At 37.5% G+C, this 225,099-nt stretch overlaps 2 protein-coding genes across 4 annotated transcripts in view; both read right to left on the bottom strand.

Moving 5' to 3' along the window:
- Window positions 1–38,731: 38,731 nt before the first annotated feature.
- Window positions 38,732–176,044, bottom strand: ZNF385B (zinc finger protein 385B). Of its 3 annotated transcripts, none has more exons than XM_084288779.1 (8): window positions 175,729–176,044; window positions 95,711–95,841; window positions 77,418–77,528; window positions 64,105–64,264; window positions 44,711–44,956; window positions 42,938–43,116; window positions 41,698–41,799; window positions 38,732–40,099 (listed from the first exon to the last, which is right to left on the bottom strand). In XM_084288779.1, the coding sequence occupies exons 1-8, from the start codon at window positions 176,027–176,029 to the stop codon at window positions 39,881–39,883; spliced, it is 1,449 nt and encodes a 482-aa protein (XP_084144905.1). In that variant the 5' UTR covers window positions 176,030–176,044; the 3' UTR covers window positions 38,732–39,880. The 3 variants fall into 3 exon arrangements, with proteins under 3 accessions (XP_084144905.1, XP_084144907.1, XP_084144906.1); XM_084288781.1 differs by lacking the exon at window positions 175,729–176,044 and adding an exon at window positions 123,272–123,294; XM_084288780.1 differs by lacking the exon at window positions 175,729–176,044 and adding an exon at window positions 116,688–116,857.
- Window positions 176,045–206,850: 30,806 nt separating this feature from the next.
- CWC22 (CWC22 spliceosome associated protein homolog) overlaps window positions 206,851–225,099 on the bottom strand; it is a gene marked incomplete at its 3' end in the record, with an annotated part of 41,863 nt that continues 23,614 nt past the window's right edge. The window contains exon 20 of the mRNA XM_084289422.1: window positions 206,851–207,248. Coding sequence (XP_084145548.1) covers window positions 206,851–207,248 — 398 coding nt within the window. The remainder of the gene's footprint in view (window positions 207,249–225,099) is intronic.

The following is a 225,099-nucleotide window of genomic DNA, read 5'->3' as shown; positions in this document are numbered from 1 at the left end:
GCTTGGTAAGTGAAACTGACAGAAACATAAGCATTCAGAGCACATTCAAAACATCACAGAAACAAACAAAAGATCTGCTACAGTATTCAATATGTGAACTACCACTCAATGAATTCTGAAGGTAGCACATTCACCTGCTATTAGCATAAAAATTTGCAATGTTCTTTTAAACACAAATGATAGTTTTTAATCGCGAACCAAGGAGAGATTGGATCTTCTGAAACAATTGCAACAAAGCCTTAAATCACGCTTGTAATGGAATCCACACTCGAGTTCCCAGGTAGCCCAAACCAGTGAGATTGCATTTAATGATCAACACAGGCTGGCACTCTGTGGGAGCAACAGGTTTTGAAGCACCTAAATTTCATTATGATCATACTTCCCAAAGAGTGTATAAAACAATATTGTAAATAGCTATCTCATGTTGGCAGTAACTTTGAAGTTCATCACTTAAATTATTTTTTTTAAAGATAAAACCTTTGTTTTACAAAGGTCTTTGCATGAGTGACATATCTGTAATGAGACAGTAGTATGAATCTTTCCAAGGTTCTGAAGAAACTGTATTTTGTGTCTTTTTTCATATGCTTTGTGCTCAGGTGGAAACAATAAAACATTGATCTCATTGTATCCTTCTAAGTACTATTATCAGTTGTTGGATTGCATGTCCCACAGCAAGCTCTGCAGTGACTTATTACTTTGTTTAATTACTTTTTATCTTCTATAAAATACTTCATAACTTGTCCTTTCCTTTCTACTGAGGAAGTAAGGGCTTTCTTGAGAAAAATAAAATAGAAGCCTAAAAGCTGCATTACTTGGGTTAGCTACCTGAGAAATGTCAGAAATGTTTCATGGGAAGCAAAGCTATCTGTGGTCAGTGTCCTGCTGCACACATTCCTTCAACACAGTTTCCTCGGGAATTTATTACATCTTGCAAAGAAGAAATAGTTTCTGCCTGTCAACAGACCCTGAGCCCCAATAGTACAAGGGGAACATCCTCCTTTCTATGCAGAAAAATGGTCTACCAGCTCTGGCTTGAGTCTCCATGTGACATAACAACGGTATGGATCTTGAGCTGGTCTCTGTAGGTTCAGTGGGAAGGCACCTGACAGCAGAACAGAGATGGGCATGCCTCGGGTCACCTTTGTGCCTGCTGGGGAAGGAGATGAGCACCAACCTACCTGTCCTGTTAGGTGCTTGTGCCATCCCACAGAGCAGGTTTGGTGGGTTGTCTACAGCTTATTCTGGTGATGGATGGCTCAGAATGATCAGGGATTACTGCTGTGGTGCTTGCTGAAGAAGAGAAACTACTGTGCTCACCATACCAGTTATCATGCAAGGCATAACAGTTCTGAATAAAAACAGGACTCTGAAGTGCTAACTCTGGAAGTAGCAGAGAGAGCACTGGTCATCAGTGATGCTTTTGAATGACTCTTAGACAAAGTTCCTAATGCTCTCTCAAGCAGTGCCAGAACCGCTCTGCTTGCTTCTTCTGCTTGCATACAAGAATAATAAATAAAGAAATAAAGACTTTTCTCAGGAAGCTTCATTACTTACTGACTCCCTGCAGCTTGCTCACTCTTTGGCCATGGGGTTTATTAGCATTTGCCTATTGAAAAAACTATATGCAGTACCACCAACATTTCTTTTGTTTACATTAGATTTACATATAATTTCAAAATGAACTGCTAGCAAGTATAGCAAAATGTTGACAGGATAGAGGTGGTTAGATGACGACAAAAGTCAAAAATCAAGGAACAGGATTTCTGCAGTGTAGTCTTAGATGGCTTTACACTTTTGGGCACGTTCCCCATATTGGGTGATTCTGGAGTCTGGCACAGTCCTCACCAGGAAGAGTTAACAAGTGTGTTCCTGAGAAAAAAAAAAAAAAAAACACAAATCTTTGCTTTTCCTATGTGGATCAGACTGGGATCATTTGGAAAGGAAATACATTGAAAGGAGAGTCTCAATAACAGTTGTTTTTTTTTCTGTAGTGTAAAAATAGCTGATCTACCTATGTTAACAAGAACCATTCAGTTACAGATTTTAGATACATATTTTTAAATAGTTTCATCTTCTTATAGGCTGGATTTCTAACTTTACAAACAGCAGTTGGTTTCCAGGGTGTATACTAATACTAATCACAATCATTGTGAGACACGGTGAATCGAAAGAGGATAAAAAATATGAATTATTTTTAGAGGCAATAACTCAGAACTCCTTGCTGTCTTCTTCTTGCTCTCTTTCTTTCTCTCTCTCTTAAAAGAAAAAAAAAAAAAAAGCCATTCTTAAGAGCAAATGCCTAGGCTGTTTAAAATTCATCACTGTGTCTGCTAGTCTATGGATATTCTTAAAGCTTCCTTGCTTCATAGTTTATTATATTTATTAAGCATTTATGAGTCTTAAATGCAACCAATGCAACCTTTGGTGTAGAAGAGTGGTCATTTTACAGCGATAGGGTGTTACTTGGTGTTCCGTTACACCGTGTATGGTGTTCACCCCATGTGTCAGAAATCCTCTTCAAGAAGGACAGAATTTCATGGCTAAAAAAGTAACAATTTCACCAAGGAAAGGAATTACGTCTGTAATTATAATTGAGAAGTAAATTATTTTGGAACATGTGGAAGTAATTTCTCATTGCTTTATCAACATTGTTGTGTGCAAACTTAATACTTTTTGAAAAAGTAGTCTCAAATATAATTCATTGTTTTGATCTTTAACCTTAAAATATTTCTGAAACCTTAGTCAGAATGGCCAGGATTTTCAAACATATCCAAAACCCTTGGAAGCTAATCACAGGACTTGTTTCTAATCCACATAAGTGTTTTAAAATCCCACTCATTGGTAGTTGTTTTGCACTGTTTCCAAGTATTTTGTAACCCTAGGGCTTCCTGTGTCACTTCTCTGCACACATGCATCAGAAGTCATGCGAATCAGGTGGCAATGCTGACGTCATTCAAGGAGGTCACAGGCATTACAAGTAGGTTGTTAAAGTCACTCAGGCCACTTTGGTAATAAGGTACTATTTAAGCAGAGTATCAGTAGTACTGTCTAAACCAAAGTGCTGATAATTTTCAAGTCTGAGGCAAGGATTTCTTGAGCTTTTTGTCTTTACAGTATTTGGTGTTAAACAACAACTGAAATTTGGATGGAACTGTTGAGTACTAAATTAGGTACTTGGCACTTTGTCTTCTAGTACATGAACATAATTTCAGAACAGCTCATACTGAGAGATGGGAAAAATAGGGCAGAGATGAACGAAGTCATGCAACAATTTTTACTTAATAAGGTAACACATAAAAATTTCCATAAAAAGAAAGGTTATCAAAGAATGTTATCCTGCACTGAATCACTGCACATATATGTATATGTAGTATAAAACAGTATATAACAAAATTTAACAAAACATATAAAATGTGCATTTCTGTGTGTAAAGGAAAAAAAAGAATAAAAAAAATCTTACAGACTCATAGCATATATTACTTCATCAAATGATCCTTTCTAAAGACAAGACCATTGAAAGTCCTCATATTCTTCCTGTGAGTCAGTGAGCAGGTTGAAAACCCTAATGTACCCTAATTACATCTTCCCAATAACTTTTGATTTTATAAATTCTAAGGAAATTTACCATGTGCATGCAGATAAAGGAAAAGGATTCTCAGGGAGCACAGCCAGAGACAGCTCATGTACACGTATACAACTCCACTTCTAAGGCATGGCACTGTGAGAAAACATTTCTGTTCTTTCATTAAGCAAGAAATTTTAAATTTGTCCTTTTGCATGTGTACGAACAGATTCCTCACACAGTAACAAATATCTATGGGTACCTTATTGCTTCAATAGCATCTTTCTTGTACTGTGAATAAAGGCATTTAAATCCGTTTCATGTTTCAGCAATAAGAGCTAAGGTCTTGTTATTTCTTACATGTAGCTGGTTTGGCTTCAGGGAGCTGGCTAGACACCTTCCTCCCCCTCCTGGTGCAGGGCGTGCAGCAGCTGACTCACAGCGCTCCTGTCAGCCTGCCTGTGCCCACCCAACAGATCTGGCCCGCTGATCTGCCTGGCTTCTATATCCTTTTAGGGTGAGCTATCCAGGCTGCTGTGTTTGTCCTCAGACTGCACAGAAAAGCTATTTGCAACATCGTACACTTAAGCTTTTCAACAAAACTGTGGTAGTTCCATTCCTTTTCAGGTATTGCAAGGTTGTGCTTTGAGATGGAGGGGGAAGCAGAATTTATACTGAATGAAATCTGGCTTCTCAGGCTCTGTGTTTCTTCAACAGATGCATTGCTTTCTCAGAGTTTGAAAGTGTTACTGACATTTATTAGTTATCTCTACATGGCCTTGTATTTGAGGTTTTCTAAAATGCTTGCTTTAACTGAATCAGAAGTACATTTCAAATACAGATGGATTTGAAGTAACACAATAAAGGCAGGGATGTGGGATTCTTTTGCTTAAAAATTCTACAAGGACTCTGCTGAATTCACCTTATTTTATGAAGTAATTGTTTTTCATTCTTCTAAACCCTTTCTCTTAACTGGCTGTGGATATCTTCCATGCTTTATCATTAAGAACACCTGTGTCCTCTAGCAATAATCAGTGACTGGATCCAGACTGCTATTTGCCTTTTATCCTAAATGCAAATATTTTGTTTATATTTTTTTACCATATTATGTAAATTAATAAATATTATGTAAATAATAACATAATAAATAATAAGTAAATATATAATAAATAATTTTATAATAAATAATAAGTAAATAATAAAAACTATGAAGTTTATAGGAAAAAAAATATAAAAATATATAGTTTTCAGGACTGGCAAGAAGCATTTGAGTTGCCTGTATTGCAGCAAATTGTCCTAATGAACCTTCCCACTTAAAATTCATGAGCATACCGAGGTTGTGTCATCGGAGGTAGCATGGATTTAAACCTTCCTTAGGCTAAACAGGGCCCATCTGTTTTCACTGGCTTCCTTGCTACCCAGGCCACCTATTACTCTTCCCAGAAACATGTCCTTATGCCTGCTGGTTGCTGTTACCAGCACTAACACTAGTGGCAACTCTTCCCCTTCACCTTCCTCACCATCCTTACCAGCTCACACAAAACCCTTCTCTGGGCTCACTGGCCTGTTCGGCGCCCAGCGATTACCCCATCAGCACCATGCCACAGCAGAAATAAATGGCCTTCTCAGCTTTGGCTTAGCTAACAGTAGAAACCTGGTTGTGTATTTCTCTGTTTTCCTCCCTGCTCTAAACACATTTTGCATTTAGGTTAAACTCTTCTCGCTGCGCCCAAGCTACCTGCCCACCTGTACCTCTGGAACTTGAAGGATGGCACGGCCTTCTCTAGCAGTCTCTCCTCTGCAGGTGTTCATCTCAGGCCAGATTTGATGTGCCCTTGCTTCATTTGCAGCTGCCCCTTTTGCCCCTTCCTTTTCATGGAGTATTTTGGTTTGTGCAGCTGCATGGTGAGCCAGGATGGAGAACAGACCAAAGTCAGAAATAGCTCCTTTTCTGCCCCCTGCAGCTGATTCAGCCAGTGCCTTCACCAAGGATACACTCAACCAACTCCATCTGAAGGTATAAAGCAATTGCCTCCTGTTCAGTGATGCATGTGAGTACTCTGAGTCCTTTGCCTAGTGTCAGTCCTTGACTTCGCCAGCCTCCTCTTCAAAGAGCCTCCTCTTGTCCAACTGATTTGAATTGTCAAGCTTTTCTAAGCTTAATTTTTGCAATGAAGGTTGAGTGGAACCAGCCCAAGTTTGGTGTCTTCCAAGCTTACTGGTTTTGAATGAACATTACACCCTGTGGCAGATCACACAGACGCTGAGATGTTTGGTAATACAGAGAAGCTTTGAAATCAGTCAGTATTTGTATACTGCACAACAATTCCCCAGGCTGTCATGTATGACTTCTTCCTTTATTCTTTTTTAAATTTCCATTCATTGTAAGAAATTAAACCAGTTTTGATAGAATAGGAAGAAAAAACTTTTAATAATTCCTGTTCCAGTCTTGCTAGGCCTCAGAAATGTAATTAGTTCAATATATTTATAATTCAAGGTGACTACTCACACATATAAAGTTGCTTATGTGAGTAAAATATCTGCAGAATTAAGTATTTAGCACCAGAGTGCACATCTCATGCTTAGATCCATATAGGCAGCCACTGCCAACAAAAAGCCCTGTTCAATTCAGACATTTCTGTAGCTCTGTTAGCAGGGCTGTGGATTAGACTTTAGATCACCTATAAACCATTTAAGTATATGGATGATATAAGAGATACAAAATCAGATTTCTAATTACCAGAAATCCTTTGGAATAAGCACACAAAGAGTGTTTAGCTGCAGAAAATAATAGTTAAACTGACAAACCTTTGGATTCCTCTGTTCTGCAAAGCAGCCATTAGAGGCCGGACCCAAGTTACTCCTCACAAACACTGCTTCCCTCCCAGAGCTGGAGTGTGCTGGATACTTCCCAGATCACAACTGCAAACACACAGCATCCCTTTGCTTCTCTCTCAGAGCAGGACACAGGTACACAGTTTTAAACATTTGCAGCAGCTAATCTGCAGCACAGCAAAATAAGAAGCAAACAAAAGCCTAGTGTCTTTCTGTTGTACTTGGTAAATAAAACATTGCATTTGGGTTTAATCCAGATTATGCCTCAAAACTTTCACCCTTCGATTTTTTTTTCTATTCTGTATATTCATTATTATCCTTATTTTTATCTGTGACCACTATGCTTTTTTTTTTTTTTTTTTTCTAATTACATTTTCAGGCTTCCCTGACAGAGCACGTCCCCAGAAGTCATCAATAAACTACTATATCCTGAGTGCTGAGCTGCTGCAAAATCTTGTAAAAATATAATCTGCATTTATAATTTCAGGTTTAAATGCAAAAAGAAAGACTTTCCTCAAACCTTTGCAAAAATCTCTTAAGACTCTCCATTTAAAGAATCTACAAAGAAGTTCTAAAATGTGCAAAAACAGTTTGTTGCAGCAAAAGGATTCAACTTTTTTTTTTTTTTTTTAATATAACATTTGTATTTTCATGGACTATTTTATTAGCAATAAATATTACCAATAATAAATTATATATATAGTAAAGTATAACGTTATATCCAACCACAAGGAAACTAAACAACCTAATAAAAGCATATGATGATTTTTATATTATTAAATGAAAAAAGTAGCTCTTCTTGTTGGTAATGGAAACAGGTAGCATACAATTATTTTGCAAACAACTCAAATGTAGGAATCATGCTTTCTTTTTTATTCTATTTACACATAACAAAGCAGAACATGCACTCGCTTGCCAAAGAGTTTCACATTTATTTTAATGGGAGGGAAATTATTTCACAGTGGTTTTGAAAGCTCAGGTGTCCGTAAGCCATTCTGTTGAACATTTACTTTCTTTTATTGATCTAGAGGCTTTTGGTTGTTCAGAGAAAGCAGGAGGCTGCAAAAATGTTAGCATAGGAGGAAAGGGAAACAGCAGGTGTGGTCACAGTACTTATGAACTGCGTAAAAAAAATAAGCTTAATGTTGGCTCAACCTTGATTTTCCTATTTCTTAAAAATAGCTATAAATGACAATACACAGAAGCATCATGTAGGGTTTTTTATTATTTTATTTTTTATAAAAAGAAAAAAGATAAGTAGCTTTACAGTAAGAGAGCTGCAATGGTGGAACCTTATGCACAGGAAAGAGGAGAATGTTCTAATCAGCTTGACGTATGCTCCCATCCCTGGTAGAGCAGCAGGGTGATAATCCTTTCCTGTGCAGCACAGGAAGATATCATTTTCAATCTGGACCTCAATATGAGAGGTATAATGGCAATTCATAGCCTGGCACTGATAATTAGGGAGCTGGAGGGACTGATTTTATAAGGAAATAGCATTGATTAAAATTTGCATTTGGAGCACTTTCCCACAAAGGATCACAACTGCTGTGCTAGTGTTAGACCTGCATTTTCAAAAGCAAGCATTAATGGGCTGCGTACTCCAACGGACTCTGGTACTCAACAAGCTTTTCTGAGCAGGTGTCAAACAAAAGCAAAGCCTGCTGAACACCCTTGTGCTAAATAGTCCATGAGGAAGTGGCGGGGATGTAGTTGAAGCAGGAGACACATTACTTTTATTTGTGAAAACACTCAGACAACCCCTTGCCTTTGTTTCCAGCCAGGTGCTCCGGATTTAAACAGCTCAAGGGCATAAATACAGGACAGGAGTTGAAGGATCACTAGGGCTGTATAGGCACTACTGGTACTTCAGCAACGTACCTTGGAACCACTAGCAGAAAAACAAAATATAACATGCTTTCTACCACTACTTCCCCCAAAACCTCAGTCATAAAATTAAATAAACTTGGACTCAATATGAATGGTGTGGCAATAGATGAAAGCAAGCAGAGAGAAAGAAGTGGCTATGAGAGGCTTGAGTGAACCCAGAAGGAACTGCAATTAAAAGGGTACTTGCATCAGCCACTGGCTGCAGGATCACATCCACCACTAAAAGTACATGACGCAACTGAAGGGAAGAATATTGCAGAAAGTGTGATTACATATACAATATATCCACACCCTTAAAAAGGGGAGTGAAAGCTGCAGAGAAATTTCCATGATTTTACCGAAAAACTATTGGAAAGACAAACTTGTCTACAAGAAGGATGAACTTAAGAAGGAACTGATGAAAATCCAGAGAGAGGTTTTATTTAGGATTTCTAATAGTGCCATCATAGCACTGTGCACTGATAAGTGCCCGAACTTTTGAAAAAAATGGGGGGGGAGGGGATGAGGGAAAAATTATTCCTTTTGGGAGCAGCCAAGCTTCTGACACATTTGTGCCCCCTTGGTTTCTCCTACCTGTGATCTCCTCCGGACACCAGTAAATACCACCAGTACCTTCACATCTTCCTACCCTTTCTATGCAGACAGTTGGAGTAGAAATATTAAGATTTGTGTAAGTGGATCATAGATAGGAGTGCCTGGAACAAAGAGCAGGAAAGGATGTGCTGGTAGTACCTAGATGAGCAGCTCTTCAGGATCCAAGCAGCTTCTAAACAAGTTAGTAGGCAAAGGGGAGTGAGTAAATCCTGATGACTCACAGAGATGGGACAGGACGGAGAGGCTGACAACTGTCAACTCCTAAAGGGTGTATAGAAAAAAAAAAATAAAGTCAACACATAGAGCTCGTTGAGAAAAATGAAGAAACTGCAGGAAAAACTCAGCAGACTAATCTGCTCTGCTAGCAGAAGCAAGGAAGCAGTATCTGATACAAAAATTAGAAAGGGATTATAGAGTCTTTATACAGGTTTCCACTGCTTATTCTGTGGAATAAGTAATTTGTGTTAGTGGAAATGAAGACATTGCAAAGCATGGTAAAATAACCTTGGAGGAGCAGTTTTCTTCAGTGAGATGTGTCTTTGTGCCTATACGGCTATAGGTTACTAAGGCATAAGCACATATAAAGAACATCTAGCACATATAAAGAGTCTGTGTTGCCTCTGCTGCCAAATATACATTGCTTTTATTTTGAAACATTCATGTAGGTCATTGCTCCAGTGAAATATATATTTCAATAATAATTTTCAATTCTCTCAGGTTCTCATCATTTAACTATTGTTAATTATTTGGCAATTATGCTGATGAAAGGTTAAAAATGATCGCAGAGCCATTTCTTCAGTCAGGGAAAGGAGAAATGGTTTAAAATTAAATCCTTGCAGTTAGTGCTTAATGGTAATGACATGCTATTTTTATATTATTTGAAGTAACAGATGATTACTTAGTAACTTTGACACTGGAAAATGGGCTAGAAAAGTATAGTGATCTAAATAACAGACAAGCATTCTCTGATGTGAAATTAGCACACGGAAGAGGCCATTACAGAAGTACAACTTTACTTGTTATGAAGGTCATCAGGAGCTTTGCAAAGTGAGGTTCATTATTCTCTAGCAGAGTCTAAATCTAAAGTATGCAGAGACTACAGATTGACTTCAAAATCATAACCAAACTATCAGTAACTTCCATTAAGCTACAGGTTTTTCTCCTTTTTTTTTTTTTTTTTTTTTTTTTTTTTTTTAAGTTTAGCGTGGTTCAGGAACTTAACTATGATGTACAAATGCCTCACCAGTCAGCCATTTCAAGTTACAAAAATGAAAACACAATCTATTTTATTTCTCCTACAAGCAGTTGCTGATATCCAGGGTAGATACAGGGACCTACATTTCATGCTTCTTTCCCTTCTTTAAAGGAAATTTGGAACAAATGAGCAAGGCCTTACATCCATAAATTGAGTAACTCCAGAGCATTTCAGAACAAGAGCAAGAAAGCATGTAAAAGATATTATAGGTCCCAGTGAAGAACATCCTGCCACGCCCCTGTGCTTGGCCCAAGGAAGGCACAGCATGAACATCTCTGCCATTTCCACCCCTCACCGCATGGAGGGAGAAAGGAGGGAGGGAGAGGATGCTGCCTCCTCACACAAACTGATCTTTGGCCACGAGTCACTTGTTATCCTCCTGGTGCCTCACAGTAGACAGTATGAAGTCATCACTAAAAAACAAGCCAATGTTTTAAGGACTGCAGAGACATTTAATGTAATGGTGGGTGCTATAAACAACTGCTAGGCAATTGATGACCTCCTTCTTATTATAAATAGCTAAAGCACTTGTTCAGGCTGTAATAAAAAGAGAGGTGTTGACATATATAATTTAAACAAGAACAAATTTGAAGATTCAGCGATGCCCTGCAGTCTATGGAAGTACATAGCGGCATAAGGAACTTCTCCCACTTTTCTGAGCATTTACTAGTGCTTAATATCCAAATATGAACCACAGAATATTTCAGGAAATACTATACTTACAAAGATGGGGGAATACAGCCCCATCAGATTTTTCCTGACAAAGAAAAGAAAGAAAAAAAAGAAAAAAAAGAATAGATTGATATTTTAGGAGTTTCAAATAAAGACCATATAAGATATACCCTGAAACCTATACAAAACATATATAAAACAAAGGGAGCTAAATATTCCCAGGTGTAATTGACAGATGAACTCAAGTATTAGAACAGTATTTCATGGAAGTCATGGAAGGGGGAAGGAGGAAATGGGAACTGGGTGATGGTGTAACACAACCTGTAGCCACTCCTTTCCAGAAGTGCAAGCAGACAATATAAAGTCCTTTTCTTTTGTTTCTGGCACTGGGTCCTGCAGCTCTTTCTGTCATTTTATAGTAACACCTCGGTCACATTATAGTTATCAGGAGAGGGGATGGCGTTGCCCACACTGTTGGGGAGCAAGACCACAGCTCCTGAAGCTCTGTGGGTTCAAACACGTTGTCCTGTACTGATTGTGGTGGTGCTTACCTCAGCTACCCATGGCCCCAAAAGGCCTTTGCAGTTCCAAATTCACATAAGTAGTCATTGTAGCTCTGCTAATGGCTCCTGCTCCTCAGCCCCTTCTGCTCTCCAGCTGGACTGTGCACAGGGCTTGGCTAACCAAAGGAGTCATTAAAGAGACTTCCTGTCCTGTCTTGTGAGTCCACACCTTTTGCTCACTAAGGCACATTTATGTGAGCTAAGTTGTCTGGACTTATGCTCAGTATTGCAGCTACACAATTTATCTTGCATTATTCTATGCCTGTTTATTACACAAAGTATCTCACCTGTACCATCAGCAGCAAGCTGCATGTCTTGGAGCCCACCCTTTGTTCTTGTCTTGCCACCAGATGTCGATGTCTTCCTCCTTCACCTCCACAGTGAGGGCAGCTCTGCCCTTAAGGCCACAGCCATCAGGATTTCATTTGTCTAAAATGAAGAAGATTACAGCTGATCTTCCTGGCTCTCTCTTGAAACAGCAAAATAAGAAATAAAATAAATGGCTTGACTGAAACCCTGTAAGAACATAAATTGCAGTGTAGATTAAAAAGTCAGTTTGGTCATAATAGTAGGCAGAGCTTATCATTACATTTCATTTCTTTTAATGGACACTTTCTGCTGTATTTACAGGAACAGGGCAATTCTTTCTAAGCTGAATTGTGCATGTATTCCAGTGTGATTTAAACCGGTCATAGCTTCAGGGTATATATATCTGAACTGCACCATACCCTTCCTCTTCTGTTGTTTTCATTCCTGCAGTGACCAAATTGTGATCTATAACTGTTTCCAGTGTGATTATAGCACGTCTCCTTGTTTCAAAAGGACAAATATGTTAACTAAAGCAAAATTTCTCAAATCTCTGACAGGTACTTTTTCAGTTCTCTCCTTCTTCTCAATTTTCAACTCTGAAGATATAAACAGCTCTTTCCCTCATTCTTGCTAGCACTCAAAGAAATTTCCATTTTTCACTTTAGAAATCATTCTCCCCTGTAGGATTTGGTTTGTTTGTTTGTTTTTACTTTTTGTGGGACTTCATTTGGTTGGTTAGTTGGTTTTGAGATACGGCATCATTAGAATGGGAGCACTTTACCATTTTTATTAGCATCTTATCTGGGAGACATTGTACATAGCGGCTAGTAAGCAGCACTGTTCTGGGATCATCTAAAGCACACAGAGCTGTATGCAGCAGTCCCCGCTGGGGTTTTTACATTATTGAATTTATCTGTGTAAGCCTATGCTAGAAGCCATCTTCCAATCTTCCAAACAAGTCCTCACCAACAGTACATGCCAGTAGTCCTTGAGAGTGAGATAATGTCCTAAAATGTACCTCATTTATAAGAGCATACAAAGGGGAAAAAAAAAAAAAAAAAAAAAAAAAAAAAAAAAAAAAAAACAACCAAACATAATTTGGAGAAAAATAACCCTCGAGTCCAATCTTGTTTTGGCTCTTTATCTTAAACTTCGCATATGCGTCCCTGAATATCCTCAGGCCTTAGCACCACTGGAAAGCAGGAGAGCCACAAAGGCAGTTGGTAGCAAAATCTCCTTTCTGTACACCCTCACACTGGCCAGAGACAGGTAGGAATAGCTCTGAAATTATCCTCTCAGACCCAAAATACTGTCTAAACATGAACTGCTGGTCAGAACTTTGAAAGAGGCACTATGTGCTTTTAATCTGTTTCTCCCTGCACACTTTGTTCAAACAGCAATTTTGACTTGTCTTCTAACATATAAAGCTTGACATACTTCACAGAATAGAGTGGTGCTGAACTATTTCAAATGCCCACAGGACTTCAGTTATCCCTCTTGCTCTTCTGCAATGATGAATGCTGTTGAAAACAGAGAGGCACTGGTACGGCTAGAGCAGGCAGGTGCCTACTGCATGCCTGCAGGCAGGAGCAGCATCACCAATGCTGTGCTGACCGCAGGGTCCAGTCAATAATCCATGGCAAAAAATGTCACAACCTATACAATATATCAGGGGATTTGACAGCTGGCAAGTGGCATTGCTAGCAGTGGGATGCCTCGATGCAGATCTGATTTGGAAACTTTGGAATGTTCGGAGGTTTATTTTTCAAAGCCTCTATTAGGTATCTGCACAACAGAAATTAGAGAATTTGTTAGATGCAGTCATTTGTATTGCTCCATCTCCATAAAAACATATTTTCCCCCAAAGTTGAAACAGTGGAAATGAAATGTGTTCTGATCTCTAGTTGAAAGTGAACATTAACATACATTGTATTACAATTGAAAGGATTAAAAATGTACATAATAATTTCTACAATTTACAAAGAGTATATTAACATGCGTCAGAAGACTTGTTAAATTATACTTGTTATAACTGTTAAATCAAGATACTCTCTCTTTCTCCTCTGCCTAATTTCTGTTCTTCTATGATCCAGTCTTTCCCACTGTTGCACAATTCTTCCTTCTTTCACTCCTATTCCTCTTTTTTTTTTTCCACATCTTTTCTCAAATATCTGCTGTCATCATTATCACATCTATTCTTCCCTGACACTACATTTTTTTTCTCCTTTATTTCTCTGCTTCCCAAACCTCAGAGTTGTCACCTCTTTCTCAAGTCCCTTTAAAAATATTTCCTTCTTTGCTAGCTACCTTTGGGCCTCACCTAAATCTCACTGCTTAGGCAGCAGTTCTTTCTTAGGTGGTAGAGAGGTATTGCATGCTGGTAAGTTGAACTCATGTATACAAAGAAAACTACAATTACAGTCTTTGGTTGTAACAGATAATTTAACACCACACTAATTAGGTTTTAAGGACTGGTTCCTGAACAGTGCAAAGAATCCTTCTGGACATCCCTTCAATCAATCAATTGGCTTACAGTCTCCTTACAGTGCTCAGAATTTTCTCTGGTAAATGCATCATCTCTCTGAATCTACTGGCATTTTTACAAATATATTTGGTCGTGGAATGACAGCTGCAAACAATGCAGATAACACTCAATTAGTAGGAGACTGCAAATAATGTGCTTGTCAGACACCTCCCAGTCCTGCTCCCTTTCTCTGAATGTTCAGGCCAGGGAATATATTTTTGCTTCTACTTTTCTGTGATTTGCATTTTCATTTGCTAAGAGTATTAAAATATCTTATTTATCTTGGACTGCAGCATCAAAATCTTTGTGCATCTTATTCCCTGCAGAAATTTCCCAGGCAAGTATTTCCCCACTGCACCTATTTGTTAAACAAAGGCAAAAGATTACTCCAATGAAAAAAAAAAAAAAAAAAAAAAAAGAGGGGGGGAGGGGATGCAGACTGTCCTCAGAGAAAGCCAAAATCCTTCTGAAGAATAATTAACTTTCTGGATACAATTCAACAGAATGCCATTGTGTGTGTGAGCATGTGTTAGCAAAGACCAGGAGCTTCACAGTATATAAGCCCTCTCTTAGCTGATTGAAATAACCACAAAAAGACCAGTTCAGCGCATTTCAGCATCTTTAGAATGTATCTTTAAGCTCTCAGCTAGAGTTTCTGGAACCACTTATATATCCTCTGAGAGCCCTTAAAAATTATTCCCCTCTTCCAAGCACTGGATTCTTGAACAGTTGGGAGGATGAGCAAGAGAGAGATTATTATTAGAGAAACACAGCTTCAGCCTGAACACTGTCGTTGGCAATGTGTTTCAGATGATACATAATATATTCCCTTAAGCTAGTATTAGAGGTAGGTCATTATTTTGATACCTCTCTTACAGCAGGAATACAAGCAGCCAGCCACCACTTTGGAGCAGAGGTGAGGTGCTCTTAGTGTGGGACACTCCACAAGGGCTCACAGAGAGGGAGGACTCTGAACTGAACCCTACATTTAAGTTCAGCTTAAATATCCAGACTAAGTTGTAATTTGCTTCCTCTTACGTTGGCTCAAAATCATCAGTGGGGGAGTGCTGATCTCAAAGCTGATGCAAATGAAGCTTTCTGATGGCTGACTTTTCCCTGTGTGCCAATATTTTCTGTGGTTTTACCCCATTAGGAGCTTGGGTAAATAGTTTATGCAGATGGGTTAGCTCCCTGCCCATTATTTTCCCATTCACCTAGAGATGAAATTCCTAAAGATTCAGGCCATGGGGCTTAAATGAGGTTTTATGAAATAATATTTTTCTATTCTAGAATAATACCTGTCATAAGGAAAAACAAAACAAAACAATTACAGGAGTTAAGATTACCACAGGCATATCCCAGTGGTGGTTTTTTTTTTTTGTTTGTTTGTTTTTTTTAAATCTCATTATCATTCCAGACTTACCACAGTGTTGGTGATACTTCACAGAGGTGCAAAATTCTTCAGCTGAGTCACTGTTATCAGATGTTATGCTCACTATGAAAACAAAGAAGTTTCTGTTGATTCAAGGTCAGGCAAGTCCCACTGTACCTACCTTTGGTCCAGAAAGTGCCTTTAAGATTTGCACTGGTCTACTGAAGTTACTTATGACTGAGCACACTTTCATCAGTTTCCTCTTGGAATATGTACCTAATTTCCTCTGGAATATGTACCTAATTTCCTTCCCCTGCTTCAGCATCTCCAAGAGACATGAACCTACTCCTCAAAATTCACCCCACATAGGTCCATATCACCAGCTTTCAGTGTCAAGAAGCAGAATCACCTGGGGCATCCTGGGCTGACAAAAGATATTCTTATTCCCCCGTTGCTTTGCTCCTTTTAGAGGCGTACCTGTGGACAGTTTTTTTTTTTGTTTGTTTTTGTTTTTTAAAAAAAAGCAAAACACAAGTAAACAAAAAACACCTAGATGATTCTAGTGATTCTATTTAGTGTCCTTCTATGCCACACAATTCTTTTTTTAGATCTTTTCCACTCTTATTTTTTCAATCCAATTTTGACTCTGTAGCTTCTTCCCTCAACATAATGCATAAGTTTTAAGTTGTAAGCCTGTCTTAAATTCACTAATTGTAGGGATTTTTCTACCAGGGCACACACTTTTTCAGATGTTACATTATGTATGTTCTCTTTCCTTCTCCACAAACACACTGAGATTACTAGCTGCTTTGTCTAATCTTACCTTTTCCTACCCACCCAGCTCTATAATCAAAGGTGTCTGAGAAACAACTGATCTGACTCCAGAAGCAGGGTATATTTGATTAGTTAGGGCTATGCAGATATAGCTGACTCATCCAGAGCAAGTCTGGGGGATTTACAGGCTCAGTTCAGCCTGCTGAAGTTTGTGCCACACCATCTTGCATGATATATAGGTAAGTCCTCCCTCGCCCATGCAATATTGCAATGATAGCTGTGCCTTGAAGTCCTTTACTTGGACAGCAGACCCTGCTCTCTGCTTTTCTGTAGTTGTCTCAATAGGGTAACCATCTTCATTTTTTTTTTTTTTTAATACTATTAACATTTGAACTAATATATCTGGAAGGCCACCTGGTTCTCACTCCAAGATCAGCATTATGGGGTGCTTTTCCTTGGAAATATTCTTCAATGAGTTTATTAAAAATGTTGGCTACCACTAGCTATTAATTGGGGCAGAAAGATGTACCAATACACTAATCTGAGCCATAGGAAGCCATAGGAATTAATGGGAATACAAGTCCTCTGCTTAGTAGAGTTATCGTAATAGGAGCAATTTTAATCCCTCTTGAGCAAAACTGGATTTAAGCCAGTTTAACCAATACACAAAAGACTCTGTAACTAATTAGCAGGTCTTTGTAGAATCCAGACCCCAATAAATATTAATGTGATGTCCTAAAGAACAAGCATTATGTTCCTGAATCATACATTTATTAAGTCAAGATTTGACCTTCTTGGAGATTACATGGACAAACTCCTTCACTCTCTGCAAACACAGGCAAAAATCAATCTCCTGAAAGCGTACGCTAAAAAAATCCAAATGCCACATCCTACATTTAATGGACGTATCTGATTAAAATGAATACAATAAATAAATACATACATACATAAATGGAAGCCTCCTAACCCAGCTACAATAAATGAAATATTAACACAATACACACGTCTTTAAAATACCATGCATTAGTGTTGAATAATGTCAACTATTACAACTATTTTGTTCCTCCCACACTAAGAGGAGAGTCTATCTATACATAATTACTGCTAAAAAGAATCTACAATGAAAGCTTGCTGTAGGTACAAAGTCAAACATTCCAGAAATAGTAAATGCTAAAATGAAATCTATCAGTAGTGCAATCATTCTCTATTATGTATGCATTTTGGTATTTTCCTCCCAAATAAACGATCAATGTGATTTTAGCTTTTATTCTTTGTGTGCATCAGCACAGTGCTCTGATGCAGAGGAGCAAAAGATGGCAGAGGTGGTTGCTGTCCTCCACATGAACCAGTTGGGAAATAAACCCTTGCCACCCCATGGGACACAGATTGAAGTGCTGGTGGTGAATGGGGGAATTTTGCTTGGTGTGGGGCCTCCTGGAGCTCAAACAGGTCTGCAGTGCACAGAGAAATGATTTACTCAAATAGCAGATGGGCTACCTACAAGGAGCTGTGCAAATGAGTTGGTGAGAGTTCATTTTGCCATGTTAGCCACCTACACTGCATTCCCATAAAACTTTGGAGAATAACACTGTAAGCTAATCCAGTTCCCTCCAAAAGCCTTTTTCTGCAGTCAGCTGATATAATGAATATGTGGCTAGAAACATCTGGGATAAGAAGCATCTTCTTTTATCAGGCCATCATTATTTTCAAAATTACATTGATGTTATTGAAAAATATTTTTTACTCAAAAACTAAACAGCATCATAGTAACAGATATGCCTATTGCACATCTGCAGCAATACTGCAACAGTTACTTAGCAACCAGTAAGATGTTTCTTTCCTGACAGGACAGGGAAAAAAAAAACAAGAAATCATGTAAAGGAAGAGAAAAATTGGAAGCAAATTGAGTTGAATAAAAAAAAAAAAAAAAAAAAAAAAAAGGAAATACTGTATTAACATTCAGCAGGCATAATGATCTGGGTATGTTTCTGCTGTATGAACCAGCAATTGCTGCACAGCATTAACTCAACGTACACGTTTAAAATCAAGGACCAATCTAGTTTGTTTTTCTATCATTAAGAAGCATTATCTACCATCTTCTGACTACATTCTCTTACCTGTATCATGCTACACGCAGAAAGAGGCAGAAAAAAGACAAGTGTCATGATGACTGAAATTTCCATAGGCAAGCATGGTTCCTTGCACTGCCCGGGGAAGGCATCCTCACCTGGAGCAGAGGTCTGCAGGCAGCAAGAAACAACAGGAACCTGCCTGTGCCTTTTGCTGATCTGGAAACTGGCTGTTGCATAAGGAAGAGGAGAAGCACGTCTGTGCACCCTGCCCTAGCTGGCTAGCAGGTGTTAAAAACCACTGGGACAGATAGACAGACAGAAATACACACACACACCCCTCCCTTGAGTGGGTCATCCTCCTTCCTCACTGCTCCCTACCACCTCAGGCAGAATTTAAAAGTTGCTTTGATTCACTTCAAACAGTGAAGATTTAATGTACATTCTGGCATGGAGCAAACTTAATGAAATTTCTATACATTAACTGATCAAATATAATTTTTTTTTTGGCCTGGCTTTTATGATTTAGGAAGGAACGAATCATAGTCTGAAGGAAATTACAGACTTAATTACTGAAAGTAATGGTGCTATGAATAAGCATTTAGATTCTCAGCAGGAGGTAATTACATTTATGATAGTTTTGAAAATTTAACACTGCAGCTTTCTCTATAACACAGCAGGGTTTCATCAGGATGCTATTATATATATATATTACCTTCCAAGGCAATAAGAGTCTTAAGTATAAAATACCAGAGACCAACATTCCATTCAGTACTTAATTATTACATTGTTTTTTTATGGTACATTTGAGCAAAGATATTAACAGTTAGCATTTATTGAACATTTTCTATGGAAAGCGTTGATCAAAATAGAATAGTATTTTACCTGGTGTTTCCCACTGAAATACTTTTTGCCAATAAAAACTAAAAACTTTTGTTTTCTTATTTACTTGCAGGTAAAATCATTTCAGGATGAAGTCCCTCCAAACTCTGTTTATACATATACACACAAACACACATATATTTATATATATTTTTTTTTCCCCCACTGAAAACACTAGAAAAAAATTCCAACCTGTTCTTCCACAGCATTAGATGTGGCACAGGTCTGCCACCATAACATTTTATATTTCTATAAAACAAGTCAAACTCAGGAGAAATTAAAGGATTTTTGCAAAGCATCAAAGAAAGAGAAGGGGTTGTGCACTTGGGCCTTGTTAATCTGAATTTTCAGTTAAGCATTCACTTTTGTAAGAGGCCTAAGGGAAAGGCCATGGTGAGTGGTGGCCACCAGGACCACAATTGCAGCATCTCTTTACTGAAGCCTATTTCTCCCTGATTTCTTGTATTTGGTATCCCTTCCTTGTACAACAAATGTTTTGTTTTATTTTTATTTTTTTTGTTTGTTTTGTTTTGCACAGTGTTTGACCTTCCTTAAGCAGGCCACTTTATTTTTACAGCACAAGTGGAGTTGTGGCTGTCAGAGGTAGGCACACCAGTTTCAGCAGACCTGAGATGACTGTAGGCTTTGTGAAGGGCATGAAGGTGCCATGAGGAGCAGATAAGACACTGGAGCTTCTTCTTTGCTCCAACCACTAAGTGAGACAACTGATCCAAAGGAAACCTACCCTACAGTAACTCAGCTTTCAGCATGCTGGGCAATTTCAGCAATTCAAGCATTTTGTGCACTTGCAGGATACTACCTCACCTTGCCTATGAGCTTCTTCCTGAACAACAAATTCATCAATGGGGTTTTCGGGATCTCAGTGCAGAACACCCATGACACACCACATCTCCAGTTTCTGCAGGGTAAGATTCCCCTCTTGCTGTTTCCAAACATTCCCAAGCAAGGAAGTATTTTATTGTCTAATGATGAGCAGTATAAGAGCTGGCTTCGTTTTGGCTCTGTGCAACCAGCCTGATGTACATTTTCATTTTCACCCGTGCTTGGTAGAAGGATCTTCTCAACAAGGAAGTACCAGTATCAGTGTCTGCTTGCTGCTTTTAGCCTAGTCTGTCACTGCCAAAAGAGGCTCTCCTTGCTTCTGAATGTGATAAATCAGATTTCTCTGCAGCTTGTCCGAGAAGGCAAGGGAAGCCATAAAAACCTGTGGTGAAGTGGGAAGTTCTGACTTACAGCAAGCAGAGTCAAAAAGGACTGTGAAAGCTTAACTGAAGACACAAGAATTTTAAGAGGCTCAAATAGGTATCAATGCATAGCCTTCTCTTTTTTCAGCCTTTCAAACACTGCAAGAATTGCCACTCTGTTAGCATAGATCTGAAAAGCTACTGCACATTCTCCATGGCCATGGCAAATGTGATATTGTTGCTACCAGCCTGAACGAGACAGCTCGACTCCTCCACTGCAGAAGCAGCAGCAGGCAGATTGAATTTCCATGGTGATCTTAGTCCTATAGACCTCTTGACACTTGAGAGAGATATCTTTCTTATGATTGTTTCTTTATTCATATTACACCTTCAATGTCCTTCCAGTAGGATAGTCACAGGACTGTTTTATTTTAAAGAATTTCTAGTTTCTCTTTTTGTTACTTGCAGCTAAATTAAGTTTTCTATATGAATCCTGGAAAGCCTGAAATTCAACTGTATGCAATTCAAAAGAAAATAGAAATAGACATCCATGTAAACAGATAAATGAATACCAGCATCCTGGTGTGGACCAGGTGCTCTACCTGGGCTCATGGAGCACACAGGAGGCTTGCAGTTCCAGGCTGGGATTCTGCCAGACATGTTTAAACCCAAGATTACACGTAGCTGATTTTCCTTCCCCCTTTAAAATGAGAAGTTCATTATCTCTTCTTTCCATCTACATGCCTCACTCCAAACCTTTAATTAAGAGAAGGATACAATAGTTTTTTAAACTCCCCTATTTTAGACTTGCTTCTTCACTTTCAGTGATTCATCACATTAAGGAGACTTGCTTATAGAGGAATTAACTCTGAGAACAAGTAAATTAGCTAAACAGGCTGGCGTCTGTCATCAGGAATGGATGAAAGTGACCTTTTAAAGCATGGGACCAGGTTCATAATTACCTGTGGTCATACTGAGGTGTCTGCACCATGCTGCAGGGAATGCAGGACAAAACGTGGCTGCTCTTTGAACTGTGTGGGTGGAGGGACTGTCTGTATTAACTCTTGCTTTTTGGGAAGCTTATTGTTTGTAAACCCCACTAAGTGTTCAAAACAGAATGATGGCAAGAAAACAGACCAAGAAAGGCTTACTTTGGCTCCTTAGGGAAAAAAAAATTCCCTGTGAGGCCTTAAGTAGGAAGACACAGAACTTTAAGCTTATCACCTAGACAAATATCTGTATTCAAGCAGCAGCCAAAGCTAGTTTCTAGGCACCAGAACAGTTTTGTCTCCTTCAGTCAAGCCAATCTATTTCTGTGCTATTTGCTTCTGAAGCAAAAAACAAAACAACAAAAAAAAAAAAAAAAAAAACACAAAGAAACACACAAGATAAGCATGATATTGCAGCCTGTTAGTGTAAGTTACCAACTAAATGTGTAAAAATTTGGTAGAGCTTTGCTACCCAGGAAGTATATACATGTACATTCAAAAACAATGATGCGATTTCAGCTTCATTAAGTCAAGAAACCTGAAATCACATGTGAATTATCACAGTGAGAGATGTGTCCAAACAGATTGATTTGGACCAAAACCCAAACAAGTAACTGAAAGTAGACTATTTACCAAAGGATCAGCAGAAGGACAACTCTCGAGCTTTGTTATCAGATGTGATGTTTAATTTCTAACCAGCACTGACTGCACTTCAAACCAGAACAGGCTTCAAGAACCAACTTTTCATATAGCACAAAGACTTGCAGGTGTTCAGGCAGAGGTCTATCCACAGGACTGGCTATCTTAAGTTTTAGTTTTCAAAGTCTTTAGAACAAGAATCACTCTTTAGATTGACTAGGCACCAAAACAGTAGAATCAATACTGACAACATAGCATTGCTATCTATGAAAGACATTGTACTGATCAAACTGCTTTCTGCAATAGGCACTGTGCCTGAGTGAAGTGTTAGAGATCTCATGTCAGTTGAACTCAACGAAACATGGCTTGCTTAACTACTCTTTAAATATGCATTATAAAAATGCAGAAGCTCTACCTTGCTTAGTAAACATCCATCTTTAGAGGTAATAAAGCTCTTGATAGAAGATTGTTCCTGTTACCTGTAAGTGACAGTCCATACCTGCAAATGAAGGCCTGTTTGGAAAGGTAGCAAGGGAGCAACAGAGGATCTGGTCTTCAAAAACTCAAGTATTGAAATAAATCTGATTTTGAAACCTAACACCAGCCTTGAAAGGTAAGAGATCCTCTTTAGAACTGAAAGAAAAAAAAAAAAAAGGTAAATGCTAAAAAATGGTTCACAGTTTCAGTGAGGAAGACACATCTTGAGACAAGTGAGTGAGGGTTCAAAGGAAGGCATCATGTGGGAGATACAATCCTTTGCTTTTTTTTTTTTTTTTTTCTTTAAAAGCACAGTGCTGGAAAGCTTAGTGAATGGGCTTTCTAAACAAGTGAGAGCAAGGTGCTGAGTCAGAGAAAACATCTACCCAGGCTAAGGACCAGGATCTCTTAAAGTAACCTGAACAATTGCAGAAATAGTCCTAGAGTGAATGACACCTAAAAGCAAGTGGCACCAATATGAACTAAGGGGTAAAGATGACTAGATCTGATCACTGTAGAAGCCATGAAAAGAACACTTATCCCCAAAAGCTGGATGTGCAAAAGCAGACTCTTCTTTCTCTGGAAAAGAGATGCAGTCATAGCATAATAGCTACATGCTAACAACAGAATGGAACGGGAATGCCATTTCTATTACTATGATTCTCTGTTCGTCCTATTCTCCCCCCCCACACACTTTTTTTTTTTTTTGTCTTGCCATATACCTAAGCTGTAGGTTTTCTGGAGCAAGACCATCATTTCTGATATGCATGAGCAGTAACAAGCACAGTGGATGCCTGATTGCAGGCTAATATTACTTACAATATAAATACCCAACAAGAAATGCTGGGGTAGATGAAGGGTTACCTATCAGCACATAAAAGATGATAATGGATGCTTGAGTCTTGCTCAGAAGTTTTACTTACCCAGCATTATACAATAAAAACAAGACTTACTATGTTAGCACTGAACCTATTTTCAACCATTTTTATATGTTTTGCTTAACTTAAACCACATTTCTCACCTGTTTAAGATTGGCTAGATCCAAAGTATTCACCCTTTCACTTGAGAGGCTGATGAAGGCCCTTGTCCCTGCTAGGCTCAGATGCTTTTTCACAGGCACAGAGAAACATCTCCTTGAAGGTGTTTTAGCTGCCATCAGTGCCTGTAAAGGTGAGAACTGTGGACTCATAAGGAAGTTCTGAGCTCCAGACATGAACATTTCTCTCAGCAATGTTAAACTGCATGAAAAATACATACCTAGGGTTTCAAAGAAGTAAAATGTCTGGAAGAGTATGCTTTTAATTGACTGTCCATTCCTCTTACTTAGCATAACAATATTTCACTGTATCTGGAACAGATACTGCATTTCTCAAAGCAAAAGTGACTTTTGGAAACTCTTTGGTATACAGCCAGATAGCATTGCTGATGAACTCTGTGGTCTTCTTGGAAAAACATCAGCTTCAGCAGCTACTCTTCTAGTGTTGTTCTCAGTTTTGCTGTTAGCATTCAAGGGATAGTTAAGTTCCCTGCATTCCAGATAGCCTTTTCAGTCAATGCAAAAAACTGTGTAACAAATTTCTTTTCTTTGCAAAGCTGACATTTATAAAGACTTCACAATTTAGTTCAGAGCAATTCCATTTAGTAGACTGGTGATTTAAGCCTTCCATGGCAAATGAATCATAAATGCTGAAATCTAGCTCAGCTTTAGTTTTACTGTTGTGATAGGCATCTGCACTGAACAATCTATAAATAAAGGAATGTGGGAGACTATACATCATAAATATTTATTTCCCAGTTTATGTTTCCCTATCCATCAGACAGACCTGTGGCTGAGGCTGAAAATGTATTTGTGACTAACACTTCTAGCAGCTGCAAAACGAGCAGTGGGGACATCTCATGGTCTTTATTAATTTAGAGGTAGTGGGAAAGTGGGACCAAGTTTCTTAAAACTGCGTCCCAGTGGCTTTCCTGACACATTTCACAACATGAGCTAGCCAGATGTTCTCATTGCCTCTGGAGACAAAATGAACATAGCTTTTGATATCAGTGTGACTTCTGTCTCTGTCAGAGAGCCACCCCCACAAGTGAAGAGCCGCTCTCAGCAGTTGCTGCCCACAAGCCCACATCCATTCTACACTGCCAGGTATGTGGCAAGAAAAGCAACAGAAAGACTGCAAGAGGTAATGTTAAGTTTAGTTCTCTGAAATCTTGAATAACTAAGATTTTCCAAGAAAAAGTGTATCCTTGATGGAAATGCATTCATCTACTAGTAAGGCCACAAGCCTTTGTCATTATGCAAGCAGTTGACATTGTAAAATCTTTAATTCTAAAGCCTTTGAGGGGAAAAGGGAACAAATATTTCACTCAGTGCTCTCAGTTTCTGCTTTTTGCTGCAGAGTATTTTTAACAGCATTAATTATTGTTTGCACTTGAAGTGTTCTCTATGAGTCAGGCTACAAGTTAACCCACACTAAATAATAATATAGAAGCAGCCAATTAGTAAAAGTGCATCAAAGCTCTCTGTAATACAACCGTACTAGTGGCTGATATAGGACTTTTGATTTAATTACTGGGTCTAAGATGCCAAATGATTGAACAAACCAGCAAATCAATGAACCTTGCATATACAGACTTAAAATCTGTGGTGGCAAGGGATCTTAAAGTACCAGTCAACACATTACTCTTCAGTGAGTCATTTTTGGCAAAAGTTTGCTGAGAGGTTATGAAATCTCTGATGTAGGTTTTCAGAACAAAGCCTAAGCAATCAACGCCAATGCTTACTCACCTGAACTATGAGATTTTTTTCCCCTAACGTCTAATTTAAATCTTCATTCCTCAAATTTAAGCTTGTTACCTGTCCTGCTAGCCTCAGTCAATATGAAGAGCACTTTCTTCCCTCCCTTTCTACTGCAGCCTGTTACAGACTCTACCTGTAAGCGCAGAGTGTGCAGGGGCTGGAGTGAAGGGACCCCCTTCCTGTGTGGTGCACACAGCTCCCACTGCAAGTGGCAGCAGGTCTGGGTGGGATCCGTACCACGTCCAGTGATGTAAAGAGCTAAATCAGCCCTGGAGACACAAATCATTGTAAATCCCATCCCTGCTACCCAAGCCTCCACAGGGACTCTTGTTTATTTCCATAGATGAGAGCACTGGAAACCAGAATTGCTGTTGTTGAGGCTGGATAATGTATTGGCCTTAAATATGACTCTAAGTTGGAAATACATGCTTAATTCTCTCCTTGTAAGCAAAAATAACTCTTGCTTTGGCTAGAGCTTGTCCAACTTGCCTAAGCTAGAGCTTGGCCACTTTTGTGTACAGTCTTCACTTGCATATTGTGAGTATATCAATATTTTATTTCTTCTTCACAAATTTTTGTTTGACCTATTTAAATTATACAATTTGGAAAAACAAACCCACAAACATTATCAAGACAAGTTTTAAATAACACAAAAGAGCATCTCATATCTGGCTTTTAAAGATTGGGGTTATTGCTCTAACAGGAGAAAAAATACTGAGAAGTTGCTGGGGGCAGATAGTGAAAGTTTACTGCTTGCTTTCTTTTCTAGAGAGTCCTGAAAGTGGAGCAAATGCTGACCTCTAACTGTGATACTGCAAAGTGAAAATGAGGACATTCTGACAGAAAAATGGAGCTGTGTGCGCCACTGTGTACAAGTTGTATTACCAGTGCCCTCAAATTATTAGATATTTAAATTTAGAGACCCATAATTTAGATGAAGAGTCTAACTTCTTAAAACAAACAAATTGAACAAGAACAAATAGACAAAAAAAAAAAAAAAAAAAGCCTAGCACAAAATTTAAGGTAATAGAAAGTATGGAATGGGGAAAGATGAAGTTTTCAGAGATATAAAGAACAACTTAAATTTCACCTCTCCACGAAGTATAAGCCATTACATTTTTTAAATGAATGTTCAGTCAACTGAGGAATCTCAAACTGATAGCTCAGTTGTGCCCTTAGCCCTAAGGATAGCAGGCTGAATGCAACCCCAGTGTTTCCATTACAAGACACGTGACAAGAGATGGAGAGGATGATACTCATGGCAGGGTTACAACAGCCTCCATTTCTGTGTAAATATCTCCCTATTTATACAATCTATTAGCAGACATCACATGGGAACTAGGAGCTGAAGTGAAACTTCTGAGGTGATTTCAGGGCTGTTTCTATCAAGCAAACAGAAAATAGCATACAAATGCAGTGTGCAAAACAGACAAGCTACTGAAAGGTGCCAAAAGCCTTTATAGTGAAAGAAATTGTTCTTTGTGAGGTAGGATAGAAAACTAGAGTATTTGGCAGGTCTGTAACAATGGTGGCAGACTTCCCTACAGAATTCGTTCACAAAACACAACAATTATTTTTGAAGAATAAAGAAACTAAAAAAAAAATTAACACGTCTTCAGTAAAAGGACTTTCTTGGGGATCATGCCTGAGAGTGGAACTGCTGGCATACTGCCCTAGTAGCCTCACAGATGCAGCCTGGCAATACAAGAAGCGAAGGAGAGCATCCTCCAAGAGCCTCCCCCAGCTCACTGGGGCTGCCCGTGGAGGCTGTGGTCTCCTCCCCAGTGCTGCACTGCGGGCTTGGGGCTGGCTCCCTCCCCTTCTGCAAGGCATGCACCGGCACTGGTAAGCCTTGCAACTTCTGCTCTGAACAGGGTTTTTTCCTCGCCAGATTCACTTCATGAAGCATTATCTAGAACAACCTATTTATTACCCTGAAGCTCGTATTCCCAGTTATATTGCATGAGCAATACTTGAAGTCACTTGAATGGTATCCAAGGATACAACTTTACACAGCTAAGCTAATTGGTCATATCTTATTGCTATCTGCACTTGCTTCTAAATAGACAGTAACTGATCCCAGAGAGCCCATTACAGTTTCTTTATACAGAATATTTTATAAAGATACGCAACACATTTATTAGAGCTGGTTTTGCTACTAAAAATAATGTCGTTAAGCTCCTCTACCCCATTCACAACGTATTATTTTCTACTTCTTGCTGTCAGGCTCCAGCTCATATTATGCTCCCCCTGGATCTCGTTTTCCTTTAGTGTCAGTGACCCCGATGTCACCCATGTGTCCTCCCTGCCGCATTATCCCCGTTTGCCACCAGGTGTCATCAAACCTCCCACCAGCAACGTGGCTCTGCTTACTGCGGGATTTGGGATTCCCCCCCCCCCCCCTTTTTTTTTTTTTTTTGAGGGGGGGGGGGGGGAATGGAGAAGTGAAATCCTCATTAGCTGCCAACAAATTCACACAACAGTAAGAGGGCCACTTTTCAGATTTCCCCACACCTTTTTCTGTTTTGCTAATGTTTGTATCAGAGCAACAAGATGCAAACAGAACCCTCCAAACATGTACCCTTGAGTAGTTAGCATCGGCTCACCTGGCATTTGTTAGGATTTTCTCCGAAGCGTGTCTGGACACACAGTGCTCACCATCAAGCCTAGAAAAAGTTTTCTTTGTGTCCGGCTGTCCTCACGTTTCAACAAGGTGTCAGAGTTCCCAATTACACTGCAACTACAGGGTGGAAAAAGGTGTGAATTGAAGAGGCACTAGAAGGAACATATTTATTCAGGTTTCACTTAAAAAGAAGACAAAAACAAACAAAAATGAAAACCCCACAACTCTTTGTGTATGTCTTCCACCTCTACCTCCCCAAATCTTTGCATTTTCAACAAAAATTTTAAGTGCTGTTTCTACCAGTCACAGTCTAAACGTCCCTTTCAGTCATTTGCCCAGTTCTTCATTTCTATACTCATTTGAGATGCAGGGGATTTTGTTTTATTTTTTAAGCCATCTGGACCAGAAGCTTGAATAAATTACAGGCAGTCACCAGGGCTGTTAATCAGATCCCTGGTACAAAATCATTACCTGTCAAATGTAGAAATAAACCTACCCTGAAATCCCACAGGGATGGTAGTACTTGCTGCGTACTTGGGGGAGAACAAACCCAGCCCAAAGTGCACACATCATTTATCAGCAAATACAGCAAATTACACATTGCAACAAAAAATTGTGTCACCAAAGCTTCCAGTATCTTTCCAAAAAGCAAATCAGATCCAGTAAGTAAATAAATTATGTATTTCCCAGTCTGTTATTTTGTTTCAGCTCACATAAGACAAAACCTTTTCATTGATCTGCCTTTCTGGAAAGGCCCTTTTTTTTTTTTTTTTTTTTTTCTTTTTTTTTTTGGTACATTTTGAGGGAGCTAGGCTGGACTGGATGTTACCCAGTACTGTTCAGCTCAGCTGCCTCCTGCCCAGGTCAGCAAAGATTCTGTTTTCTTCCTGGATCTGAGGGAAGCACCCATGTCTTCACTTGTGGTTATTTTTCTGTGAGGCAGTTTGCAGGGTCTCTTTCACTTATTAAATAAGTGAAATTACCTATTATTTAATAATAGGTAGAAAGAAAATAAATTAAAAAAGGATAAGGAAAATTGCAACCTAGAGACTCTCTCCTTTCTGTGCCTGTGATGCCCAGAATTGCTCATAGAGGAGGCAAGCACACCAGAGAAGAATGATTTGGGGGGAGTTTCCAAAATCTACAGAATTCCAGGCAATTCTGGCTTTGGCCTGTGCAAGACTTAGAAAAAAAAAATAATAATAATAAAAAAAAAATCAGTTCATTCTGTAGAATCCTGCAATGCCTTTCTGTTAAATATAAACCATAGATTTCACACAGAACTGGTTATTATTAATATCACATCTATTTGACCTAGATTCAGTAGCCTGCAAAGTGCTACATTTAACTTCTAAAGTAAAAAATAATTAAATTGAAGAATAAGTCACCAGGCAATTTCCTATTCAGTTCATTTAAAGTCAGATTCTTGCTGCCTTAGAGAACATGAGTTATACTACTTTAAGTTTTCTTAATGGACCAAGTTCAGAAGTGTTGTGAAATTAGGCATAATTGGGTACTGGCTGATGAATCTGAATTGACATATAGCAAACATATTGAGAGAGATGCACACATTTACATCCTCTTTGAGGCTCAAGAGCACAATGGGTAGGAAGTGCTAATAGATGTTATGGATAGCTCAAAAGATTGTGGCTCAGTGGATACATACCTGCTTCTTTCCTACTTGGGCAAACACTTAAAGCCTGGATTTGGCAGAGGGATCATTGGGCTGTTTCCAAAGGATATGTTTGTTGCTATGCAGGACCTGCTATGTTAGATGTGCTCTGCAATGGGTGATCAACTTTTGTAATCTCAGCGGTTCCATTTCTGCTGTGTTGCCTCTCTCTAGGGTGCTTTCTTTAAGAAAAAAACAAAACAAAACAAACAACTGGGATGTAACAAACGTTGTACAGGCTGCTTCAAATTTTATTCCCCTTTAATCATCAACTCTATGAGTTATGTTTTGAATATGTGTTGAAATAGCATCCCTAATTAGATTGTTATAGGTTTTAATCTTACATCTAACTAATTCTCCAGTTAGAGGTTCTCTAGGTTTGCACCCTCCCCCCTTTTTTTTTCCAAATTACAGTAATTACATTCAGCTCAGAACATTTTCAACAGAAATTCTTAGTATTGTGAAGTATAAATATTTCCTATTTTCATCATTATATATATGTATCTCCATTGTTCAGAGACTTTAGCCCAGTGTAGTTTGGATCCAGATTAAGATATATAATTAAAAAATTAAGGATTTCAGGATTTTTTTATTTTTATTTTTTTTTAAGTTTCCAGTCTATGACTAATGAAGTATAGAAGTTTTTTAAGGTCTTTACAAGATGCTGTTACAAGATGCAACTTTTTATTCTATACTGTATTTTCGAAGCGTCTTGTTATGTCCTGTGGCAAACAATTCTATTGACTTGCAACAGTAAACCAAAGTAAAAAAGTGTTTTGGTTACTTATTGTTTTAATGCTGCTAGAAGATTCTTTTTATTAATTCAGAATTAATAAATAGATAATATCACCATCAGTAACGTATGCAAGCCAAGTATCATGCCTTCTTAACACTACACAGAAACAAGCACATGAATCACTCTGGTCTTCTGTTTTGTCAAGATACAAATAACTTTGAAAAGTGGATTTTTCTCTTTACAATACCTGCACATAATTCCCAGAGATCAGCTTCTGCATGGCTCCAGGTTCTTCACCAGAAGGAAACAGCCCCATGCAGGCTAGCTGTAGAGTCACAAATTTTGGGATCATTTCCAAAGCTCAAAAAAAAAAAACCAACAATCAAAGTTTCTAGGAATCACAACTCAGCTGGTTAAAGGTTTCACCCTTTCCTCCTTGCCATTGTAAAGCCACCTCCAAACATCATAATAATTTTAAAAAGCGATGTGATCACCATTTTGCTCTTCTAGCTCTTCCATTTAATAACAAATAGAGGGTGAGGCTAATTTCCCATCAGCAGAGTGGCTTGGCAGATGGTTTCACAGGCTGTTTTGATTCAGTCCTAGTAGAAATGCCCATTGTTTCCCCTTTGCAAAGAATCACAAGCTGTTTTTAAGGCTGTGGTCTTTCTTTTCATCAGCAGACAATAATAAAAACTGCCTGTATCACAATTATATATGAATGAGATGCTCACAGAGCTGATTTTTTTTTTAATTTTAAATGAAATTAGAAAGAAAGTGGGTCATCTGTTGAAATGCATTGTTGTAAGAATTGCTTGTTGGAAGCCTACAGAGAGGTAGGCTAGTGTTGAGTAAAGTCCTCTCCTTGATGGCCCACTTAATAAGATCTATCAAAAAACTTTTTGGTTTATTTCTTTAGATATTCTTTAAGGCACAACACAGAAGTGCACTGCAAATCACAACTGAATTCTTGATTACTCAGAAAGTAAAACAAACATTGGCAATGTGAAAACACACCTTCACAAGCACATTTTCCTTCTTAAATATGTGAGTGCGTTGTACCTCCTAGCAGCTCACAAACCATACCAGTGTTATGAGAGCTCCCTTTCCTTTTGTGTCCCACCCTGCCCACTCTCATTTTTTAAAGGAACTCTGGTTGCCTCTTTGCTTGGGGAAGGAGGCAGGAGGCCCAGACACAAGAAGGGCACTTCTGCCCCAGGGAAGAAGCAAGGCCTAAACTCAGGTGCTCCAAAGAATCAACTTTTCAAGATATGAAAGGGGATTGCTGTAGTCTTGTCTTGGTGGCAGACAGGCAAGAGGAGACAGACCTCTTACATCATCCAAACCCCTACCATTTTCTCTGCCCTGTTTGGCAAGAGGTAGGCTCATGCTGTTCAATCATGTCAGCCCTCTGAGCAGTTCCCATGAAGTCAGGCAGTGAAGACCCATTTTTCACTCAGCCTCTGCAGAAGATGTTAGAGAAGATTTTAAAATTTGAATTGCTTGTGAAAACCTGATCTGGCACAGCTGAGACCAAGAATTAACTTTGAATGAAGCTGCCACCTGCCTTTCTGAGGAGATAATATATCCCAAAAAGGAAGGGTTTGCAGGCATCATTGGACCTCTAAAGCAAGCATCAGATCTGGCAGAAAATGTGCTTAATGCAGTCAAGGCTGACAGAGCTTAGATGAAAAGAGAAGGGTCATGGCTGTATTGTCCCCTATTCTTAGGTGTTCTTATGTACTAAAATTGACATCACAAAATCTCCCTGAAGTTGTGGTGGTTCTTTATTTATTATTGGCGTGTGTGTGTGTGCATACAGGGAGCTAAGGAAGAGATGGGAGGTGGGTTTTTGCTTCTGTAAGTGGGCTGTAGGGAGGATTTTGAAGATGGACTCTTTGGTGACTTTGTTATTTAGGGACCAACTTTCAAGTTCAAATGCAGAATGGAACAAAACCTCACGACTTGCTAGAAAATGAAGATGGATTTCAGTCACAAAATGGAGGATGGAGCTTTGTTGGGAGACAAGAGAGCTGATACTCAGGAGAAACAAGTGACGCGGTTTGATGTGGTCAAGAAAGGAGCTGGAGAGAGGATCAAAGTCAGCTGATGCAATCAGAAGGCTAAGCAGGATGCTGCTGCAATAGCTTGTGATGTAAGATGGTGAGATCTTGGCTAGCAGAAACTGGTCCTTGAACAGTGGGAAAAACCTCCCTCTTACAGCTGGAGTGGAGGAAGTGTCTGAACAGAAAAATAACTTGGATGGGTTGCTCAGTGGAGAAAGCTTAACCAAAAATGGCATCTTCTTATGAGCATGAGAGTTACTGAAGGAAACACAAAATCCCAAGGAAAAGAAATGTAAATATTTCTTGCTTAAGAAGAACCATTTTGGGGTCTGCAACACAGGAGGGGGGCTCATTGCCAGAAATATCCTGAAAAACAGGGATCAGATTTAGTGGTTTGACAGTACCAACAGGCTGCTGTCCATGTTGAGCATTTAAATCTGCCAAAATTACATTGTATAGCTAAAGCATAAACTGCAGTCTCTGAAGAAGAAGTCTGTGTGCCCTGGTAACACTGGCTGCACCTAGCCCAGGGAAGGAGATAACAGCAGTTAACACCTCCTTACCAATGCATCTTCCAACACCACTGCAGACAAACAATATTATGTAAGACTGACCTAAACTTGGCAGCACTCTTCCTGTTGCAAGAGACTTCACCAAGCTAGACGTGGCCATCCTGCCGCTTGTGCTGCCCGTGTTGTGCGGCTGCAAGCCTGTCTATGCCTGTTCCTCTCCTCAGTACAGCTGGTGGAGAAGGGCTTCTGTGCAAGTCAAAGTGGTATCTGGTTTCTCACTGCTTTCTCATTTAACAAAGACACAGCAGAACCCTGCACATACCCAGCCTCAAGTAAAGGGGATAGCCTGATTCTGCCTCTTCACACAACATATGAAAATGCTGATGGGATTTCTTTTACTACTGTTTATTTCAATTTCATAGGAATCGCTGTACCTCCAACCTAAGCTGTGATGTTAACACATCACCTTTGCCATTACATTGCATGTAACTTAGACAAGTATAAATAGGTGGCTAAGGTGTGAACACCAACTTCCATTTTCGTTCCATTTTCATCTGTTTTGCACAATAAAATCACAATATTTGCCTACATTTATTTCAGGGGGAAGAAAAGAATCATTTCTGTTTATATGGTTATACAGCTCTGGATTTGTTTTCAGAGAGAACATTTCTGAGAAGTGCATTTACATTAAAAAGAACATCTACGTCCTGCAGATATTGCTGACCAGAAACTCCAGACACAGAAAGCTGTCTCTAGCTTCTGTAGCCCTTCTGATGCAATTCAGAATCTTATCTGCATAATTCAAAATATTACCTGCATAAACCAGTGCATATTCATCAGGTTCAGCTAGCTGTGGCCTTACTGCCTGTTGCAGTGTCCTATTATAATCCATCCTCTTGCTAGTTGGCTACATTGCCAACACATCCTTTAATAGACCATGCCTAAAAGAAAAATGACTAATTTTTATATAAATCTTTTATTATTAGGTCTGATAGAGTGCGAAATAAATACACAATTCAAAAACAAAACAGTCAATTGCTCCAGAACACACTTACTGAGAAATAAATGCAGAACCAGTGTTAGTCCTGGTACTTGATGCAATAATGGAAGTTGCTTGGCTGCAAACACATTAAGTGACCAAGACTGGCAAGAAATTTTTCAGCAAAAAATATTTCAGGTTAAAGTGTTTCATATCACCTAAACAAATTAAGCTCTGTGAAAACATATTTGTTTTAGCAAAACTCACCAGGCCCCAAAAAACACCATGCTGCAATTACTGCAATATCCCTTCTTCTAGATTGAAAAATACAACCTCAGAACCTCCAGAACGTAGCCACAAACCTGTAGTAAAAATAATTTCCCAACCCTGTAACTTTCACTCTTACCTTTCCATATACACCCTCTTTTAATCTCTCCTTTTTCATCCCATTAGAGATAAGATGCTTGTCTTCATTTTGTCAACGTTTCATAGCCAGTCCCACTGTGCTGTGAATGCTCGGTATATTCAGCACCACAAAGTACAAGGGTTTGTGACCTGCTGCACTCTGAGCTTCCCCGGGGTTGGACACAGCAATAACCTGCCTGGACATCATGCTCCACTTCTACTGTGAAAACTTGTTGCCTATATACAGCCAGAACATCCCTTCCTGCTGCTTGTGACCATCACCTCTCACCCTTTATGGGCTGCTCTGAGAAATCTCTGTCGCTCTTCTCTACAACCACCAATTGGACATCTGGGGACAGCAGTGAGAACTGCCATCCCCAGCAAACCCATCTCACCTCACTCTCTTGTAAAACACACGTGCATATCCTAACCATCGTCCTAACCTCTTATACTTGCTCCTATTTGGCAACATCTCGCTTGTGTCAGGGGTCCCAAACTGGACAATGAAACCAGGCACAGCTTCAAAAGTAACCAACACGAGAGTTACCATGTCCCTTAACCAGCCGGCCATGGTTTTGCTAACGCAGCACAGTTTTCAGTTAAGCCCTGCTGCCACAAGGGTGCAGTGCAGACTTGTGTTCAAGTTGTCCACCACAAAATTTGGGTGTACCACCACCCCAGGGCCCTGTCCTGCAAAGCTGCTGTGGTGAGGGGTCCCCGGGCTGCTGTATTGCAGGGGTGAAGCTGATGTAGGACCTGGCGTTTGTCCAACTGTTCCTACAGCTTGCACAGATCCCTCTGGACGGCAGCCTTCCCTCTGGATGGCAGCCTTCCCTCCCAGACCTCTGCCTGGGAGAGCAGGCTCCCCTGTACGGTATGACCCACACATTTGTTGAGGGTGGTCTTCATCCCATTGCACAGGTCGCTGATGAGCATGTTGTGCCTTCCTGAATGTGAAGTAGTGGCATCCCCAGCTCTCCCCCTCAACGGTCATCTCATCACGGACAACATCAGACTGCCCTGGCATGATTTTGCCTTTGGTAAACCTATGTCAGCTAGTCCCAAACTATTTGTCTTCATAGGCCTAGATCCTTGGATCCTCCTTGTTGACTTTATTGAAGATGGGTATAACATTTTGTGGTCACTGGGGACCTCCCTCAATGGCAACCTGTCAAAGGCGACAGGCTGGATACAGCCTCCTCCATGCCTCATGCTCAGCACCAGTTCACTGTCAGCATTCTGCAGCACGTGCAGGTTCACTGGGTCTGCACAGTGCCTAGCACCACACTGCAGCAATACAGATAAACATGACTAGGCTGCTAAACCAAAGAGAAACATTTGTATCTCAATTTTACTTTAATCCCCAAACATTATATATAAGAATTTTAAATACTTAAAAATATACACTTTCACCTGAAATGCTGCTCTTTTCAATAAATACTTGGGAATATTTAGGATGCCACTTGAAACAACAATAAGAAGAAGAAAGAAAAAAAAGGAAAGAAAAACAGTTAAAAAATATACTAGGCATCATAAGAAAATCATCATGACCACTGTGACCAGAAGGTGACAGCTGTGGAGATTTACTCTCCAACCAAGCATGAATAAACGGGACAGTACCTCACTTATTCAAGGTGATGTACAAAAACATACAGTGGGGCCCACTGGGTTGCTGCCAGGTGCATAAAGATAGTGAAATACTTTCTGGAGAGCTTAAAACAGCCATGTCCTTTTTAGATACAAAGGTGACAAATCCTTTGCAAAACTTCTGAGCATAAAATTTATAGGTCAAGAGTAAAGGTGTAAAAATAAGGTAATTTTGTTTTTAATAAAAGAATTTCTTCTAACAGGAAATGTTTATTAGGTCATCAGAACATGGAAATTAATTCCCAGTGTAATGTTATCATAGGGGTTCAGGTGGTGATATGGTCAGAGTAGTGTGTACACTAGCTTCTGTCTTCTTTCTTCTGCCATCTGACCAAACTGAGAAGGAAAGATTTTTGTTAGTTTTCTGAACTGCAGCAATGAGAGGCACACAAGTATCCTGCAGCAGTCATAAACAATCTTATTTCTTTGTCCTAAAAGCATTTATCTGTATAGACTACCGGACCACATCCTCTGTTTGATAGCCCTTCTAGAAATCTTTTGCAATACAGGGACTGTGGTCCAGCCACATGCATCAGCAGCAAAGAAACCCATCTGATGTGCCTGTGCCCAGTCAGGATCCTCCTTCTGTTGCAGGAAGATGGCAGTGCCAGGTGACAATCCCTGGCTGACACAGTGCCCACTGTAAGCCTTCTTCTGGTGGCACAAACTTGGCTTCGTGCACAGGAACAACTTGCAAGCCAGAGGTAGAGCAAGCGCCCAGCATTAGTGCCCCTTCACACTGTGACGATTCCTGCAGTGAACAGACCTGAAGTAACAGACCTATGAGGGGATCAGACCCTGTTACCGAAACAATCAGCTCGTGGTTTGTGCGTTCAGTGTATTTATTCAAAATGGCAACTGCACTGTAAATACACATTTCAGAACTGTTCTTGGCTAAAATAAATAAATAAATAAACATAGCCAGCTACCTGTGAAATTTCACCTCAGGAGAAAACATCCTAATGGATCAAAAAAGCAGATGATGGCCTTTGTACAAGTATGACACAAAATCTTCATTTAGAGCTCATTTCCAAAATTAAAGACCTCAGCAGGCATAAGGGGAGACTTTGCCATTTATCGTCTAATTATTATCTCAAATGCTCAACCCTGTGTGTCATGGACAACACTTTAGTGGCAAAAGGAGCTACAGTGCACAAAATGTAAGTTAACACAGCAAAGAGTACAAAGGGCTTTGAATATGGCTCTGAACACCAGTCCTCCTTGGGTCACAGTTGCAGTCTTTTAGCTCCTTGTGTTGCACAGGTTAAATAATTCCACTCATTGCTGGATGATGTGACAGAGCGTTTCATTCCCAGTGACCTAAATATTCCTCCCATGAAACATATTCTTGGAAAAAATCAATTTTACAACAAATCTTCATATCACTGACCTGTCCCCTCCTTAGCACAGGTTTTCTGTATTTTATATGGTAACATTTCCAATGGCAGAAACTAGTAATTATTTTCGATTTCTTATGAACAATAGTAAGCTATAAAAAGCAGACAAAATAATGTTTTAATTCATGGACAACATCTGTTTCCTGAACATCCAACTAAAATGCATGCTGCTGTAAATGTACCTCATGTCAAACAGAAGTCAGCTCCTCATGAAAGGCAGTCCTCTGGAAGTGCCAAGTGGTTGAACCTGACTCCATCCGAGCATGAGTTACAAAATCAGACACAAACAGGTGCACATGGAGGAGTGTCTCTGTACCACCTTGTAATTCTCACTGACTACAAGATTAATACAGCCATGGCTGCTTCCCCAGAGGATGGTAAAAGCCTGGGCTCCCTTTCCTATCCATTTGTAGGTTGTTCTCCAGCCAGTTATCCTCTCACACCACAGTTGACTGCTCCACTGAATAATGGAAACTGGGCAGAATTACATTTGCAGAAAATGCTCTCTAATGCCTTGCAACTATGAGGTATATATTGGTTGTAAACTCTGTATTGCAAAGTACCTGACATTTTTACTCCTTGGCCTTTATGGACTTGCAGTGGTACTGTCGGACCAATAGTTAAGTCTTTTTACTCTTGAACTCCTTACTTTTCACTTTGTAGTTATGAAGAAAGGATTTTTACAGGGCAGATGAGGCTTTTCAGCAGGGAAAAGGATCATTTCAAAGCTTCCCCAAACACCTGTCTTCAACAGCCTGCTGTGGCAAGCAGCTGCCTGCTCTGCCCATGCTTCAGAGCAAGTCCTGGCTGCAAAGCAACCTGCTTGCAGCCTCAGGTATGCCCAGGCTGGCTTTAAAGTTAATCCTTAACCTCATCAAGAGATGGCATTACCATGTCACAGTACATTGGTGGTGCAATAATAAAAACCATTATCGCCCACCTGGCTCTCCTGTCTCTTTCTCCAACTCTCAGATATACTGAATGTTTACAGTCTTACTGCAAAAAAGCCCCAGAAAAGGCTGTAACAGGATGTAGCAAGGCAAAGAAATTAAGATATTAGGGAAGTAAATACAGGTTCTGTAATTATACTTTATTGCAACTTGAATGCTTTGCTTGCTCCTAAAGACTCCTTTAGCTAAATTTGTTTGTTCCAAGTGTTTTCTTCTGTACCAACAAATAAACACAAGAAGCATGTATATTTTCCTTATTATTTTATTGAAAAGATACATTTAAAAAAATACACAGACATTTTACTATTATGGATTGCAGATAAAGATGCTCTAAAAGTTAATTCTATATATATTTTTTTGTTCCTTTCTTCCATGTTTTCCCCCATTGTCACATAATGACTTCAGTCTGAGTACTGCATATTGATATCACCTTTATAAAAGGGTTGGGGAGGTAAGAAGAGAGGAGGGGCATTACTGCAATATAATAAGTAAACAGATAAGACAGTCAATTATAAATATTTCATGTTCTGTACATTATTGCATTAGGGAGCCACAACATTATGCAGCATCGTTACAAAGGAAACTAGTTAGAAATGAAGAAAAAGGATATTTACGTACAAATACATGGATCCATTGTCTTCTTGAACAATGCATGTGAGCTCTGGTAATGTGCAATTGAAAAGCTTTTTTTTTTTTTTCTCTTTAAACATTGCTTAGCAACACCAGTGAGGAAACAACAAAAATAAATTAAATAAAAGTAGCAAACAAGTAGTAATCTTAACTATGTGTTATATGGCTTTCTAGTTTTAATCTCTCTAAATAAAGTGTGACACGAAAGAATTAAAACAAAACAAAACAAAACTTTAGCGCTGCATTGTGTTCAAACATCTGCACAGAAACTAAAAACCTTAAAATCAGACGTGATACATCTTCAGTACTACACAAGATACACCAGTACTGGGGCCTAGGACAGTATACAATCCCTGTCAACAAGAGCACATTGAAAAGAAAAGGACACAGTTCATTTTTGAGATGTTACCCACGATCAAGCACTTGGCTCATCTATCTTTTTCCATGCTAGATTGTACCCCATTGGTTTCCAGAGAGCTATTTACATAAGTGTGAGCGAGGAAGACCCTAGTTTTCAAGTCTGCCAGGAAAATACTTCATGTTCCTTGTTTCCAAGGTGTGTCATACACATTGCAAAAAATAATAATTAATAGATACATGAATCTTTAATGATATAATTTTATGAGCATTTAAATTTTTAGTAAATCACTGTCTATTTGGATTAAAAGAGAGAGAGAGAGAGACTGAGAAAGAGAGCTGTCTAGACTCCAAATGCAGTACCATCAGTGATGACTTTTATGGTGCAGTGGGTTGAGGTGTCACACCAAATGGCATTTCAAAAGAGAAAGACCCCTTGCTTGCTTTTCTTTCACCCTTTCTACTGGCCATAGCTATCTCTTGTTTACATCGATCAAATCAGTACGGTGCAAAAAGTATCGAGGCGGGTGTTGCACGGATGGGCCCATGGCCTGGCCGGAGGAGAGCTGGGGGTATCGCTGGTGCCTGGAAGAGGGAAGCGGAGGGACGGGGAGGGAGGGACAGAGCAGATGACACTGCTGCAGCTGCCGCCAGTGGAGAGGAGAGAAATGCAGGTGCCAGAGGCTTGATCATATCCTTCTGGAATGCAAGTTTTGCCTGGAATAAAGCAAACAAAAAGGGCAGTGAAGTACATTTCTCCCCATGACCATTCATTCATAGGGGAAGAACGAACCCTGATGCACAGAGGATGGTGTTGGCTGCTCAGGGGTGACACCCACATTACCCTCTTGCTCTTGAGGCAATTAAAGCAACTGAACTATATTCCACAACACACAAATCTCAAGAGTAGGGCAGTCAGGCAGGTTTAGAAGGGAGCGCAATTTGCAAGTGAGCAAGAGTAAATTATATAAATCATTACTGTTTGAAAAAAAAAATAATTAAAAAAATATATATATATATAAACCACAACTAAGACTTCAATGTAAAAAGTCAAGTTTTTCACTTGCAAAAATAAATTGTAGAAATGTCCAGTGGTCAGATTGGAAAGCTGATACTAGAGTTCAGCCATCTTTTTACCTGCTGATGCAGAGCTGTTCTTATCAACACACACACACATTTTAATATCAACACCATAAATTTTTTTGAAAAAAATTATCACTCAGCTTAGCTTGTGGTGAAACTTATCACTCAGAACTACCTTGTGGTGAAAAAGCTAACCAGAAACACATACAATACAGTTTCACTGAAAATGGTAGGTATCACAACACATACATGTTTGTGGGGCAAAGATGCTCACATCTTTCCTTTGTTAGTGGAGGCCTCTGCATACCTGATACATTATAAAACGGTGCACACAAATGGGAAAGGTTATTGAATAGGGAGACTCACAAAAAGCCCTCAGCATTTTCATTTGCCTCTATACAATTAGAGAGACCCATTAGTAGCTTAGCTTTTAAAGGCTTTTCAGTGCTTACTCTTGCACACACATTTGCATGTCTCTCTTTCCAGCCTATGACTTGTTTTTGCACCATAGATGACACGCACTTTCCCTTAATGAATAGAATACAGGCTGAGTCACGAGCAAATAAACATACAATCTGTGTTGTGCTGCAGCCAGCCTGAACTTAGGCTGCATTGGACTGGCATAGCCAGCTTGGGGAATTCTTCGAAATGCAGATGGGTGTGAGAGGGGAACAGCAGGGGGCACAGAGGGAGGCAAGGTGTTTTGATAGTGACAGACACTACCCAAGCATGCTGATAGGCAATCGATTCTCCTAAAGAACTGATAACTCTTTTTCAGCAACATAATACATCTGCTCAGCCCTCTGCTTTGCTACATAGAGCATTAGTATTTTTATATCTTAACATCATATGTCCTTTTCCCTGATTGCATCTGTCATAACTGAGAGTTATCTCAGGTGCCTGGAAAGACAGAATATATGTTTCAGACTTCAAGAAGTGCACCAATGCAACAGAGCTGATACCTTTCCACAGGGCATGTGGTTCCCATTCCACATCCCACTGATTATTCCTTCCTTCCTAGAGGTAAATAACACTCCCAGAGTCGTCTGCATGCCTTTGATGGGGCAGACAGCATACATAACTATCTTCAAATCTGATCCCAGCACAGAGCAAGCCTGCAGGGGGAGAAGCTCTGTGCAAGTGTCAGGTCTGTCATGCTCCTGTTTCTGTGTGGTGGGAGTCCCCAAGGTCACAAATTCACACAGATAATGATGAGAAAAAAAAATACTTACTGCTAAAATACTTGGGCTGCGCTGCAGTTTGTTGTAAGGACTATATTTAGGTTTCATAGGCTTTCCTGCAACTCTGTCCTTATGCCTTCGGCTGGAAATGTGCTGAAATAAATATTCTCACATTTAATTAACTGGTTAAACATTTCTCAACTTTGAGTTTCAGACTGATTTATCAGCAGGGTATGCCTAAGCCCCTGTTTGTAAGATACAGTAGGTTCTTTAGAGAGAGCAAAGATGAGTTTTGCTAAATTAAACATAACCATTTGGAGCACATCAAACAGAGAATGAGAAACTAATCGAATACAGCGAATTCTGTGATCCAAGACAGGCTCTGCAAATTATTGGTATTTTGGTTAGTACTTCCGTTTTCTACTTGAGAAGCTTTGAACCAGGCCAAGCGGTAATCACTAGGTCATAAGGATATTCAGACATAGGAGGCGAACTTCAGTCTCTCTAATGCTGTTCAGTTGCATAAATAATTCATTATTAACTGAAGGAAGAACCAGTACCCAGGGATATGTGTACACCATGCAATTTAATACTGTCTTAGAGATAACTGAAATAACTGTGAAGGAGAGCACAGGTTCACACAGCACAGCACCATCCAGTTGGAGATTCCAGTTTGGGTATCAGAAACAACAAATTTGTATTGCATTGCTCTGAACCCAGGGCTCATTGGCTTGGTCAGGGCAGAGCTGCATCTTCATGCAGCTATGCTGATATTGCAGTGCTAATTATAGGGGTGCTCCACACAGTTGAGACATATCCCTGGTATTACCCTCCCACTGATTGTCCTAAACCAGTAGATTCAAGTCACATTCTCCCTCTTGTATTCAAAGATTATTAAAAAATATCCCAACAGATTAAACCAGAACCAAAACAGGAATTCAGAGAACCTCAGCCCAGGATTTCTGGTTGTTGGGGGACCAAAGTTAAAATTTCTTGAGCCACAGAAAACTTTTAAACTAGATCTACTGTGCTATTAATTGATAGTGACATTTTGTCCACCTCTGCTTTACAACTCTCAAGTCACCTTCCCCCCCACACACTTTTTTTTCTCAGTTGTAACAATTAGGTGAATTCAATGGATATTTAGAAATATTTGTGGGGTGATGGAAAAGAAATACTTCGTAGAAGTTCATTTTATGGAAAAATATCTTCACATAGATCTATATCCCACCTATAATATTGCAACATAACTAACAACAAGAGATTTAAGCCTCAGACACACACAAACTACCTGTTTAAGTTGAATTTCTGAATTAACATGGACATCGCAGATTTCACAATGAAATGTCTTGTTCTGCAGTCCTGAGCCTTTATTGCCATTCTGAACCTTCAGCCGGGAGCCAGGTCTAGGGTAAGACTTAATGGGGCCAGCACCATTTCGAGCCTCGACCATTGTCTTGTGCTTGGAGCCTAATGGGCACACAGGTTGAAGATGAATTAATGACCAGCATCATAAAACCTTGTCCATTAGCCATGGCACTTCTTGTAACACATTTATTTTCAAGACAGAATAATCAGAACTACCACAGGTCAGGATTAACAAAGACCTTGCTTTTGGTCAGCATTGTTCCCACTTCCTCAGTCCAAGGGGAAGCACAACAGAAGCATTTGTACAGAAAGGAGTTGCAGGGAGACTGGGCTGCTGGCTCCTGTGTGGGGGCAGCGTGTGGCTGCATGACCTGGTTTGCCAAAACCCTTCGAACAAAATCCAGAAGCTAGTGGATCACAGTATGAAAAGGACATTAGCCAAGAGAAAAACCAGAGGGATCATTCAAAATCTGTGAATTTGTGACTAAGCCAGCAGCCACAATACAGATGGATGATATGTGGAAGAAAAAGAGACTGCATGGTATATTGGCTCTGTTACTTGGATTCATTTTTTTTCCAAGGATTTACCCAGGGCCAGAATTCAACCTTTGGCTTTAAATGTGGGAACTGATAAACGGTCAGTGAGGAAATACTTATCTTAAAGATTTCCCCTGAATCTATATGATTTTGGAGGTCCTGGTCACCCTGAAACTTGAGGTGTAAAGAAAGACTATACTAACCAGAGACAGGAGTTTTCTGGATTAATCTCTTTGAGAAAACTTTTATGCACAGGCCATCATAGCAATTTCTCTAGTACAGGTGCCTCAGAAATAAATCTATACTGACTTCTGCTGAAGTGGAGGAAGGCAGATTTAAGAGCAGCACATATTTCTAAGAATTTTAATAATTAAAACAGAATGGTGACTGTGGGACCATCCAGGAAGGTGTAAAATGAGAGACTGTACAGGCACACAGTTATTACCACAGCTTGTCATCAGAGGTGGTGGCGGTGATGGAGACTGCAATAAGTATCCCCGATTTGGAAGAAGTGGCTGCTTTTGCCATTTCAAAAATGGATTACAGCTGTAAAACCAGCTTCAATGGTTTGTTAACAAGCTTTACATCACCAGCACATCACAGAGCAGCCAGAGTACATTAGAGATTGCTGCTTGTGGCCTTTTAAAAGATTTATGAGAGGAATGAGGAGAGCATAGCTGATTCTCAATAATCCAAAGATTCTAGGACATCTAGGAAATTTAAGGAGCCCACACTAAAAATAGCAAAAATATCAAATAACAAAAGTTACTAAAAATTGTGCCAGCGAAAAGCAGACACCAGAGACAGACAGCTCAAATATGAAAGAGATACAGAACTGATATTTTAGAAACCTTGGTGCTACAGAAACCACAATGGAGATATCATGGAGTATGACAAAGTAACATGAACTGTAGGGATATTGTCAGCTAAAAGCTTATAGAGCACTTGACAGACAGTTCCAAAATTTATAGAGAGCTTTAATAAAATATCAAACATCACACATCAAATTGCCATTAACACAAAAGTTTTAGCAACTTGCCATTGTAAGTTTTAACTAAAAGACTCTTCAGTGAATTCTGGCTACCATGGTATCAGAAAGCCAGTTTTTACCTTGAATTTTTGGAAATTAACACAAAACTCACGTTGTGTACCTACTCACCTGTATTGTGTGCTTCTAGTTGTGACAGAGAATTTACAGCCACTTTGCATAATGAACAGTAAAGTAGTTTTTTGGCTTTTTCCTCTTCTGACTCAGACACTGTGCTAGGAGCCCCATTTGTGCTCTTGGAGGATGATGCAGGTGTTACAAGTGCCGCTGCTGCTGCTCCAGGCTTTGGAAGAAAAGCACCCGCTTCTGTACTGGAATTCTGACTTGCACTATTGGTTTTTGCTTTCCCTTTGTCTTCTAAAAGAATCAAAATATCTGTCAAATATGCTGCGCACAAACAATCATACAGCAATAGTCCTGTGGTTTTAGTGAAGCTAACACAACAGGGGCCTAAGTCATCCAATTTTATACAGGACAGCAGCATCCTTGAAATCTTGTTAAAATCCAACCACAAAATATGTGTAATGACTTTCCTGCTTTTAAGTTTACCATTACCAATGACTTCAACAAAGTCATGCCAGCTGCTGTTGCTGTCATGCTGCAGCTCTGGCCAGCTGAAAGGAGCCCAAGAAAGCTCAAAGGCAGCCAGGGTTAAAGAGTGAAGAGTGCTTAGAAACACATGAGGCTTTGTACTGGGGATTACAAAAATACTCCCAAAAAGCAATATATTGTCTTTGGAATGGCTCGAATTTCTCAAAGTCACTGGGAGGACACTCAAAGGCTCCAGCACTGTCTTGACATATGATATCCCTCCATTCAGCTAGGGTTGAGTATGGTGCTACACTATACACATGAGCACAGCTGTTAATATTTTTAGATTTTTCCAAGAACTATTCCCCACATATCCGGAGATCTGATGGCTCTGATGTGCATTCAGCATATTCCTTTATCACTTCACAACCATGAATCAATAATCTGTGCTCTTATGAGACAGGTAGGCAGGTATTACTTCATTTTACAGATGGTAATCACAAGGCAGAGAGATTAAATGTCTTAAATGTGTCTAAAGAGGAACTTTGAACCAGAGCCAGTATTCAAATTGTCCTTGCGTACGTGTTGTCTACAAGAACTCATTGCATTTTAAGTTATTCAGTTGCAGTCCTCCTGACCACAAGCTATACTGGTACCAGCTCACCTATAAAGTACAAGGGATGAGAGGGGGAAAAAGTGCAGTGTTGTTGGTATGAGCAGCCCTGACAAAATGGACACATGAAATGAAAGCCTCAGACTGAGACCTGTTATCACTGAACAAACTGCCACCATCAGTGGAACAAAAGATGACAAAGTTTCAATTCTATTAAATAACAGTGGCATCTGCCAGTTTGCATTTTAAGATATTTTTTTTTATATTTTTTAAATATATAGAAAAGGACTATAGATCTAATTTTATTAAAGACCAACCAATATCAGCCTAGACATTTCTGTATCTCTGAGATTTATGCAGTATCAAAGGCCAGCTCTACATTTAGGATTAATCATAGTTCCATCACTTGCATCACAAGCCCAAATAGGACATGATACAAAACGTATGGGATAAAGTGCATAAAGTAATATGTATATGATGATGCAGATTAGCATCTTCTCAAAATTAATGTTTCTTTCTTGTTTTATCAGAACAAATTAGAAACTCATATAGCTACTTTTACATTGTATTTTTTTTCCATGCACATCATTTATACTTTATACTTCAAAACACTTAATCTCTAGTGAGGAATACCACAAATTTATTAGTACTGTCATTTCTCTAAGTCCACAAGATGACTGTTCCCTCTACTTCAGAGAAGAAAATCTGGAAAGGGATGAGGGGAGCATTTCTTATTCATTCACCCACTGCAATTAATATTTAAATGGCTTGTATAAATAATGTCCTTAGTCATTCTTTATGACCACTGCTAGATTCTGTCTTGACTTACATGACAGTTTCTTCTGGTTAAGATGTGACGTTTTGATGTCCTTCAATTCAAAAGAACCCTAAAGTATTAAGTAACTGCAACAGGAACCAATGTCTAAGTACAATCACTTAACAGCAACCTCTTCAAAATTACTTATATCCCATCTGAAACCTATGGCATATTTTAAAATGTGTTGAACCAATTTAAAAGCTAGGTTCTATTTTGAACACTCAGTTATTTTTAAATACTGCTCCTTGAAATATGTTTACAGCTACCAGACTCTGTTGTAACATCACTCTGTGCATCATCCCAATGCTGCATTACCAAGAATTCTGAAAACAGGATTGTACCCCCTACAAGAAATTGAGAGCACGTGTGAACTGTGAACAGGCATTTTGATACTCAAAATGCATGGGTTTTGGCATATTTCCCAGAAGTGCATTGCAGTACATCAATTTTAAATTGTTAAAAAACAGCAGAAAGGAAATTCTAATAAAAGAATTGATTATTTTTTAAAATAGCTATAAAAATACTTTGAAATTACACAATATGAAATATACAGGACATAAAATGATCAACTATGAAGCCTGCTATTAGGACTGAATATATGATAAAGCCAGATTCTGAAAGTATTTTGATTGATAATGTATGACAAAAGAAAGCAATGTTAAATCACAGTTCATAGACTATTCAATTTTAATGTCACTGTAGTAATCAGTTACATCTGCAAAAACCTCAAACAGCATATGACTTGTGAGCATACATAAAATTAAGGGTTTTGATAAATTACATCTGCTAACATGCTAAATTAAAGAGTTTTCAGTATGGAAAGTTCTCAGCAGTGCTAATATCTACAGGGAAAGCGTTCTGAATTGCTGCCATTTGTGAGTTCACATTACAGGATAATAGATTTCTTGTTGTTGTTGTTCTATGTGATAAACTGCCAGACTGCAAGAGGCATCATGTCCAAATGTGTAGGGGCCTGACTCAAGCAGAGGAAGGTTCTTTGGTATTTTGCCTTTCAGGCCATAAAAGAAAAATACACCTACAGAACTGCAAGTCTTATGTTAGTGTATATATAAACTATACTTCTACTTGGTCTGTCTTATATTGTTTCCCATTATTTATTTATTTATTTATTGATGTAAGTTTGGTGCTTGGTGGTTTTGAAACACTCACTGGAGACTGAGATGGGCTTGCCCAGCAGAGGAGCCCAGCAGAGAGGGGTGGCCCTCACTGCCCCATGTGCAGGCACTGCACAGGTCTGTTCTGCAACCCCTCTGTTACACAGAGGAACAGATTTCCAGTTGTGGATTTTGCCACTAAGCGCCTGTAAAGTAGGATCCTAAACAACGGAGAAAGATCCATTTTACACAGGTCACCAATCACCATCAGAGAGTGACAGCTTTCCATTGCTGAATTTAAAAGCTGATTGAAAAATGCTAGATTTCATTTTCCATTTCTCCTCACTTCGCCAGCCACCATTAAGGGATATTTAGTTCTGAGGCTCAAATGCCAGCAGATGTAGTATGTCAATATTTAAAATATTCCCAAGGTTTACAGTGTTTTCACTCTTCATAATACAAAGCAATTCTAGAGTATATAATGCATAACGGGATGACGAGAAAACTTCTGGAAAGCTAGAGAGAAGTTAGCAGCATCCAGCTGGGCAAAATTCTGCCACTGTCTGGGCTTTTGGAAAGAACTACAGTTCACATAGTAATTGTATCATTTGGAGAGCTTCCTCACACTGATCAGCTCCATGTGCCTGTGTGTTTATATGGAGAGATACATGCCTCTATATAAGTTGATGTTTCCTTCCACTGTTTTAAGTGTTTAATGCAGAACATCTTCAAAAGTCGTAATTGGAAGGTTATTAGACAGTTTAACTCCCACAGAAAGTTCAGTGAGCTAAGTACATATTTATCACTGCAGTGGGGCAAGGTTTTTTTTCCTGCCTTCTAAATCAGACAATTGCACTTCCCCAAATGGGCTTTGGATAATAACTTATTGTTTTCAGTCTACAGAATTCAAAACACCATTACCTACAGTTTTGTTTGAGACAAATGCCTACCAAGTATTCAACTGTGCAAAGCACAGGAAATGCAGATCATATATATATATATATATAGAAAGCAGGAAGATCACCATCCTACAGCTCCTCAGAAGGGAACTGGAATCAGAAGACCCAGACGGTGTCAGTCTCCTCCCAGCAAGCTGCAGCTGTGATTCAGTCTGACCCAGGGTTAACTTGAAATGCCCACATCACAACTCACATGCAAGGAGTCCATTGAAAATCTAATTCGTACTGCTGCACTGTACTGGACTATGTTCGTTTTCCACACAGAAGGCCATACTTCATTTGTGTTAAATTTCTGTCTTTTAATTAAGTCTGCCTTTTCCTCAGGACTCCAGAGAAATAAATCAGTGTTTCATTTTAGCTCTTACTGAAGCCTGAATTTATTTTGAAATAGAGCCCAAGGAAAAAATAAAGCAAGCTAATTAAGTATTGCTTTGGGCTTAGTAATACCAATGCTCTTGTTGCCTACTTACATTGTTTCAATTCTGCTTTGAAGTTGTTTTCATATATTTGTGGTTGTTTGCCTCATGTCTGCGTCAGCACCGTTAGAATTCAAAACTTATTTATTTAATTAGTAGTTAAAAATTTTGGCTTTATGTATCCAAGTTAGAAAACAGCATAGGATAACATCTGACAGCCTTAAATCTAACCGGTTCTAGCTCCCTACCAGTCCAAGTGACATACTGCCCTGTGTAGTTCATGTTTCTCTCACTACTGTTGCTGTTACAGAGCTCAAGAAGGGGCAAAGCCACTACCATACAACTTCTTCCCTGTGACACTCAACCTGCATTTCCTTTGTGCAGTTGTATCCTCTCCTGGTTCCTAATAATGGCACGTCAATGCTCCATCCCCACGCACAGACTGACCATCAGTGCAGGCCATACAGAAAACAACACAATTTTTTTTTCCCCTAACCATTTCATCATTTATTAAAGCAGTTTAGTTAACAAGGTACTTTTAAGAGAAATCACTTTGCTTACTTTGTAATTTGTGTCAAGTGTTTATAATTTTATAATATATGTATATCTGTACCTTAGAAATTTATATTTTAAAATGGTCTCTTACCATACGAAAATGTACTAAATAGGTCTTGCTTTTTACAGCTAGGAAATCACTATATATATATATATATAAAATTTTATTTTTTTCTCTAGAGTGTGAGTGATGATTTCCATACACAATAGATAGAAGTTTTCACTTGGAATTTATGATGAAAATATAGGTGCTGTTTTTAATGGAGAAATAAATTAAAATTCATGTTTCTTAATCCAGATTCCTAATAAAAATAAAAACAAGCAGAATTATAAAACTCGTGTATAAACCTAGAAATTGAAATGATACCAGTTTTCTGTATCAATAATAGCTATTTCTACTTACATCCTACAACATGCCTACCTACAGTTTTTATCACTGAAGATGCACATAACATATATTTGCAATAAACTTCTGCTTCACAAGCTTGTTCAAATAGCAACTGAAATAAAATTTACAGGTTATCCAAGATTTAGATTATGTATGGGATACACCTGCAGAAGCCCTTTCCATCACATATACCAAAAGCTTTTAGGTAGAGAGTACTGCTACAATCCTAATAACCCTTACAGAACTGTCATGTACATTTTCTACCTATACTTAAATAAATCTGCTCAGAAGTAACAATGTACTATTTACTGAGAATACATTTCTGTGTGTGTGTGTATGTATGCTTCACACTTATCTTTGTTACTTGGTCATACCTGGCATCACCCAGATGAGCTGTAGCCTTACACAAACTACTTACAACCAAAACACAGTACACCAGTTGTAAAGTGGCCACTGCTGCTCTACACAGCCCTGCACCAGAGCTCTTTTGAGGAATTTGCTAATTTCTCATCCCACAAATTGAGATTAGATTTTATGAAAGATTATATTATTATTATATAGTTTTCACCTTCTCAAAGAACAAAGCGTACTTCCAGCCTGGAAAAGAGCAAAATGGAAAAACTGTTTCTGGTAGTCTAGATATTTTTGATTCTCTTTTATAAAAGTAAGAAAATAGTAAATACCTGAAATACTTATGGTCCCTTTCATCTTGAAGAACCTAAAAGAAACAGTTGTGCAATTTCCAGTGCAACTTCCAGCCTCAAGTGGCTATGTTAGGAGACACACAAGGAACAAACTAAAGCACAGCTTGATCACTGAGTGGTTATCAGTGCCATGCTACCAGAGAACAGATGATGCACGGTTAAGTGCAAAGCCTCTGGCAGTATCAGCCTTATTTACAGCTCTATGCTACACCACATCACTGCTGATGGAACAGCTTTAAAGAACTTGGATAGCTTGATGATTCTGACCACCTTATATTAATTTCTGACTATGGAGTTTCCTATGGTAACAACAATAACGAAAGTGATTTCTGAAAGGAAGAGTTTCTGTTTTATTTATGGGTTTTACAACTTTGAATAGCTTTAGGTTGTCACTAGAAATGAGGTGCAAAGAGGTACGACAGCCCTGAGTTCACATGGACTGTGTGACTGGGCACCAGTATTAACCTGAAGTGCTTATTTTTTAGACTATTTGAGACTCTGAGGTAAAGCAGGCGTATCTCCCAAACAAGCAGAGCTGTACTTAGGGAAACCATCTTTCAGGTTCTCCCTGTAATTTCAACAGCTCCAAATATGACTATGAAAATTGGGCTGCATTAAACAACCTTTGAAGCATTCAGTGACTGCAGAATGAGACAAGGAGATCAATCACGTTGTTAGACTGTTGTATAAATATTTATACAACAAGTTATACAACCTTATCAAGTGCATAGCAAAGGTAAACTAAGTTATATTAATTACACCCATATAGAATCCAAGAAATTTTGCTGAAAAACTAATAGTTGTTGTTAAATTGGTCTTACTAAAGGCAGAGTAAAAATGTATTTATTGAAAGATAAAATTCTAACTCAGTTAAAACTCGATATTTTAGATTGTTGGCATATCTGACACAAAACTAAGTGAAACTTAGTTTCTTCCTACTCTCCTTTATAAAGCCGCTGACAATGCTAAAAAGAGGCCAGTTAGTTGGTATTACTGCAGCTTTTCATTTGACCTTGCCGTTCCAAGGTTTCTGCACATAACAGCAAGACGGTCGCCAGACCAAATGATCAACAGTTTAAAAGCAGAGATCACAGCTGCAGACAGACATATATGAAATCACAGGAGACAGAACAGGTCACCAACATACGCATTGGTGTGGCAGCCAAACTTTTCATAAGCTTTCTTCCGTTTTTCACTCCATCACTGAAAAAAAAATATCTCAGGTGATGGTAACAAAAGTAAGTGTGGCAGCTGTTTGTAGGAAGATCTTCACAAACAGAAGAACCAGACAAGGTGTGAAGCTGGTCACAATGGCTGAGGGGTGGTAAGTGCAAGTCAGCACCTTAAAAGCACACTATAACAGAGAAACAATGCACAGAGAGCTTTGAAAGTGATGGATTTGAAGAATTTGGAGAGAGAAAATCAGCTGCTTTAGTTCATTTCACAATAAAATGGTGAAATAACATAGAAAAGCTACTGCTTTCCTCCCACTGAGAGTCCAGAAGTATCCCTGCAGCATTGCTTCTGAACATACCTGGCTTTGACCTAGCTGCATTTGTCAAAGACAATAATGCCATTATGAAAATGGAAAACTATGAAAAATAGTAATAAGAAATAGTACAGGGAAGAAAGAACTGGATATTAAAAGCTGCACATAGAAATACCATAACAAAATTCACAGTATTTAAGTCAAAAATACAGAAGTAGAGAGATAACCAAAGAGGTTGCAAGGCTGTCTGAAATTTTTAGCTTAAATATTTAGCTTATATATATAATATATAAATATAAATAATTATGTATTTATACATATATAAATATTTTATATTTATATAAACATAAATAGATATTTTAGCTGAAATATTTAGCTTAGTTCTGTTTGCCCTGAAACAAGATACGGAGGAGGAAGAGGATCAATGACTGAATTAATAGGAGGACAAAAAGGGTCTTTCTCAATCTATCAGCAGAAAAACTCTACTGAATAGAAATGCAGACAATAGTTCCAGTAAAAAAAAAAAAAAAAAAAAAAAAAAGAAAAGCATCAAACCATTGTTCTTCACAGAAAGTCTTATCTTCTGCTGGCTCACACTGTTACAAAGGAATAAAGGATGCATTTAAACAATTAATTATCCTTTTCATGAAGAAAAAGATGAACACTGAGTAATATATGCCATGAAGCCAATAGAAGGAAAGCAATTAAGTCACTGATGGTCACAACCTTTACAGCATTTGTAAGCACTCCATCCTGCATCTCATCATCACCCAAAAAAAATAAAATAAAATAAAATAAAAAGAGCATTAGATTATTTCTTGACACTCATTAAGACAGAGTTAGCTAACTTTGATAAGGGATTTTGAAATCTTTTTTGTTTTATCTCCACATTTGCTGACTAATGAGACTCTAATGGCTGTCAGACAAAATATCTACTTTCTCACCACTTGTGCAGTCTACTGAGAAATGAGGCTGAAAAACCCGTAGGGCTCTGTTCTAGAAAAATTCCACTGCAAACCTACATGCAAATCAGGCAGCACAGAGTATCCATTAACCCTCTGGCTACCTTTAGCTTTTGTAAAACGCTCTTCCTTGTACCTCAGTCCTGTCTGAAAAAAAAAATGGCTAGGTGTTATATAATGAAAGGTACTTACATGAAATAAATGGTTGACACATTCTAAAGAAAACCAATTTTGTTTCCATACAAAAATGAGAAACAAATGGAAGCTATAAATATGAAGCTTTTCATCTCAAGCACATATGTGCACTGAAATAAGCTACAACACATTTTGTCAAGATACTGAAGCTACATCAGGAAACGTTTGGATGGCTCTGCAATATTGAGTGAGCTCTGTAGCTAGACTGATTATTTGATTTACTGCATCACTACTCTCCAATTGGCTTAACTGAAAGATCATTTTCATTTCAGAAGTATTGCTTGCTTGGCTATGGTACAACAGGGATGTTGATACTTAATTTCTTAGATATTTTATTTCTGAATTGGCATAGCAAAGACTCTAGGGAATTCTTTTACAAAGGAACCTGTCTCTTTTTCAGAGTACAAAATAAATTTGCAACTAATTGGAGTAAATGTTATAAAGGTTTGTTTTAGAAAATTTGGATGCTCCTAATTCTTATGAAAGTAGACTGCTGAGAATCAGAAAATACTCAGAAGTCCACATAGTTCTGCCACTGCAAAATCTTGACCTGAAATATTTATTTCTGCACCTACCTGTACAACTTCTTCAACAGAGAACGTCTGCTGTTCCAACTACTTGGTGCCTTTGAGATGACCCTACAGCATCACCTACAGTTTTTAGTCAATTATTTGCATACTTGCAGACATTTTTCCATACATAAAAACTTATATTTAAGTAACTGTGCAAAAGTTATGGATCAACAAGGAAGACTCACATTTCAAACATTCTTCAGTTACAGCAGTATTCTTAAGTGAGAATATCCCACACTTTGCATTCTTCAGTACTGTTGCTCTATGACTTGGTAAATTTATTTTAAAACTATCTTAACCTTTCATGTTTTCTAAGGTATGCCACTCTTTACTGGCTGGAATGGAAAAAATTAAAACAGACTTGGAGAACTATTATATAGTTTGGGCGAAGTTTGAAATATAGTATATGACATGATAATAATAATAATAATAAAAAAATGACACCCAGGATAAAGAAAAAAAGTTTTACTGGTAAAACTTATCTTTCTCTAACACCAGACACAATTGTGTTTTGTAAATATTTTATACTCCTATTACAGACTGCCACATTTATTTCACTAATACAGGAATGCAAGTTTTCCATAGTATTTTATTGTCTTTTAAACATTTTAATAATATAGGAATATTTAGAAAAATATTATTCAAAAATTATAACAGCGTATTCTATCCAGACATCCTTCAACTTCTTAAAAATGCTTTGGGTCCTCTCCTCAACCATAAAATTAATGTTATGTCCTCCATCTATGAATCTGAAATACATTACTAGAAACACATTGTACTTGCAGTTTGTGCTTAAATAATCTTAAAATTCTACCCACAGCTTCTAAAGTGATTTGGAACTCAATACAAAATTTATGGGTGTCTAAATAAATTAATCAAGAAGAATGGACATTCAAGTATGTACATGCAAGTACGTTCTCACGGGTCTGTGTCTGAACTACTGACTCAGTACTTGCCTGGGCAGATCTGCCATTGAAGCTGACTATGAAACACTCATCTTCATTTCAGTTAAATGACATCTGTAATTGTGCATTCTTACTGATTTCAGTGGCAGGTTTGCCTGAAGACTGCAAGTATGTAGTCACGTCCTCAAGATTTGACCAATAAATTGCATATAACTTGCCTAACAGACATGCAAGTTGACTTACTCTGAAAGAAAGGAAAAAAAATAAAAAATAAAAAATTATGCTATAGGAAATGTAGCATGTTTCTCACACCAATTCAGTAATGCAGCAGCTGTAGCATTAAGGTTGAAAGGATAATAAAATAAATTTTCAAAAGACCTATTTAAATGTCTGATGTACCAGCCAGGGATATTTTTGCTTTTGTTTTCAATTCTGGATTTCTGAACTATTTTGTATCAAAACCGACTCACCAACTTCATGGTCTCAGTTGTCTGTCATGCCCTAGCAACAAGCATTTTTTCTTGAGCATTGTATTCAAAATGTTGCCTACTTTTATGCATATAAAATAAATATGACAAATATAAAGATGAGTAAAAACAACATTTACCAAAAAAAATCTAGACACAGTATTGATGTATGGAAGTTGCTACTAGACTAGACTGGCTTGTACTCTTTGAAGTCTTTTCCTTTACTTAAATAGTTGGTGAAAAAATACAGGGGGGAATAAAAGGCCACCAGCAAAACTATTTTTCTCACATGTAAGTGCATGTTTTCCAGGAAAAAAAGGTTCAAAAATAGAACATTTACTTCATTTAGAGGCCAAACCAAAGCATCCTGAAGAAACAGTATTGGGTCTTACCCATTGTTTTACATGTGGACACTAAGATCACTCAAAGCCTGAGAAAAAGAAAGACCTTTAATTCTCAAATTTTAGAGACTTGACACAACCTCCAACTTTGGCACATCTAGACACAGACGAAACTCCATTCAACTACTAATTGCACTAGTTATCATAAGCATTCTGTTATTTATTCTCTGATTATGTGGGAAACCTAAATGTCTGGCATCAGATGAACAGTCTTACTTCTTTAGCAATACCTTCAATAAGCTTTGGGGAATTATTAGATACAGATAAAGCAACTCCATCCCAGGCTTGTTATAAAAACAAAACAACAAACAAACAAACAAACAAAAAAAACCCTGCAGATATCTTTATTGGAAATTATCCATTCTAATGAATTTAAAGGTCTAATTTAAGTCCTGCTGAGAATATGAGAACATCCACTGATTTGAATTTCTTAGTCATCTAAAAACAAACTTCATTCTTGGATCACAAATGAATTTTTTCTTATGCAAATAATACTGTCATTTGCCATCAGAATAACTATCTTGAGGTGACAAAAAAGGATATATCATTTCTCTCTTTTGGAATTTTTACAAAATCTCATTCAAAAACCTTCACTTTTTAAGATTCTTCTGGATCTTCTTTCTTCCTACTAGAAAATTGCAAAGCAGATGAGTGACATTGGTATCTCAATGTTACACTCATTTTTTGCTAGCTGCTTCTTTTATTCTCATTTTCCCTCCTTCTCCACTTCCATACCTGAAGACTTGAGAACTCTTGTAATATATTGCATAACCAATTATGAATAAAGAATGATGTCATACATACTAGTTCTGCTAGGTTAGGGACATTGTGCCACCTCTGGCATCCTCTATGGAAATATATATTTAATCATTTGCTAGTATATTGTGACATTCCATATTTATTTTTTCATTCAGTTATCATCCCCAAAAAATTGGATATTCAACAGGCACATCATTAGCAGAACAAGCAAGAAAAACAGATACCCAATATAACAAGAAAAGAGTTGCCAAGAGATTCAATGTATATAGGTGGATTCTTTAAATGACTGTATACATATAGATAAAAACAAATAAACAAAAAAGTAGCTGAGAACATCCCTGGGCTCTGCTCCAATGACCAGCTGTATCTGTAGTCACTCTTGCTTAGCCCAATGCCTATCTTTACCTCTACCCAAAGTAAGAAAAAAGTGCATAATTTTAAAGATGCTAATGAAAAAATATGCAAAAAATTTCCAGTTTTTATAACTGGAATAATTTATAGTAGTATACTGCTTTAGTGATCTAGAGCACATGAATATTCTGTCACACAGCAAAGCACAGAGTAGTATTTAATCTTACAGTATACTTCTAATGTGGAGCTTCTGCTTTTAAATAAATACAGGAGAAAAAGGTTACCATTTCTTCAAAACAATCTTGTGCTTACATGTACTTCTGATTTATATAATGACTGGAGAAAGAAAAGATTGACCTTTTCCAATTTGAACAGGAATTGGAAAAGCTTAACAATGTAATTGTGTCAGTCACAGAACTTATTTTTTTTCAGTTAATTTCCTATAATCAGTTTGCAGTAGAGGTGCAGAATTTGATCTGTGCTAGTTAATATTATAGGCAGGCTGAAGAAACACCTGAAGAATTCCTTGGAGCTCCTGGAAGTCATCAACACCAAACCATGCAGAACAACTGCTTTCCCATTTAGCTTGTTAGAAGACACACGTGGGAAAGATGAGGCTTGAAAATCCTATTTTGAAAAAGTATGACCAGTAAGAATGACAGGGAAGAAAGTGTTTCAAAAGTTCAAACCTAATAAAATGATTTCTTGTTAATAGACTTTGATTTGCTAATAATCCTTTTGATTAAACTTTCATCCTAAGGGCATAAACCAAAGAGCAACATCCTGATGTAGGTGCTGAAATAACCCACCAGAACATGCCCAGAGACTATTTGCTACTAAATCCAATATCAACATTGCATTACTGACAGCATATTTTACATATCAATACTGATAATAAAATGTTCATGTAAATGCATGCATGGTACTTGCACATGAAACAAAAGCATACATGTGATGAATTTATGAGAATTCCTGAATTCTGTTTTAGATTATCCACCAAAAAAGCACTGTGGTCAAGCAGTAGATTCTATACGGTGCCTTTATATCTATTTTAGGGATGGAGTTTCAACAGGTGGCAGTATAGAGCAATATAGAGCATTTTTCTGAGGGCTGTAAAATGCTTAATGAAAAGAGGACAAACCCTACCATCCTCTTAGAGCTGACCATCAACTAACTTCTTTAACATAAATACGTCTGTGCTTAGCAGGCACTATCTGAATACACATAAACACGGATGCATTATTATTTTGTAGCATATAATTTCAGTATAATTCTTTATGTAAGTATAAATGTGAAAAACTGATGAGGTTTTTCAGTAGCTTTTGATGGAGACTAGACATAATGACAATCATCTCAGACAGGCATAAGAAAAAAACCCTCTAAATATCACTTGTTAACGTTGATGTACAGCAGGCCAAAGAAATCATTGTCATGTTCCTCTGCTTCTACAGCCTCTTTTCCACAAAATTCAACTTCATCACAATATAAGCAGCATAGACTTTGAGGTCTGGATGACTTGGAAACTTTACAAAGGATTTAAGAATAAATACCTTAGAAACATCCTAAACTTTGAAGTTCTTATAATGACATCTCTATGACAATAGCCTAGAATCCCCCAGAACAGACATACTACAGATAGCTGTGGAAGCTGTATTATCTACTTGGTCTTTCGATAAGATTATTGTGATTTAAAACAAACAAAGAAAAAGTTCATTCCTTTAAAATAAAGTGATGAATTAAAAATAAATATTAAGAGGGTTTTTCAGAATTGGATATCATTTTTAGGATACTCTAAGCACAGAGATGCATATGGAAAAGTTTAGTTTGGCAACTCAAGCAACATGACCAAGGGAGTGTCCTGATGGTTGGCTTGTGAAATATGAACTAAGCCATCCCATGGGACATTATGTCTCATTCATAGTTGATGAATAAATAGCACTGGTAATTGGGACACTGAAGAAATCCAACCCATCGTAACGTGCCTGAGTAAATGTGATTCAATATGTAGCACTCTACTACGGAATAAAAGGAATAAAATATACAGGTTTATTTTCAAAGTGCCCACAGAAAGCCTGCAATGAACTAAAATCACTGACAAGACCTCAAGCTCAACATTTTTTTTTTTTTTTTTGGTCTAATGAAGCTTGTAGTTACTGGTGTTACTTAATGGACTAACTTATTACCATATGTCTACATGACAAAGTAGCACTTACGTCTATCAGTCTGTCTGGGCTGTTTTGAAAATCTGAGCTAGCCCACTTGGGCAGCAGACACTATACCATGTTTTAGCATGCTGTAATAACTGGACTAACTCCTAAAAGACCCAGCTGGATCAAGAAACTGGCAAACGAGGTTTCCAGTCACATCTTTTTCTTGCTGTCCTCGCCATACACAACAGACCAGCACAGGACTGCTCATATGCTGGAATATAATCAGCATGACACTGAACATTTAGCTGCTCTGAGATGCAGTTACAGAACAAAATGGTAGTAAGAGGGGCCAGAATTTGAAACTGGATCCAGAATTTGGCCTGGTTAGGTGCCTGGTATTGCAGATGTACCAGCTGAACAAAAAGGACTTTTCATAAAACATCCAAAGGGTGCATCTGTAACAAGTCCCTGGTAGCAGAGCCTGCTGATCTTATTTGAACAAGAACTGAACTTGAAATGCCCATATATATCTGTATATATATACAGATACACAGACACATATATGTATAATTCACAAACAACTCTCACTGAAAAGGAAAGAGTTCATATACAGAATGGCTCAAAGAAAAAAAAAAGGCTTTATTTTTTAATTCTGAAACCTGTTTTTGACTTTTTAATAGGTTATAACTGTTGCATTTAATTCTTGATTTCTATATCAAAGCAGAATTTTAAAAAAGTGATTCTGCATCATGTCTCCTTCATTTTGAACAATTTATTTTGATTTAGAAGTGTAATCAAAGAATTCCTCTTCATTTGATAAGTAAATAGTGGCATTTTAGTCCATTTATTATCATAAGCATTCCTGAAAGACTCATCACTATAAGCATCTAGAATATGCTAGACTGGAATCACAGACACCCATCTTCTGTTGCATTCTCAGAGCTATATTTAAAATGCACTCTGCATATTCTAAACATATTCTATGTACTTGTAGCTACCCCTGCCCTTTTCTAAAGGGATGCATTTCACTGGAAATACCTATGTGCACACATGTGTACATTACATTAACACAACATCTTTCAGCCTAAAGTACTTGACAAACTACTGAACAGTGCAGACTTTTTATAAAGTTTCTCCTTTATACACATATATTTCTGTTGGAAGCCATCCTGAAAATCATGGGGTCCCACAGGGAGGGAAGGTGATCTTTGCCCCACATGAAAGAGCAGTTCACAGGCTTGTTAATGCTACCATCCTGTAACTCTCTCTCAAAGCAGCCACAAAAAAGCTTGCAGTATCACAGCACTCATCTTCTAGCATATGAAGCTGTTCCATAGCTGTTACTATACTTGCTTGGGGTGTTTAGAGAAATTGGGAGACAAGTTCAGAAAGGATACCCTATGGACTGCTCCTGTTTGAAAGTACCCATCAGGACAAGTAGGTATAGCCTAATAAGATGTGTGGGAACAACCACATTGCACCCATCATCTATGACTTTTTATTTTTCTCTGCTGAAACAGTGAAAAGGATAAAACAGTGGTACTCCAAACTAGTAGTAAACAAGTATTTTCTAAATGGTGAAGAGTTTTGTGCTTAGAAAATTAGATCACATAACAGTCTGATCGCACCAGAATGCAAAACTTGTGCAATCCAACCCATCAATATATCCACTTACCTGAAGTTTCAGCAGATTCTGCATTCAAGTACTATGGCTTTATCACTACATTTGCTGATGATCAGTTTACAGAAGTTATTTCTGAATCGTATTGTATTAATAACAGCGGCAAACATCTCTTTCACACACATTAGGAATCATCACAATGAGACCAAGTTCCAGAGTTGCCCCTGTCCATGTCTCTGCAGGAGCCCACATTTTCCTGAAAACTCCTCAAAATACCTTAAACGTTAGTTTAATTGTTGTAGCTCTAACAGTAGCCACACTTCTCAAGTTGAAAGGAACAGTTGTAGAGAGACCACTGCATCATAAGATGTGAAAAATAAGAACTGGATGAATTGGGGTCTTGCCTGTAATAGATCCATCACACAAGATGAGCTAACACTGAAATTATTTTTCTGATTACTACTGCTTCTGAAAAATAGCATGACATCTAAAATAGTTACGTCTGTCCTACGGAAGAGGTGGCTCTGTAGCAAATTTGACATTTTATTTCAGTATATAGTATCTGTTCTGCCTGGAGAGCTTTGGGTCAGATGCCAACAAGTCACTCAAAATGATAGCAAATCAAAAAAGCTGTTAGTGTCCTTTTATAAACAGACCTTTGTAACGTAACAGTAAATTCAGTTTATCAGTGTACCATGACACTTTCTACCCATTCTGCATTAATACCAGTAGAAGTGCAAAAGGCAACAAAGGAACACTGGAACTTAAGTCTCTTCTCTTCTTAGCTTCTTATTCTCCTCTTCCATACTCAGTGAATGGACATCAGGAACAACATTTCTTGATGAACATTTCTGAGGAACATAGCAATGCTTCAAAATACAACAGTTAAAACAGTTTCACAAGTGGTGGGATTTAATTCCTTTCCTTGATTCCATTTAGCCCCCATCTTCTTCCTATACTTACAATACAATTTTTTCAGGCCTACGCCACACCCAAATAATCCAAACTGAAATCTCCCAGTTTAAGGCAAACAGTGCCAGGCCAGCCAGTAGGCCAAACAAAACAGAGCTCTCTGAAGCTTCTCTCAGGATGGAGTATATGTTAAATCTTCTATCCTACCAAGTTGCCAATTTTCACCATACTTCTACTTATCATACTTCTACTTCTTTAACACACATTCATCTCATTAACTTTTTTACATGAGGCAATAGTTGTAAAAACTCTGCAGAGCATGACAAAGATAAGAATAGATGATATAACTAAGTTTCATTTCCTTAGGAAATCAGGATGAAAATGCCACGGCCACAAACAGAAATTAAACTCTTAGTATTAGATATTATTTTTTTTTTAAAGGAAAAATGAAATATACCTATACAGTGAATATTTGTTAATCCATTTCTCAAAGAACGAAAGCTCTGTTAGAATATTCAGAAATAAATTAATGGAAAAACACACACACAAAACAAAACAAAAACACCACCGACAAGGACAAAAAAACATCCACCATAGCATTGATTCCCAGCAGCAACATAATGATTCTTCTTGCTGAAATAAGCATTATGTTAAAGAGCTAAACATGTTCAAGAACGCTTTCCCTTACAGAGGCTATTGTTCATGTGCAGCTAAACAGAATTATGGTTTGGTTTCTTGTCCATTTTTTTGTTTGTTTGTTTCTGGTCTAGTTCACTAAAAATTCCTGTCTCCAAGACATTTCCTGTCTCTGCTAGCAGCACTCCATTTGGATGTGGAGGGTTTGTTACTCCAGGTTTAGAATTTTGTCCTCCTAAACATCTCACCTTCAGTCTTACAAAGAGCAGCAACAGGCTTTGAGCAGCCTGTTCCCCAGACTGCTGTTCCCCAGACTGGAAGAAAGCATATAACTAAATCACCACAGAAATTTATTTTGAATGCAGAAACACTTTTAGTGGTGTAGTCCAACAGACACAGATGGCAATCTGCCTAATTTGTGTTGAGTAATTAATAACATGTAACAACATACTGTCAAAACAGGGGCATTATAACAATATCAGGAGCAGGTTTCTCTTGGTGCTTAGATTATTTTATCCTCTCTCAAAAACCGGAAGTAGAGGAGTAAATGATTTTAGATATATTGCACAGAGAAGAAGAAAATTAAGTCACAGACGGATCTTACATGCTGGCCTAAGAAACACATGAGACAGCTCTAGACTTAGAGAAAACATTGAAAAGGAAAATAGAGTTGGTAAAGATGCTGCAACTTGTGTTACTTGGCCATCAGCCTTTGGCACAAGCAGGGCAGGCAGTGCATAACACAACTCCTTAGCAGGCATTCCTACACAACAGTTTATTTCTCTGAAGTTTTAACTAAAATCTTATTAAACAATTGTCTGAGGTTTTAGTGTACATCTGGAGTGGTAAGTTGTTTTAACTAAAGCTATTTTCGGTGTTTCAGAGTGTAAAATATTTGCCAAATGTTTTAAATCTCTTCCTTTCGATAATGCACATTTTATTTAGAGCAAACGGTACCTTGCAACTGTTTTATAGTAAATTGGCATGTTTCCCTGAACACATATCATTGCATTCACACTATCTCACTCAAATCTAACATGTGATTTTCTAGGTGATTCAATGTAAAATTTAGCTCATTGTTAAGGAACCAAATGCAGTTTTGTTGCTGTGGGGAGAACAGGACAACAAATACCCATGGGTGTGGAAATAGTTTTGGTCCCTTCTTTCTCTCTCTCTCTTTTTTTTTTTTAATTTTTTTTTTGGTCAGAAAACTGTCTGTGCCAATCATCCTATGGCATTCAAATCAGGCTCAGCTCTGCTGAAGATAAATGGATATCAAGGCAGCAGCAAGTCCATCACAACCAGATATCAGACCAACATTTGGGTAACCCACAGTAGGTGCTTTCTCCTGGATGACAAGTACAGTATTTCAGACTGTCAGCAAGTTCAGGAAATTCTCCTGTTTCACTCAGTAACACAACACTGACAGTGCAGAAAGTGACTCAACTCTACTGTAATTAGTGTTACTGACCTTCCTCAAATTACTGGCATGGGGGGAAAAAAATCGTCTTGTTAAAGAGATAATGAGCTGTGGAAGTCAGGCAATATCTGTGCCATAAGGCTTCACTACATTTCCATGGGTGTGTTTCTCATTGGAGTAGTACTATTCTATTCAGAAAGGAAAAAAATTGGGGAGAGATTTCTTGTACTTCAGCAAGAAATGTACATCTCAGATGGATGCCCCACCCATGTCCACCTATTACTATTCTCACATGAACAACATAGCTTATATGAATAAATTTGATAAGAGGGTCTTAACAGTTAATAAGAAACACCAGACATTAGCACTCAAAGACACTACCTATCACAGATGTGGGGAAAAAAAAAAGCTTTGATGGCACCAAAAACAATCAATTCTGTACAAGAAAACATAGCAAATAGTTTAGAAAAGACAAGTCATGGATCAGTATCATGCAATCAGATTCTCTCATACAAACACCAAAAAGTAGAAAATAAACAATGTATAGGACAAAAAGTTTTCATTGACCTGATTTGTCAGAGATGTTGGCTGTGACTGGCGTAGAGCAGCTTGTGTTAGCCTTTGCGCTGTCCTTGGAAGACCCAACTTTTGGTTTATTTTTCGTTGCCTCTAGTGCTTTGACCTTCTTGGCATGTTTACTTCCTTTGTAGTGGGCCTCGGCCTGGCTCTACAAAGGAGAACAAATCAGGCTCACTTTTTTTTCTGTACTTCTGTATAACACAGTGGACAACAAAGCAGAAAAGTGACACTTTCAATAGTAGGCACCATATTATTCCACTTAGAAAGTTTTAGCATCTTTATACTAGTAGTTTTCCTAGATGTATTTTCTCATATATTCAGACAACAGGATTTTAATGAACAGTTTGTGTTTTCACTAACTAGGAAAAAGAGGCCGCAGGATTAGATAAAGCTCTGCCACTTCTAATGTAATTCTTTGTTTCCATGCTGCTTGAAGATTTAAATAACTATACAAATGTAAACAAGACCAATTGAGAAAGATGCTCCTCAATTTTCATGTACTGTTCCCTAGTCTTTATAGCTTGTAGTGTGTAGATGTACCATGCTGTAACACGATTAAATAATCCATTTTTTTCTTCTGTTTGATCTAGTACAAAAGTCAAAGTATTTTCATCATTACACCAACGCCAATTGAAACAGGCATTAATAAAAATGACTTCACTATTAGATCAAGCAGAAAGGGGTAAAAAGAAGAAACACCATACTTCTAAACTTCAATAGGCCCAAGTGAAACATAAGAAATATTTATCAGTCTTGATTGTTTTATAAATTGCCTTCCATAGTTTTTTCCAAACACTAAGAAAATTGGAACCAGAAGGACATGAAGTAGGTAAGCTGATATTTATTATTTTCTCTCTAGTGAAGTGTTGTATATATATATTTACGGGCTGACGAAACAGAACAGCAGAAATATGTACTAAGATGCAATGTTTACTTCTCCTTTGTCATCAAACTATCTGTAGAAACTAGGTCAGTGTTTTTGAAACTGCACAGCTAAAAGTAGACGCATAAATAAATGCCTGTTTTTTCAGTGATTTTAGTTCCCTATTATTCTTCCTGAGTGTATATTACCAGCTACTTTGACAAGTCAGGTCACTTCATTAGGTGCAAACTAATGAACTACATGCTTAAGCCAAACCCAAAAGTTTGGAAATATTTGCAAATGACTTTTCAACACTTTTCTCATTTGCTAAGAAATTAATTCACTAAAAATGGATAAAGAACACAGTTTCATACAAAGCCCAATATATTTTCATAACATTTTACGTATTGCTATAACGTTTTCATATTACTATTTAGCAATAGGTTTGTATTTTTACTATTACCAAACAAGGTTTATTTAATGGTTTGAGATATACTACTATGTGCCTCTATTGAAGGTTACATATTAACTATAAAAGTTAATATTGTAGTTCATTTCAATGTAAAATGGTCAGAGAAAGCATGCTTCATGTAAGAAGATGACCACACCTTGGCACCTGACATATAACAACATCAGTGCAAGGAAACTTTTACTATGTTCATGCAAAACCACATTCTCACTATGTTATTTAGTTCATTGCGTTAAATGAAACAAATTACATGCTTTATAAAAAGCAACTATGGAATCCAGACTTCTTAGAGGTTATAAAGAGTGCTGTCATAAAGAGGAAATTGTCGTAAGGTCAGCAGAAATAGGCATTACAGTACAGTCACCTTGGGACAGCATGTAATATATATATATATATATATATTTTATACAAAGGAGTGAGCGAACAGCAGAGACAGCTGGAATAGACCAGATAATAGGATAGACAATTTCGTGGAGTCTTCACAAAAATTATATGCACCATTAAAAGTGATGGAGAACTGCTGTTAAAACATAGGAGTTAAGTTCTTACATACTGAACCTTTGTGATTATATACCCTGTGGAACACAGTGCTTTCTAACTCAAAAGGACATGTTGTGGCTGCATTTTTTTTTTCCAGTAGGTTTCAGAAAGCAAGCATTGAGTAAGAAAAGTTCCTATGTAAGTTTTACTTTGATTTCCTTTGAAATTGAGATTTCTAATCTTCGTTAAAAACAGTAAAGGTTCTGCTCAACAGTTGCTATTGAACTATATCATGATTTAAAAATCTTTGAACTATTAATACATGTACAAACACAATGTAGTATAAAGAAAAACTACATGGCTATACCACTACTACTACGTGCACTACTTAAAGGGACACTTGTCAACTTCTGGGTTGGAGCTCCTTGGCTCCTGATGAGGTAGAGAAGTACAAATTGTTCGCATCCTGTTACATCAATGTGCCTTAAGCATGAACAGGAGCAAAGTACCATCACCCTGTCTCTCTCCACCCTTGCTGAGCTTTGTTCATCTCTCTTCATTTTGCTGTTGCCACATGATGCACTAGGAGTGTCAACCACCAAAAAAATTACATCAACTATTCATGTTTTGCACATATGCACATGCTTGTACATATGTACAGAAATTGAAGCTAAAAATTGAGGTGTATGTATACCCTTTTCATTCTGATACTTTCAACTTTAGAAAAAAAACAGTACGTACAAGATTTTCCACTCAAGTGCTCTCAAGTTGATGATGTCCCTTTAAATACCCAAACTCTATGCTTCGTGCATAAGTGTGCTGTTGTACTCCCTGAGACCAAATCTACAACATAGAAGACATAGGTGCACTCAAGAGAAAGGCTTAGTAAGTCAAATTCTTGATAATAAGCCTTTCTGCTGATATTTGCAATAACAGTGCCAGCAATATCAGTCAGAACCTACTACAGTCTTTGATTCCCTTCATTCAATCCTCATATAGTGTACATGAGACCTGTTGAAAACAAGCAAGCCCAAGCAGGATTAAAATTTAGATTTTCACAAACACAAATGAAGCCTCATGGAATGTGGTGAATGGCTTCACTTTTGATTTAAATTTCATAATTATGATATTTACATTATCAGTTTCATAGTTGTATATTATAAGGACCGAAGGTAGTGCAGTGACAGTCTAAATCTAGCTTCTGAAAACACCTGCCTTTCCCAGAACTTTTTAAACAAGCCAATCATCCTCCAGAGTGGGGCAGGGAGTCCATCTCTGTTTTAAAGTTGCTAGGGATGAAATAACTACCTCAGCTAAATTGTTTCAATAGTTCACCTCATCAGTTAAGTACATGCTATTTATTTTTACACTGAAGTTGTGTATTCTCAACTTTCAATGGCTAGATTTTGTTAAACCTTTGGGTTTTAGGCTTTTTAAATGCATGTGTATTTCCATGGCACTGTGCATGGTAACACACAGATACTCTTTTCAAACGTGAAGTTAGAAGAGCATCCCTTGAGGTACTGAAGCAACATTTTCTAACCCCTCCAGAGGCACCTGAAGTTCAGAGCTTGCTTATTATCCACTGTGAGATGAATCATTGGATTCCATTGCTTTCTGGTAACTAAAATGCAGAATCAACATTAATGGTGTTTCCTGTTACTGAATTACAGACTTTATTGCTCTTCAGAGTTTTCTGGAGTCATAGTAAACAAAAGAAAAGGACAGACATGGGAATCTGAAGTTGGAAAGCAAGTTCTAATTATTTCTGGTATCAATCATTCTGATTATTATTGTCCTGGGCATTACTAATCCTATTTTTGTAACATATTTACACAGCTACCACATTATAGGCAAACTTATTTGCTCAATGTCCCATTTAAAACTTGTTTCTGGCACAATACAGCAATATAATACAGGCAACAAGCTTCTGTAACATGTGACTGAAATATTAAACATATCTTTGAAACAAGCCATGACATTTATTTATTTATTTTCAGTTAAGACAAGAAGCTGAACTTTTATTTTATTTGACAATCCAGAAGTTTAGGACACATAAGTTTTAAAAGACACACGCTGTACAAAAGAAAGGTAACTTAAAAATTTTAATGATACAAAAAGAGCAAAATTGTAGGTTACTATCTTTGGAATATAATATTTTAAATAGATAGCGAATGTACATTTTTTATCAATATTAACACTATATTAATAACTAACTCATGCAAATTCTTTATAATCAAAACTATATCTGTGAAACAAAAAATGTTGAAAACAACAGAAGTGTTATTTAGTTTCTGAAAACAAGAGCTCTAAAATTAGGAAAAGTCAAAATACCATAACCTTAATGGATCTCACTGTACTCACGTACTATGATGCTTTTTAACTGCATAATAATTTATTACTGTATATAGGGCTGCATTTACTGTAGAGATGAATCAATGAAGGAAAATAATTTTGTTGATGTCATTGTGCCACAATTCAATATTATTGGAATATTTATTTTTTCATTTAAAAAGATCATTACTTCTGTTCCTTATATTATCAAAACTAAATGTCATCATTGAACTTGCATTACTATTATCATTTTAAATGAAATGCTTGCTGGGTCAAGAAGGGCAGGGGTTTTTGTTTGTTCAGTTTTGGGTTTTGTCTGCTTGGTTTTTGTTTTTTGAAAAACCGGAATAAAATATTTCTTATGAAAGAGCTCCCTATCTAAAATGAAAATCTATTTTTCTCTTGTTTCTAAAGCTGAATGTGGTCTACTAGCTTGATATATACACATTTCTCCATTTTAAAACGGAATCCTCCTCGTTATTAGAAATTATAGGAACCCACTGGGTACTGGTTAGGAAGTTTAATGAACAAGAGGAGTGTCAAGCTACAATAAATGTGGAATTAAATAACAGAATGCAAAATATGTCTTTGTACTGATATAGGCCAAATATAGGCCAAATTCCACAAAATTGTTCATACATTTGTCTGGCATTAGTATTTGATCAACAGAATGCCTATTATAAGACACTAAACAAATGTCTGTTTTTAGAATATCATTGCGTAGTGAAAAAGACATGTTTTGAGATCCTTTGCAAAGAGCTTAGAATATACTCAACAAAGACAAAAATATGCAGTTTTTGCCTTTTTTTTTTTCAAATTTCTGTACCTTAAAATATTTGCCTGTCCACTCTTTAGGCAATGTTGATTATCTCCATTCAAACCCATTAAATAGTATGCAAAAACAAACAGATTGTTAAGCCTTTTTTAAAAAACAAACAAACAAACAAATAAAAAAACAGGTTTACAAGGCTAAAACACTAGCTATAAAGGTTAATGACTTGGTTGTAAGGACAAGCTCTTCCTCTCAAAAATATATAAAAATATATTCCATTTGAGACATACAAATCGTCCAAATGTCACATTTTACTCAGAATCTGAAGTTACTTGTAAATTGCTGCTTTCAGCTGTCAATTATTAAGTTTAAAATCTAAGCATCAGGACATTCATCTTCGAGACTACATGAAATACATTTGCGATGATGTATTGCCTTATATACTAGATTCTAATAGAATCTAATAGAACATCAACAATGCAAATCTTCATCTTCTACACATAAATGTGCTTCCTAAGAAAGTGTGACTATCATTAGCAAGTAATATCACGAGTAGCTTTACTTTGCATAAACTTAAATGTATGCATATATAGAGAGATGTATATAGAGAGATAAAGATGTATATAGATAAAGATAACCAGGAAGAACACAGATCATATAGATTCATTGAGAGCCATATTACCTTCAAGAACCTATTAAAATTCTGCTAAGTACAAAAGTACAAAATGCAGTACAAAAGATGACAGAAAATTACCCGTCTGGAGCAGTGACTGACAGTATATTTGAAATCAGCGCTATTCATTTTGACAGTTCACAACTGAGTGAGTTTGAGAATCTATTTGCTATGTGAATGACTAATTAAGTGAATTTATTACTACATAGAGAAGGAATATTAACCTATCAGATCTCTTCAATGACAACCTGATGCACCTGAAATGGTGTTGAAAAATTTTATCTCATCTGATATTAAGAATAGATGTAATTGAAGAAACCTGTAACATCGAAGTATTCATGCTTTTGTTACACCAAAGCTGTGTGTTATTTTTAAAATTTTGTTCTCAATATATCTCCAAAATCTAATTGCTCCAAATAGTAAGGTAAGTTACTATTGAAACAGACATGGAGAAAATGCAAAAGCTGTGAAAATCAGTTATGTCATAAGAAAGCAACTAGTCAAACTTTAAAGCTCTGTTAAATAGCTGTTTTTGAACAGAACTTTCAGCACATTATAACCCTGCACTCTGTAATCATGCAATATTTCTGTCATGTTGAAGCTAACAACTTTCATCATTTTGTCATTTCTGCCTTCAAAACAGAAAATTACCTTCACAAGTTCCTAAGATTTATGCTTTTAATTACCTCCTTTTTGCTTCACTACTCTTCAAACCCAAAGAATCAATATAAATAGTTTATTTATAGGAAAAATGTAAAACATTTGACAAAAGATGATAACAGTTATGCAGATTTTTATTTGATGCTATTGATTATTTTGTGTGTTATCTTTATGATAGTACAAGTAATCCATTCAAATTTGCAAAGTTAACATTTGGTAACAGTAGCCTAAATTTCAAAAACTTTCCTTCTGTTTTTTTTTTTTTTTTTTTTTTTTTAAAGAAGATCACAGTCATCACATCATTTTTATTAGCTATAAAAGCATTCAATAAGTTGTCTGTCAGCGTGCCCAACTGTTACATCTGCTTTTTCTGATCTGCCCACAAGGTGTTTTTTCCTTGGTTTCTGAGCCTTTGCAGGCAATAACAAAAAGCAGCACTGATTTAGAGTCATCAATCAGAGAGCACAACATGTTATACAAACACATGTTTATGTCAATGAAATGATATCTTATCAACAAGGTGTTACCTAACTGGCTGCATCACAGCCAGGGACCTTTCTACAAGAAAGGGAAAGTGTGCATTGAGGGAAGCACATACTTCTTTTAGATGTGATCAACAGATGATAAAACTTTTTCAAAAGGAAAACAACAACCAAAACAGCAAACAAAAAAACCATGTGGACTGCTGGTGTAACATATTTGTGAATTTGGAGTACAGATGGTGAGGAAAGGGACTGGATTAGCACTGACAGTATCAGCTAGTGCCCAGGCTCCTGAGACTCTGGGGAATATCAATGCAAATAACAAGGGAGAATAGAGCAGAGGAAAGCTTCTTGATTTCTATGCACAAAGAAAAACAATTTTGCCAAAGCCTAACAAGTACCCTTGCAAGCATGACTTACTTTTCTCTTACTGTTGCAATTTGCAGTGCCAGACACTAGAAAAGAGCATAACAGAAAACTTGGGTACAGTCTGGCCAAAGCTCCACAGCTGCTGAAGGGACTTACTGCCACACAGCAGTTATGGGAGATGCTGCAGACTTGTCTGGTGGCCAAAGGGAATGAGCCAAGTGTAGGCAGAGAAGAAATCTATGGGGGATAGTAAACAGCCATCTTTCCCTTGCCCTGTTGCCTCTGGACCTTTTATAGATACCATAAAGATACAGCAAACCTTATTTGAACTGCTTTTTGTTTCTGCTAGAATGTCTGCAATATAAATAATTAATATCAACAAACCAGACCTATAAGGTTAATATGAAAACTTATTTAGCAAAGCTTATCTATAGCCTATATAGATACATCACAGGTTTGGAAAGAATCCCAGAATTCTTAAAAGGGGAAGAAAACTAAACAAAATAAACAAACAAAACAAAACAACAAAAAAAGTGAAAAAAAAAATCACCATTTTTCAAAGGTTAAGATACATCTTGCTTGCTCTTGGTAGACTAATTTCATCCCTTGCTCTGCTGGCCTTTACATAAGAGTAAGATCTGACTCACCACTACAATCTGTTCCATGAAGAGGACTCTTTCTCTTCTGGTGGATGTTGTCTGCTGGTAGTAAATGTAACTGAGATATTTCAAAATTTTTCTGAGCTAGATTATTAACACAAAACCAGAACTTGAACTTTACTCAAATACTAGATTTTGCTGTGTTGGAACACATACTGTTTCATCATTGTGTAGAAATTAAACAAAAAAAATGGTGGTAACAAAGGTTTTAATGCAAAGATGGAAACACCTATGTCTATTATAATATACTGAAGCGAATCCAACAGCAACAATTAATAAATATTATTTTATTTTAAACAGTTTTCTAAAAAAGGCATAACAGAATAAAGTTTATGCAGGAAGAAATCTATATCTCAATTCTGACTACTCTGATTAATCAGTCTCATCAACCACTAATCCTGACATAGATATCCCTTTTAAATTGATATTTAACTTAATCCAATGCTATTTGACTTCCAGTACTGACCATCATAAGAGTTTGTTTAGGAAAAAGCTTCTTGCTCTATTTTGTCCTCATTTTTTTTCTCATTTCACTTCCCTTCATGGTTGACAACCCTACTAACTTCCTTTACTTTTTTTTTTCTTCTTCTCCTCCCCTGGAATCATATTCTTTAGGTCAATAAAAATAAATAAAAAATATTCAAACAAAATATTTGATTTTGTAAAATACCATTCCATTCTATTTTAGTTTCCTTATTTTCACTTTTATGAAAATCATACCAAACCCAAATATATTAGCCACAGTCCCCAGTTAAAGTAGCTCAAAACATATCTACAAATGTTACTCTATACAAATTATTAAATAATTCATGAAGAAAAATTCATAATTCATTCAGAAAAATGTATGTGTTCTTGTATTTTACTTTTGCAAATTTTCTTTGAAATATGTTAGAATAAAGCTGAACTATCAGACACACTGTTAGGCCCACTGTGCCATGCGAGTGTCTTGTGCTGCAGTACAGTTTTAACTGTCTGGTTTTAACAAAAGAACTTTAAGTAGTACTTTTATACTGTGTGACAAATACCTGAGCATCTCTCTACAAAAACTGCATCTGCAAACAACTTATGTTCTCTGAAGGAATAATACTGAGTGCCTGAATGTATACCAACAGAAAAACAGGTATGTAAATTTGATTCTCTTTAATTGAGAAAAACATGGTGTTCCTTAACTCAATTGTCTGCCTACTGGCAAAGTTAACTGCATTCATTTCTAAAGGTTCATTTGGGAAATGTTTGTGATTAGTATTAGTGCATTTGCATAAGTGTTGTACAAGTAAAACGTATACCCTGTGCCTTCTAGTAATGGTACATAGCAGGGATGATGGAAAAAAGGACAAAGGGGACATAGAGTTGCACTGACAGTCATTGGTAACATATCGAATCTTCTTTAAATTAATTATATATTCACGCTATAGCATCTTTCTAGAAAAGATGAACTACATTTGTTTTTCATATTTTCTACACAAACCTTGCCTACCAAGTCTCTTCATACTATTTCACATTTCATTCACATTTTCTTCACGAGCTTACACAAGCAAAACAGCATAAGTAGTGAGCAACCAAGGATTTCTCCTTATTCTGCTTTTACTAAACCAGTCTTACAGTGTAATATACCCTTTTGTTCCCTCTGTAAGTCTAAAACCTATAAATTATTCTATTTATAAATCATTGGAACTAAACTCTTTGGTTTTCAACTCTGTAGGTAAACAGTTAACATTTTGGACTCACCTCAATCTTTTCATAAGTACCCTTTCAACCATTTACTATATGACAAATAAAAATTGCATATATTGTTCCTGCATACTTAATACATTATAATAGGCATAAGTAGTAGAAACTGGAGTCAGGTTCTTGGTATCTTGGTTCTTGTTATCAATGCCCTGTTATACAAATGATTTGTAACAGAGCTTAATTAAAAAAATAATGCTGACCACCTTGCAACCTTTTTCCTATTTTTCCTTGCAACCTGTTTTCCTATTTTTGCTATTTAGGCTTTGCTTCTTTGAAACACAAAGAAAAACAATGCATGATTGTTTTGCATGAAAAACAATGCATGTTTGAAAAAACGCATGATTAACAACAAAAAGAAATCCAATATGACTGTGAAGAAGAAACAAGATGAAGGACAGAAGTACTACTGACAGAGGTCACTTTTGACCTCTGAAATCTGCTATTCCAAAGTCAAAATATTATGTCCTGAAGAGTTTTAAAGATCATAGATATTTTCTTTGCTAACCAAATTATTATCCTGTTTCAGAAAAGAACAGGGGAAGAATAACCTCACCCCTCACTCCCCCCTCCAAACTCCATATAGTTGTTCTCTAAATTACCTTTTGAGATTTGCGAAGCAGAGACAAAATAAGGAAGAGAATATCTTGGAGAGACATATTTATTTCCCACATGTATTGACAGATTAGACTCCAATGCTTAGAAAGAGTATAGTTTGAAGAGTATGAGTCAAAATTAATTTCTGTCTTGAAGGAGGATAAACTGGTCAGACTAAAACTAGACTAAGTTTGCATGCAGATCTTTTCCTTGGTTTTGCTTTTAAAAAATGTTTTAAAATTACAGAAGATTGGAAGATCCTAAAGAATTCAGTTAGAAACTCTTTATGAAACTAAAAACTCCCAGAAAATTTTGCTTCTCAAAATAAAGAAACCATCACTTCAACATTAGGTATGCTTACTCCTGGAGTGAAGACAAATTATTTTAAAATGTGTTCCATCCCTGATATTAGACTTTATCCTCCTGCAGATAGCTGCAGATCCCTGCTTCTGTATCTGATGTCAGGACACTCTTAACAAAGCTAAACCAACAAACACACTAACGGATGAAAAGAAATCTGAAACCTTTGCAATTTACTGCGTTAATTTAATGGGAGGCTGGAAAACAATAAATTGACTAAGTCAGAAATATTTTGGTCTATTGATCCAGACCAGTGAGTACCCACAGTGTGAAAAAAAGATTACAGGCAAGGAAACCAATTTTCTTCTCACAGACAAATATCCAATACTCATGCAGTAGATAGAGCACTACCGGAATCAGGTCAGAAGCTTCAAACACTATGCAGCTGAAATTCATTTAGGAGGAAAAAAAAGTAAGAAAACTACTTAATAGCTATTTTTTGTCATTTTTATTTCATTTGCTTGCATAATTTAGGTCAAAGGAAGTTCAAAGGAACAAAATGCCCATCAACTACAAGGAGCACGTCAGCCTTGTAGAGCTAGAAGAAGGAATTGTAACTATGAAGTGGACGAACTGCAAATTTCATTCTGCAATGTGCTACACTCAAGAGTTTGATGAAAGTTATCATAATTTGATGCCGCCAGAAAGGGTTTCAAAACATTCTTCGTATGTTGCACAGTAGAACAGATCCACTGAAAGATTCAACAGATGTAAAGACTGTTCCACACCCCAAATAAAATTTCACATTATAAAGGTCCAAAAAGAAAAATACAAGCAAAGAGCCCAGGTTTTTATTTTTATGAAGGAGGTTACAAGCTAAGAAGGAACTATGCATCATCATTTCAAGGAGTAACAGACACAAGAATATACTTGTATGCAAGCATGTAAAAAAAAAAAAAAAAAAATCAAGAGATTACGAAGGAGTCTGCAGAGCTGATTGGAAAGGGCATTATCTCTGAAATTATGATAATACAGATTACCACAGGCTGCGGGGAAGGAATAATATTTAAATAAAAATAAAATCACACACAAGGAAAAAAAAAAAAGGCAACACACACACAGATGAATAACTCTCAAGGTTATAAGACTGAACCTGGAGAAAAGGTTTAAAATCTTATGTAAGCCTCCCAGGAGAAACTGAATAATGTGATGAAAGGCTAGACAGATTTTACAGTAGTAGTGCTATTCTATGAAAACTTGTTTTCTAAATATTTTTGTATGCTCTGGTTATGAAATGTTTTTGAAACTTTAAGTATTTTCTAGTATTAATAACACTACTAGAGTCTCAGCACATTCTAAAATCAAATTTCCAGGTTGCTTATGAATGCCCTGTTAAAACAAGCTGCTGTAGAAAGTAAGGAACTGCTTTTTATCACTACCAGCAACATGGTCTTGATGCCTCATCCATTCTTAAAACCATCCATTACAAAAGGATTTTATCTCCTAGTAGCTAGAACAGAGCATTTTGAGCATGTTTAGAAAGAAAGGAGTATGACAGAGTATGAATACAGCCACCCCAGAAGAGGGAACAAGGCTGTAATCTGACATGCTCTTGTGATGTCACCATTTAAAGCAGAATACAATATGCATTGTTTGTTCTACCTTGTCAGCAAGTCTAGATAGGAAAAATTGCTCAGTTGGCAGATGTACAAAATGATACACTATTTCATCTCTTTTTTGTTTTGTGCCACTGAGTTGCGATGTAAGCTATCTGCCTTGAAGTACTGTTTGTCCATCCAAATGTCACTGTAGACAAAATGAACAACTCCTCTAGGGACCTGACCCACGAGCAGGCAGGACACTGACCTCAGAAAGAGAGGGAAGAGAAGGAACAGGCTGAGCCAGCTTCTCAGTGACAAAAGAAGGCTGAACTCAGAAGCAGAACTTTATTGGTTCCTTGTTCTAATCAGTAGAAGTAGGTATTTGGACCAATAATCAGAGCAAAAAGATTTTTTAAACTTAAACCTTAACCTTAAAGAGAAATGACAAGTGAACTAAGTTTAAAAAAAAAAAAAAAGAAAAAGAAAAAAAAAGAAAAAAATGCTTTTGAAATCTGTTAAGTAGATATTAACCACTTCAAAGAAAGTTTAATAAGCTTGTGAAACGATGACAGATTTTTGATTCAGAAATCAATTTGAAGGTAAGACTGCAATGCTTCAAAATCCTCGCCAGCCTAGACAAGAAAGTCAAACTGGGGAAATCACATTACAAGTCACTTCAAAATAGAATGGTAGAGGCAAGAGCAAGAAAAGCAGAGCAAAAGGTACCAATGCTTTATTGTGAAACTCCAGTAGTACCAACCACTCAATAGCCTTGAGGAGCGGTCTTCAAAGTATTTTAGACTGAAATTATGATAGCAAAATATTTAATCATGCATCACTTAAGTAATAGTTCTTACACTTGAGAGCAAGTACAGAAAAATACAGAGGTGCTGTTTCATTGTATGTTTTTACTGAAAATCATGCCTAAAGATTTACTATCTGGAACCTGAGAAAAAAAGTATAGTCTAGTCCTCAAATCCAAGAACAAAGGTGCATGGTAGCAGTCAGCACCAGTCACTCAGCTGGTCTGTTTGCCTTGGCAGTATCACTCTCAATCAATTAGTTAAGGTTATGTGTGAAGACCACTACTTTCCAGATACTTTCAAGAAAAATGAAGAACAATGTACCACTACAGACTTCCACTCTGAGTGGGCAAGGCAACAGCCCAGCAGGTTGAGCAACATGTATGCAGAACTATGACTGACTTTGGAAAAAAAAAAAAAAAAAAAAAGAGCCTTGGATTAATTATTCATATTGTTACCAAATAAAATAGACAAGGGGTGGGCTGGAAGGGATGAAAACAACCGATACTCACATCAGAGTTAAAGCGAAGCTGGCAGACATTACAGGAAATGACTTGTTTCTTCTTTGGGGGAACGGACACTCCAAAGGTATGGTTTATGACTGCTTTTTGCACAGGATCCATCTGGAGAACAAACAACGATCCATTTACAACTTCTCAGGGCAATATACAGTAAAGAAAAAATAAATAAATAAAAAGTAGCTTTCTACTGGAAGCCTATTTTTTTTTTTTTTTTTTTTTTTTTGAGATAAACAAAGGGAAATAATATTTCAGTCCTCATAATAATTAGATTTAACACAGGTTGGGGATTTTGTAGCCTGCCAGAGCTTATAAAAACAACAGGCAGCTCCATCACTGCTGCCACCCCCAGGCTACCAAATAACCTCTCTCCAAACCCTACACATCCTCCACATTCTCAGCACCTGACAGTCACATCTGAATTGCAAAGAGGCCCCAAAAGCCTCCCCATGTTATTCAGCAGGCATTATGAAAATCAATTTTGCCCCGTAACAAATCCACGTCATTTGTCTCTATTTGTTTTTCTGTTCAGTGATAGATATCATCAGTTATATGGAAATATATTATCTCCTGGAGATTTCTTTGTCAGAGAAGGTCCTTTGCCGGCTCCATTAGAAACATCATTTGCTTAGAAAATGGTCACAATCTCTAAACATTTCTATGTAGAACTGGTGAGTGACAGAGCCTGTGGTAAGACTCAGGTTCAGAGGAGCAGGCAGGGTACGTTTGCACCAGGAAAAAGTAACCAAAGCTACCACAGTTCAAAAAACACTTTGACACTCTGAAAAACTGGAGATAAGTAAAGCACTGACTATAATAATCCTAAATTTGATCATTTTCACGATTTGGAAATGATTACATCTATGCTAAATTCCAGGACCACTGCTGAACACTAGTTGAGAATATCTAGTTGAGAAGTCTGCAGAGAGCTCTGTTGTTAACTCTACCGGCATGGGGGAACAGGACTGGAAGTTAAAGAAGGGTAATAACTGCTACTGCATTAAGGTCTCAGTTAAGCATAATGTCTTGTTCATAATGCAGTATAGATACAGATTAAAATGAATTTATTGAATCAAAGATTCAATCATTTTATCAATTCGTATAAAATAGTATATTTGGAGTGATCTCACAGCTGACACTGCTCTGAGCAGGAGGTTGGACCAGATGACCTCTGAGGCCCCTTCCAACCTCCATCATCCTATGAGCACTTGTGCATGCATGGTCTCAATTTTTAAATTAAGATATGAAATAGATTCTGAAAAGGAGAGGAGGAAAAAGGCGATCTACAAGAAAAGATGAATGCTCATTTCCCAACCTTGTCTTTAAACCAGCACAGGAGAAAATAGTTCAATTTGCTTGAAAGTTACATTTTTCTGAAGCTTGTTTTGCAGTCACAGTGATGATTTTTCCTTTACAGTACTATTTTAAGAAATGAAACCTGGCTGTTTAATATTAGATGATACACATCACATATCAGATAGTAAACTGACTTATAAAAGGAAAAAAGGAAGTTGAAGTTAATGATTTATTAATTAAAGAATTATAATTTTAAGTTAGCTGTTTCCAGAGTTTCTAAACCTGAGAATAAAGATTGTAATTTTTCCTTAGAACAAAACCATGCTTCCAGAGAAACCTGCATTATCAAGGATTTGCTCTGTATATATGCACATCTACAAACTCAAAAATGTAAGAAAAACCTTTTGCATCATATTTGCCTAAAGATAGATTCTCTAATAATCCATTACCTAACATTCAACTCCTACTAAGCAATTTTATTTTTATTTTTGGGACTAAAGCTACAGTGGTTTCTTGCTAGATTCCTGTTAAACCAAATGCATGGTTTTGTAGATGTTATTGCTATCTAATTTTCTGGAGATAATATCATTTTTAATCAGCTTTTGCTATTAAATTCTGGATTTCATTGCCACAGCAGTACTATGTTAATACAAACAGCTACAAAAGTAAAAACATCATTTAGAATGAAATAGCGGATTATTAAATGACACTACAGTGTTGCCACAACAAATGCGATAAAGTCTAAAATAAAAATTGAAATAAACATCCTTATTTCGTGTTTCCTTATGGACTGCAATTACAGTTTAAAGTTTAATAGTTTAAAATAAAACAAAAACCCTGTTTCTGTCTTGTTCCACTTATTGCATCCCCCCACATAATATAGCACAATTATACATGCAGATTAAAAGTTTTTTTTTAACATTCATTTTATAATAGATATGCTACTTGATACACATTATCACATTTATAATATATTAAAATATTGCTGTATCATTAGGGAACAGCATTTTTTTATTATTTTTTTTTAAATGGCGCATATGTTTTACTTTTCAACTTAACTACTAGATCTGGTAATCTACAACAAAAAAGTAATGCTGAAAAGTACCTCAACCATTTGAAGCATCTGAGTTCAGTGAGAAGTAATAGCAAAAATACCCACTAGTGTCTGCAGTCCCATTAAAAAAAAAAAAAAAAAAAAAAAAGAAGCATTGCTCAATGATCCCTCTGTGTGTTCCAGATAGCAATCCACAGTGCTAACATTAGCAGTCGTCAGTCCAAAAACATACAAGGCAGACTATGCACAGAGTTCCAGTTTCAGACAGATGCAGCAGCACAAGGACAAACTCTCACAAATAGCAGAGCCTGTGCTGTCTCCAGAAAGTACCACTCGGGCTCCCCTGGGAGCAGTCACTGATCCTTCCCCAAACCAGAGCCCCACATGTAGTCACAATTAGAATTCAAGAAGCACAACCTATTAACAATTAACAGGTTTTACACATATCAGAAACTGGGGTAGATTACAGCATGCTGGAAAAAAATAAAATAGTATCTCTCTGTTGGAAGATTAATGCTGCAGGGTAAACTGATCTCAGATTACTAAACAAAATTATCCTCTTCATTGCAGGGAGGAAGGGCGTGGGGAAGAGGGAGCAAATTATTTATTGAGGTATATATTAGGAAATGTCGCAGCGCAGTTCGCACAGTTGGGAGCACCAGTATTTAATAAACAGTTCTATATTAAAAAAAAATTAGTAACTAAATAGCTACCACAAATTCAAATAAAAACTTGCACTATGCTGTTTATGCTACAGAATAAGAATAAGTGAATAAATAATTGATTCTGGTAGCCATAAACAAGTTTAACAACCTTTTAGTCTTGCTCTCTTATTTCAGTTCATTTAATAAAAAGTTAAATTAAAAACCATGTTTCCAACAAAGTTGGATATACTTTGCAATGAGTCTGCCTAAACCCATCTGAACTATTACAATGTGCAAGAATTATTATTACAGTGAGCAAGGAATCTGTACTGGTTTCAGCAGTAATCTCCCACTAGTACTTCTTTTTCTCCTGTTTCAGAATATGTAAATATAAGAGACATCTACAGCCACTGAGGTTGGTGACAGTGACTTTCGAAGCACTTCTGAAACGTTAATGCAGCAACAGGCAATCAAAAAGCATAGAAGAACACAGGAGCTAAACGCTACTGCACCTCCACCTCATTTTGCCCCCTGCAAACAGCCATATGCAGTCATCAAGAGAAAAACAAGAGCAGCACAAACATACATGGCATTTCCCCCAAATATATTTGCATTTGATCTACGTATTTTTTCCTATCAGAAATTTTGCAGAACCAAGTATGTTTTATATGTATTTGATAAATCCCAATGACCTTCTCTTCCGTATGCTTTCCCAGGCACTCCCTAAACATTAGAAAACTTCACTCTTTGCACTGAGCTCCATTCCCTACAACCTGCTGTGTCAAGAAACAATTTTTCTTCTTTAAGCCTGACTCCATACAACTCATTTTTCTAAGGTCTGTACCCCATACAAAATTGTATCTGCATTGCTTGATCATTCTGCACTTAGAAGTTGTCCCATCCTTGGACCATCCTTGCTGCCCTTTTCAATTCTAAGAAATTGGTACAAATTCTAACTTCTCAAAATGCTTCATATATTACTCAGGGTGGATCAGAGCTGAACTCTGAGCAGATGTTTTTCACAGAATTCCATATCATAAACCCAAGTTTCCACTCCCAAGTGAGAATGGCCAACTCATAGCACATTATGTTGCATGTGAAGTTTTGTGAACTTTTCCTTCATCATTTCCTGTACATCACTTTATATTTATCTAGGTGGAATTTAACCAGCTATTTCTTGTGTACATTCTCAGTCTCGTTACAATCTTTTACTTACTTATTTATTTTTGTCTTATCTTTGTTCTTACTACCTTGAAAAACAATTTCCCCATTTGAAAACTTCCCCAACTCACCGCTCAAGTACCTTTTTGGCTTGCAGTAATCCTCTTATGCCAGGTTTCTTCAAAATCTTTGCTAAGGGGCTTTGTAAAAAATCTTATGGTAATTCAAAATATCTCAGTCAAAACATCCTTACATATTTGTTGACCCCTTTTGAACATGCTTGTAAAGAAAATTTCCCCTTTAAAAAGTAATTTATGATGACAATTTCCAAACAGTTTACAGTATGATGTGTCCTCTCATACTATTCTTACTAAGGTTCCTATTAATTTGCTTGGCAAAAATATGTCATCTAATAGCTTACATTTTCCACAGAATGCATTTTAAGAACTTGCATTACATTTCACACAATTCAGCCCTCAGGTACAAAAGCAGTTTATATGAGCTGTTACACACTATCATCAGTAATTCATTTTATCCTTGAGTTCTGTTATAACACTTGCTAACAGAAACTCTCCCTGCCCTATTTTAAAAAATTTTTTTTTTTCATGGTACCACAGATTCTTCTTTTGTGCCCTTTAGGAAGCAATCCAGACTACATGTATACTAAGAGACATCAAAATAGGCACAAGAAGGAGGGGAAAAAATTGAGTAAGGGCATCAGGAGAACTTCTTCCATGAAACTGAAGTTCTTGTTATTTTAGCATGTCTCTACACATAGCAGACAGCACAAACAACAACTTGTAGGCCTCAGAAATAACTGTAGTGATCCTGTTAAGAGGTAAGCTGCTGCAAACAAACAAACAAAAAGGCTGGATATCATTTCTAAGCCTTTTGATTGAATAAATTGAACCTACATTGCAAGAAGGGCTGCTTTTTGTGATATTGGAAAAAATACTTTCATTATTTTTTGCTCAGGTGTGATCCCCAATTTAAAAGTTTGGATAAACTTAGATGTTTATCTGAACTGAAGCTTTTGGTGCTTGCCTAGTATCTAGTTAATAACAACGCAAGCTGCTGATAAAGTAGCAAGGCTAAATTGCTCATTAGACATCTACACTTGCGATGGTGCATTGATCTACGTTTGCCATTTCTACCTAATGACCTACTCTCTAAACTTTCATTCTGTTCCTGATCTACTTATCTATCAATACATGGTAAGCAAGTGTCATACATACTATTGCCACCACTTCAATGAAAATCTACACCCAAAAGCTATCTTCTCATAACAGCAGCAATAGAGCCTCTGCTTCATGTCAGTGGAACCCAAGGATCTCCAAATCGAAGTTTAAAATTGTGACTGGTAATTTATGCCCTCCACTCAGTTACTTTCTATCATGACAACTCTCAGGTCAAATCTAAAGTTTTCTGTCAGAAAAATATTTGTAAACAGAATATTGATAGGTGGCTATGAGAAATTTAATGAAGTATCTCTTAAGAAACTTCTGTACAAACACTGACAGTGGCTCTAAGGCATACTGTGCTGTTTTACTCTGATAAAATAAAATTTTTAACCGTATATGGAACAAACTGATAATACAATTCAGTGCTTCCCTCTGGCAATCAAGGGGAGCAAACAGTGACATATATAAATTACCAATGCAGGGCAGCATCTAAAATAAATTCTGGTATTTTCTAAACTGCTGGGCTACCCTCTTTACGAGTGTGCCTTTTAAAAAATATTATAAGCAAGTACCTAGGCAAACAGCAACAGACATCCTGCAGATCAGATCTTTTCAACATCCTTCTTGATCATGAAGCTGTGTGCTGACATGGGCTCATTCTGTGCTTGAGCTTGAACTGTCAAGAAAGCTGAGCATGCTACTATCATGGAAAGTGGTGATATGCTGAAGTTTATCATTAATTCTGCCAGATACACACAGCCTTCTACCGCAACAGTACATATAACGATGGCCAAAGCAGTTATGGAAGTAAATAGCCATACTCAACAGAGCACATAGTTAAAATGTCTTGCACAAAATCAGAAAATTCAGCACTGCGATGCAACATTTGACATGATTAGCAAGCCCAGACTGTCAATAATCTGTTCTCTCCACGTTCGTGATGCTTTTGTCACAAGAGAGAACATATTTCTCATTGGGCTAATGCTAGGAATAATATACTGTTCAAGTGGACACTACACCATTTCACATTTCCTTGGTTATTTTACAATACCAGGAACATCTGCTAAGGCACACCTCTCACCTTTTTTGAGGCAGCTCTGTCATCAATGCCCATGTATTGGCCCTGCTCGGCTAGCACAGAGCACATCCCCAGAGAAGTGCTTCTATACAGTAAACATGCAGGTCTCCAACCCCAACCTCCCCACATTTCTATCTCAATGCTCATTGCAATGTTTTGGGGTTCAAAAAATCAGACATGTAAATGTCTAGTAGGTGAGCCAGCAGATGTAAATGGCTAGTAGGTGAGCCAGGGGAGAGCTCCTTCCAGATTGTCTGCAGCTGATTCAAAGATTCATGCAAATATTTAATTAGAATAGAAAGAATAATGAACTTGTGACATTATAGTTTTTTGCCATAATCCTATGGTCTAACTGAGGATTGCTCTTGTCATATTTTGTTGTTTAATTACATCTCTTTGTACTTGCACATCATGCATTCACATATAGCATGAAATTTGGATCTTACTGAGTCAAACCCGACCATATTCAGACTGCATTAAGTCCATAACTTTACCATGAGTGTCTTTGGAGCAGCATCTCTCCATTTTGTTCTTTTTAAAAGTCTGAGTAAGTGCATTTTTCCAAGTTCAGAAATACATAAGCCTGCACTTCTTGCATTCACTGAGGCAAGGCAGGCTGCAGGGACTAATATCTCCCTTCCCTCCCACATGGTTCCCAAAATACAGGAACAGCATTGTACTCTGAACACAAATGTCCCCGAGTACAACTCCTCACTGTGTTTGCCTCTTCCCCTCTTGATCAATTTGGCAGCAAGCTCTAGCTTCCCCAAGGAAAACAGTGGCTGTGATAGCTGTGACCTCCGCACACTACTACTAGTAAGGGAAATCAGCCTGAAGACATTTTAAAGCAAAACAAAAATCTTGCTGTAATTCAGCTGCTAACATGTCAGACACTACAGATACCCAGAAAGAGTTCTTGAAATAACAGTGAGTACTTAAAAATAAAAAATAAATAAAAAGGAAAGAGAAAGCTTTGGAGTTTACTTTTTGACATCATTTTTAGTACAAGACAACCAAAAGCACACCCAGAGCTGGGAACAACCTTTTATGTGTTAAAAGAGATGAAATATTAATAAATTCAGCTTCATCATTTTCCTTTTAGAGGTTAGTGTTGAGCTAATTTCATTTTTGAAAATTCTACATTATTTCTGCCAACATAGCTGCAGGGCTGGAACCCTGGGCTCGGGACATTGATTTTCTGTCTCTTGCCAGCGGCAGTTAGGCTCCCCTCCCTGCTTTATGTCCACTCCTACAGCGTAATGCAGAGTCCCTTAGTGTACTATCATCTTGCTTGTTCCCCTTTTGAAGTCCAGCCTGCACAGGAAAATGAAAAAGGGTGATTCTCTCTTTGTACCTGTATCTGCAATCATACAGAATACTGAAAGCAACATCTACAGCAATTTACAGATTTGTTTTAAGTTAGAAGAAACCATTACATCTGATTTCCTGAAAAATGCATGACAGTTTCTCATATACTGGAGAGCTTCAGTCCTTCCTATTACAAAGTCTAATAATGTGTGGTCAACCAGAACCTAATTTATTTTTTTGGGGGGAAGGAGGGAACGTGACCTTGATTTAAAAGTTTCCAACTAAGATAAATTTACACCATCACTGGGGAGGCAATGCTAATGATCAACTATTCCCACAGCTAACATCCACACTGTGTCTGTTACAAACCACTCAATCTAGTTGTGCCTCACTCAATTAGATTAAAGGGCACCCTAATGTCTGAATGTGTAGGCACTTGTATACACTGCAATCAGATCAGCTCTTAACCGTCTCTTGGATAAATCAAATAAGCTGAATTCCTTAAGCCTCTCATTATAAAAGCCTTGATTCATTCAATAGTTTTTCCTCTGACTCCTCTTCAGATTTTCAATATGCCATTGAACTATAGGCACTAGAAGTGACAACAGTATGCTCAAATACACTCTCTCTTTACCTACTTAATTAAATCTTATTTCTTTTAACAAGAAATGCATTCATCTTTCCTCAGCATCAACTTGGGAAGCATAGCCCTACATCTTTACTGACAGGCCCATTTATTCATCTTGTAGTCTAGCACAAACAATTTTGCTGTATTTTGACCTAGTCAGAGGAGCAGAGCTGGCTGAAACACCACCAGCCTGGGAGTCTTCTGTCGGAGCAGAGGCTGCTTTCAGTTGGGGTTTCATTTAGAAAGTCTAATTCACAAGAACTTGTCTGACTGAGCTCAGGAGGCCAAGTGTGAATCCTGGCCTTCTCAGCAAAATTTTTTCTCTCCTAAACCAGTGCAAAATAGTTGCTTAGAATAAAATAAACAAAAGTAAAAATGTTCTACACTGTCTGACTGAATTAAAACCAGGGATTTCCTGATCTTTTGCTCTTCTGTTAACCCTGTCTTTGCATTTCTTTGACTTAAATCAAGAAAATCAAATATTAAATAAATAAATAAGTCATGTAATTATTTTAATCTCTCCCTTCCCTTCTCCCTATATAATAGGGTATGATTAAGCATAGAGATCAAAAGAGAAATGAAAAAAACATCTTTTAATTCTTTTTTTTATTACCTCTCTCTCTCTCTCTCTTTTTTTTTTTTTTTTTTTTTTTTTTTTTTCCAGTGCTAAGACTATTCCCTCTTATCCCCTCTGCCCTTCCTTCCTTTCACCCATGGATATATTTATTGTACATTAAAAATAAATTCTGGTTTAGAAAATCATTAGGAGAGCCTTAGAAAAAACTGCTCTAAAAATTAAATTCCACTGCTGTTTTAGAAATTGTAGTAATTAAAAATAAATAAATAAATATATATATATTATAATATTTGATGTCTATAGAAAGACAACCCAACAAAACAAAGAATTGGCAAGGCACCACAGTAAAAACTTCTGAATTTGGTCTCAGTTTCTTATAAGGCTTATCCACAAGTGAGGATACAGGTACATAAAAGGACCGAGTTTGCAAATGTGAACACCAAATTATGCTGCTGGCATCGTTTAAACAGAGGATGCCTCCATTTAAAATAGGTTAAACTTATGGGGGAAAAAAAAAAAAAAGAAAAGAAAAAAAGAAAGGTTAAATTTTCTGCTCTTGACAGGAGTGGAGATTCTTGTAGTTGAAATAAATAAACAGAAAGCTGCTCAAAATGTTTTGGGACAAAAGCAGGGACAAAGGAGAATTCCCCCCATATGCAAATGGAAAACAAGGAAAAAAGTAAATACCGAAGGTTTAATGCTTTGTTTTATACTAAACTGAACCAGCTAAAAGAAATCAGCAGCTTTATTTTCAAAGCATGCAGATTACTCCTTTACTACCATACAAGACTTTGCATCTGTACGATGAGTTTTGAGGACTATGACAGACTAAAATTGAGAAAAACAAAGTAAAACCCCAAAGGCTAAAGCAATACTTAAGTGATATTACAATTTCCCTTCCATTTATGATTCTAGTGGCTCCAAAGTTTAACTGTACTTGTATTATTCATCTCAAAAATGTGGAAAAATATATTTGCAATCTCGGGAAAAAAAAAAAAAAAAGTTGAAAGGTCTAAATAACATGTTTACAACTCTTCAAAATTCTCTGATGGAAAATGCTATATAGCTGCTATTTATTATTAAGGCTGCTGTTATTCAGAACACTTGGCTGTGTTAAGTTAAATGAAAAACACTACCAGCAATATCTTCCCTTCAGATGCAGAAAAAAATAAAAACATACTACTGTATGAGACAAGCTGGAAATCAAACCAATAGCATATCCCGAGAGCACAGCTCTTCTTTTTACACTATTACCATATGACAATAAAAAAATACTAATGGGTAAACTAATATGAAAAATTACCTTTCAGTAGAATCCTGACAGAAGACTCAAGCCGAGGAGGTACTAGTCAGAAAAACTTAGATAATGTGTGGGGTGAGCAAGATTCCTAATTCTTGCTTTCCTCTTTAAGGATGCCTTTAGACCTCACGATTTTATTTTTGAGGGTCTGCTTTAAGTTTTGCTGGCAGTTCTCTTGCTCCCAGCCTGTTCCAGAACACCAATATCACATGCACATAAGAGGTATCCTCTTAGGTAGATATGAATTTCTTCCGCATTTCTGAACCATGTTAAGAGAAGTTAGAGCCAAATTCATGGCCTCAATCAATTCTTTGAAAAGGAAAGAATAAGGACGCGGGAAACCTAGTCTTCTGAAATTAATTAGCTTTGTTACCTTTCACATAATAAAAATATGTATCTAAAAATTGATAAATTATATGTATATAAGCATTTTAGCATAATTGTATAAAATAGATGAATATAAATTAGAATCAAGTCGGAACTGAAAATTTCTTATGTTAGCTGACAACTGTAATCTACTCTCTCCAGCAATGGATAAGGCTTTCTTCACACAAAAAACATGATAATGTTTCTGTTTGTTTTCTTAATCTTATCAGTACCACACACTACACAAGCAGTTTTTAAAATGCTTGTGATTAAAATAAAAGAATAACACTGTATTCATATAAGAGTCTCTAAAAGAGAATTCCATTTCTAATCAAACCTGCCCTGAAAATTAATGCAGAATCAAAATCTGATTGTTTGTATTTGTTTGTAAATCTAAGTAAATGAGATACAGAGTAGGCAAAGGGAAAAACTGGTCTTTTCTAATACATCTCATTCTCTTTCCATAGCATTAACTTGGGGTAGCATATGAAGTTTGTACATATCCACTGTGGGATCAGACAGATTGTGTACAGAGAAGACCAGGTTGAAAACTACAGATCTTGAAATGAGCCCTGCTCAGGTAGTTGAAATGGGCTGGTCAGGGCCTCAGACCTGTGTACCATCAGCTTTCAGGAACGCCAACAAAAGACAGCTTTCACACTATGACTATAAATTGCCATACGCTGTTCTTAAATTCCTGTAAAACTGAGTGCATTTAAATTAAAAGACCAGCAGCTATACCCACATTCAGAAAGAGAGAGTACAACAGCCATTAATTCCTGGCTAATTCTTGTCATTTATTAATTAATCACTTCAGTAATTTTTACTTTCTCATGGTGGGATGCAAGCAAGCTGTAAGTGAGGGCAGGAATGCTGAGCAGGTACAGGCAGCATGCCACATGAGCAGGTGCTTCTGCATTCAGCTGACACATCAAGAATTGAGACTTTTCTAAAGGTGCTCTGGATTCTTTCCTAGGACAAGAGATCTTGTGATTAGAAACTACTGACATCTCTATAAGCTCAGTGGTGAAACACACGCTCCCTGTTTGTCTTAGACTGCAATTTTGCAACTGCCTGCTGTGAGAGGAGACATTTGCCTCATAGTCCATCTTTCTGTGGTCTAATGTCTGAAATATTTATGGTTAATAATCTTCTTCCTTTAAATATCTTCCTTGTGTCATGAAGACACTACTAACTTAAGAAAGCAATTCAATGAAGATAAAAGCTTTTCAGCTACTCCGTGTGCTGACAAGGAGAAGGAATATGTACTGTGGAAGTGTCAGGGAGACTAATTCCCAGCTTTGTGTAAAGACAGATGAAACAGGCAGCCAAGGAATTGATCTTCTGAAGGACTCAGGAAATGTTAGAATTTGTATGCAGAAACTGTAGTTCTTTAAGGAATTAGGCTGGTGACCTAATTACTTGTATGGACAATAACAGAAACAGTGGAACAATTCAGGAACCATTTTTCAAAAACCACACCATCAACACTGAATTCCGTTAAGGCAGTAGAAGGCCAGTGTGCTGGGAGACATCTGCTTCATGCTGGCGTGTGGCAATGCATTTGCTCCTTAGAGACAGGGCTTCCTATCTGGCTGCTGAAACTGGGAAGTTAAAGAACCAGGCTTATCCATCCAGATCCTGCTAGAGAAAATGCAAAGTAATGGGAATCTTCAAACAATTATTGTTTGAGGAGAATCATCTGTAAAGACAGTCTATTATTTTAGAGTTGTTTCCCCCCCCACTCCCCCAAGAATAACATGCGTTAGAGACTAGAAACAAGTCAGAAAAATATTTATTTAGACTCTTATTTAACAGAGAGTTGTTCTTTGAAGAGATTTCTGACAGGAGCTAAGGAACCTACATCTTTAAACTGAAATACCACAACTGTAAAACCTGTCAAAGAGTGAGTGACAACTCCCTGCTTTTGGCAGCACTTCTCCCTCCAGTGTTCCCTCTCCACCCCCCTTTCCACAGACTCAATGTATCTTACCAGGTGTGTGCTTCAAGCTCAATCTTTTTTGAAAGTTTCAACAGAAATAGCTCAAGTACTTTGTGGGAAAAATACAATGCTTTGAATAAACATTTTTCAGGGCCTCCAAAGACTAAGAATCTTTCCAGAAATTCATGCCACGTTTGAAAGAGGTTTCTGATGATTTGCATCAGAGCCATAGAAGGACAAGGAGGATTCCCTGGCTTGGTGTGAAAAGACTAAGGACACAAAGGGAAGGGACAGACACTGCCAGAGGAAAACTGTGTCACAGCAGCAAGAATTAGCCTATGAACACAGCAGCAGCAGCCTGTGCTTCCACAGTTCAGGCTTTATTATGGGGTTCCTGAACATCTTTTCTCTTTTGTAAACAACTGGGAAAATATGCATTATGCTCTGTCTCTCTCTCTCTCTTTTTTTTTTTCCCCCTCTGTTATTCATAAAAGGTATCCCTCAATTCCTCATATTGTAGTTTGGATGATTTTGGCTATGCTCTGGAAAACATGCATTATTCAGACTACAGAATAACTAAAGGTAAAGGAGGGTAACTTTGAAGTGCTCCATGAAGTGCACCAGAGGAAAACCTGAGGAGATCTGTGCGCCTGTACTAACTATAAAAAAGGGTACATAAGAGGCCTGTAAAAGAAAAAAATCTTGCTTTTTTTTTTTTTTTTTAAGACAAAAAAAATCAAAACATAATCAAGCCAGGCCAAACCAAATATCCAGCTACTCTACAAAACACTGCTTTTAAATTATTTGCTTCATATTTTTCCTGTGTTGTTAGGTAATGAGATCAAGGTATTGCCCTTATGAAACTTCACCTGTTCTCAGGAGCAGAATATGTCTGAGGGAGACGAACAGAGCAGGTTCTGTTCCCTTGGCACTGTGCCAAGGGAAGAAGAGGAAGAAGGGGAAATGAGAGCACAAGGACAGGCTGCATGGGACAGGGGACAGTAGATAATAGCCTGGCACCATCCAGTTGGCTGCATCTGGAATCCACTCCTCCTGTATACAAGCCTGAGCTCCAGTGTGTACTTTGGCATGGCAGCAGAGCTAAGTGGCTGAAATTCAGATTCTGCGAAGGAAACAGAAAGCTCCTGCACTGCAGAGCAGTGCCAAAAGGAGGAGAGGCTCTTGGCACGCAGGGTGAGTAGCCGGCGATATGAGGCACAGCGCTCTGATCTGCTTGATTAGGGGGCCCTTCAATTTTGAGGGAGAGCAAACGAGAACCAGAGAGGTAGCATCTAAAAATGAGGGACATAATTGAAAATGCAGAAGAGGAAAGAGCAAATTAGTCCCTGCCGGTAGTCTTGTTGGGTACAGGCCAGAGATACTTAGTCCAGGCAAGGCTAATGATGGAGAAAAGACAGAGATATCTGACTACGTTACCAGTCAGCTCCTCTTTCCCTTCCTGTAGCCTATTCCAGCTGGCTCACCTTCCCTGGCAAATGTAAAATATTTCTGGTCTGCTTTGCAAGGGGAGATCTGAACTCTAATGCAAAGACTCAGCATAACCTACTGGAAGAGAAATAGACTCTGAGGCAGCAACCAGGCCACATTAACCCCTGAGTCCTCTAAACTATGGAGGCACAAACCAGCATTTAGAAACCAATTGTCATATAGTTAGATGGAAAATTTCTCACTAATGTGAATGCTACAAGAGATACTATAATCTTTGATTACCCATGAGGCCATAACAAACTTCGAAGGAAGCATATGAATTGCTGATTATTTTCTATGATGATGGAATCTCAGAAATTGCTGATGCTGCTTTTGATACTGCTTTTGTGCAGACCGACAGGTCCCTGGCTACACCACTTCAACTAAATTTGAATCAAGCAGTGCTGTTCTCATTTCAGGACAAGGTAGAATGTGCTGGAGTTTTCAGTGCTCTTTTTTTTTTTTTTTCCTGGGGACTATACATCCCTTACAGGGAGATGCAGGCAATGATCATTCAGTTTGCTTTGTAAGATAAAACTTTGCTTTCATCCATTTTAGCTCATGCATAGATATAACCTTCTGTGATGTGACCACAAAGCATATTTTCCTCATACAGTCCACAGAACAGATGACATAATAAAATGCATCAAGAATGTGCAGAGAAAGACTGGTATGGAAGATGAAGCTTTGTGGTGAAAGCTGGTGAGATAAAATCCCAGATTGCATTATAATAGATGCACAATGGGGACGTAATTAAAACTTGTGGTAATCTTACTTTTGATTTTCACTAACATTATATACTTGACTTTGAAGTCTCTCAGATCTGAAAATGTAATCAACATGCAAGATCTTACATGTTAAGGAATCATTAATCTTTTTTTGCATGTTAAAGAGCATCTGTATTTAAACAATACCTTTTTGCACAGCTTCTGTTCCAAATTGGAGGTACCAATTTGGGAACCTCCTGGATGCCATTCTACTATAAATAAAAAATATTCTAAGTCATACTAGCCAAAAATTTGATTCAAGTTATGCATTTCATACGGAGGGGTACAAGTAACTGAGTAAGAGTTTACAGAACTTGATGCCAGGACTAACATGCTGTCCCCTGTTGCTGCAGCACTTCTGAGAGCACTCCTGTCCTTCCATGCACCAGCCCACGTTCAGGCTGTGACAGCCTGATCACACTTGTCCTAAAATGACAAAACTAGTTGCCAGTGCTCCGAAAAGTCCAGGAAAGAACAGTGCACCAGTTCTGCAACACCTTGCTGCTTGGAGTCCTTTATTCTGCACTCAGAAGATCCCTTTCTGGCTGATGCATTGAAATAAATAATAAAGTAAAAAAAAACTCCCTAGCTGAGGAATAAAGGCATGTATCCAAAAGAGTCAGTACCAGCATCCCCAACTAATTTGGCCTACATTATAAGGCCAAGTCATAAGGAACAAAGAAAAAATCATTTGGAGCATGAATTGCTAAGTACTATGCACACACCCACATTATTTTTAGAACTACTGCTGATTTATGAGAAACAGAAGAGAGGTATCTTAAACTAAATCACATGATTCTGTCAAGAAAATAAGATATACATAGGGTATTCTTTCCTTTTAAAAAATCAGGGTCTGCTCAGCATTTTGTCTGAAAGTACCCCATGTGGAGAGAAGCATGTGATCAGGAAATGTTCACAAAGGAAATGGGAACACTGATGTTTCATCTGTAGCACCACAGATGTTTTCAGAATTGAAAACTGTCAAAGTTACCTATATAAAAAGAGGATTTACCTCAGATTTTAAATATATTTCCATAAATAAAGGAAGTTATTTTGGAAACACGGTAGGGGGTATTCCTTTAAACATGTTTCTATTTAATATAATTTACCTTATTCTTTGTGACCTGGTAGTGGCAGTATCAAGCTCTTCAAAGAGAAGAAACAAGAAACTTTTATTTTTCAGGCCACTTAAATTAAGTTAGAAATCACCTCCTGACAGGATTTAGAAAAAACACTTCTGTATCTGGCTGCCACTGAAAAATAAACAGGTTGATGCAGAGAAGTTTTCTCTTGAGACCACATTTCTTTTTTCTACCTTCAGTGAATATATGAAAGGATGAACAGTGGCCCTGGCATGTGCTGGCGGTTCCCTCAGTCCTACCAAATGCAAAGAGATTCAGAGTTGCATGCCAGAGGTGTCACTGTCCACAGCCTTTGACAAGTCCTCTTGTGATTAATTTGTATGGCAAATGATTGTGTGTATGTGCATGTGTGTGGCAAAAGCTCTTCCAATACTCTGGTACTGCACGAGAAGAAAAATTAAGGAACTTTTGAAGATGCATACATCATGAGTGAACTGAGTTTTGGTTATGTTTACTCAAATTTGATCTTCTGGAAAAAGGATTTAGACTTTATTATATTTATTTATTTACACATCTTCCCTCTCCACCCTCCCCCCATTTGTATTTACTTTGATAAAAAGAAGAAAAAAAAAAAGCATAGAAATGCACATTTGCAAAGGTTGTGCTAAGTTAAAAAGAAGGGAAATGTATGACAACTGGTGTTCACTGTGCCTGTCAGAAGATAACTATGAATGATTTAGTTTTCCAATGAGCTTTAAAGTCCATTATAAAAGGCTATTAAGGAAAATCAATACATACAATATAAATGGCAAAGTCTATGAATTAGAAATAGTGTAGTGCTGAAATACTGATTCTCCAAAAGGAACATTTAAGAATGTGGTGTCTGTGGTGCATGACAGTGTGATTTTAGATAATTATCAAGAATTCCAAGGGAGGAATAGAAGATATTTGCTGATGACCCCAGGCTTCTCTTTTAATAAAACTCATAGAAGTTTGGAGAGAAATGGCAGGTGTGAAGGATAAACACTCTGGCAATTAGGCAAATAGAATGTAACCTAGATAAATGTAAGCTAGTGTACATAGGCAAAAACAGTCTAAATATACAAATTAATCTGCCTCTAGAGGCTACAGCAGCTCAGAAATTCAATAAAAACACTAGCAAGCAAATAATGGTTGACTACAACAAGAGCATCCCTAAAGAAAAGGTTCTCTAAGACTTATGTACACTTCTGTGACAAAGCTCAGCTATAATACCAGTGCAACTGGAAAACAGACAAATCAATAACAAAATTCTCAAATGTATTAGACGAATGAAAATGAATATGAATTTCATCATGCCCCGGAGATGAGAATGACATACTGCTATCTAAAATTGTATTAAGTTTTGACTCCTGCACTTTAAAAATACCTGAATTTTTATCTTTTCTCTCTTTGTACATAAGTATGTGTATGTACCCCTCAGATCTGTACACATGAATAACCTCACATCTCCCACAAACACACAAATTTTACATGCCTGTTTTGTAATGAATTAATAATATTTGCTACAGTTTATAGAATAAGTTGGGCTGCCAACAGTTGAAAGAAGCTGGCTAATATGGTTACCTTATAACCATCCCACAGTACTGTGTGCTCAAACACAAGGCCTGTCAGCAAGATTTATTTGCAAGTCAGGCAGAAGAATAAATCCTCTTGCTGTATGAACTTCAGACAGAAGGAAAATTTACAAAGGAAATGTTTGGTGGTGGCTCAGCTGATCCCTGCCTGCTGGCAGTGACAGTGCTCCCCTTCCCATCCCTCCACAGCAACAGCGACAACCGTGAGGCAACGGTCATGGATGAGCAAAGCATATTTACTGACTCAGCAGAAATGACCTGGAGCAGTTTCTTTCTGTTGCTATTAACTTACTGTTTGCCGATTTGTTCTATGCTGAATTAGCTGCACAAGCAAAACTGAGTGGCAGCATGCAAAATACTAGTTTCAGTGCACTCAACATGTTTAAGTCAGTGGAGGTTCTAGGCCTTACCTGCCAGTCTGTTTTTTCCGTTAGCTTTTTCTCTTTCTTGTTCTTTTTCTTTTTTATTATTTTTTTTTCCCAGCTCATGGAAACGTGTACTCCCAGGTAAACACTCAAAATTATTCCATTACTCACTAAAGCTCTACCATGGGCCTTTTTCTGTGTGCAAACAACACCCTTACAGACCAAGTTAAAAAAAAAAATAAAATAAAATAAAAGATGTTTTGCAGTAAGAAGGTTGGGTAACAGCGTGAGACTTTCACGCGAGGGAACAGTAAGAATCACAGCACAGACAAAAAACAGGGTTCTACTAAAACTAGGCTTGTTTCAATACTGGATATTAGAACTGGCTTGGAAAGCATTACATTGAAACTAAATGCAGAAGCACCTTTACTTACTGTGTTAAAATTTGGGAAGAATCCAACAGCAGAGCTGCTGTCCACTGGGAAGTGCATAAAGGGTTTGATATCCAGGGAAGGCTGCATCATCAAGGCAGGTGTGCGCACAAGGGTGGGAAGTGTAGTAGTGCCTGCCAAGAGCAAACAAAACCAGGAATTCATAGTATTCTCCTTTTCACGTTACACACAGCATAGCTATCCTTTGCTGACACAACCGCCAAGAACAAATAATGCATGGAGGTAATAAAGTGGCTCTGCAGGAGTTAATATCATTAAAAGAAACCTATTTCCACACACTAGAGATGAGGCAGAACACTTCCCTATGGCCATGCATACTCAGAAGCTGCAGAGGAGACATATGGTATATAAATCACCCTGGCAGATAGAATAAATCCTCCTAAAGCTGAAAAATTCTTCTGTGCCAAAAAGGCCAGGATAGGCGCCCATGGAAGTCAGATGCTTTTGCAATTCATGGTTGCCTATTAGATCAGCTAGCACAGGCAGTACATGCAAGCTGAAATCCAGAGGTCTGTTTCCAAATAGTGAGCTGTGTGTTTGTTTTTTCTTCTTCCAGCAGCTTCTGTAACTATTAGGTGCTGCACAAACATCATTTCATATTAGATATATATATATTTAATTCCTTCTGTTTTACAGTGAAATGCAAATATTAGAAAATGGACAACAGATAATCAGCTGGCACATACATGAACTCTCTACATGCAATGCAAATCAACATTTTCTTAATTGGAGCACAAATCTTTCTCCCCAAAAGTGGGCTTTCCAGAAATGCACATACTGGAATTGTTGCTGTATACACTTGAGAATCACTCCCCAACAAGACCCCAAAGGAATGTGAAGGCACAGATGTCCAAACATTCATTTATAACTAACTGTTTGCCCTACCCACACGATAGCATGCCTAGCACACTGCTTCCAGCTATGCCTGTGGGAGTAATTTTTCCCCCCTGAAATCATACAAAATAGACTTCAAACAATATTTCCCTTCACTGAAATCAAAAATTAACTAAAAAACAAACAACAAAATTCAGATGCTCCTTCCTGGGTTGAATAAATAATTCAACACAGACTTGAGCAGGCACTGGAACACAAGTGTCCCATGTCTTTACAGGAGGGTGAGTCATTCTCTGCCTCTCCTCTAGGTCCCTTCAGCCAGAATTTCTCCATCATTACTTCCCTCTCCTGCTCACCAGTGGCCAGCACATCAGCCAGGAGTGTAACAGTTCTCTAGGGAGCTTCTTTGGTCTCAAACAGAGCTGACACAGTAACTAAACTTTTTTTTTTTTTTTTTTTTTCTCTCTCTCTCTCTCTCTCTCTCTCATAGAAGTTGTCAGAGTTTTTTAAACTCGGGAGGGGAAAAAAGGAGAAAAGTAAACCAAACAGTTTTCCCTCTCTTCTCCCACAAAATCAAATAATTTGCATCTATCTCCCATTCTCCCTATTAAGGACATGCAAAATTCCAGGCAGAGGAATTTTCCTCCTTCTTCATCTCTTCGCTCTGCATCCACAGACGTGACTTCAAACCTGTAGTTTCTTCATTCTATAGTGTCTGAGAGGAAAGCAGAGTTCAGAAGCCAGATGGGGCTGCATGAATTTATTGGATGGCCAAACACTTGAAACTAGCCCTGAGCTCAAATTTTGTAGATGTTGGAGACACAGTCAATTTGATCACAGCTGCAGCATAGTAAACATTGTATTATGGCCTAGCAGATGAGTAACAGGCTATAATCTATTCTCTGTTCCTTCTACAGGCAAAGGGTGAGGATAGCAGAAAGATGGGTCATTGACAACTACGGAGAGAAAACTATTAGGACTCCATCCCAACTGAGCTGCACAACTTGAAAGGAAAAATATGCTTGAGATATTGAGAAAATATTCCAGAATATTTTCTCTCTTCTCCTACCCCAATACTTTCATAGATGCAAGTTTTTTTCAGATCTTTATGTCAGTTAAACCCTGCATTCTGCATGAGCCCCTGTAACTCATTGACACTTGTGCTTATTTAAGTCAAAGCTTATTCAAGTGGAGTCACAAATGGCAAAAAACTAAAGGTTGTCTAACATGCCCATAGTTTCTACTTCATATCCATAATGGAAAAAAAAAAAAAAAAGCATCAACAGGAAAGCAGCATCTCAGAGGATTTACCCAAAGAAAATATCTTTGACTGCAAAAATGATGATTATTTCTACTTGCTGGTTCTGAAACAGTAGCTTTACATAATTTAGATTTCAGAGTTGTACTCCAACAGCAGCTACACTGTATTCAATTACCTAAACTCCATAAAGTGCCATCATCATCAAACTTCTACAAGTTTCTCTTTGAAGTTCAGAAGCAATTAAAGATGCATGGAGTTAAAAAAGATCTGTCCTCTCTTTGCATATACACACTTCAATTAAGCTACGAAGCTAAATATGAAGCAATGAAGCTAAATATGGTTACATCTTTTAACTAAATTTTACAGAAAAAAAGAGAACAGAGTTAAATTGTGACTGGTATTTAAAATCAGAACTAAGCGAGGTTTGTGATGCTATATATAACCGAGGTATAGAAAACATTTGGCCTAAAAATTTTAAAAATTAAAAACCTATTAGCATCCTCTGCTAAACAATGCAATCTTCATTGTATGCCTCAGCTGAGTACAGATCATTTAAAATACATCTGAAATCTGCCCACAGTTTAGCAGCCCATGGTGTTTCTGCTGCCAGCATAATGCATGATCACTAAATTAGGATACATTCAGAGTCTCTGTCGAATAGAATACATACACACCTACCAGACTGATTAGTGTAGGCATTAATAATAAATTTGTTCACTTCTGTTTTGCTGTTTACTACTCCTACTATTGCCGACCATATACCAGTGGTCCTGTTTGACTGAAGTTCGATTTTCAGACTCATGTCTGAAAGCCTCTGGAAGAATGATCAGGTAAGGATGACCCAAACTAGAGGAGGAAGCACTTCAGGACAATGATCTGATCCAACAGAACAGGGCATACTTTTCCACTGGCATTTCTTCAAAAAGTCAGATAGATTTTTGCCATCACTACACCAGGTCTGTATGCAGACCTGAGCTAAGCAGGAATACTGGCATAAGAAAGATGTAGCTGACAAGCTTCATTATCGTCATAAATTTAACAGATGTTTACCATTTCATTAGCATTTTAATGATAAAGACAATTTACCATGTCAAACACAGATTGTTTTAAACTACTAGTGAGTCTTTGGCATAAATATAACTGATCTTTCTTGTAAATTCATTTGTTCATTTCAAATTTGTAATTTCTAACCTTAAAAACAAACAAACAAAAAAAACCTTCATTTGTGACTACCACTGTGGGAGCTACCTAAGCACAGGGGATGAAAGCAACAGACTGCCAAAATTATGCACCAAACCTCAACTGGTCTGCTTGATTGTTGTCTAGGAGAGGGAAAACAAACTCGTCTGATCCAAAATGTCTCATTTTATAAAAAAAAAAAAAAAAAAAACAAAAAATAAAAAGCAAAAAACTTTTCTTCCTCCTCCACATCTCAAAAGCAAGTCCCTGTGTAATATGTTCTGCTTGTCTTTACCACGTACACATGGCTTCATGCACTCTGAAACTCATTGGGCCACTGAAGGCTTTATAAAGATTAGACTTTGTCGTCTTTATCCAAACTTGATCTGTGTCTAACAATAAAGGCACATAATTAAGCAATGAAAGCAATATTTTGGAGGAAGCATTTGGAAAGTTTTGTACCGATCTCTCCCATGGCAGTACCAGTGAAAGATGTGTTACAGACAGCCTGGCAGGTGGCAAAGGGATTCCACCAATCTCCAGCAACTCCCTTGCTCTTCTTTTCCTGCTCCACAGAAAAGCTGCAGAAGGCACAACTGGCAAGACCACAGTCGAGGCAGAGGCAAACACAGCTAGCTTCTGCTACCAGTCATCCTTCTCAAGAGAGGTGTCAAGTCCAGTGAAATCCAAGCACACAACTGCTCCCTTTGCACCCCTCTGAAAACTACTTGTGAAAATACTACCTCTGATTTTCTCTTGAAGACCATTTTCTATCACATACAAACACAGAAAAACATGTAATGCCTGCACGTTAATTCCTCTAATTTGTGTCAGTATTACAGTATTACACATATGCACACATACAAAATCATAAATTACTCATCTAAGACATTTTGTGAAAAATTTCAGTATATTTAAAGAAACAAATTACTCTTTTCAAAGTTGAGAGCATGGTCTTGGAAAGCTTTCACTAAAGGTCACTGTAGAGAAATCTAGCGCCATGTTCAATTCCTTCCCATTTTTAATTAAAGATGTTAATACAACACTATGGTCTTCACATCCAAGGAAGAAGTCCACAGTCAAGCCAGGAGCAAGTGGAAGAGTAACTGAAGTGCTATCAGGACTGAATTAAAGTATCCTGTAAAAAAATTTCTATGGACTGGACAATCTGCATCCACTTCACACTGCATGTGATCATCTTTGTTTAACTTGTGCCCAACACAGTATTGGGTAAAACATTAAAGGGGCCTCATCTGAGTTATCGACACCCACCACCAGTTACACCAAAGTTTCAGTTTAGGGAGAGGACATGCTGGCTTTCTCATCCTTGAATTGTCTGACCATTTCTGGCTATAAGGAGCCATCACTCTCTAGAGCAACGTTTAGTTGTCTCACCCAGTCAGGGAACCGTAGCAACATGTGAACAACTGATGGGATGGGTGAGTCCAGGGTTTTCTCCTCCCTTGACCTTTTTAGTGAAGCATTTTTCAGACACTGCTTGAACCAAAAGTATCCCTTCAAGGGGCAGGGGGTGACAACTTGTCCCTTTTGTTTTGCACGTTGGCTGAATTTGTTACGGATTGCAACCACAGTATGCACAGTCACCCTGCCTTTACACTTCACACTGTCATCTCAATTTACAGCTTTTTCCTTCAAAGTTCAAGCAGCCTTAAGACCAGGCAGAACATGTTTGAAATGTTTCATGGAACGATTCTGTGAGAATTCTGCATGCATTCACCCATAACCTTTATCTGAGTCTCCACGCCTTTCAGTTAAATTTATTAATTTTGTCAGTGGAAGCTTTGAATGTTGTCAGAAACATTTATTTCAGCATGTGCCTCAAAAACTGTTCTATAAACAGGTTAGAGCCAGAGGTAGTACCTAGGCTTTCATAAATATAAAACTCTCTTCAGCTCTATTGCCTGTGACGTAAAACAAAACAGACACAGGAACAAAAAAAAACGAAAACAAAAACACAGCCAAGCCTACACTTGCTTTTATGCACCTTTATGGGAAAATTGGTATAATTACATTATGTTTAAAAAAAGAAATCAACACCTAACTACAGAAAAGCACCCCATTAAAAAAAAATAAAAATAAAAATCAATAGGTATCTTGCCAAGGTTCCAATACCTCCATTTCATCATGTCGCAGACCTAGCTACACTCAATAGCATGATTTTTTTCACCATAAATGAGAGGCAAAATTAGTCACTTGAATGTTACTACATTTTTTAATTTTGGTATTCATATGACATCTGTCACCAGAGCACCTACCATATCTCTCTATATTGAGCAATAGAATACTAGTCTTTTTTTCTTTCTCAAAGCTTACATGATTTAAGAATCTTCTAATATTGCTTGTTGTATATTGCTATACATGGGCATTACAGAATGTCACGTGCTCTTCTTCGCACATAAGATAATCTGCTAAAAAAAAAAAAGTGGATTCCAAGTGAAATACTTCTGAGTTTCTGAAAAGTAGGTGCTGATATCAAAATGCTTAAGGTAAAAGCTATTCAAGGATATTCATTAATATTCATGAAGTTTAAGACATTCTCGCTTCTTAAATACAAAACAATGTGAAGAAATAAAGCATTTTTTTTTTTTTTTTTAGAATTCAATCAGCAAAACATTGATTCCTTATAATACAAAATTATGATAAATGAGATTTATGATATCCATAAATGCCATTGTGTTGAAAGTAAAGTAATAAAGAAGAGAGAAGGCCACTCCTTCAGCAGCTTCCCTAACAGCAAATTAACATGATCCGAAAATATATTCTCTATCCAGACAATGTAACTTGTTTTTAAAAATACCTTGAAACAAAACCTCAGTATGTGTGAGATATGACACAGCCCCCAGTTGACAATAGGAAAAATACTAAGAACTTCTGTGTCCCCAGGGCATCATGCACACTAATTCATTAATGAACGAGGATGCAGGTCCTTTGAGGATTAATATGGTTATCACCAGAGCTAGTAACTTACATGTCTTTTAAAACTTGGAATGCACTGAATTCATACTTCAAATGTTATTCAGAAACCAAAGGACCAATCAGACCTTCCACTGAGATGTTAACTGATTTAAACAGCACAAATCATACATGTACACCCTCATCCAAGTCTGACAACTAAAAATGGATACAATCCTCAAAGATTTTATTTTATTTTATTTTATTTTCTTTCAGAAGCCACAAGGAGAGACAGCAAGAACTGTTACAGAGCTTACAACTATTCAACAGCATTCTTAAGCAAGAAGCACTCTGTATAAGCATCTTAACACAAGTTATGAGAAAGCATTAGCCCAGGCCTATGTTGCAAAGCAACATACGCATACAAAATTTATTTTGTATTTATTTTGTATTTATTTTTTCAGTGGTTGTTTCAAAAAAGCCAGAGGCATTTGATGCAACTTCACTGCAACGTACAAATAACCTATATAATGTGCAGTTTAAGATCTTTGTGCTCAAGTATGAACTATCTAAGAAACACGTCAGATGATGAAAATAATTCTGTCCCTGCAAATTAAAATGTGATTTACAGTATGCTTTAAGTTACTATTTCCATTATCATCTAGAAATAAATGTATTATTAAGACATGCTAACAGAATTCCATATTCTCTTTTTGTATAAAATCAGATACCATGAAATGAAGTATTTCTACTTTTCAAATACATGTAGGATTCCACTGACTAGGTCAATACCAAAAATTAATTGAAACTTGATGTTGCTGAAATGAATGGAATTTCTGCCATTTCATCAATCAAAAAAGTCGACCATTACTTACTTATCTAGTGTTGATGATTATATATAGCTTATTTACAATCAAAAAGAAAAGAAGTATAGCTATATATTGCATGTATTTCTTAAAAGGATTCTGAAATAAAAACATAAATCTGACTGACTTGGAATCACTAATTTCTATGATTTGTTAATATTCTTTCTCCAATGTTTTATGCAGACTAAATATTGTAAATACTATACATATGTTTGATATGAAGGCAATCATAGAAAAGCTGATATTTAAAATCTTTACTGTAATAATAATAATAATATATAGAGAGAAATACAATAATATTTCTTCTCCTAATCTCAACACTTCGTACACCAAAATCATGGAGAACAAATAGCGATGTCTATCAATAGTAGGGGGTGGGAGCATAGATGGATAACAGAAAACCGTAATTTCATTATTCTAGAGACACGTAGATCAAAACATTGATCAAGAAATTCTTACTCTCCTTGCAGTTGTACTGCATTTCTAGTAGTTTGAAATAACTAGAATCGCTGTAGGTTTTATATATAAGATAGCACAAAGATGGAATATGCAGAATAGTCCAATAATTAGAAATTGAACAGACAATCTTACATTTTCCTTAAATAACTTACAATTATCTGCTCCTAACTTTTGGGAGAGCTCCATCCCTTCCCAGGTTTACAGAATGTGACCCACACCAGCATTCTTCCTCCTTTTGCCTCCAGTCTTCCCTGGATTCTTGCAGCTGAGAATCCAGTGCACACTAGTGCAATACCCAGATTGAATTTTACAGCAATCATGCTACATTGCTCCACACACTTTTTGCAATATTTATATTCCCAAGTCAAACAAACTCTAGAAGTATTATACTAGTATTAATACATATCTGTTGGTACTGGCTCCTTCTCAAGCTTAAGCAATTAGGTAAAATGAGGACCATTCTTCACTAATACATGTATTCAGAAGAAACATTCTGGCTGCAGCAGAACCACAATTTCTTATTATGTATAGGCAGTATGGAAATATTCGTCATTAGTAATTTAAAGAGCTAATTTTCTTATAATTTTCTAAACTAAACAAGATGATTTGTTTGACCGAAAAGCAGAGCGGCTTGTTACATCTTAACACCATCTAGTTCAGTAAGTTGGATTTTAATCTAAACAAACAGTGACAACTATTAATAAATGCAATACTCCTGCCTGCATTGAGGTCAGCTAGTTTTGCAGTCCACTCCAGCTTCTTTTTCTTGGAAAGTCCTGGCTTGCTCAGACCTCTTCCTCTGGTACCCACAGCCTTAGCAACTCTGCCCTCTCCTCTGTTCCCACCTGGTTCTGGGAAATGCTGCTTTGGAGTGGTTTTCTCTTTTGAAGTTGTCCAAATATGACAGAAAAAAAAATAAATAAAACACAGCGAAAACAGCTGTTTCTTTTTCAGCTCTCTTGCCATTTATACAGAGATCTTTCTGAAATCCTAAGGATCTCTTTTGTTGTTTTACTCAAATCATCTGCCCCTCCCTTGCGTTTTCCACTCTCCCAATGCAAAGGTGCAATGAGAAAGCACTATTTGCTTTTATGCTGTCATCTCTAATAAAAAGAAAAAATATCACCACCAGCCTACTGAAGCCACAATCTTGTCCAGAGCATAGGTCAACTTACATCCCGTGTTTGTTTTTATTGTTTTTTGTTTTGTTTTGTCTTAAATCCGTGTTCTTTGGTCCTGGACATTGAAACAGTTAGTATCCCAGGATGAAGCACAGTAACTATCTCAGGATCTCAACACAGTAACTAAACTGTGCCAACAGTTTATTACCATGCCAGTACAAGCCCAAGTGCTTTTTCCCCTTTAGGGAACTGCTGTATAGTGATGAGCAACCTCTTAAAATAAGTACCTTTATCTAGAAAATGGAAAACTTATTAGGGGGGAGTATAAAAGTATCTTTTGATTTAACACAGTGTTTCCTTACAAACTAAAGTGTCCCTACTAAGGAATAGCTGTAAAAAAAGGACTCAATTTACACCACCTTTAAAGTTCCATAATACTGGGGATAGAACCTGGTTGCACTTTGCTTTCTAGAGAGTGAATTTCCCCTACACTTCTCATATGATAAGATGTTTCTCAATATCTAGTCCTTTTATCCCAAATTCTGACACCACTGAGCTCATCATCTAATTTTTAGTGAAGCTCAACACAGCCTTTCCTTCAGGACGTCCTGAGTTGCTATCCACTAACAACAAACAAGTATATCAAAGAGAATGCTGATGGGTTACCATTTTGTTAATGCTCACATAAAGCCATCACACCTTATCTTTTACATTTGGAGCATTTATGTCTGCACTTGGCTTCTTTCTCCTTATTCCACTTCAATACCCCAACACAGCAGCTTGGCAACAGTGTACACAAAGTTAAAAGTGAGTCTAGACCCAGACACAACCTCACAGATGTGTCTAACCATTTAACCAATTAGACAATTATCAACTCTCTTAAAAGTCGTCATGGCTCAGATAATTCATGCTTCATTTGCTTTTCCCACTTTCTACACAGTCACCTCTAGAAAACTCGGTTACCCAACTTGTTTCTCATTTTCCTTTTCTAAGATCTTCTTTTGGCATTACTCCCTAAATGTCCATCAGATAAAAAGATTGTATCAACAGGCAATACAGGTTTTTGAAAGTGCTCTACTGAAACTGTCTGCCATGGAAACCAGGTTCACTGATGAATAAAGTTTAGCTTTCTGTCTAATAAAAAATTGTCAATGTTTCAGAAAATAGAAGTGCTATAGATCACCAGTGCCTTAGAGTATTCAGAAGCTGCAGAGGTTAGCTAAGATCACACAACCGTGAATCATTTTAGCAAAACAAAAGCATAAAACAGACCATGCAGTCCCAGTTCCCACTGCTAATCGGTGTCATGATGCTTACCTTAGTACCCAAGGCTACAGTCCACCTCCACCACAGCATTTAAACATACGCACAGTGTGAGACTCAGAAATAAATAATCCTTTCATTTCAACATGGTGCGTTTGTGATGTTAGGTGCTATGAGACAGTGGGCAACCAACAAGTCCAAACAAATCAGGGCTTCTGTAATTGTGTGCTTAACTTTAATTACCCTCGAGGACAGTGTTTGCAACATGACTCCAGAGGGAGGGCAGCCTACTATTGACATCACCACACAGTGGCACCTTTTCCATTTCTTGTAATTAAAGTTAGGGGTTACTGTTTTAGATGGCTAGCTCGCAGCTACAGAGCTGTATCTTTTAAATAAGTTCTTTTTATTTTATATTTTATTTTATATTTTTATTTTTAAAAGGGATGGTGTCTGAATTTTTGAAAAAGTTAATAAAAGGGGACCTTGGAGTGCAGGCTTACAGAGACACTTCAGGGTCATGAGATTCAGAAGAACAGAGTCCTCAAATCCTCAAATGCGAATTAAGGAATACTGATTTATGTATTCTCAAAGTTGGGATTGATGAATAAGTAAAAAATTAAAAATCTATAAAATTATAATACATGGTATGTACCCTCTCTTACATGGGAAGGAATGAATAAATAGATTTAAAACTAATAGATCTGGTAGCACAGATCACCACATTAGTAGTGTTACTGAACATTCATTAATGACTGGCATTCAACTAGAAACATTTTTGCTTTTGGAAGCAGCAGTGCACCAGCTCTGGCAGGGATATATCATAAAGAGTTTCAATGCTGTTATGTTTTCAAAGACTGCATGACAATAACTTGGGCAACCCTACCCTTACTTGCATTCACAGTCAAAAAAAGAAAAAAAAAAAAAGTGTACTTAACAGAATGTTTTTGTAAAATTAAATTGAAATTGGACCGAAACAAACAAACAAACAAAAAACACTTTAATATATTCATTGACTTTCAACAGAACTTCAGATAGTGTAACTCTTGGAAAAAAAAGTCACCCCTAACTTCTCAAAGAATAGTTAGTATCACTTTAATATCACATTTCATAAATTAAATCTAATTAATCAAATAACATGGAAATAAACAGAAGGTAATAGTCGATGTGAAAACAGCATGAAAGGAGTTTTATGAAAACTTCCATGCAGCATGCATCTAATCTACTTTCCATGACCACACTTGAGCAGACTGGGCAGCCCCACTACCCCTCCATTCCCAACTCTTCCCTTGAGCTAGCACAGCGAGTCAGGCCACCTGGAAACAAACCAGCAACAAAACAACAGAAGAGAAATTTCCTTTCAACCAGACCCATGAGCTGATTAAACTGAATCCACGATAGTGCAATGGAAAGTACTGAGATGGGGGTGTATGAAAAATGAGAAGTGTTGTGACCAGTGCTGTTTCTCACTCCTACTCAGACTCACCTGAACCGTCCCTCAGCTTCCTGGCAACATAGCAGACAAATTTAATGCCTGCCAAATTGTTTCTGGTTTTCTCTCTCGCAGGACAGCATCTGTCAAATGTGGCAACGTTAACTCAAAATCAGCTTGTGATATGCAGCAATCCTTTTCTGCATTCACAGAGCAGCGATCCCTGCTTGTGTACCCTATTGCTTTTTGCTCAGATCCTGTTCTCCTTCGTATGCTTTGGCACAAATTCATTTGTCTGCTTTTTCAAAGGGAAGATAACACATTAGTTCTTAAACTCAGTTTGGTCCTTCTCCTCTTTTACAAACACTGTGACCCATCTGGTCTCTTTTAATGCTCTGGGACTTCCTCTTCTCTTCACAAGTGGTAAGAGCTCCAGAATTCCACTAGCACAAATGTCCCTGTACAGCATTTGTCAGATCCAGCATTTTGAAGATCCCAGTTCAGCAAAACACTAACTCGTTCTTACATTGCAATCTCCCCCTTTCACTTAACTTCCCCTCTTCACTTATTAAGATGATCATCATGTTAAAACAATTGATCTTTCTAACACCAATAATGCAAAAATGGCACCACGCAATCCCAGCTTCTTGACTTCCTGACATCCATATAATAACAATCCAGCTTTTTCCCTGGTGTTTTGTAAGCAGTGTAAGTGAATTTACAGAAAAACTTCTTAAAGTTTGATGCTTATTCCAGTTTCATTTCTTGCTCTTTTTTTGTTTGTTGTTTCTGTTTTAATGTTGTCCTATATATTTATATTACTCTTTCTTTATTATCCTTTGTAATTTGAACTACTTTCCATTTCCTATCTATACATACAGTCTTTGTGCTTTAGTACACAAAGAGCTTATATTTTAGTCAAATTATCCTTGCTGCACTTCCTGATAATTTGCACTTAGATGTCTTTAAAGGAACTTGCAAACTCTCACAGTAAGTTTGATAAAAGAAGTAGTCAGATATGTGAGTCTAGAAGAAAAAAAACATTCAATCCTCTGTGCAAAAGTCCTTTCACTACTGGTCATTTCAGGTGCTACATTTTTTCTATTAACAAATAGACGGTAACTTTTTGGTGCATAACTTAACAGGAAAGAAAATTAGGTAAGATGTCTATCCTGTTCTTATGCCTATTAAGAATATAACTCCCTCTTATCTCTAAAACATATTTTCACTATCTTCAAATGTAATATTTTACTCTGTTTTTAAAAGCAGTAATCTTTATTTAACATTTAGTTTCCTCAGTGCTAATAAACTGGACAGATCTAAGCAGCATACAGGCTTTGACCTGCATCCTGGAATGGGTAGAAATATTTGCCTTGTCCATTCTCTTTTTAACCCCCTGACTATTTACTGAAGTAAAGATTAAGCCTATGATTTTGAGAAGTAAAAATGAAGCAATGCACAATCTTCCATGCATTTTTCTCTGTTCTGAACTTTACTTCTCCTGTATTAAGAAATAGACCATGTTTCCAATCACTGGTCTTTAAATTCTTGTTTGAACCTTTTCCTTAATTCTCTTGAGTGCCATGCACATTTGCTATTGCTTCATACTTAGTTCTTGGCAAGACTGAAGTAATAGAGGCTTTTCTGATTGAAAGGCAATACGCATTAGACACGGCAAAAAAAAACTATAACATATCTCTGCTCTTTTCCTTTTAATTACATATATTTGCTATTGAGAAATACTGAGGGAAGTAAAACTACTTGTATACCTGGAAGTATAATATGCAATGTACAAAACTCCAGCAAATGGTCCAAACCTGCATGCATTACCCTGGTGTGAATCCATCGTTCCTTTTAAGTCCCCAGACTCACTGGAATTAGCAGCAGTACAAGAGTGAAATTTGGCCAGTTAACTTGAGCAGAAGGAGCTCTGTGTAGACACACCAGCTGACAGGCCAGATGCTATAGCTAGCATTTTGCAGTGCAAAGGAGTAACAAGAGGAGGTATTAGGGCATTTGTTAACGCACTTATACATTAACAAAAAACGCTACATGCTATTCATTGGCTAATACTTCCTAAGCTGCTGCACAAAGACACACAGTAAATGCGTGGGATACACGAACACTGAATGGAAAAAGGGAAACAACCATGATACCACAGAGATGACAGCATCTGCATCAGGAGGACCAGAGCAACAAGCCATGCAGAACGACCTGTAGCCTGAGGAGATGATCACAGCTTATACCCCTCTATCTACCACCACATATTCTGTTCCACATGCTGCAGTTTCCTCATCACAAACACTCTCTTTCCATTGCTTTGCAAACATCCTGAATCACAACATCTCCTTGCACTAATTATTGCCACAGTAGCGTGCTAAATTGGGCAAGAGAAGTTTGCAAAGATAGAGATGAAAGACTGGTTCCTTAGTTAAGGCCCAGGTTTATACATTCCTGTGGATACAGCAATCATGTTTTCACAGTCGCCTACATTCCAGAATGGGTTTAAAATATGCCATATATTTCTGCAATAGAACAGCCTTTCAGAGTGAAACCATACTCCAGAATACGCTCACTGCTGTTAGGGAATCTAACCAATCTAAACAGAGTCACTAATTCAGGAGCCGGGGTTGATTAAGGTAATTAAGAACTAGGCTCTGAACTTGCATTTTCAGAAGTATTCCCTGGAGGTCAACCACCTACAGGAAGAGCCCATACTTTTAACATGGTCACCGCCAACAGATAACATGAGTAATCTCCCTCTACCTCCACTAAGTACACCCTTATAATTTGTCTCTTTTTCCAGAATTTTCAAAACCATTCTCTGGAAGGATTTGATATTAGAATCTGCTTGAAACTCGTCCATAACTATAGTATATGCCTTTAAGCACAGGAAGAAATCAGGCAACTGAACTTACCATTAATCTGCTTTTATGTACTCTAATCAGAAAGATCGGGATGGCCTAAGTTGCTTCAAAATGGAAAAAACGTCCTTAGGTATTTAATTATAGCCAGAGTGCAGAAGAGAACTGGAAAGAGAAGAATAAATCTTTTTTTTATTTATTTATTTTTTTTCCAGTAGTAGAATGTTTACAACAGAGAGAAGTAATCTACATCTACCCTTTAAGTTACACATATTAAGATTTTTGTTTATTTTGCCTTTTTTTTTTTTTGTTTTAATTGAAGGTCTATTTCACTAGTTTTGTTTTGCAAAGACAATTTCTATCTTACAGCTTACTGCCAACACAGAAATGCCTACCTCTACGACACTTTTTCCCTGGACAAGAATCTCAAACATCTTCTATTACACACTTCTGAAAATTACACAAAACAAAAATGAGTCATGCAAAGTGAAACTTAATCCTCAGATGTCTTTTCTATAACAGAAAAACAGAAATGTATGTAGCATATTTTAAAGCCCTCATGAAACACACATTTGAATACAGATCAGTGACCGATACCTCAATTAAAAAAAAGAAACAAAAACCCCTTGTTTTTAAACAACAATGCAGCCAGAATGGGGAAATAAATCAAATCAAATAAATAAAATAAAATAAATTTCACCATTTTTTTCCCCCAGATTTAACAGCATTGATTTCAACAATGAACATAGCCATCATTTTACAACAAAACTTAAGGAAAAATGTCTTCTGGCATATTTTAAATTAATTTCCAATATTAACTGCGAAATGTTCATCTTATGGGGTAGGATCTCATGGTATTTAAGTCTTGGCATCCATGATGAAGTAAAGGGAGAATGAACTCAAGCTGGAAATAACTTCTAAGCGCAGCCGGATTCCACTGTGGTCAGAAGAAAACTTCAACAAGATTTGAGATTGTAAACCACTATGCCTACATTAACAGGGGTACGGACCTGATGAGCTTTGTCCAATATTTCCATTTCTGTATGTGTATATTCAATCATAACAGTAGAGTAAATCTGTAAATCAATATAAAACGACGTGGTCTTCATATGCAGGGACAGGTACAGATCATAGATTGACAAATCAATCTATCAGGCAGCTGTATAGCAAAAATAAGACAGACAAAAAGCTACAGAAAAGAAAAATATCTGGACGTTCTATCTGAAACGTTTATTATTATTGTTTGTTTGTTTATCCTTCTAAAGATAACCTTGGTTACGTAGCAAGAAATATGAAAAGGTACACACAATAAAAACATCTGGTATGTTTCCAAATAATACTTGAGTTGCAAGAGTGAGGGACTAACCTGCCAGAGTAGCAATTAAGGTTAATGAGGGAAAAGCCCAGTTCTCTCTTCCACATAAAACTATCATGTTTGAAGCCTAATAACCTGACCACAGCATGAGGGACAAAGCTCAAAGAATCAATATACATTTTCCATGAAGCAAGGAATTATTGGTCCCTTACTGACAATGCTTACTGTGTTAAGCAGTGGGTGCCTTTCAAATTGAAAAGGATTTACAAATTGAAGAGACTGATATAAGAAGCAAGCTGTGGAAAGTCTAGCATATATAAAGAGTTACATATGTATGTGCTACAATACACAACAGACAGAGAGGCAAGAGGGCAGACTGGGTATTAGAAAGACTAGTAAAGAATTGTGGAAAGGTTTGAAAAATAGAGAGAACTGAAATAAAAAGACACACATACACATGGGTCTGAACATTGGGGAAAGTTTCTCAAAACCAAGATTACCCTCAGTGACATTTAATGTTCATGGTGGCACTCTCTGAGCTGAACCAGACTGTGGGAATAACCTCCCAAGAGAATTTTGGAGTCTCAGCAGCATGCACATCAGTATCAAGACAATAAAATAGTGTTATACATACAGCAGAAGCAAAGCTATATGGGCAACTAAATAATTAAATGATCACCAATGGATACAGTCACTGCAGACATTAAAGACAAATTACAATAAAGATATTTACAGCCAGTGTCATATACTTTTCTTTTTTTTGTAGTATAAACATGGCCTTTCTTGATTTCAAGGAAACTGTGTCTTTCAGAGATAGTTTTATCACAAATTCTAGGTAATAGGTAGATAAAACAAAATTTAACAGAAGAAAACAAAACCACAAACATATCCCACAATTTGCATCAGTGACGTCACAAGTGCAGTGGATTTTACCCTGTGCAGACCACAGCACAGAAGTGGGTCCTTCCTGCACAAACAGGATTGTCAAAATCTTAACATCATAATATGAAAGCGTATAGAAATATCTACTTTTTTGTTGTATAAAGAAATAAGAAACTTTCATGTAATGTTTAAAGTAATTCACTTATTTTGTATCTGAAATTTGCGTTTTTGTTTTCCTGTTGTACTTGCACGTTCTTGCATTTTAAATTGAGAGAACAGTATAAACAGTAACAGAATCACTCTTAGAGTTATATATCAATTCCTGCAGAAAATTAAAGTGAACAAAAAAAAATTCACATCTAGACTTCTGTCAAATACGATTGTTGACAACTGAATAGTTTATAGTGCCCAACACACTACTTGCAAATTCTGGGAAAAGAAGGTTGCTAAAATTCCCTCTCACTCTGAAGGTGGAATTTTCCACTTTATATAATACTATTTTTGTCAAAGCAATTTGTACAGAGTCCTGCTACCACCATACATGAAATGGAAAGTTCCATAGCTGTAATGAAACTGGGAACTTTTGTTCATGGAACACTTTTATTTTCATATTTTCATTAAGGACTAACATATCGTAGTCAAGAACAGGGTTTCTGATCTGTGCAATAAATATATAAAAATTACAGTTTTATTCACAAATATAATTTGCATCTGTTTTTAAATGTTATTTTTCTATAAGACATTTCTAGCAAAGTTCATGATAACACATCGTAAGCACTGCTGCTCATTGCCTTATACCCACTGTAACAATTTGTTTGCACACAAGTTGCTGAGAGCTCAATCAGTGAAAAGGACAGACAGCTTGCATTTGGGGACGTTAGGGTTTGTGCAAGTTACAAACAAAGATATTTATTAAAGAATTTATTTTCTTTATTTTATTTTTATTTATTTTCTAGGGTGACTAGCGAGTTTCATCCATTATTACTAGATGCATCAACAATCACTGCAAAATAGGACTAGACAGAATCTAAAGAAGTCATCCAATCCATCTACATAAAATGAAACCTCTTGATAATCTGGAAAGAATTCTACTTTTAAATCTATGGCATCTGTCTAGCTCTATGCTATTTGAAAATCCCTTTACTATAAAAAGGACTTGAAACACAGGGAAAATAAGTAAAGGTAAGAAAAAAGCTGGCAGAAGAAAAAGTCTGCTACTGGCTTCATGGTATTTAGTGAGATTCCTGTGCATGTGTCTAGCTCAAAAAGTTAAAATCAGATCTTTGAGACAGATCTTAGTGAACTCTAAAGAGATATCCATTAAAAACTACAAAAATCCGTAAGATGTCTCACATTTAAAAGAATGGTCAGCAAGATTACTTGCTACTTACTTTGCATATATTACATAATGAGAAGCATCAAGATCTTGCTTAAAGACTGGAACTTCAATTTCGTGATAGAAAATTTGGAGGAAAATAATCAGAGATTATTTTTATTAATTATACAGATTAATTGATGGAGTTATAACAACTGTTTAGGCATTTCAATGTTCATCCTTTGATAGCAACTAGATTAACAATGTAGTCAGGCACTGGAACAGGTTGCTGAGGGAGGTGGCGGAGGCACTGTCCCTGGTGGTGTTTAAGGAAAGGTTGGACATGGAGATTAGGGATATGGTTTAGTGGGTAATGTTGGCGTCTGGGGGACAGTTGGACCGGATGATCTTGGAGGCTTTTTCCAAACTTAATAATGTTTCTGTAATTCTAGATATTGAGAGATCTGTTCTAATACCAGTGAAAGCAATTAAGACATGTGGTCCATCTTTCCTTGAGACTCTGGAATCCCACTTCTCAAAGTTTTGCTCACACCGAAAAAGTTAGTTTCAAAAGTATAAATACATTTTTGACTTGCAAAAATATTCCACTGGTGATAGATCACACAAAAATGAATTGTATGCAACCTTTAGTTTTCAAAAGTGTTTATAGAGATGGATTTAGAAAAATAGTAACTTTGTTTTATAGGTTAAGCAACTTTGTTAGATTTAACGGAGAACATATCAGAAGGGAAATACTCCCTGGAAGATTCAAACAAAGAGGGGATAGGATGGCAACAGGATAAAAAATGTCACCGTAAGACAAGGTACAGAACTAAGCCTGAAGTGATAATGATTTAAAGCAGGCACTGCTTGGCTTGGAGCCAGTCTGGAGTCAGCTGGTGGCCTTCAGTTCCTCTTGGTGTACACAAGACAGACATGCAGGCATATTTGGCACTATTACATATGTAGTTGTCTTTCTCAGGAAACAAAATGGGTATAGAGAAGCCTCTATTACTCAAGTAAAATGGAGCCTGTCAATCTCAAGTGTTGCTGCTCTCTTGTCTCTCATAAAAATAAAGTTAATTTTTCTAATCGACTACAGTCCTGCAATTCCATCAACTCATACCAATTAATCTCATCAAAAACACCAGAGTACATTTGCCTACATTTATTTCAGTTTCATTTAGATTCCCTCCATTCTGTCTTGTTTCTTTTACATATTACATATATTAGCATATACTGCATATATGCTTCTTTTACATATTACATATATTAGCATATATTACATATATGCTTCAGGTTTATCTACAGACCTTCAAAACCAGAGGTCTGCTCAGAAAGCTTTTGGAATTGAGACAAATGAAAACAAATAAGGAAACTGAGCTTCTTGAGTGGGAGATGAGGCACTAGCAGCCCTGAAAGCTTTGAAGTTTTGTTTTATGAATATCCCCTCTATTACCCCCACCACACCCTCCAAAAAAATAAAAACAAAACAAAACAAACAAACAAAAAAAAAGGCAAGAAATTTTTTTTCCATGCATAAGGCAAGGAGACAGTGAGAGCTGGACATGTTTCTTAATGCAAACAAGTATTTGAATAAAAGAAAACTAAAAAAAAAATAAAAATCTGTTGCCTTCATTAAGGAGGGATAGAAACAGGTGTAACTGAAGCAATGAGTAACCAAGGACCACATGAATATCTGTCCAGTTCTCTGAAGTCTAGAACAGACATCAGATGGTGTCTTGTACTTTTGTTACTGAACGAAGTTGTTCTGTTTATCTGTGTCAAATGAGGGCTTGTGTGATGCTGTCAAGTCTGAAAAACACCTGGTTGCAATCTCCACCTTCCATCTTTCCTATAGAGTAGAAAAGCCTTCTTTGATAACAGACAGCTCAAATCAGGAGCCTTGGATTAAAGAAATGAAGTGACACCTTTACAAAATACAGAGCACTAACAACACATTTATTGGAGAAAGTAGCATTTGAATTCAGCTAATTTAATACTCCAGAAGATATTTTGGTACATGCTGTATTGATAGGATACATATATATTAAGAGGCAGAATTTCCACAGTACATCTCATTGCCAATAGTTTAAAGAGAATTGTCAAATATTGGACAAAAATTACTTAAAAGAATACAGTTTTATTTTCATTGACTCATCCATCATTACTTTTGTTTATGAACAGATTTCCTCATTCAGTACCTCTCAACTACATAAAAATTACTTTAATTCCAATTCTCCCAGCTCTAACATCAAGCATCTTTCTTAAAATCATTCGTCTCTCACAGCTGGTTTCCAGCACTAGTCTCAGTCTGATTTACTTAAGGCTTTTTCTCCAAGAATGATTTTCAATTCTACATGTCAGTAAAATATCCAAGCCCCTGGAACCATGGGATTGAGATCAAAAGTGGCAATAGCCCCCTTTTATTTTATTTATCTGTAAGAAAAGCATTGCTTTTTCTTTTTTACATGCTTCCTTTTTAGATCAACACTGAAAGTAGATGAGAACATTTACCTTTAACTTTTACCCTATTTAGGAGCTTTGTTCTCTATTCCATTGACAAACCAAGCAGAAACCTTGAGTTCTCCTCTTGAGGTGGCATATATTGTATATACTATGAGCGTGCAACTCATGCCATTACAGAAGGCAAACCACAGCTTTCTGTTGAATTTTGAAACAGTACCTCATGCATAATTCATAAAATCTGCTGATTGCATCAACCTTACTTTGTGATATGCTTTCTGCTTTAAAATGTCACATGCAATACTTCTGTCATAGGTGCAATATCTATTACTGACTGTATGTGACCCTGCACTGGCATCCATTTTGTTGTTATCAACAATCACTTGAGCATTACAGATTTTTATTTATTTATTTATTTGGCTGATAACATCACCTGCTTCTTTGTTGTTACTCTTTAAGTTGCCATGGAAACAAAAGAACAGCTGAATAGTAATTTTAATGCTTGAGAAATGCTTATTCTTTAGTAATAGGATGCTACTTGCCAGTATGAACTCTCAGGGTTTAATGGAAGCTATTATAAATAGTAACTTTTGAATCAAAGCCTTACTCAAAAAAAAAAAAAAAAAAATCCAAAAAAAGAGACTTGTGTTTCTTCCTACCTGCCTTAGTTCTACTAATAATGAACTGATGCAGAGATCTCCCTGCTGTGACACAATGCAGCAACACAGGAGAATCCTGCCCCATATTCTGAAGTAGACAACAGTTGCTGCACAGAGAAACAGTGCTTACCTTTTCTCTCCAAGTGTCTCTATGTTGCAAGTAATCTCAAAATGGAAAAGAATAAGAAAATTCCATATTTCATCTTCCTCACCAACTCAGGTAAATTGCTGCTACATCCACAGAAACACAACACAAGCTATGAAAATATCAAGGATAGTCTCTTTGAATTAATTCTCTTAGCCACACAGTTCTCCTCTTTCTCTAGCGCAATCCTTCCTACACAGAGTAGGAAGCTCAGACTAACAGCTGAGTCCTGCTGCTGTCTGCCCATAATCCACGAACTCACATAACTGTACAACTTGCCACTGATGGGAACTGAGCGCACTCAGCCCGTGGATACTTGGCACATTTCAGATTCCTGTCCTAGATGCCCAATTCCTCTCATCTCCCCACAGCTGCTGAGCAGACAGAACACAAGGGATCAACATGAGTATCACCTGAAGCCTCTTCTACCTTAAATCCTGTTGTTAATCAGTCAGAGAATTTCTAGAGGTGATTATAAGCAGCAGAATATGACTGATTTGGTACAGAGACAACATGCAATACAGCAGAGTCTTGCTCTGCAAAGCCAACCAGTAGGCAACGTGCAGCTGTCAGAGACAGCTGAATGAATATTTTCCTACACAAGAGCTTTCCCCCCACCCTGCTGACAGCTAGCACTTGGCACTGCTGCCCCTCTCCCAAGACCTCAATGGCAACAAGAATGCAAACCCTGCCCCCAGGGACTGCAGGGTGATCCTCTCCCAGCAGCAGAAGCAGCTTTGGCTCCTCAAGCTTTGGCCCCGTGAAGACTGAGGACTGACTTTCCCTTTCCCATGATGTACAGGATAATAGTCAGGAAGAAATATTCTAGCAGGGGAGCAAGTGCTAGAGGAGACGATGAGGAAGACTGGGATGAAAAATATTTATCTTTCTTCACCAGACATCCCGGCAGAAAGATGGCTGCACACCCTTTCCCAGTCACTGAATCATCTCTGCCTTTGTTGCCCACAGCCCTGACTCCACACTGTTGCTCCTCTAGCTTTTCTCTAGCTTTTACAGAAACCTTCCTGTAAAAACCCACAGCTTTCAACAATGCCATCTCTATGTCAAGATGCATTCTGTTGACACCTGGAAGATCACTTCACACTGAGGATTATGATCTTTTACTTGGGTTGGACAAAAACTGCTTTAGCTAAGAAGCCTTGAATTGACTTTGGAGCTCAGGGAAGCAAAAGCATTAAATGTTAATACACGAAAGAACATGCAGGCTCTGAGAGCAGGGGGTTGTTTCTCTAGCTTGGGAATTTCCAGCTGAGTGAGAACCTTCTATTGATAAACTGAATTAAACACAGGTTGATTAGTTTTACAAATTCTGTGATCCATAGCAAAGGTGTTTAAAGTGGAAATAAAATTCTGAAGTAGCACTTTTTTGGTTCTTTTGAGCCAATACTTTTTTATTACTTTAGAGGGAAGAGGGGAGACAATGAGGAAATAAATTCTCACAGTTGTTTAACATCTCAGACACTTGCCTGTAATGCTAAGACCTAAGGGACATGATGCAAATGATCAAAACAACAAAGAGGAATGAAAACATTAAGAGCAACTTCATCAAAAAGAGTGAAACCACACTTCACATACACTCCTGGCCCACTCCTCAGAGTTTCATTATTCCAGCCTCAGTTTTGCTTAAGCAGATCCTTGTTCTAAACACAGCCTACACAGTACATCTTTACAGACATCCAGTGAGAAAGGAACTCTGTTCTTACAATAGGCAGTTCAGAGGCATCAACAGCCCAAGGACAGAGTGCAGATCCACTCTGGGAGAGCTCCCAGGGGAGCAGGACCTGGGCATCAATCACCCCACCAACACTGCAGCAGCTGCTGATTCCCAAGGGGCCTGAGCGATCCCACTGGTCTTGGGCTGCAGGCAGAAAAATAGAGCCCAGCACATCACGTCTGACAGGACCAATCCCACACCTCTCAAAGTCAGAGATGGAGGCAGAAGATAAATCTGCTAACAAAATAATGTGGTTTCTGATCTGATGGAAGGGAAGGAAGTTCACTCACCATGAAACAAGGTAAAATTCAAAGAGAAGAGGAAAGACTGGCAGCGTCGGCTTAATCCTATTAGCATTTTTATCAAATATGTTTGGAATTGTTCCCATTTTGGAAGAAGATATTCTCTGAAACACAATTTAAAGAAATGTGTGACAGTGCACAAAATAGAAGGGCTTCAATTTAAAAGGTTATATGGAAAGACCATGCTATATGAGGAAGACTTTCAGAAAAGTTTGTTCAGTGAAAAAAATCCAGATGGAATTCAAAAAGAAATAAAAGAGGAAACTGATAACTTTAGGGTTACACTGTATTTGAGGACTGACATATATTCAGAAATTATGAGGAATATGAGAGAATGAGCATTTAAAGTATAATAGCTATTCACATAATCTGTGAGACATGCTGGTCTAGCATCTATGTGAAGTCTAGCTTAATTCACTTTGTTTAAGGAAACTGGGGACATGGGGGGACATAACTTACTCAAAGCGAGAGGTGTTCTTTCACCTCAGGCATGACAACTATGTATGAAAAAAGAAAATCAATGCCCTGAGATAAATTATAGACAGTTGTCTTGTAGTGGTAAAGGTTTGCCTAACATTTCAGCTCCTATATTTGTATTTTAAGTATCTTAAAGAAGGACAATGACTGGGCTAGCTAGGGGTGTGGGAGAAGGGTACTCAGACTACTCAAGTGCAGAGGAAGAAAAACATTTAAAACAAAACAAGTGGAGGTCAAATGCATGTAGTATTAGAAAGGATCCAATCAAATTTGAGAATGAAGAACAGTGAAGAAATTGGCAAACTAACAAAGATCATTGGGAAACTTCTAGCAATAAAGACAAAAACGAATTAACAGTTTTCTTGCCATATTAGTTTAGTACTTTCTATCTAGGCCTTAGTCAATGAAATGAGTGATTCCTTGGTGTGCAGGTATAGACCTGGGAAGCCTTTCTGTCTAGAGGTTTGGCAGAGAGGAGCCACACTGCTACTCACAGCAAGGGGCTCTGGGAAGAAGCTGGTAAGGTGATTAGAGCATCCATGCAATGGCCTTGTAGCACCTCACATGAAGAAACTGCTGCCTTTCCAGTAAATCCACCTTTGTTTCTCATGGTGCAATCATTCCAGATGCAGTTTAATGGGAGTTTGCATATTTCTTCAGAGGTCAGCATCAGGTACTGGGTTATTTATGTTTCTGGTTCATTAGGGTATGACAGCATCAAGAGGATTTTCAAAATTCTTATGAAAGGTTTTAAAATTCCACCTGGAATTGTATTCATAATTGGCAGTATTATATAATTTTTAAGTACAGAATGACTCAGAATTGGATATCAAATACTGACTTTATAGCAACTTTGTTATGCTTCTTAAAATTTCTTACACTTTCCTTGCTCTAAGGGTCTAAGATTTCAATCCCTGATGTTTGGATTTACAAGTAATAATTCCTCTCTTTCATGTAGAAGTCTTTCCTTTGTTTAATTTTAAAAAGCAAAGACAGTGCTGAAATCCTCATTTTTGTTAGACTTGCATAACTACCTCTCAAAGCACTTCTCAAATAGCTGTAACAGAAGGATTTCCCAAATCTTACAGTTAGTCCTCTAAGAGCAAAATAAATCCCTGTGCTTTATAGACTCAGCATGTTAAATGTATATGGATGAACATTTTCTATGTAGACCAAGAATTAGAAAGCTTTTTTTTTTTTTTGTTGTTGTTGTTCTGTGGTTAGTTTTCCTGTAAACAGCCCACTCTCCTCCTCTCTTCTTCCACAAATGCTGCTCATTCTTTTAAACTCTAAGATCTATTCAGATCTTGTAACCTATCTTTGAAATAAAGACTATTACTATACTGTAGTGATACTGGGGAAGCTAGTAATAGCTACTTTTATTTACTTTTATTTTATTACTTAATACTTTTATTTAAATCTTCTTATTCCTATCCAGGAATCCAGATGAATTTTGTTTTGTTTGCTTGTTTCTTTCACTATTATTAAGTCTTAATAGAATTCCATCCCTTTCATTATCTCATACCATTTCTCAATGGCCAAACTTGAACAGGGACTCAAAAAGTAAAATGATACTGTTATTAATATCCCAACAGCAGACAGCTAAAAAAGTAAGTTGACACCATTTACAGCTGTTGGAAGTAAGTATTTGGCTTAAAGAACTTCTATGTAATCTAAAAAAATATTTCAAACACCATATATACAGAGTATGCCACTAAAAGTAACTGCAAGATTACTGCATACAAAAGAAACATCAATAATCAAGTGGCAGAACACCAAACATCACCTTTATGAACCCGGCACCCAGGATAGGAACCACAGACTAACATGATCACAGGGAAAGTGATATTCAAAAAGTATTTACAAGTTCTCTAAATAAAGACAATTTTGAAATAAAATATTTTAATGAGAGAACACCATTTCTAATGCTGTTACTATGATTAGTTTAGAAGGAAATAGTATATGTATCCCTCACTGTAGCACAAATGTTTGAGGAGTAAATATTGTAAGCAAAGAATATTCCTTAACTTGATGCACTGGGACATAACCATGAGTGATAAGATTGAAGAAGGAAATGAATGGTATTCCTAAGGATGAATACTGGGAAAACCAGCAGGGCAACTTGACCAATAAAACAAAAGGAGAGCATCCCATGAGAAAGGTGGGAAAGCCAAATGGCATAGTACCTCTGCAAGAAGCTCAGAAAATAATGAAGATGGTGAGTGTAGCCGATTTTCAGATATTTTAATATCAATTTCACTAATGTTTCAATTTTATTTTTAGTATTCAACTATCAGATGAGTTTTCAATGTGATAATTACTGTAATTTTGAAATTTTAAGAGCACAGAGCCATTAAGTAATCTTGTAGTCTCTAAAATTGCTGATTTTGAGGTATATATTTTACTATCGAGTGCATTCAGTGAAAAGCTGATTGATTTTGTTCTACAGCTGGAGTTGAACTTCATCAGAAACCACACATCACTCCTGGTGGATGACTGCACTCAAGATGCAGAACCAAATGGAAAATGACCTCCCTTCTAAGATTTTACTTCTCTCTCATTTAAATCAGATAAATACCAGATCTTAAAGATTTCTGAGCCTATTTCTGTTCTCACATATGCTCACATCAATGAGATTAATTTCATTAACCTCACAGGGTGCCCAACAATAAAAAAAAAAAATAACTAATTAATTTAAACAAAACAAAATAAAGCAAAATAAAAGAAAAAAATACACAAGAGAAAGAGACAGAACGAGCCAGTCAGAAGACAGTTTCAAGTGAAGCCTGTGTCCCACACCACACTGATCTGCAGTACATAAGGCACCTGATACACCACGGACATGCTAATCAGCACATCAGAGCTGCAATACATAACTTCAGGAACCAACTCCTCATTCCACTGTAATAAGTGGCAAAAATGCCAGCAAAACCATAATTAGAAGCTAACAATTCAATGCTTAGGAATAACATTTACAGGAAAATTGAATACACAGTGCTTCTACTTCATAGCCTGTCACAGCACAAATTATAAGGACACTGGTAAAAAGGGACACTTCACCACTTACTCTGTCTCCAAATATTCCCTGTATCTTTTATTGTTTGAACAGATACCCTGTCAGTGCCATCAAAATCCCACAGGCACAGAAATTACTTTTTCAGTAAAACTGTAAGATTGAATCTCTATCCTTATTCCTCAATCTTTTCGAAACCTTTCAACAATTTGAATTAGTCTCCTTTTATGTCTACAGTGCCCTTAGTTTCCTATAGCTCTAAACACACCTGGAGTCAAGTCTCTCTTCCCACCTTCAGTGATATCCTTACTCTGCTCTTCACTGTATTTTGTTTTCAGTTCAGCAGCCTCACTGCTTCTGTAATTCTATCTACCATAACACTGTTGATACTTGTTCTGATATCTCTTCTGTTCTTCAGTTTTTGACAGCACAGTTAAAAAGCAAAACCAACAAAAATAAACAAATAAATAAATAAAAAACAGGAGTTGCAAAGGGATGATTCTTACAAAACACACACTTCACCCATACAGAGTTTCTTATCAGCTCCAGCCATTGATTCACTCTCATCGGCATCTTGAAAGCTAAGTTTTAAAAGGCATATTCCAAACACTGTAACTAACAAATCCCCTATTTATAAAGCAGCATTTTACTAAGTTTCCCTTAATTCTAGAACTTTGGACTACCTGAAAGAAAATAGTCTGGCATTTGGATTAAACTAAATGAAGTTTCTTTGCTTTGCCAGAACATGGGATGGGAGACAACAGGGATTTATGGAGAGCTTTAGCTCTGGATGTTTTCTTTCAGGACAAATTAATGAATTCCTATGAGTTTTTAATTATTATTATTATTTCTTTAGGACTTACAGCTTTTTTTTTTTATTTTTTAATAAGTGAATAAATCTAAGTTCCTAAATTAATATTTTATAGTTAAATTAATATTCATACATCAAAGCAGACAAAACTGGATTTCTAGTCAGGGCCAATTTTTCTATGATTTACTCATACACACAGTTCTTTGGCTCTCTGTCAGGAGATAAACTCACCAATATCACAGGGCTGCTTTCTTGTCCTATTGTGCTACTATCTGTCATGCAAGAAAGCTGACAGTAACTTTTCAAAGAACTTTTCAGAACTATTTTTAGATCTATTACTGACATCTCTACCTAAGTTTCAGCTGTGCCACCATGACATGCTGACAGTCATTAATATACTGTAACTCAAGTCACTAAAGAGCAGCTGTTGATGTCAACAAACTGATTAATTTTTAATCACAGGACAAAGCACGTGAATCAACCAAAGAAAAGGCCTGGAAGTTATCATCAAACAACCTCTGATCTATATAATTCTCCTAAATTCAAGCAAAACAGAAATAAAAATATTTAATATTTATTCTTAAGTAGCACAGAACTTCCAAAATAGATGGGAAAAAATGCTTTAAGATTTCTGGGAAAAGCATAATTCTTTTGATATTTTAGCTGTTTTTCTGGGATTAAGAATTAGACGTCTATTCATAATTCTAATTTTGGATTAAGCGTCTAAGATTTATGCTACAAAAAATCAAGAAACATAGAACTGCATATGTTTTCCTATCTTTCTTTTAAGGTAATTTTGGATGTTGTTTTTTATATCACATTTTCCAGGGCTAACTCATTAGCCTCTTGCCATAATTATATCATTTAGTCTAAGTCTGGTTTCATGAAGCACCTCATTTTGGAAAGACCCACCAAACAGACTGCTAAACAAGAAACCTGAACCACATAAGATTGAAAGGGCAGCCCTTGTGCATCCCCAGTGGTGGTGAAAAGAAAGAGCCTTTCAGTTCAAGTCCAACAAGCAAAAATGAGGGTCCTGGTCTATCATTACAAGTATGTTTGATAAATGATTCTGAAAATATATTCTTAATCTCTGAACTACAGCTAATATTTCATCTTCAGCAGTACAACTTTGTATCAGGGAACTACTTTTTCCACAGAAATCATTATCAGCCTGTATCCAAATGCAAGTTATGAAATTGAATGTTTACTATTAAATTCCAGAAGAGAAATTTGAAAGTGTTTGTTATACCCAGCAGCTTGGTCAAATACTTCTTACTGTTTAGTCTTTGATAAAATTTTTTGTTTTCAGAAATACAATCACCAGAGTTGACTGGTATTTAATGTCCTTATGAAAGTTCCAAGATATTTTTCCTTCAAGACCGTATATAACAAGTATAGCAGCTAAATTATTAATGATCCCCACTGCGGTTTAATCTTCCATTTAGAATTTAATTAAGTCTGAGGAAAAAAAGTGCAAAAAACCTATTGGCTGATTTGTGCCAATTAAATGCCTAAGCCTTTCACACCTCTTTGCATATGCTGGTCTTTACTTTCGGTCCACTCTCTAAAACAACACTAACAACACTAAGCAGCCAATTTCACCACCTTTTTTTTTTTTTTTTTTTTTTTTTTTTTTTTTACCCTGAAGTCAGCTGCTAATGCAAAGGCATTTCACAAACACACGGGCAGCCACAATGTTATGTTGTGCTATTACCACAACAGAGAGACAGAGGTAACATGAGAGTATTCCTTTTCATCTAGCATGGTGTCTCACCATGGCAGACACTGACAAAACTTGTATTACTAAAACTTCAGGTAGTCTATATATGAAGCCATCTTTTCATTTACTAAATTACCATGATATTTCCTAAATGCAGATGACAGAGATAGATGAAAACGATGCTGACCACTCCAGAACCTCCAGCCTTCTATGATAATATTCGTGAAATGTTTGGAAATGACCACACCCTTACTATGGTATGGTTTAAAAAAACTTCTAATACCTGTTTAATATTACTATGAAATCTCACATAAGAAGCCAATCTGACACCATCCAAGTTATTAAGCAATATGGTGTTTTAATGTAATATCGTAAAGTGTATGACTGAATGCTTTCATGAGCAAGAACAAGAAACGCTGGTAAAAGAAGCAAAATATAGTAGGATGAACTTGAGCATTCTTTTGTGTTGAGCAAATGCCTTGACGTTTAACACTACATGTATCGTTGAAGAATTACGAAGAGTAAGAGTTCAAAAAGAAATTTTCTTTACTCCATTATGAAAACTCTCTTTTTTCAGGTTCCCAATAAAATTTGGAAGGAACCATCTAATTCTTTAGCCATAACCTTCAGTTTAGTACAAAGCACAGCTTCTCTGAGGACATGTATTTTAGTCTAAATACTTGTAAAAGTAGAGGGAAAAAATGCTTAGAATCTAATTTAGCTAAACATGAAAACCTCAATGTGCATTCTCTTTCTCTTTTTTTCTAGTACCACACAAGCACAACCATATAAGCAATATGCTAAGCAAGAAAGCAATACCAGATAGAGACATGAAGATCTTAGTTGGCCAAACACTGTTTTTTTTTTTTGTTTTTTTTTGAAAATAACGTTAAAAAGTACCTTGTAAACGCTGCTGAGATGCCTCATCTCTTGTGGATAATTGCATTTATCAATGTTATAACAATTATTATCTCTTTAAGTGAAGGAACTTGCTTTATCAGGTAACCCTGGACACCAATTTGGATCTGTGCCCAAAGAGCACATATAACAGTTCTCTGGGTAGTATTGCCCTTTGAAATATATGTCTGAGCTTCATTTCTCATTGGTAATAATGGTTAATGAAATCACCAAACAAAAACTTCAATCGCAAAGACTAGAAGATTAAATTAGGTTTCGTAATGTGAGCTGAACTTCACTTACTGGCTTGTATTATTACAATAGGTAACACACTTAGAATAACTAGGGGGGTTGCAGGATACTTTTTATTATTAAGACCATGTTTTTTTCAGTAGCCTATAATCTGTCAGTCTGACAGCTGAAATTTTCCTTGCCTAGTTTAAATTTTTGTTATTATTTTAAATTTTAACTCTCTTCTGAGAACACATTAAAAATAAACTAGAGGGCATATATGCTTAAAAAAAAAAAAAAAAAGAGAAAAATTGATAGATATCATCCAATTATGATTACCTGATAATCTCCATTGTTTAGAATTCTTAAACCTTTTGCGGAGGACTACTCACACTTCTATTGACTACAGATATTTGAAGAATCTCCTGTGTCTGTCCACCTGATCTTTTATCTACTGACAAAACTTCCGAAGAGTTAAAAATCATCAGTTCTTACCCTCACCATTATCCCACAGAGACTTCAACAACTTTCCAAGAACTCCAACTAATCTCAGAAACAATCCTGTTACTTCTAAAGCTCGTGTCATACCTTCAACCTCCACACACTTGTTCCCCTACAACAGTTGGAGCAGTGAAAAAGAACACCAGGGTAGTGAACAAAATGTCCACTCTCAAAACTGAAATTTAGCACAGTGTCTCAATACTTCAGCTACCTGTCCTCCCTCCAATAAGCAGTCTTCCTCAAGGAGTAAGGGGGCAGGCAGGTCTTTCTCTCAATAATTCTTTGCACATAGCACATGCCATTCACAATCATTCTTAGCCACAGAATTTAGGGAACAACATTTTTCAGAGTCCTCACAATAAGTATGTTGGAAAGAAAAGGAACCAAGACAGGTTTGACTTCAGAAAAGTTCCTGGATCCAGCAACCTTCCTCTAGAATTGAAAAATTTCATCTTATATTGTCAGTTAATATTATCAGCCCTACAATTTAGACAATTACAAGTATTAAGTATGCTGTCCCCTCTTGCCCCTTTCTGGTTGCACTGAAGTAGGCTGTGTTCTTGCTTCCCTTGCCTACAAGCCTGAGAACATGCCCCTGAAGGCACCCAGAACAAACAGAAATAAATATCACAACAAAGATTGCAGGAAGATTTATATTCTGTATATCATACAGAAAGAAATTATGACAAGCCATATCAGGACCAGATTGTTCCACAACTAATATACGGAGTCTCACAAAAATGCAAATGAAAGACCTGATCAAAATCCCAGGAATTAAGCCAGGAGAAATCTGTTCCAAATACATTTTTAAACAACCCCTTGCTTTAATTGCACAACTCCAAATCTCAGCCAAAAGGTTCTACAGAATTCAAGCCAAACCCATCCGCAACTGTACCCATCTTTAACTATAAAGAAAGTTGTTGTTCACAGGGATCCTACCTTCTTTTACCAGCTAAACCAAGTTTTGTAGGAGAGAGTACTGCTTGTCTTTGTGTCCACTACCCTATTGATTGTAGTGTAAATATTAGGCTTCCTGCTTGTGGAGAAACTACTGCAAAGTTTCTTTCAGTTCTGTTTGCACATTTCAAACATGTGCGTGGTTCAGAACAGGGAAGTTTATGTAATGTTCCAGAGACACAGCAGTACATCACGGCTCATTTTAATTCAGGTATGAATACATGACACAGATGAATTCACAAAACGCTCCTTTCATCTGAAATTTAAGTAGTAACCCTATTTCCCCTGAAGGTTTAAGCTGCTTTAAGTGACGAAATGATTATATTTTCCTGTTTCTTTAAAGCAGTACTGGATAGAAACAGCTTAGGATGAATCTCCTGAATTTATTCAAAAGAGAGCACACCATCAGCTATAAGGATATTTGAATAAGTCAATCCAAAAGATCTCAGTGTTCTCTGCAACTCCAGAACATGACGATTTTAAAGTTTGCTGGAAGCACTTTAGTGGTAGAGCATATAAAATCATCTTTTCCCCAAAGGCCAAATTTTCAAGTATTGAACAAAGCCAACTATCTACTTGCAGAAAACAAGAAATCTGTATGTGCACCTGGAATATTCACCTATCTAAACACAAACATATGACACAAATTTTATATGCATGCTGTCCTTCACTTCCCATTACTGAACATCCTGCTTAACTTAAAGCTGGCTTCATCTTTCCTATAGAAAGGGCTTTTTTAAGTTATTGTTATTAAGAAATATCATTGGCAAAGTGACAGTGGAGTACTTCTGTACTTCTGGATTGCTCTTGCTATCCAGACACCCACCATAAGCCCAGGGTCCTGTTCAAACACACCCTTTTCTGCTCTCACTGCTGCTTTGTGCTCCTACCCTTGCTAAAACTCACATTATCTTCCATTCACAAGTGTCCACATTCTATTGGGTTTCCTCTTTCATTTGGGTCTCAGTTCAATAGAGCTGTATGTTCTGTATAAAGCAGTTTTGATAAGTTAAAACAACCCTTTTGCTCTGTTTCTTTGTTTGTTCTTTAAACTTTCTGCACAGACAGAATTTTCTCTGCAGTTTTCATTACATTGTAACTGTCCCCTAACGCTTGATACCAACTCTGGGACTCTCACTTCTCTCCCTCTGCTTGCAAGCCACGTTGCCAGGACAGTGTCACCTTGGGCTCACCAGCTCTTGGCCAAGAGCAACAGACAGCCACTGCCTGGCCGAAACACAGACCACCCAGCACCTACACCTTACCTCCTGGGAGCAGGCAGTACTGAGATTTGGGGCTGTCTGCACTGCCCAGCAGTCCTTTGCTGCAAGTGACACGCAGCAGCCTTGCTCGTCTTGTGGGCCGTCACTTGAGCCAGTGAGAAACTGCAGGTAAACATGAATCTTGCTGTTACCTTGCTGTCTGGTAGTACGCAGGGAAGTTCTGACCAGTGATCTTAAATATGCATCCTGAAGAAGGCATGGAATGCTCCAAGTTCAGAGAGAACAAATACATTTCTAATACAGAATGCTGAAATCACTGAGCAAGCAGTAAGAACAACCAAAGAGGCAGATTTCTCTCAGACTTTGCTGTTAAAACCTTCCATAGCACACATTTCTTCACAACACAGCAAATTATCATCATGACTGTGACCTAATACACAAGATGAGACAGGGAAGCAAAGGTCTAGAAAAATCAGAGGGCATTTCCCTACCACAAACACTTCAGCACCCAAGCTGCAATACTGCGGTCATCAAATGAAACATGAGCACAATGTCTTGGGAACATACGGAGAGAGACCGGGCAAGGCATAAATCCTTACAAAATAGCTGTACTTGCAGTCCTGAAGCACCTACAAATATGCAACTTACTTTGCTTAAATATGACCAATTTAAAAACTACACGAATCCTAAACTCTTAATAAAATCATCTCCCTAGGGCATTTGCTTGCCTTTAGAATATTAAAACAAGAATATGGCAACCAAAAATGATGGTCAATGGATACATGTCTTTCTCGGTAAACTGAGAGAAAAAAAAAAAAATGTTTTAAAAACAATGAAAGCCTATGAAGCTAAATTTTCCACAGCCCAGAGATGATGATACACAGAGCAGAGAGTTTTATAATGTTCAATTCACTGCAAATGAGCATTTCATCAGTATTTATTTTGATATCTGAAAAAAAATTCCAATTGCATTCCTCCCAATAAGGTTGCCTTGTATGACATAAAAATGTTTTCTACAAGGTAATATTTTAACTACAAGCAGGACTTTGAGGATAGAAGGAGAGAATTTATCTGTTTTCAACCTAACAAGACATCCTAAGAGGAACTTTCTGAAAGCTTCATGCAGATATTTAACATTGGTGTTAAGCAGTACAGTGAAATCTGAAACATATTAACATTTCATAAGCTCAATAATTTGAAGTTGTTCTTTAAAATACACAAGAAGGCATTCCCTATTTCAAATGTTATTACTATTTATGGTTGTTGGAACTCTCATATAACACTGTATCAGTCAACAGGATTTAGCAGCATAATACTAAAAGGAAATTAAATACATTCAATAATCAGGCATTAAATTTTTACGCTCAACTATCAGCATGTTCACAAGTAAGAAACAAATTTATTTTAATATTTAATATATTCTTCCAATGGGCTTACTAACAAGAATTTTCATTTATAGCTTTCCTTCAGAAAATGTCATGATTACCATCTTAACAAGGGAAAAAAAAGAGAAAGTTCAAATGCTGATTTTGGCATTTGTATTTCTCTGATGTAGTTTACCTAAAGATGAAAAAGTATCTAGAAAAATATATCATAGACACTCACAAAGTTAATATTTCCTAATTCAACTACCCAGCTCCTAATCTATAGCACACAATTACAGCTTTCACTAATGGGTTGCTATTAAAAAATAAATCAGCAGAAACACTGCATGCATTTTTGCTTCCGTTCAGCCGGAGCAAGCATACAGTGTTGTATTATGCAGCTAGGTGAGACAGCTTTCAACCTCCACATGGTATTACTTACCCAGAAGCATGTTTCTCATCTACAGTTAGTTCAGCAGAATATGAAGCTCTGCACAATAGATCTAGCAAAGGGAATGTTCCCACAAACTCCTTTTTTGACTTGGGTTGAGTTTTGAGTAGGGTTTGAACTCGAGCTGCTGGGAAATATGCCTTGCCCCATAAAGCCGCAGGGATACTTTACTTCACTCTCATTGGTGAATGACACCTCTTCAGACTACACTGAAGTGATGCAGACAGTCAGTAGCTGGTGCCACTTTAATTTGAAGAAACAAAACCACAAGAGAAAGAAAAAAGCAAGTAGACACTACTCTAAAGTTTTAAAGTGGTATATTTTAATAAAGCTGCCCTGAAACTGCTTTTAGTTGCCTAATCTTTGAGCAAGGCAAAGACCCCTTGCAGAACTCCTGTGTTACACAGGGTGTTTATTTACACAAAACTAAGTGTCTCAACAGTAGGCTAAATTCAGGTTCTATAAAAGAGATTGTCTGATGTTACCACAGTGCTTGATTACCTCACAGCTGAATTTGTCTCATTAGATACAAGACACTTCTTTTAAAGAAATATCAGCAGTGAGCTGGTTTGAGATTTTTTTTAACCTGTAATTGCATGGCTCAAAAATCACCTCCAACCCTAATCTGAACATGGAATAGAAATGTTTAGAATGCTACTGCTACCATGGTAAGTACCACAAGTCCATTAAACCCCATGACAGACTGGTTCTGTGCAATCACTGTTAACCCCTTATTGCAAAAGCAAAAGGCAAGACACATAAAAGCTGGGACTGGAACAATAAATTGCTAAAGGAAAGAGGTGTCCATGCCCTCGATCACCTTGCTTTGGGATGTGCTGTTGCAGCACATACACAGTCTGTACAGAACTTCTGATGCCTCAGAAGAATGCTTCCAAGAACTAAATCAGGATGCTTGAAAAAAAAGGTTTATCAAAACAAACACACACTCATGCATCACCAGGAAGTCCAAGAGCATTAGGGACAGTTCTTTATCTGATGCAAATTTGTGCAGTTGTAGTAAAGTCAGACAATCCCTCATAGTCAAACTGAGGATTATGAAACAAACTTTGTGTAGAACCCTCCAACTTCAGTGCTTTGCCTTAGATGTACGGAGATAAGAACTACTTAATTTCCCTGTTTGCTTTTATAAAAATGAGAGGATGGGAGGAGGGGGAGAATAGGATTTTTAAAAGCAAACTACTTGAAACAAATTTCCTCAAACCTAGAAATAATAGACAAAATGTTTCTGAAAAGGTTAATTTTATATTCAGTCCTTCATAAAACATTGTTCCAGTGACAACACCCTTCTTTAGGGTGTGACTATTGGTTACTCAAAGCAGCACACATGAAACTTCAGCCTAATCTTCTTATTGTATTCTAGAGCCTGCCACTCCTCATCCTCTCTACTAAAAAGCAGTTTACTTCAATAATTACCTGCCAACATGAATTGGCAGCAATTACTTGATTTTGTTACATGTCCTGAACTATTCGGTACTCTTAAGAGTCCCCTCAATTTTTATTTTTATTTAAAAGGAGGGACATTGCTAGTAGTAACAATCTCAGGAAAAAAAAAAAAAAAAAAAAAAAGTGGAAAAAATGAATCAGTTCTGACATAAAAAGGCAAATAAAAATGAAACCCAATTAAAAATAAACCCCTCTGATTCTAAGCAAAGCTTGTGATCTTGGAAGATGTGACTCATTCTTATTGCGCACTTGGGATTGGCAGCACCAAAACACTATGAAACTTTATGTGGGTTTTATATAGACTCAGATGACTTAGCAAGATGACCAGTATTCCCAAGTAAAAACTACATTCTCTCATGCTGACAATTATACTACTACTTGTATTTTCTGTGAAGTCTGAAAGGTTTTTTTTTTAAGTACACTGTAAACTGCAAAAGTGTTTCATACGTTCCATAAGCATGTGGTATATTTGTGCATTATAAGACTATGAAATGGCAAGGACTATATGCCCCTGAACCAGCAGGCATGCTTCCCTGACTCCCTCCATTTGTTCAATGTCTGTAACATCTCCTTTTTGGCAATGCTTGATAGCTTCTTGTTAAAGCCATTACAATGCACTGGTATGCTCAGGTCCAACCATGTAGCTGCTTCAATGCACTGTAGCTCCCTTCTATTTCCCTCAACAGCACACAGCAGCTGGTCTCACAGAGACTAGCCTTCAGTTGCAGGCATGCTTTCAGGACTCACTAACCACAGTTTCAGGGTTTTGGCCTGCCCTCGAGCTCACATTAAAAATGTGATTTCTGGGACTAGACAGTCCAAGTTTTAACTCCAAATCTCCCTTCCCTCCCATTTAAAACACATTAACTCCCATCTACTCCTACCAGTGCCCACTGTCCCACAATTGTGGAGTTCCCTTGATTATTTTTGGGCCTGACCAGGCCCCTTTGGTGATACCCAGACAGTGCCGGTACTGCCATGGCTCCTCCACACTGTGAGCGCGTTAGCCTGCTGGGCCACGAGGGCTCACCAAATGCGTGTGCAGGCCCAACTGAAAGGACGGGGGTGAGGAGGGAAGCCAGAGGAGAATACTCCTTTCAAGCACCAGACTGAAGTGGTCATGCAGCTACTGCATTATAGATGGTGCTAAAGAGCTAAAGAAGGAAGAAAGGTTAGGGAAGGTGCTGGAAAAGAAACTAGAGAGAGAAACAGTAGAACACAGAGGAGAAAGATGGGGGGGAAAGGGCTTAAAAAAAACGCACAGCATAGTATGTGAGAGAAGAATGGAATAAAAGGCAAGGCAAAATGCTATTGTAAGATATCGAAAGGCAGATAGGGAGAACTGAAAAGAAACCAAAAACATTAGGGAGAAAATAAAGTAAAAAAAGGCAAAGAACAATGGTAAATGAAATATGACAAAAATGAATGCATTTTTTCCCAGCTAGCTATCAGGTGCCGACCTTCCAGAAGATAAGGCGGTACAACATTCACTGCAAGCCTGGTACCTACCACCACAAACCTAATTAAAGGAAAGAAAGCATGCACAAGAGCATGCACGCTGGGACTGCAGAGCAGCAAGAAGATAAGCAGTTGTTGAGCCGCTTATCTGAGGGCAAGTACACTCAGGACTTGCTTACAAGCAGCTCCCATAGCCAAGAATGAAAAGCTGACAGACAGCTCAACTGGTAAGATCCTCAGGTGGTATCTTTTTACCAAAGTTAATGCTTTAAATTTCCATACACACCCTGTGTTTTTCTGCCATCTCTCATGTGTAAAGGCTAGAGAAGTGATACTTGAGCATTTGTAATAAGTTATTTATTATCTTTGGCTAACAAGTTTTAATAACAAAAGTAACTTAGAATCCAACAATATCTACATAAAACATGGTGTTTGGACTTCCATTCTTTCTGCTGCTTTGATACAGACAAGTCTCCCTAGCAGGCTGTGATATAACAGGTTTATATTTTGGCTGATTCTTAGAAACCTGGAGAATTGTACCATCAGGATGTGACTGAAGCAAAATGAACAGTATATATAGATGTACTTTATTTTCAGCTTGAGCACAGAGCAAGTCATCCTTTCAGAATTCCAAACTTTAGCACTTGGGACTTCCATAGAGATTAGTGTCAAACAGTAATAATGGCATCCTGCTGTCAAACCCATAAGAGGCTTCTCTGCATGACTATGCTTAGATTCTTTAGGTTTAGTCCTTCGCTTTCTGTGCACGAACAATTCTTCAGGTTTGTTGTACTTGTTTTCAAGGTTGTATCTTCAGTGCAACATCTACTAATTGCATATAGAAGTGTTGCAGAAGTTTTTCACAAAAAGAAAAACTGACTATAGCTACTACATCTAGTAATAGCTAGTAAGTTCTGTTTTTATGCTAAGTTTTTGACCATATTATTATTGTACTCCCCATAATGATTCTTAACCTTCATTTCTGTCTACCAAATATTTTCATATATATATGCTGAATAGAAGAATGTTAGTGTTAAGATCTTGATGAATTCATAATGAAGACAGATAGATGGAATATTGCAATGCACACCAATGAACTGCAAGTACTCTCCAGAGAGACTGACTTAAAACAGCAGCTAGTATATGAAAAAAGACCTTTGTTCAATGAAAAACACAGCTATCCTACCTCTTGTAATAAAGGATTCACACCCATGCTCCAAATTCTGCTAAATACAGGAAGTACCAAATCACACACATTTTGTTTTTAAAATTCAAGGCAGGATTCAAAGCAAAAGCAAGGAAGGTAGCTTCACCAGGCAACAGTGCAAACCTGTCACACATGCATGGGTTTCTGAAGGTCACATTCAAGCACCATTTTTGTCCAATGCATTTTATGCAATCCCTAAGAATCATCTCAATTTGAAGGAGCAAAACAGAAGTCAGGAGACTGGTAGCATAACATGATCCTACTGTACAGACACACAGGAACATGCAGGAGACACTGTCAAGCACAGATGAAATTTTGACCTAAGATAAATATTTGTCATTATAAGGTTCAGATGACAGCAGGCATTTCAGAGTCATTCCAATAAGTAAGTACTTCACTGCAGTCAGAAAACAAGAATAACAAATTTATTTTCTGCTTTGGATCTTGTGCTACCAGGCACCACTGGAAAACAAACTTTCACGTGCAGTACATCAGATTCCCTTACCCCCTCCTTATTGCCATAAGCACAGATTCTGAAAGACTCATTGCCTTCCAGTTCTCCAACTCAGTTTGCACTGGATTCCTCTATAACCTTCAGAAAAGTTTAGAATAGAAAAAAAAGGTTATACTTAAAAACAGCAAAATTTTAAGTCGTACATATATCTTCCCCAGCTTTTGCTTCTAAAATTCAAATAGATATATATTCATCATAATGTTAATGATAAAAAGAGTTCATAAATAATGTGAATAGAGGAGAATCACAGAGCTTAACTAGCTGCAAGCTAGTCTATACAAAATTCTGTAAAACATCCCTTGATGATTTTTAATTTTATGTATTACAGTGATGCTGAGAGGTGTCAAGTGACATTAAGCTTCACAGTACTAAGAGCTCTGCATACAAGAATTCCTGACCTAAGAGATTTCAATGTAAGTAAGCAGTACCAAAAACGATACAGATGACAAGTACATCAGGTTTTCTATGTAATGAATGAAAGCATCTGTGACTTTCCCAAAATCAAAAAGAAAGTGCTTGATACGCCCTGCTATATAATACCAAATCTTCTTTACTATGTTCTATTCTGATTTTTTTTTTTAAATGACCTGTTCAGACATTTTTACTAGAACTAGAAAGCAGTTATCCCATCACAACAGATAAATGCCAGTGACATTGTTCCTTAAACATAATCAGCTTTCTTAGACAGTGATGACACAACATTTAAAGAAAGAAAAAATACACAACAACCACCAAAGGCTTAACCATTCCTATGCCATTTGCAAATCACTTTGTTGCTGAGGAAGAAGCAACTCTCATGCCCTAGAGATTTCAGATTGTGGTGCAAAGAATTTCATGGTCAAGTTGGGGAATATTTTTGTGCTTGAATGAAAGCATGAGTGCTTTCAGGGCAAAAGAAAATAGGAAAAGGCAATAGGGGACAGGATTCAGACTACTGAAAGTACTTCCTACAACTTGTACAAGGGCAGGCATATTGTAGCATATAGTGATACCAGAAAGAGATACTGTCTCATTTGTACCGAAAGTATTTGACTCTGCTATCAAGAATACCTTGAAAGGAACTCTATCTTGAGAGCCACCCTTTCATTTGACACCAGAAATATGAAAATATGGTAAAGGCTCCGGGAGATGAGTATGCTCATGACTTTTTTTTAATCAGCATGCTTCTCTCTGTTGTTAAGGGATAATGGACTTTAGCAAACCAATCATCAATTCATGGCATAAATGGAAGCAGAGTAGGTTGCAGTCACAGAAATGTCAGATTGATGATAAAAAATGAGAAAGACATTTATACTGACATGAAAATGTAAGTTTAATACAGCCTTCTGAGTAATTATTTAGTTTGAAAATACATTCAAATCCTTCCAATGACTGTAAGAAGCTTAGGAATTTAAAAAAAAAAAAAAAAGAAAAGAAGAGAAAAGAAAAGAAAAAGTTTCTCAGTACAAATATGCCAAAAAGTTTAACATAGACAAGAAGTATAAAAAGACAGTTTTTTATGAAGTCATAAAAAAAAATGAATGACACATCCAGGTGTACTATACTCAGGGCTAATAGTTTAAACCCCATTAATCCCATTTTAAAGACAATCTCATAAAAGCTGCTCATTTGCCCTTTTTGCCCCTCTCTGTAGCATTTCAAAACAAAATTTTAAATTAGAAGCAGCAGCATAGCAAATGTAAAAAATAAATAAATATAAACAGCTGAGGCACTGATTTATTTTATTTTATATTTACATTTTTTAAGCAGATAATGGCATATTGATCAGTTTAAAGTTCATATTTTTGGCAGGACTGGCCTTTTTCATAAATAACACTCAGAGTGGATAGAGCGAGCCAATGACTTGTTCAAATTTGTACTAGTAATGGCTCAAAATTACTTTGTGATGTTTGAGTGCTGGGTTATGAAAATAACATCCTGATGCAAGAAGGAACAGAAGATAAATGAAACCATGTAAGGAACTACCATCCCTAATTCACAGGTTCACTCATTAGGGGAATTTATTGACAGACTTATCTGAGACATTAATGTCTGTTTCTGCTCAGATTTTACTCCGCTCCTCCTTCCCCTCCTTCCCCCCCCTCCCCCAAATGGACATTCTCATTTAATGACAGGGCACAACAGGAAATTTCCACAGATGAAAACACTTCTGATAAAATATAGGGCTGGAAGGCTATGCAGTCTCATCCTAATCCGGGTGTTTCAAAAGGATTCAAGTATGACAGAGTGCAACTCACTCAGCATTTGTGTTAAGCTATAGTTGTAAAACAGATGCTGAGAAAAGTCTCCTGCTTTCAGGGGCTGAGTTGCTTAACTGGCACAATCCGAGCAGCACAATTTCCACCCCTGCTCTGTAAATGTGAAGCAAGATGTCTGTTCTTCTGTGGACTGTGTATTCGCTCCAATCTTCTCCCACACAGCCTCTCCAAATTAAAAGAGAACTGCATATTCCCCAAACTCCCTTCCCTTCAATCCTTCCTCTCCATTTGCCACTTTCTCTGTTTTCCTGTTCTTTGTCTTTCCATCTATCATTTCTCTACTTAATTAGCACTTAATTGCACTGTGTGCAGCTATGATGATACTGGCCTCTTTGTTTGCTCTTCTTGTACATTGAATCCTTTTCCTCTTTGGTGATGGTCAAGTTAGCAGCTATTTTTTCTGGGTTTGCACTGGATCTCATACTGCAACCTTAAAATATTTCTGCAGTCCACCAGAGCAGTGCTCTGAGCAGAGCACCACTGCAGAGCTGGCTGGAGTGAAAGCACACTCCTGTCCTGGCACAGCTACTTTTCAGGTCATGGGAAGGGAGAAAGCTGCAAGGAACGGAGACACCCAGCACATGAAAATCCATGTCAGTGTATTTTGGAAGTGGAAGATGTGACTGAGAAGTAGACCAAGGGCTCTGCACTGCAGGGTGGGGGAAAGTTTCTGGGCTTAGGCAGCTGAATGCCAGTATGATAGGACAGGGTCTGTTGTAATGAATTCCCTCTGAAACAGACAGATGTGTGCTACTCTACAAAAAGAACAGTTTCCCCCAGAGCATGGTGACAAGTAGTAGCTCGTTTTTATTTCAGCCTTAGGTGTGAAAGCCAATTAAACTGCTTAACTGACACAAGACACTGAGTTAATTTTTCTTGGCAGCCAGCCTTCTCTTTCTACAAAGCCATCAAATTGTGCACGAGCTTTCCAGAGATGGCATCTGTACAGACGCATCAGAACTAGAAGCAGATTTACACCTGTTAAAATCCATCCCCAAAGGTTTGCAGGTTCACAGATGCACATGGTTGTTTGAATGTCTGTGAGACTCCATAAGTATTTATATCTAATACGAATACAAACATATGCTCCTAAGGCTGTGTATGAACAAGTGTGAGATGTACAGAAGGTTGGCTGAAAATTTCCAGGCTTTGGATGGGAACAGAAAACAGCACCGCAGACCTGGACTCACTATCAGACCTCCACCCCTGCATTTCTGATGGAAAATTCCATCAGTTTGCACTTTGGCATCCAAAGCTTACACTTCTAAAAGCGTCACATGATTTTTGTGTAAGGTATGTTGCTACCAGCCCAAAAGCTCAGTATTTCAAAATGAAATAATTGCCTTCTCTCTGAATCACGTTATATTTAGTAAGCTTTTTGCCCAAAAGGTTATTTGCAATATATCGATGATGTCCTCTCTTTCCAGTCTGGATAAAATACTAATCTTACAATGTTAACATCTGAGCTTCTTATTGATACCTTAGCTGCCTTTTTCTGTATGCATTTAGGTATGATTATTTCCTCCAGGGAATAGGAGACATACTTGCTTTATCCGTTTGGGAAAACCTGCTCACAGAAGATGCCCTTCCTTCATCAGAGTATTTACTCAGCTAATCCAAGTTCACCAAAGACATTTAAAGCACTGATTGCAGTAAGGTCATTCCAGATACCTGTTAAGAATTTCTGAGCAATCCAATTTAATTAGTCATCTGAGTTTGCTCATTTGGAATGGCATACATTTTCACCAATTACTTAAAATGAATTGCTGTGTTCTTCAACAGATTAGCACTGCAGTCTGCCACCTCTTTGGCAAAGTACCAGCATATTGCAATCCATGACAGGACAAAAAGTACCAGCATATTGCAATCCATGACACGACAAATTTATGCCCATTTAAGTATAATTGAGTTTTTAATTGTCATAGAGAAAAACAGATAAGCACCATATATTTATTTATTTTTTTAATGCAACAAGCATGAATATTCATTTTTTCAGTCTATATCTCATTCAAATTCACTTAGTTCAGTAGTGTTGTTATCTAAATAAAAATAGAACTGTAAGGCTGTTTGACTAATTTTTCCTAATCTGGTGATCATTCCTGAGGGCTATTTCAATATTATCTACCATTCAGACCAGTTTCAAAAAGCCTCTGAAGCTACACAGAAGCAGAAAGAAATTGCAGATACTGTGTCCTTGGATAACTGGGTCATATCTGTCTGGGACTTGAACCTTTAAATAAAATAAAATAAAATAAAATAAAATAAAATAAAATAAAATAAAATAAAATAAAATAAAATAAAATAAATAAATAAAATAAAATAAATAAATAAAATAAATAAAATAAATAAAATAAATAAAATAAATAAAATAAATAAAATAAATAAAATAAAATAAAATAAAATAAAATAAAATAAAATAAAATCACTATTCAAGCAAATGTTGCTGAAGCAGTGCAATTGCAGTTTTGCCTGCTTATCTAATTATGGAATTAACTAATTCCAGGTACCATGATAGTCCAGTCCTAAACAAAATACGGACAAAACCTTCTAATATGGATGAGGATTACATGTGTCCTACTTGAAATGATACTACAAGACAGATTTTGTTTAGCTAGTCAGTTCCCTAGGGAAGCATTATACTTCCCTACACAGAATGAAACACCGATAATAAGTGTATAGGAACAGAGGAACTAAGAAGAGCTGATAGACATGGACTCCGCACTACAGTCCATTACCTCCTTTAGCCAGACAGCATTTAGGCACCTAACAGGATAAAGACAGTTTAATGGAAATTAGAGACAAATACATTTTCTTTAAAGCATGTGAAGCAGTTTTGGACACTTTCCTTGAAGTACTCAAGATAAATCAAACCTTCAGAGGAAGGCTTGTCATCAGTCCTCTCTTTCCAAACATACCCGATTATTCCCAGGTTGCTTTCTCCAGTAACATCTGGCCTCATGGTCTCAGTAAAAAATTGATATTACTCTTTTTTTTTTTTTTTTTAATATAAAGCTTAATTTTAGAGAAGTAAATTTTGTCTTAAGCAGAGGACCACTTTCTGTGCCTGAGTCAGTGTTTAAAGCCTGCTTGTCTTGACAGCTGTAAAACTGTACCTTAAAAAGATAACTTGCACCATAATTATTATTATTTCTGAGGTAACAGTAAATTACCTTCCATGTCTACTCTAGCAATCAAATAATGATGATAAAATGCCCTACCCCTCTTTATTTATATCAAAAAAAACTTCCATATCATTCTTCCTAACTGCTCCAAAATTCTTTGGTCCAGCACCAAGCATCTGATAGGATCACAGTGGAGGGTTCTTTTATGCTCACCCCCATCCACCAAATGCAAATCAGTTCTTGCACCAAGACCATGAGGCTAGAGAAACAAGTCTACAGGACCTGTTAAATGCTGTATCAGGCAGCAGATGGAGCCAGCACCTACCTACAAGCCTAACAGAAGAACATTAAAGCCCTACATTCACTTGTCTAAATTTGCCCAGTGAGTCAGGCTGGCAAAGTAGTTAAGAGTGCTTCCAGCATATGAATTTGGGCCTGAAAAGTCACCTGCTTCTCATCTCCCCAGACTTTCTGACTGGTGTAGTGACTCTCTGTACCTCAGCCCTGCTATTCTGGGCTTTACACTATTTCATGGCAACTCCAGGTCACTACTTCAGTGGATTTGTACGTTACCTGGGATGTTCTCTTTCAGATCCAAGGAAGATGTGAGCATCTAACAATAGGGCTGCACAGAGCAGTCTGCAAGGCTAGGGCACCCTATCTCCTTTCAAAGGTAGATGAATAATGGTGGTCTGTACATTTAAATCTCATTTTCACTTCCTCTTGCAATACACAAAAGTATGTTTTGCTGGGAATGGATTAGCTAAGTGGTTCAGGCTTGCTGACTGCAGTAGTGCCAGTTAAAGTTAAAGCACTTGCTTTAACAAGTGCCTGCACTCAGCGAAGGGCAGTGGGAGAAAGGAGCTCCCTCGCTCCTGACCGATCTGCACTTATTTAAGAAGAAGAGTATAATTTTACTATTCCTGCATTTTTCTCCATGCCTGTTACTCTACTGAGCATGTCATACCTTCTTTCATTTTATCAGTTTCAAAGGAAAATTTAACTAGTACACAGTAGTTAAGCAGACTTTATGGAAGATGAGCAGAAATGGTTGACCTTAGGGTAACTCAGACTAAGATTTTCTCTTCTCAGTTTCACATTCTGTAGGTAAAAGTAACATCTTTCTTTACAATGTTCTTCCAAAAATTCACTTCTTAGAGAGAAACTCAATAATGGAAAGACTGACTTTGGTTTCATATTTAAAAAAAAAAAAAAAAAATGGGACCTCTAGAGAAAGTCTAAAGAAGGGCATACAGGTAAACAAGCATTTCATTTTTTATCTTGAGTCATTAAAAGTAGTTATATTTCGTATACAAGAAAATAATTATCTCAGGAAGATGTATAGGATAAAAGATGTATACAAGGCAAAAATAATCTATACAAAAAGTGGTGCAAAAAAATAAAGTTTGTGTAATTACTCAGATTGTTTTTAAAATCCTACAAGTCTAGAACTTTTAGTCCTTCAAAATCAGAGAGAAGACAGACCAATATCCATCTTGTCACAGAACATATTCTCTCTGCAGTGGGATAGCCTGCAACTGTTGCCATTCTCGAACATATCACGAGACAGAGATAGGTCTCTCCTGAAAATCAGAATGGACCCTTACATAAAATCTTTGTGCTCTTCAGAAATGAATTGGACCTGCAGCCAAGCAACTTTCTCCCATCACTGTAAGCAAAGAATAACAATAATGGAACTGTGAAATACAAATATTTCAACACTAAGAAATCAGCTAAACAAAAATGTATTTTATTTCTGGACTACTCTGAACAGAATAACACGAGTAAACTCCTGTCTGTCCCTCCCAGACAGTTCACATCCATTTGTATCAGTCAGCATTACTGGCCCTTGACAAGAGAAAAACTGACTAATGAGACAAGCGTTGCATCTATACCAGAGTCAGATTTAGATCTGTACGGAAACTTGAGATGCAAAGAAATGCCAGAGCAGCTTTATCTCAATCCTTCATGTAACCTTTTATTTTCATTGGAAAGGCTGACCAGACTATATAGTTAAATAAAGTCTGGCATCAAACTTTATTTTCCAACCTCACATCTCCATTTTGAGGTAGACTGATATCCTACTTTTTCCTCACAGATAAACGGACTTTTTTTTTTTTTTTTTTAATTATTGTTTTTCCCAACAAGAACATATGCATAAAGGAAGAGAAAACAGCAACCATGTCTGAAAAGACTGGCCGTGAATCCAAACACAAAGACTGAAGAACCACATAACCAGCCCTGGTCATTTCAACTACTTTCTGAAATTTCAGTATGAAACAAAAACATGCTTAATCTTAACCAGTTTTGCAACAACATATAATAAAGTTTATAAGTATACATACATCTGCTGATCATGAGAAAAATGTGCTAAAAAGTCACAAGAACGGTAAATTAACCAGATCAAAGAGCTTATCTCCTGTTCACCCTTTTTCAAAACAGCTATTGGAACTCTGCAATGACTTCCATAGTTCAGCGTGTACAGAGTTTCTTGCTTAAATTCCAAGTCACTCCCACTACATATCCGTATAGTCCATATACAGTCCATAGGAAAAGAGACATTTTGCCTAGCAATGTATGGAAGACCTAAACATAACATTCGATAACATAAAAACAAGATCAAGATATCTCATGAAAACTGTAAGTATCAACCTAGAAGACAAAGTTGCCACCTATGTTGCTAACAGCTGCAGACCATGTGAAATGATTAAGAGTCCATTTTTGGTACAGATCTCTGAGACATTAAAACTATTGGTTCTTATGACTAAATAATCAAAATTTGAAACATTGTGACTTAAAAATTTCCAGAAAAAAATAAAAAAATAAACAAAATCTGAGAATGATCCAGTTAAGAGGCCTTTTAAAGACCTTTACTCTTTCAAGTATTTCCTGAGGCTCTAGTTTGAAAATTATAGGAAATCCACTTCTATTTTCAAATTATAGAAATAAGATGTGTAACATAATGCTTTGGAAAGGTAAATATGAAAAACGTCTAGTCTTCTTCTTCAGTTGGTGAAACAGGAAGGGAATCAAAAAACAACAACAAAAAACACTATGGCTTGTCAGGTTTTATTTTCTCTTCTTATAACATGGAAAAAAAAAAGTGCTTGTAGACTGTAAACCCCTGAAATAGCACCTCAGACTACATATCCTCTGCTCCTCTTCTTCAGACAAAGCATTTGCTGTAGCAGATAACAATAACCTGTTCACACTGATCTTGAAATGGGATCATTACCACCTCACATAAGACTAGTTTCTTATTATGAAACTTACTCATTAGATTTACAATTAGGTAAAATCCTAAATCCTTTACTCATCTTGTACCTCTTACTTCTGTGTCATCCAGTGAAAATTTAACTCTCTAGAAAGAAGTCATATCAATTTTTGGTATCACTATGCCACAATTTTTCCTCCTCCCTATCTTACTGATAGGAACTTTATTACTGCATTTTTAGTTACCATTTTAACTTAAATAATTTTCCCTTTTTTACATATTAAGATAAAGCAACACATAGGACAGACCAGAAGAAAATTGCAGCTGAACCTCAAATGAAAAATTTTATGTTAGGAGTTCATAAGCAAAGCAAGCATTGGACCTATCAAGAAAAACTTGAAATATGCATCAACTCACAAGTCCCTGGATAAAGAATATTGAAGAAAAAACAGTTTATTATTTATATATTTATTTATTAAAGTGAGTATTCACTTTAATCACACCTGTCACACCTCTGCTTAACATCACTAACACTCAAATGAAAAACAGAAAAATAAGTTCTGCTAAACATTAGTTCAGGAAACGAGAGACTGGCTGATCAATACAAGAAACTAACATAAAATTCAGACGTCTCAGACATCTTCAAGAAATAAGCTAGTTGGATGTTGATAAGATCCTTTAAAACATCTCTGCACAAATGGCACGCATGTACTAAGGGTGAAGCATTTACTGTTTTAAATACATTGACCAGATGTTAATATTTATGAGCTTTAATATTGCTCATAATAAATTGATTTGTTTTTTAAAAGAAGCCATCACATATTGTAATTAGATCATTAAATTCACTTGGACTAAAGAGAAACAAATTATAAAGAAAACATGCTTTTTTTTTTTTTCCTCCTTTCTACCTTCTATAAATATATATATATTTTTTAATATTTTTTTTTATTTCTCTTCCTTGCATGCACAATAGAGGACATGTTTAAGCATGCACAGCTACCTTACTCAAAAGGACATTAATGCTTAAGATCCCAAGAGCAGACATTTTCATAACTTAAATTCATTAAAATTAAAGGAGAAAGCTCAAACCACATTATATATTTTTTTTCAAATTGTTATTATATATTATGTAATTTCTGTTTTTTCTCAACTTTTTAACAAGAACAAAACAGTTTGTGCTTTAACATAATTTCCCCCTTGTTTTGAAAAGCTTTCCATGAGAAAACCCTCCCAAAATGGGTAATTCCTGGTCTGGTCCTTTTTGTCAGCTATATGTTTGAGAATCAGAGCTGCTTTCACTAAATAACGGAACAGCTGAATAAAAATTCTGCTCATTTAACATCAAATATTTTGAAATGCTAAGAGTAAAATTTAAGAAATTTTTCACATAGCAGCCACTGGCAAAGTCCACAATTATGATAAAAAATGTGAGTTTTTTTTTTTTTTTTTTTTTTTATCACAAGTCTTCATTCTAAAACAGATACAATTGTTTGAGAATTGCAATTACATTATCCCTTGGTGCTTCTTGATTTTACAGATTACTATGACAGTTAACAGTTAAGAGAGCACAACAATGTTTTCAGCTGTAAAATGCCCAGTATCCAACTTCTATTAACAGCATTGTGTACGAAGGTGAAGTTCAGCATTCCACATGGGAACTGAAAAACTGAAGTGTATCTTAACTACAGGAAATACAGCATATTCATTTTTATGTCTGAAGTCACAGAAGCTGTGACAATTTTGAAATCAATTAAGGATCTGTCACAAGGATCATTTCCTCAGATGACTCTGCAACCCTAGTTTCTGAAAAGTGGAATGGGTTCCTTGCCAGATAGATGTATCTGCAGATATGCTTAAACGTGTTCAGGCTCAGAAGCCACACGATGCATACCTCAGTGTGAAATAGCCTGGGTTTTAGATCATTATGAGCCCACTCTGCTTTCCCCTGCTCCTCCCCAAAATGCACTTTCACCAAGAATTTGTGTTAGGTAAGCTTATTATAGTTGCAGATGACTTCCAGATCTTTAAAAAGAAGATATATAACTTAACACAAATGAACTGCATTTCAGTCTTGATCAGATTGCAAGAATACAGTTTCATTGATTCTACACCCAGGCAAATTAAAATATATATTAAATACTTAGAGAAAAAACAAAATCTTAGTCTTGTATTTCAGCTCCACTTTACTCTTCTTTCTCCTTGAACAGAGACAAACAGGACTGTCCTGAAAACTCTTCAGTCAAGTTTAGAAACCATTAACTTAAGCTACAAGGTCATCAGGATAAGAACAAAATCAATAGGATTGTCCTTCTGGGCTCATTTCAGATATGGTTAGGAAGTCCCTACAGCACTTTCTTCTCCACACTGGTTCCTTTTTATTCAAATATTTACCTTGGTTGTAATTTAACCTATAGTTTGTTTTGTAAGGTGTCAGTGTTCTGGTTTTGTCTCTAGCACAATTTCTCACATCAAGGGGGACTGAACTGCTGTATGGCCTATACACATCACATCTAAATTGAGCTGAGGTAACCCACAGCTTGCTGAAGAGAATGAAAAACATGATCTTCACGCTAACAGAAGATAGTACTCGGATATTGAAGTTATTTATGACCACCATTATAAGCTGAAATGAAAGTCTATGTTAAATTTGATGTTATTCATTGAACATAGTAGCAGAAATAAAACTATCTTGAAACTCAACAGACAACAACTCCAGCATGAGGCAGGGACTGGACTCCATATGGCTGACCAGAGCCACCACAGCTCGCTTGCATCAGCTGCTAGTGGAAGAGCTCTCATCAGGCAACAAGGAGTATCAGCATAGTTACATGTATGTTTAGGTGTTGAACAGAAACTTCTAAGGCCCTTTGCAATTAGGTCTCTCTCCCACCAATCCTTCCACAAATAATGTGAGCATCAACTCATTTGTCTTGCAAGCAGATAATACCTTATGCCACCCCTTATCTTGGAAATTCCTGTCCAATGGCCACCCTGTTCATCATCATGAACTTCGTAAAGGATTATTTTAAACAAACTGTCATCTTGTAGTAGCTAAGTAGAAGAAGTAGCTAAGATAGCTAAGTAGCTAAGATAGTTTGGGAGAGAATTAATATTTAACCTATTTATATTGTACAGCTTTTGAAATAGCAACAGCGATACATTTCTGGGTTATATATCAGCTATTTTCTACATCAACTTGTTTATTTTGGCCTATAACCTTGTTCATTGCCTTTATCTGTAAACCCATGCTTCCCACGTCTGGTTGTGCAGTACCCTGCAGATCTGGAAATCAGCATCATCTTGGGCACTTTACCTTGGGGAGCCTACCACAACACCACCAATATGCACAGAGGGGACACATGCAAAAAATAAATATTTTCATCAGGATACTGAAGTTACTGTTGCAAACATAATAAAACAAAGCAAGAATTTTGGGGAAAAATGAGGAAGACTTAATAGATACAGTCAGGTGTAAAACTTTACATTATTTAACTCCAAGTTGTTATCTTTACCCTCAGGATTCTTCTAACCTTTTAAACGGGCATAGCCTGTAACAATGGAGTGCTTACTTAATTTAATCTCATTTACTTAAGTGCTTCTAAAAGAGTTACGAAAGTATGCTAAAAATGTATACTAATAAACTCCAGAAATTCAAATGAAACAAAGCATAATGCATATGAATGAATTCACATTTAACTTATATGGGAAAGTATATAGCATGATAAAAAAAAACAGTTGGTTTATCAACGAATAAACTGTTTTTCAACAGCAACAACTGCAATGGAAAAAAATAAAAATGGGTACTTGGATACCACTGAAATCATATTAAAAGACAATTTGTATTCAAAATTTATTTCATAATTACGGATTAAATTTAGCTATTTGTTCCAATTCAGTGACAGGCACATATTACACATGTGGCTGGAAAAATGACAAACCTATGATATGTAAAACTCTAAAGCTCAGAGTCATAAATATGGTGAAATAATGAAAATACCCTACCCATATTTATAACTCAAAAATGAATGATATTTAAGTAAATTAGTACTATACAGAACCTTTCAGCCACTCCCCTTTAGTTTACCTGGATTAATGTATTGTAGATTTGTTTATTTTAGGAATAAGAGCAAAGAAATTCTAAATGTTATAAAACTGATCAGCCACATATTCACTGACTACATAAATCTTACAGAGGTAACGAGTTAAATTTCAGTACCATAATCATAAAGCCTGAAAATGTTCATAAACAATATGAAATTTCCAAAATAACTGCACATCTAATATTGTGAGGATTTGCAGCCTTATGAATGTTCTTGATTCAAAAAAAAAAAAAAAAAGCAGTTAATCTAAGAAAGGTATACTTGTGAATATTATTTATGGAGAAAAGAGAATTACTAAGAAATATTCTAGGAAGTGTGCAGACACAATTTCTCACACAATGTAATTTTGGTGTATCTTACTGTATGTGCAATGATAAACAAAGCATGCAGCAGTGCAGACATAAGACTTGTTATTTCAACATGAAAAATTTAGCTCTGAAGTTCCATTCTTTCTTTTGAAATTATTCAACACTAAGATCGGGTACAACCACAAGTCTGTCACTAATAAAATTAGATAAAACTTTCTTTTTATCAGCTACATTTGAAATTTGAATGTTACTAAAGAAGAGAATATATTGATTGAATTTGAGTAGTACTGCCAATATGTTTAGACACAGTAATACAAGTTGAGGTTTATTAGGTGTTAAATATACAAACTTTTCTAGTTTACTGTAGAAACACAATCTACTTTATTTAATTAAGCAACTCTTACAGATTAAAATAGACAAAGTCTAGAAACACGTTAAAAGTAGTTCTCCATCAATTGTGTACAGTTTTGTAACATCAATACTGCTTTTTATAATTTTTGATGACAACACATTTCAATAAAATCACATTGGAAGTTTACTTAAAAATGAAAATAATCTACCAAAGTAATAAAAAAAAAGGAAAAAAAAAAAAGCTCACAAATAAAAGGATGTGGGTGATATCATCTGAATTCAAATAAAATTAAACAAATTCCAAGAAGTCTCCAATTATGACACATTGGACCTCAAATTTTCCACATGTAGCTCAGGATTTGCAAAAAAACAGCTGGAGTACTTGACTCATCTCACAGAATGCTCCTGACTGTTTGACCTTGCTGTAACATACCATCGGAGTGGTACTCCGTATCAGTGGTGAAGCTCCAGGGTACAAAAGGTTGCATTGGTTTTACTGCCTGAGTCACTGAAGAGAAACTTGTGTTTAATTACAAAGCTTCAAGACAGTTACTTAAAAACTTAAGCACATACTCAAGTGCTCTGTTGGACTGCAAACTCAACACCTTGCTGACACCAAAACGTATGCCATTTAGTTTAACCATTAAGCTGATATGCACAGGATGAAGTAGAATACAAGTTTGCCTTGAGTTTTCCTAGCTTTGCTAATTTTGCTTTGTATCAGCAATAGTGATATTTTAAAAAATAATAATAATACTGTTTTTTCCCTCAACAATAGCCCAAAGCTGAGTTTTCAGAGGAAAAAAAAAAAAAAGTAGTAACAAGAGCACTTCACATTAATAGATGAATAGAGGCTCACATTATTATGCAAGAAGCGCTGGTGGGTTTATTTTTTTATTTTTTTTAGCATAAATTGTAAGCCAACTTGCCCTGTGGTATCATTTTATTTTATTTTATTTTCTGATAAGATTATCATATTAGTCATTCCTGGGGTCTATCACAAATAAATGTAGCTAGTAATTGAAAAATCAGGACCTAATTCAGCCATGAACCATAATTTTGCATTATTACATAGGTTTCTGCCAATTTAATATTCATATACTAAGATAGTTTAATGTTTTCCACAGGTGTTTGAAGACAGTATGACCTGTCTAAAAGCAGAAGTTTCAAGATCCTCAACTCAATTCTTTGCACACTACCACCTTGAACAGGGAAATCAGGAACACATTTCTGGAATGGAAATTGTTTCAAGACTCCTACTGGATAAAGTAAGTGAGCCGCAGAAACCTTCCCTGAAGAGTGCTCAGTAGAAAGCAGCTTGGCAACATAAAACTTCACAAACCTTTCAAATCTCAGAGGATCAAATGCACAATTCTAGATTTGTGGCACAACGATCTGTAACTGCTTATGAGACATATTTTAGAAACTAATTAATAGTAGTAGTTGGTAAAATTTATTGTTTATTCTTGTGCAATAGCTAAACTGTGCACAATACTTTTCTATGACAAACACACTGTGATTCAGCTTGAGTTTCATGAAGTGCGACTTGATCGCAGCTACAACAGTACATTTCTTCACAGATCTAATTTTGTAAGTGATAATTCTCCTTTGATCGGTTGCTAAGTTGAGAAGATAATTGAAGGACAGAGAATATCTGAAATCAACTACATAGGACACGTTAAAAATACAAACAAGCTATGAAAACAAGAGCAACCCATCTTCTTTAACAAACTCAGTATAGCAGTATTCCCCATAAATGGACAACAAATGATCAATGCCCTCACATTAGGGGCAATACCACCATGGTGTGCTAATCATGAATATCCTTGCACAACCATTGACAGGCTAAGCTTAATGACATGCCAGAAAAAGAATGTGAGGAATAGACAGTAATACCTACTATGGATGCCAAATTAGCCTATCTAGCTTCTGTTTTCAACATCTGAAAAAGACAAAAGAAAAAAAAATCAAACTTTCTTTTTTTGAACTATGCAGTGTTGCTTCTATCTCTTGCTCTTGGAGAAGGAGAAAGGTCTTTATCTAATAAACTAAACAATGAAGGCAGTAACTGCCTTTACAAATACAGTTGAGAATCATCTCTGTCCTTTGGATCAATAATACACCCAAAAACTGCCAGTGAATATCCACTCCCTCCATTGAAGACATCTTCATTCACAAGGGATACTGTCTGGAAGGAGTTTTCCTAATGGCATATACAGATCTGAACTGTTCTCCTCCAAGATGCTGACAACCATGGCCATTTCATCATTCTCAACTGACAAAAATGAGAGTAAACACAGTAGTTGAAAAAAAAAAAAAAAAAAGAAAAAAAGAGCCATAAAGTTTACTGGGCTAAAAAATAACAAAAGGACAAAACCAACCAAGCAAACAACAACACAACTCAACCCCAGTGTCACAAGTACAAGACACAGATACTTAAACTTGTTATTCCTAAAGCCTGTGATTCCTCTTGCCAGGCACCCCAGAATACACCACTACATACATACCCCAATACATACACCACTATGTATTTAGTTCATAAAACCTTCCTTCCTTGCAGTTTCCTTCTGTTTGCAGAAAGGAAGAACTGCATGCAACATAAGGTGGACACAACTTGAAGTAATTCTGAGGGCATTCAGTATGACAGTGATAAGTGTATAATATAATAAATACAACATATTATAATTTTATGCACAGTTGTTTACCTAACATATTAACAACCCAAAGGTAAATAGCAAAAAATTCTAAAAAAGCAGACAAAACCAATTTTAGTCTTATTTATGGTTATAACACACAACTGAGAAAAATGATTATTCTGAGGTTACTCTAGAAAAGCATCAAGATTTGAGTTAGCTGAAAACCCAAACTATGGATTTCCAAATACTTCCAGATGTTTCTCCAGTAAGATTTTAGTAATTTATGTCAATGCCACAAAAAGCTTGCCATATTTTTGAACAGCTGTAATTAAAGCACTGCAATTACATTATGAAAGACATTTAAGTAATACATATCTCTCAGTGACTTGAACTAGTATGTCTTTTCCACTTTTGCTAGACGCTGTAGTCCTGAATTCCCAAGCATATTTCCTATGCTTAGATATAACAGGAAATAAATTGAAATGAGAGCCAAATAATTTATGCCCTCATTATGAATATGCACACCTCTGAACTAATTGCAATTCACTGAAGTCATCTATCATTGCTTAGATGACTAGCACAGTACTTCTCTGCCAGCCTCCATTTCGTAGTCTGGAATTAACTTCAGTTATTTTTGAACTCTACATGTGTGTATATTACACACAAGTATATATATGCCTATAAAAGTATAAATTGAAACACTGCTGTTTTAACCCATTGGACAAAAGACTAATAACCAAATCATTCTGAAAATCAAATCATGCTTTGAACAATGGCTTCAGTAATAGATTAGGTCATGCCTTTATCCTTGAAAGCCCAGTTATGAAGAAATACACTTCGAATCAATTCCACATGCCCATAAAACTGCATGCAGAACTTGATTTCTTATTTTTAAGTTCTGTAATACTGTACTCTGCTTATTTCCAATATCTCCTTGGGATATGTTCTTGCACTCAGGTATTTCCTTGAGTTACATTCACGTACTTTAAGTGTTTTTACTTTCAGAAATTACTCAGGACTTGCTTCCCTTTTCTGTTTTTTTCATTATTGAAATGTTTAAAAGCATTTCAGAAGTTTCCTGTGATACAATCTTTACCGACTCCTATAAAAATAGCACAGTTTTTCTTTATCCTTACCCTTTCCACACAACCTCAATCTCCTAATGTTTGAAAGAACCGTGTTCTTCTTCAAACTGTTTAGATCTTATTTTCTTTTGGTGTTTAAGATTTACTACCTGCGACATATTTTATTGCCTTATTTACTGGCTTCAGTGGCCCATTCTGGGAAAGTAGGCAGATCAGCTACATGCACCCCTAAAGACAACGATGTTAATGACTCCAGCTGATGTTTCTACTTTTCCAGCCAATGGAAATGTGAGCCCTGCTCCTGCAAGCAGCATGTTTCCTGAAGCACTGCCCCAGCTCACTCCAAGTGCTCACTACCTGGAGCAACGCCAAATATATACCCTGTCCTGTTTCACAAGACTGTAGAAGACTATACTCAGTCACCTAACAAAGAAAGAGAAGTCATTTATATTTTCCATGAGCAGGACTATTCAACATAAAACCAGGTGAGATGTCAGAAGGAAAAAAAAAAAAAGGCTTATTGTCTCCAAGAAAGTGGCTAAAGGCAAAGATAGTTCAGTAACATTAAAATAAAAATCTGAAAGAGTATTTCCATGAAGCCTTTCATTTAAGGATCCCCAAGTCATGTAAAGACATTAATTCACTTAGCCTTCTAACACATCATTTCTTTGTTCACATACCAATGAAAAAAAATCAATATGCAAGCCTTTGCTCACAAATCTGACATGCATAAAACCAAGAAAAAAAGATTAAAAAAATGTATGTTTTGGAAATGGTTCAGTTGCACACATTGTAAAACACCCTAACAATGCTAAATTTCCTTTGTCCAGCAGTATAAAACTGGCCATTGAATCATCAATGAATAAACAACAGAAATGAAAATTCATGCAACAAATACCTGTGACTAAGAAATTTGATTCTTCTCTTAAGCAATGAGAAAGAGGTGACAAAACTGAGGGAAACTATCCTGCTACTAGCTCCTTCCAATTACTGTGGCTTCCCAGACAGACTGTGTAGACCTATCAGCAGTCACTCCAACTTTCTTGATACTCTTGTAGATACTTACATTCTAAGACATATGGACAAAATATTTAACACCATCCCAACATCTCATGGTCAAAAAGCACTTTAACAGCATTTGACAGATGAAAAGAATGAACAGACAGTGTACAAGGACACTGATTGCAATGATCAGCTTACAGACATGTTTTAAAAACCCTTAAAATATATGCAATTTTATGTTTATGTTTCAACTGAAGTACAGAAATCTAAGATTCAGGAAGCATAAAATTTGGACTCTGTGCATTTATCGCTGAGGAACTGGAATCAAGATGCTGAAAGCCTGGGCATGAGCAACATAGCCCAGACACCACAACCCAAGACAGGGAGTTAGAAGATCTCTGATTTCTTCCTCTTACATTCTTCATGGCAAGAAAATCACTTGACTTTAGCAGAGTGATCGTTTTTAGATTTATTTTTTCTCCTACTTGATATAGTATCTTCATGCATTATATTTCAAAGTAGATTTTAAAGTTTGGGGGATAAAAGTCTTTCCCATAATTTTGTACAAGTCTAGCATAACAAAACTGTTTATTTTAAGACATGCTTGCAATATAAATAACCATTCACTTGATTCTTATGGCATAAAAGACAACAAGCTCTGAGTAAAATGCATCTCATAATGATGATCATGACTGGTCCTATGCCAAGACAATCCTGAACACATTTTAAGAAATAAGAATATCTCAAAGAAGTATAAAATCTTTTTTCAAGTGTTTTTGTTGTTGTTGTTATTTTCGCCACAAGGCTATATGAAGAATTATATATATTTTTTTCCATCTTGAAATCAAGATATACAGTACCTCCATATGTAAGATTCCCTTAATGGACATTCACTCGCAGGTATTTTGCGTTATAATTTATAATATCTGTTCTGGTTGGTTTTGTTTTGTTTCATTTTTAAAGGCATTTTATTAAGCCTCCATGCTCCACATCCTCACCAATTCTTATTACCATTTTGATACCCTATGGTGAAGCTGACAAGAAGCACTGTTGATGTGACAACCAGAAGCACAGAAATCTAGCAAGAAATTACTATGCAAATGTGTCTGGGAGAAGATAACATTAATAAATATTTGCTGACGGGCCTTTTGCTGTAGTAGGTGGCACATTTATAATGAAAACTTAACAATATTTTAAACCAAAGACCAGAAACCTCAGATGTACTTCTGGCTGATGGATGACAAAGAGGAAAAACACTTCCGTGTGTTGTCATTTTAGAGAAAGCAAGCCAATCTCACTACCTGAGATGAAAATATTTTCTTTCCAACTTCTCACATTCTATAGTTTATTTTATTTATTATTATTATTATTATTATTTTGTAAATAAAACAAGTCTTTTTGTTCAGCTGTTACTATCAACTTCCAAAACTGTGTATTTCAAAATACTCAGATAATCTCAGAGATGAAACATGGAAGCTTAACAGGTAAAATTAGGTCATTATCTTTGCCATTAAAAATAATAACAATAATAATAATAAAAAAAAGTAAGTAGCTATTTACAAAAAGTTTTATACATGCTAAACTTGAGTTAATTCTACAGCTAAAGGAATGTACATCACAGGAAAACATTCCACATTTTGACTTCACTGTAGAGAAAAAACAGTTCTAAAATTTGACACAAAATAAAATATAAGAGAAGAGGAGGAGATACTAGCAAGTGATCACAAAAAGAAAACATTTAGTTCTCAGTTTAGACTATAAAAGCATAAGAAGATGTTTCAGAAAAAAACTGGCCTTGGGTAACTACTTAACCACAGCAGGGGGAACCAGAGGGAGTGCTCCTATGGCAGGAAAAAAGGAAGCAATTCAGAAGTGACCAATTTTTGCCAGTCAATGACATGCAGAAGAGAGAACTCTGCTTCTATTTTAGTTTGAGTGGCTCCACACTAGAAAATGCTATAAAGCAACTTCCTTTTTTTTTTTTTTTAAAAAAAAAAAAAAAAAAAAAAAAAACAACCACTACTAACTGTGATTTTTTTCTTTTAAAACAACAAATTGCAACATCGTTTTGGATCCATTCATGGCCTGTAGTCTCAAAATCCTTCCACCCTGAATGAATAGAGGAACACATATGGATCAGGGGTCATCCTGACACCAAAGCATGGGCTTAGATAAACAGCAGCTTATTACATTAAAAGGTGAAGTTTGCAAGCAATACAGAATTCACAGAAATAAATTCCTAGCAATGTTTAAATTTACAGAGCTTTTTCACTTCTACGTCTGTGGGAGAAAATTTAGTAACAGAAAAAGGCCATATTCCGTCAGCAGGCCCTTTGGAGTCAAAAATCCTGAACAACAATTTGTAAGGTACAGAGAGATTAGCATTACACATTACAGTCACAGGCTTAAGAGTAAGCCTGTTAACGGGGACATGTTGTCCAGGCAGTTTTTTGCAATTAAACTGTAAGCACTACTTTAAGTAAAACGGGAAGGAATTAGTCATCCAAATAAATTAGTATGCTTACGCTGTGCCTCCACTCCTCCCACAAACTACAGAAAGAAAGCTTTGTAGATGGATGGATGCGGGTGCTGTGGACACACTTCAAACAAGTTGAAGACATCCCAAGGATAATAGTCTGAATATCACATGGCATGGTATTGTTCCTAAACAGTACAGATGAAACAGGAAAAGACAAAACATAACAGGCCAGGTACTAGTACTGGTGTACTGAAAAAGACAGACTCTATGAAGCTGTTTACATGGTTGGATTGTGGATATTCTTGGTTTCAAAACTTCAGGTAAAAATATATGCAAAACTTCTGTCAGGTGAATCACATGCTGTGTCTTTACAAACTGCCTAGGAAATAGGCAGAAGATTCTGTACTCCCTATTTTCTGTGTCTTTACTGAAGATATGCTTTAGATAAAAGTCTCTTAAATTAATACTGATAAAATTATGTGAAATATTAAATGTGATATAATGGAAATCCAACTAAAACTAAAATCCCTTTTTTGATATTAAGCTTCATGTGTCTGGAAAAAAAAAAAAAAAAACACAAAGATGAAACGATGGTTAGCATAAGTTTAGGTGACAAAAGTCACTGCATAATCATGCATAAACACCATCCTAGGTGGTATCAAGAAATGGTCGCACAACTGCTTCATAGCTGTCATTCCCTATTTAACATACAGGGCTAGAATGGAGGCTAACCTCTACAGAAGAGCAAAATAGACTGGGTATACCACAGGTGGGGGATTCAACCTGGAAAACAACTGTCCTTTCACAAGTGCTCTCTGAGAAAAGCTTGAGCCTGCCAGCTGAAAATTAACTGCAGGAGAGGAAAGAATAGCAGAAGTCCAGAAAAATCTTACGAAAAACTGGTAACATGCCACTAACTTGATACTAAGAAAAAGAGTTTTATGCACACAGTTCCGACTGAAAGAATATTTTGGGTAAGAGTACAATGTGAAGACTTCAAAAATCAGGACCCACCATCCCGCTATTGTGGAGGCAAAACTGTCATTTTGATTCACTGGAGAGTACCTGAGACCACAGATGAAAACCATCTTATTAAAAAAAAAAAAAAAGGTAATAGATACTCTTTCCAGATGTTGCATGATTTGTAATTGTATACTTAATATAAACAGTGCTGGACTTTAAATCAAGCGACCTGGGCATTTTAAAAGGAGAATGTATCTAATACGCGATTTAATAGTAGGGAAGAAAAGGCACTTCACAGCTTATAATTAGAAAATTTGAATTAGAATTAAAATTAAATTCTCAGCTACAAGGGTAAAGGATTCTTTAAACAATTTAGCAGTGTAACAGATAAATTCATCAAGTCCTGAAGTCCTCAAGTTATTTAGAGACACATTCAAGTTCAATACGTTCTACTTCAGTTGCAGAGTTATTGGACTTAACACCAAGCATTCACATACCAGGGAAACAATTTCTTCTATTGAAGAAATTAATGTTTGCGATTGTTTTGTCTGTTACTGTACGAGAGGTATGCCTAGGTGATTTCTTTAGTCCTCAAAATCTTCCAGCCCCATTACGCATTTGATTCTGATTTTGCTTATACCAGAAGAACCAGGCTAGACCGTACATGGGATACAAATTCTTTGACTTCCAAATATCTTTGTAACAAGCTCGCTTTGGTCTGTGTAACAGGAATCTTTTCCTCATCATTCTCAGTTAATTGGTATACGTCCCTTCAGACTTCGCTTGGCTCTGGCAGAAAATTGCTCCACAAGCTTTCAGCAACAAGGACAAAAAAAGATTGTCCTGTTTCTTGAAGACAGTGATTCTACAAATGGTACTGTGTGTCTGCACTGTTACTTGGTTTTGCTCCGATACCTGAAACTTGAGTTTGCAAAACAATTTCTACTGACCCCAGAACTCTATTAAAGGTAGGTAATAAACAATGTGTTCATGCAAATGGTCTAGAAAACAACATAGTGAGGTAAAGAGATTTCAGTTTCAGGATAGGTAGCATATTTCCAATAGGACATTAGTTTCTTGCAGATTATCACCACTCACCAAGTTGCTATTTTGATATATTTTATGATGCATCATTTCTAGCTACATTTTGTGACCATTCAAGATAAAAATTGCTATTTTTTCACCCATGTTCCACACATGCTCTCTGTCTTATACATAGGCACCTCGCCCAGTCTTTCCAAACCCCTGACATTTTTCCAGCAGCGTGTCTTTGCCACAGAGAGATCAGCACTGAATAAATGAGGCATATCCTCTTTCAGAGGGGCTGAATCAGTTCCCTTCCGCACAGTACACAGCTGTCAGTCGTGAGAATGAAAACCCCTGGTGCAGGAGGGATCAGGCTTAGAGCAGTCGAACAGGCTGCTAATCAGCAACCAGCAGAAAGAACACTCTCCTGCTGCTCTCCACTCTGTAGTTATTCAATTAATTCATGACAATTCTTGTGATTTGCATTTTTATCTTAGTATATTTAAAACAGTTAAAGTAACTTTGATGCATTGCATCAACATTGCAAAAGGAAGACTTGAAGCAACCCGGGTAATGTGCTCACTATCAATGTAACCCCAGGTTTTCAAACGGGGAGAGTAGTAGAAGTACAAATACTAGAATTGAAATCTATTTGCACAGTTTATCCACTTCAAGTCTGGAAAATCATAACATAACTGAAGCAAAACAACAACACCAACAACAAAAACAAACAAAAAATGACTGTAGTTAGTCTAAGACAGGTTATGGAATGATAGATGTATGCATTCTGTTAGGTATTTATGCAAAAGAGATGAATATTATGATCATAAACACGGCTTGTCTTTGCCAGAGTAGATAGGCCAGTGCAATTAAGTGCAAAAGACAGGATCATTATCTACTAAAACCTGCTCTTTCCTTTTGCCATTGGAGTCTCGACATGAAATGTGAGTGAAATCTATAATTTTAGCTTCATATAGGTCCATGAATTTCACAGTGATGCTTAGTTTTCAATAAATTATGAGTCGTTCAAATGTATTTCCTGTATATAAAAGACCACCACCTAGAAAAACCTATACTAACAATCAGAGAACTCCACAAAGCTTCTCTCTGAAAGTATACAATTTTTCAGTGAAGGTGGCTTGAAGTTCTACTTGAAACAATAATAATAAAAGTTAAATCATCTGACAAAATTATTATTTAGTAAGCTATTCTTAACCTTTTGAATATTGTTCTATTTAAAAACATACCTATTAGGCACAAAATGGACTTCTAAAGAAAACAGATCAATTTGGTACATTAAATTGCATTTCATAACACAGATAAGAATGTGAAGTACATCATATTTATTCAAATACTAGTCTTTTGCTGTACAAATATAAATCAATACAAAATACTTAAAATCAAAACACTTGTTTTTCTTTAAAATTATTTTTCTGTTAAGTTGTACACTTCCTTAAAACAAATTTTAACTTTCTCTACAAAGAAGTTTCCCAGATTTCTTAAAAATATATTTTTAAATCTAACCAAAACAAAAAAATACACTGCAAAATTCATGTTTTCCAGCCATTTGCCTAGTCAGCTGTGATCAACTTCATTTCTAGCTTACAAACACAGTGAATGGAGACAAAACTTGAGAATGCTTAGCATCCCTCACCTCATGGGGTAGAATGCTGCACTGCTGCACCCCTCACATTAGCTTCACTTTCTGCAGACAGAAAGATGAGAGACCAGATCAAGCTAGCAGCCAGGAAGTGAAGAAAAAAACAAACAAAACAACAGTGCGTATCTCTTTAGTATTTCTTTACACCTATCCCCCCAAATACCATGTTACTTTGCATCTTGATATCATGTAAAAATTCAAAGGTGGAATTATATGTGACCAGAAGCTGTATTTTCTTCTGACCTAATTCAAACTCCTATTCATGAAAAATACCCAACATTCTGTGAACACTAACATAAATTTATAATGTTAAATGCAAGAATAATCACCACTAATGTCTCAGGTAAAGCATGAGTGGGAGTGTAGGTGGCTTTAGAAGTTTGGAGCACCCTGACTCAAGCGGAGCTGCTGTTTCATTTCATGCATCAGGATGCAGCAAAGCCTTCTGCTCTCACAAGTGTCTTCTTATTTTAATTTACTTCTTAACTGCTACATTATAAGGAAAAGCTCTACTCTAAATTTCTCCCTCTTCACCACCATGCACATTAACGTCTTTCCAACAAGTGAGCATAAGTATCAAAAACATGAGGAGCCACGTGTTCAGATTGCAGAGCACAAGAGCACAGAAAGCCCTACTGTTTATAATCCATTCTTGCCATAGTTCATTCGGTCCCTTCTCAGAAGACTCTCATAAACTTGGACCTGATCATTGAATATTTCTGTGAACATTGATACATTCATACATTAACTGTATGAAGTTCAACAAGGCCAAGTGCCAGGTCCTGCACCTGGGGTGCAACAACCCCAAGCAGAGCTACAGGCTGGGAGATGAGTGGTTGGAAAGCTGCCTGGCGGAGAAGGACCTGGGAGTATTGGTGGATAGTTGGCTGAATATGAGCCAGCAGTGTGCTCAGGTGGCCAAGAAGGCCAACAGCATCCTGGCTTGCATAAGAAGCAGTGTGGCCCACAGGGCTAGGGAAGTGATCGTCCCCCTGTACTCGGCTCTGGTGAGGCCGCACCTCGAGTACTGTGTTCAGTTTTGGGCCCCTGGCTACAAGAAGGACATGGAGGTGCTCGAGCGAGTCCAGAGAAGGGCGACGAAGCTGGTGAGGGGTCTGGAAAACAAGTCTGACAAGGAGTGGCTGAGGGAGCTGAGTTAGTTCAGCCTGGAGAAAAGGAGGCTCAGGGGCGACCTTATCGCTCTTTATAAGTACATTAAATGAGGCTGTAGAGAGGTGGGGGTTGGTCTGTTCTCCCACGTGCCTGGAGACAGGACAAGGGGGAATGGGCTAAAGTTGCACCAGGGGTGTTTTAGGTTGGATATTAGGAAGAACTTCTTACCAAGAGGGTTGTTAGGCATTGGAATGATCTGCCCAGGGAAGTGGTGGAGCCACCATCCCTGGAGGTCTTTAAAAGACACTTAAATGTTGAACTTAGCGATATGGTTTAGTGGAGGACTTGTTAGTGTTAGGTCAGAGGTTGGACTTGATGATCTTGAGGTCTTTTCCAACCTAGACAATTCTGTGTGATTCTGTGATCACAATAGTTTTGAGTAAAATCTGATCAAACCATTTGTAAAATTCTTCTGAATTGATACCTGTTTATAAACTAGAAAACACAATCATATAATAAATCACTTAAGAAATTATATCAATTTAAAGGTTTTTTAATAATTACCTAATAGTTTGAATACATACTTTCAAACTAATTGTTCTCCAAGTTAATTTTTACTCATTTTATCACTTCACTTCTTTGCCAGTGGGTATCTTGATACACTTGAGAGCAACAGGATGTTTCTGCCTCAACTGAGTAACCACTAATGAATAATATGAAAAATCCTAAATCCCAAACACTGCCAATTTGCAACAAAAATCTTGTAGACTTCGGGAATTTATAAAGCATTTAGATAAATAACTGTTACGCAAATAGTCCTGGGTGAATATTCTCTTACAAAGCATAACTAGCTAACAGACCATTCATTAGTAGTTGCTAAATTATTACTTCTTTGATTTGGATTTTAAACTTCATTGATTATCCAATTCAGAAACATTACCCACAGAATGATTCCAACAGCACAGATACCATGCTGTAATAATGGTTTCAGTGTAGAAGTCTGCTATGTAATTAAGAGAACAATATCAACTGAAATCTTTTTTTTTCCCCAACAAAAGTAATCTGAAGGAATCTCTAAAAGAAAGTCTTCTCACTTGTTTGTCTTGAGGAAGAAAGAAAGAAATTTCTTCCCCGGAAAGAGAAATGCTTGATAGAGAAGATAAATTATTAAAATGAACAAATCCTAGCATATGTTAAACAGAATGAAAAAGGGACTACAATATTTTTGCTTGTTTCTGCCAAATCATAACTTGTTTCCATCAATAGTTCTGAACGAAAAATCTGGTATTACAAACTTCTGGTGCTCAAGCTTTGGCTTTTCGGAAAGTCTGCACCCTGCTCACCAGCTAGAGTGACTGAAAAGCTTGAACGTTTCAGAAGTAAACTGGGTACGTAGGTGCCCAGTTTACTTTTTTTTTTTTTTTTTTTTTCCTTAAAGAAATTGCTACAATGCTCATCCAATATTCATCCAATATAGGATGAATATTTACTATTCAGGACCTTACCAGAGACGTATCAGGCTTCAGTGGTACCACTAACAAAGCTGGCCACAATACACTAATTGCAATTCCTAACAATAAACTTCAGTAACTTCAGTGCTTTCCAACTAGTCTGCTTTTTCTTGATGAAGTGATTTCTATGACTCTTTATCCAGATGTGCCACTCTAAAGCCTAGAAATCTTCCTCACCTCTTTATTTTCTCCATGGTCTATTTAAGCATTTTCTGCTGATTAAAAAAAATAAAAATAAAAAAATAAAAAATGCTGCCTTTTCTACTCAGTCCCAGAAATATGATTTAATTCTACATATTATGAAACAAAATGTTTCAGTGTATCATCATTGGGAACACTCTACACTGAGTGAGAAGAGACTGCACATATGTGAAAATTTAGAATCCAGTTTGAACAAAATGAAAACAATTTTTAGAACAACCTTCATTGATTTCTACCCTTGCCTTCCTCTCTGTTTCCCCTCGTATGAAATATCCTAAATAAAGGAAATGGAGGCCCCTGGGTAGAAGTCACAAGCTTCCATATGATAAGTTCTGACTTCTGAATCATGTTCTTACAGAATGCTTGACGAAAGCAGAGGAGAAACAACAGTAATGTTGTCTTGTATTAAATCCCACTATAGAGAACTACATAAACTAAATTTTATGTATAAATAAAATAAATAAATAAATAAAAATATAAATTTATTTATAAATAAATAAAAATGAAGGCAGGGAAGAGCTCCTGGGTAGGTTCTTGGCTCAAGAACAGGTTCTAGCCAGTACACTAGGGACTTGTCTTATGTCTCTTCCTCTAACTCAGTAAGAGTATAAATATCACCCAACTGAACAGCTCTACCACACCAGAAGAAAAAAAAACAAAACAAAACAACAAACAAACAAACAAAACAAACAAAAACAAACAAACAAAAACACAAACACAAAACAAAACAACAACAAAAAAAAACCACAACCAACACCCACAGACAAGAACAGCTCAGAATTCCCTGGATCTGTAAACACCTTTTAACCACCAGTCTCTCAAGAGCAGTTCAAGCTCACACATATTGAGCCAAACATAGATTTCATATACTGTCCAAAGCAACTGCAGAAATGAGCAAGTGGTATCACCAAATGCATCATGCCAAGAATTCTTATCTAGCCAGAAGTCTGACATTCTCACATTGCTTAGCAAGAAAAGTTTACCCACCAATATGCTTTCAGTCATATCTTTTCACTCACCTACCTCCTAAAACACACTGTATGGATCTGAAAAATCTCAGTCCTTAATTTGAAGAAAATATATTTCTCTATTCAGAGATAAAAACAATCTCCTCCTCCCTTCAATCCCCCTCCCCCTCCAAAAAAAAAAAAAACCAACAAAAAAAAACCACCACCTTTATCATCCCCTCTGAACATCTGCACTGATCATTCGCTGTCAAAAACTTTCCTTGGGGTAGGTCCAAGACCTACCCAAAGCTAAGGAATTTTGCCTTTTATCTGTCCCAACTGCTGGTATCAATACAAAACCACCCTTCTTAGACCCTTACAGGTCAAAAAGTACCCTGCTTTCCTCACTTCAGAAAAGAAAACAAAATCCTTACAGGAACAAAAGACATACATGAAAGGAAAGTTATTCAGTTCATTTTCCCATGAAAGACATGTTATGAGCACTGCCCAGAATCCAGCAGCTCAGAAAGCATGTGAAAAAAGCACACAGTTTCTTGGCTGAACATTCTGGATGAGACCTCCAGAACATCTCAACTCCCACCTGGCTCCCCAGCCTATCGGCAGCGAACAACATGCATAAACTCCAGCTTCAGCAGTAGGCTTCAACAGGGCTGACACAGTGAGCTACAGTTCTCAGTTTACTCTTCTCCTCTGGCCGGCATCATTGATGACCTTCACTAAAAAAAGGCAAACTCAAGATTTCCACAATGTGCTTGCCTAGTTTCAAGTCCCAAAGTCAAGTCAACAACATGGTATTGCTTACAACTCCAAACCACTTCCCCAGTCATTTTGACAGTATCCTCTCCTCCTTCAGTTTCCTTGTAAGTAAAATTGCAGTAGTGAAGCTGCTATCCCCTAAACTGTCTCAAACTGTAAAGGATCCCATACATTAACATTCATGTCTTCCAAAGGAGAAGAAATTGAAGCTATGGTGCCATGAGAAAATTGGCAATCTGATACAGAAATGCTCCCTTTAAGCAGTAGGGCACCCTACCAAGAAGTTAAGTAGCTTCGTCCAGTGTAACCAGCACTCTGGATCTCACTTCTCTCATTACTTACCAATGTGAAACGTCAGGAGAGGAAACGTGCACCAATAAAGGCACTTGGAAGAGGATGCAAGATCTCTGAAGCTAAAAGCACCTTACATGCAACAAAGTCTTGGAACAGAACTAGCCAGCTTGAAATGTGACAAGCATATATTTATAGTGAAAAAATGTATGGATAAAAGAATTCCACAAAGAATAAAAGGACAAGGAAAGGCATTCTAGCTGAAGTACTTAAATAAAACAAGTTTTATATGTCATGGTAGTGACATGTCACACATCGTTTTCCAAATGTTCATAACAATATTTGATGCCTCTAACCTCGAAACACGTGCTAGAGAATAGCAAGCAAATTTATTCAAAGGTCCTAAAATGACAGCAACCATATTTTTTAAAGCTGTATATAAAAGAAACTGTCAGTCTGCCTCTATTTCATGACTGCAGGATGCTCCAAGTCAACACGGCTTTGAGAAAGGAGGAGCTCTGTTGAGCTGATACTCTGCTGCACCTTCCAAGTGACTTCTGCAAAGAGAAGTAGTCTCCATAGTTTCCACTTTTCTTCTTTCTCCATGATGATGGAAGGATCAAAAACTGCTACACCCATTTAAATTCACTTTTTATCAGGTACAGCTTCCAGCTCCTCCTTTCCCAGAAAGGTGTATCAGTAAGTGATAAGAATCTTTCCTCAGCACTTAGAGAAGAAGTCTACCACTTCTAGAGCCCACGGGACCTTCCATACAAAGTGCAGTCAGATTTTACCCAGGGTCAACAAATTGGCAGAAAAGTAAATATTGTATCATAAAAAAATGCTCATTACAGGATCAAAGTACAGGAAATCAAAATTATGTAAATCCATATAAAAGCAGCGCAGTCTAAAGTTACCTAATATACAGCAGAGATTAATGTAAACTGGACAAAGCAACCCAAGTGAAGTCTAACATTGTATAATGTTAATCACCTTAATCTTTTACTGTGGGTAGCTGCTATTGAGGGGATAGTCTGTAATCTCACAGGGTTAGACTCTCCCGAGAATGGAATATGGCTAAAAATATTACCTCATCAGTTTACAAATTACATGTATTAAGGAACATTTTTTAAAAGTGTTTACTAACAACTTCTTGAGACTCCTACAAGTTTCCAAACAAACTAACATGTTCTACACATGCATTGTAAAAAAAAAAAAAAAAAAAAAAAGTCTCTCCTGAATGTTTAGGGTGTTTCATACACTTTTGACAACTGTATTTTGTCCCTGATCACTGAATAAGCACACAGAGCAAAACAACACTGAGGGATAATAAATTTTCCATATCATGAAAAAGTTTATTGCAAAATGATTAAAAACCACTGTATGAAGTGTAAGAAGGTGACAATTTAATATCTTTATGTCACAGTTGACAAGCATATGCTTAGGAATGTTATCTATAAAACTATAAAGTCCAAAATGCTAACAGGAACGTGAGTAGTTTAGGTCACTGGGGACAGTTACCCTTTATTAAAGTCTCTCTAGATCTCCATCACGACCCACTTTTGTTGGTTTTTGTTTTGTCTTTTTTTTTTTTTTAGAGGGCAGGGGAGTTTTAGAGTGTGGGGTAGTTTTAAATTTTCTTAATCTCCAAAGAACACCTTAGCACGAGCTATCAGCTTTGACAGAACACCAAAATTCTGGCAGTGAACCATAAATTGACCATTACCATAAAAAGAACTGCTAAATGAGAAACCATGTGCTCAGTATAAAACTAATTTCATGCTTTCAAAAGCACACAGTGGCTTCTAGCAAGATAGTGGCCCTGGGACTTGCAAAGACAGATTGGCTAATACAAATGGTGTGTGCTCCTGATGCAGTCTGCTTAGCCAAGCTTTACATGTACTGGCAGTAAATGGAAATTCTCGAATCTTCTGTCAAACAAATACACACTTATCTATAACTTTAGAGCTGAAAGCTATAAAACAGCTGCCTCATAAATATATTTAGCAGGAAAATGCATGAGCTGTCCTAGTTCCTCAAAAAAAAAAAAAAAAAAAAAAAAAAAAGAAAACCAAAAAACACAGCAGTCTTTACACAGTAAGCATAGACATTTTTAGCAAGGAAAAAAATATTTTTTAGCATCTTTAGCACCCTACTTTTATTAGAATAATTACTATCAGCAGATGTGAATATAATCATAGCTGGTCTCACGACAAACTAAAAACATTAACAGAACAATACTGCTTAACAAGAAACTGAGTTTAATAATTCTGTGTGTTCTACAGATGAAATTTTAAAAAAAATATATTTAAACAGGTATAAAGTCCATTTAGGTTTTGATAATGCTTCTTTAAAACTTAAAAGATTTACTACTAGAACTTCACAGGCTACCTTTAGCACACTATCTGTTCCCTTAAATAAAACTTACTGCACTAAATCTCAAATTTAACCGGTTAGGGAGAAGTGACAGTAATTTTATACCCTTCTCAAAGCAAGCTGTCAGTGAATGAATTATTGGAAGCTATCCTGGGCACGACAAGTCATAACTTTTAATATTAACAGTGACAGACATATACAACACTTCGAATCCAGTATACAATTTATTTCCTTCTTCACTTCCATAGTTTATCTGGGAGAATTCAGCAGCTCTTATGCTTTACATATCATTATAACTATAATTTGATATTTAACAAGCCAGAAAGCAAGCTCTTGTAACAGGCAGTTAGTCACACTGTTAATTAGCTTCTTTCTGTAACAATAATACAGCATCACTGACGTGTTCCAAACACATTTAAAATGCATAGGAAGTCACCTACTGGAAAGATGCCCTCTGCAAACAGCAAGCAAGGAAAGGGAGCTTGCCACATATTTAGAGTTACTTTGAATACTGAAATAAGAAGAGAACTAAACTATGCATTGTATATTTTGCCATTTTTCTTATCCTTTCCATTGGAGTAACTAAAATACAAATGACATGCACACAGAAATACTGCCAAACATGTAATCATCCACTACTAATATCACATCACAAAGCAATTCAGTGAAGTTTAATAATAAAAATCATGCTCACCTCTACTGGGAAGTCCACTCCACATTATGGCAATACTATTTAACCAGCTCAAATAGCAACCAAGTTACGTAAACAGAACTTCCAATATGTGACCAATATGATCTACAGTGCTACAGAGCCTTTGCTCCAGCTCTGCTCCTCTGTGACAGTGCACCGGTACACCAGTGCTGCTCCAAACCTTCCCAGATGCTGGCTTATTGCATTGCTCATTGAAAATCCTTCACACGCTGGCAACATTTTAGGGAAGGACAAGCACACTCTGAGTCATTTTGTAAAGAAAGCAAAGCAATTTCAGTTCTGTATCTTCATGCGTACAGAAACACAGAGCACTGTCAAAGTAGAAGTCTGAGGTGAATTTATGCTGAGAAACAGGCAACCTAAGCCGTCATTATCAATGCATGAAATCAGCTAGTGATCAAATTCAAATAAACCATAAAAAAAGGCATGATTATGAAAGGCTCTACAGATTCAGCTCCGAACCATACAGAAAGCAGAATCATCTATCTAGCCTGTGTAAATGTTAAAAATAGCTCTGTCTTTTCTACAATGAACACGAGACAGAGGAGAAGCAGTAGCCTGTATTGTGGTGAGCTTCATTACTGGGAAAAAATCTAGCAGTAAAAATTAATGATTCCTTACAGCTTCTGTAAGTAAGATTAATTTACAATTACACAGATGAACAAATAAGTACTTTTTAACCATGTAACTGACAAAGTCTATTAGCAAATATCATATTTGTTTATATCTAAGGAGAAGCACATATACCTAGATGAAGAATTTTAGAATACCGACCCATCCATACAATCCGGCAGATCAAGTATTTGTACAAACAATTCAGCAACTAAAAGCATTACATGAACATTGCCTTTGCTTTTGAAAAACAACAATATTTTTTAATTACTTACTATGAAAAATCTCCATGGCTTATTAAATTAATGTTCTTCCTACTCCCACAGAGCCCTCCCAGAGTGTAAATCCTTGTCTTTTCAGGTAGTTCATGCATTTTCTTTCCCAAAAAAGGTAAGAGGGCATGTGCCACTGTACACGCTCCCACCCACAAAGATTTTAAATGCACACTGTAATAAGAATCAGATGTAACCATGAAGAGGTTAAGTTTACAAAGAAATAGAAAGACACGGGAGTTTTTATTACAATACCTGTATAGTTATCCAAATATACTACTGTGTCATGAGACAACTATGAGAGAAATTTTGGCAGGACCTGTTCCCAGATTGAGATACTTACCGTACAGAGTATCTGATTTACTTTTCCAAGATAAAAACAGTAAAAAATATATATTAATTAAAAAATACACACACACCTCTGACTTCATTTTATTGTTTCAGTCATGCTTGTATAAAATCACTGTTGGATATACACACTGAACAAAAATGACAACTCTACACATAAAGAAACCATGACAAGTGACCAACCTTTTTTTTTTTTTTTTTTTTTTTTTTTTTTTTTTAAGTCCTAAACTCTAGAACATCTGATTATCAAACATCTAAATGCTGTTTCTTTACTACAACGTAATTGCTTCCTGAAGAGAGGTTAAACTATCCAGAAAGGAATTCTGCAGAGAATTTTGATACAATAACATATTTATGCACACTCATGTATCAGGGACTACAGCAACAAGTGATGACTGTAGTAGCCAATTTTATTTTGAAACACTTCACTACGCATTCCACCCAAAACAAATCCCCCCTCCTCCCCCCCAAACCATTTTTGGTCTATACTAGTCATATAACCAGCTTGCTTACGAGGGTCAATTATGTGCTTACTGCCTCCAAGAGAATGATGTAGAGACTACAGATGGATAATTGGTCTGATACCCATTAACAACTTTAAAAAAAAGTTTTGCTTTTATTTTTTTTTCCCTTTATTAGAGCATTTTTGAATATCTCACTTTAAATCAATTTACCGATTACTTAAAAAAAAAATAGAATTTTCTTGATGACAGTGGTAGTAGTCTTTTTTTTATTACCTTTACCTGTACTTGTCACAGTGCAACTATTCAAACACAGAACAAAGTATTATAGATACAGTTTCCAGCTATTAGCAAACAAGAGACTATCTTTCACATCAGCTCTGTCCCTTGGTACTCACTCCCATCATCATTTTCTAAGAAGTATCAAGAGCACCAAAACAATACAATAAAGGTCCCTAGTTTCAGAGCAACTAATTAGAACTGTTATGAAAGAAAAATAGCAGTCAGATACCATAAATGGATACTGTTTTCTTACATACTGTAAGAAAAATTATAACTTGCATAATAACACATATTTCCTAAGGAAATTGTGGGATATACTCAAGATGGGACATACTGTCTACCAAATGCAATCTATTTGGAACACTGAATAGGTAAAGAAGTCAATATACATGGCAGTGAGAAGGGGAATACTAACATAGTTTCTCAACAGCTCACGAATCTAAATTAACATTACAAGAGACATTCTACCCCTCCCCCCCTTAAAAAAAAAAAAAAAAAAAATACACCAGAGGGAGGAAATGGTCTTGCTTTCTATTGAGACCCTAATATTTTCCAAACAGACAGATTTTGCCCAGAGTAGGACAGCAAAGAGGGGAAGGGGGGAGGGCACCTCTCTTTCATAGAGGAAGCATGGGTACAAAGCCCCCAGATGCCACCCCATTTTGTGTCTCCAGCAGCTGAGCAGTCTCTCAGCAGCTTTCTTCACACTCCTTCCCAACAGATTGGGCTGTTGGCAGCAGACAGAGAAGGCAGAACAAGGCTGGCCTTACACAAGTCTAAAACAGGTGTGTGAATAAGGCAAGAAAGAGTAAACTCACAGTGCTTCCTCCCCTACACGCTAATATCCTCCTCTACACACTAACCATATAGCTACATATGAAGAAATTTAGGAGGACTCAGCTCAACAACTTTTTCAAGTTACTTTGGTTGCTGCTTAGCATTCCTTTGAGTACTCACTAGAATAATTAATAAAAATATTGTGTAATAAAAATCAGATTTTTTTTTTATTTTTTATTGTTTTTTAGGAAAAAGGACAGATAAATGCTGACAAGGAATTTGAGGACCTAGATCAAGAGGCTTAAAGCAAACAAAAATTTTGTTCTCTGTTAAGTTCACACAAATTTTATACGGCAAATAATCTACATGGCAAAAAGCTAGTCTGGGCTCAGCTCAGGATTCAAATCTACATACAAAGGCAGACCTTTAGGATTGGATTCCACTGACAATTAAAATCAATGAAAAATTTCACTGAGATAAGAGAACCCAATGCAGGTTCATTCGGTTGTAACATCCCCGAGTTTAATCTTTGATTTCTGATACTCATCACTGATCACAAAGTTGCACTGACATGGTCAAAGTGATTTCTCTACAGTTTCATAAAGCAGAGTCTTTCTCACAGGCATCTGTGCAAATACGAGTATGTAGATGTGTGGCTACCTGGAATATTTAAGAACCATTTCTTGAGGTTCACCAATAGCCAATTTTATTATTTATTTATTTATTTTCAAATAAAAAGAGTCAGATGCTTAGAAAATTAGTTATTAATTTAAATGAGCTCTTTAAGAAAGTGCTTTTCATTTGAAGTAGCTGAGGGCACTTCCTGCAAGTTACCTGTATAGCCCATGGATCCTTTAAAGGATAATTCAGAGTACTTTAGCTGTGAGCCTCGCTGCCTCCATTAAACGGAAACGATGCCCAGACTTCCCACTTAACATGGCACTACACAAGGAGGCAAAGCAGATCTATTCTCTGTTGCCAAAAGTGTGTATGTGTGTGGTGGGGGGGACCCAACACCCGACCTCTCCCCTATTCTCCTCCCGTGCCACGGCTGCAGCTGGGAGAAGCCCAGGGGTCCGACCTACGGGGGTCAGGAGCGGAGCTGGGGGAGCAAAAGCAGCGCTCAGGGACACAGCGGTGCCCCTCACAAGGCGGGCACTGCCTTCAGCTCGCCGCTCTTAGCGCAGATCTCTCTCCCTTACAAACAACGGCTAATATTAAGGACAGGCGCCGAGCATGGCGCAGGCTGCAGCCCCCCCTGCTGGCCGCGGGCCCGGCCGCCGCCCGCGGAGGGAGAGGACCCGGCCCGGCATCCAGCCCCCCACCAGCCCTGCAGCCGGCCCTCCGTGGCCTGGAGGGGGTGACCCGAAACGGCCGAGGCCGCGCCGCGACCCCTGAGGGCTCCCCCGTCCACCGCGGGGCTGCCGCCGGGGTCAGCTGCGCGGCAGCAGCGGGCCGTAGCCCGAGGCTGCCCCAAAAACACAGCGCTTCCTTCTCCGGCCGTAGGAAATCAGTGAAGGGACTCCAGGTCCAAGCTGCACCAGCAGGTGGACGCTTGATTTTCCCAGAGCTTGTAATTATTGCCTTCTGGCAGAAAGCTGGCAGGGTGTCAGAGGACAGAGAAAGGCCTTTGGCACGGTACTGCGGGGTACTGCCCCAGCTAGGGCAAGACAGGAGGGGTATCAGAATTATTAAGGTTGGAAAAGACTTGCAAGATCATCTGGTCCAACCATACCCCTACCACCAACATGACCTACCAAAACACATCCCAAATACCACACTGAGCCTTTCCCTAAACAGCCCCAGGGATGGTGACTCCACTACTTCCTTGAGCAACCTGTCCCAATGCTTGGCTACTCTTCCTGAGAAGAAATATCTCCTCCTTTCCAACCTGAACCTCCCCTGGCACAACCGGAGGCCATTCCCTCTAGTCCTATCACTAGTTATACGTAAGAACTTGTGTTCCAGGCCTTTCACCAGCTTTGTAGCCCTCCTCCAGACACACTCCAGGGCCTCGATGCCTTTCTTGTACTGAGGCACCCAAAACTGAGCACAGTACTTGAGGTGAGGCCTACCCACAGCAGAGAGTACAGGGGAACAATCACCTCCCTGGTCCTGCTGGCCACACTATTCCTGATACAAGCCAGGATGCCGTTGGCCTTCTTGGCCACCTGGGCACGCTGCTGGCTCATATTCAGGCAAGCGTCAACCAACACCCCTAGATCCTTGTCTTCTGCACAGCCTTCAAGCCACTCTGCCCATAGCCTGTGGCACTGCTTGGGGATGTTGTGGCCAAAGTGCAGGACCCAGCCCTTCACCATATTGAACCTCACCCCATTGGCCTCTGCCCATCGGTCCAACCTGTCCAGGTCCCTCTGCAGGGCCTTCCTACTGTCTGGCAGATCAATGTTTCCCCCCAACTTGGTGTTGGCTGCAAACTTATGATGCACTCAATTCGCTCATCCAAATCATCAATAAATATAGTAAAAAGGGTAGGCCCCAATACCCAGGGGAACACCACTTGTGCCCGGTCACAAGATGGCTTTAACACCATTCTTTACAAATGGGTAGGAATTGTCAGTGGCAAGGAGAGCAGCAGAGGTTCTAATCCCCAGCAAAGTGACATTGTGGTAGCCTAGCCCCTCACTTCTATCACCAAGCTAATGAAAATGAGTAACTAGATTAGTGTATCAAGTCACCCAAACCTTTAATTTAGTCAATGAAGTTCTCGATTTGGTCAAATCAAGGAAACGGTAAACTTTAATTTGTGTGCAACATAAAGAAAAGCAACTGTTGAACTTGCTTTTGATTGTTTTAATTTTAAAATGCTATGGAGTTATTGACTTGTACAGGCAGGGTAGTGAAGCTATTTCTAGATTCAGTCAGGAGAGACGGAGTCAAAATAAACAGACTACAGAAACAGATCATACTTTTTGTAAATACATGTTGCTAAATACCTTTTGAAATTCTATGACAATTGTACCCTTATTATAGAGAGTAACTTAAGTTTTCTCTAAAGAGATATTTGGATTTTAAGTATATAGACCCTGTCATCTATACACTACAGTATTATTGCCAGGACCTGGAATTCCAGTTAGTAAGTTTTTCCACAAGGACCATTACCTATTACTGAAAGTTAAAAGCAGTGAATTGGGATTAAATCCATGAAACACAGTGGAGGTCAACAATTAAAAGGATGCTTTATAACATCCTGAGGCCACCCATCACAGAGAGAACCTCTGAAGAGGAGGGATATGAAAACATGCTGCATGACTCCTTCACGTTCATCCCTGTTTGGAAGGAAGCCCACCAAGAGCCAGGTAGGCTGGAGGGCAGCAGTGGTGCAGAGATCAGTTCTGTTGCACAGGTTCAAACCAGTTCTGGCAGGTCTATAATCCTGGTCTCTGTATTGTCAACATACATTTACAGGCACATATATTCAGAAGTACTTCATTTTCAACAGAAATATTATTCATTTCACTTTCATTTTGTGAAGACAAAAGAACCCCCCCCCCCATAGATTAGCAGGAACCTTTGCAGAAAGCTTCCTGCAGCTTGCAGAACTGCTCACCAACTGGTTCATTAGAAGGGTACTTAGTTTTAACAGTGAGGTATGAGAAGGGCTATTTGCTTTCTTCACACAAGTAATAAAGTCTGTTCATTGGTGAAGTGAGATGAACAGAATTGTTCTCTTACCATCTGCACAATTAATTGTTTACAGTGTTAGCCAAAGAAATGGGAGAGGCAGACTCCCATTACAAGGGCTAATAACACTCCAGAGGACATGGATTAAAACTAAGCACGGATAACATAAATTTATAAGAAAATAAATTTCTACTTTTTTTTTTTTTTTTTGAGAAGTGTTCTTTGAGAATGACATTTTGGTAAACATTGTTCCCCTAATGTCTCTTAAGCATTATATTAAACTGTCCATGCAATTATAGAAAACTGCCTATGCAAGGCATCTTTTTCCTCTAAATGCTTATGGAACTAACATCCTTCAGCTATGAAAACAGCATGCCTATTTCAACATGCACTGGGCAAAACAGCATAGCTAGAAAGTAAGTGGGATGCAGTCAAATATACAGACCAGGAAACAAAGCACACTGCTAAAAAAACAAACAAACAAAAAAAAACCACGAGTTTAACTCCTATGCCATATGGTAACCCCAAAGTGTGTGTTCCAGCAAACTTAAAATGTTCTCAGCTTCAGAGCGTTCTCTGGGCAGCGGTGCCAGAGCATCAGCTGCAATCCCCAGGAATGACTGCAAAGACATCGGGTACAGGTGTCAAACGAACAAAACAGCAACAGAAAATATACAGTCCAAACATTTTGTTTTCTGTCAACACAAAATAAATTAATTGAGAATGTCTCATTCAAAATTAAGATACTTGAAGAATGCACAGAACTACATTATTTAGGTGTTTTTCAGTAGACATTTTGGGGGCCACAGGACTTGTATAAGTGATACCCTTCCACTACTTGGTTCTAAACAAAGCAAAAAAAAAAAGTGTAAACAAAAACCCACTTAAAAATCAAAATAAAGGAAAATGAGACATTTTGCATTTTCTTTTTTTTCTTACCCTCTACTGAAGTTTGATTGTATCAATACTCAGAAAAATCAAAGTAAATCTCACTCATATGGCTAATTAAAAAAAAAAATACAACTTTTCGTGAATATTTGAGGTCTGTTACTTATCAAAACTAATGTACTAACAGTTAATATGCAGCAGCGTTAGCTTCTTCGAGATGACAATTCCTTAGAGCTGCAGTGTTTTCTTGTCTCAGAAACAGTATGATTTGCTATACCTCTTTTAATGTGACATGTAAGGAATGCTTTTTAAGATCAACTTTAGCACTTTGGGATTTTAAAGAAAAAAGAAGAAAAAAACACACCTGATATTTGTTTAACAGAATAACAGAAAGGGAAAAAATATCTACTTCAACTATCAGTAAGAAAAGCATCCTTAAAATGCTCTAACAAATTTTCTTCAATGTTTTTAGAGCATCGCAGAGAAAGGATAATCCTGCAACAAAATCCTTAAACACAGAACATCAAAGCAACTGACCATCTGGCATACCAGGACCCTTTATAAAAAGGGAAGGAGAGTTCCAGCATCCTTTCCCTTACAACTGTACAACTTCAAGTTATTTGTTTGATGTGTTCAAATTTCTACATGCCTAGAGAAGCATGGAAATACTACGTTTTTCTCAGAATAGATAATAGTGATAACAGCTAAGTCTAACACTTCAAAAAAACTTTTAAGACGTTATGTACACCTTTACATACTACACACTAGGTGTATTTTGCCCAAGCATTTGGGACCTTTGCTTTTCCCAGAAAATAAATACTATTTCATATTACTTTTTTACTTGGATGAGAGCAATTAAAATTCAGGACAGTAGAAACAAAAATGATGAAAGGCCCAGGCCAAGATGTAGCTTTCCACTCCTCTTCCCACCACTACATTCCTTTAAACATTTCTCCTGCACATATAGCATCCTTCCAGAAATTTGTTTTTTAAACAAAAATAGATGACAAATGCATGACTATTAGAAGCCAGGACAGCTACTTTTAAATAGGCTATAATCTCAACTACATATGGCCCAACCCAGTCATCAATCATGCAGTGATGTAATACTGCCTAAACAAAATTGGCTTTACAAGAGAAAATAACAGTACTAATGCTGAACATGACAAAATATTAATTACTAATATTAAGCATAATAGTTATTCTGGGTTGGGAAAGTCGAGCTTAAAAGCTTCCTCAAATTTCTTGACCGAAACCCAGCATCTCCTACTGATCATTTACCTGTGCTTGTACTTGCAAACAAGGTGCCAGGAGCTGTACTTGTAGGGAGTTTTCCATTATTTAACTGCTTCACTCTTTTCAGGTGAGACTTCCCATTGTAATGAACTTGAGCTTGTGCTGCAGAGTTCAGCTGTATATTGCACACTTCACAGAATGAAAATAGTATCTTCTTCTTTTCTTTGTTTAACTGATAGTCCTGTCTGTCGTTCCTCAGTCCCTTTTCTTCAAAGCCCCACAGAACAGCTGGCTGATTCATAATCCCATCTTCAAAGACATGGTCAGGACTTAATGGACGCTTCATTCCTACAAAATACACAACATTGTTACTGGAAACCGACTAGTAATGCTTCATACCAAAAATTAGCATTTCTGTTTTCTAAATGCATGAACCAAAGACCAGTTCCAACAAACAAGGTTCCATGTTACAAAAGTATCTCTTCAGAGAGAAAAGCATGCATCGTGACACCTCAGAGCTCAGAAATAAAAAGGTGAGCAGTATCTCACACTGTGCCAATGACAACTCATGTACTCTGTTCTGTAAGCTATTTTAAAACAGGTTTATTACTGCCTCCCTAAAAGAGGTTAAGATCATCTTCAAATTTATTTCAACTGCCTCACTACAAACTGGTTCCAGAGATTTTCACTTGCCAGTGCCCATAATAGTAACTGCTGCCCGAATACAATCATTTGACCAAAGCAATGCCAACAATAGATTTTCTTGAAACATTGTTTGGAAGACAGCATATTGTTAAGTAAGACTAATGCATACTTTCCACTGTTACCTACACCCAAATCTTCAGCCTTCATATGAGCATTAAGATGTCTATAATAGGCCACTTAAGATGTCTGTAACACACTTTCAACTCCTTTGCTACTAAAGCTGTTACACAAAGAAATGCCAACTCAAAGATTGTTCTGTGGAAGCTAAACAAATGCACAGTAAGTGACAGTCCCTGGACAACAACCCAAGAGCCTGGAATATTCACTTGTCCCTAGAGAATAAATTCTCATCGTGATAAATTAACCAAGTTGCACAAATAATAGTTTATATAAAGTTTATATATAGTTTATACTAAACCAGTAGAGGAGTGGGGGTGGGGGGGTGCAGCAGGTTTATTTCTTTATGGTCATTTAAAGGATCATTTCTATGGAGGGATAGAGTATTTCATCACATTCCTTACTCTAGTCCATGCTTAAAATGTTAGTATTTGTACTAACTCCTCCCCAGGCATGAGTCACTCATCCAGTATTCCAAGTAAACAGAACTCATAGTCACATATCTGTTTCATACAGCTCACAGTTCTGCCATTAAACAAATAAAATATAAACAATACATTCATTAAGATGTACATCAAATATTAAAACCAAAAACCATTATTGCAGGTTCCAGGTACCTAATTGCTTTTTAAAACAAATACGAGTGGATCCTGAAAACCTAGGCTAGATGCTGTCACACTAAATCATTTAAGCATAAGTATCATATTTCAAGGCAAGCAACCAAGATCCTCAACTCAGCTGAGCTTAAATGACATTTTCATCTGAAAATTTAATCTGCTTTGGTATTTGTTACTTTTCAATGTATTTTTAAACCATAAATAACTTCCCCCTACTCCCTTTGTTCTGTTTTCTTTCTTTCTTTTTTTTTTTTTTTTATTAATGTTATTTCTAAAGCACTGCTGTAGTTTCTCTCTCTGGAGTAAATGGTTCTGGAAAAAAAAAAGTTATATATATATATATATTTAGATGCTACTAACATACAGACAATGATTTAATAAAATAGATAACAAAAATCTCAGCTCTCAGCTTGTCAGATTTCTCATAAGTTTGATTGCAGAAAGCAAATGGTAATTCAATATGTAATTCAGTAATTATCTCGGTAATTCAGTGAAGTTTAAGCTCTTTATGAAACTCCATTAGTGGGGATGCATTTAAAACTGGCAGAGGCTAATGTCTGCATTAGGAAGCAGCAGGGACTGGAGGACAGATTCACAGAGCAGACAGCTGGTGCGAGGTGCCTGCAGCAGCACCACCACCTTTCAAGGAGGTTATTTTGGAAAGCAGCAGCCTGGCGCTGAATTAGCCCACAGTCACTGGAGCAGGGGATGCACACACTCCCGGACTGCATGTTTTGGTTTAATTTCACACAGAACAACGAAGCCTTTCAGTTGGTAAAATCTGAGACTGCTCTGCAATATAGCCAAAGCAAAGCAAGTGGGGAAGATTTGAAGTCTTCCCTTAAAAGTGCACTCCTGACGTGACCCAAACTGTTTTTCATGTAGACACACCCAGGAAGAACAACCAAGAGCAGCAAGGACTTGAACACCGCACCTACACCCTAGGGCAGCATCCCAGCTGCCAGACAAGCAAGAAAAATAATCTTCAGACCAAAAAAAAAAAAATTAAAAAAAAAAATAAAAACAGCCATGGTCCAATTTTATTCTATCCGTATTTTCTTTTTTTAAAAAAAGGTTATAAACTCACTTTTTTTTTTTCCTCCTACAGACTACTGTCGTAGCTACATTAACACAGGACAAACAAGTTATACTGGAAGCAATACATTTCTACTAATTTAAGAATTAAAAAACACAAGCTGAAGTTTTAAAATAACCCGTGCTGCCTAGAGCTACATGTGTAAGTTAAAATGTGACTTCACTGCAGGTAGTACTGGCCTCCCAACAGCTGCTGGGAGCAGCAGATGCAGAGCACTTCAGAACCAATACCTGCACCAAGCATCTCGAGCCTCAGCTTCAGAAGCGCAAGCAGCTGCATGCTTGGGTCCGATCCTGGAGAGGACCCATACGTGCAACCAGATACTAAACCCTGCCAGCCCTCTGAAGTCAGTCTGTTCCCACGCAGAAATCCCAGCCTTTGTTTTCCTGGGATTTGAGACCTGAACATTTGTCACTGCAAAGCACTTCAAATAAGGTATTACATAGGCAGAAGCAAAGCTGTGCTCCTGCCTGCTGCAATGAGCTTAGGGGACCCCATGCATGCCCTGAATGAGCAGACAGGTTGCTGCCCCACTGCACAGCTGGCTTCAATGACTAACTGGGGAAACACTGCACCTCCAGAAACTAATGCAGGCATCTTCCCAACATGTCCTACAGCCAAGAGTGGTTCAACACACTATGAACATGCAGGCACAGTCACAAAACACCTTCCCCTCCTCTCTCAAATTGCTCTTATCAGAGAGAACTGCTGAGGTCTTGCCCATTTCCGTAGGTCCCATCAAGTAGTTGGCATTTGTAAAAGGCCACTTCCAATTACACTTAAAATACAGACAGGGATGATCTGTACTTGAAAAACCTTGAACACTTGAAGTGATGGGATAAGAAGAAATTGTTGGTGACAAACATTCACTAGGATTTTACTGCAGTAATAAAGTTTCTACCGTAACTGAACAGTTTCTATGGTGTATATATTTGCCTAGAAAAAGTTATCACATGAAAGGTCCTATCTGTCCTTAAGAGTCTGTCTCCTTTCTTCTTTAAATTGAGGGTTGGAAAAACACCTTTAAAAATCTCTGCTGAAACACCCTGGCTCTCGAGTACGTAGCACATGTACAGTTCTGCATTGGGTCAGCATAAGAATCTCAGCATGAATGCAGATGTATTTCCCAAGAGATAGCCTTCTAAATAAAGGTTACCTGAATGTTTTGCGCTTCTCTGAAATAAACTTGTACATTAATTAAAAAAAATACACACAAAACAAAATGCACAAACATAAGACTTGTGTATTCTTCCTACCCTCTAAATAATTTCCTAGTCACTTGAGTTTATGCAAGCAAGCATCAGCAAGTTTTATTTTCCTTAAACAAACAAACAAAAAAAAAGCCTTTTACTGCAGACAGACTTTGAGGAGTTCTGGATAGTATTTGTTCTCACTTAGCAGGAGTCAGATATGAAATGGGGCCAACTAGTTCCTCAGGCTAAGCTGAGGAACTCAGCACACTAACACACAGCTCACTAACATTATCATGTAACAGGAACAGCTACTTGAGACTGCAGTCAGTGAACTGAGAATTACGAGAAGTTACATGATCTTTATACTCTGTGAAATCAAAAAAGTCCATTTAGAGTAATTGCTATATATGAGACTGTGATGTTTTTAGAAGCAGCTTTAAGACTAAACAGAAAACTATGATATCACTACATAGGAGAAAGGATGGAAATTATCATATGGGGAAAATGCAACAATAGATCAGGACTTCTACTAAATCTGGCTAGACTTAAACCAACACAGTTGCTTATGTTCACATTTAATTCAACATAAATAGCTATTGAAAATTAAAGTTTTATAGAAAAGATTCTATAGATACTTGGTGAACCTGTGATTAAAAAAAGAGTAAGCCCATAATTAAGACAGGATATATCTATAAATGTTTTCATACTAATGAGTTTTATTAGAGCTGAACATAAAATTAATTTAACTTTAAACAGTAATTTAAGTAAACAAAACTCTTCTGTAATGCAAATATGTTGTTCCTACTACATGTGAAAGATCGCCAATTTCCTTGCGTAACTTGCAACATGTATGCATAGTCTTCACTTAGAAGCCACAGAAATCACTGTTCTTTCTGAACACATATGAAGACAGATCTGCACAACTCCACAATTTGGACAAAAACACATCAAAGTAGTGAGCTTCTAAACCTGAAATATACATGCACAAAAGAAAAAAAAAAAAAAAAACAACAACAACCACCACCACCACTGTAATAATTTACATCCAAGATCTCCATCAGGACACATGTTTATTCCTGCCCTCAAAGAGGCCAGCATTTTGGGTACTTTTCCTAGATGAAAACAAACAAAAGGGTTTGGGCCCCAAACACAGCAGAAGGCACCTTTTGCTCTGTTATTGTTGCCACAATACCTGCTACTTGCCTCAACCCCTTACTTACCAACCCCTCCTTTTGCCTGTAACTGGGTCTTAAATTCTTTGCTCTGTGTAAGGCAATGGAGTACCTTCGTTTTAGAAGCAAAGGGCTATAGCTCAGCAGTAGACATATATTTTTGGCCTTTATTATTTACTGAACAAGCCATTAATGCTACCTGTTTAAGGCTAACAAATTTAATTTGCTTCTGTGAGGTCCCACATTTGTGTAACCTGGATATAGCACAGTATAGGCCAAGTCTCAGCAGCAACCAATGGATTACAACCACAAATTAAAATGTTTCATACAAAAAGCACACTGGAGTGACACACGTATTGCAAAGGCAGTGTCATAGCACTGTAGCTGTATTTACTCAGTTACTTAGATGACTAGACCCAAGTAAAAATTGAAAAGGAAGAGCCTGAAAACAGGAGAAAAAAAAAAAAAGAAGAAACAAAGAACATCTACGTATGTTAGGAAACATCCAGCTGAAATCCAAAAAAAAAATCTTAAGTCCATAAATGGACTGCAAGGCATATTCATTTTTCACATTTCCTTGAAAGTCTGCTTCTTTCTCTTGCAAAACTAAGGGGTTTTGGTGTCCTCCAATTTAGGATATTCTATGAATCTAAGTACAATCTCAAACTGGATTAATTTTTACTCTGATTGAGGTCACGCAAGGAAGAAATGTGAGTATAAGAGCTTTTAGGTACTTGAGGTACATTGTTGCCAGACTGAAGTCCTTCCCCTCACATTTCATCCTCTGTGTACAGATCCATCCAATAGATTCTGCAAGCAATACCACAGCAAGAATAAATTAGTGACTTATGACACCACATTAAAATTCTTAGGTGTCATGAGATACCCTGTTTGGATTTCTGAAACCACATCTTCTCAGCCTCTTGCAGCTGGCAAAGAAATCTAAGCATGGACATCCTTTGTATTTGAAGCTCAAGGCAATTAGCCTTTCAATTTAGCTAATTTACTTTTTAAGCAGAGTTGTGCTTTCAGAGGAGCTACAAAGAAGTATTAAATATAGTACACTGCTGTAGGTGAGAATGTGCAAATCTTTACTCAAAGGAAATAAGCTTTTGGTTATCGTAATGAATTAGTGATGGTTACACAAAGCATTCTTTTCCTGAGTGCTGGTCTAAACTTTTGCAATGCCTATTCCTAATTAGCTCATACTTCAAAGAACCACTATGCTGGAAATGTAATGAGAATGCCATTCGTCTGTGGACCTATGCCAGGTAAGCAAAACAGAAAATGTACTTTAACAACTTGCATACGGGCAGAGAAAATTTTCTTTATTACCCTTTGCAAATAGTCAAATGAGTTATGGAAGATTCAGGAACAAATATAAAAATTAATTGGCTTTTTATATTGCTACTTTTCCAAAAAGGTTCATTCAGACAACTGGGAAGGAAAAAAAAAAAAAGGAAAAGAGAAAAAAGGAGAGACCTAAGACAGTCTTGTGCTGTACACCTCTTAGACACTTCCTATGGGGAAAAAACTGTGCATGCAGATGGACCGGTGAAGCCTGTGTGCCTAATGAGCTGCTGTCTCATAGTGGAGCAAGTATGATTCCATAGCTCCTCAAATCTGCCATATAACACTCAAAAACAAAAAGTTCAAATACCTCCAGAGCACTGTCTAAAAGAAATTCACTAGAGCTGCTTTTGAGAAGTCTTATGACCTCTTACATTTTTAGACAGTATTTCCCAAACATAGATAAACTATCAAGAGGCATATGGTTTGCACCATCTGGGCAACAAGTTCTATTGGGATACTGTGGTGAACAGCATATGCATAGTGCCTTGTGCTCAGTATCCTACAGTGTTAAAAAAGCACTAGAGACTATTTTGAAGCCAACCTTGAAAAATCCCCATATGTTTAAGGGACCAGTTTCCTTTAAGAATATGTTCCTTTTTCTTTTGGTACAAATCAAAACAGAGAACTGCCATGTTTAATCTTTGTCTTGCTCTGAAATTCCTCAAGGAGGCATTGTATTCTGCGATGTCGCCACCTGTCAAGCTATTTATTACCCCATCATATACAACCTATCAACTCTTCCCTACTTCCTTCATCTGCTCACAAAGCACACAATGCTTGGCTTCAAAGTTACAATAACAACTGAATGGGTCAGAAAAGGAAGTAATGTTTTATTCCTTGTGCCAGATAAAGAGTAACCAGTTAATCATGCACATCACCCAAGCACAGTTAAATAAGATTTTAGCCTGCACGTATTTTGATACTGGTTTATCAATGGGGATAGGAAGTCAGCTTGCTATTCCTGTACATGAAAAGTTTTGAATGGTGTAGTATGACAAATGGCTGACAGCCTCCTCACTAACACATTTCAGAATATTTAACATTTGAACGAGAATCTCTTTAAACTACAAAAACAGATGGTTGTTTCTCAACACAAACATTAGCTGTTCAGTACAAGGTAATTCATAAAATTGAAAACATTCAAGTAGCTAGTATTTTGCTCTGCTTTACCAGCCCTGAAATTGTCCACTTCAAGGAAGCCTAAAATTAGACCTGCTGTACTAGACTGGGAGCTTTGCTAAACTGGAAATAAAATCACTCTGGATTTAGATTATCACAGACTGCAGTTGCATGTATCCATGTCTGTAGCTACCTCTAATTACAAGGGTTCCTCTTCAGCCTCCATACTCAACAGATTTCTGGCCTTCTTGACATTAACAATAATAGATTTACATATGGATTTATTTGCCAAAGAGATGTATCCTGCCCTGAAATGATATAGCTGACTGCTGCCAAGAAGGTTAATCAAGTTTGAAGTCTAGGCAGCTATCTTGGATTATGCTTCATGAAGAACAGATAGTTTTCCAGCTCACTGTATCATGATTTTGCTCGATGAACCATTTGACAAGTTGATACTTACTTGTTGGAACCCTGTTATTAAACAACGATGTTTTTACTACGTCTATATTAAGTACCTTTACCTAATTGTACAAGAATATGTAAATACTCAAAGTGTCTAACCTGTGGTTGTATCCTAGGCCTTTATTCTCCCCTTCCAAGTGCATAAATCCACTACAGAGGGTAGACCTACCAGTAAAAATGCTACTCAGCTCCTTTAAATTTCTTTACCAAACAACACTGATTGTCAGTATCAGGTCATATTTCATCCAAGAATTCTAAGCTTTTATCTATTTATTTTTTTTCTATCCAAAATGTAAATACTCTGAAATTGTGATGCAACACCCAGGAAGGAGGGCAAAAAAATAAATAAGACTCAATAAAATTAAATGAAATCACTTCCTTGTTGGCCTAAGCCAGGATCTTGCATACCAAAATGCTCAGCAGCCAAGAAAAAATAAATAAATAAATGAGGATGCTCTTAAAAGGGTAAACATCTGAAAAGTACAAGTCATTTTAATAACAATGCTGCTTCCTCAAAAGTAGATCAAAGTAACAAAATTGCTTATTTTTCCCCAAGCAGAAATGAAGTGATTTTCTTAAATGTACTCCCCAGTTTTGCCTGTTTTCACAGTCTGCTTACATGAAACTAGGGAACATCTTATTTTATTAAATTGGTAATTGATAAATTGTATCATATTGTCTCTACAGATTTTCTAAGATCATTTCCTATATCTTTAGAATTTTATGAAATTGCTGGTTTGAAGCGTTTGCTTGCATGTTAACAAGTATTGCATCCAAATACTCTTTTAAATCAAAGGACTCCTCTTGTATTCCTAAACAGATATATCCCACAGATAAAGCATCTACATTGAATAGCATAAAACGTTAGATACAGATTTTACAACTCAAAAGACCCAAAAATAAGCTTAAAGAAAAATAAAGAATATATAGTTTGAACCTGCCCTCAGCAGTAATCAGAAGGACCACAAAAATTAAGAACAAATTGCTTTAAGATGTTTTAGAATCATATCTTAAAACAAAGATAACTTAATACCCCCAACTTAACAAGTTAATTAATTGGAGAGTTGCTACAAGATACACAGTACTTCTGGTGAAGCGTATTTTTATTTTAAAGTTAATTTTAGGCAAGAACTTGTGGGAATAAAGATCAAAACCCAGTGACATAATGGGATTCCCACTGGGTGTTTGTACCTGGCTGTTACTTTATCTTGCTAGAGCATAATCACATTTGAGGTATACGCAAAACTTTGGTCACAGAAAGCAAATTATTTCCTACCTTTCTTAAAAATGTCAAGAATTCACCTGAGCATATAAGGAAGCCATGACAGAAAGCCAGGAAGAGTAGGCTGCCTTTGTGTTCATATAGCAGAAATCTGGCATTGGCAGGAGCTGAATATAATTTGTACTGAAAACCATTAATTCCACATAAAGCCCAGTGATGCTGCAAAAGGGCTCCTGGACACAAATGCAAGAACTTTGAGGCCTGTGTGGAAAGAATAGCTGTGCATGAACAGAGAACAAGCAATATTCAAAAATAGCATGAGACTGAGACACGTCAATTTGTCTGACTGTACTAAGACGATGAGCAAGAGAAAACCCTGCTCAGAACAGGAAGCGTGACCTGTGGCAGTGAAGGCCTGTCCCAAAGCACTCCTCAAGGGATGGTCCCAACTGAGTCACCCTGAAGAGACTGTCAACTTCCATGTAAACCATTGATTCTCTTTTGGAACTGAAGAGATATTGGAAGCAATGTAATGACAAAGGGACATGACATGTTTTGTCTTAAACTACTTAAGAGTTATGATCAAGTTATAAGAGAACCACCCAGCCAGGAAAGTGACAGCCTGTAAAAAAGCTGAGGTATTACCTAGTTTGAAGCCATCTGCAGGACGTGGCAAGGTTCAGGTTGGCTCTGCCTTGAATGTATCCCTGCACTTTGCATTTTCTGTGTTTGAATGAACCACAGCTAAGTACATGTGGTTCATCCAGCACAGAGAGGACCCCGGCAGTGCTGCAGATACGGATCGCTCCCTAATTCTGCCTGCTGGGCAGGAAGAGGCTTGAACAAGCATCTCCTAAACTTGAACTGTCGGTCACCTCAGGCTTAGCAACTGCTGCTTGCAACATCCATTCTCACTACCTATCCTAGTCCACACTAAAATACACGCTTCAATTTATAAGGAATGAGACAGCCTTCTACTGGTTTTGCTGAATTAGCATGTATGTGCACTTCCATGCTTCAGATAAGCCATGCTGCTCTCCCTTCAATTCTTTGAACCACCTGTTTGTGTGCATTTGCTCATACAAATTTGAAAGACAAGCCCTCCTTATTTCTTTACATATCTGCAAGTGTAACAAAACTGTTGCGTTAATTTAATCAGCAGTTTATAATCTTCTTTGTGTAACTCTAACCTCTACTTTTTATTTTTAAGCTGAAAGGTACTACTTGAATTTAGTGCTCATTTGAGTTTTTGTTTGGTTTTCTTCCCTTTTATTATTCATTAGTGTGAATTCATTAGATACTCCAAGATCTAATTAGATTAGGTGCACCAAGTATCCTGGAAGTACTGAAAAACAAGAATAGTCAGGTCAGCTATTTGAATCAGCACAGAAAATGCCATTCTGTTGAACTTCATACTCACTTCAGCAAATACATAGACTGGTGAAGTGTGAATAAAACATGCTTTAACACACACACACACACAAAAAAACCCCACACATCTTAACTGCAGTATAAAACAAGTTACGCAGCAGATGCAGGTTTCTTCTTTTCAAAGATGTTTATACTCAATGCAACCCAGAGCTTCCTACTGGCTTCACTATCAAAGTCCAAGTAAAGAACTTGTCACATAAGTGACAGGAGACCCTTCCAACCAAAACTGGTCTAAATAGTATTTCTCAAAGCATGCATGTCAGGACAAAGAGGTTTAATGCATAGAGGCAGGAAGAAGCTGAATGAGGAAAAGTTCAAATGTGTGCATCTTCATAGTTTGCCTTTGTCTACTCACAGTTTCCCCCTCTCACAGAAGGGGATGCACAGACACGAGCACCAGATGTGTGCAATTCCACTCCTGCATCTGCAGCAGCAAAGTGGGCTCTTTCCCAAATAATTTTACACCTTTGGGTCCAAATTCTATGATTGATTGAAGTCATCCCCTTCCTTCACCCGTCCACTCAAATTATACTGTCAAAGCAAGGACACGTTTTATGCTGAAAGTTTACGCTTATTAAAGCATCAGGTATGATCCGACAAGAGGCATCTAAATACCTCCTCTGACAGAGTGGCTAAGAGTGAGAAGAGTTAGTCTTATCTCAGAAGAACCAATAAACACTGAAGATCTACCAAAAGTGCCATGCAAGTTCACCATCAAAACTAACAAACTATGGAAGAACCACCTCACACCAACCGATACACCAGAGAGAAACCCAGGGCACACAAATTTGTTTTTTGCTGAATACAGCATAACATAAGGTTTTTGCAGTGCTGACTGCATACTAACTACTGTACTAACAAGCAGTGTCTTCCTTCGGACATTTAGAAACATCAGAATGCTTATTCACAACAGTCCCACATATCATCTGCCATCCCAGATGGTGACTGGTGGGATGCTGATTTTGTCCTGAGGCAGTTACCACCCACCAAGACAGTATATGCAGGGCTAAACAAAAGCAAGTGCCATCTGCTGTCAAGTTTGTAAGACTTTTTGAGACCTGCTAGGTTAGTTTATTTTAAATCAGACAGGTCAGGAGGCTATTGCTCTCCAAATGCCCAGTAAAAGAAGGGTGAGCTGTGCTGTAACAGACATGCAGTAAATCTCAAGAACAAGTTACAAGGTGTTGTGGAGCTGAGCAGCAATGGATTCTCACTGTCATCAGTGGCAAAAGGCTCAGACAGCCCACGAGCTCAGAGGGAATTGGAGAGAAACTGAGACCAAAAACCAAGATTAAGTTCTGCAGAACTTAGACTTCTTTTGCCTCAAGAAATTTTTAGATATTCTCATTCTTGCTGACAGGATGTTTCCTTGCATCTCTCTACTGCTGTCATTTTGACAGCTGTTTTCCATCTTACGATTTCTTTCCTGTTCTTCTCCTACCCTCATATCTCTGTAGACTCTTCTCATCTTCCTGCTTATGTGCTGTCACATTATATACACATAGTAGAAAGAAAAGATAATTAAAAAGCAGAACCATTGTGACATCTTCTGCCTGCTTTACAAACTTCCTCTTACTCCCTTCATCTGTCACATCTATTTGTGGATGGTTAACAGAGAATACAGCAACTTCCCCAATCTGGGACCATTAAACATTCAAACTACATAAAATAACACTACACATTCTCCTTCAATCACCTCATTCTCATTTTACACTAATAAATAATCAAGATCTAAAGAAAGTAAAGCAAACGGGGAAAAACAATATCAACCAGTGCATTTTTTTGTAACATATTGAAGCCACTAGGCACATGAAAACCTTTCACTGTGGCAGGGAACTGTGCAGCGTACAGGTTATATCACCGTCTGTACAGATGGCGAAGAAAGCAGTGCCTCAGCTCACCCCTTAGGAGGAGGAATCTCAAAACACAGCCAAATTGCCTGTAAGTCGTTAAAATCAGAAAAACAGGACACAAAGGAGATGGATCATAAAGGTCAGTACTGCACAGTAATAAGAACTAGGGGTTGCAGAGGTCTCTGCGGGAGCCCAAGGCTGTGAGACCCCCTTGCGCTACAGCCCACGCCAGCATCAGCAGGGATGCTTCAGGAAGCCCAGCAGCAAGTACTGCAGGCAGGTGCCTCCAGCCAGCACAAGCACATCACTGCCTCCAGCATCCACATCACACAGGGCAAAGGCAGGACAGAAAAAAACGCACCAAATTGTCACCTTCAAGTTGCAGCTTAGCTCTTAAGTAGAGGCCATCTGAAGACATAAAATCTGGACTAGTACATGCAAAGAGAAGGTTATGTCACTCCTCTCCCCCCACGCAAGCAACCAAATGCAAAGGGGGCACAGGATGGAATTTCTCCCTGCCTCCACCAGAAACTTTGCTTAACTCCTTGAAATTACTGTTTGCATAGGTGTCAGTCCTGCACCACCTGAAATCACACCTTTGAATCAGACTGCTTCCTCCACTTCACGGACCTCAAACACCCATTTATGCATCCTATTGTGGATGAATGTGTAACACACGACTTAATAAAGTTGCCGCGTAATCATAGTGTGATTAAAACTCAATTCCACAATAAAGTTATCTAACAAAAAAATCTGACAAATAAAATTACACAACTTACAGTTAGTTTTATATATCCTGCCAAGAACAAAATTCTGGCATCTCCTTAGGGATATAAATATTTTTCCACCTATCACATTACCACTATGTATCCGAAGTCTCCAGAAATTCATGCATACTGCTCCCATAAAAAGTAAAAATGTCATTTTGAGAGGGGATAAACTTCTGATGAGGACAGTCACACTGGAAATTGGCCGTTAATCTCCTAAATAAATATAACCCCCAGAAAGATGGAAGTGTGAGCAGAATATATATTTTTTACACTTGAAAATGCTGAGGTGAGCAATAAGAAGCTTTCACTTTAGCGCTTACAGCTGAAGTTATCCTTCAAAAGCCCATTTTACTCTCATGAGATATTTCTCTCCAGTCATTCACTTTTCAAAGCCTTTTGCAACTTTAAGATTGCAGTAAAGCTGACTTTTATACCGTTTCAGTAGCTTTTTCTCCCTCATCCAATCTGTTTCATTCCTTGGAGACATTTGGTGTTTTTTCAATTTCCTCAACACTTAATTAAGAAATAAAGAGAATACTCTTTTTGTGATGTATAGACAGTAGACTTACAATACATCCTTATGATAAAGAATTCCTCCGATAGATCATGCAACTGATGAAGACCTTGCTCTCACACTAGCTTACCTAGTTCACCTGTACTGCAGCTACACTTTGTTAAATAACTGATAATAGGGAACTGAACACAATTTCTGGAAAAAAAAAATCGTTAAACAGTTTTATTGCCTTAAAAGATCCAGTGGAGTAACTACGCCTCCTGTGCTGATATCACCAATACGGTATTTTGAAACACCAGACATTTGGAAAGGTTCACTTAAGAAAAACTAATTCGTCAGTCTGATGCCTCTCTTACTTCTGACACTACACTAGCCAGTCCATGGCTGCTAGCTCTCAAAATTCTCATTATTCAAAAATTCTCAGAACTGCAGCATTAGCCATTTTTCTTAAACCTGGCTCAGGCAGTCATAAAAACCCCTGGGAACTCTTTTTTTTTTTTTTTTTTAAATATCCCTCTAATCCTTGCAGAGAAGACTGGAAACATAAACCCTAAAGGCTCAGAAACTAGAAGGGAATTAAAGAGAAACCAATTCTAGTTTTCTCCTAGGACCAGACACAAGATTTCTGAGTGTTCAGAAGTGACAATATTTCTTGCAGTTAAGCAGAAGTTTTGCTGTCCTCTTAGCCATGCACTTGATCAGGTCCCCTATTATTGCTGTATTTTATTGCTGTCAAACACACAAGACTTAAAAAATACCTTCAAGTCCAGTCCTCTTAAACCTCAGCCTTTATCATTTAGCATCATGTGGAAAGCTAATTCTCCTGTACTGGGACGTTAGCTTCCCTTATTCCCACTAGTAAACTGCTCCAAATTGGCAAAGCTCTGACAATCAGATCAGTTTGGTCATACAAGGTTTTCATGGGTCATCCCCTGATGCTCGTTCTAGGCCAGCATTGATTGCTGGTTTAAGGTTCCTCCTACCCTGCTATGTGCAGGAAAATAAATAATGTTCTCTGATGTACTTTATTTAAAAAAAAAAAAAAAGCACGTGTTTCCTCTTCCCTCATGTTACCACAACCTCCCCATTCTCTTAACCTTTACTCTAAAGCTAAGGAAATCTCCCCATAAAAAAATAGGATCTCCCTTTCCCTGATCAGAACCACTCTCTGCACCCATCTGAACTCATTAATAGCAGCAATCACATCTGCCCCCTAAATTCCAGATAAGGGCTCATCAATACTGCAATTCCAAATGAGTGCTTCCTTATCCCTAAAAAGCAGGAAAGCAGGAAGTTCAAGCATCATCAGTTCATTTACCAACATACTTGTAAACAACACACAAATCAACTTTTGATTTGTTTAATCACAATTCATTAGGTGTAGCAATTAAGTAACTGGCAAGTATCAGTGAGAGTTCTCAGCTATTGTAATTCATTCAGCTTATGCTAAATGGCTGATTCAATCAGTAACCAAACTGTCAATTAAATGACACTTTGATTTTAAATATTTATCAGTCCTTTAGCTAAGATGCACAAAGTCCAATTCAACTATCAGCAGAAACAGACTGCCATTTTTCACAGGAAACCACATGGGAAAGCAACTCGAGTTCCAAGACTCAACAAAATATCCTTGCAAAGGAAAGGATATTGTAGATGTAGCTTACAGAGGAAAAAAATAATCCAAATACCTCCCCTGAAAATCCTGGTTTGTAGCCAGTTTTCTCTAGAAGTGAATCCATTTAGTCAACATATTTATTTTTCAGAAATTACACAGCCATTACCATTAAATGGCATCCTGACAACCTGCTTCAATATTTTCAAACAAGCATCACAAATGCAAAGATGAGAAATAACTCTAAATTTTACAGAAGTAACTTTCGAGCTTTTTTGTTGTTGTTGTTTGTTTTCCCATTTGCTTTTAAAGACTTTCCCACAAATTTAAAGTAAGAAACAAAACTGACACCGAGAAGTTAAGTGAGATGGCAGTTTTGGTTTCTCAATACTTTTAACCAACAAGGTCTGTCATTCAGAGATCATTCTTGAACTAGGCTGATATTGCCAAAGTCTCCTCAATCCTGTTAAAGTCTTAAGCTCGGTCATTGGCTCTGGCAACAGCTCTAGCTGTGCTGGCAATGATCAACAGGTACTTTTCAGGAAATGGGACTGTACCCTAAACCTTGCTCTCCCTCTTTGATATATGAAAAATATCTTCCCCAAGAATAACAAAGGAAACATGTAAAACAATGACAGCAAAGAAAAAAAGACACCAAGCATAAGGGAGAAAGAAGCATGCTAAGAGCTAACTCAACACAGTTGTAGAAACTATAGCAGAGCCTTCAGATATAGTACAACTATATAGTTGTACTACAGATATAGTACAACTATATAGTACAACTATATCCTGACACTGATCAACCGTGAGGTCTTGGCCATTAAAAATATTCAAGGTTCACATTGGACCATGACAAATTTGCAGGAGAAAATCACAGAACAGACACCATTTGCATGCTATTAAGTTTTCCATTGCGTAATTGTGGCCCAATTTTACATTCCTAACACTGCAAAAATTCTCAAAGATAATCAGTGTGTGAAGAATGGCAGCAAGCTCAAGTCCACCTTTGTGTTTGCTCAGCTTTATAAATGCCAATGACCAAACAATTTACACACCTAATCACCTATGGATTAATCGCAGTCAAGGTGTCAAAAGCCATAACATATGTTCACTTGGTCAACACAAGAAACAGAATATAGCAGATTAGTCTACCCCGTCTTGACACGGAAACAAAGTTCTTGCAGAACTCCTGAGCAAGCACAACACATCATTACAGCACATTGCTACTGCTGGACCAAGCATATACAAGCACGCGTGCATATATAATATATAAACAACATACAGGCACCTTGTCAGATTCTCTCACTTTACCCTTTCCATGAAGTAACATTAAAACAGACATCCAGTTACCCTAATGCACAAGCTAATACTTAAATAATACTTAAATAATTTCATCTGTGAAGATGGCATCTGCAGTTTAGTTACCATTTTCTAGGAACCTGTTTTATCCAGACTTTCAGTAGATTAAAAAAAAAAAAAACAACACACCTTTGCATTTCAAACACTAAGCAGTGACTTCTACATTTATATGAGAATAAACTGAAGTAAGAGACTTCACAGGGTCCAGACCCAAGAAGAGGTAACTCATAAGTTATTTGTCATGATTTTCTAAAGACATTTCAGACTGCTATAACAGCGGTGTTCAAGGTCTCCTTTAAATGTGCAGCAAACAATATCTTCATGGTTCTGCAAAAGCACCAGCTACAGGTTTCCAAACTATATTTACACTGTAAATCCAAAGGACAAGGTCCATACCTACTTAAACCCGCTACACCATTAAGCATGCTTCTGGATTTAAGACTACATCAAAAGGCTCAGCTACTAACAACTGCATTTTTACTCTCAAAACAACCTGTAGCATACTGCCAGCTCCTGCCCTGAGGGCATAGGTTATCTAGATTATCTGGATGAATCCTGAACACTAGAGAAATGGTTTAACCATGCAGATTTTTTTTAGATACAAAATTAGGTATATAACTATCATTTTAAAGGACCTAAACTCTTCTTCCTATGTCTGAGTGCTTGGAATGTAAACAGTCATTTATGACCATTTGATCCTTTCTGTTGTTGACCTTCCCAAACCGAACAGACAGATGGACCAGAGAACAACAAAGCTAGATTACTTTCCTTCTGCGGTCATTCATGTGATTCCTTTAATGAACACGCTTATTTCAGGGTTTGCACAAATTCTGCAGGGAAGACTTAGAGAACCTGAAACTGTGTAATCATCAGCTGACTTTCCTAAGCCAATTCATACTAACAATTTACTGCAGAACACTGAAAGAAAAACATAGCAATTTCTCCTATGCCCATAAAAATCACAGTGAACTCATTTACTGAAAGTAGGATAGAAATCTAATCAAAGAAAACCATATGGAAGAACTATATTCTACATAGAAGTAATGAATTATATTCCAAAGTAATTCTTGTGCAAGAAAAATAGTTGGGAACAAATAAATCAATGTCCTAAAACTCTGTCAGAGAGTGAACTCATTTGGGAAGTACAGCTGTTGTGCTTTAGAGATTTGGATTAAAATCCATCATTATCTTTCAGTTAATACTCTTTCACCAACCAATCAGCAGTCATATGGTGTTTACCAACCCTGGTCACTTAACCCACTTGAATGGCCTTTGTGCTATAATTTGTACTTCAATACAATCAGATTACTTCTAATCTAAATGATTTGTGTCCTTTATGGGACAGATAAACACTAATCCCAAGGTTCCTAAAACATTGCAAGCCTAAACATTGCCAGTATGACACTCAGTGTCTGCAGTTTTAATGGAGTGTTTCATTCAAATTGGAAAATGTTTGATTTGATTGTACTGACCTTGCATTTTAGATGCTTGTTCCAGCTTTCTTTTATGAACAAAGAAGAATTATCAGCAAAAAAGAACACTCAAATTTACAAAACCACCAGCAAATAATTATTATACTGATACTGAGGCACTACTTTTTGATCAAGTCATTTCACACACACAAAAAAATTTATTCTTTAAAAGTAGACTAAGCAATGAGAAACATTTTAGAACTTCTTGCTGAGCAAAGAACTTCTTTGCTGAGCAAAGACACATGCTGCCCACAGTCCCCAGCTCTCAATTTAAAAAGCCCTCCTTCTCCAGAACACTGTCTGAGGATTCAGCAGTTAAAATGTCCCCTATCATTTGTGTTCTTCAGTTAATCTTGAGTGACACTTGAAATAAATTGCGCTACACTGAGAGTCTAACATCCAATTACATTTGCCAGTAATACGCTTAGGCTCTGATCTCATGCAGGTGGATCAACGAACATGTGACAAACTTCCTAGAAAAGGTGGAACCCACAGATGCAAATACTTTTCCATGATTGGAACCAGGTGCATCAGTGTATCTGTAACCTCAAAAAACACAAGAGTCGGGAAGAAAAACACAACACTTCAGTAACAGCCTCCTGGGGACAGCAAGTATGCAAACACCTCAGTATATAAAGATTATCAGTGTTACCCTATCATATTCACACAACCACTAACATTTTATTTTATTTTTTTTTTAAACATAGAAAAATGGGTTACTAGAGAAAATAATCTTCTAAAATAATTGATTGCCAAATTAGGCAGGGATAAGTGTCCCTGAAAATTGGATAAAAATTTCCCAAGAAAAAATTAAGATGCTGGAAGATGTGTACAGCATCATAGCTAGTACCTTACGTAAATCTAAACATGTTTACTTATAATACCTAAGCACAGATGCTTGTATTTCATTTCAGCTAAATACTGTTTCCTAGTTGATGGACTAAGAAGAGAAAGCCAAGTTTCTTCTGATATCCCACTCATAAGCAAATTGGTTCTCAGCAGTAACTTCAGCCTACCCTGTAGCAAAGAGTAAACAAATACATGCAGAGAAGTAGGAATTACCACCACTGTCAAAATTTTACTGCCAAGATGTGAGCCTGACAAGTAAACCTTTAAAAAACCTCCATCTGCATTTGAAAGGAGTGATGCAAATCTTGTACAGCAAATTGTAGATCACAAGACAGACCTCTGCAAATGGTGCATACCTTATTCTACTTTGGAAATGGCCCTTTTGACATTTCTTTTACTTGGGACAAGATTCCTATTAGATATCATGCAACTGCCTTCTGGAAAAGGCCTAGCAAATATTACAGCTTGTTAGAGATTTCCCATGTGAAGTAACAAATTCACAAGTGCTGGGAAAGCCTCTGAAATTCTGTAATTCATTTTTAGAATTACCAAAACCATTAAAACTATGAAAAAAATCCAGAATTAACTGATTTGAATTTACAGAATTGTAGTTAAGAACATCAGAAACACCATAACAAAGATGTTATAAAGGCAAGTATTCCAAAGCTAACAGAAACATAATTAGAGAAACTTCTGGCATAAGAGTAACAGAGCACACAACTTCTTTTGTCACAAAAGTTACTGAAGTGGACAAAGCAGCCACCTGGGGAATGGAGGGAAAAAAAAAAAAAAAAAAAAAAAAAAAACACTCCTCAAAAGCCCTCAGCTAACAAAAGCTGTTGGTCTGTTAAGGGTATTCCACCCTATTACTGGAATTCACAATATACAAGCTATACTAGAATACTATTCCAGTCACAATATCACAAGTCATGCTAGAATATTATTTCTCTCAGATCAAGAAAAAGTTAGAACTAGATTGAGAATACATGTAACAACTACATTAAACTAAGTTTGAGCAAGAAAGACTACATGTTCATTTCTATTCCTATTGGCTATTTTTGTGCTTTATGGGAGGGCCACATTCCCTCCTCGCTCCAATGAATTGGATATGTGACAAGGAAGCAAACAACCATAAGTCACAGCACCATGGACTTTTACATCCTTGCCATAATAAATGAGAAGATGCTTACAGTTGCTTTCTCCTCCTCCCCAGCATACTAGTCACCTAGCTAGGGAAGGCATTAAACAATTGGAGGTGTGAACCCAGCCTAGACTTCCACTTCATTCATATACCATTTTTACATAGGAGTCAGAGAGCTATAAATCATGTGAGACAGAATGAGAACTATTTCAAGGACCAGCTAAGCATATAATTTTGCAGTGTTGCACATCAGAGAGCTTTAAAATTGGCCATATTTTCTGTAAAATATTATCAAATATTACAAGACATTTCAAGCAGGTAGTTTTTTTTTTTTTTTCCTTCCCTCCCCCTAATAAATGGACACTACTATATAAAAAGCATCAATATTTAATTTCCTAGCATGGAAGCACCATGAAACTCCAAGTCAACCTTTTGCTCCTTTTTTAATAACAGACTTAACTCTGCCTCACACCCTTGTAGTGGTGAGTCTTGAAAACAGTGTTTGAATGCAGCCTTTTTTTTTCCTGTTAGACCAAGCTCTTCTGCTTTTGAAAACAGAAATTCAAAATCCAAGAAATCTATACATGTACTAATGCAAAGCATTAATCAAATGCACCTAAATCTAGCGGTTAAACTTAACTGTGAACACTTCAGGCTATTTACAGAATTCCTTTGCCTACAAGCTATGGTTTATTTCAGAAAAACAGTCTATTTCCTGAGACCAGATTTCTAAGTCAATACAAGTACATGATACAACATTTTCTTTGAAGGTTAGAGGTAAATCTATTGGAGACACGTTAACTGAAAGAAAAAAGTAACAACCCAAGAGGGCTTTTAAGTATGCATAATATTACTGTAGCTCCTAGAGCCTCTGTTAGTGGGCAAGAAACTCATTATACCAGGGTCACATAAAAATAGAGCATGAGGATGATCCTCCAAACCAGAGAGCATTTTCCTTGGGGGATTTTTATATAGGTATGGATATATGTTTTATTTTTATTCCTTATCCATTTTCTCTTTAATGATATAATAATTGCAGCTACTGAAGAAATTCATCATCATAAAATGCAAGAAAATTCATTTCACAGGTTTTCAAAATAAATATATTCATCAATCACAATAATGCATAACTGCAAGGCATAGTCAAGTGCTTATATAGCAATCTTATCTGTTTTCATAAATTTGCTTTCCCATCAAATACTTTAAAATAAGGAAGATCGAGTATTTTTCCACTCTGAATATGTACACAGGATTTGCAACTAAAAAATAAAGGCCATTCTTTTATTCGACTGAATAAAAACCATGTATTAGAAATGTTTTAGAAATAGTTTTATTTCAGGTTTAAATGACTGGAAATAGGGCTCACAGACATTTTTATTAAATATGGGGCAGCATCCATCTGAATATTTGCATTTTACCCTAATATCCTAGTGAGTGTCTGGCCACTCTTCTAATTTTTAGAGATGGGTTTCAACAAGGAAGGGTGGCATGTATCAGATACACAACTAGGCCAAATGCTAAGGTCAACAAGCCACCACAGGTGGCAGGAAATTAGAAAAGTCAAGAAATACAACAACTGAAGCAAAGGCCACAGACGAATGCATTAAGCTGTGTGATGGGATGACAAAGAGGCAAGCTTGGAGGGTGGCCAGGACCAGGAATGGAAGGGAAAGGGACCGAGGAGGGCACAGGCTGCAGCAGCAGTGCCCCAGGCCGAGCCAGGCCGCCAAGCCACCACTTGCTCTCCCACGCTCCTTAGTGCCTGCCCCAGCACCTCTCGCATCTCCTGCTGTTGATGTCTGTTGGCACCCCTCTTCTTGCTGCCCACTCTGACCCCAGCCTGAGCCAAAAGGAGGGCAAATCCAGCCCCATCTCCAGCCCAACCCATCCTGCCTTGCCTCTGCCCCAGGAGACATGAGTCTAGGCTACCCCAACAGCCTGGAGACTGCTGCACACCCTTCAAGAACTCATGAGACCCGACTCCCGTGCCTGATGGGTAGAACAAAACACCCAGTCACATGCCTTCACCTTGTTTTTCCCAGGCCTAATTCCCCATACCTGACTGCAACAAGTTCATCCAGGAAAGGCTTGGCAGGTGTGATGTTTCCTCAAAGACAACATTCCCCAACAGGAAGACCGAATGGAAGCTAAGGATCTCACAGATTCCCTGCTCCCCTCCCTAACCTCCCCACCCAGCAGAATAGAGCAACTATTGCTCCTGCTCCAATTGATTACAGGGCAAGGGTGACCTTCAAGTCTTCAGGATCCCAAGCACCCTTGAGGAAGTTTCTCAGATTCACACTATCCTAATAGCTCTAGCATGTATTTGACAGTACTCTGGTAAGTGAACTGAGTTCCACTGACAGCTTTTTGGAAATACCATGAACTACAAATCCCAGTAACAAACATCGTGGACGCAAGAGTGTGACACTGTTTAAAAATAAGTTACTGTCCTTTTTTGAAAACTAGCCCATTCAGAAACGCAAGCTGAAGTGATCAGTTTAAATAGCATAAAATAATCCTTTGGTCCAATGCCAGCATCTTCAACCTTTAAAGATATTTTAAAGTATATCTATTTGTTGCAACAAGTCATTGTCATGAAAAGAATTTGAGGGTTTGCACAACCTGTCAGGATGGAAGAATAAGAATGACAGCAGCATAATAATACACAAAACCGGTGGATTCAACACATATAGTCAAACGTACATAATCAGAAACTCAAAACTTTGATGCATCATGACACAAAACATGATCTCAAACTCTGTGAAGACAGGAGCCACTCCATAGAAAGCCACATTAATATTACAAGCATATTTATACAGTAGTAGTGCATGAAAGCGAATCTGCCAAGACCCCCAACGCTCAGCATGAAACAAGCTGTTGACTCCAAATTCCTCATTACAGTTCCCATAGTTATCATAACCACATGGTAAAATAAGCCTCTGATTAACTGCATACAGCACATGGAGCAGGAAGCGGTCGCAGTGCTGCATGCAGAGATTACAAACCCCACACGTTCCTTTCAGCCACAGACTTCTTCTGTGTCATGTCATCTAGCGCTTAAGACCAGCATGCAGGTTTTTGTGCTAGACTTTTTTTAAAAAACAAAACAACAAAAAAAAACTCTAAATCAGATTAGGATAAAGCTTTCCTCTGAACAAGGTCAAAGTTTTCCTGTCCCTATCCATACCTAGATGTCCATTTTAAACATGGAGGGGAAAAAAAAAAATCAATTCCTTTCTACAAAACTACTATACAGAAACTTGATCAATATTCTAATTTACAGTTAGGGAAGAAAAATGAAAAGCTTTTGAGAGCTACAGACAACACATAATAAAGATCCACAGTGTTCCTCCAAGGGCAGAGGCTTTTCAGGCTTTTAAACTGCAACAAACCACCACTAGGTTATATGAACAAATACTGGCTGATGTGAACCCACTTAAAGAGTTAAAAACAATCATTACAGCATTCCTGTTTTGTCTCGCTCTTCTTCCCCATCCTATGTGCAACACAATAAACTGTAATTATGAGGGGACAAGTGGCACTCACCACATTTACAGAGTTAACACACAGCATTACAATAGTGTTGAAAATATAACCAAATTATGAAGTTAATTATATAATCAAATTATGACATTAATTCTGTCAACATTTATTACTGATCAGTGCAACTTTCTTTAATGTTTGCCAAAGTTCATAAAGCTTTATTTTTCTGGTTTCTTAAGCTATTTTTGTACTACTCTTGACTTGTAGACTAACCTACACACTGAGGAGAGACAGCAGAATTTGACTTGAAATGTTTTCTCAAATCTGGTTGAAAGGGAAAGAAAATGCTAGTGTGGGCGGCTGTTGTCTAGCCTTTCAAGAACATCACTGCTCAAGAGCATCTGCCACCTGCCTGCTGTGAATAGGCTCCATGTACAGTGGTATTAGACTTGCTCAAACTAGATCAGTAAAACTACAGCAGGCTCAAATACTTCTATGAGAAGAGCAATTTCTATCTAAAAAAAAAGTTATTCGTTTGCAGAAAACATTAACTTTGGGCAGTTTAATGCAATATAAAATAAGACAACAGCACCAAATGTCACTACCTATATTGTTAAAGCATTCCATGTTCTCCTGTATTACCTATGGGACTGGTAATGTCATCATCTCACTTTGACTGCCCCAAACTTTTTATCTCTAAGATTCTGCTGCTTCTGAAAAGAACATTCTGTCTAAAAGAACATGCTGAAGTTTTCCATGCTGGGATCTAATGAAATAGGAGAAAATACCAGCAATCAGACAAAGCATGTCAAGCCTAGCCTTTAATGCTCCTCCATACAGTAGTATGAAGTTGATTTCTCCATTGCTTCAGTCATTCCATAACATCCAGAAGCTACACTCTCAACCTAAGCATTTGAAATGCACTGATGAACAATGAAAGACTTACCAAGAATCCTTAGGACTGAATTTAGGGATTGTGTAATTTGCTAAAAAAAAAAAAAAAAAAAAAAAAAAAAAAAAAAGCATCAAATAGGCTTTTTAAGTTACAAGACCACATTTTTCCTCCTCTTACAGACCAGAGGTGAATCAAGACAATCAACATAAGTCATGAGAACAGCTATGCCCAAAAACAAACAAACAAATAAACCTGCCTCATTTGGTGTAAACTGCCTCATTTTGGTGGTGGAAGCAGGGGATCACAAGAGAAGAGATTCTCCCAAGGTTAAGGCACCTGAACGCTGCAGTGCAGAATCTGTCTGTAGCCTGGCCTCTACCACAGAGCTGCTAGTAATGCTAAGCAAGTCATTTAAATCAAGCCTTCCACCATCACTAATTGTGCATGCCTTTCCTACAAGCCAAACTTCCTAAGAGCTCTAGTTTACTGAAGCACTGAATGTTTGCACTTCAATGCAAGGCAACAGAAGTGCTGCCATGAACACGCACTACATCACTCCGAGCGTTGACATACCAGCTCCCACAATTCTCCAACAGAGCATCTAATGCTGCCTGAAGACCTCTCTGTGCCAAAATTCCCTGTCCACACAGGGGGAAGGCCACCCATTTACATCATCGAAGTGTTGTGCAAATATTATTTATTTATTTTTTACTCTTTGCAAAGCACACAACTAATACTACATCAGTGAAAATAACACATTTTAAAAATGACATTTGATTGACAAACCACACACCAAGAGACCCAGCCATATGTCAGTAATCCAGTATTAGCTATCCTGCTCACAAAGCCTGGTGAGAGCCCCACAGAAAAAAGCAAAAATGATTCTTGAGTATATGCACCAACAGGCTCAGTTAAGGCTGTACATACATTTCTGGTATTTCCTTATTTTCAAATAGCTAACTTAGCAACTTCTAAGTTCTGTTAATGCTGTTTTATGTCTAAAATAGAGGTACGCTCATTTCACTGATTAGCAAGGGAGTGGGTGAAGCATCAGACATGGTTCTGACGATGCAGAAACCCCCCCAGTCTACCCAGCATGAAGTTCTGGCACACAGTGCACTAGCACTGCTTTAAAGACTGCAGAAATGGACAGAGGTAGCATCTTCTTACATAAAGCTTTGACATTGATTTATAAGGGATTTTCTTACTTAGTAATATGCATTAAATAATCTCATTTTAAAAGAAAAATGAAGTGCATCTAGGCACTCACATGCACCTGCAATTCCAAGTCAAAGATTCACCATCCAATTATTAGCAGGTGGCCAAAGGAAGAAAAATTAAGCAATTTTTTTCTTTGTCATATGCAGTCATGCAAAGATGGAGACTAGGTGGCTTATATTCTTCTGCTGTCTTATATTAGCATTTCCATTATAAAAGCCCATTAGGAGGATCCTATACATTCCTAGGAAGTCTTGCTGACCAGGGCAGAGTACAGGCACTTTAAGAGTGTTTACTTAATATCCTCCCCAAACTCATCTTCTCTGTAATAAGTCCTGGTAATGAGTCTCTATGCTCAAAATTATTGTTTTTCCCCTGACTTTGGAAAACAAGCTCATTTTCAAAGCTCATAATTGTGGTAGAAACAAATGAACACTGCAAAAAAGTAAGCCAAGTTACATAAAAATCACGTTATAGTATTTTTCTTTTCCCAGTTTGAAGCATACCATGGTAATGCTGTCTTCACATCATTTGTCCTTGAACTAATTAATGTTTGAAATCGTATCAGATTGTAGGACTAAAGAGACCTGATAGCCTACAGTATTCAAATAGGATGTACTGAGAAGTGTCAAATTAAAACTCAACACCATGAACTGTTAAGCAAAGTCTCTGACCATACATTGAACTTCCCAGTACCTGTGCAAGTACATACACAAAGAACAACGTGCCCTACAGCCATAATCACACATGCTATAAACTCATGAGATCATACAAGTTTGGTAATGGCGAGCAGTGTTAAAGATTCAGTAGGTGGCATCCTCTGCTGGAATAAGCATACCACCAGCCACCATTAAGTAAAACAACTATAAAGCACTCAGCATTACAAGACACTGGTTCTACACTGGCAGCATTTTGGCTGCCCTGCCACACCAAAAACCACACAAATAATAAAAATACCATGGTACCTTAAAAAAGATTTAATGTTATATTATAATTCAAGCTTTACATAATTTTACCTTGCTTTCCTGACCTTCCCCTGTCATTTCAATCAGGTAGAGAATTGTTCCTTGGTACCTGCCCTAAGCAGTTATGTTGCCTTCCTTTACACTTGAGGATTACCTTAGCCTTATCAGGATCACCTTCCCTGCCACACAGCTGCAAGCGATGGGGTGAATGTCATCATCATATTATCACAGAGTGGGCTGGCTTTGGGATTTGTGGTTTATTTGCAAGAGGAGACTGTGAGATGTCTCAGTACGATTCACCCAGCTGTAGGAGATGCAGTCACCCTGCTTCACATGCAGAATGAATGACCTGGTTGCATATATGCCCCAAGCCCCCCCATTTTCAGCACTGGCATCTCTGCATCAAACAGTTCTCCAATAGAAAGCCAAGAGTAATGAAACACTCTCCAATGTATTCTAGAACCAGAGAATTTTACCAAAAACACAACCTATCATCCTGTCATGAGGTAAAATAACCTGGAAGAAGGTCTTGAGAATCATGAACCAAGATGGGTAAATGCAGATCCTGCATTTCATCACTGAACACACATCGCACTTGTTTGAAAATTGAAACCTGTTTACTCCCTGCTCAAGACAGAACTGCAACATTGTAAAACCTACAAAAGGTAGCTTAAATGAAAGTTGTAACATAAAGTGAAAAGGACTTTGTGTGTCTAGCATTAGTACAAGCAAAGGCAAAAAAAAAAAATATATATGTTTTTTGCTAACCTCCTCCCCTTACATTCCCATATTATAAACATTTAACACCAAAAAATGTTGTTGCCAATAAAGAAAGCATTATAGGGTAATTTGACTGAGGAATGAAGCAATTATCAATGTTTCCATAACAGCCTACCTTACTCATACCCAAATAATCATCAATAAAGTAAACAGTGCAGTTTAACTAGATGTGCATTAGCACCACCTGTCCTTCCAAGATCTTGCCTGGCAGTCCAACAGCAGCAAAATAGGAAGGTGCCAATATTGATAAGCGAAGGATTGGAACTGCACTGATATAGTTAGATTAGTTTACAAGTCTTCTATATTTACAATCCTTGGCAGCTCAGGTTCTCTAATGAATTTTTAACATGTCAATTAATATGTTTATACAAAGCAACGTCAGCTTTAACTCATACACAAGAAAAATCACAGTTGCATGCAGAATGTACAACATACGTGTTAAGAGGCTAAATTTCACTAGACAGAGATATTGAAAAGAATTATTGCAGACAATCTGATGAGAATGTATCTAGAAAAGGAACAATAAAGTTGTGGAAGTTAATGGGCATGATTCATCACTCTTGCCAATATGTCAGCATCAAGAAATGTGACATGTTGCAGGGCATTAAAAAAGTGGTTGTTTTTCGTGTGTTTGTTTTTTCTTTTTTTGGGGGGGAGGGAGTGGTGGTTTGGGAGAGGGAAGGGCACAACCCCTCCGAATGTCCTGTCATTAAAAAAACAACACATTATACTGAAACAAAACACTAAGTGTTGTGTTATCCCATAGTTCATAAACTTACTGTTGATGCCAAGAATTAAGCACTGTTTACTTAATAACATTGACTTCCACTGCGTGCAACAGTGTTAGCGCTGCAAAACAGTAGCTGGTGTTCTTTCTCCAACAATGTGGAATGCAGTCAAATGACTGCACTGTGAGATGTGATTTTGCCTTAACTTCCTAGTTTGCTCTGTACATTACATTAAAAAAAAAAAACAAAAAAACAAAAAAAAACAAACAAACAAAAAAACTTACAATACAGTTTTTCAAGGTGTTCTAGATTTTTTTTTTCTCCAAAGATTTTTATTTAAAAACATTTTCATGTGTTAAGTAAATACAAAAACAAACTTCCCATAGGAAGATTAAGCATAGTCTCTGGAGCTGCAGTACAAAGATAAATTTCACCTCTGAGGAGAATCAGGGCATTTTACACTTGCAAAGAAAATAAAGAAAGAAAACAGCCCTTCAACTAATACCCAAATTGCTTCTGTAAAGCTAGGCAAGCAGAGCTTCTGGTGAAAATCCACCAAGCAGCTAGTGGGACGTTGCGATCACACAGGAGAGTGAAGTTCCTGCAATTCTTTCAGCTCACTGTACAAATTCCCCCTTCAGTAGCTGTAATATGGTAGCACTTAGCATCTGCCTCTGCCTTCATTGCATCAGAGGCAATATAGGCTCACATCTGATAAGATATTCCCATTTGTATCATGATGGATGACAGACGTTAAGTACTGACTTTCTAAAGCAAATACAAAAGTTACAGAACTATTTATCTGCTACAAGTTCATATTCAAGGAATGTTATCAGGTTTAAACCATGTAACAAAAGTGATAACAGTATTTCAGAAGGCAACTGTTCAGATTGCAAAGTCTTCTCTTCTTTGTATTAACTACAGGTGACTTAAGTTTCGCAATGTATTTCAGCACACTAGAGCCAACCTTGCACTTAACTTTTGTCTCTGTTACATCCCAGCACAGCCTGTCAGATGTTTCAGAATTCGAGGCTACCACAGCTGTTCCATATGTTCATTTTTAAAATAACACTAACGTCTCATTTCATAGATTCTCAACCTCTTTGAACAAATATTCTCAAGCCACAGTCCCTTGTGATAACCTGAAGAGCAAAGACTGCAGTGATGCTTAAGCATCTGTTATGTTTTAGGCAGCAATCCTCACTGCTGTTCGAAAACTAAGGACTTCCAAGCTAATTAGCTAAGAAACCTATGCTCCCCCAGAAGATTATCTTCCACTAGGCTTTTTCCTGCTTTTATACCATCTTATCCCTGAGCAAATGTAGTCAAGTAGGAAGACATCCTCTCAATTAAAACTTCACTGAAGAAATCCAAGAGAGGAAAATGATAGGAACAGCTAAGAGCAGTTGCTCAGGAGAGGCTCCCATTGGAGCGATCACAGCCATTGCCACCAGCGCAAAGCCCAGCACAGACAGAACAGAGCGGCAAGGGACAGCTCCCATCATGGCGTAAGTAGGCAGGACGACAAAGTCTCTTGACACTGTCTGGTTTTTGCTAATACTTTAAAGTTTAACTGTGCATCCATTATATTATTCATCAGGGAGAGAAAGAAAAAAAAAAAAAGCACAGGACCTAGATAGCTTAATGAAGATATGTAAGAAGACTGTTTCTTTTCTGATTCCTTACCACTTTATGGATTATTTAACAAAGCAACAGAAAGAAAACGTTAGCGTTGCCAATTTCACAATTCCCAATTTCACTTCTGCCTGCCTGAAAAGAATCACACCAAACCCCACTCACTGGAGAAGGTGTAAGATACAGAAAAGCCATTCAAAGAAACTGAACACCAGAAGGGTTAGGAACAAGTCTGTGTTCATGGAAGGACACTCTAGCATGCAAAAAGCAGAAAAGGAAAAAAACACATCCCCTCGCTTCTTTCTCTAAGCAGTCTACTGACCCGGTGAGCTGGAAAGAGCAGCAAGATGACTTACTTGGGAAAGGAGAAGCTGCATAACCCATTCACGGCCGCCTAGCGCTAGCTCCGAACTGCACAGAGAGGCAGCTCGTTCTCCTCCTCAGCTGCCCCCGTTTGGGAAGGGAAGGCCAGCAGGGCTGCTGCCCTGAGAGCAGCGACGAGCACGCCCTGCCTGTCCTCAGCTGCCCGCGCTCCCTACGGGCTCTGGCCACAGCACCCAGCGTGGGCCTTAAGCAGCAGCCCAGCGACACGTCCCACCTGCCTGCTGCGAGGATGCTGCACCGCGTCCAGCTACGTTTCATTCGGGGATGAAAACGTGCGGGTTCCTGACAGTAACAGAGAGCTTGTTTTGCACCTCGTTTTTATACTCTGTGAAAGACATCTCTGACATAGCAGCAAAGAGGATGGAAACAAAACTATTTGCTATCTTCTCCCTGTACATTCAGTGGTTTGCTGCAGCTAAACTTTTGCTTTGAAGATTTAAAGTTATGAGTGCTCCCAGCTTTAGAAACACCAGACTTTCCCAGCATCCAAACTTTCCTATTTACACTTTCCTTCTCTAGCTCAGCTGCAAAGACCTACCCTTAAACCCCGCCAGCAGAGTTCCCTCGTTTCTTTCGGGGCCAGCACGCAGCAGCAGGCGCACAGGAGCGTTCACAGCGACCCGACTCCGGGCACAGCCCCGCGCCCCCCTCCCGTCCGTGCCGCGGGACGGAGCGCGCAGGACCCCGGGCTTCGCGCTGCGCTGCAAGCACGCCGCCACCCCGCAGGGGCTTGCGGCGAAGACACCTGGAAACTGACCACGGGCAGCGAGCTCATCCAGGGTGACTCCCGGCTGCGGGTTGATTCCGCCTTCGCTAAAGAAACGCCCCGGTCCCAAAGGCGAAAATACTCCCCCCCGCTCACACCCCGAACCGTTTAGCGGCGCGCCCGGCATTTGCTAGCGGCGGATTTGGGGCTGCGGGGAGCCGCAGCCACCGCCCCTCACCTGCGGCTCTGCCCGCCCCAGCCCCAACCCCAGCGGTGACATTGAGCAAGGTCCCTGCCCCGCCGCGCCCGGCCCTTACCTCCGTCGCCGGCGAGAGGAATGCGGCGGGGCGGCCCCGCTCCGCCCGGGCTGAGCCGAGCTCGTCCCAACTCCGCCGGACCCCGGCGGCTCGCCCGCTGCCGCCGCCCCGGCGCATGCGTCCGGCCCGGCCCCGCCGCCCCGCCTCAGTGGGCTCAGGTGCGGTGAGGGGAAGGGCTGGCCCCGGCCCGCGGCGGCGCTGAGGGAGGAGACCCGGCCCCGCGGCTCCGCTGAGGGGCGAAGCGCCCCTAGTCGGGGCTTCTCCTGTCGGAAGGGCCCACGGCTGTGCCCCGGCAGCACCAGCTGTCCATAAAACCCGCGGAAACACCGTGCCGCCCGCTCCTCCTGCCGCCCCCCGGCTCCTGCCCGTGTTTGCTTCCTACATTCTGACAGATCTTAGGAGCCGAAAGCCCACCTGTGGGCTGTGCAAAGCGGCTAGCGTGAGCAGTAACTTGTGGTTCATAAACCGTGCAAAGCCGTGTCTTAAATTACCTTAGAAAGCACCCCTTTTACAAGTATCTAACACAAATCACAACAAATGACAGACACATGAAAATAAACACAGACGTCAGCATAAGTACTTCTATAATAGTGCCTTTTATATATCCCTTCAGGAGAACGTGATCCAAATGGCGAGGGAAATCCTCAATACTTAATCTGTTTGTTTCTCTTCAGAAAGGAAAACAAAAACATTTAACATTGATTAGAGAAAACTTGCTTGCTGTATCTTAATTTCAGCTTTTGGAGAACAGCAGTGCCACTCGATACTGTTAAGAATTGCATCATACCTTGTTTACGGTCCCATATTCAATAAATTACTTCATAATTCAGGAAATGTTCAGAGTTTGAATTAATCGTCCTGTTAAAATGTGAAATTTAAGGTAAATACCCATTCTTCTGCTCCGTTACCTACCACAAACTTCTGGCTTAGAAGAGTTCTGAACACTAAGCATCACTAGGTGTTTTTGAACGTTTACTGGTATCTCCTACAGAGAGGAACAGAAGCTGAGACCAGGATACATACATTTTTATTTTTTTTAATACTCCAGAAATTCTGGACTGCTTAGAGAGGAACTGCCGGTGTATGCAACCCCTTCAGTAGCTCAGCTCACAAACAAAAAGATCCAGGCTGGCAGGATTTGAGATAAATTGAATGCTAAACTGATTATCCATCACAGATGATCCACGAAAGGAACATCTACTTATGATCATGCACTAGCAATATCCAACATTTTAATATTTGTTTATCTTTTATCTGTCTTTTTGCCCTTTTCAAAACAAATTTGCTGTAATCTAGAGCAAGAGTCTCCAAAATGTTTTCAGAAAGCTCCAAATATCTATCAAACAGTAAAAATCAGAAAATTTCCCTTCATATCCAACTGTTAAATCCTATTGTAAAGAACTAGGAATATTATGTTCATGAAACATTATTTTTCTATATAAGCAGCTGTTGTGGTTGCCATAGAGATGTTATTCAATCTCAAATTGGAAGGTGGTCTACAATGGCCATGCATCATATTCCCTCTTAAGACGAAAATGTTTAAGAACCTGTGTGAATTCTGTAACATTCTTCAGAACAAACGTACTTCCATTTAGTAGCCCTGTGGTTTTTATTTTTTTTTTTTTTTAAATGACATTTCAGAGAAAGCTAGCCATCAACCACCTACAGAGAGATGTAATGGCAGATAGATAATTGTATATAGCTTTGAACAGTTTATGTGAAAGTATATCTTGGATCTCTTTGAATGAACTGGTCTCTTCAGAAACAGCATCATTTAACCCATGATAGTAAGGCCCTTTATAAAGCATTTCGTTTAAGCCTTTCTCCATTTGTTTGGAGTATACTCCAGCTCCCTATCAAATGCTCTACTTTAGAAGATGGCAAAGAGGTAAGGATGGGAAGTTTTAAACTCTATGTGATCTGTAGTATCGAAGTGTCATCTTTGTCAAATGCTGAAATCATGCTAGAAGTTATGAAATGACAGAACTGTTGCACAATTAGTATTTCTTAGGAGTTGAAGAACACCAACCAGTTGTAAAAGTGTTATGAGCAGCAAAAAGACTCTTTAACACAGGAGAGCTGGTGAGGAGGTACCTGGCCTGAACCCAGAGGAGCCCCCCAAGAAGGAGGAGGCAGGTGTTTGCTCCATTCCCACTGAAGAGCTGCATGATCCAACTACAGAAGGACGCCAGGGGGGAAAAGAGGGTGGGCTCCTATTCTGAGTAGCATGAGAATGTGCAGAGGAGGAAGAGGACATGTGTGAATGGAATTAGAATTACATTTTATCATTTCAATTTATTCAGAACATAAAATTTTTGTCCTACCAAAACAAACTGTAATCTGCTGTTTTTTTAAAAATCATTTATCATTCAGAATAGGTTTGATACAACATGAGTGTGTCACTTAAGGGACTGGATCTATGCAGAATGGTGCATGCAAACAAACCTCTTAGGGATACCTTCAACACAAAATTGGTTAGGGAAATCCCAAGAGCTGGAAAATATTTCCTGCCAAACCAAACAGTAATATTAAAGGCCAACACCAATCTGTAGCAGATTACGGGGAGAGGTCACCACTGGCAAATTTAGAGCAACCCTTACAGGCATGATATACCCTGCAAAAACTATAGTGTAAGAAATCCAAGTAACGTTTTCTCTTTTCTCCAGAAAACAAACAAACAAACAAAAACAAAAATAAAAAGACAGCTGCTGAGCTCTCTACCCTAAGCCATTTTGCATATATTAAAGACATGCTAATTATTATGAGCAAACTTTCCTTTATTTGACCATTGTACTTTTTTTTGTGAGAATTAAGATTAAATAAGTTTTTATTCTCATCCATTTTGCAAATAAGTTGCATTTGAGTACCACAGGACATTTTAAGTATGAACGTAGGCTTTATGTTATTGGTGGTCTTGGCAAAATATGAAATTAGTGTCCTAATTCTCCAGATGGGGATTTGCCTCTTTGGTCTTTCATAAGGCCAATGAAAGGAAGAAGAAATTTTTCCAAGGCACATTCTATAAGTCTCACTCTTCAGAAATACACCCAAGTGTTTCCGATTCTCCTTTTCAAGTGCCCTTTCCAATAACCTAATCAACGTTGGCCTTTGTGGGAATTGTTTGAGTAACAGAGATTTCAGAAACAGGGAGACTAACTGTAGAAACAAAGAACACAGGTAGAGTCAGTTTGGTATTTCTTCTCTGTCAAGTACTAACTTTTCATACATATATAATGAGAAAAGTTTCTAAGTGTTTACCTCAACATCATCTTTTCCAGGCTAATTGGCCTAAGCTCTCCAAATTCATTTTCTCTTGACTGTAACTGATGATGAGCAGCCTTCAGTGTTTGCTTTGCACTCTCCAGTTCCAAGAGAGCACTAGCCTTGTTGCCACATAGAGGTGAAGAAAAACTTAACTGCGAGTTTGCTCTTCACTTTCAGATTGTTGTGCTGCAACACATTAGCCCTGCTTATTGTTTGGTTTTGCATGTGTTTGCCATATTAATGGTCTCAACAGCATATTCAAAATCAAGATACTGGATTGTTATTTTTAAAACTTATTTCTTCACCAAGTTCTTCAAGATGGTGGATGGTACACGTGCCTATGTTAAGCAACATACATGCCATTTATTGGTGTGTATGCATACTTCCCGAGGAAACAACACGATGCAAATTTGAAATAAGCACTGTCTTCCCTTAATTATTTTAGTTTTACACTTTTTAACAGTGTGAATGTTAATTACTTGTCTTTGAGCCTTTCATCCAAATTTTTTATTTGTTGGAATGCAACAACTATGTTAATTTTTATGGTTATCATATGTCTTTAGTCATTATTTTAAAACATCTACCACAATACTCTAGAATTTGTCAAAACCAGAAAATATTTGTAATGATATTGTAAAGCTTCTTATTTAGACCCATCTTTAATTTAAATATATATATATATATTTTTTTTTTCCTGATGATTTCCACCTCATTCCTGTGATCTCCAAAATTAACGTTTATTGGAGTTTTATGAAAACACAGTGAAAAGTATGACCACCATCTTCCCTACTTGGAAAAGTATGGTGAAGAAAGCCCCTCTGATGGCAAACATGAACTGCTGTGCCTGAATCCATGCCTCTGTCGCTAATCACACTGAGGTCTTCTGGTGTTTTTTCTCACAATGTTGCTTCAAAAGACTAAGATTTTTCCCTACTGGCATGCAGTTCCTTGTTTGTCTCCTGATTATTTGTTTTTCATTTAAGTTTTTGTTTTTGTTTTAGTTGGTTCTGGATCAAGCATTTTTTATTTTTATTTTTTTAAGACTTTTGGAACTTCCTTGATTTCCTTACTCGATTTAAAAAGCACAGCTGTACATACGTCTTGAGGTAGGTTCCTCTAAGTGAAGCTGACATTTTATAACTAGATATCTTATATGGTTATTCTGTAGCTTCCCTGTTACTGCCTCTGGGGATACAATCCCAGATTTAGTCAGATCTCCATCTGCTTCTCCTGTAAAACAGACAAAGCAACTACTTAGCCACCTTGCTACTTCCTCACCAATCTATCTTTGTTTTTTAAGTAGGGCAATGATTTAGTTTGTTATTCTTTTCTACCATATTGATACACATCCATATTTGATGCAGTCCTTGTTACTTGATTCTTTCTGCAACTTGCTATTAACTCTTTACTGCTCTGTCTTCTTTATTTTCCTCACAGAATTCCAAATTCCTGGTGTCTTAAAAGTATGTTTAAAGCTCCCAATTGTACACTTAGCTTCTCAAAGATACCCCTTTTTTCAACTTGTGTCTGCTAGCTCTAGGGACTTCAGTATCTGATGAATTTAGCTTTGGGAGGGTGCTTTCAAATTATCTGCATTATTCAAAATTATGTGATAAATTGCTTATATGATTATACGTTAGTCCATGAATTACCTGCAAATTATTCAATCATACATAACTATGCTGTTCATACAGTGTCACAGGTCAGTTAGTTCCCATGATACTATTTCTATTTTCTTGTTGCATATTGAGTAAAATTACATGAATTTAGACTGTAAGGTGTTTGGCATAAGGAATTGTTTATTATCTGTCTACATACTGCTTAGAAAAATGAGCTATTTTTAGGGTTGTCTGCACACATTCAATATCAATAATAAATAACACATCTCAGGACAGTTGTAAATGCTTCTTCACAGAACTTTCTGGCTTCATTTACATATTCACAATTCTTTTCAAAATCACTTGTGAACAAACATTCATGTTTTGTACTACGTCAAAACAGTATAAAAGTTACAAATCAGCAATAAATATTTTGCTTTACTGAAAGTTGCATCTGTACTTCATTACTTTCCCAGCTCTGTGAAATGTTTTTATCTTTTTGCAGTACATTCTTCCTTTGAGAAACTGAAGTAGAAAAAAAGTGATCTAAACAAAAACATATGACATCTTACCAAGCACTTGAAAACAACTAAACCCTTTCTTTCAGTCACAATCTGTTCTAAGAATAAGGGCTCAGTGATACATATTAAGACTATTCAATGTTATCCTGTCCCCAGAGAATATCAGCTTCACAGATAACATGGAAACTTATTCCTCTGAATAAATGATTTTCTGTGAATCCTGGAAACCTAGAGAGTTCATAATTTAGAGAATAATTCCAGTAATACACAGGAAAAATATTTGCAAAAGAGTTTCAGATGCTTTAAATTCTATTTCAGTTCAGGGAATAAGAAAACTCCTAGACAGGGAAGAACAATTGGGTAAAGAAAGTACACTAGTGACATAGGACTTAAGGAGTTGAAAACCAGCAGAGGGAACATCTGAAAATCTCCTGGTAAAGTATCCAGGTAGGCTAGCCAGATGGCATATTATTTGTTTTCACTACTTCATTTAACATGGAGACAAACTGTTCTTCAGCTGAAAAACAAAACCAATTAGAATATTTCTTTCCCTCAGTGTTCCTAAAGCAGCCTCCATTAAAAATCACCAGGGATTTACAGATAAGAGCTATGCAGTTTCTCTTTTAAAGTACAGGTGAAAGATCAGAGTCACCTCCTGAGTTCCCATCTGTTTTTAAAAATAATACTACCTGCACAGCATACAAGTAAGAGATCAGAAACTGTGAGAAAGACAGCAAAAGAAACTTGAGTTAGTATGTTTTTTCTTCTGTGTCAGTAAATAATAATAATAATTTAAAAAAAAAAAAAAAAAGGATATATCATGCATGCTCATGTATTGGAAGTTTTTTATTAGTATAAAAATAGTGCAATGAACTATGATTCCAAGAAAATCTGAATTGAAAAAGATCATTCTTCAGCTAAAGGGCAGTCTCCTCTCTAGGAGATCTGCCAGTTCAAGGACAGGCAATAAGCCAAGCATATATAGCATAGCTTTGCCACTTTGCCTCTTGTACCCTGAAGAAAAAGTACAAGATACAAAATACAGTGTAAATGCTAGTAGTTTAGAAACTAGGCATCTTCCATCTTGTGCTGTGGACTGAAAAAGTACAAAGAATAAGAGTAATCTTTTATTCTTTACATAGCTAAAGCTTTCATTGGAAGAGATAATCTGGCATAAAACAATAAGAGTGATGGTGAGTGACAGGCTCCTTTCTTTACAACAGCCTCAGGACCTTCTCTGAAAGATGAGAATAAAAGAAAGTGATATGAAAATGCATTACAAACCCTGATTGCAAATACTTGAATTAGTACTACTCAATATGAAATCTCAGTGCACCATCCAGAATCACAAAGTAAATAACAGGCCTTCTAATTAATCTCTGGAGAAAACTTCTCTAGTGACTTCAACATGAATAATAGGGTTTGACTATAGCTCTGTCGGTATCTTCAACAAGCCTAGCAGTGCACCCTTGGCAGCACAGGTGATACTAAACTAAACTGGTATAGCATGCCATAAAAGGTCCACACTGGAAGTTTTTGCCAGCAAACTCTGGAAGTTTGCACCAGCTGTGTCTTTTATGACATACTGACACTGTCTCTGATGACATACTCTTTTAGACATACTCTTCTGTCTGAAAAATTGTGAGTATTTGACTGCTGGTTTGTTGGTTGTTTCCCCCCACACCAACAAAGGGTTGCATATTGAGACTTCTTTCTCATGTAGAAACTCCTCTGTTTCCATACTAAACCTTTTTTAAAATACAGGACAAAACCTGAATTTAACTTAAATAGCTTCCTCCACACAAAATCTGAATGCATACCAGGCCTAAGAATATTTAAAGGACAAGCTGCAGCTGTGCTCCTCTAATTTCAGCAAAGATGTGACAAATTATATCAGTGGGGTGGATGTCTCATAGAGCCTCTGCATGATTCATATGGTTCAGTCTGCAGGGCACAGTACTTGGACACCTGCAAGGGAATGCTTGTGCCATAAGAATGGCATGGGATGAGAAATTAGGGTGACCAAGAACAAGACTTTGTTTATTTGGATTTACCATTTTCATAGATTTTTTTTTTTTTTTTTTTTTTTGTCCTGCACATATGTATTTGAGTCCCAGAAAGTTATTTGTGCTTAACTAGTAGAAGGAACGGATATATTATGTGGACAAAATTTTTGAAATACACAGGGATTTAATGAAGCATTGAGTCTGGGTTATGCTATTGGTTAACGACTAATACTGCAATTACTGAATTTTACTTGGCAGATAATACAGAAAATAAGTTTGGGAAACTTGAATGAATTCAGTATTTTAAGGATTAATTTTAATACACAGCCTTGTAATTACATTGTATATTTAAAAGAAAAAAAAAAAAAAAAAGAAAAAAATGCAATGTATAATTAAGTAATTACCTATTAAATGCACAGCCCCACAGATATACAAAATTATACCCTTATACCTTATACCCTTATACCTTATTTGCCACTAAGTCCCACAATAATTTTTAAATAATAAGTCTTTCCTTAGGATGTCTGTATGGGTCCTGTGCATTATGATGTTAAGAGGAGATTAATTCTGTCTAGAAATCGGAGCAACACTCCAATTTTACATCTGATTTTCCCAGGGTTTCTAACCCAGCTGAAAAAAAAAAAAAAGTTGATAGTTTTATTTTTTCCCAGCACATTTTCTTTCATTCACTTACTCACTCATTCTGTATAAAAAGGCAGCAATAGATACTGCTTAATTATATGCTTAACAGATCAAAAGCTGCCTCTGTATGATTACACAGTTCAAAAAAAGAACAGTCACCAAAATAGCAGCCACCAAACCAAACTACATCAGCTGTAACCACAGAGGAGCACATCAAACCTCATGTTTATGGTACAATCTGCACTACCACGAGATCTTCCTTCTCTTTAAGAGGGAGGCTTAATGCGCCCCCAAAAAAGCACAGCTTCAGCACAGTCAGAAGAAAACACAGAAAGGGCACTCTCAGCTCTCAGAAGGGAAGTGCTTGGATTACAGCTGCAAAAAAAGTCATACCTCATTTTGTTCTGGTGGACTTCTGCGCTCCAAGCTCCTCGAATAGCAGTGCCATGGCTGGAGCAGGGAGGACTCTGTGACATCCTTTCCATCTCTGTCCCAGCCCTCCCTGTGGTCAAGGCTTGCTGCAGGGCACAGGGGCCTGAGGCACTTTTATATGCCATGTGCCAGATACTGTTTCACTTCACAGCTAGTAAAAAAATACATCGTGGTGTTTCTATCTCATGAGGCCTCTGTGGACTGTAGAGTAAATCTCTCTCCTGGGTGCTGTGTGAGCCACTGTCAGGCTATAAGGAAACACAGCAGTATTCCCAGGGATAATAATGGGGCACGGGGATCTCTGGTGGCTTTTCAAGACCTATTACACGATTCAGAGATTTTGGTAACAGATTTACTGCTTATGCTAGAAAGGGGGGAATAAATTCTCCCTGAGCTCCTGCCATGCCCACTCCATGGAAACTCTGAGGGGACACGAACTAATATTCTGCTTTCCACATAGGTAAAACTACAAAACTATGAATACAGTTTACATAATAAGGAGGTTTTATCAAAGTTGGTCATTATGTTAAGAAATAAATTGAATGGAATGTGTATGACTTCAGGGAAATGAGCTATTAACTTACAGGCTATTTTATCAGATGATTCACATGCACTCATGCTTCCCCTCTCCCCTTCATTGCAAAGGTGAAATGAATGACTAAGTTGATCAGGATACCAGCAATTGCAGCTGCAGCAGTGCTCAGCAGAAATGAAAAACAACCTTCCTTGCACAAACAGTCCAAATATATTATGAGTAGGGTTTCTGACATTTGTACAGCACAGACAACTAGGAAAGAAGGAAAATACTGCGTAGTCCCATTTCCTAGTAACAAGAAATCTGTATTTGAAACAAATGCAGAGAAGAATGAATGAATATTCAGCTCAGACTGAGAGGAAGACAACGTGATGCTCTACTTTGAGCTACACCTACACAAAGTCCCTCTCACACAATTTTAGATCATTAGGGACAACTTTCCATATTTCTTTTCCCAACAGTCACAGGAAATAGACTGTTTTGGAAATACACGGCAATCTAGCAACTGCATGGCACAGACAGACTGTTTTGTCTCAGGAAATGAAATGATGTATGACACGGCTGTCTCAACTGTCAGCTATCATGCCATAAAACTGCACAACCCTCACTCATTCCTTTTGAAACCTTAAATCTAGTCAGCAGACTCAGTGTGGAGAGTGGCTCGCCATGATAGCCTGCCTTTAGTCTGCCTCTGCAGTAGAATGAGGAATACTAAATGAGCAAGTAAAAAGCAATTTTATCAAGAGCTCTTTGTAGCTGCCCACTGGCAGCTCTTGTTGCGTGGGCTGGTGGTTATGGAAGTGAGGGGTGTCTGTGTGTGAACCTACCACCATGTTCTCCCTTCCCATTGAATAATATAGGTCCTTAACAAAATAACCCCCCACCCCAATCTCTTTAGAACTTTGCAAAGGCAAAGCATTTCAAAGCATAATCATTGTTCTGCCTCCTCCTATAAGAGAAAACTGTTTCTTACTGGTGGACATGTCCCCCTCTCCACATGAAATCAGGCTGTATTTTGAAGAGGCTCCATACCACTTGCAATTATGAATGTGTTTCCTCACACCACGTGCAACCATTCAGATTACTGACAAGAGAAAGTGATAGGAAACGAAAGAGCCTGAATTAGTTGAAAGGAGACCACATTGACAGCTGAAAGTCTTTGTTGACAACAACATAGTAATGAACATTAGAAGCAATCTGGTGAATTAGTCATACACATTTTTGGGTAGCAACTGTGGAAGAAATACCAGAGTTTCACTGTGGACAGCTCAGTGAACGTCCCTGGCCAACATGCAGTGACTGGCAGCAAGCAAATACACAGACTGCCACGAAGTACAAGGGAAAAAAAAAAAAAAAAACAAAAAAACAAGACTGAAAATACAATGTCATTTTGAAAATTAGTGGTATGGTCCTGTCAACTGGAATGCCACATTTGATGACCCTAGAGAATGCAGCAGAATCACAAAGGCCAGAGTGAAAGAAAGGAGAAGAAATAAAACTGATAATAGGCTGTAGAGGCTTTCCCTCTGAAGGGAAGGGAGCTGTGAAGAAGTGTTTACAGAACAGATGAATAGAAATGCACTTAGTACTGGACATCTACAATAATGAATATTATACAGAAGAGAAAATGAGCACTTCTTACCCTATTTCTTAACAGGAGAGACACTCAATGAAAATGAAAACACATTTAAAACAGATTGCAGCTTTTTTTCTCTTAATGTTGTGGATGATCCCATAATAATAGTCTGAGAGATTTGTGGCATCTTCTTCTGAAACACTGGCCCATAATGAACTAAATATTTCAGAAGTAATTCAAAACAGGGTGGAGCAGAAAGTGCGTTAATATAAATAAAAGGGGCCTGCTAGCAATGGGAGACATCCTTCCTTCCCCCTTTAATTTATTTTCATAGAAAAAGATTATAATGGCCTTAAAAGAACAAGGAGAGACTGGAGTCATTAGGAACAAGGAAGAAGATGGAGTAAAAGCCAATGATAGGGTTCAAGTGCAAATTAAATTTGTCATGCAAAATGAGAATTTCAGACTGATGACAGCTGCCATGCAAGTAACCTTGAAAAGGTCTCCTTCAACTGATATATGGATCGTTAAAATGATTGGTCTTCACTCTATTTTCTTCATAAACTACAGTAAAACTGTAATTATGGAAATAAAGCCTTCCTATAAATACTGTGAAATGAAGAAAGTGTTTGATTATGTACGTGCCTGCAAGGCAGACCTTGAGCCATAGGTTTCTGCCCTCTGCACTAAAAACAGGCAGAGCTGCTTACCACATCTGCGGTCCCAGCCACGCAGACCACAGGATGCGCCACCCGTCAGCTATTGCCTCTCCCCAGCAGCCTTGTCTTGAGCATGCTGTTCTGGTTAAGCTTAAACTTAAATAACTCCTGGAAAGGAAAGTATAATTGCATATATACACACACACACATACGTACAATGTCAGAATGTGACTAAAACATACACTAACATTGCTGGTATCTGTAATCCCACCTGTTGAAATGTCTGTCATTAAGTACAATAAAAATAAACAACTTTCCAATTTAGCAGCATTATGTTATATCATACATCACAGAAAAACCATAGCTAACGTACCACATGCACTTTGTTTTCCCCAGGTGGACTTTGCAATATTAAAAATTATGAATATTTTGCACTAATATAGTATAGATAAAAAAATACCATTTGGGATCTATTCAGATAGTATGGCGATGAAGCTCTTTATAAATAGGTGAAATTTATTGCAGTGAACTGTCTTAATTGACACATACAACTCATCTTAAGCTCTTATATAAAAAGAGAATGAAAATAGAAGACTTGGTATGCACCTGTGTGTATTTATGCATACATACAAAACTAAAAACCAAAACACATTTTTCCAGTATTTTTTTATTTTCCTCTCCGTAAATAGAGCACTAAAAATGAAATTAGAGGAAAGAATCACTTTGCTAAAATGAAACAAACTGACTTGGTGTAACCAGGGATGAATTTAGCCTGAGGAACACTGCGGCTGGGTCCTTCCCTGCAATGGGCATAGCAGCTGACTGATCCTCCCACTTTCTCTACATAGCCATAATCATATAAATGGGCTCAGCAAGAGAGGAGGAAATGATGGGCTGTGAGGCACTTCTGGATGGCATCTCAAAGAATTGCTGTTTCAAACAGGTACAATGATCAAAACAGGCTGATGCACCACCTTTCTTCTACAAAGAATTATAACTTTTATTTTATTTTATTTTTTTTTTCCTGTGAGGGGAAGAGAGGACAGGAAGGAACAGAGCTGCAAAGGGGCATTTTTTTTTTTTTCCTTTTCTAAATGCACCTTTTCAGTCTCTCATTTCAATTACTGATCAAGTAAGTCATTTGGCTCCAGTTTTTCTTAAGCACTTTTGTGTCTCACCTCTGGTGACTCACAATAGAGCGTGCAGCACCAGAAGAAGGTGCCCTGTGAACCTCAAAGAGTGGCAGCCTGCAGACCAGACACCCAACCTCAACGCCTGAACAAAGGAAGCATACTCATTACAAGTACGTGTCCCCTTTGAGGTAGTCCTCTCTTCAGTATTCTTTCCTCCCACGGAGCCACAAAAGCTGCCTGCACCCCTGCATAATGACATAAAATGTTAAGAAATCTTTCAGCTGGCTATTTCTTTCCCAGGATTAATGCAACTTCCTGTCCACCATCCAAGTCCCCTGACACTGATGAGCATTCACACAGGCTAGCAGAGGAGAGCAGGGTGCAGGGACACGTAGAACCATAGAATGGTTTGGGTTGGAAGGGACCTTAAAGTTCCAACTCCCCTGGCCACCTCCCACTAGACCACGTTGCTCAAAGGCCCATCCAGCCTGGCCTTGAACACTTCCAAGAATGGGACATCCACAGCTTCTCTGGGCAACCTGTTCTAGTGCCTTACCATCTTCACAGTAAGGAGTATCTTCCAAGTATCTAGTCTAAATCCACCCTCTTTCAGTTTAAAGCCACTGCCCCCTGCCCTATCACTACACTCCATGACAAAGAGTCCCTGTCCAGCTTTCCTGTAGGCCCCCACTGTGTACTGGAAGGCCGCAATATGATCTCCACAGAGCCTTCCATTCTCCCAGCTGAACAACCCTGGCTCCCTCAGCCTGTCTTCATAGGAGAGGGTGCTCCAGGCCTCTGATCATCCTTGGGGCTCTCCTCTGGACTAGTTCTAACAGGTCCATGTCCTTGGCACAGCGTGTCTCACTTTATGCTACACAAGAAGTTAGCCATGCCACTTGGCCGACCATAGGCCTTTTCAGCCAGCCATTGCGCTTCCCTAAGGACCTCTCTTGGGTTGAACACAGGTCCACCCCTGCCAAGGTAACACACACTGTCTTCTGAAACTGAAACATGAGGCAGCATAGCCTCTGTCTGCCCTGAGGTGGTTATGGGTGTGCTGACAGACATGGCCTCTGAGGTGCTGCTCCAGTGGCCAGAACCACCCAGAAGACAACCTTACATCTTGTTCCTTTGGGGCCACTGAAGAACCAACATGCCAAGGCCCATCAGCATTGCACCCACACCCCTATGGCAGCAGCACCCCCAGTGAGCACAGCACAGGCCTTACTCTGCCACCAGCACACTGCCATTGATCACCACTTCTCCAGGGAACTGGAGCCTCCTCTCCCAGCCCCTACTTCATAGAAATGGTGCAGCTTATTTTCCTCATGACAAAAAGTTACAGTCCCCACTTTATTTTATAGAAGAGTGAAAAAAAAGACAACATACAAAGGACAGAGTTTAAAAATAGAGTCAACATGTGACAGGTTATTATTATTTTTTTTTTCTTAATGGACTTGTCTGTTTACAGTTTAACAAACCGGTTTGCCAACACAGTGCAAGGTTTTAATTTGTCATTCTCCTCCCCCCCCCCTTTTTTTTTTTGTTAAAAGAAGTTAGAAGAAAGTGCTTAATGATAGTCATAAGGAGTAGAAAAGAATATTTCTAACTCCAGTCACAGCCAAATTATAGACTTGCTTGAGGAAAATATGCAAGAGAAAACTAAATATAAAAACCAAAGCATCTCCAAGTGACCTTGTTTTTCCAATGTATAAAGCAATATTTTGCTTGTGCCACTTTTAACCTTGTAATACATGTGTTATGTGGTTTTAATTAAAATGGTCCCTTGTTTTGCATTTTGACTCCATTTCTTAGAAAAATATTTTGACTAATAAAAAGTTTTTAAAAGTAATACTAGTTTCTCTAATTGAAAATATATTCAAGGACAAGCCTCCCTGTTCGCTGCACGTTATTAGAGTAACTGAAGTCAACTGTCTCTGTTGACATAATGGATTCCTGCTTTTTTAAATTCTCCAGGAAAATTAGCCTTCTGCTTAGGCACGTTTCCTTAATATTGAAGTATAATTCAAAGTAGTTTAAGAATAGTCAATGAAGATGAAATAGCATCTTTCTTCATTTTCATAACACTGTAAAAATATAATGATAGGGAGGCTCTTAAATTGCGCCCAGAGCTTAACAAAATAGTCCACCCTACCTTCCTTATTTATTAGGTGGCTGACATGTGCTAAGCTATTTTAGATTATTTCCTGCATTAAAACATTAAGAAAAGTTATGTTATTGCAGCCTTAAGTAAATTAAATAAACATCACACTCTTAGGTTAAAAGAATGCACTTTATCTAATTAGCATTGTGAGTAATTTTCAAAACTGAATGTAACATTCAGTATGTATGTGATCTGTTTGTGAACTTCAGTTAATAGGAGCAAAACAAAAAGAAAAACATCTTTGTAGTCAAGTTCACATTCTCATGCAGTACTTTGGAGATGAACTAACTACAATTTAAGATGGCAATACTGCTTTAAATATCAACTAAAACCACTTTAGGAACCATGACACGTTAATGACTCCTCTAAAAATATTTTTAACAAACAGCAGATATTTTTGTCACAAAAATTTATCTAACTGCTCTTATACTATTAGATCGCATTTTGGTGATTTGTGTAACAAGACTATCTAAACAGTCTGGCATTTTCACTCTTCTTTGGGTGAAGAGCACTTGAGACTGAACCTTGCGGCTCGGTAAGACTGAAGTACCTCAGCATTCAGGTTACCTGTGAGGCAGTCAGGCAGTTATCAGAACACAACCCAGATGTACCTGAATTAGGTGACTGCTGATAGCCGCAGTCTCTATACAAAGTCATAACCAGATCCACCTGCACAAAGCCACAGCTAAACTAATTCAATCCCACTTTTAAGTAACTTGGAATAGAACAGTTGAGCATAACAGTTAATACAACACAATCTATACTTCTTGAAGTCTTTTGGCCAAAATTGCTGTTGAAATACAACGTTGCACTCTAATACAGACTAGAGACATGAGTCACTTCATCACTGTGAATGGCCTAGTTAGCTAAAGAAAGAAATCCCAGGATCACTGTGGATCATTCAGCTTTACAACAGTTGAAATGAGAGACTAAAAACAAGCAAACCCAATGGCAACTTTTACATCACTATGCATCTCCTGGACCACCTCATTTTGAATACCACAGAGCATTTTGAGTTCTTTACCTTTGTAAAGAATGTAGTAGAATATTATTAATAATAATAATTTTTAAAAAGGTAGGAAGAATGATCAGGCCTATGGAGCAGTCCCACATGAGAGATTAATCAGATTAATTTTAACTTCTGGAAAAGAAATGGCAGAGAATAAACAGCTTTAGGTCTTAAAAATCACAAGTGAGATGGCAAGCAGGAAACCATTACACACTTATTCACAAAACAAATCAGAAGGAACCAAATAAAAGTGATCAAACAGAAGCAATGAGACCTACTTTTACCTGTACTGTACAGGTAAAACACTAAGTCTGTCACAGGATGCTGCTGTCACAGGGATGAGTCCTCCCTGCAAAAGCATTAAGTTAAGACACTTCATAGATGAGGTTTTATTCAGAGATGGACATAGAGCCTCTGGCTCAGGAAACAGTAGCCCGCTACAAGGTGGGAATGCCTTCTGTATACTGACCCGCGTCAAGACCACGGTGGGGCTGGGGACACGTGCGGCCTTGCCTCAGCCCAGCCATTCTTCTGAGCACCTATCTGTCACCAGGCATGTGTCGGAAACACTGCTCTGTTGCTGCTTTTAGGTAACTTTAAGCTGCTGATAGAAGCAATGGTAAAAACAACAGCTATTGTCAATAGCTCATTCTATTATGCATCTATTAATATTTCGGGGAATTAAAACAAAAACACAATAAATTGTGTATGCAGCAGAGACCCCAGCTCAAGCCCTAATGTCACTCTCTCCCTTTTTTTCCTCCCTTAGAGAGCACAGTATCTTTATTAGCTATATGAAACAAACCAGAAAAAAAAAAAAAAGGAAATGTTGTTTAAGCTGCCATCTCCTGATCAGCATCCCAAAGATCAAATGAGTATATTTTAAGTAAATGAGGTTTTATATTTTCACAAATACTGTTTTAATGCATTTCCATTTATTACAGATGTAATTAACAAGCTTTTGTAACTTGTACAGAGTATTTGAAAAAGCTATGGCTTCATAAAGGTTATGCTATTAAACCCATGATATAGTAAGGGAAGTATTAGTCTAGATAAATTAGGAGTCTACAATTATTAAAACATTATGAAATACAGGTAATTTTGAATAACACTACTGAACAACTATCAGAGAAACAATTATCAGCATAATTTTTGTTTTCAAAAAGCATTCTCTCATATTAACTTTCCTTGGAATTTGCACACATTTAGAAAAATGCACAAGTCATTTTGAAAATGAGAAGCATAACAGGAAAAAAAAAACAAAACACAAAAAACGCACTACAGTTTAAATAAGAGATGCCACTAAAGCATTTATAGCTATGTGATTCAGCATGATGGAAACTTTGATTTTTCTCTGTAGCATGAATTTATTTTCTGTGCTAATCTGTTCGACTGGAAATGTTTTACTACACGAAAACTGGCAGAAATAAATTCTGTTAAATACAGAATAAAATAAAAGTGTCATTTTTCTTAGAAAAAACATTGTGACAAGCTTTACTCCAAACTAATCTATTTCCTTAGGAATGTTTTGATTTCTGTTATTAAACAGCTCAAATGCATTTCTATGATGTTACAGATGATGAAATGATTTACACATGAAATGTGCAGATTTTCATACACCCAGCAATTGTGCTCATTTTGCTGAGTGAAAAAATGCAGTCTTATGGCACCAATTGTATAATATACGACTACCACTTTCCTATTAACCATGTCTACACAATTTTCTATTTCACTCTAAAAGACTTTCTGAATTTTCCTTAGCTAGTGATGAAATCTAGTCTTAATTGGATGATTTTGATTCTTTACTCAATGAATGTTAGTTGCTTCAAGTGACTCCAGATAGAACAATTTCGTTATAAACTGCTGCAACTGATTTTTTGGGGCAAACGTTGTTTCCAATAAAGTTTTGCACTTCAGGCCACACAGTTCAAAGTGAAAATAAGATTTAGAACACCTTTTGTTTCCTTTTTTTTCTTTTAAATATATACACTGGGAATTACTTTCCTTAAACACTTCCCTTGTAGAGCTAGAGTTGAAGTCTATATAACTTGAAATCAAATTCATACTTGAAATTTACCCTCCCCCCCACCCCCCCCCGTAAGATCACAAGTATAACTCGCTCAGGATGTTACAGTATTAAAAAACACTGTGAAAAGTAACACAGAACAAGTTGACACACTTTCAAATTTGACATTTAAAATAACAATATTGGTTTTCCAATTTTAACTGCTCAAGAAAAAAATAAATCAATTGAAGTTCTTCATGAAAATTTTGGCCAAACTTGCTTCCGTGTTTATGAAGATGAAAGAATATATAACCCTAGAGATCATGAAGTGTTCATGCTGATGTTTCTAATATTCTTAAAAAATCCTCCTTGTATAACATTCATATTGTAATCCTAGATTTTTACGTTCATCACACTAGCCTCAGTATTTCTAATGTTTATTTAAACAAGATTAAAACCCAACATTTTTATACTATAAAAGTTAAAAGCCAAATACTTGAAACTAAGTGACAAAAACACCCATTTCACTGAGATATCAACTGTTTTATTCACAAAATAAACAACTTCATCTTTCCAAAGGAGAAATTTAACAGAAAGACTCAATGCGATAGCTATAAAAAAAAAAAGCAGTATGGAAAATCTGAAAAAGTCTGATAAAATTTACAAATGCAAACTATCACTTTGTACAAAGTCTTCTT

Source organism: Netta rufina, assembly GCF_964035555.1.
Source record: "Netta rufina genome assembly, chromosome: 6".
NCBI lineage: Eukaryota > Metazoa > Chordata > Aves > Anseriformes > Anatidae > Netta > Netta rufina.
This window is presented reverse-complemented; position numbering and strand designations above follow the sequence as displayed.

Coding starts and splice junctions, on each gene's coding strand:
- ZNF385B (XM_084288779.1), bottom strand. CDS start 176,029: ATGAAGCGTCCATTAAGTCCTGACCATGTCTTTGAAGATGGGATTATG. Junction 64,265..77,417: donor AGCTTCGCTTTAACTCTGAT/GTGAGTATCGGT, acceptor TCTCCTTTGTAG/AGCCAGGCCGAGGCCCACTA. Junction 43,117..44,710: donor ACTAGAAGCACACAATACAG/GTGAGTAGGTAC, acceptor TGTGCCCATTAG/GCTCCAAGCACAAGACAATG.